Source organism: Crinia signifera, chromosome 19 (assembly GCF_055691185.1).
Source record: "Crinia signifera chromosome 19, ASM5569118v1, whole genome shotgun sequence".
NCBI classification, from domain to species: Eukaryota; Metazoa; Chordata; class Amphibia; order Anura; family Myobatrachidae; genus Crinia; species Crinia signifera.
The window spans coordinates 85,484,715-85,773,072 of record NC_139226.1 but is presented as its reverse complement, the minus strand read 5'-3'; the positions used below and the strand labels follow the sequence as shown (position 1 = coordinate 85,773,072).

The window sequence follows — 288,358 nt, the reverse complement described above, 5'->3', positions numbered from 1 at the left end:
TGTAGGCCACTGTGGGGCAGTGCTGTGAAGAGATACCACAATGTCTCTCCCAGTCCTTGAAGACACTGCAGGAGATGGGGGAGGGGGTGGAGGACACCTGGCAGGCAACTTCAGCACTGCCTGCTGTAATGTATATTAGTAGCAGTGAGCCTGGCAGCAGGCAGTAGACAGCTAGTGGTGCTAGTGTGTACAGATGATTGACGATCACAGGTAAGGTGGCAGAGGCAAATTTATGGGTCAAGCTGCCACTAGGCAAAATACTATTGGACACCTCTCTTTACCCTCAGCAGTCACAACTGTTAAGCATAACAGCAGATTCGGCTCTTCTTGAGAAAGTTAGATGTGCACCCAAATCTACCCCACCAATGCTCAGGGTGATTGGTATATTTCATTGGATATCAGTGGGTGTTCCTGGGAGATAGCAGATGAAGGCTAAGTAGACGCGGACTATCCCTGTATGCGGCTGCTTCCACACGATTACCACTGATCACATTGGAGCCCAAACACAGGCAGAAACTCCACTTGCCAAAGAGCTGGTACAGGTTTCGATGGTGTAAGTAAGAATATCATTATCACATATTACTAATTGATGGTTAGTGGTCTACACATGTATAGAACAGGACTTGTGATGTCACAGGGCCAATAAATCCCAACTGGCCCATTTTGGGGCCATCAGTGTCTAGTGGTGGGGAGGCAGCTGGTAAACAGCTCAAGGTCAGCACTGTGTGAGCTGGTGATCAGCTGACATAGCGCTGGCCTTGCCCCCGCAGCATCAAAATGGGGTGTTGCCTCATGGGAGTCCATCGGGCATAGACCACGCCCCTTGTCACAAGACCACACAATCCAAATTTTGTGCTCACGCCTCCGGCACGCACCAATGTTGGGAGGTATGGGCCACTCCCTCTCACCCGTGGTGTGGAATGGGGCATTGTGGAATTTCTTCCCTACAGCTGTGCAGTTCCACAGAAATCGGAATCAGGCATTCCATTTTTACACTACGATTAATGCCCAGAATGCTATGTACATGATCGTAACATAGGAAAATAATAATAAGAAAAATATATACATTCCAAAGTAAATAGACTGCAGGCTTGTGTATCAGTTCCCGTGGCAACACTTCCAAAACACTTCAGTCACACAGAGAGTCTGTTTCTCAGCATCAAAATACTTCCAGCGCCAGCGGCAGGTCACAGTGTAATGCTCTGGAACGCAACCTGTGTATTGTATAGCCAGTGAACTGCAGCCCTGATGTACCACGAACAGGTAATGTTTTCAGGATTTCAGTTCAGAAACATTGCCTAATTCTTATATAGAGCAATACTTTCAGCGCCAGCGGCAGGTCACAGTGTAACTCTCTGGAACACACCCTGTGTATTGTATAGTCAGTGCACCGCAGCCCTGATGTACCCCAAACAGGTCATGTTTTCAGGATTTAAGTTCAGAAACATTGCCTAGTTCTTAAGGTGCCCATACATGTTACAATTATTGTATACAATATTGTATACAATATAGCATCTCATCGTATCTCGGTTTTGTGATGAGATCTAGTACAAAAAGTATGTGCAGCATACTTTTTGTACTAGATCTCATCACATCGCAAAACCAAGATGCAATGAGATATTGTATACAATAATTGTGACGTGTATGGGCACCTTAATATAGAGCAATACGACCAGTGGGCAATGGGCTGCAGCACAGACCACATACTGCATGGGAGGTTGGGGTAACACATATAGGCATAAATGTAATGTATTAGCCACGGGGCGGTCAGCCCAGGGGGCCCTACATCTGGAGCACCCACACCTGCCACTCCACTGCTGTGGCAGTGGTGGGTGGCAGGCAGCAGGGTCGGGCAGCACGGGGTGGGCAGGGGGTCCCTGCAGCAGATGTAAAGTCAGCGGTGGGATCCCTGCGGCAGATGGGAACTAGCTCCCATCCGCCGCAGGGACCCCACCGCTAACTTCCCATTCGCCGCAGGGACCCCACCGCTGACTTCACATCCGCCGCAGGGACCCTGCTGGCCTGGTTCCGGGGGGGTGCAGGGACCTGCCTCTGTCCGGGGGGGTTGTGCACCTTTTGTTGTCCTGGGCCCCCACAGACCTTAATCTGGCCCTGGTATGTAGTATGCAGTACAAGTGTGCTGGGTTCCTTACCACTGTGTTTCACTGACCTGCCATAGCATGAGGCACAGAACTCCTGTCCCAAGACTCCTGTGAAACTAGCCAAAGGGAGTCGGGGGACGGGCTTGTAGAGGAAGGAGAAGAGAAGCCAGATGCTGGGTCCTGGGTGCTGCAGCTGGAGTAAGGCGGTAAGCACATATACCAGGCATGTCCAAAGTCAGGCCCGGGGGCCAATTGCGGCCCGTGCTGTCATTTCAAGCGGCCCGCAGCCTCAGATGTGGGAAGCACAGCACAGGACATTAAAGGTGGGGCCCCGGCGAGCATGCCTTTACCTTGCTGTCTACTACAGTGAGGAGGTGCCGGCCGCCACAGTCTGATGTGTTTGGCATCCTACCCCTGCTGCTGCTACCCTACTCCACAATAACAATGACAGCAGTGTTTGGGGAGGGGGTGCAGCGAAGGGGAAGCTTGCTCCCATAACATGCAGAGCGAAGGAGGGCAGCAGCAGGAGCCCAAGCATCTCCTGTCCTTGAAGTGCCTGCTTTGCCTCTCCTTCCTCTGGCTCACACAAGGGGCTGGGAAACATACAGAGAAGGGAGGGCGCAGAGTGGGGGACATACAGTGAAGGAGGGTCAGGCTGGGGGACATACAGTGAATGCAGGCAGTGATGGCCATTCAGAGAAGGGGGAGCATGGGCAGAGTGGAGTACATAGTAAATGGGGGTCATACAGTGAATGGGAGTCAGGCTTGGGGACATACAATGAATGGAGGCACTGATGGACATTAAGAGAAGGGGTGCAGAGTGGGGAACATACAGTGAATGGGGGGACATACAGTGAAGGAGGGGCAGGCTGGGGGAAATACAGTGAAGGGGCAGGCTGGGGGACAAGAGTGAATGGGGGTTGAGTGGGGGACCATTCTGATGTGATTAATGATTCAAAGAATGTCAGGCTGAATGGTCGGCCCCCACACATTTACACTTCACCAAACTGGCCCTCGTCGCAAAAAGTTTGGACACCCCTGACATATACTAAATACAATGGGGCAGTTGTATTAAGCCTGGTGAAGGAATAAAGTGAAACGTGATAATGCAGCAGCCAATCAGCTCATTTTTCAAACCCAGCCTGTAACTTCACTGTTGGGAGCTGATTGGCTGCTGCGTTATCATCTTCCATTTATCAATTCACCATATTTAATACATTTGCCCCAACATGACATGCTTGTATATGTTACATTATGTATATATATAGTTTTGGTGGGGTGGTGCTGACCTGTTCGCTAGGTGGCAAGTATATGTAGTGTAATACTTTGACCCCTGCAAGCCTATTGCCCAGGCACTAACTGCCATTGGGAACCATGTCCATCTGCCCTGAACACACATATAACAGGAAGCAACAGGTGCTGCTAATCAGCCAGTGATTCACAATATATCCTAGGAAAACCCAGACTAGATCTCCCTAGCCCTGCTGCTGCTGCTGCTGTTCTAAATCCTGGACTGGATCTTCCACATTACCATATGTCAGTGATGGGGAACCTTTGGCCCTCCAGCTGTTGTTGAACTACACATCCCATCATGCTCTGCTACAGTTTTGCTATTTGGCCATTCTAAAACTGTTGCAGGGCATGCTGGGATGTGTAGTTCAACAACAGCTGGAAAGGTCGAAGGTTCCCCATCCCCTATGTGGTGGAATGCTGTCGCTGCCACAATACATTCAGGGGATACATAGTATTTGCAAATCTGATAAATAGGTCACTAAGAATCTTTGTATTATGAATATGGTGAACATTTCCTCTACCTCACTTAGCTGCAACGCGTTTCACAAACTCAGCAGGTTTCCCCTGCAAAATAGACTGGATCTATGATGCTTGTACATTGATAATAGGTTAGGATCACTTAAAGCAACATTGTAAGGTTACATTTGTGAATTTATTACTTTACATATCTTACAGATTTGTTTGATAAGTGCATGCTAGGCTGAATTATATGTGGTTTAGAATAAAGATTTTTTATTGACTTAAACGCAACTCATATCACAATAGTGGGTTATCATACGTAACCCAGCTCATATACAATAATGGGTAATCAGATATAAACTAAGTCATACACAGTAGCAAATAGTCAGAATAAACCTGCATAGTGTGTCTTGTGTTGCAGTAAAACAGCGCCACCACAGGTTCAGGCATGAGACAGAACTGCAGGCTTTAAAAATGCCTCATACTGTAACTTATTCAGATCTAATCGCAGTACAAATTTGTTCTCAAAATGGGCAAAACCATGTGCAATGGAGGTGGGGCAGATGTAACATGTGCAGAGAGAGTTATATTTGTGTGAGTTATTTTGTTTCTGTGCAGGGTAAATACTGGCTGCATTATTTTGACACTGCAATTTAGATTTCAGTTTCAACACACCCCACCCACATCTAACTCTCTCTGCACGTGGAAAACAGTCGACGTGAGGTATTTTTTGTGCGTCTATGTTGACATGGACACCGTATAAGTGTAACGCGTCCCCTCACATGGCTCGCTGCACTTGCCATGCTTAGGGCACAGTGCCTCACTGCGCTTGGCACACTATTATATTCTCCCTCTATGTCCACCGGGATGGTAAAGTATGAATACAAATTATTATTATTATTATTATTATTATTATTATTATTATTATTATTATATGTGCAGAAATTATTATTGTCTACCTTGGAACCCCAATATCAGAATTTACAGAACACTAAGCAGACTTGGAGAACTTCCATACTCATGTACAGGACCGGTGCAGGCCGCCAGAGCGCCCCCGGGGGGGGGGGTGCTGGGAGTTGCAGCGCGGCTGGGGGGGGGGAACCAGGCGATGCGGCATGAGGGGGGGATGTGCCAGGAGTTGCGGCACGGCTGGGGGGGAGTCAGGAGTAGAGAGTTAGCACTCACCCCCTCCATACCATCCAGGACACGGCAGGAGTCAGGACGCAGGGGTGTGTGCGTGCACTACAGGAGACAGTGCACACAGTGATTGATGAGACACTCCACCGGGGGTGGGCAATGCGGCGGCCGCAAAGTTGCTCTACGGGGGGAGACAGTTACCTTAATTACCTTACCGCTCACCCGGCTCCATATCATCAAGGGGGGGGACACCTTCTCCATCTTCCGTCCTCCGGTGCCTAAAGCTGCCTAGTGGTGGCGCCGGCCCTGCTCATGTATATGGCTTCAGAGCATCTGATGCGTTATGCCTAGTATAGAGTTGTTCACCTAAATGTGTTCCTCACCTCCATCTGTGCACCACAGGCTGAAGCTTGTCCATCCTGTCCCTCAGAGTGACCGACTGTAGGACTCCCTTCCAATTGGGCCACTTTCCATGAAGTCATTTCACTCTGGTTCTCAGTGGAGAGATTACAGAGGGGTCTGTGTTGCTGCCTTAGGGGCGTATTTATCAAGATCGCATTTTACAATGCGATCTGGGCGGAATATTACCACCCAGGATCGCATTGTAAAATGCGATCATATCGGGGCAATGTATCATTTTTAAGGGCGCAGGGACAGGGGCCCGTCCCTGCGAAGCCCCAACCCGGAAGCCGGGAGGTCAGCGCATGCGCGGTTATGCGCTGACCCCCGCCGACCCCTCTTACCGCACTGCCCTGCTCGGGCAGTGAGAAGTGTAGCCATAGGCTACAATGGTCTATCGCCATATTAGAATGGTGATAGCCCATGGCTGCGATGCCGAGAAGCCCGATGTTGATACATCGGGCAGCTTCGCATCCCCCATAGAAACCTATGGGGGATGCGGCCGGCTGCGCTGCAGGGAGGATCGCTGCTACGGTCCCCCTTTGATACATTTAGGAGATAGTTAATATTTGCGGCTAAACGTTTTCGGGGATTTAGCCGCAAATATAGTTTGATAAATGGGCCCCTTAGACAGATGAACTGTCATATGCTGAGCAAGTTATGACGCACAGGTAGCCATATTGTGGCAGTATTACAAGATATCACTTTTGCGGGTGCCGGGCGGGGTCCCAACAGTTGGGATCCCGACAGACATTCACCCAACTTTGGGATCCCGCCTGTCAAAACACAGACAGCCGGGTTCCCGATGGCCGTCGGCTATTTTCCCTCCACGACCCCCATAGAGGGAGAATAGAATAGGTGGTTTGCGTAGCGTAGCGAGCCACCGTGCCTGCAGCGTGGCGAGCACAGCGTGGAGAGCGCAGCGTGGAGAGTGCAGCGTGGAGAGCGCAGCGTGGAGAGTGCAGCGTGGAGAGCGCAGCGTGGAGAGCGCAGTGAACTTGCAAGGGGCTTAGGTCCAGACAGTCGGGATCCCGACATTGGGATAATGACTGTCAGGATCTCGACTGTCGGACCCCTATACCACACCCCACTTTTGCACACATATGTAACACTAAATAAACATCAATACAAAGAGACAATAATACCTCTGTTCATCAGTGAGCATTCTAGACATTTATTCCCACCATAGGGGTTTTCTTATGCGTGCATTGGTAAACCTTCACTCTCGGGCTGATTCTTCTAGCACAGCCACATGTGTGTCTTTTTGCTAATACAGCTACATAGCCATTACCTGGTGTACATTTATGGTACAAGTGTACAAGGACTGATACGCTCACAGTCATCGTCCGTAGATGCTGAAATACTGCTGGTTGTGTCTTAAACGTATCAGAAGTCGCAACATGGAGACATGCATCTTTATGGCAAGCGTAGTTTCTCTGGGTTAGTGCACGTCTGGGCCAGGAACTGCTTTTAGTAAAACACACCCACAGCGCCCCTCGGACGCTCCCATAAGATCTCTGTGCATCTCTTTAGCCACCTCCCCCTGTTACCGCACAATCAGTGGTCCATTAGCATATGGGAACGCACAGCGTTTCATGGGCGTTCCCATGAGAACGCTGGGGGTTCTTATGCTAATTGCTGATGACACGGGTAAAGAGGCGGGGGTGGGCAGCTGACATCAGAGTCAATAATCGCTGCTCGCCGACCATCGAATGATGGGGCGGATGCCACAAGGATATGAATGGATGTTACTGTGTAACATCCATTGGCAAGCCCTGCGTGTGAATGCACCTTGCGAATGGGTGGTGGACAGCCACCGTTCGCAAGGTGGGGTTTGGGTGACTCACAAGGGTGCGAACTCGCATCCGAATGAGTCAACCAGAATAACCCCTATTGAGCGAACACAATAAGCGATATTACAATCAATATCGCTCAGAAGAGCCACAATGAGCAGTGTTATTTGTAATGTTGCTTAGTGTGTACGGGGCTTAAGTGCTGAATACATTTTAATAAGTAAATAATCTGCGCCTGACGCCTTCTGTGTTTTAAACATTTTCCTGTACAAACACTATTATAATACAGAAAGCCACATTGTGCATTTAGCAGAACAACAGAAAAGCCACAAGTGACAACGTGACAATACAGGAGGAAGGCACCAGCATTGCTCAGTGGTTTGCTAATAGTTTTTAGTCAAACAGGTTGGGCCACATATCTCAGGTACACTAGAAGATTGGTTAATGCTATTTGTATGCAGGGGAGGGCGGCATAATTGGGTGTTATGTAGCATTCAAGGTCATGAACTTTCTGCATGAAAGAGATTAAATAGTCATTATTCACAGTGATTGCTATTGTAGTGCAAATAGAGAGTACTGTAAATGCCTCTTACATGCTCTCTTACCACAAAATCATACAGAAATAAATATATATATACATATATATACTATCAGCAGGGCAGGTGCAAGGCACCGGAGCACCCCAGGCGAGTCGGGGTGGGGGCGCCCCGGTGCCGGGGTGGGGGCAGGGGGGTACCTGTTGCGCCGTCTGGAGAGCGGGCAGGGGGGTCCATGCTGGCGTCTGACAGGAGCCTGCAGTGGGTACCTGTGGCGCTGTGTATAAAGCTGGCGGTGGCGGGTGGTCCCTGCAGTGAATAAGAAATAACTAGCGCTATCCGCCGGGCTATGCGACGCAGTGGGAAGCGCATCTGTTTTGAAAACACTGGCAGCACGCTGATTGGCTGAATCTCAGCCAATCAGCATGCGGTCAGTGTTTTCAAACCCGGCAGCGCTTCCCGCACCGCCGCATAGCCCTGCGGATAGCGCTAGTTATTTCTTATTCACTGCAAGGACCCCCCCCACCGCAGCCAGCTTTATACACAGTGCCACAGTTACCCGCGCGGCAAGGACACCACTGCAGGCTCCTGTCAGAAGCCAGCATGGACCCCCCTGCCCGCTCCCCAGACGGCGCAGCAGGTACCCCCTTTGCACAGGGGGCGAGGGACGAACTGCCGCCCTCCAGTGGCCTAGACCTGCCTAGTGGTGGCGCCGGCCCCGGGACGTACCACTATGCTCAAGGCGGGATCTAGGTCACTCGCAAGGATGTGAATTTGCATCTGAGCAAATGAACCAGAATACCCCCCCTTAGAGCCTGATTCAGACTTGATAGTTGCAGATGACTGAGTAGATTGCGCTGATGTCGCACACCCTCCCTTAAAATGTATGGGGACACATGAGTTCTTTCTGACACTCACAGAAAACGCCCAGTTCCCACTTCCAAACGCCGACTTCCTGTCAGTTCAGTTGAGGGGGGAATTGCGATGAGATATTTTCTGCTGTTTTTGTTGCTATTTCGGCTTGCACATGCACACTACCATCCATACACATGTGCAGTCATTGAACGGATTGCGAATTTGCACAATAGCCTTCAGTTCTGAATCAGGCCCTTATATCCAGCTTTGCTAAATAAGAAGTCGGTATTGTTTATTTCCACCCTCTTATTTCCTTACACCCTGACAATTACTAACAACTATTATAGGAGACACCAGGAGGCCGCTTTCTTCTTCTTTATCCTATAAGCGACTGTTTCCGTCCGAAAGAATGGAAAAGCAAAATGTGACTTAATGCCTCTGTAACTACAAATAACACCGGCTTTGTGCAGTGCGACCTCTCTCACCGGATAACGCTCCCTTTATAGGAGTATATAAATCCCATAACTGGAGATGAACGTACCTCGGAGGAAGCACCCTCATCGCCTTATTACCACCTGTTTCTAATGTTAAACAACTATATGACCGCTTCCAAGAAGTGGTTTAGTGCATATCACAAAGTAGTTAATTGTTAGAGCAGAGAAAGAACCTTCACTACTGTCAGATGAATCACCTTTTGTTCCCAGCTAAAATAATCTGATGTCATCAAGGTGCAACCTGCCTACAGTATAGCCCTTAAGACCAGTGTGTCAGCAGAAGAATAATCATTTCTTAACAGATGTCATGTCTTTTTCTTTCAGGTATTCATAGTAGGTAAATACAGGCTTCATTATATACACTGGCATAGCTGAACCCTGAGCTGATCTTTCAGCGAGCCTTAGCCCTAGTGTTGGGAGAGGAGGTGAAATAATTGGCAGCAGGTAGATTCCGGATGTTATGTGAGAAGTGAGCCACAGGTGCATGCACAGTTCACACATTATCCGCAAATCACTTCACTTCACAGAACAAAACGCGGTTATGGGTCCTGCATGGTAAGCACAGCCGCTTGTCAGTCAATTCATTTTACTGCACTCATGACCTCAAAAGTCAACAGTGGTAGAACTTTACATGGTCCACCTAGCAGAACCATCTGATGCTAAATAACCAAGCTTTATGGGGACTGTTGATACAGATGGCAGGTGTTCTGGGGACTGTTGGCGTGGATGTCAGCTGTTCGGACACATAGGGTCACATGGGAGCTTTTGTTGTGGATGGCAGATGTTTGGACACATGGGGTCACATGGCAGCTGTTGTTGTGGATGGCAGATGTTCAAACACTAAGGGTCACATGGCAGCTGTTGTTGTGGATGGCAGATGTTCGGACACAAAGGGTCACATGGCAGCTGTTGTTGTGAATGGCAGATGTTCGGACACATGGGATCACATGGGTGCTGTTGGTGTGGATGGCAGATGTTCGGACATATAGGGTCACATATGGTGTGGATGGCAGATGTTCGGACACATAGGGTCACATGGCAGCTGTTCGTGTGGATGGCAGATGTTTGGACACATGGGGTCACATGGGAGCTGGTGGTGTGGATGGCAGATGATTGGACACATGGGGTCACATGGGAGCTGGTGGTGTGGATGGCAGATGTTCGGACCTATAGGGTCACATGGGAGCTGGTGGTGTGGATGGCAGATGTTCGGACCTATAGGGTCACATGGGAGCTGTTGGTGTAGATGGCAGATGTTCGGACATATAGGGTCAAATGTGTGTGGTTGGTGTGGATGGCAGATGTTCAGACACATGGGGTCACATGGGAGCTGTTGGTGTGGATGGTAGATGTTTGGACACATGGGGTCACATGGGAGTTGTTGATGTGGATGGCAGATGTTCAGACACATAGGGTTACATAGGAGCTGTTGATGTGGATGGAAGATGTTCGGACAAATAGGGTCACATGGGAGCTGTTGGTGTTTATGGCAGAAGTTCGGACACATACAGGGGCGGATCCAGGATAAAATGACAGGGGGGGCACCATGATAAAAGAGGGTTTAGGTGGGGGAGGGCCAGTGTTAGTGGTGCCAGTGTATATGCTAAGAGAGCGGCAGAGAGAGGGTGGCAGTGGGATTAAAAATAGGCCCACCATGGCAACAAAAGTGAAGGATGTAGTTGTGCACTCGCGCCGAAGGTGCGCTCTGGAAAAGGGGGTATGGCCACTCAACAGGGGGCATGTCCTTGAGTGTAGTGTACAACACCATATACAACTTCTACACATTATGCTACAAAATACTAGACCCCATTATACTTGCCCCTTACACATGATGCCAAATGGAATGAGCCAAAATTCAAACAATGCCACATGGATTGTGTCAAAATTCACATAATGCCACACAGATTGAGCCAAAATTTACATAATAACACACGGATTGAGCCAAAATTCACAAAATGCCAAATGGATTGAGCCAAAATTCACATAATGCCAAATGGATTGAGCCAAAATTCACATAATGCCACATGGATTGGTTTCAAAATTCACATAATGCCACACGGATTGAGCCAAATTCATAACATGCCATATGGATTGAGCCAAAATTCACATAATGCCACATGGATTGAGCCAAAAGTCTCATAATGCCACACAGATTAAGACAAAATTCACAATACGCTTCATAAACAGGGACATTGTCCACCAAAGGCGCGCATTAAACATTTACACCATAATGTCCATTGCACGTTAAGTTACACGGCATGATGTCCATTATGTATTATGCCAAACACCATAATGCCTATTAAAAATTATGCTACATACAGTAAGTGCTGTTTATCTACATGCTCATTGCCAAGGGTTCCATGCTCATTGCCAGAGGTTCCATGCTCGTTGCCATGTGGGATACATGCTCATTGCCAATGGGGAATACATGCTCGTGGTAAATGGGGGACAGCCGCCGCCAGGCAGAAGTGATAGCCACTGACAGTGGCAGAATCTGGCTGTATTCCGAGCACTGCAGGTCCCAGCTATTTGAAATAATACCCCTTTCACACCAGAAAATGCATTCCCAGGTTGGCCCCTTTTACACCAGCCTAGTCCCTGCATTTTCTGGTGTGAGGGGAGAGAAAACCACCCCTCCCCCCCTTTAACCAGTTATCTCATTTAACCGGCTATATCTTCGGAACTAACTGACCCATTTACATGAGACAAGTATCATATTGAAGAACTTTTGAGTGGGCATTGAATGATTTTGGTCCAGTGAAACTGGAACGTTTGGTTCCAGAGTAATCTGCCCTCAAAGAACATGAACAGCCATGAAATTACATTTCAAAAATAAAAAAATCGATTTACACGCTATATCTCTGGAACCGTTTGACCGATATGGACCATCCTGGTATCATGTTGAAGGCCCAGCGATTTGGAATTGAATGACATCAACCACAAGCTCCTGTGATGCCAGGGGGGGAACTGGCAGCCGTCGGAACGGGGTGGGGGTCGGAATTGACGGGTCCCATATTATCCTATGGGGAAAAAATGTTACAGCTTTGCCAGGCGATATCTCCGGTTCCCGGGGGGCTAGAGACATGGGGCTGGGCTCGTTGGAAAGCTCTGGTCCTCATCTACAAAATGAATGAATGACAGGGGGCACGTGCCTGGGTGCCCCCCCCCTGAATCCGCCACTGGACACATAGCTTGCATGGGGCTGATGCGGAAGGCAGATGTTCAGACACATAGGGTCACATTGGAGCTGAAAGGGTGGATACGCTTGGCACACTAATTTTTTCTCCCTCGATGGGTGTCGTGGACACCCACAGAGGGAGAAAGTGTTGGGATTTTGGCGGTCGGGATTCCAGCGTCGGGATTTTGAACGTCGGGATTCCGACCGCCGGTAAACTGACCACATCCCATTCAAATGAATGTGTTGGCCCTGAATTCAGGATATTGAAGTGGTTGACAGATGGTGGTTCAAGCAGTTAACAGATATTTGGACAAACCTTGTCAAATGAGGCTTGTTGGAGTGGTTGGTACATAATCAGGCTTATTGTGGTTATCTTAAAACCTCATTGTATGGACATGCTTGAAAATAAAGGATGATCCTTTGGCCACCACGCTAGTTTTGGAATCCAAAATATGGCAATGACTTGGTTTTCTAGTTAGTATATAATGCATCATCTTCTTTACTTTATATGTGGCTTCTTTATTGTGGATTATTGTTTTTCATCATTCGCAAGAGGAAAGAGTTTTTTAGATTAGTAAAAATGAAATGAGGTAATGCTGCCCATAGCAACCAATCAGATGCGTATCATTGCTCTATAGCATCCTAGAAAATGAAAGATAGAATCTGATTGGTTTCTATGGGCATTTTAGGGCGAGAGCATCATGGAGAGAGAGGGACAGAGTCAGGGAAAGAGAGGGATGACATCAGGGAGAAAGAGTGTCAGGGAGAGAGAGTGACAGCATCAGGCATAGAGAGAGGGAGAAAAAGCATCAGGGAGAGAGAGAGAGTGTGTGCGTCAGGGAGAAAGGGACAGGAAACATCAGGAAGTGAAAGTGACAGCATCAGGGAGAGAGAGCATCAGAGTGATAGAGGGACAGCTTCAGGGAAAGAGAGCAACAACTTCATAGAAAGATAGCAGCAGGGAGAGATAGAGGGCATCAGGAAGAGATATTGAGAGTGTCAAGGAGAGAGAGAGGGAGAGAACGTGTCAGGAAGAGAGAGAAAGTGCCAGGGACAGAAAGGGCCAGGGACAGAAAGTGTGTCAGGATGAGAGTGAAAGGGAGTGTGTCAGGAAGAGTGAGGGAGATAAAGTATCCCAGGGAGAGAGATTCAGGTAGAAATAGTTAAAGTGTCAGGGAGAGAGAGAGAGGGGGAGAGAGTGACAGCACCAGGGAGAGAGAGGGAGAAACAGAGAGAGAGCATCAGGGAAAGAGAGCATCAGGGAGAGAGAGTGTATGGAAGAGATAGAGGGAGAGAAAGCATCAGGAAGAGAGAGTGACAACATCAGGGAGAGAAAGTGTTAGGAAGAGAGAGTGATAGCATCAGGGAGAGAGAGCTTCAGGAAGAGAGAGTTACAGTGTCAGGCAGAGAAAGCATTAGGGAGAGAGAGAAAGGGAGTGTGACAGGAAGAGTGAGGGAAAGAAAGGAGCCCAAGAGATGGAGTGTGAGGGGGGAGAAGTGTACCTGAGGTACATTGTGGAGGTGGTGTACTTCCTGGAATTAAGCTCCACCCCTTAATACCAGCGAATTGCGGAACTCCGAGCAGGATGGGTGCCACGTCCCCCCCTCTAGAACCCTCCCCATGCATCCTCTAACTGGCAGGCAGCGCCAGCATCTTCCTCCCTCTTGATCAGCAGCAGCTTCTGGGATTGTGGCACCGTAGACATAGCAGGCGCCTGGAGCCTGAGTTTCACCTGCTTTTCCCTTGCTATGCCCCTGGTCCCAGCCTGAACCTGGTAATGAGCAGGGCCAGTGACCCAGTACTTGGTTCCATGTTGTTTCCTTTCACACATGCAGAATTCCTCAGTTGATGAGCGTTCACATTCACAAAAATTTGTGCTAATGCAAAAGGACTGGATGGTAAAACCTATACATGTCTAATTGGTTACTGGCTAATTACCCCTGATTAATATAGATTGTTAGTAATAGGCTAGAGCAGATGTAACCATAAATACATTCATTATGCTTTAACTAAATGTGAAAACAACAAAAATGTCTATTAATTAACACGGTTACACATAAAATGGTGATGTAACCAGTCAAATACTAGTAGTTTAAAATGAAAGGTCCTCCTCATTCATTTAAAAACTTGTTGGGCTGCTTTTAGTTACAGTGGGATGTATTCAATGCCGCATGTCAAGCGACGGCAAGGGGGTTTGAAAGGCGAGGATGTCTTTTTTAGAGAGGAAAAGCAATCGTCGCCGTCCAGACTGCTTGCCGTATGCAATGTTCCGGAGAAATCCTCACCGTAAGGCCGGTTTCACACACTCCGGCTCCTGCCGGACGGTGAAATCCCGTACGGCCAGGGAGCCATGCCGCACACACTAGTTTATCATGGAAGGGATGGCCACAGCCCGGCAGCCGTCCCTTCCAGTGGTGGGATCCGGCTGCAGCCGTGCGGCCGGGCCGTGGCCGTCCTGTGTGAGTGGACACTATAGTGTCCATTCACAACTAATGTGTGCGGCACGGCTCCCTGGCCGTCTGGGATTTCACCGTCCTGCAGGAGCCGTAGTGTGTGAAACCGGCCTCAGAGGATGTCGAGGAATCACCGGAATAGCAAGGTTCGCTGCAAATGCAGTGAGCCCACTGCATATAGCGACAAACCTTGCCATTTTAAGGCTGGTTTCACACACTCCGGCTCCTGCCGGACGGTGAAATCCCGCACGGCCAGGGAGCCGTGCCGCACACATTAGTTGTGAATGGACACTATTGTGTCCATTCACACGGGACGGCCACGACCCGGCCGCACGGTTGCAGCCGGATCCCGCCACTGGAAGGGACGGCTGCCGGGCTGTGGCCATCCCTTCCATGATAAACTAGTGTGTGCGGCACGGCTCCCTGGCCGTACGGGATTTCACCGTCCGGCAGGAGCCGGAGTGTGTGAAACCAGCCTAAGGGTGAGTGATGGGGAGTCAGTTGAACACTGACCCGCGAGCTATGATGGAGACTATCTGCACCCCTCGATATCATAGCTCGCCATATAGCATTGAATATAAGTATATCGCCTATACCCTGTATCTTGTAACCAGCGTTCATAAGCGCCCTTACTGTTTTCAGACTAATTTATTATACTATCGTTTCCATTTTGTTGTTTTACATTTTTGGAGCCAGAGAGGTTTCTTCATCAGTGTAAGTGCATTTAGGGCATGTATTAGGCATCAGCCAGGCCCTCTCTTTAATTAGATTACGCTGCATATTTAATGGCACTTGTAAGATGATTATTGCCGCACATTCGTGTCAGAGATAGGAGCGTATCTACTGAGCACTTACTCTTATTGAGCTTGTGTTTCACTTTTTTTCTAAACATAGAACTTCTGAGATGTCGCTCTGCCCCTATATGGAAGTGTTAAGAAGAGGTTAATGGCGATGGATTAAGGCAGACGTTTGCTTCAGCTTGCTCACAAGTGTAATTAGCCTCTTTAATTAACTATTTCATTTGATTTTATCTCCAGGCTTCCAGAAATTGATGGACGCTTCTGCATAAATCAGCCTTTAATGTTTCTGTACTAGCTTTTCCAGGAGAACATGGCACTTTAAAGGTGTGTACCGGGAAATGGAAGAGTCAGGAGTTTGTGGATCCATTAATATTCATAATCCAACCAATAAATACTTAACATACAGTACACTGTCAGTATGTCAGGTAAGTGTTGAGATCATCCTGATTCGGGTGTGATTTAAGACCTTATTCAGGTCCGTTCGTAGCAGTGCTACATTCACACAGGGACTGATGTTGTCTTACTGCACATGTGCATCTGCTGTTTGCCGTGGGTGCACGCACCAAGGACAGCAGGCAGGGGGGGCGGAGATAGGGGCGGCGGGCAGCCCCATTAGCATATGGGAACACCCAGAATTTCATGGGCTTTCCCTTTAGAACACTGGGCGTTCTCATGCTTATGAGGCCGTGACGCGGGTGCGGGGGTTGGGTGGCTGACATCACCGGATGTCAGCTGTCCACCCATTTCCTTCCCAGCGTGCTTGAAAATATAAAGTATGTCAGAGCAACCTTACATATGATGAGTGCACCCTCTACATCTAACGATGGTCGGCGACCATCAAAAAGATGTGGGAGGTTCCCCCTGGCCTGCGAATGGCTGTTACTGTGTAACATCCATGCACATGCCCTGCATGCGAATCACGTTTGCGAATGGGTGGCGGCAGCCAACCATTCGCAAGGCAGGTTTTGGTTGATTTTCAAGGGTGCAAATTCACTTCTGAGCAAATCAACCAGAATAACCCTCTTAGTTTATTGGCATTTATTCTGCCACCATGGTCGTAATGTCGACATGCACCATTTCAACACACGGATGAAATGTCGAGATGAGTAGTATGTTGACAATATGCTGCTCATGGTCTAGTGGTGACTCCTTTGGGACAGCAGGTCCAGCGGTCTTCTGGGTCCAGCGCGGAGGCAGAACTACCAGTAGTGCAGCAGGTTCATTGCTCCGGGGACCCTGAGAACTAAGGGGCTTCTGCTGCCCCCCACCTTGGGCATACACTCACAAGTTCCGCCATTGGCCCAGTTAGGATGCCATCTGGCCTTCTTGCAAATTCTGCATCTCTACCACTGGGTAAGCTCTAAGCATTACCCTCCCCTTCGTGTCTACCAAGAGGCATCACTAGGGTTGGTGTCACCCGATGTAGTAACTCATGGGGCGAAATGTAATAGGGTGCGATTTTTTAGACTAAAAAAAAATCGCACCAAATCGCACCTTTAAAAATCGCATTTTTTGCCGCGAATTCGCATATGTAATGAGATGCGAATTAGCGGCAAAAAAATGCGATTTGCCGCGATTTGCCGCGATTTTTAGTCATGAAAATGTGCGCATTTTCAGTCATGAAAATGTGCGCATTTTTATAAATGCGCTTTTGTGCAAAAGAAAAAAAGTTAAAAAAAAAACGGCGTGGGGTCCCCCCTCCTAAGCATAACCAGCCCCGGGCTCATTGAGCCGGACCTGGTTCCAAAAATACGGGGGACAAAAAATCTGGGGGTCCCCCGTATTTTGAAACCAGCACCGGGCTCCAACAGCCCGCGGTGTCATGCCACAGCCGGGGGATACTTTTTATACAAGGTCCCCCGGCCAAAACATGAGCACCGTGGCTGGTCAGCCTTGGACGGGGTACCTGGAGGAGTGGGGACCCCCCCAATAAAGGGGTCCCCCCCCCCCCCCAGGCTTCACCCGTCCAGGGCTGAAGCCCGGGGCTGTCACCGGCGTCCGTGGCCAGTGGACGCCGGCCTGATAGGGTTAAATCCATCATACATATCATTACATTGCTTTTTACCGGCGAACTACAAGTGCCAGCAGACCTCCCCCGCATGCTGGGACTTGGAGAACCACAAGTCCCAGCATGCAGGGCATTAATGGGCCCGCTGGGACTTGTAGTCCACCTGTAAAAAGAATGTTTATAAAAAACACACACACAGAGAAGTACAAGTTTATTACACACACACACCTCAATTTTACACCAGCATACTTACCATTCCTGGATCCAGCGCTGGTCTGGCTGCTTTACAGCCGGCTCCCCCCGCACTGACAGGCAGCGGGGAGAACCGCTTTCTCCGTTGCCTGTCACCGGCTTTCTCCGTAGCTTCTGTAGCTCTGTCCCAGTGCTACAGAGGCTGAGAGCGTGATTGGCTGAGCTACAGTATGCGTCTCCATGGAGACGCATAGCTCAGCCAATCAGGACTTCCCCCGTATTTTTGGAACCAGGTCCGGCTCAATGAGTCCGGGGCTGGTTATGCTTAGGAGGGGGGACCCCACGCCGGTTTTTTTTTTATAAAAACACTTTTACACATTTTTATTAACAGAACCATGCACAGATCTCAATGATCTGTGCATGGTTCTGTCAAATTCGCCTGTCAGAACCTGGTCTATTTTTTTTGCGATTTTTGGTAACATTGACCAAAAATCGCACCCTATTACATTTGCGAGTTGTATACTTTATAATGGGAAAACATCTGGATGCGAATTGAAATGTGACTAAAAATCGCACTTCTAAAAGTGCGATTTCGCGGTAAAAAGTGCGATTTTTTACCGCGATTTTCAACCTATTAAATGTGCGATTTTCGGAAAATGTGCGATTTCGGCCGTTTTTGACCAAAAATCGCACATGTCTAAAAAATCGCACTCTATTACATTTCGCCCATGGTGTCACCTCACCCCCCTATGGACCTCCTCCCGTCAGGCACAGGAGAGCATTGCAGACGGCATCTTATAGGGATAGCTGCAATTTGCATTACTAATCGCATAAGTTATTACATAGAGTATACGATTAGTAATGACGCGAGGGGTGGCAGGTGTACATATATCATCTATATATATGTTTAGTGTCTGTGAGTCTCTGCAACACTGCCATCTGCTGGCAGAGAGTGAAACTACATCTCTTTCTCACACATGATCATATGTTGGCATGTAGTGCACTTAATGCATTTATAGCATCTATATGCATTTAATGCACTTAAGTGCATTAAGTGCACTACATGCCAACATATGATCACGGGCTCTACATTCCAACATCCAAGTACCAACATGAAATTCTCCATCAAGCATGTATTAACATGCACAGTCACACACGTGGTCTACGTGATACAGTGCCCGTGTAAGCTCTTATATGTTGGCAAAACCATCCGTACGCTAAGGGTCAGAATGGCCCTGCATAGATCTGCCATTTCCAAGGCCCTTCTCGGCAAGAACAAAGATAATGACCAACCAGTGGCCAGACACTTCGCAGAGAAAGGACATCCACTAGCAAGCATAAAACATATGATCTTGGACCATATACCCGAAAACTTGAGAGGAGGGGACAGAGACGGCACACTGCTGAAACGCGAAGTTTTATGGATCCATAGACTGAATTCCATGAGCCCACACGGACTCAATGAGAAACTTTCCTTGAACTTGTTCTTGTAGACGCCCCCATTTAGATTGGTGTAGGCACATTCCAGACTAGGAAGATTGATGTATATGCCCTGAGAAGGGACTTGACATCACACCGGTCTGGTAACGGCCCCATATTCCTTGAATCAGAGACACACTGGGCCTCCTTGATGTTGACACCCTTGCCATTCCTCCATTCCTTTATTGGAACTACGACTAGACCAGTTGATAAAATACGTGTGCTTTTTCTTCCTCTCCGCTTCATCTTTCTATCCCTGCTATTTACTTTCCAATGTACTTGTAAATGCCGTGCACGGTTCTTACCTCTCTGGTACAGGGTTCTGTTATCAGTTGAGTCACCGACTCATGGGACTATGGTCCCGATATGTGTGCTTGTTTTTCTCTCCGCTTAAATTCTCGCTATCCCTTTATATTTTCCTTGACATGTCACACCTGAATATGCGACTAGCTACCATGTTGTGTGCTTTTTCTTCCTCTCCGCTTCGTCTTTCTATCCCTTTTACATTTTTTCCTGTGTAAATAACGTGCAAAAACACTGTGGTTAATCACGGTGTATATTCCCTGGACACAGGGTTTTGACACCGCCATACCCAGTGATGTATGTGACAACATACCTACATGTGTGCTTTTTCTTCTCTCTGCTTGTACTCTTGCTATCCCTTTAAATTTTCTTACAATACAGGACACTGATTTGTATACGACACGCTATACCACGTTAATGTACCTACGTGGATACAACAGGTGGTCCGATCTGATCCCTAGCTACCCCTTAGTTGTGGTACCTGGGACCACATCCCCTCCCCCTCTGACATGTACCCTTCGCCTCCTTGTACGATTAACCTATGATGCCCACTATATAAACCTGAATCTGACTTAAGATTACCCCTAATACAGGGTGCACCTTATGCTGTACTTGGGTGCAGGCACGGCCAATTTTTAACTTCAATTTACTTCACACTAGAGACACGATCACATCCCCAGTAACCCACTTGCATCTATCTGACCAATCTGGTCCTTATGAGTTGTAATGCTTTCACCCCACATGTTTTTTCATTCATGTACGCATAAGTTGATATGTCTCCACTTTATTCTTGTATTTTCAGCAGCACGAGAGCGCCGCGTCTTCACAGCCGCTTGGTTACCATGACAGCCCCGGCATCTTGCGTTCCAAGCACTCCGGCTGTCAGCGGTCCACACACAGACTTCCGTCAATAGCACTTCCGGCTATGACCACTTCCGCTGGCGCTGGTCGCGGCGCCCCCGTGCAGCTGATCCTCGTGTGCCATTCACTTCACCTCCTATATAGGTAAGAGCTGTTTTATGCTTTACTGTTATCCACACCTTGACAAAGGGGTACTACGGTCCCTGAAACGTTGGTTATGTTCGTTTGAATACACTTTTGAAAAGTTCCTGAAGAGTGCCGCTGTTGTGAGTTATTTCTGACTATCTTCTGCGTCCGGAAGGCACCCAGGCAGTTGTACCCCGTTGGGTGAGTGCCAGGCCGCCAAACAAGTCTATATATATATATATATATATATATATATATACAATACATACCAGACGGAGTGTCTTCAGTCTTTGTTTGATTCTTTTACTGGCGGACCCGAGTGACACTCCTTCTGGTATTGTATTGTGTCCCTAAACCTGGCGGTGTGCGGACTTGTGGGCACCGGGGGCAAGCTTTCTATTTTTGAAATAGTGCCGGCTATATGCATTCTGTAATTATATATATATATATATATATATATATATATATATATATGCGAAGAAACAGAAGACAAGCGCACAATGAGCGGTAAAATTCAATTCACTTTTATAAAATATAGCAGCTGACGTACATGTAAGTTTAAAGATAACTATTGACGAAGTCCAATAAGCGACAAAACCGGTTGGGCGAGTTACTGCTGTGACGCATTGGTGGAGCTGGGAAATCTGACCGACGAGACGCTGGGAGCTCTGCGGCTACGGTGGTTTTATGTGAGATGACTGGCAAGCTGTTATCTTTAAACTTACGTGTACGTGAGCTGCTATATTTTATAAAAGTGAATTGAATTTTGAATATATATATATATATGTATCAGAAGACAATACCCAGCGCAAGGTCCTTATGTGTCTTTAAATATAAGCAAGGTGTGTGTGTGTGTGTGTGTGTGTGTGTGTGTGTGTGTCAAGCTAATCTTATTCTAAAGTGTTAGATAGATAGATAGATAGATAGATAGATAGATAGATAGATAGATAGATAGAACTCTGCATGAAATGCCAGACACCGTGTGCAAGGTGGTGCAGGGGGAGCAGCGTGGGAAAGTACACAGGGGAGTGTAGGATGGGAGAGCACACCCCTAGTGACGCCACTGTGTCTACTCTAAAGATGAAATCGCCAGGTGCGCGCTCCCGTTTTCAGCCCCGTTCTAATCGCTGGTCTCAGGAGCAAGCTCCTGCGACCAGCTGATTACCTCTACGGCACCGCCCGGCAGAGGTTCCTTTTCATCAGTGACCATCTCTGGTTGCTGATGAAAAGGAGACACTGAGCAATATATCTCCCCCGTGTGTACGCACCTTAACCACCCCTCTCATAGCTTAACCATAATGCTTCTCTGCCAGAAGCATTATGCAGACGTGTTCAATGTTGACATTTTAACAGCGTCTGCATTGTAACTGTCAACATTGTAGTGTTGACATTTAAATGTTGACATGACTACGTCTCTTTTATTTCATTAGAGATAGGAATTTGGTGCTGGCTAACAGGGCTGTTTGGCCATATTACATCATACTTGTCTACCTGACCCTCTCCTTCAGGGAGAAAATGCTCTGTTCCTGGACTTCTCTGGCAATATATGATTGCCATCACCTGTGGTGAAACACCTTTCTTATCAATTACCTAGCTCACCACAGGTGATGGCAATCATACATCACCAGGGAAGTCCAGGAGCAGAGCATGCTCTCCCTGAAGGAGAGGGTCAGGTAGGGGGTCAGGTAGGGGGATGCTGTCATTTGGTCTACAGCATGATGGTAGACAGTCATTAGGTTGACACCATTAGGTAGACATGGGTCTAGGTTGACATAGGAAAAGGTCAACATGGTTCTAGTTCAAAAAACCCATGTCGACCTTTTTACTGTCGACCTAGACATTGTCGAACTAATGACCTGTCGAACAAACATCCTGTTGAAAGAATGACCTTTTGACAAATGCCCATGTCGACCTTTTCCCATGTCGACCTAGACCCATGTCGACCTTTTGCCATGTCGACCTAATGACTGTCGACCATCATGCTGTAGACCAAATGATCCCAACCCCAGGTAGGCAACCATGATGAATATGCAATACGAGACTCGCTCTCTAGATCATTGTAATGAGAATTTCCTGTGTGTATCCAATGTGATTTATTATGATCCATAGAAACCGTTAGTCCATGGTATGCTGCTTGCTAAGGAAGCAACACTTTGCCCCCCATTAAGCCATGGCGCAGTGCACCCCCAGCCTCTGGCTTGTCAGTAATGCACTCTAAAGCTTGTCTCAGAGACCTGGCCTTATATGTCCATCAGCCACGCAGACACATTAACCCATTTAATCCCTGTTCCACAGCGAGTGAGACGCCATCTGGGATTAATTCATTATGCAGAGTTAGGATGCTGCCTCCTCAATTAAGTATTTCCATGTAATGTGTGCAGTTCAGATCTAGTCATTATGACAGATTTCCATGACCGCTCTGTCTGCCTCCTCTTCATGGTGAGAAGGAGTGGAAGGGGCAGGTGTCACTCATGATGACAATAACAGGCAAGGGGACACATGACATGAACAGGCTGACACAAGACATTAGACAAAGACAAAAACTCTATCTAATAAAAGTGATCTCTTCATCTGTCGAAAAAGTCTGATTGTATCAGCTACCTGTGGGTGGGGGGCACAGGCCGGCGGAGGTAACCCCTGTTTTGTGCGCTGAGAGTAGGGAACAATGAGCCAGTATCCTACCGGCCTGACATGCTGCAATACGAGATGACACTGGCTGCAGGGGATGTCACATCTCGCTGTCAGACACAGCTACATTTTTCCATGGCAGGAAAACAATTGAGAACAGGTAATACGCAAAACAATTTCCAACAGTAATGTGCAACAAGGCTTCTTTATGTGCAGCACAGAGACACCCAGCGAGGTGGTTCCATCACTCACTGCTAATCCCGAAGGCAACAACTTGACTGACTGTCAATTAGCGCCTCACAGGATTACACTGAAACAGACGGAAGCAATAGCAACATAGGCAAACAGACCTTTTCTTTCCTTAGCACTGAACCGCATACTGGTTCATGTCATCTCTGTGTCACAATGTGTACATTTTAGCTCAGGTCTTGCCAGTAATCATGTACGGTACTAAGCCTTGGAGAGTGATAGAGTAGAGAGAGAGATAAACTACCAACCAATCAGCTGCTAACTGACATTTTTCAAACACAGCCTGTAACACGGCAGATAGGAGCTGATTGGCTGCTACGGTACTTGTTTCCTAGCACGGCCACAACGATCATAATCGCGGTCATCGGGGGTAAAATCGGGGCCATCGCGGGCATCGCATGCGCAAAAAAATCGGGTGCGATGGGCCAGACGCGATGCCCGCGATTTCCCCATAGAGAACAATGTTAAATGCCTCAATTTACCCGCGATGACCACGATTTCCCATAGGAAACAATGTGAAATGGCTCAATTTACCCAAATTATCATAGGAACAATGGTAAATGGGCCAAAAACACCCCTGAACATTGAAATGTCCCCCCAAAAGTAGTTTACGCCACCACGTGATCAACGTGAACCCGAAGCGTGGCGAGCGCAGCGAGCCCGCGAGGGGCGGCAGTACGCGTCCTCCGACCTTTTCATACCCCTACTATCCACTAGGGCGTGGAGTGAGAATAGAATAGTGTGGCGAGCGCAGCGAGCCAGCGAGCCCGAAGCGTGGCGAGCGCAGCGCGCCCCGCGAGGGGACGCGGATACCCGTGAAGCCCGCGAAGGGACGCGTTTACCTGTGAAGGTATCCGCGTCCGCTCGCCACGCTTCGGGCTCGGTGGCTCGCTGCGCTCGCCACACTATTCTATTCTCACTCCACGCCCTAGTGGATAGTAGGGGTATGAAAAGGTCGGAGGACGCGTACCGCCGCCCCTCGCGGACTCGCTGCGCTCGCCACGCTTCGGGTTCACGTTCATCGCGGGGTGGCGTGAACTACTTTTGGGGGGACATTTCACTGGTCAGGGGTGTTTTTTGGGCTTTCTGGCCCATTTACCATGCTTCCCTATGATGATTTGGGTAAATTGACCCATTTAACATTGTTTCCTATGGGAAATCAGGGGCATCGCGGCTAAATTGAGGCATTTAACATTGTTCCCTATGGGGAAATCGCGGCCATCGCGGGTGGACCATTTAAGCATTTTTAGGCGCACACGACGCGACCGACCCGATTTTTCACTGTTTTCAATGCATTTCAATTGAAAAATCGGGGGCATCGCGTCGGTCGCGTCGCAGGCCACTAAAATTACCCCCGATGGCCAAGATTTGTGGCCGTGCTAGGAAACAAGTACCGCTGCTACTTTATCTGTGTCCACTTTATTACTCTCCAAGACTAAAGGTCCCCATACACTAGGGCGAGGTATCACATGCAATACCCCCAGGGTCGACTCTACCATTAAGCAGCTTTAGGCAGCTGCCTAGGGCACTGGGATCTGGGGGGGCGCCTACAAGTCTGCCTATCAAAAAATTAAGAATGTCTATGAGGATCATTGTTGTACTTAATGCAGGTGGCGGCTGTGGAACTTCTAAGACCTCACCCCCATACCTTCCCTCTAGGCATACTTTCCTACTTTGCTGCCACCTCCTTGTACTTTGTTGTGGGTGGCAAAAGGGGAGGGTGTAGAGGTCCTCCAGGGAAAGCAGTGGATTTGCCCACCTCCCCAGGGGGCTGGAAGGACCTCACAAATTTTTTGCCTTCCAGGTATGCCTTAAGGCAGGGGTGTCCAAACTTTTTGCGATGAGGGCCAGATTTGGTGAAGTGTAAATATGTGGGGGCCGACCATTCAGCTTGACCTTCTTTGAATCATTTATCAGAATGGTCCCCCACTCACTCTGTCCCCCAGCCTGCCCCTCCTTCACTATATGTCCCCCATTCACTGTATGTTCCCTATTCTGCACCCATTCACTCTGTCCCCCAGCCTGCCCCCTTCTCTTAATGTCCATCGGTGCCTCCATTCATTGTATATCCCCAAGCCTGACCCTCCTTCACTGTATGACTCCCATTCACTGTATGACCCTAATTCACTTTGTACCCCACTCTGCCCCCATTCACTGTATGTCCCCCAGCCTGCCCCTGCTCCCCATTCTCTGATTGGCCATCACTGCCTCCATTCACTGTATGTCCCCCAGCCTGACCCTCCTTCATTGTATGTCCCCCACTCTGCCCCCTCCCTTCTCTGTATGTTTCCCAGCCCCCTGTGTGAGCCACAGGGCCGCCAAGAGAAATCCTGGGCCCCGGTACAACAACTTCCTGGGGCCCCACGGACGAAACTCCCCGCGGACCCATTGTTACACCACTGCTTACAAGGTGGATACAGGGACAAAGCTTTACACCGTAATGCCTATTACACATATCACACAACCATTACATATTATACCACATGCCATAATGCTCATTACACGTTATGCCACACACCGTAGTGGGAAGTACACATTATGCCATACACCGTAATACCTATTACATATTTTACCACATGCTATTATACCCATTACATGTTATTCCACACACCGTAATGCTCCTTGCATATTAGGGGGTTAGCATTCTCGTTGCCATGGGATTAACCTGCTCTGCAAGGGGATCACATTCTCTGCCAGGGGTTAGCATGCTCTTTCGCATGGGATTAACCTGCTCTGCCATGGGCTACATGCTTTGCCAGGGGTTAACATGCTCGTTGTCATGGAGTTACAGTACATTCTCTGCCAGGGGTTACATGCTGACTTCCAGAGTTGGATCTCAGCCCCAGCAGCATGCAGGGAGGCAGCAGACACAGAGCAACCAGCTACCCACCTTCCATCTTGGAACACAGTGACCCGGACATCGGTGGCACCTGCTGCTGCTGGTGGCGGGTGGGATAGGAATGTGGGGAGTAGGGTGGGCTGCGATTCTGCGGAGTGGGTGGTACCACCATGGAAGGTGGCCTGTCTCTGACCCAGTTCCTCCCAGCACCCAGGGACTACCTACCCTAAGTATCCTCCTGTCGCGGAGCCACAGTAAACTCCTGTCACATGGCTGGCTCTCAGCAGGCCCTGGAGTGCCTCAAAAGGACCTCTGTGATGCTGCCCCCATGCAGGCCCACGTCTGCCCACATCCGCAATCCCAATGCCGCCGCTGAACAGCTGACTCCGGCACACTCAGACCCACCAAATAAAAAAAGAACTGTGTGTCCAAACCAGGGCCCCCCTGACAGGCCCGGGCCCGGGTAAAGTGTACCTGCTCCCACCCCCTCTCGGCACCCCTGGTGAGCCAGAGGAAGGAGAGGCAAAGCAGGCACTGCAAGGACAGGAGATGCTTGGGCTCCCGCTGCTGCCCTCCTCCGCTCTGCATGTTACAGGAGCAAGCTTCCCCCTTGCTGCCCCCCTCCCCACACACTGCTGTCACTGTGATTGTGGAGTAGGATGACATACGATTGCAGCAGCAGGGGTAGGACGCAAAACACATCTGACTGTGGCGGCCGGCACCTCCTCACTGCAGCATATAGCAAGGTAAAGGCGCGCTCGCCGGGGCCCCACCTTTAGTGTCCTGTGTTGTGCTTCCCACATCTGATGCTCTACCCGCTTCCAGCGGGAGGCTGCGGGCCACTTGAAATGACAGCATGGGCCGCAATTGGCCCCCGGGCCTGACTTTGGACATGCCTGCCTTAAGGGGTTGGAAAGTGGGTAATGGTGGTGGTGGGGGGGGGGCGGATGAGGTTTTGCCTAGGGTGCCGAGAGGCCTTACACCGGCCCTGAATATCCCGCAATCTCACCCAACAGCTGCCGGGAGGCAGGATTGCATAAGATACATTGTATCCTGGCAACAAATATTCATTGCAGCCCGTAGGAAGTTGCGACTGCAATGCGATGCACGTGGGAACGCGCCTCACATCGCAATCAAAGGTAAATAACAAGCGATGTGTCACTTTTTATGTGATCCATCGCAGCAATGTGTCTGAATAACATAAATAGTTGATATATTGCAATAATGCATGGGACCTTTAGTACATCCCCAGCTAAGATCGTTACAGCTTCTCCTCAATGCTTCAGGTCAGGGGTACTTAACATGCTGCCCAACAGCTGCTGTACAACTACATGTCCCAACATGTCCTGCCACAGTTTCAGCATGCCCTAATTCACAGGTTCTCAAACTCGGTCCTCAGGACCCCACACAGTGCATGTTTTCCAGGTCTCCTCACAGAATCACAAGTGAAATAATTAGCTCCACCTGTGGATCTTTTCACATAAGTGAATGGGTAATGGCAATGGAGTCATCTGCCGCCAGGCGCCAGCTTTAAAGGGGGCACTGGCTCCATTGCCCCCCATGTTCCGATCACTTTTAGAGGTGCTGTCCTTTTGTCTGCAGCTGGGTCTAGACCCCCACTCTCATTCCCTGCTCCTCCTCCCCCTACTCCTCCCCCTCCCTGCCACTTGATTGGCTGCTGCTGTACTCACTGAGTGACAGTGGCCTGAGCAAGTGGAGAGCCAGCCAACACAGTGACAATGAGCCAGGAGTCAGGCAAGGAGCCGGGAGTCGGGCAGGAGACTCAGCAACCAGTGCCAGTGCCACTCAGGGACAGCGGGGCAAAGAAATATAAATTCATCCCTGAAAGCAGCATACAAGCTTCCGGCAGCCCTGAGCGGACAGGTCCAGCAACCATGCGGGTGTCAACCCCACTTCTCGTCACCAGCAGCCATTGAGGGCCCCCGAGGAGAAGCATCCTCACCACGCCTTCACCCGACACTGGCATCCAAAGTGCACAAGCAGTGAGCAGAACTAGTTGAGGCCCTAGGGGCTGAACCCAGAAATATACACAGGAGAATCTCGGGGAACAGCAGCTCAGCAAGCCCGAGGACATGGAAGGTATCTTCACCTGACCCCCCTCTCTCTCTGCCTAACCTCCCTCCCACCCAATCCCTCTCTACCAGACCCAACTGTCACCCATCTCTCTTTGCCTGACCCCCTATCTCTCTGCCTGACCCCACTGTCACCCATCCCTCATGGTCTGACCCCCCCCCTCTCTCTCTCTGCCAAACCCCCCTCCCACCAAATCCCTCTCTGCCAGGCCCCACTGTCACCAATCTCTCTTTGCATGACCCCCCCCCCTCTCTCTGCCTGACCCCACTGTCACACCCATCACTCTTTGCCTGGTCCCCCCCCCCTCTCTCTCTGCCTGACCCTACTGTCACCTGTCTCTCTTTGCCTGACCCCCCTATCTCTCTGCCTGACCCCTCTGTCACCCATTTCTCATGGTCTAACCCCCCTCTCTTTCTCTGCCAAACCCCCCTCCCACCCAATCCCTCTCTGCCAGGCCCCACTGTCATCAATCTCTCTTTGCATGACCCCCCTCTCTCTGCCTGACCACACTGTCACCCATCTCCCTCTACCTGACCCCCCTTTTTCTCTGCCTTACCCCACTGTCACCCTGACACCCCCCCCCTCTCTCTCTCTCTGCCTAAACCCCCTCCCACCCAATCCCTCTCTGCCAGGCCCCACTGTCACTCATCTTTCTTTGCCTGACCCCACTCTCTCTCTCCCTAGCCCCACTGTCACCCATCTCTCTTTGCCTGACCCCTCTCTCTCTGCCTGTCCCCACTTTCACCCATCTCTCTTTGCCTGACCCCCCCCCCTCTCTCTGCCTAACCCCCCTCCCACCCAATCCCTCTCTGCCTGACCCCACTGTCACCTGTCTTTCTTTGCCTGACACCCCTTTCTCTCTGCCTGACCCCACTGTCACTCATCTCTCCTCTCTTTGCCTGATGCCCCTCTCTCTCTGCCTGACCCCACTGTCACTCATCTCTCTCTGCCTAACCCCCTCTCTCTCTCTCTCTCTCTCTCTCTCTCTCTCTGCCTAACCCCCCCTCTCTGCATGACCTCCCCTCTCTCTTTGTACCTAACCCTTCTCTCTCTTACAATTAAATCCTCTCACCCTTCTCCCTCTATCTATCTATCTATCTATCTATCGGGGCACCAACTTTTATCTTACCTAGGGGCGACATGGACAAACTTACGCCACTGGGTGGCTGTAAACTGGTGTGGGCTTCTCTAGCTCTGGTGGCACACTTGAGAATAACTAGTGTGCCACGGCTGAAAACCCCTGATATATTGTGACTTTATAGATAATATCACATCCCTGGTATACCATAATGTGGTTGTTATACACAATTCCAGATTCCAGGGCTGGCAACACATTAGAATAATGGAATTGTTTATTTAATCATAATTACAGGTGCCAACCTGTTCTTCTTAATGTCATTCCTGCGATTGATTGGAGGTGTCCTCTTACTGTCACACCCGTGGAGTGGCCAAAGCAGGGCATTTCTGTATCAGGGTCAGATTATTGTATTGTAGAAAAAGTGCTATAAATAATAATACACAACAATCACTGATCGCTGATCAAACTCCCATCTTACATGTACTGGGAATTAGGTGACGTGGAAAGCGGGTGTGGTTTTAATTGCGATTTGCTGATATTTAAATGACTGCCGTTATGACTCATTTCTCCAGGGACACAATGCGCTGCTGCCATTTTACCCATTAATTACCCAATTTAATTAAACCAGACTGAATTAAATAATCTGAAAGTCGCTTTACAACAGTAATTGCCTAATCTATCCCAAGTAATTGAACATAGAAATGTAAAAAAGAAGCACAGCAATATTCTTGTAATAATATAATGGCACTGGCTCCAGTACAGTCACAGACTGCTCGTGGCTCCAAGTTCAGTAAAGGTGCCCACACACTAGAGCGATTTTTTGTTTACCGATAATCGGTCGAAAATCGGCCGATTTTGGACAGATGCGCGCCCCTGTGGATCTTTTGCTAAATCTTCTGATCTTACGTGCTGCATGAAAGATCAGAAGATTTAACAAAAGATCCATAGGAACGCACACGGGATCTTAAGAAAAATCTTTGGTAAAGATCTGCGCTTGCCTGAAATCTTTTGTCCAGGACGGACAAAAGATTTCAAGGCTAATTTATGCGCACATCTTATGATCGCAGATCTTTCTAGTTTCCGTTACATCCTACTAGAAAGACTATCCTAATAGGAAGCACGGGTTCCATTCTGTGTGTTTGTGTATATATTTTGGGCAGGTGGTGGTACAGGAACCCTGTTGATTCCATTTGAATTATGATTATACCCATTGTTTTTTGGGACTTACACTTTTGTGCTTGCTGCATTTATAACTGTTTGCACGGGGAGCCATATTGTCCCAAAATGGTACTGAGTACACTACTTCCTCTTTATATTTAAATAAACTTAACTTTTCCTGATTCATGCCATTTGATTGCTCACTTGTTCATAGCTGAATTACTATAATTAGTAGTAGTAGTATTACACTTATATTATGTAGTGTGAGAACAAATATTTATAGAGCTTGTAATTATAAATAAATTGCTTTATTTGCTCTTAACTGCTAGATAGACACATCATGTACAGCTGGGATCTACTCAGGCACTTCAAAAACTACAGCAAAACACCACAGCTAAGCCCAGTCTAATGCAAACATCTTTGAATTCACTGGGGCTTTTCCCCTGTACCCCTGTGTGCTCATCCATCCCTGCTCCCAGATCTAAGGGACATATTCTGGTTCACTCTCAGAGGCAAATTCCTTCTCAAATGGACAAAACCATGTGCACTGCAGGTGGTGCAGATATAAAATGTGCGGATAGAATTAGATTTAGGTGGGTGTTTCTTCAAAGTGAGATCTATATTACAGTGTAGAAATAAAGCAGTCAGTATTTTCCATGCACAGAAAAAAAAATAACTCACCCAAATCTAATTCTCTCTGCACATGTTACATCTGCCACCCTGCAGTGCACATGGTTTTGTCCATTTGAGAAGGAATTTGCCTCTGAGAGTGAACCAGAATAAGGCCCTAAAAAATCTTTCTGCAGACTTTAACCTGCCCCACCAGCAACATTTGCCAAGGTGCTCACAGCAGTATTAGGGAAACCCCCACTGGACCCTGCTCCCCTTGAATTATACATTGTTTATAGGTTACATTGTACTGTACATGACTATAATGCAGCAGTCATTGCAGCCCTGACCATGGAGTGCAGGGGGATCGGTAAGACATACATGTTTGTCATATATGTGCTGGATCGATCCTCCGGGGATCGCCAGTGCTGAACGTTCCAATTGGCTAGATTCACAGAAGCCAAATGATGTAATTAAAGAGACTGGCATAACATCAATCCAGTGATTTCACAAGAAGACTTGCATATGTGATATTAAAAAGGAGACACATGGGAGACTGGTATAGCAACAGCCATGTAATGTCACAAATGAGACTGGCATAGAAGCAGACACGTTGCCACAAAGTAGACAGGCTTTACAGGAGCCTCATGAGTGGCATAGCAGCAGCCACGTGACCTCGCATAGGAGACTGGCATAGCAGCAGTAATGTGATGTCACATAGTAGACTGGCATAGCAGCAGTAATGTGATGTCACATAGGAGACTGGCATAGCAGTGGTAATGTGATGTCACATAGGAGACTGGCATAGCAGCTGTGTGATGTCACATAGGAGACTGGCATAGCAGCAGTAATGTGATGTCACATAGGAGACTGGCATAGCAGCAGTAATGTGATGTCACATAGGAGACTGGCATAGCGGCAGCTAAATAATAATACCAGTGGCAATGCAGCTGGCAGACACACACCCCACATAACATCTTTGTTCGCATAGTTGAGCATTTATTTGCAGCTGCCCATGACTGGGAGATGGCCTGGACCCCCAAAAAATGTCATTAGCATGTGATGCGAGTGTTCCGCATGTGTCAGGGAGAACTGCTGCCCCCCGAGACGCTGCCATGTAGTCATACTCGGAGAGTGACAATACAGCGGGGATACGGTCACCAGGTTGCCACCACAAAGGTTTAAAGAAATTGACCACTGAAGGTTGACAGGCCTTAGATCAACACAGACAAAAGATCGACAAGGTCCAGATCGACACATGCATTAGGTTGACATTAGGAAGGTTGACAGTCAAATGGTCGACATGGGTATTTCACTTTTTTTTTATCCGAAATGTGCGGTATTTCCTGCCCTACCATCCACTAGGGCATGGAGTGAGAAAAGAATAGTGGCATGGCGAGCACACGCGGTGCACCGATATGATGCCCATGTTAACTTTAGCGACAATCAGGACAAAAAAATGTGAAAACCCCACGTCGACCTTCCCAATGTCGACCTAATGAATGTGTCGATCTTATGACCCTGTTGACCTTAGGCATGTTGACCTATTATCTGAGTCAATCAATGGCCTGTCGACCTTCAGTGGTCTACCCAATGTATGTTGGCCTTCATTTGGTTGACCTATTGATCCATTCCCAATGCAGCGGTCATAGGACATATGCAATTATAGATGGGTGCCCCTGATTATTGTATAGGCAGCGGTACACCCTTGCACTGCATCTCTGTGTGTATGACCGCCATTGTTATTAAGTCTGCATTACACAGCCTGATGGTCCATTGTCGTTAGAATCCTGTCCCTGGATTGTAGCTAATAGCTAGGAATTCTTACAAGCCATCAGCCAGATGATGTTGCCCAACTGGAGAGACCAGGTGGAGCGAGTCCTCCAATTCCCGGCCTCAGGTAAGTTGGGTCTGGGATAGAACTGCCTATTTCCCTCCTTTCCCATTAGGTGCATGGGTGATAGATTATATTAAGGGGAGAGGACCCAGCTGTTAATTCTTATCTGCTATTCATTAAAATTCTTGGCATCACAGTTTAGTGAACCTGTCATTGTTAAGCTTCTGTAATCCAGGATATGTATCAGATCTTGAGGAAAATATATCCACGCCCTGCTGCAAGCCTGGCCCAGACCTCTGAAAATCCAGGGGCACAAGAGACACATATGCCAGGGCTTCAGCGATGACGTGCCATCATAGTTATCAGCAGTCATTATCTTCCAGCAAACATCCCAGGTTTTAGCGTTTGGTCCTTTGAAATGTTATCTTTCAGTAATGACCAACTGCTCAATACGATTCATCCTTTTGTACGTGCTGGACCCTTGGTACTAATATGCTCTGCCTTATAATCAAGACTCCGACAAATGTTTGTAGTGCTCAATGACAATGTGTAACATACTTAGGGAACGCTGACTCAGCAGCTTCAGAAATTATAGTTCTATGTTTACAGCCATCCATATAATAATAACAGAACTGATGCTGATCTTCTGCAACTAAAATAGGGGTCCTATCACAGGACAGCCCCTATAGTTGGCAGGATCTACTTTGCAGGCAGAGAGGAAGGTTGACACAGAAGTACAAGAGTACCAGTCACCTAAATAGCCTAGTGCCAGCTAATGCACTGGGAATCAGCATCTCGAAAATGTCCTTTACTGCTTCCATGATGTCATTGCTTCCGAGCCAAATAATTGATGGCTCAGCCGAAACGGTTCACTTTAGAGACCTTACACACTGATGTCTCTGAAACTCCAGTGACACAACGGAGGTAATTTACTAAGATGGGAGTTCTATTGGCCAATCAGATTATACTTCTTGTTTATTTAGCACCTTCTAGAAGATAACAGATAGTGGGGTAGATTTATTAATGCATGCAAATGGAAGTTTTACATAAACAACAATTCGCATGCCAGTGGGAACCTCCCCCATCTTTCGATGGTCACTAACCATTGAATCAGTGGTGTAACAATAGCACCGCAGCCCCCGCGGTCGTGGGTAGGCGCAGTGTAAGTGCGGGCGCTGGGGGGCTACGGTGCTATCTCTGAAACTGTCTGCTGTATGGGTGCGGACATTTTGTGATGGTCCGTTCTTCATATCAGAATGAAGCCAGGACGGGAGCCGGGACCACTGCAGCGCTGACAGACATCCCAGCTCCCACCCACACCGATGACAGCCGGACTCCCACCCGCATCGCTGACAGACGGACTCCTGAGTATGTAAGTATACATGTAGTATGTATGTATATGGGGCGGGGGGGGGGGGCGCACCAGAAACCTTTGGCGGGGGGGCGCAATTTACGCCACTGCATTGAATGATGGTGAAGGCACACTCATATGTAAGGGTGGTCCAGACCACTCGTACATATGCGTGTAGAATTCCAGGGAACTGGCCACTCGTACATATGCGTGTAGAATTCCAGGGAACTGGGCGGGCAGCGGACACCTGGTTATGTCAGCTGTCCGCCCCCCTCATGTGCGTCACAAACACATTACTATGTGTATGCTCAGCGTTTGCATGGGAATGCCCATTTAATGCTGGGCGTTCACATATGCTAATGAGCCTGCCCACCACCCCACACCTCTCTACACCCCACGCTCGAAAGGGGAAGAGTGTGCACCCAGGGAAGTGATTTTTGGTCAAGTTCACATGCACCCAGTGTATACACATGCGCAGAAATGCTGCTGCGCATGCACATACACAAAACATTGGTCCTTCGTGCAAATTTGCGCCTGAGCAAGTCAACCAGAATAAGGGCCTTAATCTGATTGGTTGCTATGGGCAACATCCCATCTTCAATAGAACTCCCATCTTAGTCAATTTCTCCAAACATGCCAAATGATATAGTTCCCAGTTCTACCTCTGTAGTCCATGGAGATGCAATAGAAATGTACCCCACATTCAATCTGTCTCAAAATCATGCCACATGCACCTAAAAATCATATTCAAAATTCTCCCTCACCTTACACAAGTCTGACTCTGGCCTCCATATACCAGTACGATATTTTTCATATGATTTCAAACCATAGGGCTGATTATTTGTGTGAAAAGTTCCATATTGTATGTGCCTTACCTCTGATTCCGATTTGATGTGCTGTCCCGTGCACTTCGTATTTAAAATGGAGATTGTCATGTCTACCACAAAGATTTGTCGTATCCCGCAGCTATGACTGGCCTCATTTGCAAAATGACCGCATACAATGTATTGTACGCGCTGTAGCCGCCGGGAGCTCTGGCATCTCCATGGACAGCAGATGCTGGAGGAATCATGGGCAAAGCTGCTTGCATTGCCTCATCCATAGTGTATGGGTGCCTCAAGGTAGCAAAAGACCGTTTAAGGCCTTTGTAACATCCCTACTTATGTCATTCAGAGAACTCCTGTGCCTAAATAAATTCCAAAAAGCTCCCAAACCTGTTATTTTAGAAAAATAATTCTTCTATATCTTTTTTTAATGAAGAAATTGTTCTGCTTTGTATTGTGAATGGTCAAATTCACAGCAAGTAAAACGTCTGACACTTTTCTGTTCTTCCTCCTCTTATTCAGCGGGATATTTACCTGAAATATTTTATGCTTAAATAACTCATATAACTCCCTGATATACATATGACAACAGTACATATCTTCTAGTTTTGGCATTACAGTTCATACACGTTGGGAAAGAGGGGGGGACTGGACTGCACACCATATTTTTAAACATAATGAGAGGTGCTACCAAGTTAAGGCTTCTAGTACCATACAGGAAAAAAGAACAATACTGATGCACACTCTAGGTGCTAAGAGCACTGATAGTAAAAATAATTTTGATGACTCTTACAATTAATATGGAGTATAATTGAAGTTCTTAGCACACATTTGCGCAAATATGTGGGCCCATCCACCGCGTCCAGGTGAACTTCATACACTTTACCAGAAGAGATGCTGTAACATCAGTCATTTTACTGATTTCCATTTTTTAGATATCAAATGTATTTTTTTTCTCACTAACACTCTCTTTAATTTCATTTTAATTACATTTCATGATTTTTTTTCTCTCTCTCACACTTTTTATATATAGCTTCAGCTTCCTATCACAGTATTTATTAACACAATATGGTATTTTCACTGGTGTGATGCTCTGGGCTTTCTGGCTTATGATTTTTTTTGGGGTGCCGCACCCTGCACCTAGATGCTAGGTGCTAGGGACCCCCAATGTACAGAGAAGCCTTGACGACAGCTTGGGGGCTTACACAAATATTGGTACTTGTGTATTATCTGGGCGCCCATCGCATCGCATACCACTAATTAAGGTATGCGATGGGACCTGATTTCCAAACGCACAGACCCGCACTGTGCGATAAAAAATTTAGCATCGCATGCCATTACAATGCGATGCAATATTAAATTGTACAGGCACCCTGATGGGTGATTACTATGTTAAATGCACCCCCATTGTTAACGCCACCCCCACTATCAACGCCCACCCGAAGCGTGGCGAGCGCAGCGAGCCCACGAGGGGCGGCGGTATGCGTCCTCCAACCCTTTCATACCCCCACTATCCATGTCGGCGCGGAGTTGATTTTAGATAGTGTGGCGAGCCCTGCGAACGGACGCGGATTACATGTGAAGTAATCCGCATCCCCTCGTGGGGCTCGCTGCGCTCACCACGCTTCGGGCTCGGTGGCTCGCTGCGCTCGCCACACTATCTAAAATCAACTCCACGCCGACGTGGATAGTGGGGGTACGAAAAGGTCGGAGGACGCATACCGCCGCCCCTCGCTGGCTCGCTGCGCTCGCCACGCTTCGGGTGGGCGTTGATAGTGGGGGTGCATTTAACATAGTAATCACCCATCAGGGTGCCTGTACAATTAGAAATCGGGTCCAATTTGGTCGCATCGCATGTGATCGGATCGCATGCAATGCAACCAAAACTATGTCGTACGATGGAAATTTTGGGCGCCCAGATAATGCACAAGTACCCAAATATTTGCGCAAATATATGTTACCAATATTTCTGAATTCTATTATCATGTAGTGTTATAGACTGGTTACTAATGCCATTCAGTGAGCTGGAGGGAAACAATGTATTTTTTACTTACCCAGTATTAACCATCCCTCTCATGCACCTGAGTGGTATTACTAAACTAATTGAGCATCTACCAATATATATATGTAACTCATATAACTCCCTGATATATATATCTGACAACAGTACATATCTTCTAGTTTTGGCATTAGAGTTCAAAAAGGTTCCCGGATGAGATGAAACGGCAGATGCTATAACATCAGTCATTTTACTGATTTACATTTTTAGATTTCAAATGTATTTTTGGGAGTGACCAAAGCATTAATATTTACTATGATTTTCCTCTGTGTGTACGTGCATGCCTGCATGTATGTTTCAAATATTGATCCTGTTTTCATTGGCTCAAGGACAGATGTGAGTAAGTACTGTTTGTTAATCTCTGCATCGTTGTACCTAAATACACAACACTAATAAATAAAATATGTAAACTGTATATTGGCAAAAGTTGGAATGTCTTAGTTGTATTCATCTTCGGTTCCTTTTACAGCACTGATCACTATTGGGGATGAGCAGATGATCTGCACCAGCTCTGTGTACTGTACGGGGTCTTACCACCAACTTCTGTCACGTTTAGTGATCACAATTTATGTCTATCATTGAGCACAGAGTGAATGTCAACTGGTAGCTCACCCTTCATTCACTTCAAAGAAATCTACTGGTATGTTACTTGTCAGGAGGCCAATCACGCCCTCGATGTGAAAGAGAACCCTATTGTTACTGATAAATAAGAATTCTATAGGTGTGTAGCTGACAGAAAGCTAAACCCTTGGCAGGTGAAATTTAGAGGAATGGGGCTATTTTTATATATGGTAAATGTTTATGTAAGTGTGCAGCTCCTGGACAGCGCTGACTGTGAAGGTGAATATACTGTAGAGCGGGATTAGCACAGAGATGTCTTTGTACTGCTCGCTGCATATGGGGCGGGTCAGAGATTAAAGTAACGCACTTGGCTAAATTCTCAATGACAATTGATGCTGAAGTGGAATCACTGACTGTACAGTGACTGTGTCAGCTTTCAATGTTTCCAGCTACTGTTTAATGAGCATTGCTAGAACATTGCTAGAACAATACTGTATAATCCTGGTATGATGCCAATCCCGGGGCATTTTTTCAATCCCGGGATCCGGAATGAAAAATGATCAATCCCGGGATTCCCGGAATCACTGGATTGGCATCCCTAGTTAGCAGTAGTGTCCATGTACCCACCCCCACCCCGCATATTTTATTACATTGGCGGGTAGCCGGGAGTGGAGGAAACATCCGTGGGTTTGGAGGTGCGCGGTGCCTCCGGGTACATGCGCCTCCTCCTCAACAGCAGAAGAGGTGGGCGGGTGTAGAAAGGGCGGGCAAAGGAGACCGGGCTGGCGGGGAAAGGAGATTGCGCGGGCGGGCGAACGGCCGAAGTGGAAGGGGCGGGCGGGCGGCCGAAGGAGAAGGGGCGAGCGAAAGAACAGGATGACAGCAGAGTGGGCGTTGTGGCCTGCGCAGCGTGACCTCCTACTGTCACGCTGCACAGGACGCACGCCGGGGTCGGGAACAGCCGGGCAGTGTCTGAGCGGTACTCAGAATTAGACTGGGCATGCACAGTCTAATCTCAAAATCCAATCCTGAGATTGAAATCCCAGACTTTTTGGGGCCAAATCCCGGGATCCCGCCGATCCCAGGATTATCAACCCTACTAGCAAGTGAGGAGATATGTACGCTTATACATCTCCTCTCAAGCGGCTACGAGGAGAAAACATTCGATGGTCAGTGATCGTTTTGCTGGGTGGCAGTCAGCACTTAGCTGTTCGCTAGGCTGCAAGGAGAAATGCGTAATATATATGCTTTATCCATGAAGCACAAGCTGATACAAGCAAGGGAACAGCGGATATAATAGCGTGTTCCAGACAATGGATAAACTCTCTAATTAGACAGCCAATAGGTCGGTACAGAATGGTCAACTAATAGTAGGTTGACATGTTAAAAAGGTCAACATGGTCAATAGTTTGATAAGTAAAAGGTTGACTGAATGATAGTAAGGTGCAAAAGGTCGACAGAGTCAAAGTGTCGACATGATAATGGCTGACACTATTTTTTTTTTTTCAACTTTTGCTTCATTTACCATTCCAGTGGGCTACAGTTGGGAATATTAGTCCGAGGCAAGTGCAGCAGTAGCCTAGTCATCTTGCCTGAAGCGTGGCAAACAAACGAACCCACAAAGGTCTACGTTCCCACTATTCATTGTTCCACACTGCTAAATGAACAGATGTTAGTAAAAAAGACAAAAATTGTGTCAACATATTACCCTTTTTTGCCGTTTGTACCTGTCACCTTAGGCACAGATGAGTTTTTGACTCTTCCCTGTATGGTCCGGGCATGTAGCAAAACCGGAACCGTCCGGACCACACGGGGAGGCTGTTATCTCCCCTACGCCATGTCCCTGGTGAAAGCTATCACAGGCATCCAGGGCCGGTGCAAGCCACTGGAGCGCCCCAGGCAACAGGGGGGGGCGGGGGGTCGTCGGCGCCCCAGTGCTTATCCGCTCCACCTGCGGGGGGGCTATCTCCCACACACTGTCAGCACCGACCCTGCCAGTGCCCAGCCACACACATTCCATGACAGCTATGTGCCCCCCCCGGGATTGTTAGGGTAACCGCACCTCGTGAGCGCCTTTTCCTCCCAGCTCAGATGTGTCAGCCGCTGTCGCTTCCTCGGGGGGGGGACATCACCGCTGTCAGACTCCGGGCTGCCGGGGGTGTGTATGGGCAGCAAGACGGACGCTAGGGGGCTGTAAACCCGATCTGGCACTCAACCGCTCATAGCAGCGTCCTATCTGTGTTGCTCCATGTGTGGGCAGGGCAGGCGACAGGGGGGGTCAAAGGGGACACTCGTACCGGGCCCTGACCAGTTGAGGAGCCCCAAGACTTTGAGGGACTTGGGGTCTGAAAGCATGGCTGCGTAATCACTTGTCTGGCTACCTGTACTAATGAGTTTAGTGACATCACACAACACACTAAACCACACAACGCACAATGCTGTGCCCTCCCAGATTATGTTGCATTGTAAATATTAATTATCTATTTACTTCTAATAAAATAAAATAAAAATACATTCAATATGCAATGTAATAAGAATCCACGTTCGGTGTTGGGGGGCCCCCCGAGATATCAGTGTTCCGGGCCCCAAGATTTCTGTTGCCAGCCCTGTGTGTGGGTGGGAAGTGCCCGGCATCGCTCCACCGGAGGGAAGGAGTGGCGAGTGATGCGACAAAGGCCGCCGAGTCACTCGGGGGGAGGGATGGTTTGAGAGTTGCAGCTTACCTCGGTCCAGGGGGTCATACCTGATCCTAACTTCCGCCCTCCAGGGACGGTGCCTAAACCTGCCTAGTGGTGGCGCCGGCCCTGCAGGCATCCCCCTGGACAAGACACCCCCCGGACAGGACACCCCCGGACACTAGAGCACGCAGGGGGGGTTTCTGAGTACCCAGAAACCCCTCAAGGAGTGTAAGGGCCCTAGGCTGAAAGCTGAGGGTCCCCTCTTTCCATGGGTACAAGAATTTTTAAAATCGGCCCTTGGGAACCGGAGATATCTGACTTCAAAGCAGTGGTCCCCATCCAAGCCTGTTAATTGCTCTTCCCAGTCAGATATTTCAGGTTCTGTCTGACTTAGAGTTTTTCTGAGGGTATATTCCAAAAGCTGGGACTCTTCCCCTTTGATGGACACTAGTAGCTTGTCTCTACTCAGAACCAGAAATATCAGCCTTCCAGCAGCTGGTTACTGCTCCAGCTCCACACAACTGGTATGTAGTTTTATATCCTCGTTGGCAGATTGCTCTGCCTCCTGAACTGTGATCCCCTAGTCCCCAATGCCATTTGGTAGGTGGGATCCTCTAGTGTTTAATTCCATTAAAATCTAAGAAATCTATTTCTGGGAACTGGAGATATCTGCAGTCAAGCAAGCTGTCCTCCCACCAGAAAATTATGAATAATAAGCCCACTCCACTATACACCCTTCCTCTGCATAGTAAACATCCTCTACCACCCTGGAAGTTATGTATCAGGGCCCCTTCATTCAGCCCAATGCCCCCTTCTCCCACCTCATCTCCCACCATCTGTGCAGTAAAGGGGTAATTAGTGGAAATTACTGATCCAGGCCCTACATGCTGAGCGGTTGATAGAATACCCCCTACCACCTGCGGGACATCAAAGATTCCCCCACCCCTACCGCTGAAGGATCGGTAGGTGCCCCAATACATTGCTATGCCCATTTGATCTATCTATAATACTACTTTAACTGACCTGGCATATACTGGGTCACCTAAGTGTCCATCTCCGTGCTTTGCTCCGCCCCTCTGGAAACCCCCTTCTGAAAATCCTGCGTTTGCCCCTGCCGGACCAGACACTACAAGCTTTGTAATGCAGCGTTTTCCCGGTTCTTGTCTGGTCCAGTTTTTACTTAGTACCGGTATTGTACCTGAGTGGTCTGAGGCACGAGGCAATGGAGGGAAAACAGTTAACTGGCAAAACACAATATTTGCACAGAGAACCTGATTAAGATCAGTAAGCAAAACAGTTTACATACAAATCTAGTGGTTTAGGGTCTTCATCTGTACAAGACTAATTCTGTGCATAAGATGTTGCTGCCAGTGCACTAACATTGGTGCAAATCATCCTGCAGGATTGCAGACACCGCCCAGTTCAGAGGTGGGTGTTGTTGAGGCTTCAAATGAAAGCCAACAATGTTTTGTTTTCCTTATGCGCATGTGTCTGTGCCACAATGGTTACATACACATCCATTTGCAGCATGCAGGGGAACAGCCACATCATTGGATGGTCAGCGACCATTGAATCATGTGGAACGTTCACGGATATGTAAGGGCGCTCTGAGGCTGGCACCCTTACATATGCGTGCACGTTCAGAAGGAAGTGGGTGGGCAGCTGACATCTGGTGATGTCAAAACTAAAAAAGACAGAAAGTTTTACCCCAGACCACTATATAGGCAACAACTTTCACCTCAGTGGCCATTTCATTGCAAGTGAAGGTCAACGCTGCCATCTTCTGAACAAATCAGTTACTGCATGCAAGATATGAGTGTCCATAAATCACTTGTTTCTCTGTCTGATATCTTAGGCCCCCATACACTATGCTATTTTGGGACGATTTCATCCGATTTCAGCACTGGTGAAATCAGCCCAAAATCGCAGGTGTGTGACATCTGATCCGATCCGATGCGCGCTCCTGTGCACATCGGACCGGATCAGGGAGGTCGGACGGGCAGCACATAAGATCACGTCCGACCTCCCTGTATGCATATGCCTGCCTGCCAGGCATATGCTTGCAGACTGACCGGAGGAGCATTGGGGCGGGCAGCGGGGCTCTGAGCACTTTCGCTAGTACTGACCTGGCCGGGCGGTGTGTGATCACAGATATCAGCCGCGGGACGGGCAGTGCAGTGGCGGGTATTATGCTGCCCATACATATGTGAGATATTGCATGCAATCATTCAATTTCGGCCACATCTGGCCACATGCATTTTTAAACTGACATTTGATGCCAAGCGCAGGCACGCCGTCGAATGTCGCATTAATAAATATTATGAGGTGCACATACTATTTATCGAATTGCATGAGCAATAACATGTGGTTTTTAACCACATGCAATTGTTTGAATGCAATCAGCGGCGGGTTCAGGGATCGGGGCCGGGATGGGGACCGGAGCTCTCACGGGGAGTACCTTAATGCTGGGGAGGCATGGCGGCTATGTAGCGGGGACAAGAGTGGTGGAGCTTTCAGGCGGTGGGACTCGGCAGCGGCAGCAGATGACTGAAACACTGGACAGCCCTGTGATTCTCTGAGGCCGCTGAGAGAGAGCTCTCTCAGCCAATCAGAGGGCCGTCCAGTGTTTCAAAGTCACTGCTGCTGCTGACAAGTCCCACCACCTGAAAGCTCCACCGCTATGGTCCCCATCTCCGGTCCCGCCTACACAGCCCCACACCACCCCTCTTCCAGCACCCGATGTCCATCACAGGATGGCATGCGACATCGGGTGCTGCACTGGGCACCACTTGATGCGATCAGATGCGATGGGACATCGCATTGCGATGTTGCATAGCATCTGATCGCATAAGTGTATGGGCAGCATAAGGTTTTTAAAATACCTGTGAAATGACTGGCCATTCTCTGATTGGTCTCTCAGCCAATTAGAGAACGTCCAGTCATTTGACAGGCAGTTTAAAAATCGAATACCCGCCACTCCGCTGCCTGTCCCCGCTGCTGATATCTGTGATCACACCGCCCGGCCAGGTCAGCACTCGCCGCCAGCTAGTTAAAGCGCTCAGGACCCACTGCCTGCTCCGGCGTCCCCCTGATGAGGATCACCGCCCGCCCCCTGCTCCTCACCGCCTGCTGCAGCTCTCCGTTACATGTAATAAATCACAAGCGATTTATCACTTATAAAAATTGGCTCATCAGTTGCCAAATTGTATGTGAGCCTCCCGGGGAGCTGCCGGGCGGCTCACAGGAGAATTGGGTCCGACTTGTCCTAAGGACAAGTCTGCATAATGTATGGGGGCCTTAACAATGTGACATTACTGTTAGTCTACTCCTGCGCACGTTATGGTATAAATAATAAACAATGTCTACAATCACTAGGTCGACCACTAATGGTCAACAGTGACTAGGTCGACACCTAAATGGTTGGCATACCTTAGGTTGTCATTGACAGGTCGAGACAAGCATTAGGTCAACATGGACATGGTCGATATGGATGAGGTCGACATGAATAGTAAATTATGAAAAACCACCTTTTTTCCCCCCAAAAAAGTAAAAAAAAACTCATGTAGACCTTATTCATGTCGACAATGCCCATGTCGACATTAAGCTTGTGTTGACGTTCTGTCACTGTCGACCATTAGTGCTCGACTTAGTGACTATCGACCTAGACATTGTCCAGCCAGGGACCATGATTCTGGATCAAGGCTTTTTGTCCCTTATTGTTGTTTATAGTAAAATAACATTATATTTACTTACTATTATATGTATGTATGTAAATATATTGCTTCAGTAATTGGTGGAAAGCCTAATGGGACTATTTATATTTATCAAAGGTCAGTTTTTGTCATCTATTTTGGGTTTCCAGGGCTAAGCATGCATTTACTATCATTTAAAAATGAATATTCAAAAATCAGCTGTTAGTACCTGTAGGCTCTCCACACTTCCAGTACATCACCTTCTCACTGCTCATTCTAGGCCACTCCAATCTCATTCTATATCACTACTCTGAACAACTTTACACAGAAATATGGCTCCTAGATCCAGTCCCATACCAGTCCTTGCTGCCAGGTCTCGCCCCCTCTCAACTTCCACACCTTTCACACGCACCCACAACCCACACAACCTAATTACTATCTCACCTGTCCCCTCCCTTCCTTTCTCCTGTGCTCTCTGGAATGCTAGATCAGTCTGCAACAAGCTCCCAACTATCCACGACCTCTTTATCTCCCACTTTTTGAACCTTCTTGCCATCACTGAAACCTGGCTGTCCGCATCTGACACTACCTCCCCTGCTGCCCTCTCTTATGGAGGCCTCTCCTTCACACACTCGATCAGACCGGATGGCCGCCAGGGTGGAGGAGTGGGCATCCTCCTCTCCCCCAACTGCACCTTCCGCGCCATCCCACCTGAGCCCTCCCTCACATTCTCCACCTTTGAGGTACACACTATCCGCCTCTTCTACCCCATTCACCTCCTTGTGGCTGTAATCTACCGCCCCCCTGGCCCCTGCTCCCCTTTCCTTGATAACTTTGCTGCGTGGCTTCCACACTTTCTTGCCTCTGACCTCCCCTCTATCATCCTCTGTGACTTTAACATTCCTATTGACATCAATAATGCTGCCTCCTCTAACCTTCTTGACCTTACCACCTCCTTTGGACTTTCTCAATGGACCTCCACCCCCACTCATAATCTCGGACACTCCCTTGACCTAGTCTTCACCCACCATTGTAATCTCTCTGATTTCTCTAATTCTTCCTTCCCACTCTCTGACCACAATCTGCTCTCTTTCACCCTATCATCCTCCCCTCTCCCCTCATTGCCCAGACCCACAGTCACCAGACGTAACCTCGGATCTCTTGACCCCACTGTCCTGTCTTCCCTGGAGACTTTCCTCTCTCCTCTCTCAACCATGACTTGCCCCAACCAGGCTGCCTCTTTCTATTACTCTTCTCTCACCTCTGCTCTCGACTCTGTAGCCCCCCTCCACACTGTTCCCCTTCGACGCTCTAAACCACAACCCTGGCACAACAAAATAACTAGATTCTTGCAAAAATGTGCACGCTCTGCTGAACGCCTCTGGAGGAAATCTCACTCTCTGGAAGACTTCCTCCATTTCAAGTTTATTCTCTCCTCCTACAGCGCTGCTCTCTCCTATACCAAACAATCTTTCTTCAAATCTCTCATCTCTTCCCATTCCTCCAATCCCCGACGTCTCTTTGATACTTTCAACACTCTACTTCGCCCTGCACCACCCCTCCTCCCTTCATCCCTCACTGCCACTGACTTTGCCTCCTTCTTCCTCTCTAAAATTGAGGTAATCCGACATGATATCTCCTTCCATACCCCCTCTGCTGCCCACCCACCCCAATCATCCTCCCCTACCAACTACCCCACTCTGTCATCCTTCTGCCCTACTACAGCTGAGGAAGTCCGCTCCCTCATCTCATCCTCTCCCCCCTCTACCTGTCCCTTGGACCCTCTCCCCTCCCGTCTCCTCAGTTCCCTCTCCCCCACTGGCTGCTCCCATCTTGCTCACCTCTTTAACCTATCTCTTTCTACTGGCATCTTTCCCTCACCCTTCAAACACGCTCTGGTCTCGCCTATTCTTAAAAAACCTAACCTGGACCCTTTATCTCCCACAAGCTACCGCCCTATCTCTCTTCTCCCATTTGCCTCTAAAATACTAGAACGGCTGGTTTACAGGCGTCTCACCAGCTACCTGTCTGACCACTCCATCCTAGATCCCCTTCAATCTGGCTTTCGCCCACTTCACTCCACTGAGACTGCCCTAGTGAAAGTCACCAATGACCTGCTGTCAGCCAAATCCAAGGGTCACTTCTCCCTGCTTATCCTTTTGGACCTATCTGCTGCCTTTGACACTGTGGATCACCCTCTCCTCCTCCACACACTCCAAAACATTGGCCTCTCTGGCACAGTCTTCAACTGGTTTTCCTCTTACCTCTTCAACCGTTCCTTCTCAGTCTCTGCCTCTGGCTCTACCTCACCACCTTCTATCCTTCCTGTCGGGGTCCCTCAGGGTTCCGTCCTTGGCCCCATTCTGTTCTCTCTGTACACCTCCTCTCTGGGTGCACTCATTAACTCCTTTGGCTTCCAATATCACCTCTATGCAGATGACACCCAAATCTACCTCTCCTCTCCTGATCTGTCCCCCACTGTTTTCTCTCAAGTTTCCAACTGCCTCGCTGCCATCTCTACCTGGATGTCTGAGCGATTTCTGAAGCTGAATATGGACAAAACCGAACTTATTATCTTTCCCCCACCCAGAGCTATGCCCCCTACTAATATCTCTATCACTGTTAACAACACCATCATCTCCCCTGTTCCCCAACTCAGCTGCCTGGGTGTCACTCTTGACTCCTCCCTCTCCTTTGCACCCCACATCCAAGCCCTGGCCCATTCTTGCCGGTTCCAGTTACGCAACATTGCTCGCATCAGGCCCTTTCTCTCACAGAGTGCAACTAAGCTGATCATCCACTCATTAGTCATCTCACGGCTTGACTACTGTAATGCTCTTCTCACCGGCCTCGCTCAATCCCAACTAGCTCCTCTCCAATCTGTCCTCAATGCTGCAGCCAGGCTTATCTTCCTCTCCCGCCGCTCTAACTCTGCTACTTCCCTTCAACAAAATCTGCACTGGCTTCCATTCCCCTACAGAATCGTCTTCAAACACCTCACACTCACATACAGGGCCATCTCTAATTCCATTGCTCCATATATCTCTAACCTCATCTCCATTCATACACCCTCCCGCCCTCTACGGTCAGCTGACGACTGTCGTCTCTCCTCCACCCTGATCACTGCTTCCCATGCTAGAGTACAGGACTTCGCCCGTGCTGCACCCCTTCAGTGGAACGCACTCCCTCGCTCCATTAGACTCTCCCCAACCTTGCAAAGCTTCAAACGGGCACTGAAAACTCACCTATTCATCAAAGCGTACCCTTCCACTGCATAAACCAGCTGGTTCTCCGACCCCTTGCCTGTTTACATCCTGCTATCTAACCACCACCCCCTCGCTTGCACCTCTTGTAATCTGTCTGTCTCCCCCTTCCTACTAGATTGTAAGCTCCTCCGAGTAGGGACCTCTTCCCTCCTGTTGTCAAAGCCCACTTCTCTTCACATTTCACTCACAGCTCTACTTTACTCCAACACTCAGTGACCATCTTCATACTCATCTCCATCATTGGCCTCAAGCCTCTAGTTGTATGTTGATTGGGTCCTCACTACTTACATTTAAGCTGTAATGTGTATTGAACTGTGGTGCTCTTTATTTGTACTGTATTTTTGTTATTTATTCAATGTTATGCCAAGTTTTGTCTCCCTGTATTGTTCTTTTGTACGGCGCTGCGAAACACTTGTGGCGCCTTATAAATAAAATAATAATAATAATAGTAATTGTGCGATTTATCCCCTGAAACCTGACATTGATTTGGAAAGTTTTGGCAACAATTCAAATCAATCTGTGTTAAACATTACCCTGATAATTTTGCAGCAGTGGCTGGAATCAGCATCTTCTTTATGGGAGCAGTGCTGTATATGGAAGTGGTGCTGTATATGGAAGCGGTGCTGTACATGGGAGCGGTGCTGTACATGAGAGCGGTGCTGTACATGAGAGCGGTGCTGTATATGGGAGCAGTGCTGTATATGGAAGTGGTGCTGTACATGGGAGCGGTGCTGTATATGTGAGCAGTGCTGTACATGGGAGTGTTGCTGTATATCAAAGTGCTGTTGTATATGGGAGCTGTGCTGTATATGGGAGCGGTGACGTATATGGAAGTGGTGCTGTATATGGAAGCGGTGCTGTACATGGGAGCAGTGCTGTACATGGAAGTGTTGCTGTACATAGGAGCGGTGCTGTATATGGGAGTGGTTCTGTACATGGGTGTGTTGCTGTATATCATGGGTCCTCAAACTGCGGCCCTCCAGATGTTGTGAAACTACAATTCCCAGCATGCCTTGCCACAGTTTGAACACTCCCTTATAGGAAAACTGTGGCAAGGCATGCTGGGATTTGTAATTTCACCACATCTGGAGGGCCGCAGTTTGAGGACCCATGCTGTATATCAAAGCGTTGTTGTATATGGGAGCTGTGCTGTATATGGGAGCGGTGCTGTATATGGAAGCGGTGATGTATATGGGAGCTGTGCTGTATATGGGAGTGGTGCTCTATATGGGAGCTGTGCTGTATATGGAGTCGGTGCTGTACATGGTAGCAGTGCTTTATATGGGAGCGGTGCTAAACATGTGAGTGTTGCTGTATATAAAAGTGGTGCTGTATATGGGAGCTGTGCTGTATATAGGCCCAGTAATGTATATGGGAGCAGTGCTGTATAAGGAAGCCGTGCTGTATATGGGAGCAGTGCTATATATGTGAGCGGTGCTGAATATGTTAGTGGTGCTGTATATGGGAGCTGTACTGTATATGGGAGTGGTGCTGTATATGGGGAGCTGTGCTGTATATGGGAGCTGTGGTGCTGTATATGGGAGCTGTGCTGTATATGGGAGCGGTGCTGTCTATGGGAGAGGTGCTCTATATGGGATCTGTGCTGTATATGGGATCGGTAATGTATATGGGAGATGTGCTGTATATGGGAGCTGTGCTGTATATGGGAGTTGTGCTGTATTTGGGAGCTGTGCTGTAAGCAGCATGTTGCAGGAGGTCCTCTTGCTGTCACCTTCTCTGCCTATTGTACTGAGCTCAGAGTTCATTTGCCTTTTGAAAAATTAATCATTTACTCTGCAATGTTACAGTATAAGGATTGTGTGAGTATTGTGTAGTAATCTCTGGTGCACTGGTATCCTGAAGCACTTCTTTATAACCAACATTTTCCAGTACCATGGTGTAGTAAGCAATCTTCACCATTAGGGAGCACACTCTTTCCATTAAATACTGAAACATGCCTTCAATAAATTCAGTGACCTGGAGATACTAACAGGAGGAGTGTATATAGTATGAATGACAAGTCTCCTCCCATACAGGCAGGTGTCCCATGCATGCAGGAACATATAGCTAATATAATAAATCAGTGACAATGGTATTTTTCATGTCTACATTAGCCATAAATGATCTCTGAAAATGTGTCGCTTGAGACAGAAACTGCTGTCGGATCATGGCTCAGTGGTGTATTTACCATTGCTGGCAACAGGGCCCTAAAAAATATTCTATCTTGTCCCCGCATTACTCAGCGACAACTATTATTTTTGTAGCTATCTTTAGAGGGCAAGCACCTGTTCCAGCGAAAAGTAGGCTGGTGATAGTGACTTTGACACTGTGTGCGACACATGCACAGATGCATTTCACGATAGAGGGAATGGGAATAGTCAGGGCCGGCGCCACCACTAGGCAGCTCTAGGCATTTGCCTAGGGCGCCGGCCACTGGAGGGCGGTACTAAGCTGCAGGAGGAGCAGCAGCAGGAAAGGTCCCGCCGGCGCCGAGGAGAGCAGGAGGTAGGAATCTGAACGCACCAGCCAACTTATTCAGGTGAGTGGACTCCCCCACCTCCACCCCCGGCTGGTCATCGGACATCCCCCCCGCAGCTGGTCATCGGACTCACCCCCCTCCATCCCCGGCTGGTCATCAGACTCCCTCGACCCCCCTGGCTGGTCATCGGATCCCCCCCGCTGGTCATCGCACTCCCCCCTCCCCCCTGCTGGTCATCAGACTCCCGCCACTAAACTTGGTGCACCCCCCACGCTGGTCAGCATTAGTCAGCACCCGGGCATTTCTCGTCAGCCCGGGCAATTCCAGTCAGCGCCCGGGCAATTCTCGGGCAGCTAAAAGTGGACGCAGCCTCCTCCCCCCATGAGTCTGAGTTAATCTTCAGTGGGCAGCCACAGCACAACCCCCCAGCTAGTCAGCGGCAGTGTATAGCGGATGGCGCCCCCCCGGAGCAGGTGAGCAGCGGGCGGGCGGCGGGGCACCCCCCCTGCCTGGGGCGCTGCTGTACCTGGCACCGGCCCTGGGAATAGTATCAAACCTGTTGGGGAGGGATCTGAGAGATTCCTCTCCAGTGATGCTGCCCCCATAGCATTGGAATAGTGATTGCCACCTGAAGGACTGTGGTCTGCAGCATGATTTTGCCTGTAAAAATTGGCTCATCAATTGCCAAATTGTATGTGAGCCTCCCGGGGAGCTGCCGGGCGGCTCACAGGAGAATTGGGTCCGACTTGTCCTAAGGACAAGTCTGCATAATGTATGGGGGCCTTAACAATGTGACATTACTGTTAGTCTACTCCTGCGCACGTTATGGTATAAATAATAAACAATGTCTACAATCACTAGGTCGACCACTAATGGTCAACAGTGACTAGGTCGACACCTAAATGGTTGGCATACCTTAGGTTGTCATTGACCGGTCGAGACAAGCATTAGGTCAACATGGACATGGTCGATATGGATGAGGTCGACATGAATTATGAAAAACCACCTTTTTTTCCCTAAAAAAAGTAAAAAAAAACTCATGTAGACCTTATTCATGTCGACAATGCCCATGTCGACATTAAGCTTGTGTTGACGTTCTGTCACTGTCAACCATTAGTGCTCGACTTAGTGACTATCGACCTAGACATTGTCCACCCAGGGACCATGATTCTGGATCAAGGCTTTTTGTCCCTTATTGTTGTTTATAGTAAAATAACATTATATTTACTTACTATTATATGTATGTATGTAAATATATTGCTTCAGTAATTGTTGGAAAGCCTATTTATATTTATCAAAGGTCAGTTTTTGTCATCTATTTTGGGTTTCCAGGGCTAAGCATGCATTTACTATCATTTAAAAATGAATATTCAAAAATCAGCTGTTAGTAATTGTGCGATTTATCCCCTGAAACCTGACATTGATTTGGAAAGTTTTGACAACAATTCAAATCAATCTGTGTTAAACATTACCCTGATAATTTTGTAGCAGTGGCTGGAATCAGCATCTTCTTTATGGGAGCAGTGCTGTATATGGGAGCTGTGCTGTATATGGAAGTGGTGCTGTATATGGAAGCGGTGCTGTACATGGGAGCGGCGCTATACATGGGAGCAGTGCTGTATATGGGAGCAGTGCTGTATATGGGAGCTGTGCTGTATATGGAAGTGGTGCTGTATATGGAAGCAGTGCTGTACATGGGAGCGGTGCTGTATATGGGAGCAGTGCTGTATATGGAAGCGGTGCTGTACATGGGAGCGGTGCTGTATATGTGAGCGGTGCTGTACATGGGAGTGTTTCTGTATATCAAAGTGCTGTTGTATATGGGAGCTGTGCTGTATATGGGAGCGGTGACGTATATGGAAGTGGTGCTGTCAGTGGCGGATTCAGGTGGGGGGCACCTGGGAACGTGCCCCCCTGTCATTTCAATCTGTATCTGAGGACCAGGGCTTTCCAACGAGCCCAGCCCCGTGTCTCTAGCCCCCCGGGGACCGGAGATATCGCCTGGCAAAGCTGTAACATTTTTTCCCCATAGGATAATATGGGACCCGTCAATTCCGACCCCCACCCGGTTCCGACGGGTGCTATTTCCCCTCCTGGCATCACAGAAGGTTGATCTCATTCAATTCCAAATAGCTGGGCCTTCAATATGATACCAGACTGGTCGTTATCGGTCAATCGGTTTCAGAGATATTGTGTGTAAACCGATTTTTTTTTTATTTATTTCATGGCTGTTCTTTGAGGGAAGAATACTCTGGAACCAAACGTTCCAGTTTCATTGGACCAAAATCATTCAAAGCCCACTCAAAAGTTCTTCAATATGATACTTGTCTCATGTAAATGGCTCAGTTGGTTCCAAAGATATAACCAGTTAAATTAGATAACTGGTTAAAGGGGGGGAGGGGTGGTTTTCTCTCCCCCTCACACCAGAAAATGCAGGGACTAGGCTGGTGTAAAAGGGGCCAACCTGGGAATGCATTTTCTGGTGTGAAAGGGGTATTATTTCAAATAGCCGCAACCTGCAGTGCTCTGAATACAGCCAGGCTCTGCCACTGTCAGTGGCTATCACTTCTGCCTGGCGGCGGCTGTCCCCCATTTACCACGAGCATGTATTCCCCCTTGGCAATGAGCGTGTAATCCCACATGGCAACGAGCATGGAACCTCTGGCAATGAGCATGGAACCCTTGGCAATGAGCATGTAGATAAGCAGCACTTATGTAGCATCATTTTTAATAGGCATTATGGTGTTTGGCATAATACATAATGGACATAATGGCGTGTAACTTAACGTTAACATTAATGTGCGCCTTTGGCGGACAATGTCCCTGTTTATGAAGAATATTGTGAATTTTGGCTTAATCTGTGTGGCATTATGATAATTCTGGCTCAATCCGTGTGGCATTATGTGAATTTTGGCTCAATCCATGTGGCATTATGTGTAAGGGGCAAGTATATGGGGGTCTAGTATTTTGTTGCATAATGTGTAGAAGTTGTATATGGTGTTGTACACTACACTCAAGGACACGCCCCCTGTTGAGTGGCCACACCCCCTTTTCCGGAGCGGGCCTTTGGCGCGCACACAACTACATCCTTCACTTTTGTCGCCATGGTGGGCCTGCATACTTTAAATGCCAGGGCCTATTTTTAATCCCATTCCCACCCTCTCTCTGCCGCTCTCTTAGCATGTACATTGGCACCACTAACACCGCCCCTCCCCCACCTAAACCCTCTTTTATCATGGTGCCCCCCCTGTCATTTTATCCTGGATCCGCCCCTGGGTGCTGTATATGGAAGCGGTGCTGTACATGGGAGCAATGCTGTACATGGAAGCGTTGCTGTACATGGGAGCGGTGCTGTATATGGGAGTGGTTCTGTACATGGGAGTGTTGCTGTATATCAAAGCGTTGTTGTATATGGGAGCTGTGCTGTATATGGGAGCGGTGCTGTATATGGAAGCGGTGATGTATATGGGAGCTGTGCTGTATATGGGAGTGGTGCTCTATATGGCAGCTGTGCTGTATATGGAATCGGTGCTGTACATGGTAGCGGTGCTGTGTATGGGAGCGGTGCTGTACATGTGAGTGTTGCTGTATATCAAAGTAGTGCTGTATATGGGAGCTGTGCTGTATATAGGCCCAGTAATGTATATGGGAGCAGTGCTGTATAAGGAAGTGGTGCTGTATATGGGAGCAGTGCTATATATGTGAGCGGTGCTGAATATGTTAGTGGTGCTGTATATGGTAGCTGTACTGTATATGGGAGTGGTGCTGTATATGGGGAGCTGTGCTGTATATGGGAGCTGTGGTTCTGTACATGGGAGCGGTGCTGTATATGGGAGAGGTGCTGTATATGGGAGCTGTGCTGTATATGCGATCGGTAATGTATATGGGAGATGTGCTGTATATGGGAGCTGTGCTGTATATGGGAGTTGTGCTGTATATGGGAGTTGTGCTGTATTTGGGAGCTGTGCTGTAAGCAGCACGTTGCAGGAGGTCCTCTTGCTGTCACCTTCTCTGCCTATTGTACTGAGCTCAGAGTTCATTTGCCTTTTGAAAAATTAATCGTTTACTCTGCGATGTTACAGTATAAGGATTGGGTGAGTATTGTGTAGTAATCTCTGGTGCACTGGTATCCTGAAGCACTTCTGTATAACCAACATTTTCCAGTACCATGGTGTAGTAAGCAATCTTCACCATTAGGGGGCACACTCTTTCCATTAAATACTGAAACATGCATTCAATAAATACAGTGACCTGGAGATACTAACAGGAGGAGTGTATATAGTATGAATGACAAGTCTCCTCCCATACAGGCAGGTGTCCCATGCATGCAGGAACATATAGCTAATATAATAAATCAGTGACAATGGTATTTTTCATGTCTACATTAGCCATAAATGATCTCTGAAAATGTGTCGCCTGAGACAGAAACTGCTGTCGGATCATGGCTCAGTGGTGTATTTACCATTGCTGGCAACAGGGCCCTGAAAAATATTCTATCTTGTCCCTGCATTACTCAGCGATAACTATTATTTTTGTAGCTGTCTATGAAGAAAACTTTAGAGGACTATCACCAGCGAAAAGTAGGCTGGTGAAAGTGACTTTGACACTGTGTGCGACACATGCACAGATGCATTTTACAATAGAGGGAATGGGAAGAGTATCAAACCTGTTGGGGAGGGATCTGAAAGATTCCTCTCCAGTGATGCTGCCCCCATGGCATTGGAATAGTGATTGCCACCTGAAGGACTGTGGTCTGCAGCATGATTTTGCCTAAGGCATCAAGATATCTTTGGAATCTGAGGCATTGGGCTCTTATAATAATAGCGCAACTTAACATTTGCTAAATTGCCATTGCCCTGCTCCTCGATATATGGCCTCAGCCATGCAGAAGCAGCCATTTCCACATGACTACAGACTTCGTAAATAGACTACTTAAGCTCAGTACGACCAGTTACAATAAATGCAAGTCCGGCTATAACCATTAGTTGGTTGTCAGATGCAGGTTCCTCTGCAGCCTACACAGGCCCCTGCAAATGAGCAATGGTCTCAGGAAATCCACATGTCACGTAGCAGGGGGCTGATTGTGGAATACGTGTGTCCTGGATTATGTTGTGACAAGGAGCACAGTTTGTACAATCCTTAAGAATCCAAGTTACAGAATGTTCTGAGATATTCCAGCCACCCGTTTTTGATTTATTTTTTGTTTGAACATCCTGCAATCCGGTGTGCTGGTGATGGCGTGGAAGGGTTAATACTCTGAGTGCTCTGGGCTGCCACAGTGCTGTAGTCAGCAGTTATATTTGCCTTTGAATTAGATATGTTTTGTGTGGTCTGGCTAGGCTACGCAGTTATTTGGAGAATGCATTGAATCCAATGCTAGAACACAATATCATCTTGATTAAATCTATCATGAACCTCGTAGAAAGCATGGCATTCTGCAATACTGCCGAGCACATCACTTTCTGCTCACCAGTTATGGGGCTTCTTCTACGTCCAGATGGCTCCAACAGTTTCCTTATCTTTTCTCTATTGGTCATTAAACACTTCCTGGAGGATAATTAACAGGCCAGGATTTACAGATATCAATCTAGGAACATATGCAAACACTTAACCAGCTTCCCAACCTTTTTTGTCTTTTTTACAAATGTCACTTTTTTTGGGGGGGGAGTCAAAAAAATGTCATGGGGCCCCAGCGGGCCCCCATCTGTCCCATTCTCTCTGGGGAACTCCTGTAGGGAAATGTGGAGGAATGATGATCCGCAGCAGCTGGGGGTGAAGGAACAATGCAGAAGAGGAATGATGGGTATGAAAGAAGAGGATTGATGACGAGGAATGAGGGGTTAGAATGATGATGAAGAGGAGGAATGGTGATGGCGCTGAGAGAAAAGGAGAAATGCAGAGGAGTAGGAATAAGGAGGACAAACTCTACTTTTACATAATATGTAAAAGCAGATCTATTGTGCGCTGTAACGTGTATAAGGGACACTTCTATGTGATGTAATGTGTATAAGGGGTACAACTCTACTGTCTAATGTGTATAAGGTGTGCTACTGTGTGGTGTAATATGAATAACGGACACTTCTGTGCAGTGTATTGTGTATAACGGACCCTATGGTCTGCATAATGTGTATATGTGGTATAATGTGAAAAATACTTGTGTGCTGTATAAAGTGTATGGGGTACTACTGTGCGGTGTAACATGTATAAGAGACAGCACTTTGTGATGTAATACGTATAAGCTGTGTGTTGTAACATGTAAAAGGGACACTTCTATGTGATTTAATGTGCATAAGGGGTACTACTGTATGGTGTAATGTGTGTAAGGGAGACTACTGTGTTGTATGTTGTATAATGCATTCCTCCCAACTTTCAGTGGTGGCTCAGCGGGATCTTTGTGTGGCCAAAATTTGGCGAGGAGCCGTGGCCTTCAAATCGCATCACTCGTGCTAGGCCATGCCTTCGTTTTGCTGCCGCTGCCCCTCTGCCTGTGGGGAATGGACGCAGTGCGCATGCATATCACAGATGCTGTGCGTATGCACATTACATACGCCCAAAGAAGAAACCACTGGGACAGGCTTTTCTGTTGGAATTACAGCGCAGTGTAATGAGGTGGTAGAGGTTCCCCCTCACTTTATCCCCTGATTCTGAGTAATCTGAGCATCCTGAGCGATCTAGCATCCAATTGCCACAGTTATTACCTTTGTCTGTAGTGTGAGAAGATTAAGTCTCCCATATCTGAAAAATCAGATTACCAAATCCCACCATTTTCTAAGCGTGACTGAGGCAGTGACAACTTTCTGAGGGTTCCCTGTACATAAACTCTTCATGCACAAAATGATATAAATTATTAAGCATACCTCCCAACTGCGCACAGCATCTATTCAGTATTGCAGAAGGGCTAAGGAGGGGGTATGGCCTGAGGACGGCTCATCCTGCAAGACCACACACCCTTTTCATAGACCACACCCCTTTTTAGGGCTGTGTCCCGTTTTTAAAATAATACAGGTTGAGTATCCCTTATCCAAAATGCTCGGGACCAGGAGAATTTTGGATAACGGATTATTCCGTATTTTGGAATATTTTAATATTTCAATGATGTTTTTTGAAGTATCTTGCATTTATGCTGTATAAACACATAAAATACACACATATATATTTTAATACCACATAAAATACACACAAATATATTTTATTTGTTCAAAAAACAAGGTTTCAAAACATGAAACAAAATGTGTGTACTATCTCAGATATTGAATTTGAATGCCAAGCAATAATTTTCTTGTACATATATATTGCCAGTTACATGTCATGTCCTCAGTAGTGCTGTTACAAATGTCCCCAGTGAGTTTTTATCAAAAAAAAAAAAAATCTTCACTTTCTGGAATGTATGGTTTTCGGAATAATTTGGATAACGGATATTCGGATACGGGATACTCGACCTGTATACTGTATTTTAGGAGGTATGTATAAAGTGACCTCCAAGCTATGTGTATAAGGTGTATATGAAACATAAATGCATGTTGTGTTGAGACACGGGGCGCACCCAAAAGATTAGCGTATCTATGCAAAATACACACAAATATAAAATATTAAATACTTTTGATCGCAAACATTCCAAATCTTGCACACGCAACCTGTATTTTTGAAAACAGCTCCAAATACACTGTAACAGAAAATATAGCCCCAAACTTAAGCAAGGCCGGCAACAGAAATCTTGAGGCCCAGCACAGATATCTCCAGGGCCCCACTTGAGCAGTGTAATTTGATTAGATTGCATATTGAATCTTTTTTTTTATTATTATTATTATTATTATTAGACACCAAAAAATTTGAAAACCCATGTCGACCTCATTCATGTTGACCATGTCCATGTCGGCCTAAAGCTTGTGACAACCTTCTGTCATTGTCGATCAATGTATGTCGACCATGAGTGATCGACCTAGTGACTGTCGACATAGACAATTGTCTACCATCTATACCTTAACCGTGCAAGATTTCCATAACCCCATAGATCAGACTTTAGTGTTGCACTGTGCACTGCGGCATACAGTGCGTAAGGTACCCTCACACATAACGCCCTAGTGCTACCCAGTTCTTGAGCATACAAGCCCTGGGAATAAAGGCACAGAGGGATGCTCATAGCCTTTCTAGGAACATCTGTTTACAATTCCCATAACCAATCACCGCAAAATTCAGCAGTTGCCATGGGAACTTGTTTCATTTAAGGGTTGCTGCGCTACTTCAGGCAGAGGACTGCCCAAATTTGCTCATACAGCATTAGCACCACTGTAGGCAAACCAAAACATTTCATCTCCTATAGGCACCTGTGAGGCCTGATTCAGAGATGTATCTCATCCTGAATGCATCTTTGTGTCTATAGGTATAGTCAGTGGTTAAGCAAGAATCTACTTATGTCGCCGATGGTCTGGGCACTGTGCATGTGCATGTTCTGTAATGCGCATGTGCAGGGACAGCAGGCTGCGTGCTCCTTCGACAATCTTCTGTGTTTGCAAGGTGCTCGCAGCCTGCACTGAGCAGCCCTCTGTCCGAGATAATAGATATAGGGCGGTATTCAATGAGCCTGATTCGCCATGTTTTTATGGCGAATTTGTGCTGTTTGGCGAATTTTTGACTAAAATGGTGAATCACCCTATTCAATGACCAGATGGCGAATACATTTGAAGGTTTTTTTCGCCATGATTCACCGAGTAGCAATCGCTATCTTTTTATGGTGAAGTGGAATGTGAACTTTTAAAATAAAGTGTTTTGTTTTTTACATTTGGTGTAAAAAAAATCAGGAATTTTATTCTGAGGAGGGGCATGCTATATATATATTTTTTTTACACAGCAGCCAGCAGGGGGCGCCGGAGCCGAGCCGCTCATTACATATTCATATATTCACTGCACCCGATCGTTACGATCGGTTGTAGTGAATATACGCGGTTCCCTGCTGGCACCCCGGGGGGGCAGCCTGTGCTGCCTGGCACCCGGGGAGCCCACCTCCCCCCCACAAACGTTCTGGGGCAGGCAGAGAGACTTCCATCTCTCTGCCTGCCACCGTCCTCAGGCTCCCTGCGGCGTTCCCCGCAGGAGCTCATATTCGCCGGTCAGGGGCAGCGAGCCCCTGACTCGTTGAATACCGGAGCCAGCGAGGCTCCGGAACGTGGCGAATGTGCAGCGAATCCTAAAAAGGATTCGCTGCACCTCGCAGGTATTCTCATTGAATACCGCCCATTGACTGTGCAGCACGGTCTAGTTTTTCTTTCAATTCCGAATCATGATCGAATCGGTCGTGGGCAAACACTGTGCGATTTGCATTAAATTACTCGATTTTGACAATAGGGAGCTGAGAAAGTCGGCTCCTGATTGGCCACTCGGCGGCCAATAGAATAACTGCACAGGGTCACCGGGGACAGCACCTGGTCAGGTAAGTCCTAGAGGGGGGGGGCTTTATTGGGGGGTCCCCACTCCCCCAGGGCCCCTGGCCAGGCTGACTGGTCAGTAGGGTTAATGTTTTGGTCGCGGGACCTTATATAATAAGTGTCCCCCGGCTATGACATTACCCTGCTGGCTGGTTTGGCCTGGGGCTGGTTCTTAAAATACGGGGGACCCCTAGTCATTTTGTCCCCCGAACTTTGGGAACCAGCCCCGGACCTGCAGCCTGGGGCTGGTTTTTAAAAAATCAGCAAATCCCCATTTGCCGGGTTCCCTGATTTTTTATTACCAGCCCCGGCTCTTTCAGCCTGGTGCTGGTTACGGCTGTGGGGGGGACCCCTGACCGGTTTTTATTTATTTATTTCTCTTTTTTTTTTTACACACTGCAGCCTGCACGGATCTGACTGATCCGCGCAGACTGCCTGTACGAATTCGTATTAGCGGCCGTATATATGGCCAGCTAATACGAATTAATACGACATCGGAGGGTTACAAAGCAGTCGTATTTGACTGCTTTGTAAATTCCCCTCCGGAACACGACTTTGCATACGGCTGAAACAGCCGTATGCAGTCGTATTCATTCGTATTAAGAATACAAATACGATTTTTTTTGTATTCGTATTCTTAGTAAATTTCCCCCAATATCTTTTGCCGCACACAACCTTCATAAAATTAGAGGTTTATTGTAATGCAGTGGTGACCATTGATGGGCAAAATCATCAATGGTTCCCTTGCACATAGTTTCACACTCCTGGGTGGCAACCATTGATGGGTAAGCCATCGATGACTACCCCTATATCCTCGTGATATGTGCAGGGCCGGCAACAGAAATCTTGGGGCCTGGTACAGTGATATCTCTGGCGGGCCCCCCTAACCCTGCCACCTGAGCAAAACATTTTTCGTATACTGCATATTCAATGTGTTTATTTTATTGTTACAAAAGAAAAATAATTAATATTCACTAATACCAGAGGAGGGTCCGAGTAAGTACCCTTACAGGAACCAGAGGGGTGCCTTTATGCCCTGAGCACCGCAGAACCTTGGGGCTCCTAACAAGCTTGAGGCCCAGTACAGGTTTCCCCTTTGACCCCCCTGTTGCCTGCCCTGGATATAGGTACAAAATGTAGTTGCAAAGGCATCACATTTATCATGTACTGTACATTGTGCTGAGTGAGAAGAAAGGAAGCATCACATTGAATAGTTGCAAACAAGAAACCCAGGATTCCAGGAAGCAATGTTAGTACCAATACCTGCAAATTGTTGCAAAATATGCTATTACTGATATTATATCTTGCAACAAGCACTTAAGTGTAGACACGCCCTTTGGGTAGAGCATGGAACACCAGCATTTTACTACCAACTATAATCTGCCTGAGGGATGCATTTAGCATCCTGGCAACTAGTGATGACCTTTTCATGTGTCAATGTTTTGCTCGTGTCAACCTTTTCTCAATGTCAATCTTGTGCATGTCAACTTTTTGCTGTCAACCTATTGACGGTCTATCTAGACCAGGCATGGCCAAACTGAATCTACACTTCCCAGCATGCCTTGCCATAGTATTAGCATTCCCTCATAGAAAAACTGTGGCAAGGCATGATGGGACTTGATTGGCCATGCCTGATCTATACAATGTCCACCTATCATCCTAATCCCAGTCAGCTCATTGACAATCTTTGCTGGTTGGTTGCTGTAGCCAATATCTTCCACTGTAGTAAATATACTCCTTAGCCTTCATTCATTCCTGCACACATAGCTCTTATATGTGGCTCAGCCATACTTACTCATGAGATAACTTATTCCTTGTGTTGCACACAGGCCACTGTACCGCCCATCTGGCACTACCGGCAAATGTCAGAATAAGTCCCATTACCTCTAGCAGCCTGCGCTTTAATATTATTCTGTGGAAAACAGCCTGATAAAGCATCTTTCCGTCCGCACACGTTTCCTGACAGTTATATTTTGCTGTGTCCGACAGGAAGGATATGCTTTTCATATTATTGTCAAGGTTATGATGCATCACATTCAACAAAACCAGTGGGTGTATTTGTACATTGTAAACACTAAGCAGAGCATTTTGGTTCAATGCTCCCCTTGTTATTGGTCTGGAAATCACATTAATGATACTTGACCCCAATTCATTGCCCAGGCAGATTGGGCAACGAGTCTGATAATTATTTTACTTGAAGTAATTGGTGAAAATTGACACTGTACAAATGGGATCGGCTGCGATCAGCCATTTTTATGTCTAGTGGCACTGACATTAAAGTCCATTAGTACTGCTGCATAAGTCCAGTAATACTGCCGTTAAAGTCCAGTGACACTGCTACATAAGTCCAGTGATAGTGCTGCATAATTGCAGTCCAGTGATACTACAGAAAGATAATAGAGAACCAATATTTGGAGTATAAAATAGTGAAAACACAAGAACCACATCCTAGTACTTCTGAAGCTGCTGCCACAATCATGACATACTGTAGAACATGAAATGCCAGCAATGTCATCTGCCAATGCCCAATGTCATCTTGAGGGTATGTAAAATCGAAAATGGCAAAGTTTAATAACTAAAACAAATAGATGTAAAGGTACTTGTGGAGTATCACGGCTCCCACGACCTTCATCGTATGCTGATCGTATGCAAAAAAATCGCATCGCATCGCATACGATCAAATCGCATGCGATGCGATCACACCCGATTTTGCAATGAAATGCATCAGAATGCATTGAAATGTGTATTAAACTTGTGAAATGCCCCCAAATGCCATTTTTCATAGTGCACCACCCCCACTATCAACGTCAATCCGAAGCGTGGCGAGCGGACGCGGATACCTTCACAGCTATACGCGTCCCCTCGCGGGCTTCACAGGTATCCGCGTCCCCTCGCGGGGCACGCTGCGCTCGCCACGCTTCGGGCTCGGTGGCTCGCTGCGCTCGCCACACTATTCTATTCTCAACTCCACGCCGACGTGGATAGTGGGGGTATGAAAAGGTCGTAGGACGCGTACCGCCGCCCCTCGCGGGCTCGCTGCGCTCGCCACGCTTCGGGTTGACGTTGATAGTGGGGGTGGTGCACTATGAAAAATGGCATTTGGGGGCATTTCACAAGTTTAATACACATTTCAATGCATTCTGATGCATTTCAGTGCAAAATCGGGTGCCATCGTATGCCATCGTATGGCATCCGATGTGATCGCATACGATTTTTGAGCAAAAATGCTCAAAAATCGGTAAAAATTGTATTGCATCGTATGCCATCGTATGCCATACGATGGGAGCCGTGATACTCCACAAGTACCGATGTAAATAGTTGGAGAAGAAACGTAAGCTTGCCAATATGCCATATACGACACGGAGTGGCAAGGACCGGCTGAGGCCCTGGCCTATGACTAGTGGTTCAACTTCACACAGCGATCTAAGCCCTCCTCCTTAGATCGCTGTGTGAAGTTGAACCACTTCTGTCATCAAAAACACAGCAAAACCTCTGCATCCCAAATACATGGTATCACAAATCCCCAAGGAAAGTCCAAGGGTGTTGGTGGCTCCTTCCACTATTAGCAGCACACCCTCTGCATATGCTGGAAGGATCACCCACAGTCCAGTTCCTGATTTTGAGATTAAAGGTGTCAATGTTGTACACCAGGAGGATATTGATGTTGAGGAAGTTGACGATGAGGGTGCCCCTGATGGTGATGTGGTTCACTTAAATGAGGCACCTGGCAAGACAGTTTGTCTGTGGGATGCAAAAGGCCATCGCCATGCCTGGGCAGAAGACTTAAAAATTCATCTCTTTGGTCTGGAATAATTTTTATTCAGATGCGGACAACAATTGTCTCACCGTATGTAGCTTACACAAAGCTGCAATAAGCAGGTGTAAGGCCATTAGCCACCTAGGGACATCCACCCTTATACGTAACCTGAAGTCCCTTCATAAATCACTGTTTAGTTCAGAAACTGTGGCAGTCAGAAACTGTAAGCAGTCCAGGGGCACCTAAATGCCTTGATCCTGTTGTATCCAAGTGCCTGATAACCACACCAGCAAGTCACTCCTCGTCGATTTCCTCCTTGACTCAGATCAGAGGTAGTCCTGCAGGCCATGTCACTGGCATACAGTAACTGACTCCTCTTCTATCTAGGATTCATCTGGAGGAACTCCACACTCTATATGCTGCATAGGATGGAGGAACAGCAAAAGGCCATTCAAGCCTACACAGCCACCTATGACATAGGCAAAAGAGGGGGGATTTACCTGACTCAAGTGCAGTGAAGGCTGATTTCTGTGTTGTGCAAGGATCTCCAGCCATTTGAACTTGCCACACCTGAAGTCTGTTCCAACACTGCAAGCTTGATCAGGCTGTTGCAGAAGCAGCTGGAGAAAGTGAAGGAGGAGCTAATGCGTTGCGATTCCGCAAAGCATTTAGCTCTTGTGGATTAAGCCCTTCATATGCTTTGCCAGGATACGAGGGTGGTCAGTCTATTAAAGTCAGAGGATTTCGTTCTGGCCACCTTGCTCGATCCTCAGATTAAAGCGTATGTTGTATCTCTATTTCCAGCGGACACAAGTCTACATCGGTGCAAAGAACGGCTGGTCGGGAGATTGTCATCTGAAGTGGACCGTGACGTGGCCACAGCTGCTCCTTCATTTTCTCCCACACCTGTGGCTGCAAGGAAACAGCTTAAGTTTCCTACCCGACCTGCGGGGATGCAGGGCAGGCAGGAGCGAGTTTGGACATCTGGTTCGGACTCAAGGACCTGCCAATGATTGCTGACATGTCTGCTGTCACTGCATTCGATGCTGTCACCATTGAACAAAAGATGGAGGATTACTTTGGTGACAGCATCCAAGTAGACATGTCAGACAGTCCTTACTTGTACTGGCAGGAAAAAGAGGCAGTTTCGAGGCCCCTGTACAAACTGTTTCTATTTTACCTGAGTTGTCCCCCCTTCAGTGTGTACTCCGAAAGAGCGGGGAACCTGTTCAGTGAGCGGAGTAGGAGATTGCTTCCGCAAAATGTGGACAAGATGATGTTCATCAAAATGAACACACTTAGACGTTGGACCGATAAACACAACACAGCGCACACACATAACACACCACTCACAGTACAACACACATCCACATTCACTGCAACACAACCCCAAAAACAGTACAATACACACAAACACACACACACACACACACACACACACACACACACACAGATCACACACACACTTAAACATTGCACAGATACACAAACACACACACTTAAACATTGCACAGATGCACACAGCCTACTACACACACACATATACGTAGCACACCTCACACACTTACACATTGGACAGATACATACAACACAACACATACATACATAACACACAACACACAGTACAACACACACCCACATACACTACAACACACAGAACACACAACAACAAAAAATGCATCATAAGTGCTAATTGTCAGGAATGGATGTGCATCAACACACAGAAGCTATCATGTCAGAAGCGGTGTGTTTCAAACAATAGCACACCTGATTTTATTGCTGTCATTGAGTTGCAAACACAATGCAAACACATTCTAACATTATCATACCTCCCAACTTCCGGGGGTGTGGCCTAATTTGGGGGTGTGGCCTATACTCGCGGCTCCCCGCGAGGCCACGCCCCCATTTTGCCGCCATGGGGGCATGACCCAGAGGCTCTGTGAGCCTCTAGCCATGCCCCCAGCCCCCTGGCTGCGGGAATAGACGCTGTGCGCATGCGCACAGCGTTTATTCCCCGCTGCTTAGCAGCTGACAGGGGGGGACTCCCAACAGCCCCCCCACACCGCGGGACACTGCCGCCCGCGGGTGGGACAGCGGGACAGGCCCTGACAATCGGGACTGTCCCGATTAAAATCGGGACTGTTGGGAGGTTTGCATTATGGTGGAGGTTTTAACAAATTACAATCTTGTGCCTTTGGCACAACATAAGATTACATTTTACAGCAATTTTGAAAGGTTTTCCCGGACAACCTCGGGCCGGTCAGCTAGTCATAAAATATGTGGACAAACATAAGCAACTCTTGTCCCTTGTTGCATCAATAATCCTATTGATAGCATATGAACACAATTTATTGATGTCATATTTTTTTCTTGATTCCCCAATAAGAATATTTTGGCCTATGGGCGGCATGGATAAAGGGCCTTATTTTGGTTTATTCATTCCGCTGCGTGTTCACGTAGGGCAGCGATGGTGAGCTGCTGCGGAATGCGCATAAATGGTTATGCACATGTGCAGCCGCTTGGTGCGAGCTGGTGTGGCGAACTGCTTGTTTGCTATCCTGTTCGCACCTAGCAGTGGGGGCATGGGGCGGCGGCGGCGGGAAATTCACAGCTTTGCGTGTCAAGCAGAATAAGGCTCAAAAATCTGATACTATAGGTCCCCCTCAATTCAAACATTTTGGAGAAAAACTGGTTTAATCTAAATTTTTTCAAGGCTCCTTGCTGTCCTATATAAAATCACAGAAACAGCATTAATGTACATAACATTTCAGCTTCATCTCCCCAGCTTGCTGCTTGCTTATCAAAAGTACTACATTCAATGGGATACATACAGAGGACAGGCGGGGCATCGAAAAGGAGGGAATCCCGACAGGGGTCAGGTAAGTAATCTTGACAACAAGTACTGTAGGTGCAACTATGCAGTTGATGAACCCTTTGGAGTCTACAGCTGATGCTGATTATATATTGCAAAAAGAGTAGAAAAGACGCACCAATGAGCACAAAGTATCAGAATCTTACTGATCAAATAAAGCTCACGTACACAGGGGTTAAAAGTATAATGCTTCCCAGCCAGATCATAACACCATCACAGCCCGGATACTCCTGTGGGGGATCACCGCTGCTCAGCTTCAGCCGCAGAGACCTCAGACCAAGACACCGCACCACTCAAAGGACCAGAGGGGAACGCCGACTGGAACACAGGTGGAAGAAGGACGTCTCCAACGTCGGACCATAGAAGCCACACCCAACCAGTTTTGTCACACAGAAGGACTTTGTCAGGGTCTATATATATATATATATATATATATATATATATATATATATATATATATATATATATATATATATATATGCGGAAAAGATAAAAAGAGAAACACACTCAATGAGCAAAATGTATAACAATGTTTACTAATCTCAATAAGCTCACATACATTGGAAAAAGATATAAGCTTGCCAACCACATGTACAACAGGATCCTAGCATGCACTTCTCACAGATGTTGAACGATAGCCCCGGATCAGCTGCACGATGCCGGTCAGAAAACTAAACGCCGGAGCCACACAGGAAAGTTGTACAGAGCGCCCGCTGGATCACCGGTGGATGGGGGACGTCACCACGTCAGACCATCAATAAGCCATGCCCAACGCGTTTTGTCACTGGAACGGACTTCATCAGGGGGTGTGGCGTAAGTATCTTCGCTGGGATTTTGGTACTATCCCTAAAGAGTGACTGCACACATTGTGGACTATTTATACACAATGACTTCCTTGCGCTGGGTATTTTGTTTTTCTTGAAATTATATATATATATATATATATATATATATATATATATATATATATATATAGTCCAGAGAGAGGCCGGCACTCAGGTCTTAGGGGTGGATGCCCAAAGGTACTTGCTCCGGTGCCTTCTTAGCCAGAGGAGAAGGCTCCTCAGGAAATATACAGAGTAAGAGAAATCAGCGGCACTCGGAGACTGGGAAATCAGGTGAAGAAATCTGGAATCTTTATTCCATGTGCAATAGAAAACGTTTCGGAGCTCGATGGCTCCGTCGTCAGTTCAAGGTAAGCACCTTGCTTACCTTGAACTGACGACGGAGCCATCGAGCTCCGAAACGTTTTCTATTGCACATGGAATAAAGATTCCAGATTTCTTCACCTGATTTCCCAGTCTCCGAGTGCCGCTGATTTCTCTTACTCTGTATATATATATATATATATATATATATATATAAATAAATGTCCTTCAGTGTGGACCACATTCTTTTTGTTTAGTGGAAAAATATCAGCAGGACTGAGGGAGAAAAGGTTGACGATGGCTGGGGGACAAGGGGTGCCTTCTAGAAGATTACTGTACTTATATTTCAGCTTGATTGCCCAGTTTCCTCACGCATAGGATTTACACCCAAATGTTATTAACATATTGTTTATTTTTTAAATACCCGAGTTATATAATGTCCTGTAAAACAATCTCTATCTTATCAAGAGGCTTATTTTTTTAAATATCAGGACAGACCAATATTTATATAGGTCTAACGGTAACAGGTGGGGTAATGTGGGGGTGACACTGGATATTAGGGTGTTTTTATTTCAATCCCGGGATTGGAGTTTCCAATCCCGGGATTAGACTGCGCATGGACAGTCTAATGCCTGGCAGCGTCTGAGCACCCGCTCAGATGCTGCGCGGCATCTCCTGTACCCAGCAGTGCAGCACTGCGAAGCGTGATGAGGTCAGAGGTCATGCTGCTCAGGCCACACAGCCCACCTGAGCCGTCGGCCCGCGCCGTTCTGGCAGCATCAGCCTGCTCTCCCGGCTCCCAGCAGTATGAGTCCCCCCGCCCACCCAGTAACCCGGCTTCCAGCCGTATAAGCCCGCACACCCACCCAGCAACCCGGCCACCCAGCAACCCGCCTCCCAGCCGTATCAGCCCACCCAGCAACCTGGCTCTCGGCTGCACCCACAAGTGTAAATAAATATGTGGGCGGCCGTGGTGTTTTTTTTTTTTTTTAATAAGGAAAGCAAATCCCAGGATCCCAGGAATCCCGGGATTGAGCATTTTTCAATCCTGAAGCCCGGGATTGAAAAAAAACCCCGGGATTGGCTTCCCTACTGGGTATGAGCGATGTGATGGGGGGAACAGGGTGGATAGTGGGGTGTAGCAGGGTAACAGGTTTGATGATAAGGGGGTGACACTTGGTATGAGTGATGTGATGGTGGGGGTAGCAGGGTGTATGGATGGGGTGTAGCAGGGTGTATAGATGGGGTGATGAGGGGGTGACACTGGGTATGAGTGATGTGACGGTGGGTCCCAATATTGAACCTTGTGGGACTCCACTTTGGACCTTAGCCCAGCTGGAATGTATGCCATATACCACCACTCTCTGTCCCCGATTGTGCAACCAGTTTTTAATCCAATTACAAATTTTATCTCATAACCGTAAATGACCTAGTATCATTAATAACCTTTTATGAGGCACCGTAACAAAAGCTTTAGCAAAATCAAGCAGTATTGTGATGGTGGGGTAGCAGGGTAACAGGTGTGATGATGAGGGGGTGACACTTGGTATGAGTGATGTGATGGTGGAGGGTGCAGGGTGTATAGATGGGGTGTAGCAGTATAACAAACAACATGCTTGGGATAGGCATATTGATATACTTACAAAAAAGTAAGGATCAAATATGATTTGAGGTAACATGTTTAAAATAGGGGCAGACTAGATGGACCAAGTGGTTTTTATTCTATGTTTCTATGTAACAGGTGGGGTTATGGAGGGGTGGCACTTGGTATGATTGATGTGATGGTAAGGGGAGCAGGGTGATATAGATGGGGTATAGCAGGGTAACAGGTGTGATGATGAGGGGTGGCACTTGGTATGAGTGATGTGATGGGCGGGGGGGGGGGGCAGGGTGTATAGATGTTGTGTAGCAGGGTAACAGGTGGGGTGACAAGGGGGTGGTGCTTGGTATGAGTGATGTGATGGTGTGGGGAGCAGGGTGTATAGATGGGGTGAAGTAGGGTAACAGGTGTGATGATGAGGGGGTGGAATTTGGTATGAGTGATGTGATGGTGTGGGTGTAGGGGGGAAGCAGCTCATCAGGGTGATCTAAGGGGATGCAGTGTGATGAGGGGGCGGGAGCAGGGTTAGGTCCGCAGCCGTTGCTAGGTAACCCCTCTCCCCTGTGACGCACTCCCCAGCTGCCGCCTGTGTGCAGCCCTGAGGCCGGGACCCCGAAGTAGACTCTCGCGCTCCCGCTGGTGCGGGTCAGAGCGGCTGTGAGGCCGGTACGGCGACCCGTGGGATCGGCACGGCGCGGCGGGAGCCTGTGTGGGAGTGTCCCGGGAGATGTGGCCGCGCCTAGGGGAAGGACCCGACGGTGAGTGAGCGTCCTCTGTGCGAGCTCCGGGTGCAGTGTGTAATGTATGAGGCGAGCGTGGAGGACGCGAGCATGAGGCGGTAACCGGAGACACAGCTGCGGAGAAGGGTCCTGCGAGAGTCCGGTCCTCTCCATCCAGCCACAGGTGACCGGCCGGGGCGTCCTGCAGCAGGTCAGTGCTGTATGGTACATATGGTGACCCATCTGCTGCAGCCATATATACCAGGTTCCCTGCCACCTGCCCCATATCCCCGGTTACTCTGCCTCATAGGCCTATTCCCTGCCCACACTGGCACCTAAATTGTGTGTGTGTGTGTGTGTGTGTGTGTGATATATATATATATATATATATTTTTATTGTACTCAAATCTCCTATATATATCTGTATCTCTTTATTGTATAAGATATATATTTCTTATACAGTAAAGAAGAACCATAATTTAAAACGTCACATTCAGCCATCCCAGGACAATACGTGGGAACATTGGTATTATATAGCCAGCAGCAGCGGGTGATATATAATATACGTACTGTACATTTATTGCTGTATTTGTAACACCCCCAACATGCGCTTGTTTCTTGTTCTATAGGGTGCGTTCTCCTATAAGCTGTGTCCAATTGAATCTGATTTTATATATTCTTGTTTATTAATGTGAAATAGGCCCAAAAGATCAGGTAGGTTGTGTAGAGCAGGCATTGTGTGACGTACTGCAGGGTGAGGGACACCATGGTGACTAGGTACGTATCCTCTATCTGCTCTCTGTGGCATTCCGGGTACACTGCCATAGGTGACCATTGTACCTCATAGTGGGGCAGATCTATTAAGCTCCGTGAAGTGATAAAGTTTCTGGTTTTTATTACCGGCCAATCGGCTCCTACCTGTAAGCTGATTGGCCGGTGTTAAAAACCAGACACTTTATCACTTCACCGAGCTTAATAAATCTACCCCAGTGTCACCTGCTGCCAGTGTTACCTTTATAAAAGATTAGATGACATAGTGCAGGTTGCGTTGTACTTGTGTGCTGCAGTGTCTGGCCTGGCAGGCTGGGTGCAATGCTCTGCATATGTAACAATGTGTCAGTAGCTTGTCACCAAGGGGAAAGTTGTCATTCATATGAACACTGCTATGTATTTCTACTTAACCTAAGTGAATTTCCTCCTTAAAATTGTCAGATTATTTGGTACCTATGTTAGTTGGGCACCCACTATAGTAACTAAGCTCATACCCCCACTATCCACTTTGGCATGGAGTTGATTTTATATAGTGTGGCGAGCCACCATGCCCGAAATGTGGCGAGCGGACACGGAGAACTAAGCAAGTAGCTTAGTGGGCGCCCAACTAACATATAAGTACCGATTATTGTTACGGGTGAGCTCTTACTATGGTGGGGATTTCATGTAACCCATCCTCTCCACTCCCCCTATGGCAGATAAGCCAAATTCCCCACACACTATATTTATGGTTGCGTACTCGCTGGTCTGTGGTATGTTATGACATGCTGAATGCTTCCTCCTCAGCAGTTGTTGCAGGGGTAGTCTTTGCTCACCTTGACTCATCTGACTGGTGGTGTGCGATTGTTCCCAGCCCCCTCCCTGGTGCTATGGATGAATTGATACCCTAATACGCCTTGGCATCCAGTTACGTTCTCCAACAGCACCACCGCCCTCCATATGCAAATATAAATGTAATCTGGTCACTTCGTAAGAAACACGGCGGCGATCTCTCCAGTGTGACTCATTAATTGTGCCGCGTCTTAGGTCCGTCCAATATTGAAGTCCGATGGGGCATGTTTTGTTGTACAATTTGGCAGGGGCAGTGTGGGTATAGCCGCATTGGGAGCTGCACATGTAGGAAGTATGAGAAGTAACCGTTTCCTTGTGAGCACAGTTGTCTGTGGGCTGAGAATAAAGAAAGGAGTGGAGCATTTACTTAGCACGGGCACAAAACCTTATTCCTAGAGGAATGTCATTCTGCAGAATCCACCCCTATGCAAATGACATGTCGTGTGTTGTGCTAACAGGTATTGTGTGTCCTTAATCTGCTGCTGAGTAGTGTCAGCAGAAGCTGAAGGCATTGAAATGTGACTGGAGAAGCCATCTGATTATGCTTGTGTTCTGCTGTAATAGAGGCGTGTAAAAAGCTCTGTGCGGCTTGTGAGACAGGACATTACACACAGCTGCTCTCCAGCCTCTTGTCTGCACTCTGAACATGGCTGGGCTGCTCCCACTGCCTCCAGGGTGGAATTTTTGGCAAAAGTGGGAGAACGGGTTACAAACACGCACACACGTACCTGTAGCAGCAACAATCCACATCACTGGAGCACACAATGTAGCAAAGGAAAATCAATTGCAATATATCATTGCGAGCCTGGGAAGGATACATGACCTTATATAAAGGTTCTTACCATTGCCACACTGATTTTTGGGTGCACTGTCACCTCTGTAGTAAGCTGTAAATATATAGTTGCAGCTTCCTAGCGTTTTGATTGGTGATTATGCCGTGACAGAAGGGGTTGTCAGTGATGGGTTATTGGTACTAGAGGTAGTGCAATTAATGTTTGTTTTCCATGGTTTAACCCCTTCCTGACAGAGCCAGTTTTTGCGTTCCTGACAGAGCCCTTTTTTTCAAATCTGACATGTATCACTTAAGTGGGGATAACTTTTTTTTGCTTTTACTTATCCCAGTGATTTTGAGATTGTTTTTTCGTGACACATTGTACTTCAAATTAGTGGTAAATTTGGGTCGATACAGTCTGTGTTTTTTTGTGAAAAATACCAAAATGTTGTGAAAAAATGGAAAATTTTGCAAAATGTTAAATTTTCTGCTTGTGAGACAAATAATCATACCACTCAAAATAGTTAATAACTAACATAGACCATATGTCTACTTTATGTTTCCATCATTATTTCAACTTCCTTTTAATTTTTTTGGACACTAGGAGGCTTACAATATGAATAGCAAATTCTCAAATTTTCAAGAAAATTTCAAACACTGATTTTTTTAGGGACCAGTTCAGTTCTGATGTGACTTTGAGGGACTTGTATGTGAGACACCCCCATAAATGATACCATTTCAAAAACTGCACCCCTCACAGTATTCAAAACAGCATTTTGGAAGTGTGTTAACCCTTTAGGTGTTTCACAGGAATTAAAACAAAGTGTAGGTGAAATTTCAAAATTTCATTTTTTTTGCAGATTTGCAATTTTAATACATTTTTCTAAGGAACACAGTACATTTTACTAGAGAAATGTGACTAAAAATTGATTCCCCCAATTCTTTTGTTTTCATAAATATCCTATATGTGGCCCTAGTGTGCACGTTGACCAAACCACAGGCTTCATAATAGAAGGAGCACCTACTTGATTTTGGAGCCTCCTTTTTATGAGATTATTTTTTAGGCACCATGTAGGTTTCTAGGCACCATAAGATGCTAAAATTTAGGAACCCCCCCACAAGTGACCCCATTTTGCAAACTACACCCCTCAGGGAATTCATCTAGGGGTATAGTGTACATTTCAAACCCCCAGGGGTTTTACCAATTGTGGTACAACTGGGCAGTGAAAATGAAAAATTACATTTTTTTACACAAAAATGTAGTTCTGGCTCAAAATTTTTCATTTTCAGAAGGTATGAAGGAGAAAAAGCACCCCAAAATCTGTGCCCCAATTTCTCCCGAGTACGGCAATGCCTCACATGTGACCAAAAAATACCATTTGGGTGCATGGCAGGACTCAGAAGGGAAGGAGTGATTTTTGGATTTTGCAGCTCAGATTCTGGTGGAATTTTGGTGGGTGCTATGTCGCATTAGCAAGACCCCCCAAGCACCAATACAGTGGAACCCCCCCACAAGTGACCCCATTTTGCAAACTACACCCCTCAGGGAATTCATCTAGGGGTATAGTGTACATTTCAAACCCCCAGGGGTTTCACCAATTTTGATACAACTGGGCTGTGCAAATGCAAAATTACATTTTTTACACAAAAATGCAGTTCTGGCTCAAAATTTTTCGTTTTCACAAGGAATGAAGGAGACAAAGCACCCCAAAATCTGTGCCCCAATTTCTCCCGAGTACGGCAATGCCTCACATGTGACCAAAAAATACCATTTGGGTGCATGGCAGGACTCAGAAAGGAAGGAGTGATTTTTGGATTTTGCAGCTCAGATTCTGGTGGAATGTTGGTGGGTGCTATGTTGCATTAGCAAGACCCCCCAAGCACCAATACAGTGGAACCCCCCCACAAGTGACCCCATTTTGCAAACTACACCCCTCAGGGAATTCCTCTAGGGGTATAGTGTACATTTCAAACCCCCAGGGGTTTCACCAATTTTGATACAACTGGGCAGTGAAAATGAAAAATTACATTTTTTTACACAAAAATGCAGTTCTGGCTCAAAATTTTTCATTTTCAGAAGGTATGAAGGAGAAAAAGCACCCCAAAATCTGTGCCCCAATTTCTCCCGAGTACGGCAATGCCTCACATGTGACCAAAAAATACCATTTGGGTGCATGGCAGGACTCAGAAGGGAAGGAGTGATTTTTGGATTTTGCAGTTCAGATTCTGGTGGAATTTTGGTGGGTGCTATGTCGCATTAGCAAGACCCCCCAAGCACCAATACAGTGGAACCCCCCCACAAGTGACCCCATTTTGCAAACTACACCCCTCAGGGAATTCATCTAGGGGTATAGTGTACATTTCAAACCCCCAGGGGTTTCACCAATTTTGATACAACTGGGCTGTGCAAATGCAAAATTACATTTTTTACACAAAAATGCAGTTCTGGCTCAAAATTTTTCATTTTCACAAGGAATGAAGGAGACAAAGCACCCCAAAATCTGTGCCCCAATTTCTCCCGAGTACGGCAATGCCTCACATGTGACCAAAAAATACCATTTGGGTGCATGGCAGGACTCAGAAAGGAAGGAGTGATTTTTGGATTTTGCAGCTCAGATTCTGGTGGAATGTTGGTGGGTGCTATGTTGCATTAGCAAGACCCCCCAAGCACCAATACAGTGGAACCCCCCCACAAGTGACCCCATTTTGCAAACTACACCCCTCAGGGAATTCATCTAGGGGTATAGTGTACATTTCAAACCCCCAGGGGTTTCACCAATTTTGATACAACTGGGCAGTGAAAATGAAAAATTACATTTTTTTACACAAAAATGCAGTTCTGGCTCAAAATTTTTCATTTTCATAAGGTATGAAGGAGAAAAAGCACCCCAAAATCTGTGCCCCAATTTCTCCCGAGTATGGCAATGCCTCATATGTGACCAAAAAATACCAGTTGGGTGCATGGCAGGACTCAGAAGGGAAGGAGTGATTTTTGGTGGTGGAATGTTGGTGGGTGCTATGTCGCATTAGCAAGACCCCCAAAGCACCAATACAGTGGAACCACCCCACAAGTGACCCCATTTTGCAAACTACACCCCTCAGGGAATTCATCTAGGGGTATAGTGTACATTTCAAACCCCCAGGGGTTTCACCAATTTTGATACAACTGGGCAGTGAAAATGAAAAATTACATTTTTTTACACAAAAATGCAGTTCTGGCTCAAAATTTTTCATTTTCATAAGGTATGAAGGAGAAAAAGCACCCCAAAATCTGTGCCCCAATTTCTCCCGAGTATGGCAATGCCTCATATGTGACCAAAAAATACCAGTTGGGTGCATGGCAGGACTCAGAAGGGAAGGAGTGATTTTTGGATTTTGCAGCTCAGATTCTGGTGGAATGTTGGTGGGTGCTATGTGGCATTAGCAAGACCCCCGAAGCACGGTGAAATGATGAACCTAATAATCCATAGATGTGTGGTATATTTTAAAACACTCCTTTATACATAGGCCGGGTTTGTCGGGGCAAGTTTCACAGTGGAAAATAGTTTCCTTTCTTATTCCCTTTTTATAGCAAACTTTGCACCTTTTTTGTGTCCTGCCCTTTCTTGCAGTGGAGGGGATTTCGTTCGGAAAATGCTGCCCTGGTACAATACGGGGGCCAGTACTAGAAGTACTGGGGCCCTCTGCCTGCTGGTTCCCAAATACTAGGCCCTTTATGACTTCCTCTTGAAAGTGCATAAATGTCCCCCTCTGGCCGGTAGAACGGAATAGCACGTAAGCGTTATACAGTGCCATCTGGATGATATACACGGCCAGCTTCTTGTACCAGATTTTTGTTTTCCGCAGGGCACTGTACGGCTTCAGTACCTGATCTGAAAGATCCACTCCGCACATGTACCTATTGTAATCCAGGATACAATTAGGTTTTGAGGTGTGGGTACTGGTACCTCGTACAGGGACGGAGGTGGTACTGTCTCCGTGAATTGTTGTCAGTATAAGGACATCCCTCTTGTCCTTATATTTGACCAACAACATATTTTCGGTGCATATTCCCCTGCTTTCACCCCTTCTCATTACTTGGGCAATGTGCGTTTTTGGGAGGCCTCTTTGGTTCTTGCGCACAGTACCGCAAGCTGCTGTACCTCTTGAACCAAGGGCCTTAAACAGGGGGATGCTAGTGTAAAAGTTATCCACATAGAGGTGATAACCTTTATCCAGGAAGGGGTGCACTAAATCCCAGACAATTTTTCCACTAACACCTACGAGGGAGGGGGGGCATTCTGGCGGTTCAATTCTTGAATCCTTCCCTTCATATACCCTAAACCTGTGAGTGTACCCTGAGGTGCTTTCACACAGCTTATACATTTTTATGCCATACCTTGCCCTCTTACTGGGAAGGTACTGGCGGAATTTAACCCTTCCTTTAAAATGTATAAGGGACTCGTCTATGCAAATGAATTTATCTGGGATGTACATCTCTTCAAATTTGGCACTGAAATGATCAATGACCGGCCTGACTTTGAATAGCCGGTCAAAGGTGGGATCATCTCTGGGTGGGCACTGTGCATTATCGTTGTAATTCAAAAATTTAAGGATCGTCTCAAATCGAGCCCGGGGCATGGCCATACGGTAAAATGGGGTGCTGTACAGAACATCTGTACTCCAATATTGCCTAATTTCTGGCTTTTTTACTATGCCCATATGAAACACCAGACCCCAAAACGTCATCATCTCTACTGCATCTACAGGGGTCCACCTAGCAAATGATGACGTGGGGTTTTGAGCAATAAACTGCTGGGCATATAAATTAGTTTGGTCCACCATTAAATTTATAAAATCATCAGAGAAAAATAATTTGAAAAAGTCAATTTCTCTGAGACCTGTGGAATCAAATTGGATTCCTGGGATGGCCAAAAACTCAGGAACCTGGGGCTCAAAATTGTCTGGTGGTGGGGTCCATACGAGATCAATTATTGGGGGGGGGGGGTCTCAGCTGCTCTACGGGGGCGTCTTTGAGGGGGTCCCTCATCACCAGAGGAGGAAGAGGAGCTTAAGACGAATCCTTCAAATTCCCCGCTTGCCTCACTGGCTGTGTCAGAGTCAGAGGCAAGCATGGCATATGCCTCCTCCGCTGAATACATTCTTCTGGATGACTGGGATGACATTTGGGATGACATTTGGGATGCCATTTTTATTTTTGTGTTACTGGTAGTGAAATGTTTCAACACGTGTATAGTGTAGGGGGGGGTACAAACTTTATTTCAACCCGGGGGGTATGTAGTGTGTAGTGTGTATGTAGTGCAGAAAAAAAAAATACTTTATACAAAAAAAAAAAATTGAAGGGGTTAAAAAAAAAAAAAATTGAAGGGGTTAAAAAAAAAAAATTGAAGGGGTTAAAAAAAAAAAAAAAAGGTCCTGCACCAAAAATTGAGCACAGATGTTGGTCAGTAACGTCCGTCACTGAACAGCGCTCAAAGGCAACAGGAATTTGATCAAAAAAAAAAAAAATAGATCAACCCTGTGCCGAAAAAGATGATCAGTGATGTACGTCACTGATCAGCGCACAGTGGCCACAGGACACCCACAAAATCACAGTGTGTGTAAAAAAAAAATTAAAAAAAGACCCCACAGCACCCACAAAAAAAAAAAAGGTGATCAGTGATGCGACACTGATTACCAGTGAGGGGCAGCAGGTGCACAACCTTTGGTGCAACTGACAGTGCAACTGGCAGGTATATATAAAAAAAACCTCTGCACCCCCAAAAAGTTGCTGATCACCTCAGATATAGTGATCAGCACAAAAGGCGGGGGCAGCAGACACAAAATTTAGCACTCTCTGTCACTATCTCTCTCTATCTCTCAATCTCTCACTATCTATCACTCTATGACACTGCAGCAGCAGCACTGACAGTTATATATATGAAAAATAACCCCTGCACCCCCAAAAAGTTGCTGGGGGTGCACAAAAGGGGGGCAGCAGACACAAAATATAGCAGTCTCTATCACTCTCTGTCACTATCTCTCTCTATCTCTCTATCTCTCACTATCTATCACTCTATGACACTGCAGCAGCAGCACTGACCGGTATATATATATATATATATAAAAAATACCCTGCGCCCCCAAAAAGTTGCTGATCAGTTAATTTATACTGATCAGCACAAAAGGGGGGGCAGCAGTCAGTTATATAAAAAATATATAGCACAATCTGTCACTATCTCTCTATCTCTCTCTCTCTATCTCTCTATCTCTCTCTATCTCTCTATCTATAACTCTATTACACTGCAGCAGCACAAAATATAGCACTCTCTGTCACTAGGCCTCTCTATCTCTCTCTATCTCTCTATCTAATAACTCGCAGCAGCACAACACAGCACAGGATGTCACAGGATGTCACAAGAATAAGCAAGATCCAGGCAGTGATCAGGTAAGTATTTAGAGGGGTTCTGGTCAGTATATCGCGGCAGCTGGGTACGGTGACCGCACTGCATGCAATTCCAGACCGGAATGGCGTCTGCAGTGCAGTCACCGTTAGTTTAAACCCCCCTCCATGGCTGTGATTGGTCCGTCGGTCCGACGGACCAATCACGGCCTTTGGGGGCGGGCGGGGTGAGGTGGGGTGACACCAGTGTCACCCTTACACCCCGCGGTGATTGGTGCTGTACTTTACAGCACCAATCACCTCCGATCCCGTGTCACCGGCGAACGTTATTCGCCGGTGACACAGAAAACGCTGTAATTGGCTGTTCACACTGAACAGCCAATCACAGCGATCGCCGACGGGGGGGCGGCATCGCAGCCCCCCCTGGGCATGCAGGGACATGTCTGCTGTCAGGGACAGCAGACATCGTCCCTCTGTCACTGCGTCTCTAGACGCAGTGACAGTTAGAAGTCATGACGTATATATACGTCATGTGTCGGGAAGTACTTCCCGGCCATGACGTATATATACGTCAAATGTCAGGAAGGGGTTAATGGGACTCGTTTAGTGATAAATCTGAACCTTCCAATCATTTCTGAGTCCTATGTTTTTTATTCAGGTAACAATGATATGGAAAGTAGTGTGTAGGTGATTTGGTCTTCTAGGTAACCCAAGCAAGCATTCCCCTTTTTGGATGGTGAGTTGACTTGCTTACGGCACTGGCTTCCTCCAGAAATAAGACTTTTGTGGTGTTTTTGCTCCAGTCACAGTAGACTTCAGAGTGTTGCGCATCCACTAGGGTCGTGTTCCAGATTCAGATCAGATTCTCTAATACCGCTTTCATATTACAAACCCGGGTCAGTCCTGGGTTTTTGAACTTGTGTCCGACCTGCGTCACACCTTTTTACACTGAACCGGGGTTGCCATTTTACACAGGGTGATCCAGGTTTTAACAATTATTTTAACCCGGGATTAATTGCCAGGGCGGTTAAGGCAACAACCTGGGGGTTGTAAGTGCATTGTGAAAGGGGTAATAGTTGTTTTCCCTGAGTATTCTGTATGCTGCAGAGAATGCATGTGTTGGGTAACCATTTAATATTTCATTGGCTCGTGCTTCATGGTGGGGGAATGGTACATATGGTCTCTGGCCTTGTTCCAGAATCGCACAAAATAATAATTTTGTTTAGATCTGTTCATTGAAATGACATATAGGTGACATCAGTAACATGGGTATTCCATCACTTGGCGACCACACATGCTCTGTGGATGTGGCAATATTATACTGCAGTGCAATGAGGGAGGAGGGGGGGGTCGGAATATTACCACGTAGAATGACTCATGCCTTTACTGCACTCGCATCTTCTCTCCAGGCATTGGGGTAATCACAGTGATTCTAGTAGTGATGACAGGGTGACCTATTAATAAGTACACTGAGTAATAAGTCAGGAATTCCCTTTTTTACCATTGTTTTCTCCAATTTTAACACCTATTTAAAAATTTCAGTACAAAGCAAGTCTTTTGCCGTGTGATGTTTTCCCCATGCATCCTAGTATTGGTAAAAACATCACTGTTATATTTCATGTGTTTCCATCCTGTTGTCTCTGGGCATATGACAGAGTTATATAGTTGAAGTGGCAGGTTCCCCCTGCAGCACACATGTAAGGACCCCATTACACCCACTGCATAATACAAACTTCTTACATAAACTCTGCTGCAAGCAAGTGGATCTGTGGATAGGGGTACAGCCAGGTGGTCTCAGTCACGTGGCAGAATCTGTGTAAGTTGGCCTTATACACATGTGTAGGGCAAGGCAGATGTACTGTGATGTTTGCCTGATATTACTGCTATTAAACAGAAGTATTAATCTCTTGGCATATTGACGATGACTGCCCATTCTTCGGCAGAGCCTTAACATTAATACTGCATATACACTAGTTCAGTCTGGAGAGCTTGGAAATGTTCTTTCAGAATACAAACAAATTTTTCTGTTGCCCACAACAACAGAATCCTTTAACTGTTTAGTTTGTTTCCTGCCACAAATGCCCTCCTCCTTATTTCATGGGATTCTAGTGCTGCATTCATGCTGCTGGGTGTGGGAACATGTCTCTGGCTGGATTATTTTCCCATCCCTTCCACACAGTGAATACAATTCTTGCAAATTGCAGCTAAATGCGACCTCTCTGCTCTTTATAGACCCATTGTAATGTCCTCCCCCTGCTGGGAGATCTGCTTTCTCTCCCAAAGCCTGTTCCTTTCTCAGTATGAAATACATGAAGAGACCCAATAGAAAGCCAGCCCTCCTCACAGCGGCTGAATGCAGCACTCTGGACAGAGACAGCAGAGGAAGATTGGCAGCTTCTATCGTTCTCCTCCTCATTACAGAAGAGATGTTTGCTCTTTACAACTGTAGCCGCAGTTTATCCGCATCCTGCAAGCCGGGTTGGAAGGCCTGTTGCAGGCTGGGTAGCAGGAAGGGTTTAGCGCAGCCACTCGGTTCAATTTTGAAAACCGGTGCATAGAGATAAAATCATTAGTTTCCGGACATCTGGAAAATGGGTTGGGTAATCCCTGCTATCTCCTACAGGAATTCTGCCTGTAATGAGCTCTCCTTGCATAGTGCATCTCTAGAACTGCGCTGGTTAGTTGCATCTATTGGGCTTCTCACGGTCTCCGAATGCTCCTGAGCAAAGGAATCTCATTGCGTAAAAGTGGATTGGAAATAGCTGTTTCTGCATAGATGGCAATCTGAAGTTATGCATCATGTGGCTGTTGTGCAGTGATGGCTGCAGGGTGCTTACCTAATGCACCATATTTGCATGAATCATAATGTGTAAATAATTATGCAATGAGCATGGAGATCACATGACAACATGGAAAGTCAGAGGCCTGAGGACACCCAGCACATGCCATTTATGGGGTAGAAATGATGGACGTTATCGTTTACTTTGTTGTATTCAGTTGTCCTGAAAGAAAGGGACTACAACTAATGTACCTCTTAATACAGTAATTTTTGGAATATTGAAAGACCTTTTGCGTTGATCTTCGCTTGTGGGATGTACGTGATAATATAGACGAATACAGATAATACAGGAAAGAGTATCACAATTTCCTTTTTCTTTCGTTTGTTTTACCCCCCAAAAAAGGAAAATACAATAGTGTAACACAATTTTGGATGGATTATGTCTGGCATTAGGTTTCTCTTTTACCTGGTATAAATACCGGATGTATGATGCTTCCTCCATATGCCTTGAAAAAGAAACAGTTTTGTTTTGAAACGCGTGATGGCTAAAGGACTGATTAAGGACTTGGTGTGACAGACTCCACAGAGTGACCAGGGACGACTGTGACCCTCTTATATAACAACTGCTCTTTTGCCGGCAAACCACTTGTAGACACTGGCGTTTGGTGAGAGTCCACCTTGTCATTTTTCATTGTAAATGTTATCTTTTTAATCATTAAAAAAACTGTATTGCACTATATCCAGATTTTGCTTCTATGGCACACTGTGAATTATCAAGTGGCTTATCTACACGGTGACGTTACCCGCTCCCTCAAAGATGCTCCATGGTCTACTTTAAGAGTAGACATATTAGAAGGGTACGAGTTCCACCATATATTATATGATAGAATCCATACAAAATTGTGTTACACTATTGTTTTTTCCTTTTTTGGGGGGGTAAAACAAACGAAAGGAAATTGTTGTCAGCGCTAAAGGGACATTGTGATAATCTTTCCTGAAGTAATGTACCTCGTACATTCCACTTTGATTTGGCCATTCAAAAATCTTTCTTCTTGTTCTTTGTAGATTTGTTGTCGTAACGAGAACCATTTTCTTGTTACATGATCCAAGTTCATCTGCGTTGTAATTGGCAGACATATAGCCTTGTGGTTTTCCCTAGATTATACTGGCACAAAGATGAATTCATGATTAACTTTATGCTTGTGCGAGAATTGGATCTAGTAGGTGAACACCAGTCCCCAGTCATCACCGGTATCATATTTTTCCGGTGATGTGTAAAGTGTGTTTTACGCCATTTTGCATTTCCCATGGTGATTGGTTTGTAGATTCTCGAACGCAGCGTTTGGGTCATTTGGGAATGATCAGATCATTGTACAGCCTGCTCTTTGGGTGTCCTTGGACACCACTGCTGGGGATGATAAAAATGGTCTTTAGTGTTCCTTATTAGTAAATTATACTTCTCATTCAAGGCTATGGATATCAGATTGTTGGAAATTACCACATAAGCCTTTCAAACTGAATGGGCAGCCACATATGTTACATTTTCCCTTTGTGTGGTGTACCAACACCAACATGCCGACTGCTACAGCTTGTCTCTTGTGTGGAAGTTCTGGTGACCAAATTATTCTGATTGGCAGCACCTGACTTTGATGACTTCCTTCACCGGTACTGTGGCAGTAACGGTGCTCTTCCTTTCTCCTACCATCCTTCTGTCTTTTTTTTTTTTAAATTTTTTATTGAATACATAATGTTAAATTTAAAATCTGGTATGGGTCATCTGTCACATGAGATGAGAGAGAGATATAGATATAGATATATATGTGTTTATATATATATATATGTGTTTATATATATATATATACCGTATTTATCGGCGTATAACACGCACAGGCGTATAACACACATCTTCATTTTAAGAGGGAAATTTCAGGAAAAAAATTTTAATTTCTAAATAAAAACTTTAATTTTATCTGTTAAATTGTTAGTTCGTTGTTGCGCCGTACACAAAACCCCACTTTACTTCACTACTTTACTTGTACCTGACGGGTACAAGTTCTCCTACCTCAGACAGCGAACTCTCGCAGTGCAGAGCGTTGCCGTGGTTACGCTCCGACGGCCGCGAGAATTAGACGTGAGGAAGGCGTGGCTTGCCGTTGCCTACTGATTGCCTCACACTCCACACGCTGCTACTGATCCACGCTGCTGTGCGGTATGTATGGAATATTACCGGTATATCGGCGGTGTATATGGTAAAAACATGGCTTCTTAACATTATATCGGCGTATAACACGCATACATCATTTGCCCCCTATTTTCAGGGGGAAAAAAGTGCGTGTTATACGCCGATAAATACGGTATGTATATATATATATATATATATATATATATATGGAATTTACATGTTTTTGGGTGAGTTGTTATGAAGGTGTCGCAAATACCCATTACTGATCTCGTCTTGTTGCCCCTGGGTGGACAATAGTGTAAGTTATTATGGATTTATTCACACAACCTCAGGAGTTTTCCAGTGGAAATAATGGGTGCCAACAGCACTTGCACCCAATGGAATTGCAGAGCTCCTGAGCTCCTGTTGGGTGCTCGTGACTTATAGGCACCCAGAAACAATTGCATTCCCCCCCCTAAAATGTTAGGATTTGGTGAAGAAGAGGTGATTCTTAATTATATCCTGACATGTTGGTTGGAAGGTGTCTCTTTCCCTCTGTGGAGTGGCCCTGAACGATCCACTATAGGCCTGTTATTATCGTCTAGCTTTCAGCGTCCCTTCTAAAGTTTGTATTTGTGGAAGAGTAGCCTCTGGACACATTTAGTCTCTGGATTGTTTGAAATCACAGAAAGATGAAGCTGCATTCTTGGTTATTTGATAGAATCTCGCAGACCTGTTTCCATCTAGCGGAACCGCAGGAAATGAACGTTGATTCCGGCTCCTCTGGAGTGTCACTGTTTCTGCAGCATCGCAACATTTGCTGAAATGTAGCTGAGCGGGAGGAATAGGAAACAGAGGAGCTCGGGAAGATCTTCTTTCCGCTTGCAGCTCACAGGATCCCACTAAATGGAAATGTTCAGAGTCACCGCTAGCATGGTTTTAAATCGATGTGTTTAGTAAAAGCCGCAGGAAGTCACGTACATTGCATTTAACTAAAGTCTTCTGATGGCGGAAAAACTCTTTAAATATCTTGTGAAATATCCTCCATAAGAGATATAGAAGATAGAAACCTAAGAGCGGCCGCCGGCTGGCATTCCGCTGTCCTATTTGTGTTCTGCTTTTTTTGTGTTGTTTTCCGAGCATCGTTTAGTGAGCATTTAATTGTTCCACCAGCCTCACTCTGCTGACCTCAGAAATGCATTTCGCTGAGCGCTGGTATAAAGACCTCTTTAAGGAAGCAATGCTTCATTTTCCTCCTTGTTGCTTAACCAATATCGATCACGCTCTTTGGTGAGATTGCCCCGGGCAGCCTCCTATATCTTGCCAGCAGAATGGCAGCTCTGTAAATTGCTTTGGATAACTGGACCCATATTCCACCCCCAGCTGTGGCCAATAATCTGGGGCACTTCAGTATTCTACAATTTCCACATTGGCCTAATTGTATAGTCGCACCTTATACTTTTTATATTTTGTTGCCTATTATAAAATAATTTAGCTGCAGCTTAACGCACTATTTGTCATCTGTATTATTAAACGTGTCTGAATTCAGAAGCTTATTCGAGGGGGAGGGGGTATAATGGTGTAAAAATCAGCGAATTGCTGCTATTACTATGTTTTATACCCCTTTCACACCAGAAATGCAGAGACAAACCCGGGAATTACATTCCCGGGACAAGCAGGGACATTCCCGGGTTGGGACCCATTCACACATGCTTTTGAAGCAGGGACAACCCGGGTCGGCACCTTTCACACAGAACCCAGGATGATCCTACGTTTCTATGAGAATAGCATTGAAAATGGCCTTTTTTAGGCTTACATTAGATAATTGATTATTAATAATTAAGACACAAAGCATTTGTAGTGTTTCAGCCTTTGTTTACTTGTATAAAACAAATTAAAAGGCATATGAAAGCATCTTCCCCTCTAACAATTAATAGCTCTCTCACCTCCTCATTTGTCCAAGACATGGCACACATTGCAGGCTTTCAGGGGTTAAAACACACTTCTGGGGTCTATGGTTCCACAGAACATGCACACTGTCTCCCTGCACGCTGTATGCTGCCTCTGGGCGTGTCTGTGAGTGTCTACCACAACAGGAAGTTGCCCTGCTAGCAAATCAGCACTAGCAGAGGCAACACGGGAAGCAGGGACATCTCCCTGCACCTTTTACACTAGCCAGTAACCCTGGAAGGACCCGGGAGCAACCCTGCTACACAGCAGGGTTGAATTGCCGGCAAATTAACCCAGGAATTTGTCCCTGGAACCTTTCACACTAGAGCTAGTCCCGAGTTGTTCCCGGACTCAACCTGGGAATTTAGGCTGGTGTGAAAGGGGTATTTGAGAAATATTGCAAAGGGCCAAATTCTCCCTTGTAAAGTGTTCTAGTGACTGCGGAATGGGATACAATAGAATTCATATAATCATACTTGTTTATAATAGAAAATAAAAATCTGTATCGAGAGAACTGGTAAAGCAGAGGAGGCCGTGCCATTGGCACTTCGTCATAATGACTTGTTTGGGACCAGGCTATAAAACAGTTGTGCAGCTTTCTGCTGCTAATTACTAGTTAAAGTAGATCAAATAGCAGCTGGTGGGGTCTCTACAATTCTGCAACAGCTATTGATGTCTGGATGTTCCTACCATACTTGTGGAAGCATCAGCTAATGATGTCTGGGCAGGATTGCCATTCTTGTAGTACAGCAGCAGCTAATGATGTCTGGGCAGATCTTGCCGTGCTTCTGTTCAGGCTAGTGATGTCTAGGCAAGGCAATCCATACTTTTGGTAGCATCAGCTAATGATGTCTGGCCAGGGCTCAGCATTCTTCTGGTAACAGTAGCTTATGATATTATTTATGGTACTCTTTACCTAGAAGGGCGCCCGTCGCGGGCATCGCGGGTACATTTATGTATGGCCGCGACGCGATGCCCGCGATTTCCCATTGAAACCAATGTTAAACATGGAAATCGTGTCGGTCGCGTCGCGGCCGGCCATAAATGTACCCGCGATGCCCGCGACGCGATGCTCACGATTTCCCATAGGAATCAATGTTAAAAGGCGCGATGGACCCGATTTTACTGTTAAATGGCTCAATCCACCCGATTTGGCCATAGGAATCAATGTTAAATGGGCCACAGAGCCCATTAACCCTTAAATGTCCCCCCAAATTTTTAACGCCACCCCACGATCCACGATCCACGAGCCCGCGAGGGGCGGCGGTACGCGTCCTCCGACCTTTTCATGCCCTACTATCCACTAGGGCGTGGTGTGAGAATATAATAGTGTGGCGAGCGCAGCGAGCCACCGAGCCCGAAGCGTGGCGAGCGCAGCGAGCCCCGCGAGGGGACGCGGATACCTTCACAGTTATGCGCGTCCCCTCGCGGGCTTCACAGGTGTCCGTGGCGAGGCGGACACCTGTGAAGCCCGCGAGGGGACGCGTCTACCTGTGAAGGTATCCGCGTCCCCTCGCGGGGCTCGCTGCGCTCGCCACGCTTCGGGCTCGGTGGCTCGCTGCGCTCGCCACACTATTATATTCTCACACCACGCCCTAGTGGATAGTAGGGCATGAAAAGGTCGGAGGACGCGTACCGCCGCCTCTCGCGGGCTCGCTGCGCTCGCCACGCTTCGGGTTGGCGTGGATCGTGGGGTGGCGTTAAAAATTTGGGGGGACATTTAAGGGTTAATTTGGCCTATTTGGCCCCAAATCGGGTCCATTGAGGCATTTAACAGTAAAATCGCGGTCAATCTGCCGTTTTAACATTGTTCCCTATGGGAAAATCGCGGTGATCGCGGGCATCGCGGCCATCCCGATTTACCCGCGATGACCGCGATTTTTACCCCCGACGACCGCGATTTCAATCGCTGGCGCCCTTCTAGGTAAAGAGTACCTTATTTATTAACAATTTCTTATATAGCGTAGCAATATCCAGTTAGAAGTAGTGATAAAACAAACTGGGTAGCTACATACACTGTAAGAAGGGCACTCCTGGCTGTACTTTTGGTAGCAGGGCAGGCATGTCTTGACTGATGGTGGCAGCTAGTGATGTCTGTGCAGGACTTTCATGGCTTCATTTAGCAACAGCTAGTGATGTCTGGGCAGGTACAGTATGCTTTGGTTTCAGCAGCTGGTGATGTCTGGCCATGGCTTGCCATGCTTCTTGTAGCAACAGCAAGTTTACCCTTGCCACCCCAGGCAAGCTGAAATGAGTCTGCTGGCATTAACAATTCAATATCGCCAGTGGGTGGGAAGCACATGGGTCAAAAAAATGAGTCTCCTGGGGCTTCTTATTGGGCACACACAAAAAAGAATCCCTGAGAACTGTCAGTTTATGGAGCTAATTTGGTAGCTGCGGGGGGCAGGGTTGGATATGTATCTAGTTCAAATATTATTGAAGAAAAAGTTATTTTTACCTACAGTTTTGCCATCTAAAATACACTGGATCCTATTTACATAAGAAGTCAGGGATACTACAAGTTATTGTACCCTACATCAGGTTGTTAGGGGTCCTCTGATTCTCATCCCCCATAGGAAGCCCTCCATAGGCTTACAATACACAGGGGCAGTGCAGGTATGTTTACTGCTACTAAATATGCCATAGTCTCGTCCAGTGTACATATTGGTGCATTCATCCTGTCCTCATGCCTGCAGCTTACTGATTACTGGGACAGAGCAAGGAGAAATTATGTACCTGGTGCTTCTCCAACACTGCTACTCTGACATCAGAGGCTGAAGAGTCAGCAAGCCTGCCCCTATCCTACCAGAACCATCAGGAGAGGTCTTTATAGAAGAGTTGCTGATTTTACAAGGCTGCGCCCGTAGGCTCCTGCCCTTACGTAAGATGCACCGTAGGCTTCTGCCGCTCTGTTAATGTTTGTGATCAATGCAGGTATCTGTCCCGGGGAAGTGTCCCTGTATACACAATGATCCCTGGTTCTCTACCTTCCCTAACAGCCCTCAGTACTCGCATACGGTGAGCTCCTTCATGCAGGAGACCCCCTGATAATGTGCCACAGTCTCTGCTGGCTGTGAGAACATTCACACTCCTAATAGTGATAATTGCTGCTCATTACAATCACAGACCCTTTACTTCCACACCACATTAGAGTGAAGTAAATTTTTTAGAGAGGAGATAAAGTGAAAGTCCTCTGTTGCTGACCAGCGATGTGTGTGCTGCACGTGCTCTGTCCAGTCCCGTATTGTAGGGTCACTATATGACCGTAACACCTAGTTGGCTATAACCAATATGACAGAGGTATGTGTGCGGGTGAAGTTAATGCTATATACATAGCTCTGCCATCTGCTACCTATGTCTAATAACCTGACATTATAAAAGGGCAGTGAATGGTGGACTGATTACACCTTGAGCGCTCGGATATCACTACTGTACAATTATAGTATTCATTCTAGCACCCGCTATCTTTGAAAACCCATGCAGTTCCTCTTCCCTGCCTGGGGTGTCGCTGTCTGCTGTGGTGTTTCTCGCACAGGTCTGGTTTGCATATCAGTGCTGATATACAGACTACACTGTGCTAAAAGCACCACAGCAGACAGCGACACCCCAGGCAGGGATGAGGAACTGCATGGGTTTTCAAAGATAGCGGGTGCTAGAATGAACACTAATATTTTCCAACCTATCTGATTAGATCTTATAGAAAAGACAGTTTTTGGCTACACAAGATGATAAGCGAAAATCACAGGTATGTGAAAATGTGCTAATGCCTCAGCCGCTGTTGTGTGTGTGTGTGTGTGTGTGTGTGTGTATGTATAGAGTTGCCCACTACCGCTTATGTCAGATCTGCCACTTGTGCACAAAAGTCACACCTTTAAGTTCTAAGCAACCATTTGGCGTCTCTGAATGTCCATCTCAACTAAGACGCCCGGGGAAAGTCCATCTGTGTACAAATACATAGTGGCAGACTAGGACACGCCCAGAAAACATTAGCAACATGCCAACCATTATCTCCCCCCAAATGGCCACTACTTGCCACCCACAAATACAAATAAATGCTCACCAAAAAACATATAAAACTATCTGCTTTTTCACGTGTGGACCTTTTTCCATTTTGACCTTTTGCCGACCTTGTGCATGTTGACCCAGACATTGGCTCAGAGCTATACCCATCCCACTCTTTTCCTGTAAAACTCCCTGTATGTTCTACGCAGGTGATTGTCAGTCTGACCACAGTAAATGGGTTCTCAGTCCCACAGCTGAAGTATAATGTTGGATATAAAAGGACCTCTTAATTCTGCTGTTCCCGTAGGAGGTTTTAGTGAATGCACCACTGACCCTGTACAGGGAATGAGTAAGGAATGTACATTATTAATGAGCCTATCGGATTACTTGTAAGTGGCAGCTGAATTGTTCGTGTTGTGGTTGCAGTCATTAGTATGACGTTTCACTTGCTTTCTCTTCATTACTTGAAGTAGAGCCCATTCCAGCTACAGAGCTCTGCTCTTACAGTAATTACTCTACATTCAGGTGCTGTATTATCACCTTAACATCAGATTAGCCTCTTCTGACTGCTCAGGGAACTCTGGGATTAAAGGCCCCCATACATTAGGCCGACTTGTCCTTAGGACAAGTCGGACCCAATTCTCCTGTGAGCTCCCCGGGAGGCTCACATACAATTTGGCACTTGATGAGCCAGTTTTTACATGTGATAAATCGCTTGCATACTTCTGCATCTTGCGGACGTAGAAGAGCGCCTGGCCGTTCTTCTGCATCTTGCTGACGTATAGAAGCGCGCCTGGACGTACTTCTGCAGCTTGCTGAGGTATAGAAGCGCGCCTGGCCGTACTTCTGCATCTTGCGGACGTAGAAGCGCGCCTGCCTGTACTTCTGCATCTTGCTGAGGAATAGAAGCGCGCCTGCCTGTACTTCTGCATCTTGCTGAGGAATAGAAGCGCGCCTGGATGTACTTCTGCATCTTGCTGAGGAATAGAAGCGCGCCTGGACGTACTTCTGCAGCTTGCTGAGGTATAGAAGCGCGCCTGGCCGTACTTCTGCATCTTGCTGACGTAGAAGCGCGCATGGCCATACTTCTGAAGGCTGTTATTACACCCGTGTGTTCCTCTCTTAAGGCATTACTTTGTCTTCATGTTCCTTCTTTGCAATATCTTGTCTAGCTTGTAATCTCCTGACAGATAAGTGGTCGGATAATATAAATCGCAGCGTGTTATTATCTCTACACAAACGGCCTTTACATGAAAGTTCGGTACTCTTTACCTAGAACGGCGCCCGCGATCAGAATCGCGGGCGTCGGGGGTAAAAAATCACGGTCATCGCGGGTAAATCGCGGGTACATCAAAAACGGGTACCCGCGATTACCGCGATTTTCCCATAGGGAACAATGTTAAAAAGCCTGATTGACCGCGATTTTACTGTAAAATGCCTCAATGCCCGCGATTTTCCCATAGGAATCAATGTTAAATGGGCTACAGAGCCCAAATAGCCCCAATTAACCCTTAAATGTCCCCCCAATTTTTGTACGCCACCCCACGATCCACGCCAACCCGAAGCGTGGCGAGCGCAGCGAGCCCGCGAGGGGCGGCGGTACGCGTCCTCCGACCTTTTCATGCCCTACTATCCACGTCGGCGTGGAGTTGAGAATAGAATAGTGTGGCGAGCGCAGCGAGCCACCGAGCCCGAAGCGTGGCGAGCGCAGCGAGCCCCGCGAGGGGACGCGGATACCTTCACAGGTAAACGCGTCCCTTCGCGGGCTTCACAGGTGTCCGCGTCGCCACGGACACCTGTGAAGTCCGCGAGGGGACGCGTATAACTGTGAAGGTATCCGCGTCCCCTCGCGGGGCTCGCTGCGCTCGCCACGCTTCGGGCTCGGTGGCTCGCTGCGCTCGCCACACTATTCTATTCTCCACTCCACGCCGACGTGGATAGTAGGGCATGAAAAGGTCGGAGGACGCGTACCGCCGCCCCTCGCGGGCTCGCTGCGCTCGCCACGCTTCGGGTTGGCGTGGATCGTGGGGTGGCGTACAAAAATTGGGGGGACATTTAAGGGTTAATTGGGGCTATTTGGGCTCTGTAGCCAATTTAACATTGATTCCTATGGGAAAATCGCGGGCATTGAGGCATTGAATGCAAAATCGCGGTCAATTAGGCTTTTTAACATTGTTCCCTATGGGAAAATCGCGGTGATCGCGGGCATCGCGTCGCGGCCGTTTATGTGCTGCCCGCAATGTCGCGATCACCGCGATGGGCGCCGTTCTAGGTAAAGAGTACCGAAAGTTCCAGCTGCAAGAAAATATATTGTATATCACTTAAATGACTAGACCTTAGGGTACATTAACCAAGTGTTTGCTGATCAACATACAGTATGCTTTCTGACCCTCCATCCGGTACCAGACACTCAGTGCATGTAGCTATTTATGGATGCTTACCCACTGTAAACCATGCTGCCATTGGGTTGATATTAAAACTTTCCACCGTCCATGTGCTTCCAGCTTACAGGCTTCTTAGTAAGGAGCACATACATATCAGGCTCTCCCTTCAACTATGGAGGGATCGGGGAAATGCCGCGTCACGACGGAGGTCGTGACGCGGCAACGCAGTGACGCGGCTGGTCCGGGATCCAGGCTGAGAGTGCAGCGCGAAATTGTTTGAGAGCTGTCTTGCGGTGATATACCTGTAATATGCGCTTATGTGTTATATATCTTATAACACCTGTACTTGTGTAAGTTTTTAATCGCTTCAGTAAAGTTTCTACTTTTAAACTTTAAATACTACACTATGGTGCGCCTCCTTTTTTCTTTCTCTCTATATATATATATATATATATATATATATATATATATATATATATATATATATATATATATATATATATATATATATATATAATTTTATTTTAAAGTACTGCTCATAAGTTTACATACCCTAGCAAAAATTTTGATTTTCTGCCCATTTCTCAGAGAATATGGGCAGGTTTTCAATGTGGCTCCAGAAGCAGCGAGATTCGCGGCTAAATACAGCGAGTTTTCTGCAGCGGGTCTCGCTGTTTTGGGGAATTTTCGCCGTCCTGTGACAGCGAGGATTTCCCCAGAACATTGAATAGAGCGAGCGGCCGGCGCGGGGGTTAAACAGCGAGGATCGCTGGTTTTCTGCCATCCTCGCTGTTTAACCCCCCCTCGCCGGCCGCATTGAATACCTGCCAAAGTTGGGTGAAGCCATTTATTGTCATACAACTGTGTTTACACATTTTAAATCATAATGACAACAGAAACTACCCAAATTACCCTGATCAAAAGTTTACATACCCTAGTTCTTAATACTGTGTATTGCTACCTTTAACATCAATGACAGCTTGAAGTATTTTGTGGTAGTTGTGGATGAGGCTCTTTATTTTCTCAGATGGTAAAGCTGCCCATTCTTCTTGGCGAAAAGCCTCCAGTTCCTGTAAATTCTTGGGCTGCCTTGCATGAACTGCACATTTGAGATCTCCCCAGAGTGGCTCAATGATATTGAGGTCAGGAGACTGAGACGGCCACTCCAGAACCTTAACTTTATTTTGCTGTAGCCAATGACAGGTCAACGTGGCCGTGTTTTGGATCATTGTCATGTTGGAACATTCAAGTATGTCCGATGCGCAGCTTCCTCCTGCTGTTTGGAGTATTGTTAGTGGGATGCTTCGAAAATGCAGCCCATTTTTGTGCATCTTGAAACAACCACACCACTTTTTATTTCATCTGAATTTATTTGTGGATTTTTCTTTGCATCCCGAACAATTTTCCTGGCACTTGTGGCTGAAATTTTTGTTGGTCTACCTCAGGAGTGGGGCCATTTGGAAAATTTGAAAACCCGTCGGGGGCCATATAAAAATTATCAACTTAAAAATACATGTGGCCATTATACACAGGGCAGCGGCATATACATGTGGGCATTATACACACGGGCAGCAGCATATACATGTGGGCATTATACACACGGGCAGCAGCATATACATGTGGGCATTATACACACGGGCAGCAGCATATACATGTGGGCATTATACACACGGGCAGCAGCATATACATGTGGGCATTATACACACGGGCAGCGACATATACATGTGGGCATTATACACACGGGCAGCAGCATATATATGTGGGCATTATACACACGGGCAAAAGCATATACATGTGGGCATTATACACACGGGCAGCAGCATATACATGTGGGCATTATACACACGGGCAGCAGTATATAAATGTGGGCATTATACACACGGGCAGCGACATATACATGTGGGCATTATACACACGGGCAGCGACATATACATGTGGGCATTATACACACGGGCAGAGGTATATACATGTGGGCATTATACACACGGGCAGAGGTATATAAATGTGGGCATTATACACACGGGCAGCGACATATAAATGTGGGCATTATACACACGGGCAGCGACATATACCTGTGGGCATTCTACACACGGGCAGCAGTATATAAATGTGGGCATTATACACACGGGCAGCGACATATACATGTGGGCAGAGACACCAGGGCTGGCTAATTAATGTCCAGCATTGTGAGGGTGAAATGGATGACTTACAGATCCAGGGGTTGTCATTTATTCATAAAGTGACAGTGTGGAGGAAGGGGGGGGTCACCCCCAAACAGGTTAATGTAATTATGTCTGATTATGATAATCAGACATAATCACATAAACCTGTTTGGGGGTGAATCCAGGGGTAAATGACAACCCCTGGATCTGTCAGTCACTGGGGAAGGGAGGGTGAGAGGAGCGGTATTTACCTTTTCAAGTTTATACTGATTTAGCTGTGGCAGCACAGCTTGATGGCTGCTGCTGCTGCGGCCGCTGTACAGTCTGACAGACTTTGAACTCTGATGCTCCCGCCCGCGAATCCCAAACCTCATGAGTCCCCCTCCCTACAGCCCGCATCACGCCCGCCAATCACTGCTGGCGCATCACTTCCACAGCCACTGTGATTGGCGGGCGCGTCCTCCTCACGTCTCCCCGGCGGGAGCAGCAGCAGCCGTCCAGATTATCCGTGCAGGCGGCTGGTATGTGATATAGGCGGGCGGCTGATAAATTAGTGCGGGTGGCTGTACTTTACAGTAATATAGACGGGCGGGCCGGACATACTGGATGCGGGGGCCGTATCTGGCCAGCGGGCCGGAGGTTCCCCACCCCTGGTCTACCTGAACGTGATTTGGTTTCCACAGAATCCCTCATTTTCCACTTCTTAATTAGAGTTTGAACACTGCTGATTGGCATTCTCAATTGCATGGATATCTTTTTATATCCCTTTCCTGTTTTATACAGTTTAATGACCTTTTCCGGCAGATCCTTTGACCATTCTTTTGCTTTCCCCATGACTCAGAATCAGACATGTCAGAGCAGCACTGGATGAAAGATGCAAGGGTCTTTTAGGAGACCAGAAACTCACTAACCTTTTATACACACACACTGATTACAAGCAAACAGATCACAGGGGAGGATTACCTTTAGCAGCCATTCAAACATGTTTGTGTCAACTTGTGTGCATGTTTTCATGCCAAAATCTCCAGGGTATGTTTACTAACCCTGAAACGTCGGAATATCTTGTACTTTGTCACTAAAGCTTATTCAAATGTTCATGGAGTGCCACTGTTTTTGTCCATATCGTACATCCATCCATCCATCCATCGATCCTGCAGGGGCAGCCTGGGACTACAATAAACATGACAAGGGTGCTCTGAATTGACCAGTCCATTATGCAGTTGACATCTGTTCTGGAAAAACAGGTCCTGGCTATCTGTATAACACCTCTGCTAGATATCTGCCCTATGCTCCTAGTGTATTTGTATATGGTTTTCAATTGTAAATAGCTGAAAAGTGCATTAACGTCCTTTTCAAATCTGTTCCAAGACTTGCACATGAAATAATTCACTACAACTGTGGATCTTTTAAATGGAGTAAAGAACACACCTGTGCACCTGCTGTGTGAGCTGGAAAACGTGATCTGTATGGGGTCCTGAGGACTGCATTTGAGAACCTATGAGATGGAGGTATTTCATTGTGAAGGGTTGGCTGCTCATCCTTTAGACGAGCCGCTGCTATTAGGATCCGAGTTTGCGTTTAAAAGAAAATAAGGTGAAAATAATTATTCCACTATTTTGTGAGGTCATCACCAGCCGCCTACAGAAGAATAACATCTTCCCAGTATTTATTCAGCGCTATGAAAGATTGGAGACCTTTGCATACACACATTACTTTCCATGCTGGAGTGAATGGTATTTACCCCCCCCCCCCCCCTTTTTTTAGATAGACTATGTGAGCAAGTGACATTGGTTTGCTTTCTTGTCCACAATGTCCCACTGTCTATTTCACAGGAACTCATGCTGCGCCTAAGAGCTGGTTTATTCAGGGCCCTATTCTCTCCCTGGAACCTCCCTTGACCCCAGCAATCCCAGCATTTAAGGCCTGGTGAAGGAATGGACTACAGCCCACAATGATAGTATTGATAATTAATTATGTTGCACAGCCAGACTTTGTGCAAGGTTGGATAATGGTCCATTGACAATCTTGTGCCTGCTTATACCAGCCTGGAAACACATTTGCATATTTAGACAATGGCCGGCGACCTAATTGGTTAAGCTTTTATTTTCCAAAGCGAGGAATCTCATGGAGCAGAGACCAGCACTAGCTCCCAACAAGCCAAACCTAAAATCACACCCATCTTTTCCGGCATCATAGCTGGTAAACGTGGAATCCTGGTGGAACGTCACAGGTGAGCATGCGTGAGTTTACCTGACATACCATGTTTAACAGTTGCGTTAATGGCTTTTCAAAATATGTTACAAGGTGGGGGTACCGTCTCCTCGTGCTCATGGAACTGTGCAGATGATCAGACATATTCGTAGCCATCACATGAAGACTGTAGGAAGTATCAGTGGGTGAAGCTACCACCTGTATGTCTGACAATATTTCTCTTAGCTGTTTTACTATAGATCTACTAGATTTACTATAGATTTACATTTATTTCTTGTCTATTCCAGAATACCATTGTCCAAGATACTGGCAATGCTGGTAAGACCAACTTACACAGGTGCTATAATATAAAAACTATTCCTTTTATGTGACAGAACATTACAACATTGATATTTACTATGTAGCTGAGTGCACAGTATATATGTGTTATCAGCTGGTGGTGATAAAAGGAGTGGCTCTGTACTTATGTATCAAAAGGTCTAAAGCAGGCATGTCCAAACTATGGCCCTCCAGCTGTTGTGATACTACATCATGCCTTACCACGGTTTTGCTATTAGGGAATGCTACAATGTTGGCAAGGCATGCTGGGATGTGTAGTTTTACAACAGTTGGAGGGCCACAGTTTGGACATTAAGAGCATGTGTACGGACAGTGTGTGGGAATATGTAGGTAATGCCAGGGGTTAAAGTGAGGGGTATGGGGTGGAACTGAGTTCCATCTCTTCCACACCCCTGAACAGTAATTCCAACAGAGAAGCCTGTCCCATCGGCTTCTTCTGGAACGGTGTATGTGATGTCATGCTATCATTGCCTGTGAGGTGAAGAAAAGCCACTAAGAGAAGCAAGCTCTGTGCTTGCTGAAGACATGGTGAGAGAGGGCTGGAGGGACTCAGAGTTGGGGAAGCTGCTGGAGGGACACAGGGCATGGAGCTACTGAGGGACATGGACAGTGAGCTTCTGGAGTGACAGAGATGGCACAATTGTGAACATTATGTGTATAAGGGGGCACTACTGTGTGATTTTAATATGAATTAAGGGCACTACATGCGGTATAATGTGTATATGATTGTGCTACTGTGGTGTCATTTTAATTGTGTGACCAGAACTCTTGTGGGACCGTTATGGGAGGTAGGGGACAAATTCCCTAATGAGGAGGGGGAGTCAGTGTTAGGGGTAAAGAGATCCACCACCTCTACAGGACCATCTAACCATTAATCTGACTTATCTGCTCTGATAAAGCTTTACATGATTTTAATAGTTTGGGGAAGCATTATGGCACAGTGGATAACATTACGTAATCGCTGCACTGGAGTGATGGGTTGACGCCACCCAGTTCCTATCTGTGTGGAGCTTGTATGTGTTGGCGGAAGATTCCTCCAGGAGCTCACTGGTTATATCGCATGATGACTAGTTATCGCAAAGATCAATTCTGCATTTTACTTTTTTTTTTTTTTTTTTTTTAGAAAAGATAGTGGGCTTCCTGAGATCTTTTAACATAGAATTTAATGGCACATGGCCTATCCAGTCTGCCCATGCACACGCTTGCGCACAGTAGGGTTTTAGTTTTTTTGGGAGCCAATTAACCTGGTTTTGGGATATAGGAGGAATCTGGAGTACCTGGAGCAAACCAACACAATGGGAGAATATACTAACTACACACAGTTATGGCCATGGTGGAAATCAAACCCATGACCTCAGTGCTGTCACGCAGTAATGCGAACTGTCCCTATTAATCTGACATCCAAATATATTTTCAAGTCGGTGTCAGGGTTTTAATTGTGACTGAAATTGCACATCATGCAAATTAGGTGGGTGGAGCATTTAATGATCCTGTCAACCAATCATACAACCTCTTTTATTGGACTTGTTTTTTGTTTTGTGGTCTTCAGATTATTGGCCTGCTAGATGTGGCCAGGAAGACACTGAATTTGTTTGGTCCACGAGTGCTGATAAGTAAGTGGTGGGCTGAATTTGGCCCCTCCCCCCGAGGTTTGCGGTTTGCTCATGTGTTTCTATGTGCATGTGCAAACCCCGGGAGCAATTGGCTTCGGAAAGTTTCACACTCTCGGGGCCGTTTGGTTCAGAGGGAGTGGGCGAGGGCAGACGGGGCTGGTGTAGGGGAATGCTTAGTGTTTTATGGGCATTTCCCTGGAAATGCAGGCGTGGCCTTGCCTGTTCAGCACGGGCGGATAGTCACATGACGTCAGCACCTGCCCCATATTCTGTTATCAGCGGCGGAACGAAGTTAGTTTAGACTGACATTTATTACCGAAGGAGAGGAAAAAATCATTCGATGGTCGGGGACCATCAAATTATTTCTCTCTCCTTCTGCTGCATGCAAGGGGGTGTATTCGAGTACACATCCCCCCTCATATGCTAGTGAGCTGATTCGGTGGAGGGCATTCGGTGGGGTGGCGCTTACCACCCCCAAATGCTTGCTTCCTCTCCATCAGCTTGCATAGGGCTAGTGGTAAAATTTATTTTGTCGCTGTTTAGCCTAGCGCATGGGCACTATGATCCGTACGCATGCCCAGTCGATCGATAATCGCCCGCAGTGTGAAGATTCTAAAATTCACATGGCTGAGTCCCCAGCCTGTGATGTCTGGCAGTATGGGGTGGCAATTAGTATAGGTCTGCTATTTGAATTGTGGTCTGTGCTGCGATGCCCCCTCTGCAACTGCCACTGACAGGGAAGTCCAGGAACAGAGCATTTTTGTCTGGGATGGGTCATGTTGGGAAGTAGGCATCAGGTGTTATTCGGCCAAACTCATAGCTGCACTTAATAAGTCTTGAATCACAATTTTTGTTTAAATTTCCTAGAAGGATATAATGTAGGAAGATTGCTCCTAATTATGGGCCTGACACCATACAGCAATACTGATATATACACCTGTATGAATTCATTAAATAAACAAGCTGAACCCTTCTCTAGGCTGGTGGTGATGTCACAGTCAGACAGTCCATTGTGACATACTGTAGAGGAGGAGATGGCCACGGATTTCTATTTACAAATGGTCACTTACCATTCTGTGACTTTTGACACCATGTTCACATCCCATATTGGTTAAGGATAGGTGGTATATTACACAAGGGGATGATGAAGAAGAGGAAGATGTCACATCAGCAGAGATGTCTCTAGGTGAGAAAGTTACTTACCATTCCAACATGACCTCAAGGGAATGTCAGTTTAATTTCTCTTATCCAAATATTTACATTTTTTGGATTTAATGGACTTTTTAAAAAATGTATTACTGGGCTTTATTACATAGTTGGGATGACTGATTTTTTTTTTTTTCTTTACTGGATAAAATTAGCAAAAGCATGATAGAGATTCTGTGCTTTGCACCAGTTTGGGGCACGTTCCAAGGATAGCTTGTGTGATTGGCTCCTAAGTAACAGACATGCTATACTCATTGATGGAAGACAAAACAGTGGATTAACTTTCATGCATCTGGTGTCCGGTGTTCCTATGCCGAGTGATGAGCTTAGCCATTTTGTAGGTTTTTTTTTTTAGTTTCTCCGGTGATTCTGTTTGTCATATGCTCTGGTACACTAATAAAGGCAGCGACTGGCAAGATGAACAAATTCTGTCTACCCGCACCTGCTGTCTGCTCCAGGGGGATACAAGGCAATACTGTATCCAGTGATTTTACAGAATAGTTAATCAATAGATAAAAGGTTTTGTCAGGGATAAAATTCACTGAAACCATATTAAAGAAAAGCAACCTCACTTTGTGTTCTTCTTCAAGCTTTCCCAGAAGACTGATCTTAATTAATTGGATATTTTTAACCATCCACAGACGAATGGCTTCTGATCATGGTCCGCCTGGTTAGGTTAGCAAGAGTTTCTAGGACAGAGCTCCTGGGAAACTTTGTCTTGCTCATATAAAAAGGACATTTATTGCCTTTTACAGAAGTTAAAATATTTCCACACAAGTGACAGGAAATATCCTAAATCTATTTCTAAATTCTATTTTCGAACATAGAAATCTATGATTATACAGCTTTGTGATTGAATGGGCTTCCTCTCCCGCTGGGTCACTATACCTTGGTTCTGGATGAGCTAACTTTGACACTCCATTCCTTTACCTTGTGGGCAGATGGCATTATTCCACCAACCGTGTCTTAATCCAGAGCTTGCAGATGCGCTTACACTGCAACCTGGATCACCTGCATGAAGGCTTCTTGCTTCATAACCGTTTACTCACGGTGACTTCCAGGTTCCTACACTGGCATCTGGAGCTGCTTACTTCTGGGTGTGTTGTTACGCAGCAGCATTGACTTGTGGATGACGTGGCCTCGTTCCCACTGAGGGCGTTATATGAATCTGTTCTTCTTTGATGGCTAGCAGAAGGTGAGATTGGATATACTGGTCTGACTCAGGACAGCCAAAAAACAGATCAGCATTGTCTAGTGGTCACCAGGAAACAGAGCAGGTGTCCTGTTGGTCCAAAAGTCCTGAAATGGACACTGGTTTCTGTTGCAGGTACACCTAGCAATACAAATGTCAGAAAATCTATACGTCAGGTTGGTCAAGATGACAAAGAAAACATTAAGTGCCTTTACGTATATTTAAATATGGTGGCAGTCCCTTGTCACTTTAGACCAATTAAGATTATCTTGCAAATCTTACATAGGAACCACTCTGGATAGTTTTATACATAATCACACACGTGATCTGGCAGCAGGAACCTTCCTTACAAAGTTGGATCTATACTCAACTGACAGCAGTCTGACAGTAGTGTACACAAAGCCCCCCCCACTGAATCAGTTGCCAGTGAAGGGGGAGAGCTGCTGAGGCATTTAAATGCTGACAACGGCAGCCCAACTTGCACCCTTTCATCGGGCTGATTCGCTCCCTTGTATTGCGGATATCGTGCATATTCTTCCGGTCGACTCTGTTCAGAAGCGGAATTCTCCTCTTTGGGTTAAATTTACTAAAGCGTCTAAAAATGAAGATATTTGTTGTTGCCCATAGCAACCAATCAGAAATATATAAATATATATATATATTCATTCCATTGGTTGCTATCGGCTCTTCTCATTTTAAAATCTTTCGGAAATGTACCCCTTAATGCAGTGGTAGCCAACCCTAGCCCTCGAGAGCTACCAACAGTTCACATTTTCCAGACAACCTCATTAATCACTGACACATTTTAAAAGATACACAGATGGAGCTAATTAGCTCACTTGTGATTCTGTGAGGAGACCTGCAAAACATGCACTGTTGGTAGCTCTCGAGGACTAGGGTTGGCTACCCCAGCCTTAATGTATCCCAATGATAAAAGTACCACAAATAGGGTCTGATTCCTCTCTGTACAGCCACAACAGCCTACAAGTATATGCCGGATATCCTTGTGTGGAAGTGCATCCTGCCAGCGGTTTCTTTGCAGCCACGGCTGTCATATCTATGCTGGAGTCTTCAGAAACAGGTGTCCCATCAGTCGTTTTGCACACTCAAGATATGCCCACAGGATTTGCCACTCCTGTGCATGTCACTGCCCACAAATGCCAGTCTCACTGGAAGCTTGCGCCATCAATGGAGAGAACAACGTGTGTGTATGTCTAGTCTGGCGCTGGAACAGTCAACAGATGTCTGCGAGAGCTGCCTTCATCCTGTGTCAAACTCAGACCATTAAGGGTTAGAAAATTAATGATTTGTCTGTATTTTAACAATATTATGATTTACAAAGCCTAAGTTTTTGCTATATTTTAGAATGTTGCATAAAACATACCACACTAATCCCTTATTTTATGGCAATATGTGTCTTTTCCTGATGATGATGATTATCCCATGTCACCAATTAGACAGGATAGAAGAGATGGTGACCCTTGCTGTGCTTTCATGCTATAAGCAGTAACCTTCCACCTTGCTTAGGTGAAATGCTTACTCGTCATTTCATCGTCTCGGAGAGTCCCAAAATAGCAACGTTCTATTTGTAATTTTGTGCAACTATTGCACAATACCAGAGCTGCAGCGCTGCACAGAATTCTGAGAAGACCGTGACACCCATTAAATCTATATTGTTAGAAGATGTACCGCGTACAGTCCACATAAGGTACTGTCCCATGTTGGCAGCGGCGCACTGGATGTTATAGCTTCTAGCGCGGCCTCTTGTCCCCAGACACAGGCACACAATGTTCTCTATCCAGCGCTCTAAATGTATTTATATTGTGCGCACATATTCCGCAATACTTTACAGTCCCTGCCCCAGTGGAGCTTACAATATATATTCCCTTTCACATGCACACAAACTACACTAAATTTTTACTAGGAGCCAACCAACCTACCAGTATATTATTGGAGTGTGGGAGGAAACCAGAGTACCCAGAGGACACCCACACAAGCGCGGGGAGAATATACATACTCTGCACATGGTCATTACACCATCCGTGCTGCCTATAAATTGGGCACAGACTCGGCTTGATGGACATGTATACCTAAATATCAGCTTCATGTAGGCAGCACTGTTCTATAGTATGATGTTTATCATTTCTCAATGAAGTACAGCTAACGTGGTACGTTCTGGAACTAGGGTATATAGTGTAAGCTCTATGATTTTTTTTTTTAGGGCATGGTGCTGACCACCAGGCAGGGCATTTTTTTCATGAGGGCACATTTTATATTCAAAATTTTACATTACAAACAAACAAAAAAAAATATATATGAAAAATTGCACACTGCACTAGGATGATACCCATTAAACATTGTCATATTCTGCTATACCCATTCCATATTCTGTCTTAATGACAATTACACATTCAGCAACACACTGTAATGCCTCTTACACATTATACCACACACCATAATGCCCATTACACATGATAGCAGATACCGAAAGTTGTCAGTGGCATGTCAGCTCGATGGGGGGCAGTGTTAGGGCACACTGTGCCACACACAAAAAGGGTAGGGTGCATTTTGAGGTTTTAAAAAATGGGCAGGGTGCTGCACCCTGCAAAAGAAGCTCAGAGAGACCACTAGTATAATAGGCTGATATTATAGATCCAGTGTATACTGGATAAAAATGAAGAATTGGCGTAAAAAAAGAGGACTCTTCCGTTTTGCTTTCTGCAATTTTGAATTCAAATATCTTTAATCGCTTATTTAACTTAGTTAGACAATTATTTTCAAATATCTGTCTTCACTAGATTTTGGTTGTGAACGTGTTAATACCGGTGTATGCGTTGGAGAGCCATCCATCTGCCCGGAAATACTTGAAATGACTTTTTGAAAGCTTTGTTCTCTGACTATCTATGTTTAGCTCTGCTAAGGTCAGGGAGGCGCATGGGTAAAAATACTGTGTAACGGGAACGTTACACATTTCACCTGAGATTTTTCAACCTGCAATCCTATCAAGTGCAGCTATCTTCCAGTTCATCTCCTGGTGGTTTGTCTGGTGCCCTGGCCAGCTAGCGACGTGTGATAAATGGGGGGGCCAGGTTATTTAACGTTCCATTGTCACCCCATGAAAAATAGAATGTCCTTCCTGCTCTCCATTTCCAGGTGTCTGGTGTGGTAAATCACATGTATTTGTTTGTTTCATTAATGCTCTTATTTGTACTCTCTGGAATTTAATTCTATCCCCTTTGTATGCACTAGTTAATATAAGGCTGCTATAAACTTGCAGATTTATGGCCTAATAACGGAGTAACACTAATTGGATTTGGCCTGAGGGCTACAATGCCGCGAGCCTCTCCGATAGTGGGGGGGGGGGGGGGGGGTGGTGTTTACAGCTCACCACTTGAGTCAGGGAAATGAAAACATGTTACAGATTTATTCATTAAAACACATGATGGTTTATCAATATTCAACCATTTAACTCCCCGGTTATATGTACAACCTCATATATACTTTCTTTTTTATGTTTCTATGTAGCGTTTTAAATATAATTTATGGTACTTGTTTCCTAGCACGGCCACAACGATCATGATCGGGGGTAAAATCGGGGCCATCGCGGGCATCGCATGCACTAAAAAATCGGGTGCGATGGGCCAGACGCGATGCCCGCGATTTCCCCATAGAGAACAATGTTAAATGCCTCAATTTACCCGCGATGACCACGATTTCCCATAGGAAACAATGTGAAATGGATCAATTTACCCAAATTATCATAGGGAACAATGGTAAATGTCCCAAACACCCCCCTGAACATTAAAATGTCCCCCCAAAAGTACTATACGCCACCCCGCGATCAACGTGAACCCGAAGCGTGGCGAGCGCAGCGAGCCGGCGAGGGGCGGCGGTACGCGTCCTCCGACCTTTTCATACCCCCACTATCCACGTCGGCGTGGAGTTGAGAATAGAATAGTGTGGCGAGCGCAGCGAGCCACCGAGCCCGAAGCGTGGCGAGCGGACGCGGATACCTTCACAGTTATACGCGTCCCCTCGCGGGCTTCCCAGGTGTCCATGGCGACGCGGACACCTGTGAAGCCCGCGAAGGGACGCGTTTACCTGTGAATCTATCCGCGTCCCCTCACGGGGCTCGCTGCGCTCGCCACGCTTCGGGCTCGGGGGTGTGTGTGTGTGTATATATGTATGTATGTATATATATATATGTGTGTGTGTATGTATATATAATGTGTATGTATATGTATGTGTGTGTGTATGTATATATAATGTATATGTGTGTGTGTGTGTGTGTGTATATATATATATATATATATATATATATATATATATATATATATATATGTACAATGGCGGCACTCAGACGGCTTGAAATAACTGGAGACCACACCGGTTCAAGATCTTTCAAGATTTAATCTCGTCATCAGGATGATTAAATCTCGAAAGATCTTGAACCTGTGTGGTCTCCAGTTATTTCAAGCCGTCTGAGTGCCGCCATTGTACCGATATATTTGCCAATCAGAGCTTGGGAAGGCACCGGGCGCATACTACGCACATGGATTAAATTTCCTCTTTGCTTCCCCATCTACCTCAGTCTCCGAGTGCCGCTTATTTATCCCTGTATATATATATATATATATATATATTTATATTCACCGCCGTGCAATTGCTGCATCTGATTGTGTATATTAAAGGGTAAAACATATATTCGTGTTTACAACACCCTGCACCTTTCAAACGAGTGCTGTTCCTCTTTCCTGCCTGGGGTGTCTTCCTCTGTTGTGATGCTTCTAGCACAGACTGCTCTGTATCTCAATGTTGAGATACAGACTAGAAGCACCAAAGCAGAGCGTGACACCCCAGGCAGGAAAGAGGAACTATGTATGTTACATTCATCTTGTCAACTCCAGTCCAACGATGATCCCAAATAGATGTTGAGCACTCTATTCCCTAAACTAAATTGGTGCTCCAAATTCTCTGCCACCCAGTGTACCTGGAGGCAGCATGAACCGGCATATGCACCAAATGTTCCCTGGTCACTGAGATCTTCACTGCGCAACTGTAGAGCACCCTGCAGTAGAACTAGCACGTCCCTCCGCTGACGCCCTTCTAATGTTGGCCCCATTGCTGTTCGCTTGACTTGCAGCAGTATAGCTCTATATCTCGGCTTTCGCTTCTGCTTGAAATATCTTCTCTGTTTTTATGAGTCATCCGTCTAGTGCTCTCCTCCCCTGCACCCCCCTCTGCTGCCTCCGTCTATAATTCAGTTCTGTTTCAGGCCATTAATTCATTTACATTAAATGCTCTTACTTTCACATTGCATTATCATTTCATACCATGTAATGCTGTACTCTACATGCATGACTAGTACTAGAAGTGTTCAATTATTTAATTGCTCGTTTTACTTGGCTTCATAGCAGGAGATAATATGGAGGATAAAGCGGTATACCTGAGTCCTACCTCCCTCTTGCATAATAGTCACATCGTTTAAGTAGGTCTTCGAGATGGTTTATCCTAGCTGCGGCTTGGCACCATATTGTCGGGACAACTGAAATTAGCGACTTTTCAGTCACAGGACTCAAGGTTTCATGACTTAATCCAGAACAGTATATTATGTTTCTATAAGCATTCGTGTGGAGGTTTAAGGGTCATTGGCAATATAAGGCAGCAGCGAAGAAGGTGGTATGTATTCAAAGATCTTTCCCTGTAGAAAATGTGTACACTATCAGGCAAATGGATTGGACAGCTGTGGTAAATGCAGAGACTCCTCTAAAGAAGAAATTACATCTGGGAAATTCTTATTAATGAAGCAAGTCTCTGCGCCAGCGCTTCTTCCCACTGGGTAGTCTAAGCATCGGATACCCAATGAGACCATTATCACCTGTTTTATTTGGGATCCTATATTTAGGAGGGTAGTGTCTTGAACCTATGTTGCTTCATATAGACATGTCTTTGGAAACCTAGCCAGGACTGTAATAGATCTGTGTTTTTACGGAAGCCATCTTTAATGTGTATTCAACGGTCACACAGTGTTAATTCTATGTCCAGAATATTAGAAGGTGCAGGTATGTTGTTTTTCATGTTATTAGTATTATTGCTTATTTATATTAGTGTTCACTGTAGCACCCGCCAACTTTGAAAACACATGCAGTTACTCTTCCCTGCCTGGGGTGTCGCTGTCTGCTGTGGTGCCGTTTGGATTTTGTTCAGAAAGGATACAACACCACAAAATGACAAGTTCATCAGACCATTACAGACAAGCATACATAGCTACATAATTCTAGTAGCATAATTACATGACACTACGTGAGAGGTCGCTGCTTACGAGAGAAGGGATTTTGCTGACCCATTAAGTGTAAGGTCAAAGCAGACAATCTACAGTTAGGGATGGTAGGCCTAAAGAAAGCCTGAAAGTGGGGATGGCAAGTGTTCACAGATGAGGTGAAGTTAACAGTTATTGTGCCAATTGCTGTCACATTCACAACTTCCATGAACACTTGCCATAGTGCGTGAAGGGAAATGAAGCTGGAAATGTTGGGAGGAGATGGGGGCTGAGGGATTTGTAGTTTTGCTTAGTTTGGACTTGATTCCGAGTAGAACATGGAGCCAGCCTATGGATGGACTGGCAGAGGTTGGCAGCACAGGTGAAAATTGAGCAGTGATGTGGGTGGACAGAACAGGTGGAGCCTTGAGATTGGAAGGAGTTTGAGGAGTAGGTTGCAGTAATCTAAGCAGGAAATGACATGGGTGTGGAGAAGCATCCATCGTAGTGACTTCTAGGGCGAGAGAGCCTAATCCTGGAAATGATACAGGGGAGGAAGAGGTGAAGGCTGCAAATGGACTCACGTAGGGTGTGAAAGAGGGCAGTGTCTTAATGACACCCGGGTAGTGGACTTGGGGGGGGGGGGGGTTTCCAATGTGGGTCAATGTAATCACCACAAACGTATATTTGTTCCATTATTTATGCCAGCGTTTATTTATCTATCCTGTAACTCTTCCATTAGTGGTAGCAGCGTTTCTGTCTGAATGCCGCATTTTCTATGGAGAGGGTACATATAGTTATGTAGCATTTAGCATCTACCTGCCAGTATACTCATTTGGCCCGTACCCGAGGCATCCGCAAAGCTGCCATTTCTTTCAGATCCAGTTACTTGGTGCATGAATTCAGATAACGCTTGTTACAATGTGAGGTATCTATGGATGGCCACGTTCTCTGCTCACCTGATAATTGTGTTCTTATTGGGATCGTCTCTAGAACAATACTTGGTAGTTGTAGATCACACCAGTACCAGAGCACATCTTGTGTAGTGACCTGTCTGAGAACGGAACTGCATTCGGGATGTACACACATGATTTTGCCATTCCTAAGCCTAAAGCATGATCATCTCAGGGGCATGGACAGAGAGAGCGGCTTTCAAATGGAAGCTAACAAAGAACGTGCATTTTTATTTAGCTGTCTGTAGTACAAGGAGACTTTTACCTGCTTACACTTAGCAGGCATGCTGCATCTTCTTGATGTATGGGGAATAGGATGCTCAGACATTTGCTGGTGCAGAGATCTATTATACGGGTTCTGCCACATATTCATTCTATAAAAGCTGTTTGCTGTATATTTACACGAGTAAACGGAATACTTTGAAATAAGTCATCAGTGGTGCTGTATGTAGACAATCCTTCAGTGTTTTCCCTTTGGAAAGGATGTTCTGTAAGTTTAGCAGATATGTCGGTACATCTGGCCAAACAACCCATTAAGTGGCTGCAGGAACAGCTGAAAATGACCTCACAGCTAGGCGCAAATTTAAATAGCTGCTTTAAGCCCCTTAGTAAATTACAGAACATCTGTATCCTTCTATTTGCCAGAGAAACACACTTTCAAAATAGGTTTCCACTAGACCCCAAAGGCTGGGGGGAGTCCATTTGTTTTTGGGTGTGAGTAGGATTTGCCGCCTGACGGGAGATATTCAATTGCTCTGTGAGTGCTGATGATACTTATAGCATAGCAATTGTAGTAAATATTCAGTTGTTTTCCCTGCGGCAGCCACTAGATGATGCCTAAAGGAGCTATTCAGTTGTTGCTCTGTTCGGGCAGGAGTGCCAGGGGAGAACAGTTCTGTTTGCAGTCCCATTAGATGAGAAAACTCTGGTTTGAATGCTCTAGCCTAGAGTTTATACTGGTTAAGCTGTTCTACACTGCTAAACCAAGTGTAATTGTGCATTTGAGAGCCAGAAATAATTGAATTGCTCCTTCTGATGCCCATTAATTCGTGCCACCTATAAAACAATTTAAGTCTCCCAATAAATTAGCTAAACCCATGCAAAATATTGGGTGTGTTGGGCACCTGTGGCACTTGCACCCAATAGCAAAATAATTGAATAGCTTCCCGGACGGAAAGTCGCTATTACTTACAGGTGCTCAAACACAATGGAGTTCCACCGTAACTGCTAATAACTTTGAAGGTTTGTGTTTTTGTGAATTTTATTTTGTTTGCCTGTGTTTTGGTTATGCCCATAAAGCAGTAGTTCCCCCAACGCTGTCCTCAAGGCACCCCAACAGTCCAGGTGATGCTGAATTCCTCACTGCTCTGATCTCATTACACAGTGGGCCTTATTCTGGTTGGAGCGGCCAAACGTGCGTACGTTCGCTATTAACGTACGCTAGCCGCACGCGGCCGTTGGGGTTAAGTCCACCCACAACTCAGCCGCATACGTACGGCCAGAAACAACGTAGAAGGGGAGTGGTGTACAAATGAGCGTACGCCAACGTACACGGACGGGCCAGCCCTTACACTCCGACAACTGGCGTACAACTGAGCGTACGCCGCCGTTTACGGACGTCTCTCGTCCGTCTTCCCACCGCCTTCTTGCGGAGATCTGAGCGTACGCCAGCTTGCACGGACGGGTCCCTATTGTTTTCAATAGAAAAGTCAGCTTATGTCACCGCTCGTGAGAGTGAGCGTACGTCCGTGTACGCTGACATACCCTTCATATATATGGACCTGCAAATCTTGCCTTTCAACTAGAATTATGAAAATTAATTAATTGATTTAATTAATGTGCAAAATAGTGGTCATGGGCTTAAAACATTGCTGAAACATCCTTTGTAGGTGTTAGATGTGGTTTATGTTATTGTATCCTAAATACAAAACCTATGTTTGTATTAGAGTGAACACGTTGACACATGTCGACTTGTGTAGATTGAGTGTGCTACTGTGTAAAGTCTATGAAAGCACGTAGTGAATGTGTATAACTGTTTAGCAAATACCTACCTTAGCATATATAAGCAGGTCTTCAAAAGATTCTTACCTTAAATTAAACAAACCTTTAAATGTCGAGAAGTATAGAAAGATAAGCTTCCAATGTGTTTGAGTGCTGTGTGTGGCTTGCAGGTAGTGAAATCATGGTTTGGACTTAATAGACTGCAGCATTGGTTATTACATTCAGGTGTATGTGTTTGAGTAGGAATCAGCGTTAATTAGCAAACTCAGGCGCACGCTGGCATGCGGTATCTGTAGGGGTGGTTTGAGATGGCGGTTGGCAGCCGCCTGTTTTGTGTCCGAAATGAACGGTGCCTTAGGCGATCGTGCGGTAGTAGCACTGCTCATTTTTGGTGCACACCCCCGTGTACGCCCATATTTACGCCCATTTTCCCTCATTATTTCGGCCGCTCCCCTCATCACGCCCCAATGCCCGTACACTCGCGTACAGGTTTTTTCGCACGTAGAGACCCGTCCATAAGCGTTGTTGAGTGGTCGCGCCTGCGCATTAGCGAATTTACGCATGCGCAGATCATGAAAAACCCCGGGACGTACGCGTACGGCCCGGCCGCTCCAACCAGAATAAGGCCCAGTGACAGGCCGACTGTCTGTTGGATTTCATTCCCAACGTCTCCCTGCAATGCCTTACACCTCAGCCTTTCAGTCTCCATTTCTGTCTAAGGCAAAAGTCTTCTTAAATTTTGCCTGAAACAAAAAGCTGTTTTAGATTCCCACCGCTTTCCCCCGCATTCATCATTCGAACATCTCCACATTTTCCTGCCAAACTCAATGAGGATTCTCCTTGATCCAGTGCAAGTTCTGTGCTTTTTCTTCCAAGTGTAAGTGTAAGAGAGGAACGGGTCAGGATGCATTAATTCATGTGACGAGCCGCGCTCTTACAGGGGAAGATGCATCCTCCTGATGCCGTGTGTGTGATCTTTTCACGCTTTGTGTCTTGTCTGCAAACGTCTAAATCTTTTGTGTGATGCAGATTTTTCCTTTAAAGCCCCATACACATTAGGTTAGAAGGGCCCTATCATTTACTCTCTCATCTAGTGTGTACACTCAATATAGTTAACTATGCACGCTTCCTTGCATCGCTAATGTGCATAAACAGGCGAGGGAGGACCTCGCCCAATATCTGTGGCGGCAAGGATTTGTTTCACTTCAATTTGTGTACTGAGATTATGGTATATAGTAGTGCATGCTAAGGTTTTGTTGGGATATTGTATTGGAATGCATACAGTTGTCCGCTGGCATCTTCCTTTTTACTGCCTAATCCCAACCCTCCCTCACTGCAGCCTAGCCCTAACCCAACCCTTCCTACAACCTAGCCCTAACCCCCTCCCCCCCCCCATTCCAAGTGACTAACCCTCTATTCCTATGGCCTAACCCTAACCTCCCCCCACAGCCTAACCTAAATCCCTAGCTCCCGCCTAAATCTAACCCTCACTCCCGGCCTAACACTAAACCACCCACATACTTATGTTCGGGATGCTGGCAGTCAGGATTTTTGCATTGGCATCCTCATTTATTTTGGTGCTGGTCTTCTGGTTGTGAGTCTAGATGTCGGTGCCTGTATTCTGACAGCAGACCTCTTACCCACTGGTATTGTCACCGCATCCCATAGTTTTAGTTTACAGATATGTTGAGGCTCATTTATAAGTATGGTGCAGTTTATATGAGCAGGTTGGTACATGGAAGTTTTGGCAGGTGGTTGCTCCTGCATGAATAGGTGACTTTGGCATCTTCTGGAAGAAACAGTTAGAATAGTGGTTCCCTGACTGAATGCACACTTGTAACCTTATTGTGGGTCGCGCCTCTCTCCATGCATTTTTGGTAAGGATTTTACGTATAAGTTTACTTTACCCCCTGCATGACCCCAGGGCCTAATCCACCACAATGCCAATAGATCTCCTTTGTCCACCCTCCTTTGTGGTACTTACCTCTCTTCAGGTCCCCTGTCATTCCTCCCTTGCGGAGATCAGTATTAGTGAAGCCCCCCCCCCTTTGCACTTTTAGTAGAGGTACATATGCCACTCTCCCAACACATCTTTGTGCCCAAATTCGGCAGTGATGTGGACAGTCAGAGCTGTGTGGAGGTTGACGAATTCTCCTGCATGGGTGCATATCAGATTTTCTTGTAAAGCCTGAAGACAGGAGGGCAATGCATGGGATGTCCGTGAAAGTGCAGCTGGCTGTGGTTGCATCTAATGTAACCAAATCACAATGGGGGGAAATCCTGTTTCTACTAGCGTAGTATCTAACTTTTTGCAACAGTTGCAAGCATGATATAGTAATAATAATAATTGTATTTATATGGCGCTCTTTCCCCAATCGGACTCAAGGTGTTTAACAGACAGAATGAATGAATGTAATACAGTACAGTACAGTACAGTACAGGAACAATTCAGTACATAAAAGCTTTTCATAAACAATACTGTGCAGGGAAGTGAGTTCGATAGAGCCAGAGCCACATGACTAAATGCTCGACCCCCAGATGAATTATGGGAGGTAGGTACTGCTAAAGGTCCTTCATCTACAGATCGCAGTACTGATATGACCCTACTGGGAGAATGCGGCAATGCAAACAGATTCCATTCAGGGGCGTAAATAGATATTCGTAGGCCCCATAGCAAAAGTTTGTAAGGGCCCCCTATTTAGCAACTGATGGTAATAAAGGTATGTAACACATATTACTTAGACAGTAAAGATAGGCTCCCTTCAGCTCTAGGCCCCATAGCAGCTGCACCCCTTGCACCTATGGTAGTTCCGCCCTTGCTGTAACCCCCTGTTTAGTAAATCTCACCAAAGAACTCGCATTACTGCCATCTTTCAAGTTTTAATGCAGATGAGATGATTAGTCGTCCTCGTAAATCAGCTTAGGATTCTTGTATTGTATGAGTGTCTTAAGCTCCATACACCCCAGATGACTGGGGGCACAGTCGATGTAGTTCACTTTATCGGCAGTTCTGCTTGTCAAACGATATTGAGTGTACACGCTAAACGATATCCGTAACCTATTTATTTCAGTGATGTCCCCAGGACCCGCTGAGCTTAGCCAAAGTCTACGTGCATGGTCAATAGATGACGGGGAGGGGCGTGTGTGTAATGAATGAGACCGTGCATTATGAACTATGTTGAGTGTTCACATGAGACTTTTCTTTTATATAAAGTGATTGCTCAGGAAGGCCCTTCTTAGTGTTCTCATGTATGGGGCTTTACTTCTGTGATTGTCCATGGTGTGAAGAACATTGCACAGTGTTATACGGTGTACGTGACTACAGTAATATGGTCTGGAGTCGTGGCTGGTTTGTGAGAAGATTTCAGTGTTCTCACAAGTGTCCATTGGCTAGAGGCAGGAATGTAGGGGGGCGTGGAAGCTGGCACAGATAACATACAATAAGTTCTAGAGAATAGCAAATGTTGTTTATGCCAATAAGCCAAATTTCACGCATGCGAGATCTGGGGAGTTCTCATCTCATTGGCATGCTGCGGCTGGCAAGGGGCCTGCTTGTAATGGGATGGCCCTCCATATACATCATATACATCATGGTATACATTTTGTAGCTCTAGGAATATGTGGTGGTGGCAGAGGTGTTGGTGCTTGTACATAACTCTTTAAATTCCAGCGTTACAGGAGGTTGGGTTGGCATTCGGAAGCTGCTGAGCTGGAGCCGAAGCCAATCCAAATAAAAGCTGGGCCCGGTGTTTAAACTGTGCTTAGAAAAAGAACCACAAGAGCGTCCCGAAGAATTAAAGCCAAAAAATGTTTGGTATTTTATAGGTCATTTTTCCTTGGTTGTCAGAGAAAATCTGCTTCCTCACAAAATCTCACTGTCTGACAGGTCTCCCACTACTTCTGTGTCCGTCAGCAAGGTCATCCCAACCCAGAAAAGCATTCACGGGTATGGACTGATCTAGAACCCCCACATGTACGGGAGAATTCCAGCCAATTAACAGTCCCCTTTTTAAAGAAGAAAAAAAATCTGTGTCTGTTGCCATGGGAATAGCTTTACTTTCCGTGTACTGCACTGTGCTGCTGTCACATACTGTAGGGAGAAACAGCCCATCTTTACTATGCATACGTTTTATTTATGGTCTTACAGATCACAGATACAGGGTTGCAGCTTGATAACTGTATTTTCTTTCTCATACAGGGACCTTATCAATTGGGTGAAATGTCGTAGTGTAAAGGTCAATCTTTTGTTACATTCAGCATGTTGTGTATGCAACGACACTTCCGACCAGTTATAAAGTCCTGCCGAAAGTAGGTCATTCGTAGATACTGGTCTGAGGTAGTTAGGAGATGCAGATGTCCTCTCTGAGCAATGATTAGGCGATCAGACAGAAGGGTGTGTATAGACTGCCAGGGTGTACGCTGCTTCTGGGCGAGGAGGTGCATCATGCTTTTTTTTTTTGTCTGCGATTTATTGTGGACCATCACTCTGGGTGAGAGTCCTGTATTGCCTGATACCCCTGACATTTTTATTATTTTATTGTGTGAAATTTAATTGGTGCTACACCATGGTCTATCTCATCTGTTTCATATACTACGTGGAAGTAGTGGTCGTTTTATCTTGTGGTGACTGATGTGACCCTCCCTGTGCGATATCAGTCTACCTTAAACAGTAGGCTAATTTCGTGGGTACGAGTCCTAACACTTTAACATTTGACAATTTATTTTGTTAAATTGGATCTTAACAATATTTCACTATTCCACTGTATTTGTTTTCCTTTTTGGGTACCTTCTCAATGAGAGAAACCAGTCCACTCTAAATGTGATCAGCGCCCTGGAAGACACTGAATTCTTTTTCTCTGTGGTATTGTATGTGATGTATTGGTGATACATTTATTCAGAAATGCTCCTAGTAAAGGCAATAACATCTCACATGCTTGCATGGGGTTTGATCCAAAATCCCGGCGTCCAAAATCCCGACGCCGGATTCCCGACCGCCAAAATCACGATAGGGGGGGACGGGGGGGGGGACGGGGGGGAGGGGGGTTACGGGGACGGACGGACACATGAATCTCTCTGCACGCTGATTTATAAGTGGTCGGGATTTTGAACGCCGGGTCTCCGACCGCCGGGATTATAACTGCATCCCGCTTGCATGCTAATGGTGGACAGGATACGTCAGGATTCTGGAAGTCTGGACCAAACAGAATCCCAAGGTATCCTGATGGTAAGTGTGTGGTGGTATAGGGTTAGACACTAGGGATAGTTAGGGTTAGGATTTGGAGGCAGGAGAGGTTACTTCTAGGCTGCATGAGAGGACAGTTAGGATTAGGGTGTGGGTCAGAGGTAGGCTACCTCCCACTTCTGAAAACCCGCAGTTTGGTGAATGTACCTCCCTGTCGCCAGTGTTGGTGACATGCCAGCCTTCAGCGTTGGTGGTGTCTCGCTGCTGACCCTTGTACCTGGCTTTCATTGCTTATTACCTGTTGCGGCTCCGAGTCACCGTCACGCCATTTCGGCTACTTTCAGCAACGTTCAGTCATATAGAAAGCTCCATCACTGAGCGAATTAAATAAACTTGTAATTACAGTCATTGCTATAGCAGCAAGCCCATGCTAATATAATGTATTCTGCAATGTTATTGTGAGACATAAATGGATGCTTATAAATTTAGATCTGACTTTTTTATTCTTTATGTAGAAAAACATATCTTCGTTTTCTAGGTCCCATTTATTCATGAACACGTGTTCCAGATAGTCTCCTACTATGTATGATAGATAATATACGGTCGGATTGGTAGAAGCGGTTCCGCGGCCATACTTGGTAGGGTAACATTATATCACTGCTGTTATTATCTGTACCCCAGTAAACTATGCATTTATTTATAATGCAGCTTCGCTGAACCTCAGCAATTTTCTGGGTGCTGGGTTAGGCTATACGGCCATTAGGTCGACAGCACTGTCAACATGCATTGGGTCAACAACTGAAGGTCGACATGAGCCAAGGCAGACACCTCAAAAGGTCGACATCGTTTAGGTGGACAGGGTCATTAGGTCAATAACAAGCATTAGGTCAACATGGGGAAGTTCGACAGTCAAAGGTTGGCCGTTCAAAGGGTTTTTCACTTTATTTTTTTTTTGGAGCCGACGTGTGCATTTCATGCTCTACAATCCTCTAGGGCATGGGTCTTCAAACTGCGGCCCTCCAGATGTTGTAAAACTACAAATCCCAGCATGCCTTACCACAGTTTTGCTATAAGGGAGTGTTAAAACTGTGGCAAGGCATGCTGGGATTTGTAGTTTCACAACATCTGGAGGGCCACAGTTTGAAGACCCATGCTCTAGGGCAGGCATGTCCAACGTTGGCCCTCCAGATGTTGTGAAACTACACATCCCAGCATACTTTGCCACAGTTTTGCAATTAGAGAATGCTAAAACTATTGCAAAGCATGCTGGGATGTGTAGTTTCAAAACATCTGGAGGGCCAACGTTGGACATGCCTGCTCTAGGGCATGGAGAGATTAAAATAGTGTGCAGCACATATCGAGGCTCCGTGATGCGATGCACCTATACAGTGTCCATGTCGACTGGGTCGACATCCGGGACAAAAAAGTGAAATACACCATGTCGACCTAACACTTATGCCGACCTAATGACCCTGTCAACCTAAGCCATGTCAACTTTCTGAGGTGTGGATCTTTGACCATGTCGACCTTAGTGCTGTCAACTCTATAACCCATACTCCTGGGTGAGTTGGGCTTGTAATGTTGTAGATGCTGCGTCTCGGGAACTGATTGTTGTCTATTACAAGTTAAACATGGAACTTAAGTTGATAGAGATGGACAAGTGGGCAGAAGATTATTGTAAAAGAGTTGGTGTAAGATTTTGACAGGGTGCTTAATTCATCTCCGTTCCATGTGCACATGTGCTCTCCCTACATAACCTGGATAATTGCTCTCCCTGAAATCTGAAAATATTTTGGATAAGTTTGCTATGATTGGTACGCCATGCTAAATATTCTTCATCCTGTAGTAGATACCAGCGAATGCAACATTTTGCACAAGGTTAGGGCAGTAATCATTGTGGTATAGGATCTTTCTGGCACATCTAGCGGGAATGCCTTGGGGTACATCTGTTGTGGCCAACTGTGGTGGAGTGCACCTGCCAATCCGCTGTAGAGGCCCCTGTACTGTGGTTCTTCACCTGGCTTTGTGATAACAACCAGCATTGGTGAATGATGTGGTCATTCATGAGTAGGTCACTCACAAGATCATAAATCCTGTGACATATTATATAACCTTGTTCTGTTGGACAATCTCATGATTTGTACTCTCGTACTTGTCTGCGGTGGATCAGATCTCTATATAACGAATGCCTCTCTATGAAACTTATTCCCCGTACCCTTCTTACTACCAAAGTGTAGCATTGTGTTTTTTTTTTTTTTTAACCAATCTTTTAGTTGTGAAAATGTAAATTAATTAATTTTATTTTAAGTGTTTTTTTTTTTTGGTACAATATAATGCCCAGTGTTTAGACTACTCAAATAATAGACCAGCTTGTGTTGGTTTTGGGAAAGCTTAGGCATCTCCTCCTATAGCCCGGAGCACCTTTTCCATTCTGAACTAATCCCGGCTACGGAACACGAGGCCTCAGATCAATCTGGCAGCATCCTGTGGATACAAATGTTAGCATAGCCTGGGATAAAGGCTGTGGCAGGGACCCCACTCATCGCAGTTCTAGAACAGGCATCTACATCAAATCTTGTTTGATTTCCGAGTCCCATTGTGTTAGATAGAATAGGAGCCGCGTTTTTTGTCCTTTTCCATCCCAGAATATCCTATTTATTTCACATGGGCCTGCTATAAATGTCACTAAACAAAGAGAAGGGGGCAAAAAAAATCTTTAATATATGGCTTTTTTTATGTCAAAAAAATGTTCCTCCCTGAATTACAGCCCCCTCTTTTGTCTGCAGTGTGTATCACAGCTTGGTACAGTGCAGTATTGTCCACGGGTAACCCTCCTTTTCTAGGATATTTATTTTCTATAATATGCTATCATTTGTTATTTGATCTACATAGAGGGATATTCAATGCCCCTGACGGCGAGCAGTGCTGATAACTCGCCATCGGAGAACTCTACTCCCTTCCCTTCACTCGCTGTTTCCACCTCGCTGGTTTCATTCAGTGAGGTGGAAACGGTGAATGTGACCATAAAACTGCAGGGCTCCTCACACAATGCAGCGGACTTGCTGCATTTGTGCGAGGGGGTTGGGCCCTAATAGCACCCTAAATGTAGCTATTGTCTAGATTCCATTATAATTGACTATCAGAATCGTTTTACTTTTTCTTTGACGCAGAAATTTGGAAGTCATCTCAGATTTTGTGCGTTAATGTTTTATTACTTAACTGTTATTTACTAGTAAGCCTGCTCGAAGCAAATACTTTGTAAGCTAGTCTGTTACCTTGTGTTTGCCTCTGTGCATGTATGAGAGAGAAAGATGTAGTTTCACTCGCTGTGGCAGTGTTTCGGAGACACACTGACACTAGACACACACACACACACACACACACACACACACACACACACACACACACACACACACACATACATACATACATACATACATACATACATACATACATACATACATACATACATACATACATACATGATGCAGTCGGGATCCCGGTGTTCAGAATCCTGACCGCGGAAATCCCGACACTTTCTCCCTCCGTGGGTGTCCACGACACCCCTGGAGGGAGAATAAATTAGCGAGGCACCGGGCCCGCTGCGTGGCGAGCACAGCGAGCCCGCAAGGGGGGGCGATCCACGTCCCCCCTTGTCGGGATTCCGGGGTCGGGATTTTGAACGCCGGGATCCCGACCGCTGGGATTTCATACTACATACATACATGCATGCATGCACATATAAAATTAAAAAAAAAGATGAGGTCTGGGCTCCAACTCCGTTTGGCAGCAGCGGAACGGTACCCCCATTAAGGGACTTAAATTTCCTTTTCACTCTGTTCTTTTTATTTGTGGTGCCGAAGGGGACACCTCTCACACCACTTGTACTTGTATCTATTTTAAGGTGTGGGGACACCTTGAGAGAGACGTTGCTATTGTCAGCCTATATGTGCACAGGGAGGGACTTACACATTTCTTTTTACTTGTGTCAAACACATGCAATTTGGTCACTTTATGCCTGATTTCCCTCGGAATTGGGTAAAAAGTGGCCAAATTGCACTAGTCTATGGCCAGATTTAGGGTGCAGCAAACTGCTTCTAAAATAGAGGATGAGGAGATTACACAAGAGTCAGAAGCTGGAACTCTTGGTGATGATGAAGAGGGTCCTGGATATAGTTGGAAGGAAATGCAGAGATAATTAGACATGTCCTCTCTTGGTAGCATAAAATCAGATTTGTTAGAATGACCCCATCCTAATGTTTCTATGCTCCATCATCACTTTCATTACACGAGCCCTGACGTAAGTGGCCTGTAAGTAGCTTAGTCAGGGACCGTGGGGTTGGCTGCCCAGATCTGTTTATTTGTGGTTAATTTTGGGTTGTAACCTTTTCACATCTCACCATGCAAGGCCAGTCCACACCAGATGCTTCTGCTCAGGGTAGCTCGGAGCCTATTTCAAGGTAACATTGCACAGGGAGAACGTTGTAGAAAGAGAACTGATCAATTTCTCACCTTCACTCTGCGATTCCCAATAGATCAAGTGTTAGACAGAGCAAACTCTGATCTCTTTATAAAGAGGATACAGACCATGATCGCGAACTTGTGAGCCAGAACATGAATCCTTTTTATTCCTTTAAATATCAAAGTTGAATTACAAAGTGGTCCCACACGTAGCAGAATTTCCAATCATTATTGAACAGAAAGTTCAAATGATTTGTACGGATGTAAAATATTTACTGCAACATTAGAATATGCTGGTGGGAATATCTCTGTCCCTGCACTATGTTTGGGTGGGAAGCCTGCTGGTGTATGTAATGATCCTCTGAGGGCCGGAGGATCCCAAAGAATCCTGTCCAATGGTATTTGCCTACTAGTGTGTGCTTCAAAACAAAAGGAAATTGGGGGATAGGGGATGGGTTCTAGGGCACTGGGCAGTATGACCAAGGTGAGAAAAGGCTAACTCCAAACAACAAATTTATATATAATGTGGTTGAGGAGGTGCTCCCTGGGAGTAGGGTAAGTACATGGAAAGATATATCCAAGAGAGGATATATAGAAATCTCCCTAGGTGGGGGCACAAGCCTTTATGGTAATAAAAAAATTAACTTTTATTCGATTATGTATTAAAAAGTTCCTCAAATAAGTGAGAAATGTGATACAATCAACAAAGAACATGCAGATAGACAAACATGACTATAATAACAAAAATATTTGTACTTTTGAAGTAAAATTTACAAGATTTACAAGAAAGCAGTGACTTCTTGTAAATATTGTAAATTTGACTTTAAAGTACAAATATTTTTGTTATCGTCCTGTTTGTCTATCTGCATGTTCTTTGTTGATTGTATCACATTCCTCACTTATTTGAGGAACTTTTTAATACATATCTAATAAAAGTTAATTTTTTATTACCATAAAGGCTTGTGCCCCACCCAGGGAGACTTCTATATATCCTCTCTTGGATATATCTCTTTCAATGTACTAGTGTGTGCTTGTCAGTACGTTATAATAGTTGGTGAGTAGGCCTTGAGGTGCAGGTGCAGCAATGGGGTGTCAGGGTACCCACTGTGTGGCTTTGTAGTTTGGGTAGTGGTCCTAATAATCTCCAGGTATGCCTGCACTGGCATAATGTAGTGCTAAGCAAATAAGAGCATTTTTTTCCTGGTCACTGAGTGCAGAGCCCTGCTCAGTCCTATTGGTCTCTGTAGGCCGTCTCTAGAATAGAGGTATAAGGAGATTTTCATACTTAATGTAATGATTTTTGCTTTGCTAGGAACAACCGTAGCTCCCGTCTATATGAAATAGTCCACCACAAAGGAAATGGACTATCTTGGGCTTTCTGACAGACTTACAAAAGTCCAAGAAAATAGAAAACCACAGAAAAAGCAAACCTTTTACAACAGAACATTGGTTCACTATCGTTGTCTTTTAACATAGAAATGTCCTATTTGCTAAGTGTCGGCTTTAGAAAAAAACGGTCATCAAACCTGCCCACATAAATCAAAATGGTTCTGACAGGTGAAATGGCTTCAAAGGGTGCTGCTGTCCAATCAGAGAGAGAGCAATCACCATCCTGTAGAACAGGTATGGGGAACCTTTGGCACTCCAGCTGCTGTTTAACTACACATCCAAGCATGCCCTGCAACAGTTTTAGTATGACCAAATAGCAAAACTGTAGCAGGGCATGCTGGGATGGGCAATTCAACAACAGCTGGAGGGCCAAAGGTTCCCCATCTCCGCTGTAGAACAAGGCGAACACTGCTCCTCACCTCTGTGGGCGAATTCAAGTGTTGTGCGCGATGGCAGCCACTACGTGGCGCTTAATGGAGCAGTTGAAGTCTTGCTGCATTCGGGCACACACTGCTGACAAAATATCCAACACTTTGTCAGATCTCAGCGTAAAGGTTCTCTCTTTCTCATTTATTGAATTTAATTAATTTATGTTATCTGCCATAAGAAGAATTAATTAGCTGAGACTTCCGCCTCACTATAGAGAGTGGGTTCTCAGCAGTGGCGCATAGCGATTAATCTGCAGGAGAATGTAGCTGCGGTGTCACATGTTCATCCTGAGATCCTCCTGATTGTCAGTTCTCTATAGCGGTAACCTCGGCATACGCTGCTATTGGGCCACTGTGCCAGCAATGTTATTGGATGGTTCGTTAGAGTAACCTACTGTAGGAATGACTACTAGGATTCTATTAGTATTCTGGTCAGATGATTATAGCCGCAGCCACAATATACGGGTGTGGAACGTATTATCGACCACACTTAGGTCGACATGCTGGAAGGTCGACAGGGTTATAGGTTGATATGGGTTTTTTCACTGTTTCACCGAATATCGACACAGTTGATATGGATACTGTTTGAAGTCAACCGCAGCCCCTCGTATTGCTCGCTTCGCTCGCAATGCTTCGGGCGTCATGCCCCGCTGCGCTCGGCACACTATTTTATTCTCCCACCACTCCCTAGTGGATGGTAGGGCATGAAATACTGTCGGCACATGTCTGCTCAAAAAACAGTGAAACAACCTATGTCGACCTAACGCTATGTCAACCTAAAACCATGTCGACATAGAACCCTGTCGTCCTTCCAGCATGTCGACCCAACAGTGTTGACCTAATGACTGTCGACCTAAGTGTGGTCGATAATACGACTGTATCCCCAATATACGTAGTTAGTATATTAGTGTGGGGACGTTTCACAATTCAGCAGTTTACGTGTTGCAGAAAGAACTTTAATGATACAAAGCAATTGCGACTACAGCACCTTCTTTGCGTATAACTGATCAGCATAATGTCCTGTTTGTCAGTTGTGGGTTCTCAGGTCATGTGTATATACTAGAGGAAATGTGACTACAAAACTACTACTAGTAAGCCCGCTCGAAGCAAAAGTTTTGAAAGCTTTTCTGCTACCTTCTTTGTGCATATGTGAGAAAGAGATGTAGTTTCACTCTCTGCCAGCAGATAGCAGTGTTTCAGAGACTCACGGACACTAGATATATAAATGATGTGCTGCTGCCAGTACTGGGACAGGAATTGTGCGCACTCCGTATTCTGACCTCTTGTGTATGCTCCAGTAGGTGTGCATTTCTATCTATTAGTGCAGGGGTTCCCAAACTTTGTGAAATCATAGCACCCCAGAGTATCAGAAAGTTTTAATGGCACCCCATGACCAACAGTTTATCATTAAGAATGTCAGAAAAAAATATTAAGTTAATAAAATTGTGTTTATAGCTCAACCGTGAGCTGATTTTAGGCCGATTTCGGCTGATTGCGACCAATCAGGCCGTTAAATTGGACCAAATCGGCTGGCAATGACATGCCGTTGGTCCGATGTGCGGTCCTGTGCGCATTAGACCCGAGCAGGTGGTCGGACCTGCTGTCTGTCCGACCACCCATCCTGGTGGCGAGATATGCGGGAAGCAGGGACGCATGCGATCCATCACAACAAATTGTGATGAATCGCGTGCGTCCCTGCCGCCAGGAAGGTCCCAGGCGGCTCACAGTGTATTGGGTGGCTGTACACTGCTGCAAGACATCGCAGCAGTGTATGGGCCCATGTAGGGTCAGTTATGTGGTAATGGTCATGATTCACCTCTGTTTGTCCATAAACAACTTAAATTTGATCATGGACCACCAATCCAGGGCACCCCTGCAAGTCCTCCAAGGCACACTGTTTGGGAACCACTGCATTAGTGTACCCACTAGGTGCTATGTAAATAGCTGGTAGTGTGTGTGTGTATATGTATGTGTACTATTTATATAGCGCACACACACCTGTATGTATGTATGTATGTGTACTATTTATATAGCACACACACACCGCATCGCTTTACAGAGTATAGTTGAACACTCGCCTCAGTCCCTGCCCCAGTGGAGCTTACAATACATGTACAGTATACACACACACACACACACACACAGACATTCTAGGGTTCATTTTATGGGAGCCAATTAACCTATCAGCATTTTTTTGGAATGTGGGAGGAAACACACGCAAGTATGGGGAGAATATACAAACTCCACACAGTAAGGACCCCATGGTGGGAATAGAAGTGATGATCTCAGTGCTGTGAGGCAGTAATGCTGACCATTACACCTGTACTGCCCCATATTTTGCAGGAGACTAGTGGAACACCCCACTTTCCTGGTCAGTGGTAGAGAACAGAAAGCAGCATGAATTATTGACGTTGCTCTGCTACCTCTGCCTGATGCGTCAGTAGGGATAACTGATCTCTGCAGTTGCCCCTTGCCTCCTGTGTTGTAGGGATAACCAGTGCTTAAAGTGGTCCTGGTGAGGTGGTGGAACTCTCTTCCCCGCCATCTCCCCCCACCCCCATATGTCACAACCAGGGCGGGTGCTAGGGTATTCGGCGCCCCCCTGCGAGCTCAAAATGTATGACCTATCTCACATAGACATGGAAACAATAATGCGGGCCACATAACGCCACCCTTAATGCAAATTATGCCCCAAAGTGCAAAAGAATCTAACAGGCCAAACAATGTGAAAGTGCGCGCCACAAAATTTTAGGGCATGGCTTTGTGGGACAGGGGATTATGCACACCGTAATGCCCATTATACATTATGTCACACAACACATACCCATCCCCTAAATCACACCGCATAACCCCACATCACACTGCAAGGTTCCGTTCCCTACATTATGCCACAAGTTATGTACCCTACATCACACCCCAATATGACATAATTTGCAGAATGAGGACACAGTACACAACATTGGCACATGTGAAAAAGTGACACAATCATAAAACCAATAATATAATGGCTGGCACAGGGCCCCTCACCTTCATCCTCTTCAGGTAGGAGGTCTGCACATAGCTTGTTTCCCTGCTGCAGCTGCTGGACATCCACCAGTGCAGGTTACACTGCTCATGGTCATTCTAGAACAGATGCCGCTGCTTCCCTACCTCCCACAGAAGCTCCGCACTGCTCTCCGCTCAGCTGTTGGCAAGTAAGGATCTCAGCCCGGGCAGCTACTTCTGCAGTCCCAGAAAGTGCTCTTTCTCTGCTGATGTGGTCTGCAGTGACCGGACACTGGGAGTGGAGCTTTGAGCCGGCTGTGCATTACTAGGCGTCATGGTCCAGGTGACTGCTCTGCAGAAAGGTCAGCCCATGCATACCTGCCAATCCTCGACACCCCTGCCAGCAACACAAGGTAAACAAGACAGCCGGCAGGGGCTGGCTGGCAACTTTTAGCCTAGGGGGCAAGTTCAGAGCACTGGACCATAAGTAACAGCGCATCAGCGATTCCTGGATATCGAACCCCCGCCCCCGAAAAAATTAAATAATGCAGCAAATGGGTGGAGAATAATTCAGTAAGAGAGCGGAGCCGCGATTGCGACCCACATTCAGACGAATTTTGGGGGTATGAAGGCTGGGATAACCAGGACACCACAGGCTGCTCCCCCTGCATAACAACCAGGACACCACAGGCTGCTCCCCCTGCATAACAACCAGGACACCACAGGCTGCTCCCCCTGCATAACAACCAGGACACCACAGGCTGCTCCCCCTGCATAACAACCAGGACACCACAGGCTGCTCCCCCTGCATAACAACCAGGACATCACAGGCTGCTCCCCCTGCATATCAACCAGGCCACCACAGGCTGCTCCCCCTGCATAACAACCAGGCCACCACAGGCTGCTCCCCCTGCATAACAACCAGGCCACCACAGGCTGCTCCCCCTGCATAACAACCAGGACACCACAGGCTGCTCCCCCTGCATAACAACCAGGACACCACAGGCTGCTCCCCCTAAATAACCAGGACAAACAGGCTGAAAACAGTGCTTAAAGTGCCCGCTGCATTATATATATATATATATATATATATATATATATATATATATATATATATATATATATATATATATATATATATATATATATATATAATGAATAGGAGGTGGCGGCACTCAAATAAAGGCAATATAATGTATAAATAAGGTACATACCAGGTACCTGGGAGCCGGGCCTGGGACACTGCAGGGAGGGAGAGAGGCTACTGCTTACCGGATGGTGGGGGCCGGGGGTAGATAAAGAGCGCGGATTTCAACGGCCGCGTCGGAGAGAGGGAGCCGCTCTGCAAGCTGCCGCCTGCGCTGTCATACAATATGACAAGCGCGGCAGCAGCAGTTTAAGGAGCATAGCAGGGAGAGCGTCCTGGCCTCCTGAGCGGGTAGCGCCGGCGGCCATGTTCCTGTAGCCAGCCCGCCCCTGACAGCCGGGTAGAGTGCTGGAAAACCCGGCTGTCTCAGAGCACGTCGTCCATCCCTCCGTGTGCGTTGCAGCTATTTGAAATGACGCGCAGCCCGGCTGCCAATCAGGCAGTTGCAAGCTGGCACGTCATTTCAATTAGCCGCCCGCGGACGGATGGACGACGTGCTCTGAGACAGCCGGGTTTTCCAGCACTCTACCCGGCTGTCTTGTTTAGCAATGCAGGCAGGGAGAAGCAGAGGGGGCAAGGTGAGCGGATGGAGGCGGAACCGTTCCGCCTCCAAAATGGAACTGACGGAACGCAGTTCCGCCCCGTTCCGCCTCACTTTAACCCCTGGGGATAACCAATACCTGCTATCCCCCCCCCCCCCTTCCTGTTTGCTGATATGTCTCCCACAAGCTCTTTGCAATGGTGCATTATTGAGACTGCTAGGGAATCATTACAATTGCAGATGTCTCTTCTATTTGTTATGTCTTCACAAGTTTCTCCGGCTGTGTGGGAAGCGTATGTGAAGACAAGGAGGGAGATTCATCACTCCCAGGATAATTCTGTGGGGTTTTTGTAGGTAATCCAATAAAGAAAAACAATCCATTGTACCGCAAATTAATAAAGTAAACCCATTTTATGCAACATATTAAACTAAAAGCCCGCTCATAGGCCACAGAGCCCATGGGCCTTATTCTAGTTCACTCTTTCTGACAAAATCCTTCATAGATGGACAAAACCATGTGCACTGCAGGTGGGGCAGATGTAATTTGTGTAGAGAGAATTAGATTTGGGTGGGGTTTTACTTTAAAGTGAGATCTTTATTGCAGTGTAAAATTAAAGCAGTCAGTATTTTCCCTGCACAGAAACATAACCCCCCCCCCCAAATCTAACTCTCTCTGCACATGTTACATCTGCCCCCCTGCAGTGCACATGGTTTTGTCCATCTATGAAGGATTTTGTCAGAAAGAGTGAACTAGAATAAGGCCCCATGTCTTCCCCATTTGTTATATAGCACAGTGCAGCTATATTTACTATGGAGATTATAATCACATTGCGACATTTGTGTCAGTCTGTCTGATTCCTGTGTCCAAGGTCAGCAAGGGAGGAGGATGCAGCTGATATATATCAGGACGGCTGTCAGGGCAGTCAGGAGAAGCAAGGTGGAACCACTGGCTGTCTGTATCTGCTAATGCGTCATTCTAATGGATGTTACGGCAGCTCCTAAGGAGAAAAAACCCATCAGTGTCATGGAATGTGCGCTAGGAAGGGGCATCTGTGCATTTAGTTCCTGTTAGGGGCCAGCAATTCGCACTCGCAATGAAAGCTCTGCACCTTCCTCCAGGAAAGCCGGTGTACAGGGAATACGGCAGCGTTCTGTCTGCACTTTCTCATCCTTGTTTAACAATTTAAGATGCACATAAAAGCTTTTATTTCAGCTGTTGCCCAAAATGTGCATTTCCAGCTGTCAGCAGGCTTGTACAGAGCAGACCTTGTCACTAATTAATATAGTAATATTACAGCCTCTGGAAATTGTCATGACCATACAGGAGTAGAGGTGGTTATCCACAATCTCATTCTGCAGTTAGGTCCTGAAAACATATATCAATATTAATGCACATCAATAGACTTCTGCAACAAGCCCCTCCTACAGTCACTGTGAGGGACAGTGCTATAATGGGTAATACTAACACCTGATCACCTTCTGTCTCCGACAGTCACTGTGAGGAGCAGTACCATAAATGGTAATACTTACACCTGATTATCTAGTGTCTCCTCCTACAGTCACTGTGAGGAGCAGTGCCATAAAGGGTAATACTTACAACTGATCACCTAGTATCTCCTACAGTCACTGTGAGGAGCAGTACCATAAATGGTAATACTTACACCTGATACCCTAGTGTCTCCTCCTACAGTCACTGTGAGGAGCAGTGCCGGTACTCTTTACCTAGAACGGCGCCCGCGATTAGAATCGCGGGCGTCGGGGGTAAAAAATCGCGGTCATCGCGGGTAAATCGCGGGTACATAAAAATCGTGTACCCGCGATCACCGCGATTTTCCCATAGGGAACAATGTTAAAAAGCCTGATTGACCGCGATTTTACTTTAAAATGCCTCAATGCCCGCGATTTTCACATAGGAATCAATGTTAAATGGGCTACAGAGCCCAAATAGGCACAATTAACCCTTAAATGTCACCCCAATTTTTGTACGCCACCCCACGATCCACGCCAACCCGAAGCGTGGCGAGCGCAGCGGTACGCGTCCTCCGACCTTTTCATGCCCTACTATCCACGTCGGCGTGGAGTTGAGAATAGAATAGTGTGGCGAGCGCAGCGAGCCACCGAGCCCGAAGCGTGGCGAGCGGACGCGGATACCTTCACAGTTATACGCGTCCCCTCGCGGGCTTCACAGGTATCCGTGGCGAAAAGCGGACACCTGTGAAGCCCGCGAGGGGACGCGTTTACCTGTGAAGGTATCCGCGTCCCCTCGCGGGGCTCGCTGCGCTCGCCACGCTTCGGGCTCGGTGGCTCGCTACGCTCGCCACACTATTCTATTCTCAACTCCACGCCGACGTGGATAGTAGGGCATGAAAAGGTCGGAGGACGCGTACCGCGGCCCCTCGCGGGCTCGCTGCGCTCGCCACGCTTCGGGTTGGCGTGGATCGTGGGGTGGCGTACAAAAATTGGGGGGACATTTAAGGGTTAATTCTGCCTATTTGGGCTCTGTAGCCCATTTAACATTGATTCCTATGTGAAAATCGCGGGCATTGAGGCATTGAATGCAAAATCGCGATCAATCAGGCTTTTTAACATTGTTCCCTATGGGAAAATCGCGGGCATCGCGTCGCGGCCGTTTATGTACTGCCCGCGATGTCGCGATCACCGCGATGGGCGCCGTTCTAGGTAAAGAGTACCGCAGTGCCATAAAGTGCCACCTAGTGTTTTATTTTATCTGGGAAATCCTATTCCAAGTGTTGTAGATCAGCAGTTCTCAAACTGCGGGTCCTGACCCCAAAGTGGATCTTAACATTCTCAGCATGGGGTCGCGACTCCATGTTGCTGACTATCAGGCTAATGACTTTTCTAATCTGTCAGTGATTCAAGGAGTCTGAAAAATCTGTTGAATTGTCTGTTATGTTAAGGGCCCCATACATCAGCAATTAATTTTGATAATTTTCAGATATGGAGATGATTGCCACAATTAATTTTAGATGTGTGGGCTCCCCCTTTTGGGAATCCCAACCAAAATCGCCAATCGATTGCTTAATCAGGTTTTTAAACATGTTTAATAATCTGGTATTATCTGCAGATCTTTTTTATATGTGTGGGCATTCCCAATTCGTCTTCTTCATCTATTTACATTATGAACAGCAATCGATTGGGCAATTTCCAGATATGCAGATGCAATCTTTAGATGGAAAAATCTGCCGATCACTGAAATAAATCTGTAATGTGTGGGCAAAGTCAGATAGATTGTAAAATCCATTTATCTGGCCAAAAAATCCCTGTATCTGGAAATCCATAAATTGTGATTGCTGATGTATGGGGCCCATTAGACTCCTCCCATCATTTTGTGCCTCCACAATACTGCCATGTATGTGCTGTCTGCTGACTACACGTGATGTGATGACCTTCTGCAGTAACTTGCTGGGGTCCTGTAATTATGTTTATTGTCTGATGGGGTCCCAGAGCAAAATCGTTTGAGGAACCCTGTTCTAGACCATTATGGGACCTACACACGGGCCATTATTCAGACATTTTCTGAGCAATTTTACTAAATCACTTCGAAATGTCTGAAAAGGCATGTAGACCTCACAGCGATTTTAAATGTGCGGCCCCACCAGACTGAGGGGTAGATGTATGAAGCAGTGATAAGGGAGGAGAAGTGATAAAGTGCCTGATACTTTATCACTGGCCAATCAGCTCCTGACTGTTAAGTTACAGGCTGGGTTTAACCACTTCAGTAGTATGACTGAAAATGTTCCGGGCTCAGCTGCGCTGCCGCAGCATGCTGTCTTGGAAAATTTACGGGCATACCTCCATTATGAAGATGTACACCAGTGGTGCCTGCAGCTGTGCACCACTGGTGTATCACCTCTCCGGGCACCCCCCACAGTGGTAGCTCTCCGCTCCAGCGATCGTACGCCGGAGCTCCCCTGCCTCTGCCATACCTCCATTAGTTGCAGTGAGCAGGCGGCATGCTCGGGGATGTTTGGCGCAGTTTGGGGCGGACTTGGAAGTGCTCGGGAGTTCGGGTGCCCGAGTCCTCTCGAGCCACTCCGAGCCTGCCACCTGCTCATTGTACTGCTGTGAATGGCGGCTGGGGCAGCATACAATCGGCTGAGCGGAGATGACAGGAATGGGGGGTGTGGTCCTATGTTCTGTGGTGGGTTTTGCTGGGCCAGGCCAGACCTAGTAGGTTTGTCCTGCCCCAGCAAAACCCACTACTCAAGGGGTTTAAAAAAGACAGTTAGAAGATGATTGGCCAGTAATAAATTACCAGGCACTTAACCACTTCTCCTCCCTTATCACTGCTTCATACATCTACCCCTCAGTCCAGCGCTCTACAGCGCTATGTGCTGAGAGAGACAGAGCATTCTGATACACAGCGTCGGCCCGTGTGTGGAGCCCAATAGATCCCATATCTGTCCTCATATTTCATAGCAAAAATATATCACAAGTGACCAGATTCTCCATTGTGTGTCACCCCATGTAATCCCTTTATCTCCACTAAGAAGGCAGAATTCTGAAGGCTGAACACATGACCCATGAAGGAAGTCAGCTTGCTTTCAGCCTACCTAGTACTCTACATTCCGCTGTTCCAGGAACAAGGGTCGCCAGGGTGCCCCACATTCACATCACTGAGCGACCATAATCTACAGCTACATTTCATACAGAGGTGCCAAATTAGGCAGCAGGATTTATACAAGCATATGACAGCTAATCAGACTAATGACCTATATTAAGATGTAATTTACATGACCGCATTAGCATTCGCAGATGTGGTGATTTAGTGTTCGTGCTGCAGCAGAAGCAGAGGAAAGCGGTGTCCCCCCTTTCCATTCCTGATCCTCCAAACATCAGCCCCCCGAGCAGTAACCACATCCAAATATTAAATTACCCAGGGACAGGAGGGGAGGATACAGGATGGGAATTGTGGACTACAGGGCAGAGAAATCCTGGGAAAGTCTTGTGAGGACCCTGGGAACAATTCTGTCTAGTACATCATAGAGCAGTGATGTATATTTCTATACACACATATGAGAATGTAGGTATAGGCAGCTGTCACCCTCCTAGCAGTGTGTACCATGGTCAGGACATAACGGGAGCCTGATGTCTGTGATGTGTGGGTAATGAGAACGCTCTCCGTCCGCTCAGCCAGCCATGATTTGCCGCACACTGTGGTTGGCTGAGAATTAGCAGCCATAATATGCCTGAACACTTCTCCGGATATTAACCTCCCATGAGCCAGGTAACGCTTCCCTTCCCAATGAGGGCGCTGCAATCAGATGGCCTTCATAAAGGTGGGATATGCAGGAGGCCATTGGCAACAGTGTGTAATACATGCCAATATATAAGGGGGATTCGTCATAGGGTGTACAGGTAATAATAATAATCTGCAGTCAATAGGGTGAACATTATTGGTTGACATGTTAAAAATGTCGACACAAGCAATAGGTCGACATTAGTTTTTCCAGACTCTTTTATTTTGGTGTTTGTCGACATGCACACCATTTTAGTGTACCACGTCCCCTCACTTCACTCGCCGTGCTTCTAACTGTCTACTGGTATAATAAAGTATGAAAGCACACCGTTTTTAAACAAAAAAACATAAAAAAATTAAGTTGACCCTCTTCATCTGGCGACCTATTGACTGGCTATCTTAATTACTGGTGACCTGCCAACTGCATCCCTTTATATTAGAAGGCTAGTCACCAGTCCATCAAAATGATGGAACGACGTAGCAGTAGTGTCAGCACTGGGAGCTGTGTGCTCCCAAACAAAGCAACACTAGAATGGCTGGATCGTGCGCCCTCAATTGGCCACCAACAGGCAAAGCACTTGAATTCCCCTGCTAGAGGTATTGAGCAGTGTTAGTCTTTTATTATATAGGACACATGTCTGGGTGAGGTGGTCCCTAGTACATACCATAGCCTGGCGGAGCATGGTCGTAGCGTCATTGTGAATCCACCTGGATGTGTGACAAGGGACCAGTGTGTGTTCCCACACTGCTTATATCCCAGGCAGATGAGCGAGCTGCCAGACACTGTGTTCATTCTGTCTAATGTACTTTCCCTATATAATCTACAGATTTAGATTGTTTCCAGATTTGCACTTTTTTTTTCTTCTTTTTTTCTTTGATTTTGTTTTTGGTGTTTTTCAACAAACAGATGTGGTTCCATCCCCAGTGTTTGCTCAGATTGTCTCTTTGGGCTCTGGATTGGGAAGGTCACCCTTGAGCGTGAGAAAAGATGGGCCAAGAGAATGACAAAAGAGAAAAATCCCATCTGTACACAGGATGCTCAGTCCTAATAGGAGTTAGCCTCACATTAGTCCCCTGCATTACATCACAGCGAAGCCTTTGGCAGGCGCCGACACGGAGTGAATGGGAGGACGGTGAATGTACCGCAGTGGACTCACGCCAACAGGATTTGAACTGCTGCCATGAACAGCATCCATTTAATCTCCGCTCTACAGATGGATTCATCATTTTGATCCAAATTTTAATCGCTCAGAGATAACTCTATCTGAAGATGAGTTTATTGTTCGGCACAAGTGGTGCTTCTGAAACGGAATGAGAAAATGGTTCCTGACGTCCTACTTTCCTGCGAGTCTCTGTACCCTGTAATCCACATTACAGCACAATATAACCATTTCTGCTTTCATTTATTTCTAAATGACGCTGTAGTGTGCGGAAGAGAACCCTGGGAATAAATGGATAAGTGGCACGTTGGAGAGCTCTGTTATTTGACAGAATAAGGTTCTGATTTATGCTGCTGGCTGAGGGGCTCATTAGTGTGATAGATCTGCCTGATTACTCCTGAACTTGCATAGCGACATCTAGCACAGTAATCGGCAGCATGTGGGTGCGTCGTTCGCGCACACTGATGTACTGGTAGCGCCCGGATACATCTTCTCCCACTTACACCCGGACGTTCTGCCATTGTAATAGTCTCCCGCTTACACCCGGACGTTCTGCCATTGTTATAGTCTCCCGCTTACACCCGGACGTTCTGCCATTGTAATAGTCTCCCGCTTACACCCGGATGTTCTGCCATTGTAATAGTCTCCCGCTTACACCCGGACGTTCTGCCATTGTAATAGTCTCCCGCTTACACCCGGACGTTCTGCCATTGTAATAGTCTCCCGCTTACACCCGGACGTTCTGCCATTGTTATAGTCTCCCGCTTACACCCGGACGTTCTGCCATTGTAGTAGTCTCCCGCTTACACCCGGACGTTCTGCCATTGTAATAGTCTCCCGCTTACACCCGGACGTTCTGCCATTGTAATAGTCTCCCGCTTACACCCGGACGTTCTGTCATTGTAATAGTTTCTGCCATGATGTGACATGTTCTCTTAGCAGCAACTGCTCTTGACAGTAATATGACAAATATGTGCTGAAGTGACAAATGCATCTGCATTAATAGGCTGCATTCATGCAAACATAAATAAACGGTTATTTTTTAAAATCTCCTCTGGATGCAAAGGTTGCAGGCTATTTATAGCAGATCTGTGCGACAAAAGCTATTTGTTTAAAGATGTTAAGTGATGCTCGGAACCTGGCATTCTGTATAGATAATAGCCTGTGCTATATGTCTGTGTCAGGTAGACTGTAATAAACTCCATAGGGTTTGCTCTTTTGCTTTGCATTAGTTGATTATTTCCTTTCCTCTATGATTACATGTTGGGTCATAAATCCCACATTGTGTAATGGACAGTATCTGATTTGGCACGCCAGTGTTTTTACTGACACTCCTGGGAAACAGCCAATTACAACCCCTAAACACCGGCTTCATGCCAATCAACTTGCGTACAAACAGCGATTTAAAAACACAAAACAAAAAAAACAAAAAAAAAAAAAGCTTGATTTTATTGCAGGATGCCTCGAGCATGCGTACTATGGTGTGTTTGCTTGCGTAGTTTAGTTTATCCATAGTTGCCAGGCCTGCGAATTTGAAGCTGTTCGATAAGGTCTGAATAACCCCCATAGTATGTAGGGAAAGTGCAAGTTACTAGCATGTCCTGACTTCTCACCATTTTAGCCATTGTTTCAGGTGCAACCAAGTAATAATGGGGCTTTGGTATTGTATACTGGGTTTTTGGGCTTACTGTATCATATAATTAATATTTCAAGTTGTTACATTGGACGTTTGTAGCATCTACACTGGATGCTGGACATTAGTAACATCTACACTGTATGCTGGGCGTTTGTAGCATCTGCACTGGATGCTGGGCATTTGTAGCTTCCTCCACTGGATGCTGGGCATTTGTAGCTTCCTTCACTGGATGCTGGGCATTTGTAGCTTCCTTCACTAGATGATGGGCATTTGTAGCTTCCTCCACTGGATGCTGGCCGCTTGCAGCGTCCTCCACTGGATGCTGGCCGCTTGCAGCGTCCTCCACTGGATGCTGGCCGCTTGCAGCGTCCTCCACTGGATGCTGGCCGCTTGCAGCGTCCGCATTGCCTGCCGTGCTCTTGTGGTGCTGGATTGTGGGCTGCTTCTTCATTTTATAATCTATCTACCCCTTTCCTTGGAACCTGGATGAGTCTGACAAAGTGAGCAGTGACTGTAACAGCGTACTGCTCTAATATTTTCCATGCTGCAGATGAGATCTGAGCTGGGTTCTGCCTTTCTATAGCTTCAGCATCGGAATGATCATTTGTGCACTTTTTCCTGCAGGTGATGCTCTCTAGTACCCCTTTCACACCAGCCTGAATTCCCGGGTTGGGCCCGGGAACAACCCGGGACTAGCTCTGGTGTGAAAGGTTCCAGGGACAAATTCCCGGGTTAATTTGCCGGCAATTCAACTCTGCTAGGTAGCAGGGTTGCTCCCGGGTCCTTCCAGGGTTACTGGCTGGTGTGAAAGGTGCAGGGACATGTCCCTGCTTCCCGTGTTGCCTCTGCTAGTGCTGATTTGCTAGCAGGGCAACTTCCTGTTGTGGTGGACACTCACAGACACGCCCAGAGGCAGCATACAGCGTGCAGGGAGACACTGTGCATGTTCTGTGGCACCACAGACCCCAGAAGTACATTTTAACCCCTGAAAGCCTGCAATGTGTGCCATGTCTTGGACAAATGATGAGGTGGAAAAACAATTAATCATTAGAGGGGAAGATGCTTTCATATGCCTTTTTAATTTGTTTTTTTTTTTTACAAGTAAACAAAGGCTGAAACACTACAAATGTTGTGTCTTAATTATCAATACCGTAATCAATATTCTAATGTAAGCCTAAAAAAGGCCATTTTCAATGCAATTCTCATAGAAATGCAGGGTCATCCCGGGTTCAGTGTGAAAGGTGCCGACCTGGGTTGTCCCTGCTTCAAAATCATGTGTGAATGGGTTCCAACCCGGGAATGTCCCTGCTTGTCCCTGGAATTTAATTCCCGGTTTTGTCTCTGCATTTTTGGTGTGAAAGGGGTATAAGAGGTCTCCTTAGTGTTATGGAGAGAAGGCAGCTATTTATTTACAGTTTCTTATATAGCGCAGCAGATTCCGTTGCGCTTTCCAATAGTAAACCGTGATAAAACAAACTGGGTAATAACAGACAGACTTAGAGGTAGGAGGGCCCTGTTGCAAGCTTACAATCTATAGGGCTAATAATCAAACAATTATATATCTGACCAATTAATTATTAACTCCATTAATCACCCTAAACTGGCAGTGGGAAATGGTGCCAGATTGACACTGCTGGTAAGGTTTGCCACTGGGCCAGTGTTTTCCAGGTCTCTCTTCCTATGTTATCAATAGGTCAGGAGGAAACCCTGCTCGTCAGCAGAAAATCAATGACACAGTGGCAACCTTCACTGCTGCGCATAGAATGCGGGGGCACAGGAATTGTCCTATCTACTGTATTACCTTGTTTAATAAACAGGCAATATCTGTTATTTCTGCACAGAAACACAGTGAATTCTTTTCTAATTATAAGTTGTAAATTCACTAATGGTTTTATAAATGAAAAGGTGATGTTGCCTATAGCAACCAATCAGATTCTTTCTATTATTTTCTATTGAAATACATGTGCGGTCAGCAGAGTGTGACTAGGGAGAGGAACGGGTTGGCAAGGCAATAGCAGTGAGTCACAGGAGGTGTCATTGGCTACCATGGGGTGGGAGAGGCAGATCTGCCTGATGCCTCCTCAGATCTCTAAGCCAGGAGGAGTCTGTAATAACAGACCATTCAACTGATTTTTTAGACTCCCTGGATCACCGACTGAGAGATCACAGAAGTCTTCAGCCTCCATTCTGAGATGGTCGCAACACGCTTTGGGTCGGGACCCCCAGTTTGAGAGTAGCTACTCTATTGCATCCTAGATAATGATAAAAACAATTGCTACGGGCAACATCAGCTTTTTTCCAGTTTTTAAAAAACTTTAGAAGCTTCTGTAAATTCACCCCTACGGGTTCATCATTTGTATCAGCCTGAGGTCTCCTCTAGCTGCCCTTTTCTCCCAACTGAGCCTGGCGTCTGAGCCGTGGATTTACAGATATGCCTATTACACTCAATACAGAGCACCTCTACCATTTTCCACCGGGTAACTCCCAGAGATTGCAAACCCCTCCTGTAATTTTAGTGATACTGTGGACAATTGCGAACGCCATCGGACACTTGGGGTTGTGCGGACACAATAAGGTTTTCCAGGAGTTTTATTGCATTGGCATTAGCACTGTGCCAGTCTCTGAATCTTGCCCAGTGTCACCGAAATACAGATGTAGGTCCGTGTACAGAAGTTGATCAGAAGGTCATTGTTTGCACAGTATGATGCTGTATATAGCACAATGCTATTTCTCTCACTGACTAATGGAGTGTTCTCTGTTCTTATTTTCCAGAGGTCTGAGAGGAATAAATTATCTCCTGGTGAACCCCTTCGGCTGTGGTAAGTGCTGCAGTTGTCACCTTATAACTGATTGGTGTCACAGCTGAATGTTCTGCCCCTATACACTGATGTCACCTGGTGTAACTGTCAGATTTACTGCCCCTATGAACTGATGTCACTGCTGGATGTACTGCCCCTTTATACTGATGTCATCTGGTGTCACTGCCAGATATACTGTCCCTACATACTGATGTCACTGCCGGATGTACTGTCCCTACACACTGGTCTCTCTGCCGGATGTAGTGCCCCTTTATACTGATGTCAATTGGTGTCACTTCCGGATGTACTGCCCCTATGCGCTGATGTCACCTAGTGTCACTGCCGGATGTACTGTCCCTACACACTGTCACTGCCGGATGTACTATCCCTACACACTGATGTCACTGCCGGATGTACTGTCCCGCCACACTGATGTCACTGCCGTATGTACTGTCCCTTCACACTGATGCCACCTTGTGTCACTGCCGGATGTATGGTCTACATTTTTATATTCTGTTAATACTATTTATTAATTGGCTGTTATTTATGATTTCAACCTCTTCCTGGTCAGAAAGGTTCCCTGAAGTGCAGGGGAGACTTAGGCAAGATCTGTATCATAGTTACTGTGCGGATAATGTGTCTCATCCACACTTAGGAGTCGGCCGGCTGCATACAGGCCGATCTGCCACCGTGACATAGACATACTTGTCCAGGTTTCATCCATTGGTCAGTTAAGTAATCAGTAATCCAACCAGCATTATGGAGCAGACCTCTGGGGCTCATTCTGTGACTGATCTTCTACAAAGGCTTTGGGCATCTGGTATTATTGGGATTGCCCCTATGACAGTCAATAGCAGAATAAGCCTTGGCCTCACACATTACCAGCAGTGGATGTTATTTGTCCTGCAGAAATCAATATCTCAGTGCTGCTATTGCTGCTCACGTGCTGCTTTCCCTGTTGGGGATTTAAGCCATTGATTTCTGCTGCGTCTTTACCTCCCAGTCATCTGTGGGTTGCAAGACTCTGACTGACTTCATGGCTGAGCTAGAAGTGAGGATGTGATCGCGGTTCTCTGCTGGATGTTATCTGGCCGCGGTTATCAGCTGTTCATCCGGTGTAGTGACTGTCTCCCGATTTCAGTCATCACTAGGGAAGATATAGTCAGCTGCTGCTATGGCTTAATACTGGGTAAGTCATTCTGACAAACATAGTGCCATTCATTAAGTCGGCATTCAGAATCTCGACATGGTCTGACAGTTGTGAGACATAATGTTGACAGAAAGTTTTAGGGCTTGGGATAGGCTTTGGCTGCAGTTAGGGCATATATGCTAAAGATGTTATGTCAACATGCCGACACTTTGCATCACACTGGTGGGTTTCTGAACTTTTATATGTTCATGACCATTTAACCTGCAAAACAAAGATATGCGTCCGTGTTTCCCAGATTGTGTTTATAATGGCGTAAACAGACCCTCATTAAAGGCAATGGTGTCTGTAGTATGCAGACATGGTGCCCCCTCTACTCTTCACCCACAGAACCGGCACATAGGCTGAATCCTGGTCAACGTCAGGGCTCTGCTGCCTGGAGAACACTGCAAGCGGTGGTACCAAGGCCAGGATGGGTATACCTGGTATATAGCTGGATTTTCCTGTTGCAGGGATCCTGTAACCTTGGCTGCAATACCCAAGCAGTAGGGTGGAGTGAAAAAATTTAAATTGAGATATTCAAAATCGGTTAGTGTGAAAAAGTTGTGACTTGACCTAAATAGGAAATGTGCAAAAGCTTTTTGATCTGAGTCAACATCTTCTGTTCTAGCAAGAGACCTAAAGTTTCGCTTTTTAGGTGAAAATAAGGAAACCTATGAAGAAGCTCCGATCTAGTTAAATTTATGTCATGATGTCTTAGAGTGGTTCATTAATATACTTTAGCATAGTAAAAGAGAGTATGAGCTTGTCCTAGTACAAAGCAGGTGGGGCAGATGTAACATGTGCAGAGAGAGTTAGATTTGGGTGAGTTATTTTGTTTCTGTGCAGGGTAAATACTGGCTGCATTATTTTTACACCTCGATTTTAGATTTCAGTTTCAACACACCCCACCCAAATTGAACTCTCTCTGCACATGTTACGTCTGCCCCACCTGCAGTGCAGCATGGTTTTGTCTATTTTGAGAACAAATTTGTACTGCGATCAGGTCTGAATAAGGGTCAAAAGGCAGTTTTATATATCACACCGTGTCACTGAAATTTCATTTAGGGCATCTGTGCTTCTTTTATAATAAACACATTCAGAAGAAAACACACAATATTCACAATTGTGACCAAGAAAACAGCAGGTTTGAGCGGCTTTCAGCTCAAAGCCACCCAGTGTGTATGGCCCGCTGCTCCGCACTCCCGCAACATCGCTGGGAAAGCCGCTCATCTGCTGGATTTTCAGGACGGCTTTGCATAGCGCTCCGCTATGCAATGCCCCACCCCTCCTCCCTCTGTCTGCGCCGGGCAGGGGGAAAGCCGCTCAGTGTGTAAGCACTGAGCGGCTTTCTCCGCAGTGATTAACGCTGTCCATACACGCTGGGCATAGTCGTCCAGTGTGTATGGACCTTTAGAGTATTTGTGCTTCTTCTATTTTAAACACGTTCAGGAGAAAACACAATATTCACAATTGTGACCATGAAAATGGGTCAATTATCAGGGATTTTTTTCTCCCGCCGAAGTCAGTCACTTTGCACTAGGACAAGCTTGTATTCTCTTTTACTATGCTAAAGTATATTAATGAACCACTCTAAAACATCATTTTAACTAGATCGGAGCTTCTTCATAGGTTTCATTATTTTTACCTAAAAAGCGAAACTTTAGGTCTCTTGCCAGAACAGAAGATGTTTCTTATTCAGGTCAAGTCACAACTTTTCCACACTAGCTGATTTTGAATATATCAATTTAAATTGTTGGTACTTGTTTAGTTTCACAACGGCAGCGTCTCAGTTGCAGCAGCGTCTGTGTCCCCTTGCGGGGCTCGCTTCGCTTGCCCACGCTACGGGCTCGGTGGCTCACTACGCTCGCAACACTATCTACAATCAACTCCATGCCAACATGGATACGTTGGCATGGACTTTATTTTAGAAAGTTTGCAGAGCGCCGAACCCGGAAGTAGCGGGTGGCCATGCTGCCGCCGTGAAACTAAAGTACAACATTTTTTCACTTCGCCCTACCGAGCAGTTCTGTATATAATGCCGGAGCTTGGTCTCATAGACTGTAAATGTAAAAGCATTGTGCGGCTGAGACGGGTCATATTGGCTCATTTCTGGCAGTGTCTGGTCTAGATTATAGTACTTGTATGTAATAATAATGCAGTCCTTGACTAGTATTTCCCTGCGATACATAAGGAAACCTTTAATGTGACACTGCATTTACACAGGGAATACCCTTCCACTTGTAACCTCCTGGATCCTGGTAATTGCCCTGCCCAAGGGAGGATTAACTGACCCGGCATCTTGGCTCATTGTCTGCATCATATATATTCCTGCATGTGATGAGGACAAATTGTGACATGCCTTCTGTCCGCCCTTCTCCTTCCGTCAGGCTGTGTGTTCTGCTTTCAGATTCATATGTCTGCTGTGTGTAAATAGCCCAAGGTGCTCCGTGTGTTGTTGGGATTTGCAGGGGTAGAGATTTCCCACCGCACACTGTTATATGCAGCACCCCAGGATTTCATCTATCACAGTGACAGACCGTCACCTTTCCCACACAGATGACTAGGGGAGGAATAAGGAGGGGCAGTGACGAGGGGAGTCAGACGTTCGTCCATAGAGAAGATGTATGGGAACATGCTAGGAGTCCTCCAAAACATATGGGTGAACTGGAATTAATTATGTCGGATGAGACTAAATATGGCTTTGTGGGGGTCATGGCAATGAAATTGGATGTAGCATGATTGTCTGTATGTAGATTTATGTTGGGGTATGTATCATTTCCCCGCTGTGTAGTGTACTAAGCGCTGGAGTGCTGGACAAATCCATAACCAAAATTCTATATATATAAGAATTGGTAAATTTCAGCACTCCACTGGACCATATGTAGCGTCCCGAGTGCATTCCCGCTTGTGCAGAAATGTAGTTATCGGGGTATGGGCGGCACTCATGACATAGAAGAAAGACTCCGAGGCTTTAGGTGCTTAACGTTTCAATTCGAATTAAGAATTTTTCTGACGAAAATTCTTAATTTAAATTGAAACGTTAAGCACCTAACGCCTTGGAGTGTTATATTAAAGGGCTCCCCCTTCAGGATGACCGAGCTCTCTGAAACAGTCCAGGGTTACAGGAAGGGGAGTCGGAACCATGGTTGGACCGGTCCATAGGTGCAGAGTGGAAAGCCTAGACAAGCCCCACTGCTGAAGGACCCCATATCCGGGGGTCAGTTTCCAGACTAAGCACTTAAATCACACATGGTTAAGTAGCCAGTAGCATGGATGAACTTAGGTGCCAGATTAATTTCTATGGGACCTCCACTACTGTGAGGTTTAACATGCATACCTCGTATGCGATACTCCACCAACTACCCGCTGGAAACCTGCCAGGTGGCAGGATCGTATACGATCCACTTGCTGTCCTTTTAGCGTACAGTGTATTGCATGCAATGCCATTGGCTGCCACAAGATACAACAAATCCTTACCACGTATTGGAATCGGAGGTAAAACGCAACCGTAATTTATTGGCCTGATGGGTTGAAATTGTGTGAAAAAAGGGCCATATACGTGTATGAGCATCATTAGTCTTCTTGCCAATCACAGCGTACAGCACCCAGGTCCCTTCATAAAAAATGGATCCTGTACTGTGCAGGTTATGTGCTCTCTAATGGGTAATCCTTCTGCTGAGACTGGCCACACCCCTAAAGCAAGGGCCCCTCCCACTTTACTCAAAGGCCCTTCATGTAAAAGAAGAGGTGCAGGGGCATAGAGGGGACACCCCACCTTGGTACTGGATGACAGATGCATTTTGGGAGTTATAGGAAGTGTTTTTTTTTTTTTTAAATGAATAAATATTGTAGGTAAAGTGAGAAAAATAAAATAAAAATGAAATATAAAAATATTGCATCACTAAATAAAACAGAAGGAAAATAACTGTAGAAGACAAATTGAGAGCAGATCGAACAATTATAGTACAACTGCGCATGCGTACCATAAGCATCGTGCATGTGTGAGCGGAATTGGCAAAATAAAATGCGTATGGATTGTAAACGCAATGCTTTCGCAGTTTGACTGACTCGGGAATTGCGCCTTGATTTGTGAGTGGATGTGATTATCGACACATTCAAAATTTAGCAAGGGGCATCTTCTCTTTCTGTCTGGGCAGCGGCTTACTCCTCGCAGTCCACTTTGGATTCTCACATTATAGGTGAAGTCTGACTCAGGCCGAAGTTCTGTAAAGGCAGGGCCCTCCTCCCTCTTGATCTTCACTACTACCCTCCTTGTCACCAGTGATCTGCTCCATTGTTTCCTTCTCCCCCTCTCTGGTTGTCACTGTGAACTAAACTTATTCCCAAGGCATTTCTAGTCCAGGGTGTGATATTATTGTTTGGTACGTAAGTTATTAACTTATGTTTATATAACAGATAGCCGTGTCTCTGTGCCAGTTGTTTTCTACACAGTTTGCACACTGACCTGTATATAACAGAATAGTATCTCGTTGCCAGTTGTTCCTGTGCACCATCTGTATATGACAGATAGTAATGTCTCTGTGCCAGTTGTTTTAATGCCCAACCTGCATATTGTGACCGGTATGTAACAAATAATAGTAGATTTGTGTTTTTTTGTTTCTGGCCTGCACATTGTGACCTTTTGACAGATAAAAATGCCTTGGTGCCTGCATACTGTGACCTGCATATAACAGATAGAAGTGTATTGGTGCCTGCATACTGTGACCTGCATATAACAGATGGTAGTGTCTTGGTACCTGTGCACTGTGACCTGCATATAATAGATAGTAATTTATTGATGCCTGTGCAGATATTGGTGCCTGTGCACTGTGACCTGCATATAACAGATAGTAGTTTCTTGGTGCCTGTGGACTGCAACCGGCATCTAACAGTGTATTGGTGTCTGTGCACAGTGACCTGCATATAACAGTTTCTTGGTGTCTTTGCACAGTGACCTGCATATAACTGGCAATAGCACACACTGACCAGCATATGACAGATAGTAGTGTATTGGAGCCTGTGCACAGTGACCAGCATATGACAGTAGTATGTTGGTGCGTGTGCACGGTGACCAGCATATAACAGATAGTAGTGTCTTGCTGACAGTTGTTTTCTGTGCCCGGTCTGCGAATGCCGATGGTGTTAGTAGAGGAGGGGTGCTGTGCATTGCTGGTAGGATGCTATGGCAACAGATGAGATCTAGCATGACACATGCATACTAAAGCACTGGCCCAGTGATGCTGCCTCTATGCTAACTGTGGGAGGAATTGGAGTCACGCATGGAATTAGGAATAAATAGAATTAGTTGTGGGTGGAGTCTCCCATATAGGAGGCAGTGGAATGTCTAACCATGGAGCCAAAGTATTATACCCCCTATAATCACATGTTGTGCTGAAGTATGACATCACAGCGTCTGTAACAGAAATATTATACCCCCATAATCACAAGTTGTGCTGAAGTATGAGATCACAGGGTCTGTAACAGAAATATTATACTCCCCATAATCACAAATTGTGCTGAAGTATGACATCACAGGGTCTGTAACAGAAATATTATACCCCCATAATCACAAGTTGTGCTGAAGTATGACATCACAGGGTCTGTAACATAACTATTATACCCCCCATAATCACATGTTGTGCTGAAGTATGACATCACAGGGCCTATAATAAGCATATCTGCGCTGCATCCTCCCTCTTAGCTGCAGCCATGTTTCCAGTATAGCACTGTGTGTGACTCCTGCATCTTACCAATGTACGCCATCCTTGGGAACACTGTTGTCCGCTCTATAGGAGATATCCAGCCCTGATGCTTTGTGCACAGAGTTTGGCCTTTGTGAATAGCATTGCATTGTGGCATGTAATTCTCTTGTTTGCACCCGATGACCTGGAAAATCGCCATTGTTAGACTCTATTAACAGAGGTGAATTGAGGCCATTGCAAACTAGGAATATGTATATTTGTTACTACTAGACCTGTTCATCCAGAGTTCAGATATATGAAATGATTGGTACAAGCTGAAGCTCTGGGCCGTATTCTAGTTCACTCTTAGAGGCAAATTCCTTCTTAGCTGGACAAAACCATGTACACAGATGTAACGTGCAGAGAGAGTTAGATTTGGGTGGGGTTTTTCTTCAAAGTGAGATCTATATTGCAGTGTAAAAATAAAGCAGTCAGTATTTACCCTGCACAGAAACAAAACAACTCACCCAAAGCTAAATCTCTCTGCGCATGTTACATCTGCCCCACCTGCAGTGCACATGGTTTTGTCCAGCTAAGAAGGAATTTGCCTCTAAGAGTGAACTAGAATAAGGCCCTCTGTGCGGTAGCCATCGGTAATAAGCCACTTGCTGATGACGGACACTTTTGCTCTTGCTATGTGGTTTTGGGCTGACATTCTAAGAAACCTGGTGCTAATTGGATCTCTACTGCTGGCATTCCTTATTCCGACAAATACCTGCCAGGCATTCTGGTTTTAGAAATGGTTCCTCACTAGAACGTTAACCATCAGGGACGCTTCTTCCAGGGGGACGTGCTTGTCACCAGCAGGACAACGTGACGGATACCACAGAGAGGAGGCCGGAAAGGTGGATTCCTGATCCCACAGGGCAGGAGTCAGGACACTCTACTCTAGGTTATAGAATTTTATTACATTGCACTAATCAATCACACAAATAAGGAATGTACACGCTATATATATACTTTTCCTCTTTTCCGGTCCTCTATGCCAAAGGATGATTCTTTTCTGTTTTACTTCAAGGACCTTCCTTATCTGGCTGCAATAAAGGACTATTTCAGGACGAAGGACTTGTAGTCATTGGCTAAATTCGAGGGGTGCTAATGGCGCTAGTTACCACATATTATTTCCCATGTTATACTATTCAGATTGTGGGACACACCTTTTACTTAAACAGTGTTGAAAATCATTGTCAATGGTCTCATTTTATTTGTTCAATATATTTGTCTTTTACTAATGCCATATATACAAGTCGATCCAAGATGAATGAATAGCAGGTTGACTTAAACATTGTATAGGTGCCCACACACTAGAAAGATCTGCGATCATAAGATGTGCGCATAAATTAGCCTTGAAATCTTTTTTCCGTCCTGGACCAAAGATTTCAGGCAAGCGCACATCTTTACCAAAGATTTTTCTTAAGATCTCCTGTGCGTTCCTATGGATCTTTTGTTAAATCTTCTGATCTTTCGTGCAGCACGTAAGATCAGAAGATTCAGCTAAAGATCCACGGGAGCGCGCATCGGACCGATATCGGCCGATTTCCGACCGATGATCGGTAAACATCGGATGATAAATCGACCTATTTATCGGAAATCGGCCAATCGGCCCAAAAATCGTTCTAGTGTGTGGGCACCTTATAAGATAAAGCTTCTATACCTTGACATATGGGAAGATGGCATATGTAGTCTCATCTGCTGCTGCGTAAGCTTGTGTTCTCTGTTATCAGTTACTGTGTATGGGCACATAACAGATAACCTTAATGTATGTGTTAAGGTGCCCACACACTAGAAAGATCTGCGATCATAAGATCCGATCCCGATCCGATGCCCAGCCCCACGGGTCGGTCGGTCATTATTCAGATCCTACCTGCAGCAGGTAGGATCTGAAAATGACCATACACCCAGGTGCTGGTCGCTGGTGTGTACGGGCATAAGATCAGAAGATTTTGCAAAAGATCCACGGGAGCCCGCATCGGACCGAAATTGGGCGATTTTCTACCGATTATCGGTAAACATCAGACAATATATTATATTTATCTGACATCGGCCAATTGGCAAAATCCTTCTAGTGTGTGGGCACCATTAGTCTTGGGCTTGGAGACCCTGCACTGGTTTCCGACTTGTGCCAGGCATTCCTGTAACTTTTGATGGATTTTGAGTCATGGCTATGCCCCCCTCCCCCTTTTGTCATTGTAATGATGTGTAATAGCAGAGAAACTAGTTTACAATTGATGTGGGTGTGATACTGCCCTGGGGATTGCACAATCCTCAATATATTTACTGTCAACTTCCAGCTGGATGAAGGATTTTTGTGGTTTATGTTCCACGTCCTTGTGAGTAATTGGTTTTCTTCTCTCTGCGATGGAGATTGGACACTTGGACCTATCACATGCCCAGTAATAGCAAGCAGCGACCAATCGGATCATTGCCAGATGTACTGGACAATATAGCCCTGTATATGTGCTCCTCTCCATACCATGTTTTCCAGCCCTCAGTGATCTCGGATTTGGCAGATTTTGTTTTCCAGATTAGACATTGCTACTCTCACTTGTGCAGTATTTAAGGGTAGGTCTGTGTGCAGCCAGGCCCAGTTACCACCAGGATTAATATCACTAAGTGAGGCTTTACAAATGGAGGAGGAGATAGGACTTGAATTTCATAGACATTGTTCGTTTTGGAGTATAATTATCTAGCAGGTTTGTTAAGTAAACAAAAGTTTCCTCAAATGAGCAAAACCATGTGCACTGCAGGTGGGGCAGATGTAACGTGTGCAGAGAGGGTTAGATTTGGGTGGGGTGTGTTAAAACTGAAAGTGTAAAAATAAAGCAGCCAGTATTTAGCCTGCACAGAAACAAAATAACTAGACTAAATCTAAAGCCCTGTACACATGAATCGATTTTTCCCGATTTTCGATTCGATTTTGCTTCTATAAGCAAAATAGGTACGAATATTAAACGAAATTGAATGGTTTTTGTGTCACTTTCGATCTACATTCGATTCGATGCGCGCTCCCGTTTTCACAAAATCGAACAGAAAAATCTACTGTGCAGCCAAGGAAATATCGAATTCGATCTAGTAAATCGAATGTGTACAATGTACTATGAATGTATATCGAATTCGATATCTAATGCAAAAGTACAGATCTAATGCCAAATTGAATGGAAAGATCTAATGCCAGATCTAATAGAAAATCAAATCTAACATTGAATCAAAAGCAAATTGATGTGTGTGTACAGGGCTTAACACTCTCTCTGCACATGTTACATCTGCCCCACCTGCAGTGCACATGGTTTTGCCCGTTTGAGAAAGATTTTGCATTTGTGATCAACTCTGAATCAGGCCCTGTGGCTGTTCTTCCCATATAAAATGATATGGATGGACAATTTGTTTTAGGGTAGTGATGCACAGAAGGTAGTTGCATACCTCCCAACTGTCACGATTACAGCGGGACAGTCCCGATTTTCTGGTCCTGTCCCGCTGTCCCACCCGCGGCAGGCATTGTCCCGCTGCGGGGGGTGGCAGTTGGGAGACCCCCCAATCTAATAGAATAGACGCTGTGCGCATGCGCACAGCGTATATTCTCGTATGAAAATGAGGTTGCGGCTAATTAGCATAAGCCGCACCCTCATTTGCATACGCCCCACCCCCTTTTCGGACGCTGCGCGAGTGTCCCTATTTCTTCAGCACGAAAGTTGGGAGGTATATAGTTGCTTATTCAGCTTATTGCTCCATTACGGTCCTTGATTTGACCAACTACCATTCTGTTTGTCACTGTCCTGTAAGGCATATGGCATCAATAGCTGGAGGTTATGCTGCTCCTTGTAGTGCCATATTAAGATTAAGTTCCTCCAGATGGCCTAGCTCCCTGTTTAGAAATATATAGACATATAGCCCAAAATAGTGCTAATATCAAAACTGTATATGTTTCTATTATGATGTCGGGTACTGTATACGTTTCTTTTATGATGTCGGCTGTATGTTTTTGTTATGTTGGCTGTATGTTTCTGTTATGATGTCGGCTGTATGTTTCTGTTATGATGTCGGCTATATGTTTCTGTTATGATGTCGGCTATAGGTTTCTATTATGATGTAGGGTATATGTTTCTGTTATGATGTCGGCTATAGGTTTCTATTATGATGTAGGGTATATGTTTCTGTTATGATGTAGGGTATATGTTTCTGTTATGATGTCGGCTATATGTTTCTATTATGATGTCGGGTGTATGTTTATGATGTCGGGTACTGTATATGTTTCTATTATGATGTCGGCTACTGTATATGTTTCTATTATGATGTCTGTATGTTTCTGTTATGTCGGGTGTACGTTTCTGTTATTATGTAGGGTATGCATATTTATTGTGATGTAGGATATATTTTTACACACTTCTATTATTATAAAGGGTATACATTTCCGCAATCCTAGTATTATATAGAGTATATGTTTCCGTTATTTGGGACAGTGGATCTCAAAAATCGGTCCTCATGACCCCACACGGTTCACGTTTTCCAGGTTACCCGGAATGTGCACAGGGGCATTCATTACTCACTGACACATTTGAAAAGATCCACAGGTGGAGCTAATTATTTCACTGGATTCTGTGAGGAGACCTCGAATATATATTTTTGAGCTTGTTTTTGGACCTGTTGTCTCCAAACCGTTGTATCATGAATATTAATCATCCTAGTCCCATAGATAATGCACCTTTTTTATTTGTGTAATGTGCCCCTTCTTCCCAGGAAGAGCCTCAGAATCGTACACCCCAGGGGATGAGGCTTGGCCTCAATTAAACAATTTGGCGTGTAACCATGCAGACATACTCTCCATTGACTCATCGCTGTATGACAGATGCTAATAGCGATGCATGATTGATGAAGTGTGCATTGGTTTCTGGACAGTCGGCAGCTACTTATCCTGGACACACAAGTGTAAATACAGAAGCACTTTTCTTCCTACTTATCTCTCTTGTTCTCCTGCAGAGTGATAGAAGTTCTCAGGTGTTAATATGAATGGGTTGCCACCATCACCTGCACTTACCTGTCATTCACTCACCTGTCATTCACTCGCTCTTTCTTCAGTGCTCATTAAAACTGGTGACACGGGTTTCAATCCAGTATCCTTTTATCCTGGTAAAGTATTGACGTCTTTGCAGGTGACAACAGATTCAATTTAAATAACTGTAGATGAGCAAATTAATTCTGGAATATTTGTACATTTTTAAACTTAAAGGAGCAAATTAAAGCTGATTTAAGAGTGTGTTTTATTCCACAATTATAATACAGTCTAATGATCCTAAAACCACCCTACTTGGCATATGAATGGCAAAACAATCTGGAATCTATTACAGTAGTAAGCAAATACTGGGATGCTCTATTTAAATCATATTTATTAACATTTAGAGTTGAACTAATGCAATTTGCAGCTTTTGAGCGGACCACCCATTTACGCTGCGGCCGAGGAACAGTGAAGGAAAAACCAGTATAGGAGCAGATCAGAAAGGGTCTACACCAGGGGTTCCCAAACTTCTTGGAATCAAGGCACCATGGTGTATCAGAATTTTTTTCGTGGCACCCCAGGGCCAAAAGTTTCTTATTGAGTACAATATATATTAAATGAAATAGTGTTTATATGTGATCCATAGGTCCAGTTATGTTGTGAGGGACAGTATTCACATCGGTTTGTTCACATATTGTATGATTGGACGCAACAAGCACTGATTTTTCCCTATTACATTGACCATAAATAAAATGAATTGGTTCTGGACCACAATTCCAGGGCACCCCTGCAAGTGCTCTGAGGCACCCCAGGGTGCCACGGCACACAGTTTGGGAACCACTGGTCTACACACAAAACCATCTCTTCTTTTAGACTGAGGGATCTTATCAGAATATTTTTGTGAGTTGTATTATTACTCTATCTATAACGTATTATGCTTTCCTCTACGTGATTTATAATGACCTTTAAATGCTATTTTATACAGTTATTATGCAATTGGTTCTTTTATGCACATTGCAGTGTGTAAGTGCCTGATATTCTTATCTTGTTACTTTGAGGTGTTGTGTTCTATGTTTCTATGACTTAAATACTTCCATTTTGGATTTTTGGTGTACCCTATTCATTGTAATATTAGGTTAGAGCAGTACACGCACAGCATATTATGTTGGTGAAGATGAAATGAGCTATACATTGTGTCATAGTGTTCCTCCAATAGGTGAAGATAAAGTGCGCTAATCATGCTCAATGTACTTTGTTAGTTCTAGAGGTGAAGAACTGATAACCGTACATGCAATGTTTATAATGTTAGTTCTAGAAATGAAGATGTAGTGAGCTGTACATGTAGTTATGCTAGTCCAATGGGTAAAGATGAAATGTGCCGTACTTGTGGAGTGTATTATGTTAGTCCAATAGGTAAGAATGAAATGAGCCGTACTTGTGCAGTGTAATATTAGTCCAAGAGGTAAAGATGAAATAAGCCATGCATGTGGAGTGTATTATGTTAGTCCAAGAGGTAAAGATGAAATGAGCCATGCATGTGTAGTGTATTATATTAGTCCAAGAGGAGAACATGAAATGAGACGTACATGTGTAGAGGTCTTGTGTTAAGGGCTATGCACACTTGCCAATATCGGCGGGTGATTGAGGGGGGTGGGAGGATGGAGTAGTAGTAGATCTGATATTGCCTAGTGTGTACAGGGCGGGTGCCAGATGGGGTCCAGACAGTTGGGATCCTGACAGTCATTTACTCGACGCAGGGATCCCGACAGCCAAAACCCTGACACACAGGGGCCCGACAGCCACCGGCTATTCTCCCTCGTGGGGGTTCGACCTCCAAAGAGGGAGAATAGAATATGTGGCGAGCGAGCCACCATGCCCGCAGCATGGCGAGCCCGCAAGGGGCTTTGTTGCGCTCACCATGCTGTCTGTGTCCGGCCAGTCGGGATCCCAACTGTCGGAACCCTATACCACACCCATACAGGGCGTAGGTCCTAGAGAGGAAGATGAAATGAGCTGTACGTATGAAATGTATTATGTTACTCCAGAGGAAGATGAAATGAGCTGTAGATATGAGATGTATTATGTTAGTCCTAGAGAGGTGAAGATAAAATGAGTTGTATGTTCGGAGTGTATTATGCTTATGAGCACCTTAGCAGTGTACTATCATGGTCCCTGTAAGTAGGACTTGGGGATTATAATGTCATAAGTAGAGATGAGCGGTTCGGATTCCATGGAACCACTCTGAACATACACCACAAGTTGCGTGTGTGATTCTGTTTCTGCCTCCACGGTCCATGCAGTGTTATCCAAGGGCCGTACATAAAAAAGAAATACAATATAAAAAAAAAAAAATTGCTGTTCTTTTTTGCTGTATACTGCACCCCAATAGTATATACCACAAGTTGCGTGTGTGATTGTTCTGCATCCAAGCAGCATTATACAAGCTGCGCATTAAAAACAAATTAAAAAAAATCCTAATAAATTTTTCTAGTCTTTAATTATTCATTCTTGGTGTGTAGTGCACCCATAGTATAAATACTGTCGGAAGGTGGGTGTGTGATTGTTCGGCCCTCACGCAGCAGTATACAAGCTCTATCCTCAAAAACAAGAAAATATATATTTTGCTCTTATTTAAATTTAATTTAAAAATGGAGAACAACAAACATATTAGACCTAATACTCCCGCACCAGCTGCTGCCTTTATTCATGGTGACGAATATAGTACTACTAATACTAACACCGTCACTGATGCTCATCCTCAAACCGGGCAAGGGGAGTTACCCCAAAAAGTTTCTAAACCAAAAACAGTTAAACTTCCAACAGGAATAAAAAGAAAAAAAGTCTGTTCCTCCTGTAGCTGAAAGAATGAAAATTGCCAGATGCCATTCACATCACACAGTGGCAAGGAAAGACTCTGGGCTTGCCCTCTATTTCTGAGTCAGACTTGGGAATCTGCAGCTGCCAGTGAGACATCTCATGCATCTGACAACGAAAGTTTTAGGATCCCGGGAGTATCCCTGAACCAACACCCTAACTCCGTTGCCTCTAGCTGCAGTTAGCGGACGCGTACAGTGCTAGGCTTCACCTATAATAGCCGTGTTCGAAGGAGCTGGTTACGCCTGCTCCAACCCTGATGCCACCAGGTGCTATGGGAGACCACGCGTCCGCCAAGGCAGAGGGACGGCAAAGGGAAAGCTACCTAACCCCACACGTGGGACGGGGAACCCTAAGAAGCCCCAGGGGAGCAACAATGCTCAAAATATGACACACAAAGAATAAACAAAATACACTGGTAAATATGGTGGGCGCAACAATGCACAGGGGTAGAATATAAGAATAACCATATAGCTAGGTACAAGGGTAACCTTGCAGGGAGAACCCCTGACTTATCTGTGACGCTGGAGAACTCAAACAGCAGGAACCGACAGGCAAGAGATCAAGGGAACCAGGAACACTACCAAGGCTGGCAGGCAGGACAAGGAGCTATAACCGTCATCTGTTTCCAGCAGACGCCGGCTATTTATAAAAAAAACTCGCGCCCCGCTGGCTGGTGAGGTCAGCCGCAATGCGATGGGTGGAAGTTCGGCCTGTTTCTAAGCAATGCCCGACGCTTCCGCCCTGATGTCTGGCCAAAGCCAGGAGAACATGGCACTGCCCGCTGCGTCCAGCATCACCGGCGCTGTCCTGTGACAGTGGCGCCCCCGGGGTCCGCTGAGACCCTTGGCGGTGCCTAACAGAAAGACCTTGTCATTCCGCTTTCCTAAGTGAGAAACCCACTAAGTCATCAAAAGAAACTGTGCTTCTAGGAACAGAAATGTCACAAACCACTGAGGGGAGTCCAAGTGTGTCCTTGAGTGCTACGTGTGAGCCTATTCTCAGAGATGTCGCCTTCCACTCCCGTCGAGTTACAGCAAGAGGATGAGGGGTTTACTTGTGTAGCAGACAATGTCACTATCGAGGATGAGGATGTTGTGTGTGTAACTGAGGCACAAGTGGAACCATCTGTTGGGCATGATAAGACTGCCATTGTCATGCCTGGTCATAGGACCAACAAATGCACATGTGTGGAATTATTTTCACACCAATTCAGAAAACATTTGCCAAGCCTTCTGTAGCTTTTGTGGAAACAAAATAAGTAGAGGTAAGGACAATAAGCATCTCGGAACATTTCCCTATTACGTCATCTGCAGCGAGCTCATGGGAAGTATAGGATTGTTTCCAAAATTGGTGCTGAAAAATTAACATCAACAAGAAGTCCAGCATCTAATGTGTCCCTTCTTTCTCTTTAGTGGACCCCACCACTTGCGATCTCTGCTACCCTCACCCTCAACTTCAGTATCCTCAGTTATGACTAGGGATGCTTCTTCTGATACTACTGTTGTGCTAGAAGAATCCTCCCCTTTCCATGATTCTGCAGAAGAATCATTGATCGAAAGGCCTTCTGTTGCTGCTGCTGGGGGTAGTTCTTCAACCCAGAAGTGTCCCATTCTACTACTTTCAAAAAACAACTGATTGTTCAGCAGTGCTTGACTGGGAGAAACAAGTATGTCAGTTCTCACCCAGTGGCACAGTGGATCACAGAAGCCATGACTGCCATGATAGTATTGGATGTGAGTCCAATATCTGCCATTAATTGTGTGGGTTTCACACAATGGAAGCTGCGTGTCCCCAGTACCAGATTCCATCTCTCCCATTTCATCCGAAAACCCATTCCTGAGCTGTACCAGGACATCAAGTCTAAAGTAATCCTTGGCCTGAAAAGTTGGATTAGAGACAGGGTCCACTTAACCACGGATATGTGGACAGACCAAGGATTACATGACTCTGACAGTCCACTGGGTGGTTGAATCCCCTCCAGCAGCAGCAGTAGGATCTAGTAAGCATCAGCAGCTCATTCATACTAGGCAGGCTATGTATCACCGGCTTTACTAAGAAGCATACTGCTGAGAACCTCTTGGAAAAACTGAGAGATGTCATAGCAACATGGCTTACCCCACTTGGACTCTCCTCAGGATTTATCATTTCAGATAACACCAGTAATATCATGAAAGCATTAAAGCTGGGTGAATTTTAAGACAACCACTAAGTTGAAACAGGGGGTTTTGCTCACACAATCAACTTAGTGGTTCAGGCATTTTTAAGGAACGACAAGGGCATGCAGGAGATGCTGTGGGTTACACGAAAACAGCATGCAGGAGGTATCAGCAGCTAAAAGAGGAATTTAGTCTGCCCTTCCATCAGCTGAAGCAGGCGGTGCCGACAAGGTGGAACTCCACCGTGTATATGCTTCATTTGATGGAAGAACAGCAGAAAGCCATTCACCGCTATAAAACAAGCCATTACTTTGGGAGAGGAGGGGGGATGTACCTTAGCCCAGCACATTGATAACTCATATCTGTGCTGGGCAAGGTGCTGAAGCCCTTTGAAGTAGTCACCTGTGAAGTGAGTGCCGAGACTGCTAGTTTGAGCCAGGTGGTTCCCTTAATTAGGCTTTTGGAGAATCAACTTGCGAAATTGAAGGAGGAGATCAAGTCCCATGCGCAAAATATGCTGGACTTGTAGATCAACTCCTTTTTTGTCTTCAACAGGATACACGGGTTGCCAATATGTTGAGAGTGGAACACTACATTTTGGCAACCGTGCTTGATCTGAGGTTCAAGTCCTATGCTGTGTCTTTTTTTCCTATTGACACAGATCTTACGACAAGCAAAGAGCTCCTGGTGAGCAAGTTGGCAGCTGAAGTGACGTCTCCTCCTTCAATTTCGCACGAATCTGCCCGTAAAAAACAGAATTTTCCAAAAACATCTAGTGGGGGTGAAAAGTCCACAAAAACAACTTTTTGGGTCATCTGGTTGGGTGATTTGAGCAGTATCAATGACACCTCTAGCGTGAGTACTGCATCAGATATGGTCACCATGCAGAGGTTAGTGGAGGACTATTTTCAGGACAGCGTCATTGTAAGCATGTCAGACAGTCCTTTCACATACTGGAAAGAAAAAAAGGCAATATGGAGGCCCTTGTGTGGCTTAGCATAGTTATCCAGCTACCTCGGTGCAACCTTTTGCCCGAAAAACAATATTGTGAGGTGTAAAGTGGTCAAAATTGTCTGGAAAGGGCTGGAAATGAATGTTATTGAGGTTAATATTACTCTCGGGACAAAAAACGCAAAAATTACGTGATTTAGGCATTTATTTTACCATTTTTCAAAATAATCCAAAGCTTTTCACCGCCGTGCGTCGATTTGCCCTGGTGCTCATCCCTAGTCATAAGTAGTATTCATTTCTATGTATTCGAGCACTGGGTATTAGTGGGTGCTGTGTGGACGCTGACCTGTCATTGGCGCACTATATTCGCCTTCCCACACACCTGCCTCTGTACTTTACTGGTAATTTAACCGGGACTATGTAAAAACCGGACCCGGACTAGACCCCGGAACGGACATCAAAATCTGCAGTCCGTAGATTGTAGTGTCCGGTCCGGGTGGGTCCTTGTTGATAGCTTTAATTAGGGACATGGGGAAGGGGAGATTACAGCCTCCCTGTGTGGTCTGGACTGTCCGGTGTTTGCTGCATGCCCGGACCATACAGGGAGCCTTTATTCTCCTCCACCTCCTCTTCCTGGTGGCAGGTGTCACAGGCAGCCCCCCGGACAGGACACCCCACGAACCGGACGCTACAAGCTCCAAAATGCAGAGTTTGATGTCTGGTCCGGGGTCTTGTCCTGGTACGGTTTTTACCCATACCCACTGTAACCTGGTTAGCCCTCATCATAAAGTCACAGACAATATCACTATAGTCCTCCTTTGTATAAGCACATGCTGCCTGTGTAGCTCCATTAGAAGCAAGGGGTGACTATCGGGGTCTTGGGTTTTCATTTGAGACTTTCCTTTGCTGCCATTTGGCTTTCGTCATATTGCTGCCTTGTTGGGGATAACGGGAGCCTACACAGATATTGACATTGCCATGGTAACCGGCCCGGACGTGGGTGTCTTCTGCAGTATGATGGATTCACGGATGAATCAGCAGCCTCGTATTTTAGGGATAATTTGTGCAGCTGCCTTCGTTCTGCTAAATCTCTCATCGCATTGTCTCTCTTCTTACTCATTAGCACAGCACTGGGTGTACAGGATCTGAGACATGTGTATTTCCAGTTACTACAGTATATAGATTGCTGCAAATTGCCATCATCGGTAATCGCATAACTATACAGTGCAACCTGCGCACACACTGACCGGTCTGGGATCACTTCACATTGATCTTACGAGTAACAGGTGCCTGAGTCCTGCCCCTTTATTGCAGGTGATTGTACTACACAGCATAATGGGGTCACTGTAATGGCTCAGCGGGGTGCCTGATAATTGGAAGGAGGGACGTGGGGGCGTACTGTATAAAGAATGCTAGAGACAGTCGGCTATAATATGCTCCACCACAAACACAGAGGCCATATGTGTCAGACTGCAGAGTTCTTTGCTAACTGACCACCCCTCACTGTGTACCTGCACCCATCTGTAGTTCTGCGCAGGTTCGGCTACATATCCTCAGTGACCTTTGCTTAAATGAGTGACCTGTCACAGCCCAGTTATGCTTCTTCTGTCATAAGTGGAGATGCGACTGAACAGTGTGTAAGATATATATATATATATATATTTGTACGTTCCAGTGCTTGCACAGTTTAAAAGGCTGCAGGTAACAATCAGCAGCAGGTGTGTATCAGGCCCTGATGTCTACTGGAGCCTTACTGATGCCAGTTGCCTCACATGCTGATGCCAATGGTCTTGCGTTCTCCGCAGTCTAGCAGAGGTTCCAGAGATAGAGTGCTGGAATGTGAATGAGGACTCGGCTGAGGTCAGGCGGCCTGGGACAAATCTCCGGGTGATTACTGTGTTACTGCCGGGACAGAGGTGCAGCGGTAGATCCCAGTTCACATCCAGGCATACAGTGATTATTCATCTTTCATTCATTCCATTTATCCCCAGCCCATCTGCTGTGTGATTCATTTATACGTATGAGCTGTTCCAGCTCCCCCTCCCCCAGTATAATAACCACATACAGATTACACAGACAGCGCTGCTGCTGTGTGTACAGCTATGAGCCCATAGAGGCAGCTGGGACATGGGAGAAGCCCATTCCCAACGTCTGTCCTATGTGTGAGATAGACCTATGCCTTATCCAGGCATTGTGTTCTAATGTTCCTGACTATATTTTACAGATGAGACCAAAACACACTGCACAGAGTAGTGCTGCATGGAGCTTATATCACAGTGTATGGGGATGTATATGGGTCTACCTACTCCAGACAGGGATTCCATGTGCATGGATTGTAAGCTCTTCAGCACAGATGATGGCTTCCTTCTGCCCTGCGATGTGGTCGGCTGTGTGTATTAGTAATGCCTTCTGTTCCATACATATGAGCCAGGAGACCGGCATACAGATCTATTTACACCTGTGTCAGGAGCACTTGCATATTGTCTATTTGGGATGCGGTCATTTGGTCTACAGCATGATGGTGGACAGTCATTCGGTCGACATGGGAAAAGTTCAACATGAGTCATGGTTGACATGGGAAAAGGTTGTTAGTTCGACAGTGTCTAGGTCGACAGTCAAAAGGTCGACATGGGTTTTTTCACAGTTTTTTGAGCGTAGATGTGCCGACAGGCCGTTTTTTTATGCCCTACCATACACTAGGGCATGGTGGGAGAATAAAATAGTGTGCCCGACTCATTGCGAGCGCAGTGAGTGCAATTTAAACTGTGCCCATGTTGACTGTGTTGACATTCAGGTGAAAAAAACCCATGTCGACCTTTTGACTGTCGACCTAGACATTGTCAAACTAATGACCCATTGAATGGTGATGCAGTTACAATCCCGGCGGTCGGGATCCCGGCATTCAGAATCCCGACGCCGGAATCCCGACCGCCAAAATGCAGACACATTCTCCCTCCGTGGGTGTCCACGGCACCCCTGGAGGGAGAATAAATTAGTGTGCCGAGCGTAGCGAGGCACCGGGCCCGCTGCGTGGCGAGCGCAGCGAGCCCGCAAGGGGGGGCGATCCACGTCCCCCCTTGTCGGCATTTCGGCTGTCGGGATTCTCAACGCCGGGAGCCTGACCGCCGGGATTCAATACTGAATCCATTGAATGAACGACCTGTCAAACTAATGACCTTTTGACCTTTTCCCATGTCAACCTACACCCATGTGGACATTTTCCCATGTCGACCTAATGATCCCAACCTGTCTATTTCATAAAGTGCTGTAAGATCAGCTCTCACACATGGTAATCAATCTCCTATACTACAGTAATACGCAGACAGTGTCTCATCGTCACTTGGGGAGTGTGTGTCTCATCTGATCAGCTGATTCCCAGTTATATTTGCACTAACATTGCAGCTGCTTTTAGGTGGAAATATAACACATTAAGACATTTGTTTCTAACCTATGTACTTGTGGACTGGCGAGGCCATTTGTTAAAACTGTAATAGTAAAAGTGAAGAGGCGGTCACATATCCTGCTGCTCACAATTCACCCTCGGTGCTGCAGTGAGCACTATGGAGCTGACCGTGTTCGATACATGACCCAAAGGGAATGGGAAGTGGTGTAATTTGCAGGGTTTGCGCTGCGGTATTCCGCATACACCCCTGATCTTGCCATCAGTGTGTACTCACAGCTGTTGGTGTGCATGTGTGGCTTTCACCCCTGTCATGCCTGCTTGTGCAAAGCTAAAACACACTTGTGAGGTGCAAGTACAGATGTGTCCACATACATCTATCCTTCATGCCATACAAGTCACATTATGCATAACACCCAAGCTCCATGGGACTCTGTAGTGCTGGGCATCTTTTTTGTGACCTTTTCCATTAAATAGCGTCCTATTTGCAAAATGTTGTGAATAAGATGCACAAGCAGCTTCTGCTGATGAAAATATATGGCATTTCAGTATTCAGAGTGCGACTGCCACTATATAACAAATAGAGCACACGGCTTGGAGGCAGTTGAGTCTCTTTGATGTGATAATTGGAGAATATAACTTCCACTTATATGTGTCTTGCAAGTAGCTGCAGATACACTTTAGGGGGCTGATTCAGAACGGCTCATTTTTGGCGAATTTGGCCCCTTCCCTTGAGGTTTAGGGTTTGCGCATGTGCGTTTATGTTCAAGTACACATCCTCAGCCATGCTAGAGAGGGTATTCTGTGGCGATGGGGGGCAAGGCAGGCGAACAGCTCTAAACTGCGACTATACGCAGGCCCTTAGTTACATATTCCAAGGTTTCCACATATGTAATTAAATCTAGGTGTCATTGCTGATCCTTTCCACAGGCAGACTGGACATTGCGTCAGAGGGGAGAGCCGACCAAAGTTTTTGTAAGACATGAGTCCAGGTGTCATCAACTTTTGTGTACTGAACGCTGTTGTTCACTGGAAGTCTGCCCAGCATCAGTCTTCATAGACTATTAATGCCTGCACTTATATGTAACACTCCCATACAGGAGAGTATCACTGTCACATTCGGTAATACACTGTAGGGTGCTGACATGCATGCTGAATACTGCTCAGGATTGCTCACAGCTGGTGATGATGGACAGCTTTCATATGCATGGCAACTACAGTTTAATGTAAAAAAAAATGCAAAATCATGCACTTGGGTCTCAGAAATCTAAAGACCACATATAGTATAAACTAGGTGATTCATCGCGCCCTACGGGCGCTCTTCACACCGTCATAAGGGGCTACGCCCCTTAATTTGTGAACATTTGTATTGTGAGAAATATGGTTAGAATTGTATGAAAGATGCCCTGTATTGCAGCTTCTGGCAGTGGGTGAGGGTCCAGCGTGGCAGCACAGGAGTACCGGACGGTGGCCCTGAGTCAGTGTCTCCTCCTACTGGGTGGGAGTTAGGGTGCATGAGAGCAGGAGGCTGGGATATGAGGCATAATAGGGGTATGTGGGCAACACAGCGTCAGCGATTACCCAGTGGTGTAAGTTACGGTTCAGGAGAGCAGGAAGCTGGGTAGTGATAGGGGTGTGTGGGCATACGGGGGACAAAAGAGGGTGGTGGACACTGTGCAGCTTCTGCCAGTGGGTGAGGGTCCAGCGTGGCAGCACAAAAGTACAGGAGTCAGTGTCTCCTCCAACTGGGTGGGAGTTAGGGTGCATGAGAGTAGGAGGCTGGGCGGTAAAGCATGATAGGGGAATGTGGGCAACACAGGGTGAGCGGGTCTCCACTGGCGGAAGTTACGGGGCAGGAGAACAGGAGGCAGGGCAGTGATAGAGGTGTGTGGGGATGAGGGGTAATAAAGGTTTTTGGCTGTTGCGGAGTAGGGATAGGCATTGGTGCAGACACCATCGATGGCTGGCATTGATGGCGATTTTGCACCCTGCCATCGATAGTAGTAACATATTACTTGGATAACCATCGATTGTTGTAGCTATCGATGGTCATCCATTATATCTGACTGAATAGGCCGTGGGTCAATTAGAACTTGGTGGGCTAAAAAAAATTTGAAACTTGATCGGTTCTCCTTTGCCATCGTTGTAGGGAAACCATCTTGTCCTCCCACATTGATGGCAAAAGTATTCAACATCGGCCATAAACCATCGATTATTTGAAATCATTGATGGTCGATGGGCATCCCTAGAACTGGAGGAGGGTGGTGGACAGTATGCAGCTCCCGGCAGTGGGTGAGCGTCTCCTCCCACTGGGAGGGAGTGAGTGTGCATGAGAGCAGGAGGCTGTATAATAGTGGTATGTGGGCAAGACATTGATAAAAGTTGTGGCGCTGGGGCAAAGGGCAGTGGGGAAACCTGCAGTGCGGCAACCAGGGCCGGATTTCCCACCTAGGGGTGGTGCCTGCTTGTGGTGGTACAGGATCCCCCATTGTCACGGAGGGTACGTGAAATGCGGGAGCGGGGTCGCGGTGGTCCGCTGGGGGGTGGAATTGCTGGAAGGGGGGTGGTGTGCGGGGATCCGCGGTTAGCGGGAGGGGGCCCGCAAATCGTGGGCGGGGGCGCTTGAATCGTGGGAAGGGGGGTCCGCAGATTGCGGGATGGGGGTTGTCGGGGTTAGTGAATTGCGGGAGGGGGGGTTGCGGCGGTCCGTGAATTGCGGGAGGGGCGCGTGGGGTGCCGTGAGTCAAGGGGGGGTGGTGCGGGGGTCCGTGAACCACGGGAGGGGTCATGAATCGCAGGAGAGGGGGTGTGGGGGGTTGCCGTGAATTGCATGAGGGGGGTGTGAATCAAGGGAGGGTGGGCGCAGGGGGGTGGTGCAGGGGCCCGCAAATCGCGGGAGGGGGGCGCTACGGGGGGTGCCGTGAATCGCGGGAGGGGGGGTCGCGGGGGTCCCGCGAATCGCGGGAGGGGGGGGTCGCGGGGGTCCCGCGAATCGCGGGGGGGGGGGTCGCGGGGGTCCCGCGAATCGCGGGAGGGGGGGTCGCGGGGGTCCCGTGACTCGCGGGAGGGGGGGTCGCGGGGTCCCGCGAATTGCGGGAGGGGGGGGTCGCGGGGGTCCCGCGATTCGCGGGGGTCCCGCGATTCGCGGGAGTGGGGGTCGCGGGGGTCCCGCGATTCGCGGGAGGGGGGGTAGCGGGGGTCCTGCGATTCGCGGGAGGGGGGGGCCTGCGATTCGCGGGAGGGGAGTTCGCGGGGGTCCCGCGATTTGCAGGAGGGGGGGTCGCGGGGGTCCTGGCAGAGGGTAGGGATGTGCAGGAGTAATGGTGGATGGTGGCTGTGGAGTAATGGTGGATGGTGGGCGTGTACTGTAGCCCTGGCTGGGCGGGGGGGAGGTGATGTCAAGGGGGTGGAAGGTTATACACATGAAACTGTTCTACACAGGAACGTTCTACACAGGGGTTGAGTGACAGATCTGGCTAAATATATGAGATGGCACTATAATGGAAACTACTGAGAAAGAGAGGGATCTAGGTGTCACTATTTCAGGGGACTTAAAGGCAGGTAGGCAATGTAACAAAGCAATGAAGAAGGCAAGTCAGATGCTTGGTTGCATAGGGAGAGGTATCAGCAGTAGAAAGAAAGAAGTAATAATGCCACTGTATAGGTCATTGGTACGACCTCATCTAGAGTACTGTGTTCAGTTCTGGAGGCCATATCTCCAGAAGGATATAAATACATTATAGACTGTACAAAGAAGAGCAACTAAAATGGTGCATGGCCTACATCACAAAACGTACCATGAAAAAGACTAAAAGATCTTAATATGTATACTTTAGAGCAGAGATGGGAAAGGGGGGACATGATAGAAACTTTCAAATATATCAAGGGCTTTAACAAGGTACAGGTGGGAGACATTCTTCACAGGAAGAGGAGCAACAGAACACGAGGACATGCACTGAAACTAGAGGGAGGAAGATTCAGGGGAAATGTGAGGATGAATTACTTCACAGAAAGAGTAGTAGATAAGTGGAATAGCCTACCATCAGAGGTGGTAGACGCAAATACAGTGGTACAATTTAAACATGTTTGGGATGGGCATATTGATATCCTTCCAAAAATAAGGATCAAATATGGTTTGAGGTAACATGTTTAAAAAAGGGGCAGACTAGATGGGCCAAGTGGTTCTTATCTGCCATCAAATTCTATGTTTCTATGCAGGGAAACAGATGCAGTGGACTATAGGAGCCCTATTTCTTGCCATAAGTGTCACTTATAAAATGATGACTTTTCACCACTATGTACAGCTATCCTCTCAGTGATGGCCCTTTGTCACAATGGCTACACGGTATGTGTCCATGTAGAACCCGATGACATCTCGCTGAGAGAAGCTTCCATGTGTCACCAGTAATTGGGATTCTTTCTTTTTCATATTTTTATTTTATTGTATTTATTTGCTCTTATTGTACTTCTATGAGACACACGTAGTTTATGTTGGCATGAATCCCTAATTGGCTACACAAGAAACAATCCCAAATGTTTGCGTTGGTGGATATAGAGTGTAAGCTCCTCTGGTTAGGGATTGATGTGGATGATGCTTGATAGTTAGGCACAATGTAAGGTTAGTTTTATTTGTTCCTCAATTAGCTGAGCAGCCTGATAACTGGATATCTTACACCCTCTCTTACATTATTGGGGTGAGCATAGGGCTCATTGGACACATCATTTTGTGCTCTGACATCTTAGCACAAACGTGTGTATGTTATGTCATACGTAACTCCTACATAGTAGTATTTCAGCATTAGGCATAGATGTATGTGCTTACGTTCACTATAGCCATCAGGCATAGATGTATGTGCTTACGTTCACTATAGCCTAGGGCCACAGCGCAATGCCAGAAATAACGGCATAAATAGATTCCAGCATCTGCTGTTTACTATATAATGTGACGGGGTCTTCTTTCTGCAGTAGTGCCAGTGGAAATGAAGAGACAAGTATCTGGGCATACACTGACTTCAGCTAGAGCCCGCAGCAGCCAATCAGAAAAGGCTGCCACACTGAACTGCTATCATTGTAGTCGTCTTCCTCTTCTAGGCAGGGCTGGATTAAGGTTATCTGCCCAGTACTCACTCCATAAACTTATGACAGGGCTTCAACTGCAGGACTACCACCTCCTTTTACTTCTGCAGGGGGCGTGTGGCGCTGCTGGGTCTGGGCAGGGGGCGTGTGGCGCTGCTGGGTCTGGGCAGGGGGCTTGTGGCGCTGCTGGGTCTGGGCAGGGGGCGTGTGGCGCTGCTGGGTCTGGGCAGAGGGCATGTGGCGCTGCTGGGTCTGGGCAGGGGGCGTGTGGCGTTTATCCCGCCACTGCTCTACCTTCCATACTTTCTCAGACATTGGCTGCAGTGATCTTTTGTCTTGGTAAAATATGAGAAATAACTTTATTTAAATGATTAACACATTGCTAAGCATTACTTTATCATATGATTAATGGGAATACAAGTGTATAATGCAGCAAAGGCCATTTAATGGCTCCACCTCTGGTGTAATACTGTGCTAGTCGGCCTGCTACACCCTGTTGTGCACAGAATAATTGCTGCTCTCACTTAATAGAGGTAAATTGGACTGAAAATTAGTATGTGGAGGTGTAATTTGTACAATAGCAAATGATGCTGTCTCCCCGGGATTCTCCCAGTCTGAGGAAAGCGAATGAGTCACTGGAGCTGAGCTGTCTTCTGTATACAAACAGGGATCAGTAATGTGGGCACCTGGGCTGGAACCACCTGTGTGCTTCATTAGGTCAACACGCATAAGTAAAATGTTGACTAGGAAACTGTCAACACATGACAAGGTTGATATGAATTATTTAAAAACATCGGAGTATGTGGATCACCAGTGAATGTACTGCATCCATAGACATGACTCTGGCTAGGTGTCTCACCCCACTGTGCTCAGCACACTTCACTATTCACAGTAAAAGTCATAGTCTGGGTTTGATACAAAATCCCGGCGTTCAAAATCCCTATGCCGGAATCCCGACAAGGGAGGGACGTGGATCGCCTCCCTTGCGGGCTCGCCACGCAGCGGGCCCGGTGCCACTAATTAATTCTTCCTCTATGGGTGTCGTGGACACCCATAGAGGGAGAAAGTGTCTGGATTTTGAATGCCGGGATTATGTCTGCATCCACATAGTCCACGTGGGTGGTACAGTATTAAAAAGATTTTTAAAAATAATAATAAAAAAACCTCATCCTGACTTTGTGTTGGCATTTTACCCATGCCAGTCTTTTTGCCTGTCGACCCAAAGAAATGGATTGCAAATGCAGAGAGCACTGATGGTTACTCCCTACTCCCTTCCAGTTGTATCCTGATATCCCACACACAGCTACTTAGACACCTGGCTAATATTTGCTGTTTCTGCATTTCACTGCCCAGCCATTGTCATTCCTCTACAGAGCAGTAAGCGGGTGCAATGTGAGTAAGCGTTCCCTCAGTACACATACTAACTAAATAGAGACTTCCGTTAACCTTCGTGACGACACGATGAGCTGTCGGCAAATATACGCTGGTGGTCTTTCGGTGTATTACCTATTCCTGGCGGTCACATGGGGATCATTTATTTATTTACAGTTTCTTATATAGCGCAGCAGATTATGTTGCGCTTTACAATGTATCATTTCCAGCATAGCACTCTAAGGAGCGATGTTCCAGTTAGTAGTTCTCCCCTACTTCTGCTAACCTGCCCTGGCGGCACCACACATCATCATCTCAGGTGTCTACATTGTGAACGTGTTGACAGTGTGAGGTTGGTGTCTGTTGACAATTTGAACCATGCTCATGTCAACATTATATATTCATGGTCACTGTCACCTCACAGTGGGGAGGAGATAATACAGATGGTATATGTGAGAGAAGAGAACCCTGCTCAGTGGTGTAAGTTCTTTCCAGTTGCCCAGAGGCAAGAAAAATATTGGTGCCCCCCAATAGCTCAATCAGTAAGGTGTCTGTCTCCAGTAAGACATGCAATGGGTTCTAATACAGGGTGACACTTGCAATAATTATGTTAGGAGCGGAAGTCAGCCACAGAAGTGAGATTGATGGCTTTTAATTAACTGATTCAAACTCGCAGGGGAGTAGAGGTGCCCCCTTGGTAGTAGAAACCCAGCAGCAGATGACTCCATTGCCTCCCAGAGTTACGCCTCTGACCCTGCTTATTAGAGATTACAGTCCAGCAGGGTGACATGAAATAAAGGCTCCTGGTAGTAGCTGCATTCAATACTGCTTTCACATCGCTAAGCTGGGATCAAAATCCCCGGACCGACCCTTTCACACTTAACCCGGGTAATTTATTATACATAGGGCAACTTGGGTTTAACTTTTCTTATAACCCTTGTTGAATTGCTGGGTTGGTTGATATGGGTTATTCATTTTGGTGCCTTTAGACTTCACGTAGACCCAGGTTATTGGTGCAGTCTGAGTGTAATCTGCAGGCTCTGGTGTGAGCAACACCTGAGGCTAGTGTCCTCTGTTCCTGCACCCGGATCTGGCTGTTCATCCTGCTCACTCAGCTTCCCACTACACACAACCTTTGAAGCTCTACAAAACGTCCGTATGCTTGGCAGCGATGTGGTTAAATAAGCAGGAACATAGAATATGCAAATGTGGTTATACTGTGTCACCAGTGCCGGGACTATTGTGACAGGATGCTGATGATGTTTTTACTCGCCCACAATCCCTCATGACTCCATGTGTATGTCTTATGGTGATTCTATTTCTATAGCAGTTGTGCTGTCATTTCAGCAATTCAGCACAAGTTTTATTGTCCTTATTTATATAACGAGGTGTGGCTATCAAATAACGAGACTGTACTGCAGGAGATAAAATGCAGTGGGGGGGAGAACCATGTGTTAACTTATTGTTAAAGTGGACAAAACACCCAACAAATCTTTCTGTATGCTTACCAAGACTTACAGGACGGGTTGTATGTCACGTGCGTGTTTGAGTGGCATACGTGATTTAAGTGATGTCGTGATGATGTCGGAAAGGGTGAACATCTCTGATGCCCCAGCCCACACAGCTCTCTCTGTGATGCAGTTTTTGTCTGAGAAACCGATTGCAGTGCTAGAAGACTCTCCATAATAGTCAGAGCTAGAACTGTGTCACTTCTTTCTTTTCCCTAACATCAAATCTGTGCTCAAGAAAACCTGTTTTACATAATTTACTGAGGTAAAGAAGGAAATGATGAAGCTGTTCAGATAATTGATAGATAATGAGAATATATATATATATATCACAGCTGTGATATATATTTCTCATATTTTGGGCTCTATACACTTTCACAATGGGTTTGAAATGAAACAAACAATATGTGCTTTAACCGCAGACTTTCTACTTTAACTTGAGGGTATTTAGTCAATTACAGCCTATATATATTGTGTGTGTGTGTGTGTGTGTGTGTGTGTGCCCGCAATAAATGCATAGTGTCACTTCTCTCGATCTGCTTGCCAGAATTCCCTTGATGCACCGTATTACTTTCTATAGATCCCATGACCCGTGTACTGTACAGTTGGACACATTTTACTTCAAAGCCTCCGGTGTAAGATGTGGGCAAGAAAGGACGGATTCAATCCAGTGTGTGGGAGTCAGATGCATCACAAGGTCCAGCTCAGATGCTTGTGGTTGCTAGAGGTAACAGAGGTATAGAGATCACACAGTCACATCACCCTGTTTGTAGTCACTATAATACTGTACTGAATATATACAGAGCAGCAACATCGTGTTAATGGAAATATCCATGTTTGTTTCCTTTTAAAAATCAAATGTGAATGTTTTTCCTGCCACAGACCACTTGCAATGATCATCTAAGCAATGCAAGTAGATGGCTGCGCCTTTATTTAACAGCTTCCACAGTAACGACTTGCTGTCAGTGGGAGGATCACTATTCCATCAGCCAATCAGAAGAGGCTGTTAATTGTTCTTGCACCCACAAGAGAAAAGTGTCTGTCTCCCGGTCTGATTCTGTCGCAATAACAGGCATGCTCCATTCTAAAAAGTTATTATGTGCAGGTGCGTAGTATAGATATGTATTATGTGATTTCCCCCCCCCCCCCCCCCCCCCCATACATACATCTGATGTTCTATAAGCCCTCAATCCCAAAGGGGTAATCATTATATGTCTTTGATGCTCGTCATCTTTCTCTTACTGCTCTTACCTGACTGACATATGTCACCTAGAACAACATAAATTTTACATATTCTAAATACAGTATTCACCTTCCATTGTAGAAACTCTTCCTATTAGTCTCCTACATTCCATAGCGTATCGGTACAATATTTGCATATAATATACTTCCTAGAGTAAATGGAAAATCCACCTAGATCATCCTGTTATGGTTTTAATTATTGTACATTATTTGCATAAAATGTGCAGGAACATACATAGAGTGGCTGATTCAGGGAGTATAAGCGCTTACCGATCATCCCAGTGATGTGTTGGTCAGGACACCCAGCTAGGTGCACAAGCTGTGACATCAGCCTCTGCAGCCAGTGTATGGGGGATCCAAACCTCGCACACATTCAGATGCCACGATAGCTCTCAATGGGATGCACATAAATGGTATACCTACACACACACACATAGCCAGAACATGGATATGTAACCTAGTAACCAGCTCATACCTAATGCCTTATAATGAGCCTTTCTATCTCCCACCTAAGCCTCAGTTACTGTAGACGTGTATTATCTATGTGTTCAGATTACCTAACTTAATCCCTTTACACACACACACATCGATTTGCTTTTGATTCAATGTTAGATCCGATTTTCTATTTGATCTTTCCATTAGATCTTTCCATTCGATTTGGCATTAGTTCTGTACTTTTGCATTAGATATCGAATTTGATACACATTCAGGGTACATTGTACACATTCGATTTACTAGATCGAATTCAATATTTCCTTTGCTGCACAGTAGATTTTTCTGTTCAATTTTGTGAAAACGGGAGTGCGCATCGAATTGAATGTAGATCAAAAGTGACATAAAACCATTCGTTTTCATTTAGGATTCGATTTGATTTTGCTTCTATAAGCAAAATAGAATCGAAAATCTGGAAAAATCGATACATGTGTACAGGGCTTTAGGACTTACCTGTCACCCTGGCCTGTAATGGCCATTTGTGACATCACTGTGCACCTGGCTCACTGCCGCATCATCAAAGTATCGGCAATGAATCTTTGCGTGTAATCTATGGATTATTCTCTTATCTGCATTCATTTACAATGCCGGGTGCATTCATTTACAATACTCCATAAACAAACTACATATGGAGCATAAACATTAAATGATGTTTTATATGTGATTTTAAACTACATCTACACAATTCGAAATGTGTACAAATGCGATACTGGCCACCGCGCACAAGACTGGCCGCTTCTTAGTCCTTGTGAGCAGGAAAAGTGACACGCAGTTATGTCACCGTGCTAAGCGTGGTCCTAATATCCGGCATTTGCCCTCACACATAGCGTAGCATCTGCCAAATCTTTGATATTATGCTACAGTATAGAAATGTACTTATCTGGGAAACGTTACTTCATAAAAGATTTAATTCCAGACTTTATAGGTCTAGCCGGAGAGCTCGTTAGAGATTTATGTCGTTTTGGAAGATGAGAAATTTTCAAATAAAATATTAATTTCCTTCTTTGTAAGCAATCCTTCTTCTTGTCGACATAGCGCTGTAACACTATAAAAACACTAACTGCAGCCTGACCCTATACCTGTACTGTTTACATAATGATGATGCCGACATACTAAATGTGGTCATGGTGACCACAATTATGGGGGGGGGGGGGGGGGGGGTGTGAGAGACTTGAGCAAAAATGAGGGTGAAAGAGGAAATAGAAAGAGAGAGAGGGGAAGCATGGAGAAAGAAGAGCTAGAGAAACTAGGAAGGAAGAGAGCATGGTAGAGCGAAGGATAGGAGAGGGGAAAAGGAAAGAGGAGGAACAGCAGGAGAGAAAAGGGTGACAGGGAAGGGGATAACTAAAAGGGGACTGGGAAAGAGTTAAAAAAAGAATGATATGGAGTGGGGGGGGGGGTGACGATGGAGTGACGTGGTGTGGTGAGATGACTGTGGTGTGGTGACGGGTGCAAGTTGGAGGTGAGTGAGAGGTGGTGCAGCACAAGATGGTGAGCAAATGGGCTCCAAGAGGTGTAAAAGGGAGGAGAGGAGGTCTCCATTTACCAGCACCACTGTTCCTCCTTTCCCCGGCAGGGCGCTGCTGCTCCCCCTCTATTTATTAACAGGTTCTTATATAGCGCAGCATATTCCATTGCGCTTGACAATAGGAGACAGTGATACAACAAACTGGGTATTTACAGACAGTCACAGTTATGAGGGTCCTGCTTACAATCTATAGAGAAATAGGCATTAATTCCACCAGAATGCAAAGTTTCCTGGTGTGCTTTATGATACGGTAACCCAGCAGTTTAGCCATGGGTCAGGAGGATGGAAAAAGAAAGAGAGTGGATATGTGTGGAATGTATAGTGGGGGTGCCGCTGCTCCTCAAATTCCCAGCCGGGCGCCGCTGTTCCTCTACACTGCCAGGTGATGCTGCTCCTCCCCCTCTACACGGCCAGGCGCCACTGCTGCTCTCCCTCTACAAGGCTAGGTGCCACTGCTGCTCCCCCTCTACGTGGCTAGGTGCTGCTCCTCCATATCCCTTCCCAGCCCCACTGCTGCTCCTCCTTTGTCTTGCCGGGTGCTACCGCTCCTCCAGTTCCTGGCCTGGCGCCACTGCTGCATGGTTACTGCTGCTCTACGCGGCCGTGCACCACATCCTCCTCGTCCCTACTCTCCTTTTTAAGATGCCTGATGGCAGATAAGAAGGCGAAAGCACTGCCGGCCGTCTCCAGATATCACAGGATTGCTACAACCTTGAGGACCCCCTCAGTTTTTAAAACTGAATCCTGGGCTGCCATTTGGAGTAAAATGTGTGCTACAGCGCATATTTGCGAACCCTGCATATTCTTACTTAAATATCATTTTATATGCTAATTACAAGCCCGTCAACATGGTAGAACAATGTAACCGTAATATCGGCATCAGTGGCTGTGCGTGGCCGAACTGAGCAACACTCTAATTGCTATCTAGCGGCTGCTGGCGTGGAACACTTGGATTCCTACATAAAGGTGAGGAGCAGTATTCACCTATTACATAGGAGGATATGTAGGTATATATTGGTACTGTGCAAAAGTTTTAGGCAGTTGTGGAAAACATGCTGAAAAGTAAGAATGCTTTCAAAAATAGAAGTGTTAATAATCTAAAAATGTTAAAGCAGACTGGGGTTTCATTCTGCTGCACCAGTGACAGCCTATACATTCAGGTGCATTCCCAAGAGCTGTTTTTTGCATTTGAGATGCTCTACTAAATAATCTTCCCTTCATTGTGCATGTTATTTGTATTGTGCTGAATTTTGTCATACCATTATGGTCTAAACACCCGACTGTTCCTGTGACCCTTGGCCCTACTGGAATAAAGGAGAACGCAAACACAGGTCAGCGGGGGTTACAGTCCATGATGCTTTTGCATTCAGTGCATATATATTTAAGAGCATCAGAGTAGAATGCTGCAGCTGAGAAATGCCTCCATTCTGGGGCCTTTCTGGCTTCCATACAAGATAGATGCTGAGAGGGTCCCCTGGTGCTTCTAAATGTCCCCGTAACAGAGCTGCTGTCCTGAAGGGATTGTGTTAATCACAGCGAAGGTGACTCTGAGCCGATTATCTGAAGAAGTTAGAGAGGAGGGAGGGTATACAGTATATTTTACTGTACTAACGCTCATAACTGCTGTAGAGAAAAGGAGTGTGTGTGTGTGCGCGCACAGTTGTGTGTCTGTCAGTGTGTGTGTGCGCGCACAGTTGTGTGTCTGTCAGTGTGTGTGTGCGTGCACAGTTGTGTGTCTGTCAGTGTGTGCTTATGTTGTGCTACATGCTTTTAGAGAGTTGTGATGTGAATCGGGCCGGCGGCCATCACTGCTTAGCATCTAAACTGGGTTAATTAGCATGCTAAGGCTCTCCTGGGCGAAGGCAAAGCCTGCACTTATCAGATACTACTCTGCTTATTTATCTAAATGTAGCCTTCAACTGCAAGAGTATAATGAGCCAAGGCTTTGTCCCATACTGAGGGGTATACAAGGGGCTGAACACAATACCTCTTGCACATCGCCAATGTTGGGTTACATCTGGGATTTGCACACGGGGTCTGTCCAGGGAGCGACCTGGCATTTGCCATGTTTATCCCCCACAGCGACCCGGGCAAGCGGAATGGTGGTGCATCATCTGGGGAGAAGGCAGTGCTTGACGCGGTCTCCTCCCTATAGTGTGAACAGGACCTGGGTTGCTCAACCCGGGTTACTCTTTCACACTGCACAGCAACCCAGGTCCGACCCGGGATTACCATTCTTTTAACCCAGGCTGGAATACTGCGTTACTAGACCCGGGTAATTTCAAAAGGCCCTTTCCCTCTGCACACCAACCCGGCAACAACCCAGGTCGGACCTGGGTTATTTGTGCGATGTGAAAGGGGTACAAGTCAGCTGGATTTGTTTCCTCACTGCATGCACAGAACAGTATATTGCACTGTACGCAGAGTTGGGTGCAGGTTTGCCCTGTTTGAATGCATGAATTGTCCTCACCAGCCCTGAGTATGTTGCAACAGACATGTCTGACTACAGATGCTATGACCTCTGCCTTGTGTAACACATACTTGCCTACTACATCACTGAACAGGATCTGCTGCAGGGGGGGTGGGTAAGTACCAGTGGTATAGCAGAGGTTGGGTAAGTACCAGCGCATAGCCGGGGTGGGGGGCCAGTGTACAGCAGTGGGTGGGTAAGTGCTAAGCTATAGCGGGGGGGGGGGGGGGGGATATTGGTAAATGCTGGTGTACAAAGGAGGGTAGGGGGCTGGTTTATAGCAGGGGTGGGTAAGTGCTGGTGTAGGGATGGCCATAGTTGCCATTGCCATCGATGATTGCCATTGATGGCAATTCTGCAGCTGGCCATCGATAGTGCTAAACTATGCAATGGATGGATGACCATCGATATTTTTACATATCGATGGTCATCCATTGTGTTTGATTGGCCTGTGGGGCCACTCAAAACACGGGGGGGGGGGGTCTTTGCTGTTCCATCGATGGGGGGAAACAATCTGTTTTTTCCCCATCGATGGCAAAAGGATTCAACATCGGCCATGAACCATTGATGGTCGATGGCCATCCCTATGCTAGTGAATAGGGGGGCCGGTTTCAGCAGGGGGTGGGTAAGGGCCGGTGCAAGGCACCTCAGCGCCCCAGCAGGGGTTCGGTAAGTGCCGGTGTACAGCAGGGTATCGGAAACGGAGTGTTGCTCCTGTGCATTGCAGCCAGCAGCAGGTAGAGCAGGCGACTAGTGCAGAAAGGACCTGGCATCCAGGTTACAGCTGGGAAGAGCTGATCCCTGTGCGGGCGCAGGACAGCAGTATACCGTGGCTGATAGCCGGGGTGAGCACTAGGGGGATCCTCTGATGCTACAGAAGGTGACATAGGAGAAGGATGTGCCGGAGCGGCCTCCCTCTCCTCCTTCCCCTCCTCCCCCCTCTGACACTGGCTCTCCTCCTCCCTCTGCCGCCTGCACAGGAGCAGCAGTACAGGGACCTCACACACCGTGACCGAACGCCGCAGCCTGCACACCTTCTACCGGCCACGCAATGAGGAGGACCGGGGCCCGCTAGCCGCATGGAGGGGGGGATGGACACCTATCCCGGCTTTGCGGGCAGGATGGCATCAGGAGGCAGCAGCAGCAATGTGGAGAGGTCAGTGTATGCGGCATGGTCATTGTGCTGCTGTGTGTGGGGGCAGGTAGCTGCTGGGGCACGTAGCCTGGGCTGTAATAACCCAGGTGCCCTCCCCCCAGTTGGGTCTGTGCTCTGCAGCACATCTGCCAGCCTCATGCCCCCTGTCAGAGTGCTATCGCTGTGCCCATTGCACCACGATGGCACCAATAAGATGGGACGTACAGGGACTGGCATAGTGATGCTGGAAGGTGTATCATTGTCAGGGCACAAGCGTACATGTATGAGACTGGATATGGCAGGAATGGGCATGAGACTGATTGTGCCAAGGCTGCTAGACCTGGGCATTTGAAAGTATAAAATGGAATGCATGTTTGCCAGATGTTAGTGCAGCATATATTAGAAGGTCCCTACTACACTATGTGCACCCTGTATTGGTACTAGATGTTACAGACATGGGCATTGCAGCAATATGCTTTGTCAAGATTGAATTTCTAAAATGTAGCACACAGGTGTACAACAGTGTAATGATATTGATTGTACAGGAGTGTAATGTGGGCATATTGGTATTATAGAGGGTATAACGGAAAGGTAAGGTGTGTCACGTGGGTTTTAGATGGGTATGACACATGGGTATTAGTTGAGTAGAACACTGCAGGTACCGGAGTGTCACGTGGCCATTGTAGGGGTTTGATGCTGCAGGTAAGTGGGTGTGACATGGACAGTATAGGTGTAATAATGCACGTAATGGGGTGTGACATGGACAGTACAGGGGTAGAACACTGCAGGTACTAAGGAGTTGCATGGACAGTATAGGTGTAATAATACTGCAGGTGCTGGGGTGTGACATGGACAGTACAGGGGTAGAACATTGCAGGTACTGGGGTGTGACATAGACCGTACAGGGGTAGAACATTGCAGGTAATGGGTTTTGACATTGACAGTAGAGGGGTAGAACACTGAAGGTACTGGGGTGTGACATGGACAGTACAGGGGTAGAACACTGCAGGAAATGGGGTATGACATGGACAATATACGGATAGAACACTGCAGGCACTGGGGTGTCACATGGGGTATAACACTGCAGGTAATTTGTGTGTAACATGGACAGTGCAAGAGTATAACCATGCAGGTAATGGGGGTGTAACATGGACAGTACTGGGGTATAACACTGCAGATAATTGGGTGTGACATGGACAGTACTGGGGTATAACACTGCAGGTAATGGGGTGTGACATGGACTGTACAAGGGTATAACACTGCAGGTAATGGGGTGTAACATGGACAGTACAAGGGTAAAACACTGTAGGTACTGGGGTGTGACATGGACAGTACAGGGGTATATAATACTGCAGATAATGGGTGTGACATGGACAGTACAGGGGTATAACACTGAATGTATGCCTATACTGCAGCTTTAACACCTTATACATGAGGTCCCTGGGTCACTAGAGGACGCCAACCATTCTATCTACCTCTGTTCAGACTTTGTCGGTGAAGAGCTATTGGTCACCTCGTCTTAAAGCTGCAGTCCCCCTGTGTCTTTCAGACCTGGTGCTGACCCTGAAACAAACTGTGCTTTGCAGAGTCCTTTTATCCCCTCAGCCCTTCATTACCTTCTGTGGCTGAGCAGATGTTCACCATGGACTTGTCACTATTACACTATTATACAGTACTAACCACATGCACAGGACCGTCCATTTTACTCTGTGTGTGCTGTATCTGTCTGGCTCAGGTCACTGCTTTGTGGCCTGGTCCGGGAGATCCTTCACGCACAGCATGGTATAGAAACATTCCACCTCCAGTTTCCATAAGTTTGGGTGGTGGTTTTTGGATGGGTCTAAGCCAGCACTTCTTATCTTGCTGCTCCCAAAGCTCCAGTACCAACAGCAATGAACCACCAATGTTGACTTGTGGGATAATAACACCTTCTCTCCAGCATGCATTGTTGTTCCATCCAATGTGAGCAGGAACCTTTTTACATAACCAGTATAATATGTTCTTGCTCAGAGTTCATTATGACAATGATGTTGTTGATTGCTGACACCCCCCCCCCCTCCCCCACAGAACAAGACCTTATTGCGAGTTGCACACTTATGTTTGGGGAAATGCAGAAAGTGTCCACACCTACTAGCCGCAGAGATTAGGGCTGTAGGGAGAACACATGGTGTAAGGAGCATACGGTATTGCTCAGCTGCTGTGATATGACAGGACTGAACGTGCCTAGAAATGTGCCTGGCTCAGATTCCATCCTGTTGTCCACGATTGGCCCTTGTAATAGTGGTCTGAGGACATTTCTGGTGATTGGACTGTAAAGGGTCCCATACACTACAAGGACATGTCTGACGCTGAAGTCAGATGTGATTTCCATTGAACTCCCCCTGGACCTTCCCGGGAGTGGTTCCATCCGATTTTGTACTTTGGTGTTATTTTTGCATAAGATTGATCAATCCAAGATAAGTTGCATGAGATAGATCTTATACCATACAATTGTACCATGAACTATATCTGATGGGCTGGATTAGGGGGCTAGGGGGACTGGAAATGCCAGCCAAACGTCCTGCGATATATCGCATGGGAAAAAAGCTCTCCTTTCTCCGTCTGATTCCATGCAATTCCGTTAAATCAATAGTGCAGTACGAGCGATCTAGGGGCTCCTATCTGACACTCACGGGAACCACGCATCGGATTACATGGAAAACACAAATGATTTCACACTTTACAAATGATATATCGGCCCAAAAGGTCTGAATCTCCTGAAATCGTGCAAAATCGTTGTAGCCATTAATGTTCAGTCATAGGCTGACTTTGCGGAGCTCAGAACCACGCAACTTCATCTGCCACATGGACATAAAGGACGTCAGCCTGGGATGGTTTATCCAGTTTACTCCTTTTCATCCGTTAATCTGGAGCTGCATATTTTGTCAATTTGGTTGTTTTTGGCTGGTTGTGGACCTATTGTACTCTGTCATATTTTGTATTCACCCGCTGTAACCATGGTAATGTGCCCAAGATGGCTGCCTCTTTTGTAGTATGGTTTAATACTAATATAAAGTGCTCAGGGGGAAGGTACCTGGACAAATAGCGCCTAACCCCTTTTTAAAGTACCGGTTACGGTGCCAAAACCACCAACTTTACGCATATATCTTCTCGCCACCCCAGGAGGCTGAAATAAGAAATGTGGCCCGCTGCGGCACCGGTGGCTGAACAGAGCAACTATTCAATTGCTCGATCAGGCGCTATCTAATGACAGCCGTGTGGAATAACAAAGTCCTATTGGAGATTGATATTATGATTAGCAGCTCCCATGTTGGGGCCTTGTTGTACCAATACTTACATGGCAGCCTGCAGCTATCAATAATAGATCTGCTGAGTAATATGTAATACTATCGCATACCTGCCTCAGTGTTTGTATACGTGTGTATTCAGGATGTAGATATACCAGCGCCCAGGAGTTGTTGTGCCTGTGGACAGCCGCCTGCTGTGTTATGATACGTAGGGGTAGATGTATGAAGCAGTGATGCGGGAGGAGAAGTGATAAAGTGTCTGGTACTTTATCACCGGCCAATCAGCTCCTGACTGTTAATTTACAGGCTGGGTTTAAAAAGGGACAGTTAGGTGCTGATTGGCCAGTGATAAAGTACCAGGCACTTTATCACATCTCCTTCCTTATCACCGCTTTATACATCTACCACCCTCATAGTGGTGTGCACCATGCGCTTTGTGGCATGTGTGACACTGGTCTGTTATAACTAATACAGGTGATCAACAACCTTATTTCCTGTGAGGTTTTCCAGCAGCTTCTGTTCTGCTCTTTATTCTGCACAGATCAGTGATTGGTGTCCTGCTTTGTACAGATGAGAAGTTGTGGAATAAGCCCCCTGACACCTGGCTTGTATCGCCGTTTCTGTGCAGCGCAGGAATTGTGAGGACACCTATAGCTGTATAGGGATCTATAGTTTGGCTTTGTTAGAAATCTTGCAACCCCTGTTAATAATACCTGTGTGAGTTGTGTTGCAAGAAATGTAAATCTCATTAATTATAAACTCGTTAATGGTAAGTCTGTACAGTAAACGAGTCCTGTGTTGTAAGTGACCCAGAGGGAACATGGCTTGCTTGCTTATCTTAGGCATGTAGCCTTTCACCCATTCTCCTTTCCACATTAATTTCAATGGAGCTTAACAATAGCAGATTCGTATTCATTTAATTATGTACTGCTGCTATTCTACATAAACCTCATTGCAAATTATTATCCTTGTTGCTTGCATCTAGCATTATGAATGTATCTAGTGATAGACTCTTTGGACTCTAGCTGTTGTTAAACTACACATCCCAGCATGCCCTGCATCAGTTTTAGAATAGCAAAACTGTTGCAGAGCATGCTGGGATGTGTGGTTCAACAACAGCTGCAGTGACCGGGTTCCCCATCACTGCTCTAGAGGAGCCTGTGTGCGGTTTCCTACCTGTGCTGAGATGGCTCCAGAGAGTACAGATTTCCGAAGGCAGAACAACCAGTCCTGTGGGAGTACATGTTCTATGTGGCTGTGGGTCTGAGCATTCATTTCATGCATGTCTGCCTTCTCGGAAGTCTGCCCCTGTGCTCTCTTGCCCTCCACCATGCGCTCTCTTGCACATGGACGCTCGCCACAGACAAACTGGTCAGAGGTTCTGCAAATGAATCTCCCTATTTACCTAGAACTGGTGCAATGCTCACGGAGCCTGGCCGCATTCACATACTGTACCTTGGGCTGAGTCACTGACGTAGAGCCCTGTCTGTAAATGGCTATTTGTCCAAGCAGCACTGCGGGATACATAACGCATCGCTCCATGTGATGGGGTAGAAAGGCAGACAAGGGGTTTAAAGGGGCTCCTGACTAAGGCTGTGTTGCGTTGTATCCCATGATTTCCATGGAGGCAGTCATTCCGTATAAACTGATATAGAATGAAGACCCCAGTCTCCAGACGCTGCTGGTCCCCAGCATGAATTACAGCCTCTGCATCACTGCAAGCTCCAACAATGCGGCCTTGTTCAGACCATACAGAAAGAATTTGAGGAGGAGATTGTGGAATCTGCGCCTCTCATGTACAATGCAGCAGAACAAAGGCAGCTGAAAGCTTCATGCTTATTACTTAATGCTGTAAAACTGCTGTCATGAAGGAGAACTTTCCCCTGATGTTTGTTGGCGCTGTGTGTAATGTATATACTGTTCTTCTCTACACAAGGGATTGCTGTAATGTTCCCTATAGAGACGCCCTACTCCAGCAGGAGTAGGTACATACGTATAGTGTCACCAGCGACTCATGCAGGTCCTGTTTTGTATAGTGCTTACTGCCCCCTCAAGTCTCAATGTCTACAATATCACAAAACACCTACTGCTCTCCATAGCTCACGCTGCTCTCCTCAGCTCATGCTGCTCTCCTCATAATGCGCTGCTCTCCACATAATGCGCTGCTCTCCACATAATGCGCTGCTCTCCTCCTCATGCGCTGCTCTCCTCCTCATGCGCTGCTCTCCTCCTCATGCGCTGCTCTCCTCCTCATGCGCTGCTCTCCATAGCTCACACTGCTCTCCTCATCCTGCGCTGATCTCCATAGCTCACACTGCTCTCCTCATACTGCGCTGCTCTCCATAGCTCACACTGCTCTCCTCATACTGCGCTGCTCTCCATAGCTCACACTGCTCTCCTCATACTGCGCTGTTCTCCATAGCTCACACTGCTCTCCTCATACTGCGCTGCTCTCCATAGCTCACACTGCTCTCCTCATAATGCGCTGCTCTCCATAGCTCACACTGCTCTCCTCATAATGCGCTGCTCTCCATAGCTCACACTGCTCTTCTCATACTGCGCTGCTCTCCATAGCTCACACTGCTCTCCTCAGCTCACACTGCTCTCCTCATAATGCGCTGCTCTCCATAGCTCACACTGCTCTTCTCATACTGCGCTGCACTCCATAGCTCACACTGCTCTCCTCAGCTCACACTGCTCTCCTCATACTGCGCTGCTCTCCATAGCTCACACTTTCCCCCTCACATCTAATTGGCTATTACAGCTCACTGCCCCATCACAACTCACTGCCCACATTACTCCTCCCTACACCTCACTGTTCCCACAGCTCACACCTTACAGGTACTGCCACTCATCTCTACCCCATCACACCCCACTGCCCAGATTACTCCTCCTTACCCCTCAGTGCCCCCCTCTCACATTGCTCCTATCACCAGATATCACCAATGATGCTTCCTGACTCTGGTGTAACCAGTGGTGTGTGTGGGTTATTTAGTGTTAGAGTACTGTATAGTAAGCACAAAGGGTCCTACTAAATCCTTATGCAGACATTAGGTTTATCTACTATCCTGAAAGGGTAATCAAGGCACGGCATGGGCCTTAAACACAGCTAGCACACGGGTCTGTGCATTGTGACGGGGATACAGAGTAACATGTTGGATATAACAAACTGCAGTTGTATGAATAGTAAATGACTGCGGCCCAGCTCCTGACCTGAACAATGCATTGCTACGTACAGATTTCCTAGGCAAGGCAGGTGATTACATCTCACATGAAACACCTCAGAGGTTGCGGCATCATGTAGCATACCTGTTGGGTCTTGTTTTATTTGTCACTAACAGGTAAATGAAGGTGGATATTAGTGAGACTGTATGAATGAAGGGGTTTGCAGTATGTAAGAGGCTGGGTCGGGCTTATTATTCGGAGCATTATTGGTGGGATAGGATTAATGCTCTCCCATTTGAGGGCATGTATGATGCTAATCCAGGGTGCCAAGGTGAAAGGCTGCCAGCTTCTCTATTTCTTGTGCCTCCTTGGGGTATAACTGATATCCCGGCAGTGTAACTACAGACCCTTGCACCCCGATACGGAGAATCCCAACCGAGTGACCTTAGCCTTTCCTCCTACCCCCCACTAACCCTCCCTGAACCCCCCTGCCCTAAACCACCCCCTGCTCTGCAGCCTAACACTGCAGATCCTGTTCCTGTCGTCTGAGCATCTCACTTCTACATCAGGAATTTGCTGAGCGGCGCGTTTCCCTCGCACCGCTCCCTTCTCTCCTCTCTGGTCTATTTACCAGTCAGAGGTGGGATCGCAATGCATGTACACACCTGCTTGAAAGCACCGGCCAAGTAGCTGCTGTCAGGCCAGTGGAGTGACATCTAATCTGCATCCCAGGAGATGCTGCTCTTCTATGCAACTACCTGACCCTGATGTAACGAGCAGCTGTCTGAGGAGCAACTAAACCAGGCATGGTGCAGTGATGCACATCGCTCAGACGCCCATTATACATACCGCATGGTAATACAGGAACCTCTTCTCACTGACAAGCATCATACAGGGCACATATAACCTTCACAACTAGATGCATATGTATAGTGTTCAATCAGATTCTAACCAGTGTACCCACAATCCTTTGCAGCCTTCATCTACCTACAATATCTGGGTTCTGCACGCCGCATAAAAGCTGTCAGTAACGCACATTTCTTATGTCCTTATTAAAGTGGTTGGAGAGTTTACACCATTTGTGACACACATTATAATAATGGCATATCCATTGTGATATTTCCCTGATCATTACCATAGAGCAGCGGTATCCAGTCCAACCTGTGCTTCTGCTGTGCAGCTATGGGTGGAGGGCAGGAAGTGTATTGGAATGACTGTGAAGCTATTGATAACCTGTGCAGAAAAAAAACGACCCAATTCTAATCTGTCATCCTTCTCTCCTGCAGAATAATGAAGTCGTCGCTGCATTTAGAGGAAGATGACTTTGTTCCAGAGCTGCCACGGAGTATCCACCCCAGGGAGAGGCCGGACTGGGAGGAGACGATCAGTGCTATGGTAAGTTCTGTCCTTGGAGTGAACAATATACTGGATACAGACTGTGGATGTAGACGTGTGAGGCTATGTGCACTAAATTTCGATCATATGTCATTTGGATGGAGGAGGTCTATACATCAAGGACTATATAGGTGATTGGAAGGTGTACACAGCACCATCGTCTCCTAGCTGTATAGTGATGCTCTGTGTGGTCACCCCTCTCCTAGTATGCAGTGGCTAGTACCTACCTAGTGCACTCCAATGAAGAATGAGCAGTAAACTGGCAATAGGGTCATGGTGCTCGCCGTGGATCAAGGAGGCCTGGTCTGATGGATCTGGATTTCTTTTACATCGTGTGGGAAGGTGTATATTTGCCATGTTCCAAGCAACTTTCTGCTGTAAAACCCTGTATTCTGGCATTTTTGTGGATGTTACTTTGACACGTTCCGCCTACCTACACATTGCTGCAGACCAAGTAGACCCCCTTCATGGCTATGGTTATCTCTGATGTCAGCGGTCTCTCCGCAGGATAATGCAATCTACCACACTGCATAATCATTGTACAGGACTGCTCTGAGGAACATGACCGAGGTGAAGATTTGGATTCCAGATTCCCCAGATCTCGTTCTAATCGAGCTTCTGCGGGAAGTGCTGGTAATCACACGCACCTCACAACTTGCAGGACTTCCCAAATCTGTGCCAGATGCCATGGAACACCTCCAGAGGTTTTGCTGAGCCCATGCCTCGCCAGTTCGGCACTGCTTTGGTGGCACAATGGGACCTATAGGCACGTAGCTCAATGTCATAGCAGATATGTCAAATTCTCTGTACATTTAATTGTGTATGTCTGATCTAGTAAAGCAGCAATGGACCCTTCTTAAAATGGGGTATAATCTAAAAACACTAGATTCCACAATTCTAGTTCCCCATTTCCACTGGACTAAAGGGCAGGGTTGTCTTGCAGGTGTACAAACCATTGTTACAGCACAGCGGTGATATGGAGGCTGTGATCTGGTATCCTGCAGAGAATCTGGCCTGGATATAGCAGGACAGTGCCAGGGCTTAGATGGCTGTAGGGAAATAGTTTAGATGACTTGTACAACAAGGAAATTAAATATTTTCCTGTGCAGGCAAGAGGCTGATCCAGCGATTTCTCATGTTCCTCACCTCCGGGTCTCATACATTACACCTAGGCTAGCTGGCATTCACGGCTGGAACATGTCTGCCTACTAAGGGCTTCCCTGCTAGTGGCAGGCCCTGCAGATTGGCATCGGTTATAGGGTTACTAATAGATTTGCTTTACATTGGTATTTGCTAGGAGCTACGGAGACCTCTGGTGAAATCATTTATTTACCAGTCTGATGAAATGCTAGTACAATGTTATTTAAGTGATCACACCCTAATGTTACCTGTAATAGCAGGGATCAGTTATAGAGAAGTGCAAATGATTTCTCAGCCTTAAGAGTAGCAGCTAGTAACAATTTCTATACTTTGTTTCAGAAATCATTCACTAACATTTCCCATGTAACAGGTTCGGCATCTCCACTAACTTTAAAGAATCTTTTTGTCCCACTAACTGTCACTGACCACATACAGCACTGTTATGTATTAATAACAAGACACCGCAGTGGCTTATGATAATATGTGTGAAGTTTCCAGATGGCCAATCTTGTCCTCCAATACTGATTCACTATCACAGCCTATGATGTTACCTTGTGACCATTACATCATGATACATGTGCACAGTTTCTGGCCAAACACATAATACACTATGTCCATCATGTTCGTATTACAAATAACAGTATACATATATATTACTTTTAGGATGTAAGTTCTCATGAGCAAGGCCCTCCTCCCCCATGCGCTCTAACTCCCTTACTTAAACCATCTTTTATGGCACCACATCCTGCGGTTCTCTGCCCCCTGATACTTATGTCAGTTCGTCTGCTCATGCAGCTTATGGTTATGTCTCCTGTATGTGTCCTCTATTTTATTCACCTGGACAATAATGTATATTTTTATTATATTGAATAACACATTTTTTGAGGTGAGTACAGCCTTTGTTTTTCCTCATCCACACTATGCCCGGTACACACCAGGATGATGGTGCTCGTGAGTGGGTCGTCACAGGAACGTACGACCCGCTGATGGCGCCGCCGACCTGCCACGAAAATGCCCCTAATGTGATCGCGAACGGATCGTGACCCCCACCTACTACAATGGTCATTTCTGAGATCCTACCTGCAGCAGGTAGGATCTCAGAAAGGACCGACCGGCAGGGCCGTGCATCGGACCGGGATCGCATCAAAAGGGCAGCGAAATGGCCTAAAACACGGCCGATTTACATACAATCGGTTGAGATTGTATGTAAATTGGCTCGTTTTGGGACATATCGTCCTGGTGTGTACCCCCACATAACTGTTTTAGTATTGTGTTTTTGCTTATTAGGACTGTTAAGACTACCCTTATCCCCGCATCCATGTTATAGAAGGGTCATGTGTGTAAATATGGAGGATGGCGGTCTGCCCTCACATGGCAGTGACCGAGTGTGAGATTGCATTGTGTTGGTGCGCTGTGTATATATTGTAGTAACACAGATGGAAGCCTGCTCTGTGTGATCCCGCTGCTGAATATTCCTGATTCGGTCTCTGTGTAAATAGGTTAGCAGTGCCTGAGGTGCCGGCTATCTGCGTTCTGGGACAGCCGCTGTTGTCATATTCCTGATGCAGATGTCTTATGTTCTTGTGTCTTCTGCTATTTGCTTTGTTTCCACCTCACTGCTCTAATAATACTGAGCAGCTGTGTATAGTCAGCAGAGACGAGCTCGTACATTACAGGCCCATCCAGGCAGCGTGTATTAGTCGGTCAGTCACCTGGACGTTAGAATAGGGTGTTTCCATGTAACAGCATAGTAATCACAGGGTCCTGCATGTGTGATCCCTGCTCGCCTATGGCCTGAAGCCTCCCCAGCCTGTCAGCAATGTACCACATCCATATGTTATACAGGCTAACTGCAGTTACGCTCAGCACCTATAGTGACATACTTGGGGCAAACACTTCTGAATTTCATACTAAAGAACATTAGGGATAACTGGGTTTATGTGGCACATTTATGTTCCGTGAGAGGGTAATGGATGCTAGTCTACTGCGGTTCCACTCTATGCCCAACAAATGACATTACATACATGAGATTACGGAGGCACCTTGTTATGTGTGTGGCAATACTAGTGCGGTTATTACCACCTCACTTGTATTCATCCACCTGTTGTGTCTTTTTTTTTGTGTATCAGCAAGAGGTTCTAGCCAGCAGTCACGTCATGTTGGGGTGTAGTGTCCTATGTCTGTATAAGGTGTAATAGATGTATTATGTCCAGTGGTCAGTGCATGTTTGGGTGTAGTGTCCTACTGTATGTCCGTGTAGGGTGTAATAGATGTATTCTGGCCAGTGGTCAGTGCATGTTTGGGTGTAGTGTCCTACTGTATGTCCGTGTAGGGTGTAATAGATGTATTATGTCCAGTGGTCAGTGCATGTTTGGGTGTAGTGTCCTACTGTATGTCCGTGTAGGGTGTAATAGATGTATTATGTCCAGTGGTCAGTACATGTTTGGGTGTAGTGTCCTACTGTATGTCCGTGTAGGGTGTAATAGATGTATTATGGACAGTGGTCAGGACATGTTGGGGGTGTAGTGTCCTATGTCTGTATAGGGTGTAATAGATGTATTATGGCCAGCGGTCAGGACATGTTGGGGGTGCAGTGTCCTATGTCTGTATAGGGTGTAATAGATATATTATGGCCAGCGGTCAGGACATGTTGGGATGTAGTGTCCTATGTCTGTATAAGGTGTAATAGATATATTATGGCCAGTGGTCAGGACATGTTGGGGTGTAGTGTCCTATGTCTGTATAGGGTGTAATAGAGTGATGAGATCCGGTCAGAGAGGAATGGGTGAGATCTTTGTAATACCCCTTTCACATTGCAACTAATTACCGGTACAAGCCAATTGCTTGCAGGTTCAACCTGTTAATAAGTGCGACGTGAAAGGGGTCGCCGGGTCCCGCAAACAGGTAGCAACACGGCAATAAGAACCTGTAAAAAAGAAGGGTTCTTACCGGTTCATTGCTGTGCATTGTGATCGGGTTGAGCGACCCATTTCCCGTTCAGACTATTGAGGAGGCAGCACTCGGAGCAGCGCTAGCTCTAAGCACTGCCTCCTAACCCGCTCCCAAAGACGCACCGACTCCCGCCCCCCCCCCCCCCCCCCTCCCGTATGATGTCAACGAAACCAGCAAGAATGCCAGTTTGCTGAGGAGATGTGAACATCCCAAAATGCAGGGTAGCGCTGGGCCTGAACAGTTTCAAAGTCCTGGTGCGACCCTGCATTTTGTCATGTGAAAGCAGTATGAGTATGAGTGTGTGTGTGAGAAGTTGGACTTGTATTCTCATATTGTGATTTATTGATTGAGAACCCTCAAAGTTCCCTTTTACTGAGATACACTTAACAATAATGGTGTGTACACACGTAAGATATGGCTTCCGATGTTGCCAATATAGTGAACATCGGAAGCCATATCGCATGCTGATCGCATGCTTTTTTTAGGGCTTGCGAGCGCGATGCGCTGCCGATGCACGCTCCCGTGTGAGCGCAAATCGGCAGTGAAATAGAGAGGGCAGGCAACACTATATAGTGCAGATCTGCACTATATAGTCTAAATTGTGCCACTCTAGCATGCCGTGCGATGCGAGTCCTGATGCGTTCTGATCGCATCGGGACTCGCATAGCATGGCATATATCCCCCGTGTGTACACACCATAAGAGTGCTTAGATAACTTTCAGTTTATGTAACTGTCTATTTATTATTATTATTATTACTGCTACTACTACTACTGCTACTACTACTACTGCTACTACTACTGCTACTACTACTGGTTGAGTATCCCTAAAATGTTTGGGACCACTTTGGATAACTGATCATTCTGTATTTATGAATATTTTAATATTTCAATGATGTATCTTGCATTTATGTTGTAAAGCATAAAACACATGAAATACACAGAAATATATTTTATTTGTGTATGAAACAAGGTTTCAAAACAAACAAAGGCACTGAATTTGAATGCCAAGCAATCATTTTCTTGCACATTGTTATGCTGTTTACACACGGTGCAATATGATTGCTAGCGATATATTGCTAGCAATATATTGCCAGCAATCATATTGCTCAGTGTCTCCTTTTCATCAGCGATGAAAAGGAGACACTGCTACGGGGCGAAGGGGGAGTGCAGCAGCAGCAGACGCTGCTGCTGTCACTTTGAAGGGAGGAGGGAGGGAGCAGCGGCACGGGGCTGGGGAGATCAATGCTGATCTCCCCGGCGCTGACCTCCGTGAAGGGAGGAGGGAGGGAGCAGCGGCACTGGGCTGCGGAGATCAATGCTGATTTCCCCGGCACTGACCTCCCGGCACAGCGATCGCCGGGGAAAGCCGCTGGTCGCAGGAGCATGCTCCAGCGACCAGCAGGGAGTGCACACGGGAGCGCGCAGCGATTTTACCTAATATTGCTCCCGTGTGTACACACCATTAGTGCCAGTTACATATCATGTCCCCACTAGTGCCAGTTACATATAACCTTCCTAATAGTGCCAGTTAAATATCGTGTCCCCAGTAGTGCCAGTTACATATCGTGTCCCCAGTAGTGCCAGTTACATATCGTGTCCCCATTAGTGCCAGTTACATATCGTGTCCCCATTAGTGCCAGTTACATATAACCTTCCTAATAGTGCCAGTGTCCCCGGTAGTGCCAGTCGCATATGGTGTCCCCGGTAGTGCCAGTCGCATATGGTGTCCCCGGTAGTGCCAGTCGCATATGGTGTCCCCGGTAGTGCCAGTCGCATATGGTGTCCCCGGTAGTGCCAGTCGCATATGGTGTCCCCGGTAGTGCCAGTCGCATATGGTGTCCCCGGTAGTGCCAGTCGCATATGGTGTCCCCAGTAGTGCCAGTCACATATGGTGTCCCCACTAGTGCTTTTAGAAAATAAAAAAATTAAATTCCAGATACTATGGTTTCAAAATAATTTGGATAACTGATATTTGCATAAAGGATAACTCAAACTGTACTACTATTCTGATTTATTGCTCAGTAAGCTCTTATACATAATGGTTAATAATGGAAATAAATAAAACATTCCTAGAAAATGGGATAGGCAGTTGCATCAACATTGTTTCAACTTGAGTCCTACAATAATCTAGATACAAAACAAATGGTGGAAACATTTTCAACATCAACTGAGCTCAAAGGATCTTCTGCTACAGACAGTTGGACCTCTGAAAAGAAGAATTACAGTATCAAATGTTAATCTCAACTTTAAATGAATCTAGAGCAGTGTTTCCCAAACTGGGGTACTAGTACCCCTGGGGGTACTCTGCAGACCAGTTGGGGGTACTTGAAAATAATATTGGTAATGGCGGATGATGAAAAGGTCTTTTTATGGCTGAAGAAGAGCCATTGCCATGGAGACAAACCATGTTGTGTCATATGCCTGACCAGCAATCCACTGGGAGCTTCCCATGCTGCCCTCAGACCAGTGCCGGTGCAAGGCGCTCACCCGCTCTACGGGTGGGGAGGAATACAGCCACCGTGCTGCTCCTGGGGGGGTGATGCGTGATGCCCGCGGCGGTGCGCTGCTCTGAGGGGGGGGGGAGAGGGATACGGCCGCCGTGCTACTCACCCTTCAGGAAGAGCTCGGGTGACGGTCTAGCTCAGCGGGCGGGAGGGAGAGCTGGAGGTCTAGCTTAGCGGGCAGGAGGGAGGGCTCGCTGCACTGTGTGCAGTTCAGTCCCGGTGCATGTTAACTGACATTTTCCTCCACCCGCACCGTGTACAGCCGCTCAGCCGGGCAGCGTCTGAGCACTTGGCTCACCTTCTGACGCTGAGCGGCTGTACATGGTGCGGGTGGAGGAAAATGTCAGTTAACATGCTTTGGGACTGAACTGCACACAGTGCAGCGAGCCCTCCCTCCTGCCCGCTAATCCAGACCTCCAGCTCTCCCTCCTGCCCTGCTCCCAACTACTGCCCCCCAGTGGCCAGCGCCCTAGGCAAATGCCTAACACTGCCTAGTGGTGGCGCCGGCCCTGCCTCAGACATCAGCAGTCATCTGCCCAGCACTGACAAAGGTGGAGGAAGCAGCAGCATTAATCCTACTGGTGTTGGTGGGAATCCTGGAGATGATACACAACCAGTGTCTAGACACAGAAGGGCATGATTCCTTGCTGTATACTACTCCTCCGCTCCTTCTTAATATAAGGACATGCATAAGGATCCGCATACCGCTAAGTACTGTCCATATGTCAAAATGAGAGGAGGGGGGTACTTATCAATGAAAAGTCTAATCAAGGGGTACGGGAGAGAAAAAAGGTTGGGAACCACTGATCTAGAGTATTGTCAGAATTTGAACATTCTATTATTGCGATGGCCCTACCTCTGATGCCTCGGAATCGGTACATCTGTCAGAATGAACTTAGGTCTACAGTCATTAGGTTGACCCCACTAGGTCGACTGGCAGGAAGGTCGACCTGACTTAAGGTCGACATGGGCCAAGGTCGACATGACTTAAGGTCGAATTTGCATAAAGGTCGACATGAGGAATGTTGACTGGTCATAAGGTCAACATGGGTTTTTCACTGTTTTTTTATCCGAATGTCGACACAGTCGACATGGACACAGTTGGCAATGAGAATCGGACCCTCGCTTCGCTCGCTTCGCTCGCCATGCTTTTATGCAAATTCGACCTTAAGTCATGTCAACCTTGGCCCATGTCGACCTTAAGTCAGGTCGACCTTCCTGCCAGTCGACCTAGTGGGGTCGACCTAATGACTGTAGACCTAAGTTCATTCTAATAGATGACCGCTTCCCGATGCCTCATGGCTGACAGGTTTCCTGGGGAGAACACAGAAGTTATTTAATGCTGGGTGTTCTACTTATTTGATGCAAGTATTGCTTTTAGCAGCTAATGGAAGCATTCGGTTGACTTTGTAGTTGCAGAACGTATGATGTGTGAGCTGGATGGGACACCTAACACCCTCAGATATAATCTTTATATGTTTTGATGCTGTCATGTACATCATGCCTAATTGGTAGGTGGCCTTTAGTGGGTCATAAAATAATGTGTTAGACAAATCCACTTTGTATCCTTATCTGGTTTTATTGCCATCCTGAAGTGATTACGGAGATGAGAAGGGAACAGGAAACATTGTTTTAGTTACAAAACTTTTCATATATTGGACAGATGAGTACAACTCATAGTGCTGTAGTATTAAGCTGCTGCCTTTATTGGCTTATGTTCTATAATATCTCCTGTGTCTGAGCTGTGACCCTACTAATGTGCAGCACTGTCACATGCAGGGATATGGTCCCAGGTACATGGCCATTGGTGGATTCAGTTCAGATGGGCCAGGTGCAGGTATAGTTATGGTTATTTATTTGTGCAAATCAAATTTAAGATGTCATTTTGGCTATCTTGCATCACTGTTGCGGAGCGTGCGTGTGGGTAAGTATGTATGATGGAAAGGGGTCATAGTGTCCACAGGTAAAATCAGCAGCTAGTGTAGAAGAGAGCTATTAATATCACTAATAAAATATATGCATAATTAAAATAGTTAAAAAGTGAATAATGTATTTAAAACAGAGTGAAAAAATATAATATTATAGTACATTAAAATGAATTAAAGGTGTGTCTTCTCTTTGTGAGAGGTCGAGAGGAAGGCGTTTCATCTGTCAAACTGCGTCAGTGTTGAGATGTTGGTATGCTGACCTATCGTGTTTTATTCCAACCATTTTAGAGCCCTAACTGCAGCCTAACCCTAAACTAACATAGTAACTAAGGCTGAAAATACGTTCGTCCATAGAGTTCAACCTATCTAAAGCTGGGTACACATCTATACACAGGGCCAGCGCCACCACTAGGCAGGACTAGGCATTTGCCTAGGGGCCGGCCACTGGAGGGCGGTAATGAGCCGCCGAGGAGACGTACCATAGAAAGCTGGGAGCGGGGAGCAGGTAAGACAGAGGGCTTCCCTCTTCCCCCACCCCCGAACCCGCCTGTGAATCAACGCTGCAGCAGTATTGCCCGCACCTCCCCCCCCCCCCCCCACAGTGCGCGTGCCCGCTGTAGTATCGCCCGCAACCCCTCTCCCCCGGAGCGCGAGTGCCCGCCGCAGTATTGCCCGCCCCCCCCCCCCGAAGCACGTGGGGGGGGGGTGCATCGGGCGGCTCGTGGAGGATTTGCCTGGGGCGGGGGGGAGGCTTGCACCGGCCCTGTCTATACAATCCCTGTTTTCTTGCGACCGTTCGACCGACCGTAGAGGCATTGGACAGTCCACAAACAACAGCCGATACGCGCGTACACACCTGTACAATTTTACTTGCGACGTCCGATGTACTCCCATCCAAACAGTCACAAGAAAAAGATTGTACCACTGTACACACTCTCTCGATTGTCATTGCATGATGGTGCACCCCTGTTGCATAGGTACTTGTAGTGCCACGTAAAAAGATGTAGTCAGCCGGCAGGGTGACTAGACACAGACATATGGCAAATAGCTGGGGTGTGCGTCTAGATGTAGTCAGCCGGCAGGGTGACTACAGACAGACATACGGCCAATAGCCGGGGTGTGCGTCTAGATGTAGTCAGCCAGCTGACTACATCTAGACGCGCACCCTGGCTATTGGCCATATGTCTGTCTCTAGTCACCCTGCCAAGTTATTGCCCATGTTTGCTGGTCTGTTATCTCCGGATGTTCCTATTCTTCTGGCAGCATCTTGCATTGCTGTGAATCGCTGTGTGTACCGCAGTGTTGGGCTACAATGTAAATCCTGCTGTGTCCAGTAGTGATGTCAGCTGTACACTCAGACTACTTTACATATGTATTATAGTTGTCCTATCTCTCAGAAAATCAGCATGAGGACATATTTGTAGACACAGGATATTTGTATTTTCCTGTATCTGGCTGTACAATATCTAGTATAAGGAAAGATTACCACTCTGTGTTTTCTGGATAACTGGTGAGGGGGGACGGCTGCTGTCTGGCTGGCCGGCCATATTGCTGCCCTTTGTGAGCTTCACATGTGGTTTGTGGTATTCGGAAGTTGGCTGCTCTGTGACTTTGTGCACAAAACTTCTAAAGGCCTAATCTACATCAAAGCCTGCAGAATAATGCGTTTTTTATTAAGATTTCTATGGCAGCAGTCCAACACAGCCTTACACCAGAGCCATGCTGAGTATTGGGAATGATACCTATCTACAGGTCCATCTGTTAGTGCGAGCTTAAAGTCACTGTACCTCTGTCTCTACCAGCTGTGAACACGGTGCTGTCTGTACAGGAAGGTGCGTCGGCATTGTGGGTTGCTGTACGGTCTGATGGCTGCCCATGAGATTTGTGTAGTCAGGACAACACTGTTCCTGGTTTCTAGCAATGTGTCGCTGTGTACTTCTTGTCTCATAGGTAGTTTACATATTAAATAGCACATAAGATGCAACCTCCCAATCCGACAGTTGCAGGAACATTATAAGCCGTTCATTGGCCAATCTGCCAACATCACGTGGATGACTGTACCCAGCATACCCATGCAGTACAGCAGTACCTTGCTTCCATGGGTGAGTTACAGAACTGCCCATACTGAGCTTTTCTATAATGACACAGAAGAGACTGCTGCCTCGCACCACAGTACTAGATACAGTGGTGGTTATGTTTCAGGCTGTATGTGACGTGTTGGGGCTCTAAAAACATGCCTGTTCCTCTATATGCAATATGCATCACAATATCACTCTTAGTGGTGTCCAAATCTTTGTGTAAAAGCATATGTTGGTGATACAGTAGCATAGATCATGAATTACAAACACTGTGGCCTATACAGAAGACACATACTGCACATTGGGGGTTTCTCATACCTGATTGCCAGGCTGCTAATTTGCAGAACCCTGCGATCAGGTATACGCTGCCCAGCCAGAGTGAAATCCCGTCCCATGCAGGCCTACGAATGGTTTAGCATGGCTAGAACTCTTCCTGACTGTTGTGCTAGGACTCTTCCTGACTGTTGTATTAGGACTCTTCCTGACTGTTGTGCTAGGACTCTTCCTGACTGTTGTGCTAGGACTCTTCCTGACTGTTGTGCTAGGACTCTTCCTGACTGTTGTGCTAGGACTCTTCCTGACTGTTGTGCTAGGACTCTTCCTGACTGTTGTGCTAGGACTCTTCCTGACTGTTGTGCTAGGACTCTTCCTGACTGTTGTATTAGGACTCTTCCTGACTGATGTGCTAGGACTCTTCCTGACTGTTGTGCTAGGACTCTTCCTGACTGTTGTGCTAGGACTCTTTCTGACTGTTGTGCTAGGACTCTTCCTGACTGTTGTGCTTGGACTCTTCCTGACTGTTGTGCTAGGACTCTTCCTGACTGTTGTGCTAGAACTCTCCTGATCACTACTTTGTTGTTTTTGTTACTGGGAGAAAAAAAATTGATATTTAAAATGATGCATTCAAAAATATTTTATGTAGATTGGGGACATATTAATTATAGAATCATTGGTTTTCCAACTACCAGCATGGGTGTTAATGCTACAGAGTTGCACCTGGCATGGCGCTACTAGAAGGTCGGCGTAACGTGGAAGGAAGCTAGATGTATGTGGACAGAAACAGAAGCCTTCCAAATCAGAGGCCCCCTGTGTACGTTGTTACCCAATAATTTGTATGAGCTCTGATTAAGTACTTTTTTTTTATTTTTTTATTGTCTGTGGCACAGCTTAGTGCATTTAAAAATGTGTACATTCGTGAACTATGCCATAAGGAGAGGCCATATGATGTATTATAACCATGGATTGTAAGCCTTTGTGGTGCTGGAAGATGGTGGTTTATCACATTTTTTCATGTCCCTGGCCACATGGGAATACTGTCCGCTTGCCACGGCAGATAGCTCATTTCACTACAAACACGTGGGCAGCAGAAGTGGAATCAGTGCAGTCAGAACTGTAATTGGCAGGATCCAGGTTCTGTTTATTCTTTGTGTGTCTGACTGTGATTTGCCCAGGGGTGAGAGAGCCACCTTAATTCTCTGTGGATTGTTATACAGATACTTCCATTATTGTTACCCAGCTCATGATATTACTGCTCTAGGTAGGGTACAGTAAAAGGAACTATAGAGCGCTCATCAAGTGTATTTGTGTGTGTGTGTGTGTGTGTGTGTGTCTATATATTATTACACCTGCTGAATTTGCCATAGAGGAAGATTGGTGTAAACAACAGTTATGAGATGTTCCGGCATGTATTCTGCCAGCAGGAAGGACTTCTTATTAAATCATACAGCCAAAAAACTCAGCAAACTGGTGCAATAGATTTTTCTGGTTTGCTGCGTTTCAATCCAATTAGTGTCGACAGTGGGGTGCTCCACTTAAAGTATCACATACATGCCCTTATTCCGTTCATTAGCAGATGCAAATTCCTTCTCAAATGGAGAAAACCCTGTGCATTGCAGGTGGGGCAGGTGTAATGTGCATAGAGATTCGATTTGGGTGAGGTATTTTGTTTCTGTGCAGGGAAAATACTGGCTACTTTATTTTTACACTGCAATATAGATATCAGTTTGATGTAAAACCCCACCCAAATCTAACTCTCTCTGCACGTGTTACATCAGCCAAGCCTGCAGTGCACATGGTGTTGTCCATATGAGAAAGAATTTGCCTTTGCGAGTGAACCAGAATAAGGGCCACAGTGTACCATACATAAGAGTCCAGGTACAGACCAAATTGGATCTACATAGAGCGCACTCTCCAAACTTAAAAAAATAGCCAAAAGTAGTTTGAAAGTCATAAAGACGCATTCTCCTTTATACTGTGAGTGCCTCCGGCCTTGTCTTATGTATCCATTATCTGTGGAGGGTCTGTCACTAGAATGTGATATTGCTCAGTGATAGCTTTTACTATCACGTGTAGTGTGTGCACGCAGCATCGCTAATGATACACGCTCCTGTGCAATGTTAATGACCCCCTACCTCATCCTGCAAGGTAGGGGGTCATAACGACGGGCATGCTGCAGCGTGTCCCCTTCCTTCCGTCTCTCCCTTCCCTGCCGGCATCGGCAAGTTTGTATGCACTTGCCAATGCCAGGTCCCCACTGCCAACAATATTGGTATGTTTATTGGGCTTAATTCTGTCCAATCAGTGATATCTTGCACTCCGAGAGGAGGAACATTCTGTATAGGGGAAGTGTAGCCCACAGTGTGTTACAGGCCGGCTTAGACGCAGGCTCTGGGGATGCCATAAGGTTTATCATTGTTGTGTAATGTAAGCACTCACCTTACTGTCTGATAATGGTTTGCGGGTTATCTACAGTACATTCTGTAGCATTGCTGACACCTGGTGGTGGGTTCATAACATGAACAGCGTGGTTCTGCTGTGGGTTATATTAGACTTTTAAATTCCAGATTATTTCTACATAAAACACCAGATAATATTAAAAAAAAAAAAACTTTGTCCTTATGATTTAAATATGGCCTATGGTGTTATGTACAAGCTAGAAAATTAAATCTTTCTATACATTGTTACAGTACTTCACTTATTTTGTCTATGTATTGTGTTCGGTTTGTTGTTTATTTTGCAATCTCTTTGTCTGAGAGAACTGTAAGACATTAGGGCCATGCTGGCATTTATACTGCTGCTGTTAGGGCCAAATGTATCAAGCTTCAAAATGATAAAACAGAGAGTGATAAACAACTGCCTGGGCTTGATAAATGACAGATAGGAGCTGATTGGCTGGCTGTTAATCACTCTCCACTTTATCACTTTTTGAAGCTTGGTACATCTGGCCCATAGTATTATAAGATGACGTGGATCTGATGTAACGTCAACGGTGTGCACAGTTCTGATCTCGCTCTGTTGTCAGTGTTAGGAGATGGCGATATTCAGTTTTCTTTTTTCTCTATATATCCGGTAGGTTTTTGAAGTTAGAAGCTGATTGGTTTGTGCATTGGGGTTTTTTTTCTCCAGTTTATCTCTCTCCAAACTTTGGTAAATAACTCCCACAATCTGGTAATGGACCCAATAATGAGGCATCCTCCTTTTGCAGGCATTATCCGCAAAACCACTAAGTGGATATCTCGCTAATTGTTGGAAATGAAATGGTTTCTGTGGCATGTGTTTCTAATGGAACTGTTTATTTGTTTCCCTGTTGGCAGGCGCGGGGAGCAGATATTCCCGTTCCTGGAGAGTTCCCCATTGCCGCAGAGCTCCCAGCTCGCTCCAGTGGCAACACTGCCAGCATGAAAGTCAAGAACGTCAAGAAGTGAGTTGTTTTTTACATCCTTCCCACTGTCCCAGGAGACAGGCCAGGGTGACATAATGCTTCTTGCTGTTATTGTGACCTGTTATGTATATAATGTGTGTGGTAACAGATTGTAACCTTGTGTGGGGGTGTCCAATCCAGTCCTCAAGATCTACCAGCAGGTCACATTTCCCAGAACATCTAGCTGGTGTACAGGTGCTGTCTTTACTAATACCCCTTTCACACCAGCCTACATTCCTGGGAAATTTTGCTGGGATTTCAAATTTGCTAGCTAGCAGAGTTGTTCCCGGGTTCAATCCAGGGTCCTGGCTGGTGTGAAAGGGTACTTACCCAGGTTGCTGGTCCACGGTGCTGGTGGTCAGGCCAGGGATCCACACAGGCGGCGGGCTCAAATGACAGGACAGGCGGCAGATGAAGATGACGCAGCTCTCGGACGCCCTCACTGCAGCCGGAGAGCTGCGTAATCTGCACCCGCCATCTGTGTAGATCCCCAACCTACGTCAAGGACCGGCAACCCGGGGTGAGTACTGTCCACTGCCATCCCACCTCCTACTCAACTCCTGAGTCCTGCCCGCCTCCTTCCCACACCAGAAAATGCAGGGACTTTCCTGGTGTGAAAGGGGCCAACCCGGTAATGCCCCGACATGTTCTCTGGGCCATATTACCGAGTGGTTCCCTGCATTTTCTGGTAAGAAAGGGGTATAACGACCATCAAAGGGGAATAACGGTTTCACAGACCACTTTGCTGGTGCACAGATGATCACTACTGTATTAGTTATTTATTATTTCTTATAGCACAGCATATTCTGTTGCACTTTGCACATTCAGTACTACCTCACTTTTCCCAGACCGCTCAGCTGGTGCACAGGTGCAGTCATTACAAACTGTCACATTTCTCAAACAACCTAGCTGGTGCACAGGTGCAGTCATTACAAAGTCACATTTCCCAGCCCACCTAGCTGGTACACAGTTGCAGTCATTACAAACTGTCACATTTCCCAGCCCACCTAGCTGGTACACAGTTGCAGTCATTACAAACTGTCACATTTCCCAGACCACCTAGCTGGTACACAGGTGCAGTCATTACTTACTATCACATTTCCCAGCCCACCTAGCTGGGAAATTACAGTCAATGCAGTCATTACTAACGCAAATGTTCAAACCTGCGGCAATCATTCCTAACCGACACATTCTATAGATCCACAGGTGGCCAGGGAAATATGAGCTGTTGGTGGCTTTCTAGGACATTCCGGGGAACCCAACCTCTTTCTTTCTACAACCCAAAAACCGAACTATAATTGTTACATATAGCGCTGTCAGAAGTTGATAACGCCTGTGATCTTATCGAATTATGTTCGCCCTTCTGTGTGGTATCCAGAATTCTCATAAAAGCAAATGTTCGATGTTCCTTGTTATCTTCTGAGACCGCACTATATGGACCACTCATTGTTTTGGGATTCTGAGACCTACAGATGCCCCCCCCCCCCCTCCACAATCATGCCTCTGTTCTCTCCAAATGAGCATTTTATTTGCATAAATGAACCAAGTGGTAGTGACACAACTGCACAGCTATCGGACACGACCAGTGCACAACATCTATGTGTGCAATGGAATCTGTAAGAAGCACTCTGATGTGTGCACCTTACGCCAAGTACTGCTGCGCGGCATCAGCGACTTGTTACACCGCTTCCTGTGAGCATAAAGTTGCAGCCCGGCTGTACCTACAGTACTACCCACAGAGTGTTCGAGTCACCATATATGGCGAGGGCATATGTATGTAATGTAATACTTCAGATGCTGTGGAGGACCCGCATTCACTACCACTCTTCTTTTATTTATCAGAATATCCTTCAGCAAAGGTCACTTCCCAAAGCTGGCGGAGTGCGCCCACTTCCACTATGAGAACGTGGACTTCGGCAGCGTGCAGGTAGGACTTCCCAGGGGATTACTGTGTATCTCTTCATTTGCATTTTTTATGACATGTAATGATGTGTAAGTTCATAGCAGGGAAAAAGATGGGTCGAGAAATATTTGGTTGCACAGGAATTCACCCCCCTCCCAAATTAATACTTTTCTTTTTCTTTCTAAGTCCCTGTTTACATCACAGCCCATGACTTTTCAGTTCTATCCCACTATACTGGGGGGGGGGAATACCAGGTCCAACAAACTGTGAGGGGGATCTCCTGTGCCGGGTCAGAGGTCTGGGCTCTGATTGGGCCATCCCGAGACCTCGGATCTTCCTTACCTGAAGCTGCTCCTTTGCTGGCTTGGACATGAATACTCACTCCAGAATATTTAGTTGCTAGTTAAGTGTTAATAAAGAATTGGTGCTTTTGCGCTAGTTTGGCAAACTATGTAATTGAGTTGCATATATAAAATTTACCTGTGGAGGCATACAAGATCTTCACATAAATTGAAACAAGATACAATATCTGCGCTAATATATAATGTAGACTAATCTTGACATGGATGAATCAAATTCAGATTGTACTAGTGTTCACGCTAGGCTGTTTTAGCGGGGTGCCGCGCACTGCCCGATTTTTATGCTAAAAGAACCTAGCCAGTCGGTCCTTGCTGTTGGCTTCTGCACACCATGCAAGACTGGGTGTGCCTGCCCACATTCGTGATGTTGGCGGGTGGGCCCGCTCAGGACATTCGGCTGTCACGGTCACATTGGTGATGTTGGTGGGCAGGTTCGCTCACATTCGTGACATCAGCAGCCCGCCCCGCTGTGTTCAAAGTGCCCGTTTTCCTCCAGCACCCTGCCCTCCCAGGATGCTGGAGGGAACACTATTGTACTATAAAGTCTCTGTAATAAAGCTTTGTGTGGGAGCGAAACCGGTTATATTGCATTGAACCCTGTTACTGGACTCGCCCCTTGGACACCTATTCAGTATTTGCTATCCATACGGCTTAAGGGAGACAAGGATACTCTTAGCCACCGCTTCAATACCGTTTTCCACTTACGGACCACCCCTGTTGTGCCACTTTTCCTCCTATTTAGCTGGGCACAAACTTTACTGTTAGATAATCTGCCGGTTCTAGCTGGTTGGAATGAGAATCTGATAATAGATGAGAGCAAATCACAATATACTAATTTGTATGAATGACCGCTCTTGTTAAATGTACCCATTAGACTCGCTTTGGCAGCAACTAGCAACATATACATGTAGAGACGTAGGGCTGCTAATGGTCCCTGTGGGCCTGTGTACACCATAAAGGGTGTTTTTAAGCACCCTAATGGGTGCTTACAATGTGAAATGCACTCCCACGCCACCCCCCCCCCCCCCCCACTATAAACGTGAACCCGAAGCGTGGCAAGCGCAGCGGTACGCGTCCTCCGACCTTTTCATACCCCCACTATCCACGACGGCGTGGAGTTGAGAATAGAAAGTGTGGCGAGCCACCGAGCCCGAAGCGTGGTGAGCGCAGCAAGCCCCGCGAGGGGACGCGGATACCTGTGAAGCCCGCGAGGGGACGGCGATACCTGTGAAGGTATCCGCGTCCCCTCGCAGGGTTCGCCACGCTTCGGGCTCGCTGCGCTCGCCACACTTTCTGTTCACAACTCCACGCCGACGTGGATAGTGGGGGTATAAAAAGGTCGGAGGACGCGTACCGCCGCCCCTCGCGGGCTCGCTGTGCTCGCCACGCTTCGGGTTCACGTTTATAGTGGGGGGGTGGGGGTGCATTTCACATTGTAAGCACCCATTAGGGTGCTTATACAATGTTTAATCGCATCGCATTGTATGGCATTGTATGCCATGTACAATGTCATACAATTTTAAAATTGTATGACATTGTACAGTATGGCGCGATATCGCGTCGCATCGCATACCATCGCATGCCTTATGGTATGCGATGGGCGCCGCCAAAATACACAAGTACCAAGGGTATGAACACTTATGCAACAAGGGCTTTGTAGGTTTTGTATTTCCAAAAGTTTTTCTCAAAATTGTCCATTTTGATTGTGCTTGTGTTTTGTGTCACTGGGTTATATTACAGGAGGGAAAGTGGTCACCAATGCGTGCATAGTTCTAGAATGACTTTTTGTGTCTTATTTATACAGAGATAAGTGTCATATGTCCTCTCCCTCCGCCTGTTACACATTATGCATGTTGTGCTGTGAGCAATGCGGGGATCCTCTCTGATGCGTCACTTCAGTCGCCTTTCATAAGGTCACCTAACTGCCGGCTTATTGTAAAACCCCCGGCTTCACTTAGCGTGGTAGGAGATTTATCTGTTCCATAAGCTTCTCTCTCCATATGGAGTTCACAAATCAAAGCAGCAGAAGTGTAAGCAGTACACATGGCCGCTGTACTTCTCTCAGCCTTCTGCTCCCTGCCACTAGGGGGCATTTGTCTGTATGTGGGGAATATGAGCTGATCTGGGGACACGGCTAGGTTATGATGTCCTGTTAGATTAACTTGATTATTATTACCTCCACATCCCCCTGACCCCTCAACTCTGTACACATTGTCCCCACATTCCCCTGACCCCTCAGCTCTCTACACATTGTCCCCACATTCCCCTGACCCCTCATCTCTCTACACATTGTCCCCACATTCCCCTGACCCCTCATCTCTCTACACATTGTCCCCACATTCCCCTGACCCCTCATCTCTCTACACATTGTTCCCACATTCCCCTGACCCCTCAGCTCTCTACACATTTATCCCCACATTCCCCTGACCACCACATCTCCCTACACACATTTATCCCCACATTCTCCTGAACCTCATATCTCCCTACATACATTATACCACATTCACCTGACCCCCGCATCTCTCTACACCTTTATCCCTACGTTCCACTGAACCCCCCCATCTCCCTGCACACATTTATCCCCACACTGACCCCTGCATCTCCCTACATACATTTATACCCACATTCCCCTGGACCTCAAATCTCCCTACACACATTATCTCACATTCACCTGACCCCCTCATCTCTCTACACATTTATCCCCACATTCCACTGAACCCCGCATCTCCCTGCACACATTTATCCCCACATTCCCCTGGACCTCATATCTCCCTACACACATTTATCCCTACATTCCCCTGACACCCCCTCCCCTACATCTCCCTACACATATTTATCCCCACATTCCCCTGAACCTCATATCTCCCTACCCACATTATCCCACATTCACCTGACCCCCGCATCCCTCTTCACATTTATCCCCACGTTCCACTGATCCCCGCATCTCCCTACCCACATTATCCCACATTCACCTGACCCCTGCCTTATCCCTACATTCCCCTGACATCTCCCCACACACATTATCCCCACATTCACCTGACCCCCGCATCTCTCTGCATTTATCCCCACATTCCACTGACCATTGCATCTCCCTACACACATTCCCCTGACCCCCGCATTCACTTGACCCCTGCCTTATCCCTACATTCCACTGACCCCCGCGTCTCCCTACCCACATTATCCCACATTTATCTGACCCCCGCATCTCTCTGCACATTTATCCCCACATTCCGTGACCCCTGCATCTCCCTACACACATTATTCCCACATTCCCCTGACCCCCTCATCTCTCTACACATTATCCCCTAATTCCCTCATCTCCTATTCCCACATTCTCCTGACCCCTTCATCTCTCTACACATTATCCCCACATTCTCCTGACTCCCTCATCTCCCTACACGCATTATTCCCACATTCCCCTGACTCCTTTATCTCCCTACAAACGTTTATCCCCACATTCCCCTGACCCCGCCTCTCCCTACACAAATTATTCCCCTGCATGATATTGTTTTATGACATTTATATTGGGACAAAGTCACTTCATATATATATTTTTTCCTAGTATTCCTAAGAGGCCACACATCCTCTTTTTAAAAGCGACAGCAGTCTCGCCTGTTATTATAATAATTTCAATTGTGATCCAAATCACCAGGTAGAATACATCCAGCGCTCTTAGGTGTCCCTAGGGACACTCCACCCCTCCTTTTTTCCATTTATGAGATTTACATGGTAATTTTGCTGTTTACTAAATGCAGTGAATTATAAATAGCCATGTACACATATAATTCACAAATTTTTTGGGGGTTAAAACAGACCTTGATAACTTTGCTATTGTGCCGAGACTGTAGATTCATAGGTATGGTGTCACATTCCTGGCTGTAATGCTAATACCCACCAGATGGCGCCATACACTTTCTATGGTCTCAGAGTTGGTCACTTAAAAATGTGTCAATTAATTATATTCCAAGGACTACAGTAACAATTTTCTCCCCCCACAGTTATGGCCTGAATATCACCATAGTAACGCTATTCATGGCTAACCTGTATATTGTTGTTTGGTGAACATAACGATGAAGCTCACCCCAGCTGTAATAAGAAACCAACAGATCGGCCTGTACTCTGTCTGAATAAGAATTGTATTTGCTCAGCAGCGCCATGCTCATTTGTATTCCCAGCTGGAGCACAGTGTTTGCCAATTTGCGGATGTAATTAAGTTTACAGAAATATTGATCTAAGTGCAGACTGAGGTTTTCATTTCGGTTCTATCCCAGACCCGCTGGTAGGTGGCTCTAGTAATAGGCTGCACAGCTGCTTAGCAGCGGGGCCAATATACCTTGTATCCGAGTTCAGGATGTAACCACTAGAGATCTGTACCTGGAATTGGAAATGACCCAAAGGGAGAATGAGTGCAGTGTGGGGAGGGATTGCTGTACGCACACGCTATGTGCAGTCCATACGTCATCCATCTATTGCCCTGACTCTGGGCATAATTCAGGAAACACATGGAGATGTGCTGGGAATTCATCAGGAGAGAGAAATATCTGTATTCCTACTACCTAACCTGCTCTATACGGTCTCACAGTATTTGGACACTGGTCTATACTGGCATTAATATGAATGAGTAGAGCAGTTCTCCGACCAAATGTATCCCTCAGGGTAGATGCATGGGGCTTGGCAGATATAAGAGGGGTGAGGGGCTGATCTGAGGGTGTGTACTGGTGGGGCGAATACCACCATAATATCTGCTTTATATAGCTAACAAGGGATTTTGTACGTATAGAACCTTTTAGACTTCATCATATTACATTTGGGGAATACACCTGCGCTGTCAATAAGGAGAGTGATTGAATGTATAGGAAGTGGTTAAATCACGCTATGCGCAATGATGGAGGACACGCTGTATTGAGGTTAAAAAGTTTTATATGGACACAAATAATATAATAAAGGTAAAGGTGGGTAAAAAACAGAAATTGGAATATGATTAACACACAAACATATAGTATATAATGCACTTATATGAGACAGTAAAAAACGTTATATGTTTAAAAGCAGACTTGGCACGATTCCTGTCAAAATGTCTGCTGGCGTCCCAGCAGAAAACATAAAAATATTGATCTATATCAATAATCCACTCAAAGATAGCCGCTGGATGGAACAAACCGTTAATAGCCTTGGGCAGCAGATTGGTTAGTAAGCCAAGAGACCTGGGTTAGCAAGTAGGCTGACAAGCAATGTGTTCATGCAGGTATTGGCAAATATGTATTGAACTGCTGATGCCTGCGTGTTAGTATAAGCAGGAGAGGCAAAGTTAGTAGTGAGCCCACAATGCAGGAGTCCCGATAAGCCACTCGTGGATGCGAGTATTGGTAACACTCACTGACTTGAAGGATTGAGGCGGCACCTCAGCGGGCTGTTGGAGATCCGTGTACCAGGATGTTCCACGCTGCAAGCAACTTCACATGTAGTTGCAGACGCCAAGATACACGGCAGCGGTGGAGGTGAGGCGGAAGTACGGCCGGATGTGGATGCGGCAAGGTCTCTGAGTGTAAGGGCAGAAGTCTGAGCCAAGTCTGCCGTTAGCACTGGCGGAAGTGGGGAGATCCGTGTACCGGGATGTTCCACGCTGCAAGCAGCTTCACGTTTAGTTGCAGGTGCCCAGATACACGGCAGCGGTGGAGGCGGAAGTACGGCCGGATGTGGATGCGGCAAGGTCTCTGAGTGTAAGGGCAGAAGTCTGAGCCAAGTCTGCCGTTAGCACTGGCGGAAGTGGGGAGATCGGTGTACCGGGATGTTCCACGCTGCAAGCGGCTTCACGTGTAGTTGCAGGTGCCCAGATACACGGCAGCGGTGGAGGCGGATGTACGGCCAGATGTGGATGCGGCAAGGTCTCTGAGTGTAAGGGCAGAAGTCTGAGCCAAGTCTGCCGTTAGCACTGGCGGATGTGGGGCAACGCGTTTCGTCTCCCAAACGACAGACTTTTTCAAGCTGTAATGAGCCATTGCTAGGGCTTCATATTTATAAGCCATAGTCCATTGAATAATTGGTCAATTAACAACACTATTTAGTAATCAGGTATTCTGAATGTTTAAGCTGATTCAATACATTTAAATTACAGCGTGTCCTCTAATATCACAGATACATGATGAAGACTTATTAAATACATACATTATAGTCAAAATCCATCATATCAAACTAGTTCATTGATTCTGATTAGTAAGAAATTGATGAATAAATAAGCAATCAATAGGTATACATACGACAAAATGAGAGCAGAAGTTGAAAACGGGGACAATATTCATAAATAAAGTAGATAGTATATGATATAGTAAAAACAAATAAACATTTCTATAAAAAAACATATTAAACACAATATGACCAGACTTTTCTATATGTACAGAACCTAAAGCTTTTTACCATATAATGTGATTAGTGTCCATCGTACATGTCCCGAGCCTATGACGAGGCTTCATCATATATCTGTAATATATCGCCAATATTGATGAAGCTTGGAGATGAGGCAGGGCTGGCAGTGATCTCTGTATCTCGGAGTTCTCAGACAGCCTCGAAGCGGGAATTGCCGCAGCTGCGTGCGCTCGGCTATGGTGTTTAAGCAGGGTGAATCCTACTTTGTCATCAGTTCAGACTGCTGGTGATGTCATCATGTAGTTAATGTTCTCTTCTCACAGCTTAATCCCTTTAATACCATATGAGCGGCGTTAGAATGTCACAGCCTAACCTGAGTATTGTGGCTTACTATGTACATCCCTTTATGACCACAGTCTACCCATTGTGTAATACTTCCAGCTGTATACCGCACCATGCCCCAAAGCATACATCACCTCCCCAGAACGCAGAGACATCGCTGCCCACTATTGGGTTGGAACTTGTACGGCACAGAACATCTGACATTGGTTCCCACCGTGCCGGAGGCTTCGCTAAGTCCTAGGCAGAGCAAGTGCGATTTACTGCTCACTGCACCTGACTACCATGTTCTACAAGAGGGATAGAACCAATATATAGCAAATGAAGCAAAAATGGATGATGATTATTATTTATTATAGACAAACAGCCATGATACAAATATTTTATGCCTGTATCAAACGATAACTAGAAAATGGTATTTTTTTCTGTCCTGTCCTCATCTGAAAAAATTAATTACAGAATTGATATGTACCCGTATTTTCCGGCGTATAAGACGACTGGGCGTATAAGACGACCCCCTAACATTTCCACTCAAAATATAGTTTGTTATATAAGTGCACCCGGTGTATAAGACGACCCTCCCACTTGGAGGCATGTTTTTCAGGGGTAAAAAAGTAGTCTTATACGCCAGCAAATACAGTACTTTACCTTTTAAACAAGACTTAAACAAGTCTGGTTGTTGTTACAGAAGCCATTCACTTCATTGTGGTTTGAGTCATGACTAATTACTGTTAATTAGAGTAATAATTAAAAGGCATTGCTACATTTTTTGAGTGTTGTGGTTTGTAGGGGGATGGTGGTTCTCTAGAAGGCAGCTGTATTGACTTTATATTATATTTATTTTATTCATCTTAAAAAAATGCATTGGCACTTGGTTACCTATAGATCTGCAGAGCCCACCCATATCTCAGTGACATCGCCCAGTTACGCAAACTATTAGGAGTGTGCATAGATAAATGGCCACTTTGTTCTCAGGTAACAGGAGAGTCAATAATTAAATTCCAGACCAAAAGACATAATTTAGGGGTATAGTCAATGTGAGGGGGGCGTGAGCAGGTGACAGCGAGCTATATGGCAAGCAGCGCCAATAGCTTGCCGTCTGTATTCACCCCCTGCACTTGTCATTTCCACCTTGCCTGTTCCCTGAGGCGAGGTGGAAACAGCGAGTGTCGCTGTCAAAACAGTGCGGTTCGCCTCAAAATGCAGCAGGCCTACTGCATTTGCGGCAAATCTTGCCGTTTAGGGGAAGTCGAGAATTTCTCCGGAATGTAGAATATGGCAAGCGGCCGGTGAGGGGGCTGGATGGCGAGGATGGCTTTTCCCCACTAAAAAAAGCCATCATTGCCATACAAAACCTGTCACTGCCACTTGCCGAGCGGCATTGAATATACCTGTTAGTGTAAGGCTTACGTAGCACTTGTCATGCCACGTGGCCACATAGCACCTGCCACCTCGTATGGCCACGTAGTACTGATCACCTGACATATAGCACTGATCACCTCACACAGAGTTCCGCCTAATACTATAGTGGAGTAACTTATAAAGTGAAGTGGCTGCTGAAGGGATCGTGGAAAGGCCCAAGGCGATCTCTGGTGTTTTCCTGTACTCGATGCATGTTTTATATGTACAGCTAGCGATGGCTGTATGCTCTGCTGGACACTGATTTCCAGAATCACTCTCTATTGATTAGACTGTATTATATAGGTATTGGCCACATACAGAACCCATATATTTGTCTCCAATTGTAAAGCGCAATGGAATATGCTGCGCTATATAAGAAACTGTGAATAAAGAAATATATACTGTGGCTTGGGCTCCGTCTCCTGGTCTGTTGTTGAGACTCCTCATGGACAGTGTACAATAAGAAAATGTATTCCCCGAATGAATGGAAGATGTGCAGGAGATTGTTACCCTATTGCTCCTCTGTAGCCAGGAAAGGGAAGTACTTCACTGAGAAAAGGTTTCCGAGCTCTCTGCCAGGGAATTCCTGCTTCCTACTCCAACATCGGCACCGTGTCAGACTGACTAACTGTGGCTGCTTCCATTAACTCTTCCAGGGAACCTCGGCCCTCACTCTTCATGCCTCCTCTTGTCTTTCTAGAGTGCGAGTTATATAGAAGCTCTGTCCTGGCACACCAGGTACATCCCATTTCCTTGTTAATGGTGACATTTGCATGCCTATAGCTAGACTCCCCTATAAGCTCATTAACTGGGGAGGTTATTAATACACTGGAAGACCTCTCTTGTACGTATGGATGTACCGGCCCATTCCACAGACTTGTGGCCCATAATTGGGTTGTGCAGGCACCTTAATTGATTACAAGTTTTACCTTGAGGGGACAAGAATATCCGGTCTTTAGTTGATGTGTATTAGTGATTTTATTGCACTTTACTGAATGTCCCTGGTTGGTACAAAATGCCCCCATTCAACGTTCTAGCCTCCACCCGCTCAGTGCCACCTCAGAGCCTGCAGTAGTGTATTGTGTGGTAAGAAGTCTCTGCGGGCCCTCCCTAATTGTGCTGGCTCCTTCAGGCCGATTAGGTTTTCTGTTGTGATGGATGATGTTTGGGTGCAGAAATAGACGCTGGATTCTGACCACCTGCAGCAATTGGTGCATACCTCACATAGGAGGCGTTGTGTGTTCTCTGGGCCTTGGCGTGTTATTAGCGTGCTGTTATATTGGTTTCAGTTGTGTGTTATGATAAATCGGTACTTATGTTAGTTGGGTGCCCACTAAGCTATTTGCTTAGTACTCCGTGTCCCCTCGCGGGGCTCGCCACACTTCGGGCTCGGTGGCTCGCTGCGCTCGCCACACTATATAAAGTCAACTCCATGTCAACATGGGGAGTGGGGGTATGAGCGTACTAACTATAGTGGGTGCCCAACTAACATAGTACCGATAAATCCTATACCGTCCTCTGGTTAGGTGAACATGTAGCATTGGACTTGGGTGTCTTTATCTAGTATGAGGGAGACACACAGGACCAGTAACCTGGCTCTGCTTCATCATATCCATCTCCTTTATGGGTCCTGTCAGCAGCTGCCTGCCCCCTCTGTGTGTGCAGGGGACGCATCACTGCACTTACTGTCTGATTGCAGTGTTACCATGTCTACAGGAAGGCTGAACACTGGGGTAACATAACCCTGGGGGCACAGCATTACACTATGGAGTCCATGTATCTGTATCCTTTATACACAGCTGTATAAGGGGATGTGGTCTGTGTCTCCTCTGGTCCATCATTTTGCTTTGTTGCCAATCAGTAAATAATGGGACCTCCGGTACTTTCTATAATACAATATGTATGTGACCTAGTAGCACCCCATCCTGACTGTATGCCAATGTGTGTGCAGTAAGGGAGAGGAAGGGTCACCATGCAGCTGTCTGCGGCTCACAGTAACAGTATATGGGGGTCCAGAACACGCTGCACACTGGGCTTTGTGCCTGCCCGGCTCTGGTTACATACCCAATGAGGGGGGTAGTGGGGGGAGACACTGAAGAGAGTCCCGTGATCTCAGGGTTTTGCTGCAGAAACAGTTTATGGGGGTCCGGAACACGCTGCACACTGGGCTTTATGCCTGCCTGGCTTTGGTTACATCCCTGATGGGGGTGGAGGAGGAGGAGAGACTAAGGAGAAGCCTTGATGTCAGGGTAATGCTGCAGTAACAATCAGAGATGATTCTGTCTGTATATATTATTTTATTATTTATTAAGTTTCTTATATAGCGCAGCTTATTCCATTGCGCTTTGCAAAGGAGACAGTGATACAACAAACTGGGTATTTACAGACAGTCACAGGTATGAGGGCCCTGTTCGCAAGCTTACAATCTATATGATCATGTTCATATCTCTATTCCTCGGAGAGCGGATCAGCGCTCATTAGTTCTACAGTGTTTCGGTCGACATAAGATTTTCATGATTTTTTCGTCTAACAATTTTTTCATATTTTTACCATCCGTGTGGGCATAGAGTTAGATTATATTAGTGTGCCAAACAGCGAGGCTCCATGCCCAAGGCATAGCGAGCGCAGCGGTATACTAATATGGTGTCTATGTCGACATAGACACTGAAAACCCATGTTGACCTTTGACCATGTTGATCTTTTCACGGTCAACCTTTTTGACTGTAAATCTAAACACTAGATTTAATATGCCATAACCAGCGTGTGTAGGTAGGACCATGGCTTGAGTGTAAGATTTGTTCGACTTTTCAGATTCAGGTGTTTGTAAATTATTACACTCCAGAACTGATAGGATGTTCTGACCTTCACATACAGTAGCATAGGAGACACTGGCCTCCACACTGCTGCTAATTGTAGGGATGTACAGTATATTCCAACCCCTGACGTCCCAGTAGGAGACACTGACCTCCACACTGCTGCTAATTGTAGGGATGTACAGTATATTCCAACCCCTGACATCCCAGTAGGAGACACTGACCTCCACACTGCTGCTAATTGTAGGGATGTACAGTATATTCCAACCCCTGACGTCCCAGTAGGAGACACTGGCCTCCACACTGCTGCTAATTGTAGGGATGTACAGTATATTCCAACCCCTGACGTCCCAGTAGGAGACACTGGCCTCCACACTGCTGCTAATTGTAGGGATGTACAGTATATTCCAACCCCTGACGTCCCAGTAGGAGACACTGGCCTCCACACTGCTGCTAATTGTAGGGATGTACAGTATATTCCAACCCCTGACGTCCCAGTAGGAGACACTGGCCTCCACACTGCTGCTAATTGTAGGGATGTACAGTATATTCCAACCCCTGACGTCCCAGTAGGAGACACTGGCCTCCACACTGCTGCTAATTGTAGGGATGTACAGTATATTCCAACCCCTGACGTCCCAGTAGGAGACACTGGCCTCCACACTGCTGCTAATTGTAGCGATGTACAGTTTATTCCAACCCCTGACATCCCAGTAGGAGACACTGGCCTCCACACTGCTGCTAATTGTAGGGATGTACAGTATATTCCAACCCCTGACATCCCAGTAGTAGACACTGGCCTCCACACTGCTGCTAATTGTAGGGATGTACAGTATATTCCAACCCCTGACGTCCCAGTAGGAGACACTGGCCTCCACACTGCTGTACACACCGCTTTTCCAACAAGCACAGCCTGATTTAAATCCAGAGGCTGCGAAAGTCTCGGAAGAAGCAATTCCTGCCTGCACATGTGCTGCACTGCGCATATGCTCCTATTACACGGAGGATTCTAGAGCAGTTTGCTCCATACTTGGCCAGATCACTCTGTTCCAGGGCTGCAACTGGCCAGTTCTCATACAGGCATATGGAAAAGCTTGTTCTCATGGGAGTGTAGCCAGTCTGATGCGCTCACTTGATTAGTGCATATGGCGATGGGATGTTTCTATGGTGATCTTTTCCACCCAGTAAGTGCTTATAGTAATACTCGCTGGAGTGATGCACACGGACATAATCTGACATGCCTGCAGAGATGGGCGAATACACCCATTAGTATAAGGCAGTAATATCTGGCAGCGACGTAGGCTAGCAATGAATCAGGCCTCAGTGCACAGATCTCAGGTGGAAGAGTCCAAAGCTTCATATTGGGGGAAGGATGTACCAACCACTGACGGCGCATCCCCACACCCATTACATGTGGTGAGCAGCTCTCCCGACAAGAGCTGCCCTTTTAGATCCATGCTGGTGTCTGACTGGGATCCCCTTGTGGCATGCTGACAGCGCTACAGAAAGAAGCCCATAAGCCCTATAGGATAGCGCCCGCTGTAGCTGGTAATACGCTCCATGTCGGAGCCCCACCAGGGGGGCTTTAGTTCATTTGGAAATGCTATAAAAAAAAGCGAAACTGTATTTCTCTTACATTCTTATGGGATACAGGGAAGTCGTTCATAACGATGGGGAAAAGAGGATATCCGAAGGAGGCAGGCACATATAAAACTTTATACTGGGTGTACTGGCTCCTCCCCTCTGCTCCCCTCCCTCTAGTCAGTTTTAGAAATGTGCCTCAGGAGAAGCACACATCAGGAAGAGCTCCAGAGAGTTTTGTCTTCTGTTTAATTTCTTTATTATTTTGGGGCTGCTGTTTGGACTTCCCATATGGTCTAGCGGTTAGGATTCCTGGTTTTCACCCAGGCGGCCTGGGTTCGACTCCCGGTATGGGAACCAGGGACCCCACTAGTAGACTTGATGGCATCAAGACACAATTGGAAAGTATCCAGATACTTCTCCAGGGCGAGAGACCCTCAGGCAGAAGGAGTGGACGCCCTCTCCATACAGTGGACGTTCAACAGCCTGATTTATGTCTTCCCACCGATTCCCCTAGTGGCTCAGGTGTTAAGGAAGATAAGAAGAGACGGAGCCAAGGTGATTCTTGTGGCTCCGGACTGGCCACGAAGAGCGTGTTACCCAGATCTACTAAGTCTTCAAAGGGACTCGTGGCGCCTACCTCTGCAAAGAGACCTGCTCATGCAAGGTCCGTGCGTCTTCCAGGCCTTGGAACAGCTGCGTTTGACGTCCTGGAAGTTGAGCGGCAGATCCTGACACAAAAGGGATTTCACACATCAGTCATCAAAACTATGACAAGTGCAAGGAAACCAGTAACGGCTGCACATTACCACCATATCTGAAAGAGATATGTGGGTTGGTGTGAACAGGAAAAGTTTACTCCATCAGAGTTTAAACTTGAAAGATTTCTCAGATTTCTTCAATCTGGTTTGGATCTGGGCCTACGTTTAGGCTCCTTGAAAGTGCAGGTACCTGCATTATCTGTCTTTTTCCAAAAGAAGCTGGCTAATATACCTGAAGTGCAGACATTTCTGCAAGGAGTATTGCATATACAGCCTCCTTTTGTGGCCCCTACTCCACCATGGGACTTGGATGTCGTTCTGACGTTCCTAAAATCCTCCTGGTTTGAGCCATTGGAGGAAATTGAGTTGAAATATCTGACATGGAAGACGGTGGTCTTACTAGCCCTAGCTTCGGCTAGGCGGGTCTCTGAGCTAGGGGAATTAACATGCAAGAGTCCATATTTGATCTTCTATGAAGACAGGGCAGAATTACGCACAAACCCGCGTTTTCTTCCCAAAGTAGTGTCTGCGTTCCATGTGAACCAGCCAATTGTGGTTCCTGCTAGTGGGCCTCATTCTGAGGTGCCAACATCTTTGGATGTGGTAAGGATTCTCCGTGTCTACATCAGGAGAACAGCGAGAATTCGCAAGACTAATGGACTGTTTGTCCTTTATGATGCCCAAAAGATCGGGCGTCCTGCTTCTAAGCAGTCTATTGCACGCTGGATCTGTGCAACCATTAAACAGGCTTATGTGGTAGCGAAGCTTCCTATGCCTGCTGGGGTGAAAGCCCCCTCAACTCGTTCAGTGGGGACTTCCTGGGCGGCTGCCCGAGGAGTGTCGGCCTTACAATTGTGTAGGGCAGCTACATGGTCAGGCCAACACACTTTTGTCAAGTTTTACAAATTTGATGCTTTGGCCACTGAAGATACTCAGTTTGGGCAAGCGGTGCTGCGGCAATCTCTGCACAATCCCGCCCGTTCTGATGTCTTTGGTATATCCCCATCGTTATGAACGACTTCCCTGTATCCCATAAGAATGTAAGAGAAAATAGGATTTTAATACCTACCGGTAAATCCTTTTCTCGGAGTTCTTATGGGATACAGGGCGCCCGCCTCTGTGCGGAGTTCTGCCTTACTCACTATGGTGAGATGTGGACCAATACTGTGTCCTCCTGCTACCCTTTGTTCCTTGCGGGCATAAGGGTGTAGGTTACCAAGGTAACCTTACTGTTTACATCGTGTACCTCAGCTGTTCACGAGTGTATTTTATCACTTAGGTGATATTTCTTTTTAAGTTGTTCCAGTTGGAACACAGTTACAAAAGATGTCATGGTTGACATGTTCTAAGGCCCTGAGACTTCCCATGTTCTGTGGTCGCTACAGTGGTCTATGTATGTTGAATGTATGTTGGGTGTGCTGGATGAATCTCACCACGTTAAATATTACACATATTCCTCTCATATTGTTCTTCTCCTTCGGCACAGTTTCTATTAACTGACTAGAGGGAGGGGAGCAGAGGGGAGGAGCCAGTACACCCAGTATAAAGTTTTATATGTGCCTGTCTCCTTCGGATATCCTCTTTTCCCCATCGTTATGAACGACTTCCCTGTATCCCATAAGAACTCAGAGAAAAGGATTTACCGGTAGGTATTAAAATCCTATTTTTTACCACATTTCTCCATCTGTACATCCCGCCCTGGAAATGAATGGCATTTCTATATTAATAGCAGAAGGGTGACTTGTATGAGTGACAGATTTCTATGATCATATACCAAATAAAAGCTCTTGGTCTGTGGATTAGCAGACAAAGGTGTAAATTTACTAAAGCTAAAGTCTTAAAATGAAAAGAGGTGATGTTGCCGATAGCAACCAACCACATTCAATAGAGAAATGATAGAATCTGATTGGTTGCTATGGGCAACAGCACCTCTTTTTCATTTTCAGAAGCTTTAGTACATTTACCACTATGTGTCTCAGAATTGTATATGGGACATATGCTGTATAAATAACATAAGTACTGTGGCACCTTTCCTCATAAGGCTGGCTCAGTAACGATGTTCGGTACCTTGCATTTTGGGATTTTGAGAAGCTATAATAATTTTAGCCCAAGTATTGGTGTTATTATCGGTGATTTGTTTCATAGTTATGTAGCAAAACATCTGCCTGCCACTTACATGTTCCAGGTCACCCAGCAGGTGCACAAGGACACTGCACCAACTGTTACATTTTCCAGAGCACAATGGTGATGCATTGTAACAGTTGGTGCAGTGTCCTTGTGCACCTGCTGGGTGACCTGGAACATGTTATCTGCTGGATGATTTGGAAACTGTGACAGTTATTTGCAGCCACTGACTAAGTAGGGATTTTTCCCCAAAAAAGGGGGTAAAAAGGCATGTATGTTCCACCAGGCCCATTGGTCCACTCCCATCAAACAGCACTTAGCACCCCAGTTCCCTAGGTTGGAGTACGCTTGACGAGGACTGTTCTGCGTTATGCTGCTGCACATTGTCCCTCCCTCCCATAATGCTGGTTACAGAAACAACCTGCCCTGCAGTTATATTGCAGCTAAATGTTACACAGGCTGCAGCTTTACTCGAAAACAGCATTTTGCGTTTATCCAGTATGACTGACTGACTGTACGTGCACAAACTGCATGTGCCACACCATTGCCCACCGTCAGTACAGTGTGGTCTGTAGTCTCATTCGGAGAACCTAATTTATTATTATTTATTTATATACAGTTTCTTATATAGCGTGGCAGATTCCGTTGCACTTTACAACAGTAGACAGTGATAAAACAAACTGGGTAACGACAGACAGACTTGGAGGTTAGAGGGCTCTGCTGCAAGCTTACAATCTATAGGGATAGAAGACTATCCTGTCTTCTGTAGTCCTCTTCCCATCTTCTCACCTGTTATGTTTATATTCCCCACCACTCACTGATACCCCTTTCATACCAGCCAAAATTCCCAGGTTAGCCACGGGAACAACCTGTGACTAGCGCTGGTGTGCAAGGTTCCCAAGCCAAATTCCCTGGAAAATTTGCAGGGATTTCAACTCTGCTAGCTAACAGGGTTGCGCCCGCTGGTGTGAAAGGTACTTACCCTGGTCCGGGCAGCGGGTGGTGGGGTCCAATCAGCGGGGCGGGAAGCGCTGGATTTGAAAACATGTTGAAAAGACTGTCCAGACGCTCTCAGCCAATCAGCGCCCGGCCAGTCTTTTAAAAATTATTTCAAATTCAGCGGCGCTGCACATCCCGCTGCCAGGCAAATAGCGCTACAAGCACCTAGCTGTCGATGCCCGGAGACCGTGTACAGTTCCTGTATGAAATCAGATGCTCTTACTTGGATTCAGGGTTCACAATGCAGCTGGCCAAGATCTACTATAGATCTAATGCTTTTGTAATTCCTGTATCTTCCCAGCCTTGTTTGTCAGACATTCTGTGGATCAGCATAGGTGGACCGTGATGTAGACAGGCCTGGAACCGATGTGGATCACAGCGCAGAATTAAACCTATCTCATATTAATCTGTGTGCACACAAATATGCCAAGTCTTTACTCAAATCCTGCAATTATAGGGACCGTATTTATGTCTTAGATTGGTAAATGACAGACCGCATTGAAATGTATCCATTTTAAATAGACCACTGCAATGAGAATACCTGTTACATGTTACTCCCTCAATCCTTTGTGTTTGAGCATCACAGTCTTCATCAGCTGGTTGGATATTTACTGTGTTTGTGGTCTGGTATTCTCCATCCTATCCTGATGAAGTGGAGGAGAGAGGCTCGGCATCCCTATTATCTCCTCCCATCCCCCCCCCCCCTCCTCCTCCTCCTCCTCCTCCTCCTCCTCCTTAGCTCCTGAGCGTGTCCTCTGGGACCCCTGCAGTCAGATAGAGAGTGAGCGAGAAGAGGAGAGATCACTGCTGATTTTCTGTAGTACAAATTGAGCATGAAATTGCCAGTGTGCAAGCAGCAGACAGGACACAGGAGAAATAGAGTTACAAGCTGTCGTCCATTCGTATCAAAGGGCTAACGGAACCGAAGATACCAATCAGTGATTTGTATGAGCTTGCTGCTTCCTCCAATGTCTCCTGCAGCCAGGAGCGGAGACCTGGGGGCCTGTACAAGGAACCCCCCTCTTCATGCAGAGAATAGCGCTTCTTGGTGGAGGTAGGTGACAATACCGCTCAGCCTTTGTCCTGTTCTTCATCAGAAATAAACACCTCCTTCCAGGCAGGATCCATCTGAGCAGAAACAAAGGATCCATGCACAAGATGCCCTCGGTGTCCTATCTGTGTGGTAGGGGAGGTTATCCTGGGAGATTGGACAGATTCCCATCTCTTTGTATAACCCATTATTCCTGGGACTTTAGAGTGAATCGTAATGCAGATGTGTGAGAACTGTACGTAATGGCAGAGAATGTGCTCGCTCAGCGCTGTGTAACCTCACAAGGGTTAATGCAATTTAGTCATCATTTCCTGTGCTGCAGACTGAAACTTTCAGGCAGTACTGGCTTATGGGTCTTGGGATGCAATGGTGCCTCAATGTGATGTTTCTGCAGACTGCATCGTGCTGCTTGTGCAGGCCCCGGTTCCCATGGTTGTACTGTAGGTCAGTGTGTACGTCTCAGTAATGCATGGATCTCTCCCTGCTAATGTCCATTGCATTCTTCCGTCCAGTTCTACAATAAACGGTGGGGAAGCAGGTTCGGATGAGGACCACAGCCTCTATTAATAACCCTATAGTTTATGTAACCCCTACATATTATATGCACTGCTGTACAGAGTGTTTTAATCATATACCCCAGGTCACTTACATATAACGTTAAGTAACCACACAATGATTTGCTTGCAGACCCAAGCTTCTATTGTGTATGTCTGATTGTAAAAATCAACCTTTTCTGTAAATTATTAGAGGATCCCAGTCTCTATTGCGTATGTCTGGCCCTTGGATCCCAGCCACTATTGCGTATGTCTGGCCCTTGGATCCCAGCCACTATTGCGTATGTCTGGCCCGTAGATCCCAGTCTCTATCGCATATGTCTGGCCCTTAGATCCCAGCCTCTATCGCGTATGTCTTGCCCTTGGATCCCAACCCCTATTGCGTATGTCTGGCCCATGGATCCCAGCCCCTATTGCGTATGTCTGGCCCTTGGATCCCAGCCCCTATTGCGTATGTCTGGCCCTTGGATCCCAGCCCCTATTGCGTATGTCTGGCCCTTGGATCCCAGCATCTATCACGTATGTCTGGCCCTTAGATCCCAGCCTCTTATTGCGTATGTCTGGCCCATAGATCCCAGCCCCTATTGCGTATGTCTTGCCCTTAGATCCCAGCCTCTATTGCGTATATGTCTTGCCCTTAGATACCAGCCCCTATCGCGTATGTCTGGCCCTTAGATCCCAGCATCTATCGCGTATGTCTGGCCCTTAGATCCCAGCCTCTTATCGCGTGTGTCTGGCACATAGATCCCAGCCACTGTTGCATATGTCTGGCATTTAGATCCCAGCCACTATTGCGTATGTCTGGCCCTTGGATCCCAGCCCCTACTGCGTATGTTTGGCCCATGGATCCCAGCCCCTATTGCGTATGTCTGGCCCTTGGATCCCAGCCCCTATTACGTATGTCTGGCCCTTGGATCCCAGCCCCTATTGCGTATGTCTGGCCCTTGGATCCCAGCCCCTATTGCGTATGTCTGGCCCTTGGATCCCAGCCCCTATTGCGTATGTCTGGCCCATGGATCCCAGCCCCTATTGCGTATGTCTGGCCCATGGATCCCAGCCCCTATTGCGTATGTCTGGCCCTTGGATCCCAGCTCCTACTGCGTATGTCTGGCCCTTGGATCCCAGCCCCTATTGCGTATGTCTGGCCCTTGGATCCCAGCCCCTATTGCGTATGTCTGGCCCTTGGATCCCAGCCCCTACTGCGTATGTCTGGCCCTTGGATCCCAGCCCCTATTGCGTATGTCTGGCCCTTGAATCCCAGCCCCTATTGCGTATGTCTGGCCCTTGGATCCCAGCCCCTATTGCGTATGTCTGGCCCTTGGATCCCAGCCCCTATTGCGTATGTCTCGCCCTTGGATCCCAGCCCCCGTGACTGATGCCTGCCCTGTCGATCCCAGCCTCTAAAGTAGTTTTGTGGCATGTTAACCATCAGAGGTAATTATAAATTGGAATCGGTACATCTGTCAGAATGAACTTAGGTCTACAGTCACTAGGTCGACTGGCAGGAAGGTCGACATGGGCCAAGGTCGACATGGCTTAAGGTCGAATTTGCATAAAGGTCGACATGTGTTTTTCACTGTTTTTCGATCCGAATGTCGACACAGTTGACATTGACACAGTTGGCAACGAGAATCGGACCCTCGCAATGCTCGCTTCGCTCGCGATGCTTCGGGCACGGTGGCTCGCTTCGCTCGCCACAACTTTAATAACCTCCTCCACGCCCTAGTGGATGGTAGGGCGTGAAATACCGCCTGTCGGCACATGTCGGCTCAAAAAACAGTGAAAACCCCATGTCGACCTTATGACCAGTCGACCTTCCTCATGTCGACATTTATGCAAATTCGACCTTAAGTCATGTCGACCTTGGCCCATGTCGACCTTAAGTCAGGTCAACCTTCCTGCCAGTCGACCTAGTGGGGTCGACCCAATGACTGTAGACCTAAGTTCATTCTAATAGATGACCGCTTCCCTTATAAATTATGGTGTTAGACAATTACAGTGAATTGAGAATAAGCGTTAGTATTATTAAATATTGTTGTATTATCAAATAGTCTAATATCCTATATCACTTCTGTGGTGGTGCTGCCGGCCACTGGAGGGCGTCCATACTAGCCTCACCCTATATCAGTGGTTCCCAAACTTTTTTGAATCATGGCACCCTAGAGCACCAAAATATTTTCAAGGCACCCCTAGGCCAAATGCTTCTTATTGAGAAATTCTGAAAAAAATATTAAATTAAGTACATTGTGTTTATATGTCACAGTTATCTGGTGAGGGACAGGGTTTGCTTCTGTTTGCCCACATATATTATGATTGGCAGCCACAAGCACTGATTTTGCCTGTTACATTGACTATAAATAATATGAATTAAACCTGGTCCACCAACCCAAGGCCCCCCTGCAAGTGTCCTGAGGCACCCCAGGGTGCCTAGGCACACAGTTTGGGAACCACTGCCCTATATGATGCTGTATGTTCCGGCCTCCTCTCACCCTCGTCTCTCAGTACAGGTGAGCACTTACATTCTGATCCCTGTGGGTGGTTCACTTTTCCAAGCAGTTTGCTGACACAGGGCGTTGTCCCATCTTCTGTCCTAGCCGCCTCTGTCTCTCTTCACTGATGCATTAGTGAGAGGAGGTGTGGCCATGCTGAGCCTGCTGGGACATCCATAAAACCATTTACATGGGCTTTTAACTGGTAATTGAAAAAGATGGGGAGGTTATTATACCTTAATAATTTGTGGGCTATTGGTGTACTGACTCGGGAAATAAGAAACATTACAGGGTACAAAGTAAATCTTTACTGATGGAACTTGGGTATATGAGAATATTTTGTAATGTACATGTATGGTGAAGTATGTTTGCATGTTCATCCCATGGGGTATGGGCCAGTCGGTTTAATTAGTTACCCACAAGAGTACCTGCTTACAAGGCTACAGCAGGGGAAGCTGTTATTGGTTTAAAGCTCTGATCTAATCAGCTTTACTGGAGATAAAAGAAGTAGTTGTGTGTTGCGCAATCAATTAGCTGCTGGCACAGGGCTTGTCAGGCCCCAATTGATAAACAAGAAAAAAGAAATATTTGTGTGCCAGCGCTTGCTGTTTCAATAATTACACGGTTCTCATAAAAATATATTTAATTAACGTATAAAATACATACATACATACATTTAATATGGAAATAAAAATAAATATGAAAATAAAATAGAATGCTGGTGAATCATTTATCGCTTGAGGTTATTCATATATGATATAGTCCCGTAATAGGGGGGATTTATAAGCTGACTTATATTACCATCAATCCGTCTGGTATGGTTTTGAGTCCAGAATCTGTGACAACGGTGGTTGAGCTGTATATTGCCTGCTGACTCCATCCTAAAGTGACCTGGTTCAACACCCTTCAGACACCCCTTTGTCATACTGGATGAAAAATCGTTTGGGTTTGCATTATCCCTAAAGATCCACACAGAGGAGGAGAAGTCAACACAAAAAGGGAACCGTGAGCCTTTGAAAACATAAGGCATTTCAGAACCACCGTTGTCACAGATTCTGGACTCAAAACCATACCAGACGGATTGATGGTAATATAAGTCAGCTTATAAATCCCCCCTATTACGGGACTATATCATATATGAATAACCTCAAGCGATAAATGATTCACCAGCATTCTATTTTATTTTCATATTTATTTTTATTTCCATATTAAATGTATGTATGTATGTATTTTATACGTTAATTAAATATATTTTTATGAGAACCGTGTAATTATTGAAACAGCAAGCGCTGGCACACAAATATTTCTAATCAGCTTTACTCCTGCTAATACTACAGAGAAGAAACAAATCAATAGAAGGAACTGTGAGCAATGCAACACTATCAGGGGATTGTTGTGATGCCTTTATATAGGAACATTCCAAAGCATATGATGAGAGCAGGTCCTTAAAGATCAGTTACTCCCCATCATCTGGAGAGAGCAGGTCAGTAGTGAGTAGTAATTCCCCATCATATGGAGAGAGCAGGTCAGTAGGAAGTAGTGATTCCCCATCATATAGAGAGAGCAGGTCAGTAAGGGTCAGTTACTCCCCATCATATGGAGAGAACAGGTATTGTCTGATTCTCCATCATATGGAGAGAGAGAGAGCAGATCAGTAGGGAGTAGGGATTCCCGATCATATGGAGAGAGCAGGTCAGTAGGGAGTAGTGATTCTCCATCATATGGAGAGAGCAGGTCAGTAGGGAGTAGTGATTCCTCATCATATGAAGATAGCCTGTCAGTAGTGATTCCCCATCATATGGAGAGAGCAGGTCTGTAGTGACTGCAGTAGGGAGGCCTTATTCTGTTGTACAGCGACAATGACTGCACCCAATGGTGTATAGCAGTCAGTGGCTCCTGTAAGCAACTTTGCACACAATGACTAATTTTTAATCCACTATTTTTACCCATTTTTCATTTTTACACTTTTTTTTAGAGAATTCTCTAAATTGTATGTACTGTATTGCTTTGAATGCAATAAATGTTTTTATATAGCCTATTGTAGGTAATTATTTTTCAGGACAGACCCAAGCGCTGTATTCCTCTGTTTTTTCTTGGCTCCTGTAAGGGTGAACCTGAAATAGAACAATGATCTTTAGCTTACATTCATACGTATACATTTATGTGAGAATCAGAAAAGTGAGACCTGTCTGTAGAGATTGCTATGGCAACTTGTAGTTGCAGGCAGAGATGCTGTAACTCTTAGTAACTGACTTTAATTAGTATTTCTCTTGTGAAACATTCCTCTGCTGTTATTTTGGGTTAATGCAGGTGAAACCAGAACTCTTTGGACATCTCAGCTCTGTAGTCTTAAGGACAACCTTGATCCTGTTGTAATCCATGTGCTGTGTTTATTCGCCTTTCCCTGGGACACACCATCATGTGCTGTGATGCTGGGTGCCTTGTATGGCCACCAACCCCAGCGTTTCCTACCTGCACCATAGTGGGAATCAAACCCATGACCTCAGTGCTGTGAGGCAGTTATACCAACCATTACACCGTCCACGCTGAAGAGCTACTATAGCACAAATCACTGATCTGGTTAATGCTGGCTATGATAGACAGGTGTCAGCACACAGTCCGGTCAAAGGGCCCATGATGACTCCTGTCCACCACTGACCGTGTCTACAATGTGCACGATAATGTCAGAACTGGACCATGGAGCAGCGGAAGAAGCTGGCCATGCCTCTGATGGTCATGTTCATCAGTGGTTCTCAACCGCGGTCCTAAAGTACACCCAACAGTGCATGTTTTCCAGGTCTCCACACAGAATCACAAGTGGATCTTTTAAAATGTCAGTGAGTAACACGTGCACCTGCTGGGTGACCTGGAAAATGTGCACTGTTGGGGCTACTTGAGGACCGAGGTTGAGAACCACTGATGGTCTGGTTGCGTGGGTTTACCTTGGGTAGATATAATACCAGGGTGCACTATTGAGGCACTGCAATGCTCTGGGTAAGGTCCTGCCATACATGTGGGTGTTACTTTGATACATACCGCTGAAATAAACATTGCAGCAACAGTGCTAAAAATCCTTCACTGCGCCTTATTGTGTCCAACCATGGGTGGTCATCCCAGTGCTTATACAGTAATAGTTCATTAAGGACCTGATACAGGGATGCACTGAATTGGACAGCCACAGGCTCGCAGCTCTGCTATACCATACAACTGACATGCTAATGCTGCAGGAGGGTCTCTTTAGGTAGAAGATGCTTCCTGTGGAGATGCAGCCTCAGATCCCCATCGCGACTATCAACCCAGTTTTGGAGAAGTCCTCATTCTTTCTATAATTAGCCCTGCTAATTGCTGACACTTCCTAAGATTAATTGAAAGCACAGCTTGTTATCCGGGTTGACGTTGGCAAGATGAGGATTCCTGCAACAGAGATTAATTATAAAAGGTGTAAATCTATTATGAGTAGAGGTGATGAGAACGGGTCTGTGATCATGTGTCAGACTCTGCTCTGCTGTTTTCTCTCCCGTACCCTGAGATTAAGCTTTTCATTTATGAGTACCCCTCCTCTCAATTTGAAATATCCACAGTACTTATGATAGGAGTGGTAATGAGCGGTATGTGGGTCCTTATATTAAGAAGTAGCGGAGGTGTCTGTGTATGGTCTCCGGGGTTCCCACTAATGCCTGTAGGATTAATGCCGCTTCTTCCTCCACCCGTGTCAGAGTGATACAGGTGTCTGAGGGCAGCGCGGGTAGATCCCAGTGGATTGCAGGCTGAGCAAAAGCATGAGGAGACACCGATGACGCTGCAGATGGAACTGGAAGTGACGCAACGTGGTTCTTCTGCCACCATTACCAGTATTCTTTTCAAGTACCACCAACTAGTCTGCAGCGTACCCCAGGGGTACAAATACCCCAGGTTGGGAACCACTGGTCTACAGTAATGTTGTATACAGTATTTCCGATTATTGGCTATTGTAGTACACGCTAGCGGTGGGCTCATGGTCATTTATCGCCTTCATTGGCCCCCATCTTCGGTGCAGTGTCTCCTTCATCGGCCTCTGTGTTGAGAGCTGAATAGCACTTCACTCTCTTTGAAGAGCAGCCAAGGCAGCCATGTTGTGGTGGGCGCTCGGAGCTCATCAGAGCTTCTGGTCATTCCCAGTCTGTAATCAGACTGCTGTAGGTTGGTGACCGTAGGGCCGGTAACCTGATGACTTTCTAATAAGGTTTTATGAGCGGGCAGGACCATCATCGGCTCTTGTTTTTACAACACAAATCTGTTGGCGTGTTTGCATTTTTCGGGTCCCTAAGGAGGCGTTTGTGTCCGTTGTATTATTTGTATGTAAAATCGCTTTCAGCACAATCACTTCTTTTTTCCAGTGTTACATAACTGGAGCGTTGTGTATTGCAGCGATTATACATATACCTAGCACCAGTACGCTATGCAGCGTTAGTCACTAGGTCTCTTGCCTGAATTTGCATCGTAGTCGCATAGAAATGTGTCACTTCACGAGAAGGCACTTATTAATTAGTTATGTGACACTTGTATATATGAGGCACTTTGTAGCTGTACAATGCTGAATATCTAATTAATCAGTACAAGGAGCTTGGTCACAGTGCAACTAAGACACTAAATCAAGCAAATATGAAGCTTTTGGCACAAGCAGAGTCTGGCACGACTGCGACAAATGTTTGTGAAGACACATCTGTATGCATGCAATCGCTGGGGTATTAATATTTAGTTAAATCAATCCATCATTCTGCTCGGCAGTAGGCTGACTGGTCAGGGCAATGAGTGATTGTCAGCTGGGCACACTTGCACTTTGCCGATTGGATACAGCCGACAGCTCATCTATTGTAAACTGTATCAGATCCTATCCGGACATGGGGGAGGGGCACAACACTTTATTTTTTTATCATTAGGCATTTCATAATAACTGGGGGGGGGGGGGGGGGGATCAGAATGGTTAGTGCTGCATTATACACTTTGGCCAAGGAAAATTGTTAATAAAATACAGAATGTAGTGAAATTAGGAAAATCTGTATTTAGAATAATGTTACACATGATATTGCAGCTAAAAAATATCAAAATTATTTTGTATTAATAGTAAAACATAGATTTTAGATTAAATTTGGCTTTCCCCATGTGTAATTTCTTCTAAATTTGGTAAGCGCTCTCTCGCTCTGCCTCCTGCTCTCATTCTCCCTCCCTCTCTCCCTCCTTCAGACATTCACATTCGTTTTTAGTAATTGTTGGAGCCATTACATGAACCTTTCTGACTAATTCACACCAGAGTTTCTCAATGGGTGCTGACAAATGTGATCATATGTAGAACTTTATCCTTTACTTTTTTAAATAATTGATATACAGGTTAGATGTGCACTCAGGGTCACTGCCTCGTTGCATGATAAATCCATTTTTCCAATATTTCAAGTTCCACTTGGTACAGTATCATGTACTCAAATACTGTGGTATTGATTCTTATCCATAGTGGATGTTATTTAAACTACAGTACCGTATATACTCGAGTATAAGTCGACCCGAATATAAGACGAGGCACCTAATTTTACAACAAAAAACTGGGAAAACTTATCGACTCAAGTGGGACCCCCACTCGAGTATAAGCCGAGGGGGTCTTTTTCAGCATAAAATTTTTTCTGAAAAAGTAGGCTTATACTCGAGTATATATGGTATGTCTTCAACCCCTCCTTCACCAAATCATAACATGACCGTCACCATGGTTAACTGTACGGCTTATACGGTTCTATAACACATGTTCTCCGACCACACTTTAAACACACTGATGTCTTATGTTTCTTAGTGTACTAATTTTTTGGCGCTCTTTGATTGCAGTTTCTGTGAGTCTTTGGTTTTGCTTAATCATTACGATAATGTATTTATCTTCCCATTTATGAAGTATATCTAGGGCAGCCAGAAAGTTTTTCAGTCACATTTGTACCTGTTTCTTTGTATAGAGCTAATGTATATGTTGTCCTGGACTATGGAATGGTTTTAAATCCATTTATCAATAAGGGTATCATAATGATGTTAGGGTGCAATTACATTTGCTATTTACTTAGAGCAATATTAGAAAACACGGCTAAAGACGTTTACACTCTAGTGTGTGTGTAGTAGTAGTAGTACGTTTATTTATAAGGCGCCGCAAAGTGTCCGCAGCGCCGTACATAGCAAACAAAAAAAATTACGAGGTGACGTACAGGGTGTGTTGAAAAATACAGTATAAATAGGGGTATAGCTGGTAGAACTAAAATCAGCATCAGTTCAGAAGTAGGTGTCAAAATTGTCGAGGAGACTGAAGATGAAGTAGAGGAAGGGAAGAACAGGACGGGAGCACAGGTGAGGTAAAGAGGTAGGGTGAGTACGTGAGGAAGGAGGGCCCTACTCATAAGAGTTAACATACTAAAAATAGGTGGGTGGACGAACGAAAAACAACAGGATAAGTAGGAACGGAGGGGAATGGAGGCAGGATAGGAGGATCAAAAGAGGTTAGGAGGAGGGATAGGCTAGTCGAAAAAAGTGGGTTTTAAGGGAGCGCTTGAAGGAGGTAAGGGAATCAGAAATCCTGATGGGTGGCGGGAGGTTGTTCCAGTGCAGGGGGGCAGCGCGAGAGAAGTCTTGGACACGGGAGTGGGAGGAGGTGATTAGGTGAGAGGTCAGTCGGCGGTCAGTGATGGAGCGAAGAGGACGGGAGGGAGTGTGGATAGAGATCAGTGAAGAGAGGTAAGGAGCGGTGGAGGAGGAGAGAGCCTTGTAGGTGGTGGTGAGGAGTTTAAAGAGAACTCGGAAAGGAATGGGGAGCCAGTGAAGAGATAGACAGAGGGGGGAGGCGGAGGTAGAGCGGCGGGAGAGGAAGATGAGCCTAGCAGCAGCGTTAAGAATGGATTGGAGAGGTGCGAGGCGGGTGAGAGGTAGCCCAGAGAGAAGGATGTTGCAGTAGTCAAGGCGGGAGATGACAAGAGAGTGAATGAGAATTTTGGTCGCGTCAGTGGAGAGGAATGGTCTGATGCGTGAGATGTTGCGTAGGTGAAAGCGGCAAGACTGTGAGAGAGCACGAATGTGGGGGGTGAAAGAGAGGGAGGAGTCAATGATAACACAGAGGCAGCGTGTTTGGTCGGTGGAGGTGATCTCGGTTTCACCAATACTGATGGAGATAGTGGGAGAAGATGGGATGTTCGGGGGATGGAAGATTAGAAGTTCAGTTTTAGCCATGTTTAGCTTCAGGAAGCGTTGGGTCATCCAGGCTGAGATGGCCGTGAGGCATTCGGAGACCTTGGACAGGAGTGATGGGGATAGGTTGGGGGAAGAGAGATAGATTAGGGTATCATCAGCATAAAGGTGGTAATGAAAACCATAGGAGCTGATGAGGGTGCCCAGAGAGGTGGTGTAGAGAGAGAAGAGGAGAGGGCCAAGGACAGACCCTTGGGGAACACCGACTGGCTGCGGGGTAGTAGGAGAGGAGGAGCTCGGAGTGGAGACGGAGAAGGAGCGATCGGAGAGGTATGAGGTGAACCAGGAGAATACCGTGCCAGTGATGCCAAAGGAGCGGAGGGTGTTGAGCAGGAGAGGGTGGTCAACAGTGTCAAAGGCAGCCGACAGATCAAGCTGGATGAGGATAGAGAAGAGGCCTTTGGATTTAGCCGATATTAGATCGTTAGTGACTTTGGTCAGGGCAGTTTCAGTGGAATGTAAAGGGCGGAACCCGGATTGGAGGGGGTCGAGAATGGAGTTAGCAGTAAGGTGGCTTAGGAGACGATTATAGGTCAGACGTTCTAGGAGCTTGGAGGCAAAAGGGAGGAGGGAGATGGGCCTGTAGTTGGATGGAGAGTTGGGGTCCAGATTTGTTTTTTTGAGAATTGGGGAGACAAGAGCGTGTTTGAAGGAGGAAGGGAAGATCCCAGAGGATAGGGAAAGATTAAAGAGGTAAGCCAGGTGAGAGCAGACTGACGGACTGAGACGACGGATAATATTGGAGGGGATAGGATCGAGCGGGCAGGTGGAGGGAGAAGCGGATTGAAGGATAGAGTGGACTTCAGCAGCAGTGGTGGGGTAAAATGAGGACAGGGATTGGAAGGAGGGGAGTGGGGATGTAGGAGGGGAGGAGGGAGAGGGTGAGGTCATGGCAGCAGTGATGGCAGTCCTGAGAGAGGATATTTTGGTTAAAAAGTAGGTAGCAAAATCAGCGGCTACGATGGAGGACGGAAGAGCTGGAGGAGGGGGGAGAGCAAGGAGTTGAAGGTGGCGAAGAGCCTGCGGGGATTGGATGATTGGGAAAGGATGAGGGACTTAAAGTAGGATTCCTTGGCCAGAGCAAGGGCAGAGCTGAAGGAGGAAAGAATGAATTTGAAATGGAGATAATCCGCGAGGGAGCGTGATTTCTTCCAGAAGCGCTCAGCAGTGCGAGAGCACTTTTTAAGGAATCTGGTGATAGGCGAGTGCCACGGTTGGGGGTTGGAGCATCGAAGGGGGATAGAGGATGGAGGGCAGGCAGAGTCCAATGCCGAAGATAGGGTGTCATTATAGAGGGAGGCGGCGAGGTTCGGGCAGGACATGGCGGTGATTGGAGCGAGAAGAGGACACAGCGTGTTTGAGAAGGCAGCAAGATCAAGTGTGTTGATGTTATGCCGTGAGACAATGCGCTTGGGAGGGGGAGTGGGAGAGGGGGAAGCAGTGAGGGAGAAGGAGATGAGGTGATGGTCAGAAAGAGGAAAAGCCGAGATAGTGTAGTCAGTAAGGGAACAAGAGCGAGAGAAGACGAGATCGAGGGAGTGTCCTTGGATGTGGGTGTAAGAGGTAGTCCACTGAGATAGGCCAAGAGAGGAGCAGAGAGAGAGGAGTTTGGAGGTGCCAGGATCAGCGGGGTTATCCAAGGGGATGTTAAAGTCACCAAGAATGACAGATGGCAGGTCAGAGGAGAGGAAGTGTGGGAGCCAGGCGGCGAAGTTGTCAAGAAATTGGGAGATAGGGCCAGGGGGGCGGTAGATTGCAGCAACACGGAGGTGGTAGGGGTAGTATAGACGGATAGAGTGAGACTCAAAGGAGGAGAAAAGAAGAGAGGGTTCAGGGTGAATGACACTGTGGGTGCATGAGGCTGAGAGGAGAAAACCCACGCCGCCACCTTGGCGACCGTCCGGCCTGGGAGTGTGAGAGAAAGAGAAGCCACCGTGGGAGAGAGCAGCCAGAGAGACAGAATCAGAGGTGGAGAGCCAGGTCTCGGTGATAGCAAGGAGGTGGAATGCTCTAGAGATGAATAGGTCATGGATGGCAGGGAGTTTGTTGCAGATGGATCTGGCGTTCCATAGTGCACAGGAAAGAGGGGGGGTGGGTTGTGTATTTATGTGGATAAGGTTTTTGGGATTGCGGAAGCGAGGGGGGGTCGTTGGGAGGGTGGGGGTGCGGGGGCGAGTGGTCAGGATAGGTATGGGATGGGAGGGGGGAGGAGCAGTTGGAGAAAGTGAAGTTGAGAGATTAACAGCCATGAGGAAACGAAGGTGAGAGGGTAGGTTAGTGAAAGCAGACAGAGGGATTTGGGAGGACAGACAGCGTCTGTAGTAGATTTGCGAGGATGTGGTAGTAAACAGAGTGAGAGAGAAGGTAACAGGCAAGGAACTACTGTCAGAGAGGAGACAAGTGGGTAAAATCAGGTTGATTGAGTAATCCAATTAAGTATGAAACAGCAACAAGTGAGAGGATGAAGGGAACAGAGAAGGTCAGAAGTGAGGCAAATGTGAGCAGGCGTGAAGAGGGAAACAGAGTGCAATAAATGTGTGGCAAAGATAAGAGAAGATAATAGTGAATGAGTAAAGTGAAATACAATGTTGGAAAAAAAATATAGATAAAAAGAATTAAATGTTAAAATTGAGCAACAGGTTACAATAGGATAGAAAGAAGATGAATCTATTACAATAAAACAGAATATGAAAATTTAGACTGTGTTCAAACTCACCTTTTTCAGTATTCTAACTCACCTGCTTCAGTTTCCAACTCACTTAAGTAATCAAGCTTCACTTTAGTAAGCAAGCTTCCCTCTCAATGATGCGATCAACGCGATTTTTGGGGTCTCGATGGATAAAATTTTTATCACTGGCGCCGTGCTAGGAAACAAGTACCCTGCATTATATATGCCGACATTCCTATAACTCCGCCCCTGATAGTGACCCCTGGACACACCGCTGGCATCACACCTGACAGGTAGCATCACACAGCCGTGTTCCCCAAAGGCAGTGTAGGGGAAGTTTTTCTTGGCCACAGAGCTCCTCATCCTCCCAGCACAGGACTTGTCCTACTTGGCCCGGTCAGCTCTTAGTTCTAGCAGCAGCTGTGGGAACACATTTGTGTTGGAGATTTGGCCAGTTCCCATAAACCATTCACTGACTGTCTCCGTGTGAGGCCTCCCAGTGACACAGAGGGAGAATCGGAGTAACCGTCACATCTGCCATAGCTCTCATGCTCCGCTCATTCCAGTCGCTGAGCAATTGTCAGTGGACACAGGAGAGAAATCCATTCCAGTCCTGCTCCAGTATCTGCTTATACAGGATAGTCTTTGTTTCAGTGTACAAGCCTCACACAGTGACGGCCACATTCTCTCTCTTCCCTGTAGATTGAGAACACAGCGAATTTGCAAAGCATTATTATATATTTGCTGATCACTTGCAGGCCGCGGGATTCTCTAGAGAGCTGACATGTTGTTCATTAGAATATGAAATCAGCCGGAAACATAGCGGAACACAGGCTCTCGGCCTTAAAGAGCCATCGGCATCAAGTTATTATGTAGGTCAGTGGTAGTGGCATGAAGTAACTGTACAAGGGTGGTACTCCCCTACTGCGGAGGCAGCTCGCTCCCTGTACTACACAAGGTGTGGACAGGCAGGCCTATGGATATATGTTATTATACAGGAATATCACGTTTATTGCTGCCACAGGACTCTGCCATGCTGTTGGACTCTGTGGCTTAGTATTGAGCAATGTTTTCCATCATTATGAGAGCCCAGGTTCTGAGACTTTCCAGCCTAGTCAGAGGAGCCATAATATAAGTTGTGGATTCCTCCTTACGATCAGGACTGCCTCTAGTAATGGTCTGTCAGAGGCATGTCCTTGCTCCTGCATTAATGTGTATCATCGTCCCTGTAGCTTTCCCGCAGCCTGTGAGCCTATATAATTATTCCCCTAATAGGTGCAGGCTGCTGTATGGCTTATTGCTTCGTACGTGCTGACAATGTATCACTAATTGCATATATGGTACACTGACTGGTCATCAGCATCCCCCTATCCCGGTATATCATTTCATATTGAGCAGGGTGGTGTAATCTGTGTATACACGGTTACCAGGTTGTCTGTATAAAGCAGTTTCTTTATAGAACCATAGGGGAAAAAATATTTTCTGTAAGATACAACATCTGCAATTGCAACATGTTTGCATATAAGCCAAAAGCTGACAGGAAGCCAGGGGACGTGGCATAAGCAATTGTCTGCCATTGATCATATGACGGGACTGACTCCATGCCCACAGTTGCTGACGAGGCGCACAAGTGATTGGCAGATGATGCACAGTATTAATTTACTGCATTATACTCTTCTTTAATAGAGCGGGTCGGCAACTTGGCCTTCGAGGGGTTCTAACATGATTCTACAAATATGATGTGCCCTTAGATACAGGTAGATATGCATGTCATGTTATGTGTGTAGTTTGGGACAGGTTATACAGAATATCATCACTGGCCCTATATCTCCCATTGTAGAATTTCCAAAACTCCACATTGTCACCAGCGGGACGCACCAACCACTGGCGTCTATCCAGTGTTCACAGCCAATGGGAGGCTGTGACTAGCGTACGTATCAGACCTGTTGCCAATCCTATTCTGGAGACTGGTGAATGAGGCAGAACAGGGTGTGGCTACTGGCTAGTAAGACATAAGGAATGCTGACATGGTTATTGTCCGCTTGATATATTGAACCGCGATGCCACATTGCAGTAGCCAGTTTGTGTACTAGGGCTGTGTTTGCATATAAAAAGCAGGTGAATCTATTGGCATATTGACTTCTATACATTCAAATGGCTAATAAACCATAAGCACCATGTTATATTATGGAGCAGAATACGTTGTACATAGTCGCTGGTGGGTCAGACCTCCACTCGGGTGGTCTGCAGGCTATGGGGAATGGTTGTTATAAATTGCCCTAACATCAGGGAGATTATAAGACTGTGTCGGGCATTCATGCTGTCCTATAGGAAATCTTTGTACATACTGCGGATTGCTTGGCTCTTCCTCGGCTGGGGGGGCGCTGAGCACTGCTACCTGTTGTTTGACCTATTTCATGTGCAGAACAGAAATGCAGGGAAAGGGATTAATGGAGCGCACAGAATGTGATGAGACCATCCATGCTTCTAACTGGCATTTTATTCAAGAGCCACAGAGATGTCAAATCTATTTGTGTGATGGCTCTATGTAGGACGTAACATTGAATAAACAATTTATAACGCATGAAATACAATGCAGCGATTACTCCCGTGTGATTACTGATTGCCTTCCTTCATGCTGGCGTGTCAGTAGCGTAGATCCAAATATAGCAATGAATGGAAGCAGGAATTATATAGAATACATGTGATTCAACGTAAACCAGTAACATTTACAAGGCCAATTGTCTTATCCACTAATCCTGTGAGCTGACACTCTTCTGCATTTCTCTTCAGAACTGGATTTTGTTTTATGTAATAAGAATCTGATAGAGATATCTCTCTCTCTCTCTCTCTCTCTCTCTCTCTATATCTATCTATATATATCTATATGTACACTTTGTTCAGAGAGCACTCACCAGTCTTCAAGATTTTTGATGCAAATAAATATTTTTTAATACATCACCAAAGTCTACATATATACAGTATATACATTGCTGTTCAGCAGTAATCAGGGCTGGAGTGATATCTTTAGGCTCTTGACCAGAGAAGCTTGTTAATAGACTAGTGATCAGGGTCCGACAAAGTGATGTGATATTGATATTACTATTGGAAGTATATGTTTTAGGCAGTAGAGTAAACATCAACAGAATGCAATGCTGCCTTTATACATATTCCAGAACGTTCAGGGTAATAAGGATGCGGATATTAGTATTGGTCCATAACCACACGGAGCATTGGTATCTATAGTCCTGTCTCACATATATGATTATAAGGTGTGTATATTAAGTGTGTGGGGGTGGGGGGGGCATGGGTTCTCTGTGCACTGTTGTAGTGTCATTCCGGCATCGCTACTGTACTGACGCTGACTCTCTCTCCGCAGCTTACACTGACTGAGGAGCAGAATGAAGTGAGCAGGAACGGCTGTGAGTCTAAGGAGCTGGTCTTCCTGGTGCAAGTCGCGTGTCAGGTGAGTCTACCTCTGTTCTGCCTTCTTCTGGGTTTAGTCTGTGTCCTCTCACCTCTCCCCCCCCCCCCCCCCCCCCCCCCCCTCCATTTTCTGAGCTCTTCCTTATGTCACAACTCTGTCACCAACCCCCCTATGTCCACAGTGTGTCTGTTTGTTAAAGCAATCCTCCTATATACACACTGAGCTGTTATCTCCTCTCCCTACTCTGAGCTGTTCCTGGCTGAGGGCACCACATCAGTCTCCCTGCTGTAGTCCCTCGCATGCTAATTCCTCTTACTATGTCCAGTACCTGAAAGTGGTATACATATGGGGGGTTATTCTGATTCACTCAGACACAATCACTCTCTAATGGACAAAACCATGTGCACTGCAGGTGGGGCTGATGTAACATGTGCAGAGAGAGTTAGATTTGGGTTGGGGTGTACTTCAAACTGATATCTATATTGCAGTGTAAAAATAAAGCAGGCAGTATTTACCCTGCACAGAAACAATCAAAACACCCAAGTCTTACTCTCTCTGCACATGTTACATCAGCCCCACCTGCAGTGCATATGGGTTTGTCCATTAGAGAGTGATTGTGCCTTTCCGAGTGAATCAGAATAACCCCCATAGAGTAGGGTAGTGTATGTGTGACCAGTATAAGACATCTTATGGACCATGCTAATTCCTCTGTAAGCACTGCAAAAATAGACCAATCAGCCAATTTCGGTTCCTTGCTCTGATAATCTCATAGGTCCTGGGTCAGACGCTGCCGTGTCTGTTACAAGATGCGTCTTGTGCTGTTCCGGATAGTTTTCTACAAACCGAAATGCCCCTTTCAGCGTCTTTACATGCCACCATCAGTGCCCGGGTGGCAGGTGCAGTTTCCGAGGGTGGTCTTCTATGTGTGAGTGGCTGTGCATCATTAGACACAACCACTTACCGTGTTGGCTTCGCCGTCCCTGTGTTACTTTCCAGATATACCCACTAAGTTCTGCGGACGATGTCTGATTCTGTACTGTGTCTCTGGGTAGTGACAATTGGGACACATGCACACACAAGATCTACGACCACTTGCGTGCAGCATTGACACTGCGTCAAGCGCTGAATCAGTAACTGTAGCAAACCTTACAGAGCGGTAAAGTACAAACTCCTCATTCTCAGGTATTTTACAAGCAGTGTATGAAAAATTACAGGAGCTGACTACTGGGTACTTTACCTCTTTCCATCTTAAATACATTTCCCCCAGAATGTGTTAAAAGCAGCTAGTGCTGGCCATTCTCCCAAAGGCTGTCCCATCTTTATCCAATCAGCCTGCATGTTTGGTAGTGTCGATGTTGTCAGACCTTCTGCCTGACATTGCTGGTGATTGATCATTCAGAAAAAGATTTTAGCACAGATAATTGTTTGGATTGAAATCGTAAATCACTTGTTGGAGCACTAGAATTGGAAGTTGTCAAGATTGTGTAATGTGAAGTTTTGTGGGAGTGTGTGTGAAATTGTTCAGGCTGTACCTCAGAGGCGGACTTTCCTAGACACATGAGTGGGGCCCAGCAGGTCCCAAGGGGCCACACAAAGATATCCTGGCCGACCACAATGTTCCCAGAGGAGCATTGCGCAGCTACCACGTGACTTTATGACATCACATGTACCCGCCCGAACTCCTAAAGTCCCTGTGATGTTCTTTGATGGGATAAAAAATATTTGGACGCACAGAATGGTCTCATCCCCTGTATGTGGGCTGTCAGGTTACTGTACATGTGACTCAGGTAATAAGCTACTTCCAAAATACCTAGAGCCTGATTCAGATTTGTATGCAATGCCGATAGTCACGCAGCTGAGCATTCATCGGTAGACTGTGCGCGTGCTCAGGTTCTCTATCCATGCCGGCTGCAATCAGCACAAACAATATAGTGCTTGTTGTAGGGAGAAGCGTCTGTCTATGTTGGCATGTAAAGAGGGGCTCATGTGGAGTAGAATTAAATGCACCCTTGGAAATGGCAAATGTTTCTTCGCTTGCGGAGCTGGTCGTGTACACAGGTGGTGTGCAGTAGGGCAAGGATAGTGTATGCAGTGCTTTATATGTGCCTGGTTTACACCTGCGCATGTGTGATAGTAGTAAGATTGCGATATGTCATTTATATACAGTATCATGTTATTATTGACGGATAAAATACAGGTAATTCATACAAGACGTAAATACAGAATTCAGGTATAAAAGGCCTAATTCCAGTGTAGTCCCTGTCCGCATCGCAGCTGCGTCCTTGCACCCACCAGCAAAGCTACGGTAACCCAGGCTATTGCAGAGGAGGCATCTTGGTAACAGAGGAATGGCCCTGCTGTGTCTGAGTTCGCACACCTCAATGTTACTGATGAAATGCATGCTACCCACAGAGAGCGCTATCTACTGGGGAATTCCTTGCTCAGTCCCATGTTATGTGGTGTATTAGAGGCAGCAGGCTCTGGAATCAGCACTAAGCCTGACTGCCCGGGACGACCTCAGTATCTGGCTAAGGGAGTCTCCTAGTTTTGTTCATTGTAAGTAAGGTCAATCACAGAGTCTTAAAAAGCATGAGTGCATCACATGGCCCCAGCTGGGAATGTTACAGACACATCCTGACCTGGGCGCAGTGTGTATAACATGACTTCCAGCAAATGTCTGTGTTCATACAGACTACTCATTAATGCCCCTCATGCCTGTTCTGGTGATCATTTTATCATTCTCCATTGTGACTCTAGCATCTTAATATTTCTATTATACTGTAGATATATACCATATAATATAATACAGTAAATGATGGTTCCCTGCTCTTAGCTAGGATACTAGTGTGCAGTGCAATCAGTTCTTTGGTGACCGATACCCATCTGATTCCTGTGATACTTGATGCTTATACAGGTTGAGTATCCCTTATCCGAAATGCTCGGGATCACAAGCATTCCAGATAAGGGATTTTTCCAGATTTTGTAATAATTTTTTTTTAAACATACTTACCTGTCCCCTGGTGGTGCCCCGGTGGTCCTCCGACGTCCATGGCAGGCCTTCAGCTTCATCTCTGGCGCCTCCAGTGGTCCCAGGAGTGCATTTCCAGGTGCGCCGGAGATGTCACCGGCGTGCGCACACACTCGCGCAATGCACTCCTGGGACCGCTGGAGACGACGGAGAGGATGCTGAAAACCTGCCGTGGATGCCGGGGAGTTAGTAAGTATAAAAAAGGGGTTAGAGGGGTAAAAAAAGGAAAATCTAATTATTCCAAAAAAACACGGTTTTTGGAATGATTCGGATACAGGATACTCAACCTGTATCTATAACAGGATGCACAAGCAACTTCTGCTGATTAAAACAGCTGTTTATTCCAGTGGTACACGTAGTACTCCATTTACAGATACAGCTGCAGTTACACACAATATAGGCTTGTGGGATATCAGCTGTAGCGGTTTGTGCGTCCTACTCACATTGCTTTGTGAATAAGTTGCATTTTAATGGAAAAAGCTGCACGCGAAGATGCCCGATGCTTCACATGTTGTGGAATGTCATGTAGGATAGATGTATGTGGGCACATCTGTACTTTAACACTTACTGCTAATAGTTGTAGCATTCCAAAAGTATGTATGGGTGTTCACGTTCCTTCCATCACTCAGCATTCTAGAATTAGTAATCACGCAGCAGCTGGTAAAGGGGTTGTCAGCCCTATAAACATCAAATCACAAGGAGTAGTGCAACCAGCGCTAGTATATACATCTCTCTGGCTATACCCCTTCCGGTAATTAATTGTACAGTATATTCTAGCGCTGGTAGGATTGTACAGATAAGCGGATGCGATCACATAGAATAGTCTGGAATGCAGTGTGTTAGACACTATCTTCCACACATCTCTCCTGATGCGTTTACGGAGCAGTTAGACCTGTTTACTTGCTCCCCCCTCCTCCCAGTTCCCTGGCTTCCAGCTGTCTCTGTGTGTGATGTCTTCTGTGGAATCTATCTAAGCCTGCTGATTCCTACACTGGCTGCCTGTCAGCTGTGGTGATTTCAGCAGGTCCATATCCTGCTCCAAGATCAGCTCTGTTGCAGACAATGCGAGTCGCTTGCTTATCCCGGCTGTAAACTAATGTCTCATCTGATAATAAAGCTGCGCCGTTAGGTGTGGTGCTTCAGAGCAGACAAAGCAATGTCACCTCGTATGTTTGCACATTGCATGCAGGTAGCGGGTCCAGATGAGAACGTGATTTATTTTGTTACAGCAGAGGATGATTTATACTCTGTCCTCCCTACAGGGCCGCAGCTGGATAGTTAAACGGAGTTATGAAGATTTCCGGGTGCTGGACAAACACCTCCATCTATGTATATATGACCGCCGCTTCTCTCAGCTCTCAGAGCTGCCCCGTTCCGACTCCGTGAAGGATAGTCCTGAGGTGAGGCCCATGGGAAATGCTCCACCTACTGTATAACTGTCTGTGTGATGTGTCTCTAGGATAAAGGAGAGAGCCCCAGGTACATTTCATGGGCAGCCGTGACTGGGACAGGTGTGCCGATGCATTCACTGCCATTGCCCCCTTACCTAATGTAAACCTGTACACCTCCCTCACCTGTCCGCAGGACTAGCGCTCATCACCAGGAAGCAGCTCTTCATTTGCACAGATGATATATTTAGCTGTATTTGACTATTCTCTGTAAAATGCCAGGAGGGTGTGGGCCTTTTGTTGCTATAGGAAGTCCGCATCTCGCACATCCAGTGCAGGTGCGCTTAGTAAACACAACACCGTCTAACACAACATGGCAGGTGCTAGTTACCCGCGATGTGAACGGAGCGGACATTCCGGTTACAGCCTCACATTTACATAAAGTACTGTGAGGGACACACACGGGCTATGGACAGGCAGCGCTAGTGGCACATTCCACACCAGCAGAACCCTTTTATCTGCGCATTGTACATGTTATGTGATCTCTCATTTGTTTTATCTCAGCTGGTCACACAGATGCTGATGGCTTACCTGTCACGCCTCTCAGCCATCGCTGGTAACAAGATCAACTGTGGACCAGCCCTGACGTGGATGGAGGTATGAGAATCCCAGACTAACCTGTGGAAATCATTTATGCAAAAGCAGATGATTTGTCTGTCTATGCGGCTGAAGGACAGTCAGGGGAGGTGGTGTCTGTCCGTGGTTCTGTTCCACATCAGACCGCCCTTGCGACACGTTAGTTACTGCAGGCAAAGTGCTTGCCATACCCAATAACTGCTGTCATTGTCTTTGCTAGATCGATAATAAAGGGAACCATTTGCTTGTGCACGAAGAATCGTCCATCAACGTTCCAGCCATCGCTGCTGCTCATGTTATCAAACGCTACAATGCGCAGGCGCCTGATGAACTGTCCTTTGAGGTAAGATAACCACAGGTGGGGGTTGATGGGGACCAGATAGAATTTAATCAATGTCTGCTTTTTACCACTCACCGTCCACATGAGCCTGTCTGCTAATGGGCTGCTCTATTTTCTCTGTGTGTGGTTCTGGGATTACTGCAGCAGTGTCTGTTCTGCTACATATATTCCTGCTTAAATCCTGATCATTGTCTCATGATAAAGAATTCATATTCCATTGTCTGCAGGTGGGAGACATCGTTTCTGTTATAGACATGCCACCGAAAGAGCTGACCACGTGGTGGAGGGGAAAGCATGGATTCCAGGTGAGAACAATTCTAACCGTCCTCCTGACATTAGCCAAGCAGGGTGTACTTACTGCTGGATATACCACTGGCTATCTGATCGTAACGGGCCGACATGAGCCTGACGCTGCGGCAGATTTCCGCTAAGCCATTAGGTAATCCATAGCAATCCTGTACCTTTTACAGCTTGGTGAGGGTTATGGCTGTTTCTGGACAATAGTGAGACCATAACCACTACCAGCCTGGGGATGTAGGTGGTGTTTCTGTGGCACAGACACTTATGTTGCCAGGTCCCTGTACGCCAGGCATGTCCAATGTCAGGCCCGGGGGCCAATTGCGGCCCGTGCTGTCATTTCAAGCGTCCCGCAGCCTCCAGCTGGAAGCGGGCAGAGCATCAGATGTGGGAAGCACAGCACAGGACAATAAAGGTGGGGCCCTGGCGAGCGCGCCTTTACCTTGCAGTCTGCTACAGTGAGGAGGTGCCTGCCGCCACAGTCAGATGTGATAGGCGTCCTACCCCTGCTGCTGCAATCATATATTACCCTACTCCACAATCCCAGTGACAGCAGTGTGTGGGGAGGGGGTGCAGCAAGGGGGAAGCTTGCTCACATAACATGCAGACTGGAGGAGGGCGGCAGCGGGAGCCCAAGCATCTCCTGTCCTTGCAGTGCCTGCTTTGCCTCTCTACCTCTGGCTCACACAAGGGGCTGGGAAACATACAGAGAAGGGAGGGGGCAGAATAGGGGACATACAGTTAAGGAGGGTCAGGCTGGGGGACATACAGTGAATGGAGGCAGTGATGGCCAATCAGAGAAGGGGAAGCAGGGGCAGGCTGGGGGACATAGTGAATGAGGGTCATACAGTGAATGGGAGTCATACAGTGAAGGAGGGTCAGGCTTGGGGACATACAATAAATGGAGGCAGTGATGGACATTAACAGAACCCCCTTCTCTCAGGCTGAGGGACAGAGTGAATGGGTGCAGAGTGGGGAACATACAGTGAATGGGGGAAATACAGTGAAGGGGCAGGCTGGGGGACATACAGTGAATGGGGGAAGAGTGGGGGACCATTCTGATGTGATTAATGATTCAAAGAATGTCAGGCTGAATGGTCGGCCCCCACACATTTACACTTCACCAAATCTGGCCCTCGTCGCAAAAAGTTTAGACACCCCTGCACTACGCCATGTAAACAGCACCCACATTATGAAAGCGAGAACTGGAATGGGTTGGGTACAAAATCCGGGCAGTCTGGATTGCTATGGCCAGAGTCTGGAGGGCTTCCATGTAAATATTTCACCCACGTCCTATCCCTAACCCTCCCCTAGTGCCTAACACTAACCCCCAACGCCTGTACTGACCTCCGGAATCATTGTGGTGGTCTGAGACTGTCTGGTCGCGACAACAATGCATGCTCATCACAATGCAGGCATTCAGGATCACAGCACATAGAACACAGAGAAGGTGATATTAATCTACTCCTTAGCATGTGCAGTGGGACAGATACCTGCTAGCATGGAGCACGAGGTGTTAGTAGCCTGACATGTTCTTTCTCCCCCAGGTCGGCTTCTTTCCCAGTGAATGTGTCGAATTAATCAACGATAAAGTTCCCCAATCCATGTCCAACTCCGTGCCCAAACCAGGTGAGTGATGGGTGCATACGGCATATGTCTCCGATGACATGCATGTCCTTGTCGTGTAACATAAGATGTCCATCACTGTCCTGTCTTCAGTCAGTCTAACACAACCAGTAAGGTGCACGGTGTGTATGTGTGTGATGTGCTCTAGTGTTGTACTGGTGTATATTACTCAGGATTCCAGCCACAAATCTGTCACCCTGTATTCTGGTCCCAGGTTAGAGTAGAACTTATTTTGTGTGCGGGTGTCAGAGAGGAACACAGGGAGCCCCGTCACCCGTGTGATGATCTCTGAAGCCTATATGAACATATACAGAACCTAAAATGTGAAAATCTGCCGCCTTGCCTGATGTTATACTGCAGCCTCCGATGTTGGGGACTTGGAGAGGTACATGGTATGTGCACCTCCACAGACAGCATGTACCCCCCTTTATGACCCCACTTACCTATACCAGGAACGGAAACCGTTCTATGTTCTGCAAAAGTCCAAAACTCCCATCCTCATCTCCTTATTGGCAACACGGATGACTAAAACCAGACCTTACCGTCTTACCCACACATACATAGCGACAGCTCAATACAGAAACCGGCTAAGAACCCCAAGTATAAGGGAGTAGGGATGAGAAGAACAGCAGTTGTCACAAAGTACATTGGGGGAATTTAGGAAAACATTGACTACTATAGAATCCAGACCTAAATTGGTGTATGGGGAATCTGGTTAATCTGTGCTCACTTGGATACAGATCAATTAGTAGATTGGTTTCAGCTTTACCAAGAAATTGTCATTGGACCCTTGACACGTCGGAATTTATTTGTTCTACCCTACAGCTTCTAAGCCTTATTGTGTTGTCTTTGTGTGGTGTGTACTCATCTTGTGTATTTTCATTGTACTAACAAAGCAGCGATGGAGCAGATTGTGTTACGGTCACTGTTTTGCTGGGATTTTCGTTGTCTCTGAGCTGAGCGAGTGTCCGGACTATTAGTGTAACCTTTATTTCTTGGGGTAATTTCTGTTATCGCTCGTGGCGTTTGCAGTGCTGTATAACCTAGGTGTTGGGCTCCGAGGGCAGCTACAATAGGAGAGGGTAAAGGTCTGCTTTGCTTGTTTGCTTTTTAATCCTTTGTTGTGATCTGTTCCCTCCAGTCTCCCCTGCACACGGAATGAGGCCAGCGTCCTGGAGCTACTTTCCTCCCTGTACGGTTCCATGACTCCTATCTCTCTTCCTCTTTCTCTCTCTCTCTCTCTCTTGCCTGTGCAGCACACTCAGGGTAAGGTCTCACAGGGGTAACCCCGTATGAAAGGGAACATTTAGCAGTTAATAAAGAATTGTGATGTTAATACTGATTCCCCTGTGTCAGAGGAGCATCAGGAACACTATGACCCCAATTAATGCCTGCTCTAGGAAAGTAACAGGCAGTAATGTATCTTTGGGGCTTTTTAACCATCAGATTATTTTTCCCCAGAAATTATACATAATTACTTAGATGCAATAGTTGCACAAGGACAGCTACTCCTGGTGGTAGTGTGTGCAGACCTGCAGACACAGGTACAACCATACAACCTTGTGGTGAAAGATAACTGCAGCCCTTTAACTGTTATGTGCAGTTGCCTCTAGAAACGTTTCAGGAGCACAAATCCATTTTGGGCAATTAGTAAGTTGTTTGTGCACTACAGTTATTAATATTCACATGTACGAGACCGCTGGCCACTACACCTTGGCCATGTCCTCATAGGGGTATAGACAGCATTGCAGTAAGAGTGCAGGTTGTCTCGTCACTTTCATGCCCTTTTCTCTCTCTCTCTCTCCTTGCCATTGTCCTTCATATTGTTATTTGTCTTCCCCAAATAACCACAGATTTGGAGATGGATAGTGTAAGGCCGGGGCCAGCGTGCCTTTCTGAGGTACCGAGTCCCTACAAGCTGAGTTCAGGTATCTCTTCCATGTGCGTTCTTGTATGTACCAGCAGTTGCTGCCTCTGAGTCCTGGGGGAATACCGCCCACCTTACATGGCCAGTCCCTGACGGCTCGCCAGTTTTACCATTTATTGTCACCCCACCTTTTATGACCACAAAATATTGTAGCGGAATATATTTGATGCGTTTGATCCGATCTGGTCCCAACTCCAGAAAATTGATCCATTTCCCCACAGGACTCGGGCCAGGGTCTGCAGCCCTAACATTGAATCTAGTCTAGACGTAGACCTTTCTACTAACACATTCTCTAGAGACACATTGTGGGGCTTTCCCTCCGTCCCAGTCAGGTGTCTCTCTGTGTAGTATATACCTAGACCTTCCTTCCCTACAGTACAGCCACAGAAGAGGAGCAGGTGTTTCTAGACATAATGACTGTTCGGGTTGATCAGTCCTGCAGCACCATTTCACCGTCCAGTGGCGTCACTGTAAAGATGAGATGTATAAAGACGTAGCAAAATATAATTTACCACTGCTAATAGTTGCCAGCATGCTGACCTCTTAATGTCCGCATTCATTGGTAATTACGCATAGTCCACGATAAGCAGCCCTTGGGTCCAAGAACTTATCCCAGAACGCACAAAAACAGGTTCTATTTCATCCGGAAAAAAACAGGCAGTAATTTGATAGGCCGATAATGACCACTGGTCGTATATTCATATGTTGCACTAATAACTTGCTATTTAGGTTAAAAAACAAATCACTTCCCCCATAGAGGGAAGTAGAAGAGAAGTTGCCCAAAGCGACCAATACACTTCTTGCTGCCATTTCCAAGATTCCACTACATAAATGAGTTGGAAGCTGATTGGTTTTCTCCAAGGCTTGGTTCATCTCCCTTTGTGCCCCAGTTACATGCTGTGGGCGTATAGACAGCAGGAATGTGCCAGTGCTCTTACTAATTACTATCTGGGGTAGATAAACCAGGTTGTATTCTCAGTCACAGTCTGTAATACGCGTGCAGCCTCCTTATTGTATATTCCCCAGTCACATGTATCGGATACACAGGATTCCTTACCTTCCGGTACTTCATGCTGCTTAATGCTTTTATTATTATTAGTGGGCACCTGTTTGGGCAATTAGGGTGTCTGGACCATTTGTACACATGCTCACATTGGGGCTGATGCACCCTAACCACCGCCATTGCATCTGTGTCAGTTTTCTCAGTTCGGGACCAGGTTGCGCACACACCTGTACACAATTTCTAACCATTTCTTTTGCCTGCAAAATACACATTTACTATTGGGCTTTGAGGAAACCATTGTAATATATCATGTACAACTCGTGAGCAAAGGCACACAAACTATAGTGTAGGAAAGAACTTGCCTACAATCGGCCAATTCCAAGAGGTTTGGTAGAGCCGTTGATGGCTCTTACCACCGGTGTCTGCACCTGGCCTCACTGTGGAAATATTTTCAGTTCCAAAATTTACGAAAAAGTGACAAGCATTAAAAGAATAGCAAATAAGTAGCACAATGCAACGAACAATGTTGCTCCTCCGCAGCAGTGTCAACATGCACGAAAGAGAAAACAATGGTGCAATATAGTGTCATACCATTTTAATAAATGACAAATATACAAACATGATGTATTAAAATGAGGGGGAATCCATATAGTCTGTCTCCCAAGTAAGGGCGCATTCTCTATTCTGCCCATAACAAAGATGGCACCCAGAGAATCGCGGCTATAACCTAGCAAACCCGCTCAGGGACACTCTGGGAGCAGAGCGACAAATCCCGCGAGACAGGAGGACCAGGAGGAAGCCCTCCTGCACCTATTATAAGTGACGGAGTTTGCAGCTGGCAACGGCGCAGTGATGTGGACGTGTGGATTTCCCCATCATGTGACTGCTAGAATCACCATTGATTGGTTGAGAAGGACTGCAGCAGATAGAGCTGTAAGATGTTTCCTATAATGCACGGGATATTTAAGGACAGCCTTATGGGGGACTTTATTCACCGCCTTGACAAAGACCACAGCAACTGGTGGAAACGCGCGTTAGCTTTTCTTTCCCCTATTTGGACACTGTTTTCTACACCCTGATCTGGACTTTTTGGGGCAAGGATTACTGACCCCCAGATCCTGGCTTACACTGCTTAGGAGATAAGGAGGTGTCTAAAAACACCCAGACTGCCTTGTTTGAGGACTAGTGGTGTCCTGGTTCTCCACCTCAGCCAGTAATTTGCCTCTTCTCTTGTTTACATAGGGATTCATGTGGAATTCATTTTAATACATCATGTTTGTATATTTGTCATTTAATAAAATGGTATGACACTATATTGCACCATTTTTTTCTCTTTCATGCATGTTAACACTGCGGAGGAGGAGCAACATTGTTCATCGCTTTGGAATTAACACTTTTCAGAACGTGGTTTCTGGCAAACAGTGACGTATACTGTGTTCTACTGTATTATTTGATTTATTTGTTGGAGGCGCCACGTCACAGTGTTATAATAAGTCATATTCTTTATGATCACACAATGAAGATGTAGAGAATTACCTAATTTCTTGACACGCCACTGTGAAACGGCAGCCACCATTGGTGCCTACCTAGTGAATTCCAAACATTTATTTTTTATATATATATATAAAATATATATATATATATGTTGGCTGACCTGTTACTGTAATATCGGATGGTCACAATAAAAGAACACACATTTGGTATATATACAATGGTTCTGTAACAGGTTCTATCCCAGCTAATATAAGAAGAAATACAGCAGGTACAGCTGCACACTGCCAATCATTTTACACAGCGCTGTGCAAAGTACACCGGCATTATACACTATTACAGGCAACCTTCTGTCATCTCGGTCATATAACCAGTGTTTTATTATTGAACGTATAAAGTTTATTCTGCTCAACACTGATCCATAATAAGACAAAAATACCTAATTGGTTCTGTATGCCCTTAGCTTAAATGTAATATCCCATCCAATCACTACTGCACAGTACACTGCGTTTATCCAGTATGTGAGGCCTGTGCTGCGTTACATTGTATTTTGTGTCTGTAATACACAGCCCCTGTGTCCTCTGTGTTACCACCCAGTGCAGAGGGGGTGGGGTGGCTCCAGACACTACACCTGGTAAACCAGACAGTACAGAGAGGCAGGAGCCTGAAATGGAGGTGTGACTGGGCTAGATGAGGAGGAGCGATTACCTGTCTGAGGAAGCAGAGTGCAAGCTGGGAGGGAGTTTTACCTGGGACAGGAGTGCGAGAGATGTCAGAGCTCGTGGAGAGTTAGGACGGTTGGGTGAGTCAGTCAGTAAGGATTTAGGTGTTAATGAGTGAGAGGTGGATTAGGGACAGCAACTTTGTGGTATGTGACACAGAGGGACAGGTAGAGACCGCAGTGCAGCTGGGAAGTGACGGATGCTTGGCAGCGAGAGACGAACCTAATGATTTATTCTTGTGCTGATTTACCTGAGGGACTGAGCTCACATTGGACCAGGTAAGATTTGCAGCTTGCACAGGTGTGCTGGGATAGAGTAAAACATCTCCAGATTGTTACTGCATCTATTGGCTTCTTGTATACAATAAGTTATGGAGGTGGGTTCTAGCCCATTCTGCCACGTTCCTCTGTGTCTTCTAAAGCAGACTATGTATGTATGGGATTGTGTGACTTCTCTGAGTAACATGTATACCGGTGGTAGCTATGTGCCCCTTACTGGTGTGGTCACTGAGAAGCCCCTACCCGAACTGTTCCTCCTTTTAGAAATAGCACTGTAAGACAAATGAGGATAGAAAGGTACATTTCCAGTTATAATATGCTGCATGCTGTGCCACTGGCATGTATTGGGGGTAATCCTGCTGGGATGTTCCGTTTCTTTCCCCTTTGTTGCACCAGTGTTCCAGCGAATCACACAGCTGATACTTATCGTCTATAGTTTTTTTATGAGAATAATTACTTACAGAACACTTACTTTATGCTATTATGTCCCATTAATAACTTGCTTTATATCTCAGACGAATCCCATTAAAGAGGTCACAGTAGCTTTTCCTGCCTTGAGTCACCTAAAAAACATAATAAATTGCGTGAACCAGCAATTATCCTTACCAATTATAATGAAGGGATGAGATTAAATTAGCCTGAAGTGCACACGACTTGTTTAAACTGCAGCGTCACTTGGCCAGTCTCGGAGTTTGTGCCCAAGCACAGCGGAATGGAAAATTTGGATTGGGCGTCGGTACCAAACATCTGCAAAAATAGATTAAATTCATTTAAATAAGTTTTTTTTTCTTTTTGGTAATACGTATTTAATTTCCAGTAAGAACTTGTGAGGATGTGATTGAGATGATGTCACATAGTCTGCAGAAGACATGCAGTGCCCTGACCATAATCCTTATCCGGCTGTGCTGTTATTAGTAGTCCCGGTTTAGCTGTACAGAATGGCAGCTCATTTAGGGCCTTATTCTATTTCATTCTTTCTGACAAAATCCTTCCTAGCTGGACAAAACCATGTGCACTGCAGGGGTGCAGATGTAAAATGTGCAGAGAGAGTTAGATTTGGGTGTTCTATTGTTTCTGTGCAGGGTAAATACTGGCTGCTTTATTTTTACACTGCAATATAGATCTCACTTTGAAGTAAAACCCCACCAAAATCTAATTCTCTCTGCACAAGTAACATCTGCCCCACCTGCAGTGCACATGGTTTTGTCCATCTAAGAAGGATTTTGTCAGAAAGAGTGAACTAGAATAAGGCCCATAGTAACAGTGACTGCCATTAATGGCGCTTGGCTTACCTTCACTCCACTCTCATTGTAGAAGCCAAGACTTATTTACTAAAGGATTGCTTTTTATTTAGTAACATTTATAAATTAATGTATAAAAAAATTGTCGTAAATGTGTCCCAGTCCTTGAAACACAACATCAATTTAGAGAGATCCAATTGGTCGTTAATGGAGGACAGCACGCCTGCTGGTTGGTGGGTTTTTCTGCCGATGTCCACGGTGTAACCAGCCACTACTCGCCACAAATATTATTTGGTCACTTTCATTAATGTCTTTAAGGAGTTCTGAGCTTGCTGCGTCCATCCCTCTTGTTTTGTTAAACTATGTGAGGTGCTCCTAGAGGTGCGCTAATGTCACGTCAGTATAGGGACAAGAGCTGGTTGTCAGCAGTATATATGGGCAAGTGAAGTGAAGGCCTTTATTCTGTTAAATAATCCCATCTCCTTCATGAAATCTTGTTTCTGCATGTGGCTTGAAAGTAGGTGGTCTGCTTCGGACAAGGAATGTGCTGATTGGCTGCTGCAGGCTCCCTTACCCCCACAATGCAGCCACGTGCCCTCCAGTATGGACAGGTGGCGTCACAAAGGAACAATTTGGCATTTGCAGTTGGTAAATGCCCGTTTTTGTATGTGTGTGGAATACATAGTGCCGGTACTTAGCGAGAATATACTGCTGTGCTTCTATTTCACACCTGGTCTCAGTATAGTCCTGTATTCAGTCTGTGTCTCCAGACACTGGGCAGTGTTCCAGGAGCAAAGTGGAGTGAGTCGCAGAGATACAGGAGATCTAAGAATGGAGCCGTTCATTGTTCAGTGTATTGGCAGAAAAAATGCTCCTTTTGAATAGAGGTTTTTTTTTTTCTTCAGCTGCTCGATCTGGTCATAACTTCGGGATATGCCGCAGTGTATCTCAGGGATCTCCAAGTTGGAAACATCTGTTCTCTGCCCCCTAAATATATGCGGTTCTATTTATATATGCAGTTCTATTTATATATGCAGTTCTATTTTATAGCGCATACATATTCCGCAGCGCTTTACAGAGAGAATATATGAACATTCACATCAGTCCCTGCCCCAGTGGAGCTTACAATCTATATTCCCTACCACATGTACACACACACAGACATTCTAGGGTTAATTTTGTTGGGAGCCAATTAGCCTACCAGTATATTTTTGGATTGTGGGAGGAAACCGGAGTACCCGGAGGAAACCGATGCAAGTACGGGGAGAATATACAAACTTCGCACAGTTAGGGCCATGGTGAGAATAGAACCCATGACCTCAGCGCTGAGAGGCCGTAATGCTAACCACTACACCATCCGTACTGCCCCCATTAGAATTTATTTGTAAGTACTGTAGCACAATATTCCATGGTCAGTGGGAAATCAGAGGCTACTTACAGACAGGTTCACATACAATAGACCCAAGAAGCCAGAGCTGTACCTAATCAATCCTAATTCCGAGAGCTACCTGTACTACAATGACAGGTACTATACCACTAGGTGGTTGGCTGTGCAGTCGCCCGTCTTGTCCCTAATATTATATAGTCATTAGTCGGATTTGTGGTGCTCTGGGCATGGAAGGGAGAATGTATGGGGGAATGGCCTGCCTTCTGTCTGGTCACTCCCTGACCCCTCCTCATCTCCCACACAATGACTGAGAACAGTTCTGTACTATTTGTGTCTGCTAGTGATATCCCTGATTCATCCTCCAGCCATATATAGCAGCCCAGCAATCGCATTCATTTTCTGTTGGTTCGTCAGTTGTGGAATCATTGGCTCTTGGTGTAACTCATGCACAATGGGGGCATTTCCCCTGCACAACGTCTGCCAGTGTCTGTAACAACCCGAGATGATATTTTGGGGTAACGTTGGTATCCTGCTCTCTGTGCAGTGTCCCGGAAACACGGCAAACTCATCACATTCCTGAGGACCTTCATGAAGTCCAGACCCAGCAAGCAGAAGCTGAAGCAGCGAGGGATCCTGAGGGAACGTGTGTTTGGCTGCGACCTCGGCGAACATCTTCTCAACTCTGGCCAGGATGGTAAGGAGACCACAAGCCTTGAAGCGAGCACAATCAGTGATGCAGATGGGTATAGAGATGTCATGTAGAACAGGTTGGGCTGGAATGTTGTGCACATAGTGATCTCCAGCCCTCAGATAAGTGCAGGCTCAGATAACCACAAAAACAACACTCTGGAAGTTTCTGCCATCACTGAGCATTTCTTACACACAGCTGGGTCTGTGCAGGGGTGTATAATAAAGTGTGGGGGATTTACTGTAGCATTGTCCGGGGGGGAGGGGGGGTGGGGGGGTTCGTTTACAGACCTCAACCATTGTATTGTTACTACAGTATCTGTCTTATTTCCTCATTTCTGACCACATGTATTTGGGCAGTGGTTAGTAGGGATGCTTCAATATAATGCCACTGGGAATGTGCCCGGCTGTATCTATTCTGGTCGGGATGGCTGGCTGTTGGTGCACCTTAGATGCTGGGATGGTAGGACAACATTAGCTGGGTCTACAGTCAAAAGGTCGACATGGGTGTTTTCACCTTTTTTTCTTCAGCCGACAGGCGGTATTTCATGCCCTACCATCCATTAGGGTGTGGTGGGAGAATACAATAGCAGTGTTCGCGAAAACCACCCAAAAAAGTGGGTCCCGGGGACCCTTCACTTCTAAAAATTGGGGTCCTACCTGACCTTTTCTGGGTCCCAACGGAATAAAGCCTCCTCTCGCCTTCTCCCCAGCATGGCACATGTGGGTCGGGGGGGGGGGGGGGGGAGTATGAATTGGCCGACTCGCATAAAGATACATACAGTATACACTAGAAACTATATAAACCCGAAAAAAGTGACAGTGCGCGCCGAAGGCGCGCACTAAAAATTTAGGGCATGTTTTTTTACATGCACACACCGTTATGCCCAGTACACATTACAGCACACACCGTTATGCCCAGTACACATTACAGCACACACCGTTATGCCCAGTACACATTACAGCACACACCGTTATGCCCAGCACACGCCGTTATGCCCAGTACACATTACAGCACACGCCGTTATGCCCAGTACACATTACAGCACACGCCGTTATGCCCAGTACACATTACAGCACTACTGACCCCTCTATAGCCACCGCTACACTATGGATCCCTCTATACCCACCTCTACACTACTGACCCTACTATACCCACCGCTACACTATTGACCCTACTATACCCACTACTCCACTACGGACCCCTCTATACCCGCCGCTACACTATGGATCCCTCTATACCCACCTCTACACTACTGACCCTATTATACCCACCACTACACTACGGATCCCTCTATACCCACCAATACACTACGGATCCCTCTATACCCACCACTACACTACTGACCCCCTCTAATAAATCTCCCTATATATAATTTTCACTATCCTCCCAGTTCCCTACAGACAATCCCCTCCCCCTCTTCACCATTTCTGTATGAGACACCTGCAGGCCAGTAACTCACCATAAGCAGCTGTGCCCTCGTCGGCTCCTCAGTATTCTGGTCTTCTCTGCTCCCTGCATGTCCTCCCAGTGTCCTAATTCTGTTATCCGGACAGCGCTGCAGCATCGCCGACATTTAGAGGTGCGGGATGCCAGGCAGCAACTGCAGGGCTCACCCAGGGGATCACTAAGAACCTTATGGTTCTGATGAAACAAAGTGCTGACATTACTGACCCCTGAAATAGCAGCGGGGGGGGGGGGGGGGGGGGGGGGGTGTGATGGAGTAGAAAATCAGCGGCTGCACAGTTGTATAGACGGGGGGGTGGGGTGGGGGGGTGCGGGGGGGGTGCGCTAGGGTGCCAGGATGAAGAACCAGGGGCTGCCACTGCTAGAGTCAGACGGAGCAGCGCAGAGGCAGCTGTTGAATGAAAAAGTTAAGAAGGGAAGGTGGAGCTGGGACAGACCTGTGGGAGATTAGGAGAGCGGAATAGTGTATGGCCCCTTGCTGCACCCGCTCTAGTGCCAGCTCCTGCTGCGGGCCAAGGCCAGCTTCGTAAGCGCCTGTCAGCTATTCCAGAGGGCATCCCTCCTCCCCCCTGCGGCGCTGACACGCCGTTCATTTCAAGGAGGTGAGCGGCATGTCAGCGCTGCAGGGGGGAGGAGGGATCTCACCTGGAATAGCTGACAGCCGCTCACATACAAGGAGGTGAGCGGCATGTCAGCGCTGCAGGGCAGAGGAGGGTTCTCATCTGTAATAGCTGACAGCCGCTCACATACAAGGAGGTGAGCGGCATGTCAGCGCTGCAGGGGGGAGGAGGGATCTCACCTGGAATAGCTGACAGCCGCTCACATACAAGGAGGTGAGCTGCATGTCAGCGCTGCAGGGGGGAGGAGGGATCTCACCTGGAATAGCTGACAGCCGCTCACATACAAGGAGGTGAGCGGCATGTCAGCGCTGCAGGGGGGAGGAGGGATCTCACCTGGAATAGCTGACAGCCGCTCACATACAAGGAGGTGAGCGGCATGTCAGCGCTGCAGGGGGGAGGAGGGATCTCACCTGGAATAGCTGACAGCCGCTCACATACAAGGAGGTGAGCGGCATGTCAGCGCTGCAGGGCGGAGGAGGGTTCTCATCTGTAATAGCTGACAGCCGCTCACATACAAGGAGGTGAGCGGCATGTCAGCGCTGCAGGGGGGAGGAGGGATCTCACCTGGAATAGCTGACAGCCGCTCACATACAAGGAGGTGAGCGGCATGTCAGCGCTGCAGGGCGGAGGAGGGTTCTCATCTGTAATAGCTGACAGCCGCTCACATACAAGGAGGTGAGCGGCATGTCAGCGCTGCAGGGGGGAGGAGGGATCTCACCTGGAATAGCTGACAGCCGCTCACATACAAGGAGGTGAGCTGCATGTCAGCGCTGCAGGGCGGAGGAGGGTTCTCATCTGTAATAGCTGACAGCCGCTCACATACAAGGAGGTGAGCGGCATGTCAGCGCTGCAGGGGGGAGGAGGGATCTCACCTGGAATAGCTGACAGCCGCTCACATACAAGGAGGTGAGCGGCATGTCAGCGCTGCAGGGGGGAGGAGGGATCTCACCTGGAATAGCTGACAGCCGCTCACATACAAGGAGGTGAGCGGCATGTCAGCGCTGCAGGGGGGAGGAGGGATCTCACCTGGAATAGCTGACAGCCGCTCACATACAAGGAGGTGAGCGGCATGTCAGCGCTGCAGGGGGGAGGAGGGATCTCACCTGGAATAGCTGACAGCCGCTCACATACAAGGAGGTGAGCGGCATGTCAGCGCTGCAGGGCGGAGGAGGGTTCTCATCTGTAATAGCTGACAGCCGCTCACATACAAGGAGGTGAGCGGCATGTCAGCGCTGCAGGGGGGAGGAGGGATCTCACCTGGAATAGCTGACAGCCGCTCACATACAAGGAGGTGAGCGGCATGTCAGCGCTGCAGGGGGGAGGAGGGATCTCACCTGGAATAGCTGACAGCCGCTCACATACGAGGAGGTGAGCGGCATGTCAGCGTGGCGTGGCAGGGGACGGACGGACTTGCTTTGTGGAATAGCTGACAGCCGCTCAAACCATAGGAGGTGAGCGGCATGTCAGCAGGGGGGGGGGGGGAGATTTGCTCTGTGGAATAGCTGACAGCCGCTCAAACTCATAGGAGGTGAGCGGCATGTCAGACTTAAGGGGCGGGTGAGGGGGGAGTGACTGTCCACACGCTGCCGCGCTAGCAGTTTATACTGTCAGCAGGAGGAGACTTCTAGCGCGGCAGTGGCTAATAACTATGCAGGGCGGGCAGAAACGGGCAGGGCGGGAATCGGCAGCTATGAAAGGGGCAGGGCGCAGCGCCCTGTGAAAAAAGCCTAGCGTGAACACTAAGAATCTGAATCTGCACAGCGCGTCCTCGGGGACCCCTTTAGTTTTGACAGCTGAGTCCCCGGGGACTGTTTTGGGGTAAAATACGCGCCATAACGCGTTTTTGCGAACCCTGCAATAGTGTGGCGAGCCATTCAAGGGGACGCGGTGTTACGTTTCAGTGTCCATGTCGACTGTGACGAAACTCGGGGGGGGGGACTGAAACAAACATATGTTGACCAAAAATTTGACTGTCGACATTCCCCATGTTGATGAAATGCTTGTGTCGACCATCACTCATGTCGACCTAATGCTTATTGACCAACTTGCTGTCTACCCAATGATCCCAACCCGATTAACCTTTATACCACCATAAAGGAGGGTAGAGCCAGCTGCTTTCCTGCCAGGGAACATTGCAGGTGGTCTCGTGTCTGACGTTATCTTCACAATGTCTATTTGTGTGTCCCATTGTCTGCATCTGAGTTACACCCTCACTGTATGCTGAGGAACCTAATTTGCAGTCAATAGATAAGCCATCCTTGGTCACTGTGGAGGATGTATGTGCATAGTACAGCACACCTGTATGTAGCCGTGAGAACGGTAATGAAGACCCTAGCATGTGTAGTATGTTGTGTGCTGTTGATATGACGTTTGGTGGAAGTGCTGTAATAAGTACAGAACCTATAGACGGGACTTTCTACCCACACACTGCTGCTGTAATTACAGGGCAGAGCTCGCAAGCACTGGGGTGTGACCCCTGGGAATCACTGGGACATGCCAAACACCTGAAACCAGGTGTGAGCGTTACACCTGGAAAGAACACTCTCCTCACCTGTCACTCAAAGCTTATTAACCCCCTTCTTCCCACGGTACCAGTCCCGGTCCATCGTGTCCTTTCTTCACATGGCTGAGCGATGTCTTGTAGTGTAATTGTCAGGTGTTTCGTAGCCATTTAAAGTATTTTGTAAGATTTGATTGCACTATTTTTATGTCTGTGTGTCCCCAGTGCATTCCCTATATATGTCTCTGTGTGTATATATATATATATATATATATATATATAAATATAAATATGCAGGCACCTCACACATCATTTCCTTCATAGTAATAAAGGATCAGGCCTTTGTTTATGTGTAGTAATGAACTGACCCAGTGCCCTCACGTTAGTCACAGGGTGCGGCGTGTGTTCTGTTTATTTGTCCTGGGGGGTAACTGGGAGGCCAGTGTGTACCCAACAGTGTAATTATAGAGTGCTGTGCTCCTGCTGTATCATATATACCGATACATTGGATACTGTACTGTTATATTCTCTATGCAATCATCACCAATGTAGGTATATCAGCAGAGATTGTCCACATGCTGCCTCACAGGTATTTGTATGCTGGGTAATTATTAGTCACACACATAAGGGACCACCTGTGTGTGCCATGAGAAACAGGACAGGGCATCTGGTAGTGGCTATATGACGTGTTAAATGAGCTACAAATGATTGTTCTAAAGTCTTGTTTGGGATCTAACCTCTGCCCCTACTTCTTCCTTGGGAAGTCCCCCAGGTCCTCCGGAGCTGCACGGAATTCATAGAGAAACATGGTATTGTGGACGGGATCTACCGGCTCTCCGGCATCGCTTCCAATATTCAGAAGTTACGGTGAGATATTCAATCACTCCACAACCCCACTGCACCTGATACACTACACTCCATTACTACATGTAATGGGCATAGTATACATAGTATCCAGCTCGAATTGGGACCAATTGGAAGGACAGTGCAGGTTCAATACAACCATCTTTGGCCTTGGGACTGCCTATAATATGTGAGATCTGGCTACCATTTGTTTTTAAATCTACATTTTTTATACATATTTTTTGTCTATTTTTATAATGTGTTCAAAATGCCTCACTTTAATTGGTATTAATAAATAAGTGTATTATACCCTTTAATTTTGATTCACTCAGTTAAATTTGAGCGCTGCTATTTCTTTGTTTTTTCTTGCCTTTCCTACTGTGGGGACTGACCCTCCCCCAAATATAGCAGCAGCTAATATTGATTAACAGTTCATAAAACTAGCGCTCCCAGAGACAACACTTAGTGTTGACCCCTCTTTTTCTATACTGCAGTATATAACTGGACAGAATACACTGCATTGTAACCTGATAGTGGGCACCTGATAGACTGCACTCCACTACTACATGTAATGGGCATAGTATACTGCAATCTATAACTGGACAGAATACACTGCATTGTAACCTGATAGTGGGCACCTGATACACTGCACTCCATTACTACATGTAATGGGCATAGTATACTGCAGTCTATAACTGGACAGAATACACTGCATTGTAACCTGATAGTGGGCACCAGATACACTGCACTCCATTACTACATGTAATGGGCATAGTATACTGCAGTCTATAACTGGACAGAATACACTGCATTGTAACCTGATAGTGGGCATCAGATACACTGCACTCCACTACTACATGTAATGGGCATAGTATACTGCAATCTATAACTGGACAGAATACACTGCATTGTAACCTGATACACTGCACTCCATTACTACATGTAATGGGCATAGTATACTGCAATCTATAACTGGACACAATACACTGCATTGTAACCTGATAGTGGGCACCAGATACACTGCACTCCACTACTACATGTAATGGGCATAGTATACTGCAATCTATAACTGGACAGAATACACTGCAATGTAACTTGATAGTGGGCACCTGATACACTGCACTCCATTACTACATGTAATGGGCATAGTATACTGCAGTCTATAACTGGACAGAATACACTGCATTGTAACCTGATAGTGGGCACCAGATACACTGCACTCCACTACTACATGTAATGGGCATAGTATACTGCAGTCTATAACTGGACAGAATACACTGCATTGTAACCTGATAGTGGGCACCAGATACACTGCACTCCACTACTACATGTAATGGGCATAGTATACTGCAATCTATAACTGGACAGAATACACTGCAATGTAACTTGATAGTGGGCACCTGATACACTGCACTCCACTACTAGATGTAATGGGCATAGTATACTGCAATCTATAACTGGACAGAATACACTGCATTGTAACCTGATAGTGGGCACCTGATACACTGCACTCCATTACTACATGTAATGGGCATAGTATACTGCAATCTATAACTGGACACAATACACTGCAATGTAACTTGATAGTGGGCATCAGATACACTGCACTCCACTACTAGATGCAATGGGCATAGTATACTGCAATCTATAACTGGACAGAATACACTGCATTGTAACCTGATAGTGGGCACCTGATACACTGCACTCCACTACTAGATGTAATGGGCATAGTATACTGCAATCTATAACTGGACCGAATACACTGCATTGTAACCTGATAGTGGACATAAAGCACTGCGCACTATATTACTACCGGTTAAATCACATTGCATTAGCACAGTACACTGCGATTCATCACATTGGGTTAATGCAAAGTACTATGTATTACTACCTAGTGCATCACAATGCAGGAGTACTGGGCATTGTACACTGCATACACACACACACACACAACACTGTTATTATTAGGCAATGTATACTACACACTACATTACTATCACAAACTGGTGTATTTCCTAAATCATTCCAATGAGTTATAGCTGTACACACCAAACTGAATTGTTACATGTATTACCCTACATTGTGCCTCGCTTACAAATGTCAGTGCATTAATTACATGGCCTCCTGCTTGTCTGTCTTCCACCTTAGGCATGAGTTTGACTCTGAGCAGATACCAGACCTGACTAAGGATGTCTATATTCAGGATATTCACTGTGTTGGCTCGCTCTGCAAACTCTACTTCCGAGAGCTTCCGAACCCTCTCCTGACTTACCAGCTGTACGAGAAATTCTCTGTGAGTGCCTCCCCTTATCCCTGTACTGAGTACAACAGATCAGGGCATAGTCTGTTACCATGGGGTTGCCACCCTGCCCAGAGTCAGGACGAGACATCCATCACCCTACCAGTCCCCTCTGTGCTAGCTAGCTGCAGACACTTACAGTAACAGTACAGCTGGACAGTACATGTAGGTGTTCCCAAACATTATAGGGCAGATATACTAAGCTCAGTGAAGTGATAAAGTGGCTGGTAGTTTGAGCTCCTACCTGTCAAATTACAGGCTGGGTTTGAAATATGACAGATAGGAGCTGATTGGCCAGTGATAATATACCAGTCACATTATTACTGCCCCTATGTGTAGAGACTCTTATTGCATACTGGAATATTGTGTGGTCTGGCATGGCATAGGCTTCTCTGTAGCCTGACATTCACTGCACTGTGGTGCCTGTGAATCTGCTGTAAGGGGCACATTTCACACAGGGAATGATGTGTGTGTGTGTGTGTTTAGAGCTAGAGCTAGAGAGAAACATTTGTTTACTAGGTACTTGTGTATTATTAGGGCGCCCATTACGTAGTTTCTGTAGTGGTGTTTTCAGAATACCAATAAAGCACTATGCTGGCTACGTAATTTACGTATGTGGTTCTGGAGCCCTAAAAATACACAATGCTTAATATCCCTACTATCCACGTCATACCCCCTGTATCCCCACTATCCATGTCATACCCCCAGTATCCACGTCATACCCCCAGTATCCCCACTATCCACATCATACCCCCAGTATCCACGTCATACCCCCAGTATCCACGTCTGCATGAAGTTGATTTTATAAAGTGTGGCGAGCGGACGCAGATACGCGTTCGCTCGCTGCGCTCGCCACACTTTATAGAATCAACTCCACGGATAGTGGGGGTAAAATGGCTGGTCTATACTTACCCTCCTCCGGCCTGGGCACCGCGTCGATCCCCGCTGACTCACGCTGGGATCCACGGTGACTCCCTGGCATTCAGTCCCCTTGCTCCGGCACTTGCCACAGATGCTGTACGCAATTAGCGTAGTGCCGCTGGGGGAGCAGGGCAACCATGTGATGCGCTGCAAGCGACACTACGCTGAATTATGTACAGCGTCCGCTGCGAGTGCCGGAGGAGGGGGACTGAACGCTGCCGCCGTGAAGTGACCGACGCTGTCACGGGGGAGTCATTAGTGATCGCCGCACGGAGGAGGGTAAGTATAAACCACACCACCCTGCTCCACGTGCTGCCTCCTGTATTATCACGGCGCAGGATACGCTGACAACATAGCTTAGCCTACGTTGAAAACATGAGTAGCCGGGCGCCCTGATAATACACAAGTACCGTTTATTATTGCAGTAATTAGACCATGCCCACTGCGTGAGAATGAAGGGAGGAATGATGCCTGTAACCGCTGCAAGTCATAGCATGTCATATATGTTTTATGTCACATGGCAGGATGCGGTCTCCGCTGCGACAGATGAAGAGCGACTGGTGAAAATCCACGATGTCATTCAGCAGCTTCCGCCACCACATTACCGGTCAGTGAGACTATCATACCACCTTATAACAGTACCCGGAGTATGGTGATCTTTATACATGGGGTGCTCTGAATGATGAGCATTCTTTACCGTTAGTGTGAGATGTGCAATACACTACATCATTACCTATAGCCCCTCAGCAGGGCGGAATGTGTAGGAGGGGGGCAGTCATGATAAAACATGTCCAACAATTCTCAATGTCTAGGACAGAGGATGTTGTGACTACAGAGTGTGACAGAAATGGCAGCAAATCATACCCGGTATGTCTCAGAGAGTGTACGCCCCTGACATCGTTGACCAGGCCATGTGCTGTGTAACGTGTGTGTAGGATACAGCATTTCGGGCCAGGGATAGCCAGTCCTCCTGATATACCTGTGATGTGATGGGGACCGCTTGCGCAGTAACCCCATAAGCTGGTATCTGATTACCAGGCTAATAACCATCGTATCATGGGTTGCGTGCGCAGTGCATCGTTCTAGGCTGTATAATTATCTCCGATTAGTCAGACATAATTATACATTGACAACGTTCTCTCATCAGTCAGATACATACTTGCAGACGTTGGGTTCTGTATTTATGTAATTTGGACACCGTGTTGACATAGTTTATTTATTGGATCATGTACAAATTATAAGGCTATTTAAACTTAAATGTACTACGGCATGACCTCACAAAGTCTAATAATCTACAATCAAGAGCATGTTATTTCTTCATTTATACTAATGGAGGGTGTCACGGAGCAGCTATAAATGATGAGGTGCTTTGTACAGCTATATTAGTATCACTGCTGTATTATTATATATGATAATGACGTTACTTCTCTCCATGCAGGACACTGGAGTTCCTTATGCGGCATCTGTCCCGACTGGCAACCTACTGCTCCATCACCAACATGCACACCAAGAATCTGGCTATTGTCTGGGCCCCCAACCTGCTCCGGTATGGGACCATTGCTTCCCGGTATGGTACATGGCAGGATGCCTTAGGATTCTCCACCACTCTGAACTAAGATTTTCCATTTTCCGTTTCTCTAACACCTCATATAAACAAATCTGAAAAGTCCTGATTCAGTAAAATGTTAAAAGGGTTTAAAGAGCCCATGTCCAACAATAACAGCGGCATTTCCGCGCTGCGTCCGCCATCATTGCACCAGTTAAACTGGGCGGTTTTTGCTCCTGGTAGTGATTAGCAGTTTGGCGCAAAGCGAGGATTCACAATAATAAACATCTGTTATATTCAGCTGAGTTTTTTTAAATGTGGTTATCAGAAGGAATGAATGTAATTACTGCCGGAAAGTAGCCCCGAAGCGGATTTCCTCCCAGCCAAACTATAAATGTTCGTTCCGATGATGCTATTTTTTTCCCTCGCTTTTTTTTTTTTTTTTTAAGTGTGACTAGATTGCAGAAATCCACAGGACCTGCAGACGCTGCACTGCAAATACAGACACTAAGTATACGATATGTTCCATTAGTGGCTGCAGATTAATTCTTATGTTCTCAAACTGTCAGCCTTTTCCTTATCTAAGCCATACGGGGGCTATTCTCTGCAAATGGTGGCAAATTTTTTGCCACCACTATTAGAGAATACCCTCAAGGTGTCTGGAATTTCTTCATAACGCTTTTTAAATCTTTATCCCTTTTTAGATCCAAGCAGATTGAGTCGGCGTGTTTTAGCGGCACGGCGGCCTTCATGGAGGTGCGCATCCAGTCTGTAGTGGTGGAGTTTATCCTGAACCACGTGGAGGTGCTGTTCAGCCCCAAGCTGAGCGCTGTGATACGTGAAGGTGCAGGTACGATGTGTAACCGATGACTGATCAGGAAGCAGGGGAACCAGTTTTCAAACTGAAGGTGGTGTAAACCTAGGACTAAGGGCCATATTTATCAAGGGGTTTAAAAAAAAACAGTACATATGTGTTTAGCTACGGCTTTGCGGAGCATAGCAGCTTACCTTATCGGGATGCCTTAAGACTAGCTGAGTTTGGCAATTCTATACATTGTCTCCTCTTCCATCTGCTAATCCCAACATGGGAATTGTGACGACATTAGCCACAGAACTTCTGTTTCTCTGACGAATTCTTCTGTCCTTAGGCCATGCCTCTTTGTCACGGCCCAAGTCTCTTCTGGTGTCCTCACCTTCCACAAAGCTTCTCAGCCTTGAGGAGGCCCAAGCAAGGACACAGGCACAAATAAATTCCCCGGTGGTGGCAGACAGCAAATACATAGAGGTGGGAGAAGGACCAGCTGCCCTCCAGGGCAAGTTTCACACAGTCATTGACTTTCCATCCGAGAGGTAAGGATACAATAACACAATGGAACAGTTTACCCACACATGTGACATTGTGCGCCATCTGGTGGTGGAAGGAAAAAATCATGTAAAATTCTCTGAATTTCTCGGTTTCGGATACAGCTATAATTGTTTTTGCATTGTTAATAGTTTATATGGTGTGGGCGCCATGCATTCCTGACCCTGACTTTATTCTGTTAGGAAAAGGCCACCCCCCAAAATGAAGAAGTCTCCAGTTGGAAGCTGGCGCTCCTTCTTTAACCTGGGAAAGTCATCCTCCTCTGCCTCAATCTCCAAGAGGAAGCTTACACGGAATCCAAGTGAGCCATCCGAGATGAAGGCCATGGCCTTAGCAGGTGAGGGCTGACCATTGGGTCAGGGGGGTATTATACAGGCATTGGGATTGTCTGTCACTATGGATTGGTGATGCAGTGTCAGAATAACAGGTGGGGCTTTGTCTTGTTTGCAGGAGGAAGGGGAGATACTGGAACCATGCGCTCAGCTAAAAGTGAGGAGTCGCTGAGCTCTCTGCATGCAGCGGACGGTATGTGTGATTATAGCATCAGGGGATGACGCATTTTATAATAAATACACAATAGTGCAACATACTCACGTAACGCCTTAAAGATGAATACTATGGACACTGAGGATCTAAGTCGGAGCAAACCGGCCTTAGTATTCTTCTAATGCTGGTGGGGGTGTCTGCTGTAATCCATGCACCAGCTGCTTAATGAGAACACACACGTACACAGTGATGAGGCCTTTGCTGAATTGCTCTCTTGAAAACTAATCTTTACCCTGTAACAACTGAACTGACAAATCCAAGTGCCCATGTAGCAATGATTGCATACTGTATGGAGTGCGATCTGGGCATATTAGCACTCAGGACTGTGTTGCAATATTTAATCCGATCATCTGAATGTATCAATGAGCCATGCATGACCCCCACTTCCAGGGAGGGTTCAGGGGGAACCCTATGTCCAGCCAGCTACATAATGTGAGTGGGCTATGGCGTTAACTGGGGACCCAATATCTGCAAAGCTTCACATCCTGGATATTGGCAAATCGGGCAGCATTTTAATCCCTATAGAAAGCTATTAGAGATACCCGCTGCCATCCCTCCTTGATGCACGCATTCAAGGGATACTTAATATTTGACAGTAACCCCCAAAAACGAGGTTTCTCAGGGAAATAGCCATATACAACTAGTGAGCCTGCTCGAAGCAAAAGGTTAGAACGCTAGTCTGCTACCGTCTGTGTTTGTGCATGTGTGAAAAAGAGGTGAAGTTTCACTCTCTGCCAGCGGGTGGCAGTGTTTTGGAGACTCACCAATACTAGACATATATAGATGATGATCAATAGGAACCACTATTTTGGGGACAGAGCTACGTTTTTGGAGTAAATATTTCCTTTGTTTACACTTCTAGATTAAGCAATATTATTCCTCCATAATGCTACATCTTGTAGTCTCACATATATACAGGAAGCAAGTGGCAGGACAAGCCTAGTAGCAGCCTGTGAGTAGCCTGGGGCTGCAGTACAGTAATAGGACTGTATTCTTGCCCACTCCTTACCACATTGCTCTAGGTCATTGATATGATGCACGACTCCAGCTGTACAGTTGCTTGCATAGCCCAGTGCCGGACATTCTCCAGTTGTCAGGTGGCCCCATATATCACTCTGGTATAGATAAAAGTTTATGTTGAATGCAATGATTGCCTGGCTTCCACGTTCTCCCAACCTAATGCAGCCACCACCACGTGTGATGGTTGGTATAAGGTACTAGGGATATGCTGTGTGTGTGAGGGCAAACCCTCTCTTTTTTGATGATGTCACTTGGGCTGTCTTACATAAAGGATACCTTTTTCCTTCCAGGGGAGTCCAAGCTTTTTCGTCCACGGCGCCCACGCTCTAGCAGTGATGCACTTTCTGCTTCTTACAATGGGGACTTACTGGAAGGATGCAACCGCTGCAACTCATATGATAATCTACCCCATGACCAAGACAGCGATGGGGATGAAGGATTGATCCATGTGCCCGCTATGCTGGTTGGTCGATGTCATGAGGAGGAGGATCTGAGTCCACCAGATATTGGCGTGGCCAGTCTAGATTTTGACCCAATGTCGTTTCAGTGCAGTCCTCTCAAGCCTGAGAGTGAAGTGCTGAATAATAACCATATGTTCCATATTGATACTACTCTGAGTAATGAGAGGATGCATATTGGACCTCAAACCCCCATCAGCGGCAACAGCTCAGAGCCCATGTCTCCTTTCCAAGAGCGGCTTACCAGTCCATTCCTAACCCCCAACCGTAGCCCTAGCGGAGAGAAGATTCCGAAGGCTCCATCCTTTGCTGAAAAAGTCGTGCAAGCATTCTCTCCAAAAGTAGGCCGCAAAGCAGTCCGATCACCACCGTTATCCATTTCTGATCCAGTCACCATCTCCTTACCGAGCCGGGTATCAGAAATGATCGGAAGTATGCAAGGGACCAATGGGAGCAATCAGTCTCTCGTGTGGTTTAAGGACAATGGTTCTAGAGAACTAGGGACTGTTCAGGCTGCTCCATGCAAATCTGAAGACGCAAGCCCTTTCCAGCTGCCTGCATCCACACTGGTAGAACCACTAGTGATTACAGACACTTTCCTAACTTCTCAGTGGGCCTGCTCTGGGTATGAGATGGAAGACACGCTAGGAAAGGTTTCTCCAGGAACATCCCATGTTCTATGTAACACTGAGCCGACTTTCACAGACAGCTGCAACCAGGAACTGACAACCAGTAATGAAGTTGTATCATCTCAAAGGGAAGACGCGGACTTGTCAGGATTTGAGACATCCATCCACACCCTGCCTCCCCCTCCAGGTACGTAGTAATCCGCAGAGCAGACCTGCTTATCCACTTTGTGCATTATTATATAAGGAGCCCCTCATATACACTTAATATATAGCTCGTTAGCAGAGAACAGGTCTGCCACTACATGGAACAATCTACAACGTAATGTCTCACACACGCATAATATACAAAAGTGTTCCACATGATAAAGAATACAGCAATAGCTGAACATAGAAGTGTCACAATGAAGCTTGCAGGCACATATCAGATAATGGGGCAGATGTATTAAGCCTGGAAAAGTGATAAAGTACCAGCCGGTCAGCCCCTAACTATCAAGTTGCAGACTGGGTTTAGCAATGGCAGTTAGGGACAGATTGGCTGCTGCGTTTTAACCTTGCACTTCCTAGCTTCACCAGGCTTAATAACTCTGCCCCTTCGTTCAGTAATCCTTTTGCTGGAGCCATGAGTTGTACTCAGCACGTGTGGCAGACAGGTTACATGCACAGCGAGCTGAGCCAGTCCCTCCCCTTAGTAGGAAAGCTGTCACAGGCAGGGTTGTCTTGTTCCTTAGCACTATCCATGCTATCTATGCTCCTTGTCTCCTAGTCCCAATCAGCGACTCTGATACTGTACGCTCGTCCTTACCTTGTGTACAGACTCACCGAGTGCCGAACTGCCACCCCTCCCTGTGATTTACCTCTGCTGGCCCTAGAAGACAGTGAGTTGCCCTACCCTTGCCCCCCGTGTCCTCGTCATATCGAGTCTGTTATTTTATTTCTGTATGTTGGTCATAGTTATGTCAAGTTCCACTTATGTAATGCATCTAGGATTATAAATATACAACAGTGTCGTCATGTTTATTCTTAAATGTTTAAGGTAAAACAAAACATACTCATTTATTTGCAAACATTAGATGACTGACAACCATTTATATTATGACATGTGTTGTCGTACTAATTGATTTGCTACAACTGTGCAAATACCCTACAGGTTATGTCTTTGAAGCAGTGCGAAAACAAGTGACCCAACACAAAAAAATGTAATTAAGTCTGTGCATGATTAAGGAAATCCAGAAAACATGACCTTTTTGGAGTAATGTGAGGACTGGAGTGGAATACCACTGCTCTACAATAGAGTAGTTTGTATTACAAGAGTGCCAAAGACAGATCTAGTAGTAATGCCTTGTATGGGAAGTCAGAGCCCCCTGCGCCAGCCAGTGCCCCAAGCCTGGTATCACTTAGTAATATCACTGGCATTTCCTCTTACACTGCAGATAACTGTGCCCATACACATGCCATTCCATTTTGAAGGCTGTTTGTACATAAGGAGATACTGACCTGAGACCACCCCATTGCAGAACTACACGGTCGTGTCCAGATGTCTGAAACCGCAGTCTCCACCATAGCAATGGCAGATGTGAGTTTTGTAGCTAGAACCGTAGGTGACTAGTTTGTGCTTGCAGACCGCTCTATGGCGCAGTGTTGGGGAAATGGTGGATGTCCCAGGACACCTGTGTTATAATCTGTGAACAGATCTGATTGTTATGCAGAACCAAGCAAAGACATAAACTGTTGTGTGCTAGTAGAATGTATACTTTTATACCAGTCAGAATAGAAACCTTTTATACCAGTCTGCATGGAAGTGTTTGATTTAGAGAGAAAATATTATAAAAGATCTACAATTAATTTTTATCTATTGAACAGAAGCATCTGTTGTGGAACCTCCGATGGATCCTGTTCCCGTTACCAGCGTTTCCTTTATTCCTCCTCCACCTCCTCCCAAAAACGCAGCCCGTATGCTGGCATTGGCATTAGCCGAATCTGCACAGCAAGCCTCCACACAAAGGAGACCGTCCTACTTCCAGTTCATGGAGTTACCACTGCCTCCGCCACCTGAGGAAGAGCCACCTGAGGAGCTGCCATCCCAACATGTATCTCCTGTACAGACACCAGCACCAGCCAGCACCCCGGAGCCCAGCCTTGTCCTCACCCCAACTACTGTGCCCAGCGCATCATCATCCTCCTCGTTCTCCGTAACCACTATCCATTACAGCCCTGTGAGGAGTCATAACTCTCAACCAGGACAAAGCCCTTCAGACATCACTCCAGGACTGAGCCCTTCAACCCAGGTACTGTGTAATCACCATTTCAATCATGTGCATGTTGTCTTTCACAAAGGTCACAATGCTCGCAGAACATCTTCTATCTATTATTAAATACTCTGGTGCTTAAGATGGTGAAAGTGAAGGCAGCATATATAACTGGAAAGTGTCACCATCTTGGGGAGGGTGTATGCAACTGTGCATATTGCTGACTAGTTTTATATGTTTAGAAAATCAGTGCGGATAATTTGCATATAGTCAAGATATTGGCTACATTATAATCTGCTAATTCTATTGGTTGCTATCCGCCTGTGTGTACAGACATCTATGGTGGTCTTTGAGGAGGAGGTGGTGGTCATCTGAGAATGAATCTGCCAGACTGTCTCCTGCATCCAGATCTCTTTGTAGAAGCTTTCTAAATCAATTCAGTCTTTTTTATTGTATTATCATAATAGCTGTGAAAAAAAGGTTTTGTTTTTTTCATTGTCAGTTTAAAAAAAAATATATATATATTTTTTTCTATACGAAAAGGTTTAACTTTTCTCTAAAATAACAGGATTCGTAAATAAGTCATGGACCTTTGTATTGCATATTTAATAGGGGGGGGTTCTCGTCATGGACTTTTACTTGGATTGCCTGAGGCAGGTGAAACAAAAAACCTGATAAGTTCCAGCATCTGGGCTAATTGGTGTGGCTGGGTGAGGTATTAAGCAATGGTTATTTACCGCCTCTAATATGATATAGTCCTAATTTCTGGTCTGCTCTCATTCATATTAGTGGGATTAGCCCTCTGCATGCTTCTGGATACTGGTCAAATGTACGATACATGTGTCTAATGTAGTGTTTTTGTCTCTTAGGTCCCAGAGTCTTTTTCCCCTGAGGAAATGCAGCCACTGGGGCCCAGTGACATGGGTTCCAGCTTTCCTAAGGAATCTTTTGTGCCAACATCCTCCTCGGACAAGCCTAGTCCAAGGCCACACTTTCACCAGAGGTCGGAGTCTTTTCCTTCACATCCTACACAGACCACCGGTCCACCAGCCCCACCAATCAGAACTATGGAGAGCCGATTAGCCACTGCCTTGCACTCCACATACAATGATGCAATCACAGCCAGCAATTACCACTCCTTCCTAAGTACAATGATGCTGCCATCATCCCTGGAGGACGCACTGCCAAGACACAACTATTCCGCTCATAGTAAGTCTGAGAATATGATGGAACAAGGTGCTAACTACAGACATCCTTATCCACCCCAGGCTAAGGTCGAAGAGACACCTGAGATGGGAGATGTATACAGACACCCATACCCATCCACCGGTAAGCTGGAGAGCACAGAGCTTGCTTACCGACACCCATATCCTGCCCAGGTGGAACCAGAGAATATGAATGACACATTTCTACATCATAAACCGTCTGTAGTTCCCAAGTCGTACAGAGCTGACAGTGCACCACTACAAATGGTTACCCAACCATATGCGTCCCGCTGTGAAACACCCTCATCAAACTCTACGCTTTATAGCACCTATATAAACCAGGCCAAACACTGTGCAATGCAGCACTCTAGGGCAAGGAATCGTCCCGAATATATGGCATCTGTGAGTCCAGGTATACGGGGTTACTCAGAGGAAGCACCACCATATCCAACCATAAGACGGGTTCAGTCCCTGCATGTGCCTATGCAACCTCAAGTACGCGCAGTCCCTATTTCCAGGACAGAGGTGCCTCCAGATGATGAGCCGGCTTACTGCCCGCGGCCTGTGTACCAGTACAAAGCATGTCCAACCTTCAGTTCTTCATCAGACTACCATGTCACTCAGCTACAGCCTTACTTTGAGAATGGGAGGGTACATTATCGGTACAGTCCCTACACAGGTAGCACTACATACTATTCTTCAGACGGCACCTTCTATGATATGGATCCGTACAGCACCTTGCGTTTGCGTCAGTTCCACCTGTACCCAAGCCGTGATTTTGCTTCTTATACCACCAGACTACAGCCCAAGTCCACATATCGATCTCAAGGACTGGCTTCATGTTCCAGAGGTAATTTACGTGAACACAATTTCATTAGTCGAGATGTCCCTCCTGCATTACCACCTGAACATTCTCGGCCCCTTCACATCTCCTGGGATATGGAGGACATGGACCGTTACAGACTGCAGTCTCTAAGACGTGAGACCAAACCGCGGCAAAGAGCCAAAGGATCGGTGATGTCTCAGTATGATAATGTCACACCATCGCTGGTGGAGGATATAGCAGGGCTGGATGTGATTCATCTAAGAAGTCGGTCAGACCCTGGGAAGGCTCCTGGTCTTCTAAGCGTTGCTGAAAGTAAAGATATAAGATATCCGGGAAGAACAGAGGGCGATGAGCGCCTAGCACACCCTCCTCCAGTATACGGAAATGGGCATCCGGATAAGCCATCTCTACCACAGAAGCAGACTGGAGTGAGTAGGAATCGGATACAGCATGACTTAACTTCTGAGCACCGGACTCAACCTCCGCAGGAGACAGGCCACAGACAGCTTGATGGAAGGAATGGTCCGCCATTTTCATCTGTAGAATACAGCACTAAGTCCATGCCACTGCCTACCGATCCCATCACCAGTAAATACAATGTGAATCTACAGGAACCCATAAGGCTCAATCACAAGGAAATGCGACTGTCTGAGGAGAAAGAGCGATCACTTTCCAGGCCGCCTGACGGCTCACATCGAGACTGTTACAGAGAGGACTCCGCTCAGTTTGTGTCTGCTACAGCTCCGCCTAAGCCAGAGAGGAGCCATAGCCTGAGGGGCCATAACCCAGATGTTTTGGAAAGAGACCCTGCAATTTTCTATCCTTATCAAACACTCCATGGAAAGCTGCACAGCTCCATAGCTGCACTGTCCCAATATGATAACGTGGGAGATTACCATTCCATACCCCATCATCGGTCAACAAGCCAATCTACCCCAAATGCCTTCCCCATTCCACATGGACGGACCTATGCTACTGCACTGGGCCAGGGCGCCTTCCTAGCTGCAGAGTTGTCCCTGCAAAGGCAAGAGGCAAAGGTCCATGCAGAGTAGGTTGCTGCCAGGGGTGAAAGGGAGGGTTCTAGGTGGACTCGTTCTTATTAGGCAGACCCCTGCTGGACAGCGGACTGTTTTATTTTTTCAAAAGATGAAAAGACAAAAAAAAAAAAGAAAACCAAATCTTAGGTGCGCCACAATAACGTCAGTACACAAATACACAACTAGCAATATACACGGACACTGATACACTTGCACTTCATTTCATTGTTAGATAACTTTTATGTTGTAAACAGTGATGACCTAATCCTGTACTGTTTGTCCCCCTTGGTCTCCTTCCTAAATGTGAGGAGGAACACAGAGAGGAATAAAGAACTATTTAATCCATATTGGGTTTGTTGTGTATATAATACTGGACATTTATGATGTTCTGTCAATCTGTATTCCAAGATGTGCTTCTGTATAAAGGGTCAGTTATGGCATATGAATGAAATAGTTCTTGGATTTGATGCATGTGCATGGTAGATTCACATTCCTAGTACTATGGTCTGTAACCACTATACCAACAATTCAGCCTCTAAAACTCCGTAGCAGAACTGTGACTTTTACTATATAAAAGGTTTATAATATCTGTCCTCATATGAAATCGGCTAATACAAATAAAAGACCAGGATCACTTATACCCACAGTCCGTTCCTTACATGTTTTTTTTTCTTTCCCTTAAAGAAACTATAGCCATATTCAGTGTCTTATATCAGATTCTGTGTACTAGTTACTGTGTGTAACCACCATTTAATTAGTGAACGTTTGTTTTCTAGACAGAGTTGCAGAAAGTCTATATTTTTGACTGTTGTATTCTTGGAATAAAAGTTCTCCTCATTGCAGAGTTTTGCAGTTCTTACATCCAGAGTTCCCTTAATAGTGTGTAAGTGGCATTACCCCTCTGTGACGCTCCTGGCAGCCTAGAATAGCGCCCATTCTATGTTATGGAAGGAAGGAGAGCGTTATTAGGTGAGCGCACAGTGATTTTGTTTCTCCATTTCTTGTGTTGGACCAGTGATTAGAGGGGATTTACGCCAGCAGTATCTGTACTGTTATACACACACACACACGTGTTTGGCACTTTGGGGGTGATTCAGGCTGGCTCTCAAAGCACATTCGGTTTGCTAATGGACAAAACCATGTGCACTGCAGAGGTAACATAGATTTGGGTGGGGTTTGTACTTCAAACTGCAGTGTAAAAATAAAGCAGCCAGTATGTACCCTGCACAGAAACAAAATGGTTCACACAATTCTTACTCTGCACGCACTGTGTATTAGGACGGTATCAGACAATATGCAGTATTCAATGAGGCTGATTCGCCATGTTTTATGGCGATTTTGTGCTTTTTTCGTGCTGTACGGCGATTTATTGACTAAAATGGTGAATCACCCTATTCAATGACCAGATGGCGAATACATTTCAAGGTTTTTATCGCCATGATTCACCGAGTAGCAATCGCTATCTTTTTATGGTGAAGTGGAATGTGAACTTTTAAAATAAAGTGTTTTTGTTTTTTACATTTGGTGTCAAAAAATCAGGAATTTTATTCTGAGGTGGGGCATGCTATTTTTATTCATGTGCTGTAAGCACATGAATATATATTAAATTTTTAAAAAAATATTTATTTTTTACACAGAGCAGCCAGCAGGGGGCCGGGAGCCGAGCCGCTCATTAGATATTCATATATTCACTGTACCCGATCATTACATATGCACGATCGGGTGTAGTGAATACCCGGTCCCCTGTTGGCTATCCCGGGGGGTTGCCTGGCTCCCAGGGAGCCCACCTCCCCCCCACAAACGTTCTGGGGTAGGCAGGGAGACTTCCATCTCCCTGCCTGCCGCCGTCCTCAGGCTCCCTGCGGCATCGCCGCAGGAGTTTAAATTCGCCGGTCAGGGGCAGTGAGCCCCTGACTCGTTGAATACTGGAGCCGGCGAGGCTCCGGAACGCGTCGGGCAGTGGCGAATGTGCAGCGAATCCTAAACAGGATTCGCTGCACATCGTCAAAATTCTCATTGAATACTGCCCAATGTCTAGGTCTGGGGTAGCCAACCCTAGCCCTCGAGAGCTACCAACAGTTCACATTTTCCAGACAACCTAGCTGCTGCACAGCTGCACTCATTAATCACTGACACATTTTAAAAGATACACAGATGGAGCTAATTAGCTCACTTGTGATTCTGTGAGGAGACCTGCAAAACATGCACTGTTGGTAGCTCACGAGGACTAGGGTTGGCTACCCCAGGTCTAGGTAGACCGTTAATAGGTCGACACAAACGGTTGACATGGCTTTGGTCGACACAAAAAGTACAACATTACTTTTTTTCACATTTTCTTTTTTTGACTTTTCATGGTTTACCATCCAGGTAGGCTCCTATTGGGAGTGGATTGACAATTTTGTGTTGACCTATTGGAGGTCTACTTAGACATGGTCCGTGAACTACCCTAGATTAGAACAGCAGCTAGTTAGTTTGTACCACCGTATGTGTAACTGGCCATGGATATTACAGAATACAGCAGCCAGTGTGGTGGTGTGCCCTCTGCTCAGGTGTGTGTGTTTATAGATAATCACAGGTATGAGCACTGCAAGTGACATGAGAATGCATTTATGTTGTGTGACGTGTAGAAGGATTAGAGTGCAGGACAGGAGATGTAAACGCAAAGATCAAACTATAAAATGAAGTCAAAAGAAGAAAATTAAACTAGTTTTGAATTCGGTATGCATTTTGCTGCTGGTTTATGTATTTTCTAGTGGTTTCATTCTTTGCCACAGCTGTGACCAGGTAAGTGTAACTATAAGTTTTAGTTGCTGGATAATTACTGTACAGCATTTTTGTATCACACACATACTGTATACACTGAGCTCACTCTGGAGGTGGCCAGTCTCTCCAAGATCACACTGTACTGTACCCCAGGAAGTGGCCAATCTCTCACCTCAGTCTGTACTGTACACCAGGAGATAGCCAGTCTCTCCAAGATCACACTGTACTGTACCCCAGGAAGTGGCCAATCTCTCAGCTCAGTCTGTACTGTACACCAGGAGATAGCCAGTCTCTCCAAGATCACACTGTACTGTACCCCAGGAAGTGGCCAATCTCTCAGCTCAGTCTGTACTGTACACCAGGAGATAGCCAGTCTCTCCAAGATCACACTGTACTGTGACCCCAGGAAGTGGCCAATCTCTCAGCTCAGTCTGTACTGTACACCAGGAGATAGCCAGTCTCTCCAAGATCACACTGTACTGTGACCCCAGGAAGTGGCCAATCTCTCAGCTCAGTCTGTACTGTACACCAGGAGATAGCCAGTCTCTCCAAGATCACACTGTACTGTGACCCCAGGAAGTGGCCAATCTCTCAGCTCAGTCTGTACTGTACACCAGGAGATAGCCAGTCTCGCTGAGGTCACTTATTGGCTGTCTCTGGGGGTACAGTACTGCTCTGTGTAGCGGGTGCCATAACTGTGATTACATATAAAAAGGGGATTGCTAACAGTGGATGAAGTAAAAGCCGCTTCTTACTATAACTTCAGGCCCATGCTCCTAATTTATCCTGTAACTGACTTAGACCATTGGGAGGTGATAACTGAATTCTCTCAGTGATTTTCAACCTTTTTACCTTGCGGCACACTAAATATCATTTTAAAATTGCCAAGGCACACCATGAGATCCCCACAGGGCAAAACACATTGGCCCCCATAGGAAAAAAACAAACCTATTGGCCCCCATATAAAAAACAAACACACTGGTAACAAAATAAAATACATTGGCCCTTTACATGAAAAGTAGAGACCAGTAAATAACAGTTGAACTGGTGATTGCTGTAAACTGGGTTGGGCATCTCGAAATCTGGGGGCACACTTCAGAACAGCTCAAGGCACACTAGTGTGCCACGGCACAGTGGTTGAAAAACACTGGTCTAAGTGATGGGAGATTGCAGGGGCAATATTGAATTGATGTTGATCATGCTCATTATGGTCGGGTTTAATCGTGAATCCGCCAAACCCGACCAAACTAATGGACTTGAGACAAAGTCAGGTGAGTGCGGGTAACCTTTTGCACATTTTCAGCTCGCCATCCCAGGGGTGTTAGCCAATTGCTGGTGCCAGCAGCTGGTCCTGCCCAACAGGAGCAATGATTGAATAGCTCAATCGAGAACACAGGAGAGACAACTGCTGGTACCAACAATTGTATTCCCCAAAGGGGCTAAATGCAACAACCTATGAAGTTGCGGCATTCCATGTGCGTGTGACCGGATCTTACCACGTAACAGACTCGGACACTATCCTGCACTTCTCGCAGGTGTTATTCTTACCCCAAATCTTGTTTATTGCCTGTGGGTTTAATACAGGATATTGGGTTGTGCTCATACTTACTCAGCAATGTTTTCACTATTTTCCTATTAATGAAGAATTTAATTACATTTACAGGAATGTCATTGAAAAAAGTATCTTGAAAGTAGATGCATCATCCAGTATATTATATGGCAATAGACCCATGGAAATAGGACAAAGTGCCCTAATGCTGCCCTGTATACATATAATCCTGATATGACTGCAATGCCAGAAAATAAGCCCCCAGCTAGATTACCATTTGTGGGCACAGCCACAAACAATCTCACTACCACCGTATTAGGGGCTGCATTTGCTGAGCAGGATGAGACTACAACTACAGAGGCGTGCTATAAAGGCTATGTATCCAGAAACCAATGACAACATCCCTTCCCACACAACACACAGGGATGGGAGGAAAAGGCTCTGTTCCATCTGGATATGGTCACTAGGTCGACACCACTAGGTCAACATGCATGAATGTCGACTTGGGGAATATTGGTAACCAAAAGGTCAACGTGGGGTTTTTCACCTTTTGTTGAGCCGACAGGTGGTGTTTCATGCCCTACCATCCACTAGGGAGTGGTGGGAGAATAGAAAGTGTGCCGAGCACAGCAAGGCACCGTGCCCGATCATGGCGAGCACAGCAAGCTATGTAAGGTACATTTTAGTGTCCTGTGTCGACATTCGGGGGAAAAAAAACCCATGTTGACCTTTTGACTGTCTACCTTCCCCACGTCGACCTAAAGACCCAGTCAACCTAACCCATGCCGACCTAATGCTTGTTGACCTAGTTGCTGTCTACCCAATGATCCATGATGCATTTATTAAGAACACAATTTATTTAGCTCATAGCAATTAAAATAACATTTTGTGTCAGTAATCAGACTGATGATGATGTTTGAAGCTGATAAAATACACAACACATACTAATGGGAAGAAATTCCACTCATGATAGAAAATGCAATCGTTCATTAGTAACCATTAGACATGTACAGGGGTGTATACTGGGTGCGATTTCGCTTGTGATTCCACTGGGATTGAATCAAACAGCAGCAAAATGCATCCGACTTGTACACCCCTTTACACTGATGCCCCTTTCAGACCGCACTTAAAAAACGGTATTTTGCCGATCTTTAACCGTAATCTGTGCGGTCTGAAAGGTGCAGGACCACTTAACCATTTTACAAAAGCTGGTTTTGTAAAACGGTTAAAATGGAGGGTCCTACCCGTTTCAGACCCGGTATTTTGGCATCAAAATCGCGTCTGAAACGGTATTTAGGACCCAGCCAATAAGCTGGGTCCTAAATTCAGCGCAGTAAATATTTAATGAGCTCATTAAATATTCATTGCACTGGAGCCCATCAGATTTTGCTTTATATAAGCAACATCGAATAGAAAAATAGACCAAATTGAACAGTGTGTACGGGGCATTAGTGTAAGCAGCAGAGGTGGGGGGTAGTACCTGTATGGATGGGAATAGGAATAAAAGTAGGTCAGAGAGAGTCTAAAGCTGGCTAGACATCAGAACAACCAGCATCCGATCCTGATACTTTTTTTTCTCCCTGTACTGTTCCTTTGTACGGCGCTGCAAAACACTTGTGGCGCCTTATAAATACAATTATAATAATAACTACCGTAGGTGATTCATCGCGCTCTTCACACCGTCATAAGGGGCTGTGCCCCCTTAATTTGTGTGCGTTTGTATTGTGAGAAATATGGTTAGAATTGTATGAAAGATGCCCTGTATTGCAACTTAACTTATATGTGAAATGTGTTAAATAGAGAGCATATGATTTGGAAGGGGGTGTGTATTGTTTTGTTTAATTTAAAAGCTGCTGTTTAGGTGTGTGTGTGCAATAGTATAGTAGGGTGTTTTTGGGTCAGCGGCTCCCAACTGGCGGAGGTCATGACACAGGAAAACAGGAGGCTGGGTAGTGATAGGGGTGTGTGGGCATAAGGGGGACTAAAGAGGGTGGGGGACACTGTGCAGGTTCTGCCAGTGGGTGAGGGTCCAGCGTGGCAGCACAGGAGTCAGTGTCTCTTCCTACTGGGTGGGAGTTAGGGTGCATGAGAGCAAGAGGCTGGGATTCCTGGGTGTGGGGGGGCGGAGCTATGCTCCGTGTCCTGGCACCTTAAAATTTTTTGAAACTTGATTGGTTCTCCTTTCCCATTGATGTAGGGAAACCGTCTTGTCCTCCCACATCAATGGCAAAAGTTGTGGGGGTCAGTGAATTGTGGGAGGGGGGGTTGTGGGGGTCCGTGAATCGCAGGAGGGGGGGTGCCGTGAATCAAGGGAGGGGGATGCGGGGGGTCATGAATCACGGGAGGGGGGGGCGTGAATCGTGGGGGGAGTGTGAATCGCGGGAGGAGGCTGGGGTTCGCAAACCACGGGAGGGGGGCGCGGTGAATCGTGAGAGGGGGCGCGGCGAATTGCGGGAGGGGGGTGCGGGGGTGCCGTGAATTGCAGGAGGAGGCTGGGGGGCGCTGTGAATCGTGGGAGGAGGCGCGCGGGGTGCCGCAAATCGCAGGAGGGGGTACAGTGAATCGGGGGTGCCGTGAATCCCAGGAGCAGGGGGTGCTGCGAATCGTGGGAGGGAGGGGGGGGGAGGAGTTGCGGGTGGGGGGGGGTGTGGGTTTAATGGTGGATGGTGGATGGTGGCTGTGGAGAAATGGTGGATGGTGGGCGTGTACTGTAGTCCTGGCTGGGCGGGGGGAGGTGATGTCAAGGGGGAGGGGTGAGTAGAACACTGGTCTTTTCCTTAGGGGGGGTGGGTTTGTGTAAAACGCTGGGCGGGAACGTTATATGCACAGGGGATGAGTGACAGATCTGGCTATATATATATATATATATATATATATATATATATATATATATATATATATATATATATATATATATATATATATATATATATGAGATAATCGTGTCACGGTTTACCTGGGGGGGGGTTCATTTAATGAACATTATAGATTCCTAAATGCCTCCTTTTAATAGGAAGTAATTCCTCCATCTTTTTACTATAATGGGCTGTCTTAGAGGTGTTCAACATCTTTATGCTGATGATGTACAGATGTGGCCAGTTCTAATGTAAAACTTATCAACTAGTTAAACATTAAGTTCCAGCCTATGTGGACCCCTTCTAGTGTTCATTCTAGCACCCGCTATCTTTGAAAACCCAAGCAGTTCCTCTGTCTGCTGTAGTGCTTCTAGCACAGTGTGATCTGTATATCAGCACTGATATGCAAACCAGGCCTGTGCTAGAAACACCACAGAAGGCAGCGACACCCCAGACAGCGGTAGAATGGCAGTGCTAGTATGAACACTACCTTCCCATTGCAATCAATGCTTCTATGAGCAATGGAACAATCAGGGCCACCCAGAGGCCAGTCCTGTTCTAACTAGAAATGTGCACCGGCCACTTTTCGGGTTTTGGGTTCTAATGGGTTTTGCCAAAACACCTCCTAAGTGTTTTGTGTTTGGATTTCTTGGGTTTTGGGTTCTGATTTTTTTTTGTTAAAAAAAGCATAAAAACTGCTAAAATTGCAGAATTTTTTTGCTCCTACGCTATATTAACCTCAATAACATTCATTTCCACTCATTTACAGTCTATTCTGAACAGCTCACACCTTACAATATTGTTTTTAGGGCAAAAGGTTGCACCGAGGTAGCTGGATAACTATGATAAGCCACACAAGTGTGCGGCACAAACACTAGACTGATATGGCACACTTAGCATCCCCTCTAGGCTGATACTGCACACCTAGAATTACCCCTGGACTGATATGGCACATTTAGCATCACCCCTGGACTGATATGGCACGCTTAGCATCACCCCTGGACTAATACAGCACACTTGGCAGCACCCCATGAATTATACGGCAGACTTGGCTTACCCCAGGAATTATACGGCACAGATGGTGGCACCCCTGACCTGATACAGCACACATGGAATTATACGGCACAGATGGTGGCACCCCTGGACTGTTACGGCACACATGGCGGCAGGCATGGAATTATACAGCAGACAAATTCCTGCAGTAAAAATAAAAATGTGTATTCTTTTAATTATAAAAAAAGAGCAGCACACCTTACTTAGCAACACCCCATGAATTATACAGCACTCTTGGCTCACCCCTGGACTACAGCCCTTGCAGTAAAAAAAAAAAAAAAAAACTTTTTTATTTTCATTAAAAAAAAGGGCAGCTCCCCTGGTCTGATATGGGACACATGGGGCACCCCTGGAATTATACGGCACACATGCGGGCACCCCAGGACTGATACAGGACACATGGGGGCACCCCTGGACAAATACAGCACACATGTGGGCACCCCTGGACTGATAGTACTGGTAGCCAGTGAAAACAGCAGATTGGAATTATATACTGCAATAAATACTGGTAGCCAGTGGCAACAGACTGGAATTATATACTGCGATAAATACTGGTAGCCAGTGGAAACAGCAGACTGGATTTTTATATACTGTGATAAATAATACTGGTAGCCAGCGGCAACAGCAGACTGGAATTATATACTGCGATAAATACTGGTAGCCAGTGGAAACAGCAGACTAGAATTATATACTGCAATAAATAAAATACTGGTAGCCACTGCCAGTGGCAACAGCAAACTGGAATTATACACTGTGATAAGTACTGATAGCCAGGGGCAACAGCACACTGGAATTATATACTGCAATAGGTACTGGTAGGCACTAGCCAGTGGCAACAGCAGAGAGCAGACTGCAGCAGACACTAGGCAGGGCAGGCAGTGGCACTAGCAGCACCAGTGGACTATCACACTGTGACTGACTATACAGGAGCAGACTCAGCAGAGGCAGGCCCCAGCACAGAGGAGAGACAGAACACAGCACCAGTCATCCTTGCAATGGTGATGTCTTGATCACTGAGCAGAGACACAGTACACAGCAGCACGGGCCCCAGCAGAGACCCACACACAGCAGCAGCACACCCTTCCCTACCCTTCTCCGAGATTGGAGTGAAGATGGCGGCGCGAGGTTGCGGAATTTAAGGGTTCCGTGATCTCGCGAGAATCCGACGCCGGGCGATGACGTTTTGCCCGTGCGCCCGGATTCTAGTAAGGCGGGAAGCGCCGAGCGCTGCTCGTATCCGGGCCCGGATTGATGACGTCCGAGCCCGCACATCTCTAGTTCTAACACCATTGCCTGTTATGTGTTTCAGAGAACAAGGTGATATCCAAAAGCCCTAATACAAGGCAGTAGCTCAATGGAAAATAACCTTACATTCTGCATATATTGAGTTAATGAAAAGCTGTAGTGCCATCTGCTGGCCATTATGAAGTGGTGCACATACATTTTCTTACGTACAGAGGGCCAGATGTATCAAGCTTCAAAAAGTGATAGACTGGAGAGTGATAAATAACCAGCTCCTACCTGCCATTTTTCAAACCCAGCCTGTGATATTGGAGTTGGGAGCTGGTTGTTTATCACTCTGCATTTTATCACTTTTTGAAGCTTGATACATCTGGCCCATAAAGAGAAAAGCCATATTCACAGAGTAGCCAACAAAGCAAAATGATAAAACAGCCATCCATCTTTTCATGGAGACTTGCACAGACTTTTGATCTAAATAATTATACATATATGGAACCAACATACAGACTGATTGGTATACTTAAATGTCCTCACTAATTACTTTGCTGGTGGTGTTCCCTAGAGTCATAAATGAGGGCATCAGGAAATGTGAAGAAGAAAGATGACTCCTTTGGCTGAGGCACTGCTTATTCTATAAACTGTATGATTCTTTATCGATAGGCATTAAAATAAGACTCACTAATAATTGGCACATAATACATATACTAATGTGCGGCTACCAAACGAGAACAAGAATAATAATAATAGACACGTGATTGTTCACTTGTGATCTTTAAATAAAGGGTACTTGGCAGTGATCGCGAAAACCTAAAAAAAATGCGGGCCCTGGGACTCCTCACTTACAAAAATCGGGGTCCTACCTGACCTTTTCTGGGTCCCAACAGAATAAAGCCTCCTCTCTTGCCCTCCCTCCCCCCCCCCCCCCCATTATGCCACAAAGTTATACCCATGCCACACACTATAATGCCCAGTACATATTGTGCCGCACACCATAATGCCCCAGTACTCTTATACATTCTGTAATATATATTGCACCATCTCTGAAATGGGGCACCCAGCCTTCCCCTGGGACCCTTAGTGCTGCATATACTAAAGCAGACAGGTGTGCAGACTCACTTATCCAGTCTGGTCAGCAGGTTCTCCTCTGTGCCATTACTCCAGGCTCTTCTTCACTCACTTGGAGGCAGTGGTGCAAGTAGAAAAAAAGGCTCAGTGGTACTGTGCTGCGAAAAATGGGAGTGGTCATATGACAAGGGGGAGTGGCTACGTGACAAAACTTTATGCCCCCACAATGCCACACATATGCCCCCCACAGTGCTAGTTATGCCCCCAGTGCCAGATATACCCCCCACAGTGCTAGTTATGCCCCCCCACAGTGCTAGTTAAGCCCCCAGTGCCAGATATGCCCCATATATGCCCACCCAGTGCCAGATATGCCCCATATATGCCCCCACAGTGCTAGTTATGCCCCCAGTGCCAGATATGCCCCCACAGTGCTAGAAGCCAGCAGCACAAGTAACTCACCCTTCTTGTGTCTGGGTCTCCTCTCTTCTCCTGTGGAGAGGGGATCATGAGGGCACCGGCGGAGAGGTGCTCCATCTTAGTGTTACGTAGGAGCGTCTCAGACGCTACAGTAGCAATGCAATCATATGCTCCATGTGTGTGATAGGTTTGAGCGACTCAGACGCTCAAGCAGCAATGCAATGATACCCGCCTGCCTCTGACCTCTGAGTAGCTATTGCTCAGATGTATGATATGGCAGTTTTGAATGTGTTCCTGAAACACCCCCACCATCCACAAGCGTGGCGAGCAGCGGCGGTACGCGTCCTACCAACCTTTTCATACCCCCACCAGCCACGTCGGCGTAGAGTTGATTTTATATAGTGTGGCGAGCCTCGCGAGGGGACGTGGATAACTTGTATTCCGCGTCCGCCCACCACGCTTCGGGCTTGGTGGCTCGCTGCGCTCGCCACACTATATAAAATCAACTCCATGCCGATGTGGATGGTGGGGGTATGTATAAAAAGGGTCGGTAGGACGCATACAGCTGCGCTCGCCACGCTTCAGGATGGCGGGGGTATGAAATGGAGGCATTTGCCAGTATGTAACATGGAGCACTGGCAAATGCCTCCGTCATTGTGCATCAGACGCAGGAGAGTCTCATTGCTTGAGCGTCTGAGGTGCTCCTATGTATCACACACATGGAGCTGCTGCTGCTGGAGCATCTGAGACTCTCCTACGTAACACAAAGATGGAGCGCCTCTCCGCCTGTGCTCTCATGATCCCCTTATCCACAGGAGAGCGGATATCATGCGGGCACAAGCGCTGTGTGAGAGAAGGCTCACTTGACAGGAGGTTAGGGGTAGCAGTGCTGGCCTGCGACGGAGAAGTCAGCGTAAGGGGGCACGCGATGCCGCCCTGAAACTAGCCTTATACTGTAAAGGCCCCCATACACTATGCGATTTTGGGACGATTTCATCCGATTTCGGCGCTTTGTGCCGATAATCGGGTGAAATTGGCCCAAAATCGTAGGTGTGTGATATCTGATCCGATCCGATGCGCGGTCCCGTGCGCATCGGACCGGATCAGGGAGGTCGGACGGTCAGTACATACGATCACGTCCGACCTCCCTGTATGCATATGCCTGCCACCTGACAGGCATATGCATGCAGACACCGGGGGAGCAGTGGGGCGGGCAGCGGGTCCCTGAGCGCCGGCGCAGATGCTGCTGACTGACCTGGCCAGGCAGTGTACTTACTACTTACACATAGCAGCAGCGGGGACGGGCAGCGCAGTGGCGGCTATTATATTTTTAAAATACTTGTCAAATGACCGGCCGCTCTCTGATTGGCTGAGAGCTCTCCGGCCAATCAGAGAGCGGCCGGTCATTTGACAAGTATTTTAAAAATCTAATAGCCGCCACTACGCGTCCCGTCCCCGCTGCTGCTATGTGTAAGTACACTGCCAGGTCAGCAGCGCTCACCGCACCAGCCGCCCGCCCCCACCACCGCCGCTGCCCGCCCCCACCACCGCTGCCCGCCCCCACTACTGCCGCTGCCCGCCCCCACTACTCCTCACCGCCCTGCAGCTCCCCAGGGTTTTTTTTCCATGGGATAAATCGCATGCAAAAAATGGCACATCAAGTGCCAAATTGTATGTGAGCCTCCCGGGGCGCTGCCGGGTGGCTCGCAGGTAAATTGGGTCCGACTTGTCCCTAGGACAAGTCGGCCTAATGTATGGGGGCCTTTAGGCGGCTGGCAAGCTGCCAGAATTCAAACAGTTGTTAAACTACAAGCGTAGTTTAAGGCAGTCTGGCAAGCTGCCAATATTCAAGCTAGAGCGTCTCGCTCTGCCGCCGTGAAACTAAACAATTACCAAATAAAGTTACCTTAACCAGTGTATCAGCCTCAGTAATCAATGGTCCTAATTAAGGATTTTGTTTGATCCTATGCCAGGCTGAAGTTTATTGTGTGAGTAACACATACATAGACTATGTAACTATCTAACTTTATTTAAAGATCACAAGTGAACAATCACATGCCATTATTATTTCTTGTTCTCTTTTGGTAGCAGCATATTAGTATATGTATTGTGTGATAATTATGAGAGTAATTTGAATGCATATCAATAAAGAATCATACATTTTATAGAATAAGCAGTGCCCCAGCCAAGAATCATCTCTCTTCTTCACATTTCCAAGTACCTCTACAATGTCCAATCCCTCATCCCCCCATCAGAGTGACCAGGCAACATTCTCCTTCTGCTTTCCAGCCTGCAGCTAGACCGCTAATGGCTGTCAGCATGCTGATTGGTGGATGGATGGGCCGATCTACCAATAAGTATGCTGACAGCCAATCATAGTAGGTAAGCAAGTGAAGAGGTGGTGCAGGACTGCAGGAGGGGCGTGTTATGATTTCGTACTAAAATAATTCATGTTAATGGGTGGGTAGGGGCCCAGTGCAAACGCTTTCCCTAGGGCCTGCAATACTGTTAAATACAGACTTATTTCTTGCCAGGAAGCAGCCAGGATGCTTTCAGAGATCACAGCTTGTGTAGAACATCAGGGGCGAAATGTAATAGGGTGCGATTTTTAGACTAAAAAAAAATCGCACCAAATCGCACCTTTAAAAATCGCGTTTTTTGCCGCGAATTCGCATATGTAATGAGATGCGAATTAGCGGCAAAAAATGCGATTTGCCGCGATTTTTAGTCATGAAAATGTGCGCATTTTCAGTCATGAAAATGTGCGCATTTTCATAAATGCGATTTTGTTCCAAAAAAAAAAAGTTAAAAAAAAAACGGCGTGGGGTCCCCCCTCCTAAGCATAACCAGCCCCGGGCTCATTGAGCCGGACCTGGTTCCAAAAATACGGGGGGACAAAAAGCATAGGGGTCCCCCGTATTTCTGAAACCAGCCCCGGACTCTTGGACCGGTCCTGGTTCCAAAAATACGGGGGACAAAAAATCTGGGGGTCCCCCGTATTTTGAAACCAGCACCGGGCTCCAACAGCCCGCGGTGTCATGCCACAGCCGGGGGACACTTTTTATACAAGGTCCCCCGGCCAAAACATGAGCACCGTGGCTGGTCAGCCTTGGACGGGGTACCTGGAGGAGTGGGGACCCCCCCAATAAAGGGGTCCCCCCCCCCCAGGCTTCACCCGTCCAGGGCTGAAGCCCGGGGCTGTCACCGGCGTCCGTGGCCAGTGGACGCCGGCCTGATAGGGTTAAATTCATCATACATATCATTACATTGCTTTTTACCGGCGAACTACAAGTGCCAGCAGACCTCCCCCGCATGCTGGGACTTGGAGAACCACAAGTCCCAGCATGCGGGGCATTAATGGGCCCGCTGGGACTTGTAGTCCACCTGTAAAAAGAATGTTTATAAAAAACACACACACAGAGAAGTACAAGTTTATTACACACACACACCTCAATTTTACACCAGCGTTACTTACCATTCCTGGATCCAGCGCTGGTCTGGCTGCTTTACAGCCGGCTCCCCCCGAACTGACAGGCAGCGGGGAGAAGCGGCTGTCTCCGTCGCTTCTAACAGCCTCTGTAGCGCTGTCCGAGTGCTACAGAGGCTGAGAGCGTGATTGGCTGAGCTACAGTATGCGTCTCCATGGAGACGCATAGCTCAGTCCTGATTGGCTGAGCTATGCGTCTCCATGGAGAACATCAGGGGCGAAATGTAATAGGGTATAGCTGACCAGCCACGGTGCTCATGTTTTGGCCGGGGGACCTTGTATAAAAAATGTCCCCCGGCTGTGGCATGACACCGCGGGCTGTTGGAGCCCGGTGCTGGTTTCAAAATACGGGGGACCCCCAGATTTTTTGTCCCCCGTATTTTTGGAACCAGGACCGGTCCAAGAGTCCGGGGCTGGTTTCAGAAATACGGGGGACCCCTATGCTTTTTGTCCCCCCGTATTTTTGGAACCAGGTCCGGCTCAATGAGCCCGGGGCTGGTTATGCTTAGGAGGGGGGACCCCACGCCGTTTTTTTTTTATAAAAACACTTTTACACATTTTTATTAACAGAACCATGCACAGATCTCAATGATCTGTGCATGGTTCTGTCAAAATCGCCTGTCAGAACCTGGTCTATTTTTTTTGCGATTTTTGGTAACATTGACCAAAAATCGCACCCTATTACATTTGCGAGTTGTATACTTTATAATGGGAAAACATCTGGATGCGAATTGAAATGTGACTAAAAATCGCACTTAGAAAAGTGCGATTTCGCGGTAAAAAGTGCGATTTTTTACCACGATTTTCAACCTATTAAATGTGCGATTTTCGGAAAATGTGCGATTTCGGTCGTTTTTGACCAAAAATCGCACATGTCTAAAAAATCACACCCTATTACATTTCGCCCCCAGTCTGTGCTGATATAGAAACTCCAGCACGCAATAGGTCCGTTTAGTGAATAAAAGAGACTGGTAGAAACTATGAAGATTCCACTAGTGAAGGATCTTTAAGTTATGGAAAACAAATATAAATGTGCAGTAACTGCAGTAGGGACAGACAGAGCACTAGAAATTCATGTGAGGATTCCAATCCTTGCACCAATGTGGAAGCTATAATTATATTCTAATAAAGACCGTATTTGTCATGAACAATACAAAAGTCCCATTTTTTTTGGCGCATTACCTGGGAACCTTTACTAAAGGGTATAGCAGAAGATTACAGGTGCACCGCAGTACTGGGATACAGACATTAGGTCAACATGCATGAATGTCAACATGACGGAAGGTCGACATGGGGTTTTTCATATTTTTTGGGGGGGGGGGGCAACATGTACCAGACAGGCGGTATTTCATGCCCTACCATCCACTAGGGCGTGGTTAGAGAATAAAATAGTGTGCCTGAAGCATGCCAAGCACAGCGAGACATGCAAGGGGACATGGTGCTTCGTTTGTCGACTGTCCACATTCGGGACAAAAAAAAAAAAGTGAAAAACCCCATGTGTACCTTTTGACTGTCAACCTTCCCCTTGTCGACCTAACCTATGTCAACCTTCCTACATGTCGACCTAGTTGCTATCTATCCAATGATCCATACCTGCTGTGCTGGAGCATCACACAAGCGTCACTCGCTGTTACAATGCACATTCACCGCCCCCTGCTGGACAATGTTGGAGATGCACATAATAATTCGTACATTAAGGGGTACAATATATTCCCCATAAAGCAGCTAGAGCAAGTCTGCTGTTGCTTACGTTTATCCATAATAATGTGCAGAGACTGGTTAAGCTTTCAATAGTACTTGAAATATACAGTATGCTGGCTGCTGCCCGTGGGCTGCAGTGCAGACCACACATTGCATAGGAGGGAAGCATGGCGATTACCACATATATTACATGAATGTTTATATATGCTGGTTACATGTACACGCTAGACGCTTGTGTTGTTCCAATTGATCTCACAACAATATATGGCAAGAACTCCGCATCAGCCCTAATCTATCTGTCACTGGGATGCGGTCATTCGTCAGACTGCATTTAGGTCTACAGTCATTAGGTCGACCCCACTAGGTCGACTGGCAGGAAGGTCGACCTGACTTAAGGTCGACATGGGCCAAGGTCGACATGACTTAAGGTCGAATTTGCATAAAGGTCGACATGAGGAAGGTCGACTGGTCATAAGGTCGACATGGGTTTTTCACTGTTTTTTTAGCCGACATGTGCCGACAGCCGGTATTTCATGCCCTACCATCCACTAGGGCGTGGTGGGAGAATAAAATAGTGTGCCGAGCGCAGCGAGGCACCGTGCCCAAAGCATCGCGAGCGAAGCAAGCGATGCGAGGGTCCGATTCTCATTGCCAACTGTGTCAATGTCGACTGTGTCGACATTCGGATAAAAAAACAGTGAAAAACCCATGTCGACCTTATGACCAGTCGACCTTCCTCATGTCGACCTTTATGCAAATTCGACCTTAAGTCATGTCGACCTTGGCCCATGTCGACCTTAAGTCAGGTCGACCTTCCTGCCAGTCGACCTAGTGGGGTCGACCTAATGACTGTAGACCTAAATGCAGTCTGACGAATGATCCCATTCCCTGTCACTGGGGGTGAGGGATCCAGGGCTGGACTGGGCTGAACAGAGTGCGATATTAGCCCCGTGTCTCCCAGCTCGCCCTCCCAGTATGCAGGGTATGTTGAGAGGTCAGTCTCCTCTGGTTGCATGCCCTCATGAGCTGTAGTTATACCCCCTGGTCATATGCAATCATAACAATACAAACTTCTTCTAGTAAGTAACCCATAATAAATTAGAATGCCAATAGGTTATGTAATGGGCCCCATACATCAGCCATCACAATTTATGGATTTTCAGATACAGGGATTTTTTGGCCAGATAAATGGATTTTACAATCTATCTGACTTTGCCCACACATTACAGATTTATTTCAGTGATCGGCAGATTTTTCCATCTAAAGATTGCATCTTCATATCTGGAAATTGCCCAATCGATTGCTGTTCATAATGTAAATAAATGAAGAAGACGAATTGGGAATGCCCACACATATAAAAAAGATCTGCAGATAATACCAGATTGCTTAATCAGGTTTTTAAACATGTTTAATAATCGATTGGCGATTTTGATTGGGATTGCCAAAAGGGGGAGCCCACACATCTAAAATTAATTGTGGCAACCATCTCCATATCTGAAAATTGTCACAATTAATATCTGATGTATGGGGCCCTTAACCATCCCACACACACACACACACACACACGTGAGGAATCCAGGCTTTTTGCACATTACGTCACTGTATGTCCATACAAACTTACACAGATGCTTTCATGGAATAGGACTAGAAAGAAGGTCAGTGTATTGCAAATAGATAATTGCAGTGAGTGCTACACCTCAAACTCATCGAAATATGTATACATTTTACAATACTATATAAATGCTTCAGTCCCATCTAAATTTTGTCACAAAGTTTTTTTAATTACAAGATTGAGGTGCGGTATCAGAATTGTAAGAATATTAGAAAACAAAGCTGTCAGGAGCAGGGCCCTCCGTCCCATGTGCTTTTCCTTATCTTACTTTGTGGTTCTCAAAGTCGGTCCTCAGCACACACCACAGTTCACATTTTCAAGGTCACCCGACAGGTGCACTCATTACTGACTGACACATTTTAAAAGATTCACTTGATTCTGTGAGGAGACCTGCATTGTGTGGGGTTCTGAGGACCGAGTTGAAAACCTGTGACTTAAACCATCTTCAATGGCACCAAATCCCCCATTTTTTTTGTTTATGTACCCTGAACTTGTCCTATATTTTATTCGAATGGGCTACAGTATAAATGGTTGACAAAGTCTACCACTAAGGGTCAACAGTCGACCTAAACATTGTCTACCCATTGACCGCGTACCATTCAAATGTAAATCACTGTTTCGCTTATGTATGTAATTGGGCGCTGCTGATCCCTCGTGGGGCCACATAATAAGCAAAGGGTGTAAATCTGCAATTATTCTCTTCTCACATATCTCAGCACTATATGCCTAGTTTACCTCCAAGCCCCACTGTGTAAAATGTTATCCTTTACATACGCTGTGCACAATTGTCTTCCCCCATGTGGCACAGTGCCCAGGGTATGGCAGGGACCACTGCATTCCCCTTGGTGGGCCCATCATGCCCCAGTCTGACACGGTTGTAGATTGATGAAGGATAGAGGTGCTCTGCCCTAAGCAGCAGATATTACATGTGACTACTGTACATTATGGTTCTAGAACAAGAATGCATGCCAGACACACACAGGTCCTAAGTCACTATTGCAGATAACTGGGAGTGGTTAGCCACCACCCAGATAGAAAGAAAACCTGCCCTGCGCAAATCTGCAAGTGAGGTAAGGACATTCCGCAAACCGCTATCCACTTGCAATACGCAATTCACAAACCAACCGTCTGTGCAAATGTGAGCAACTCTGACCCTACCACAACTCTGTGGCAGGAACAAGCTAAGTGAGGCCGGCGCTAGCGTCACAGACCCTTCCCTCAAACACTCCCTAAAAATCTCCGGTTACTACCCCCAAATGGCGACTTCCTGTCAGTCACATTGTGTGATTAGATATTTATTATTTCTGACGCTATTTTGGCTCACGCATGCATGCTACAAGCCGTACATATGTGCAGTCATCCGGCAATTGAACACATTGCAAATCTGCGATCAGGTGGGAATAACCCCCATATTGCAGTATATGAAGTAACTTTGTATCACACAGGCTTTCCTGCATTGCCTGCATATAGTTCCTGCGAATGAAGATGGTGGTTGATAAGCTGCAGCCTGGTACAGTATGTGCAATGTTTACCATGCTGGGCTCTGACAGTGTCACATTCCAGGGACAAGTGTCCCTGTGTTTATCAGCGCTGAGAGGTACTGAACACAGAGCTATCTACAAACACTCACTATCTTCCCTGGTATGACACCTCATCTTCACGCCTTACATAAAGCATCTGCTCCAAATGTTAGCTCTAGAACAGTCCTCATCCCACAAACATCACAGAGGTTTACCAACTCTGCCTATCATCTGCTTGCTGTGACTACTCCCATCATCTCCCAGTATTTGAACTTTCATATAGAGAGACAGTCACTCAGAATGTGACAGAAATTAGAATGGGGGGGGGGGGGGGGGGTGGTCACTGACCACTTAAATGGTGCAGACTCTCTCTGCCACATGTGCATCCCATGTGACCATGTCATCCACACCCCACTGCCACACTGATTACAGCCAACAATAATGCCAAATTTGTACCCCAAAAGTATGAGGAAGGGAACCTCCCTTATATCCTCTCCCCATCCGGACACCCACTGAACAATGTGTGCACCTGGCAATCCCATTAGCGACCACCACAAGAGGTCTGTGCGTGAGTACCATATAGGATGACACAGGCTCTAGGTAAGTGCAGCATAGGGAAGAGAATGGCAGGTGGCTATTGTCTGGGCGTCACCTGTGATATGTTTGCATGGAAACATGTCAATCCTAAAGTCAGACGTGTTCTCTCACAGTCAAGGACAACCTGCCATAGAGCATTCAGATGCCATGCACTGAGGAGGAAATGCTTACCTAGAAGTGCAGCCAGAAAGCTCCAGGAGCAGGATAAATGGTTCCAGGCAAGCAAGCAGTAAAGAGCAGCGGCTTGGAAAGACAGGCCAAGCGTAACACTAACCAGTATGCAGTCATACAGAAAGGGAAAGCAGCAATAATACAGTAAGGTGGCCTAAGCCCAGCTCCCAGGGCCACACAGAGGGGCATCACTAATGCTGACAGATGGAAGCTTAGGATGGTGACAAATGGCTAGCAGTCAGGTGTCACAAAGAACAATTAAATTCAGAGTAAAGCTCTCAGAGGTTTTACCAGGGATTCTCATACGCTTCAGGGGCCCACAATTCCTCTGCAGGGCCCATATTATATGGTGTCTCAGTAACAAGCTAAAACAATATATTTAGTCAAATAAACAGAGACTCTGGCCTTCAAGACTTCCTAAAGCTAGAACAAGTACATGTAACAATGTATGAAATGGCAGCCGCAGGTTTATTACTGCCTACATTAGATCTATACAAAGACCCAATTGCTCAACAACCGGAGAGGTCCAAATTGAAATCTGATCCTGGTTCGCTTGCTTGGTGCCAACCATGTGGACAACTGAAATGAATTGATAAACATACTCATTGTAGGGGATGCAGTTATAATCCCAACACCAGAATCCCAACTGCAGCCAGAGTACCGGTGCTGGAACTTTATAATGGACCAATATACCAACAACAGAATCCCAACTGCAGCCAGAGTACTGGTGTTGGAACTTCATAATGGACCAATATACCAACACCAGAATCCCAACTGCAGCCAGAGTACCGGTGCTGGAACTTCATAATGGACCAATATACCGACACCAGAATCCCAACTGCGGCCAGAGTATCGGTGTTGGAACTTTATAATGGACCAATATACCAACAACAGAATCCCAACTGCAGCCAGAGTACTGGTGTTGGAACTTCATAATGGACCAATATACCAACACCAGAATCCCAACTGCAGCCAAAATACCGGTGCTGGAACTTCATAATGGACCAATATACCGACACCAGAATCACGACTGCAGCCAGAGCTGGAACTTCATAATGGACCAATATACTGACACTAGAATCCCGACTGCAGCCAGAGTACCGGTGCTGGAACTTCATAATGGACCAATATACCCACACCAGAAATCCCGGACCCATCCTCCCTGATGTTGCTTTGCGTTTGTGGAACCACTGTTGTATTAATGAGCCATATATAATAATTTATAAAAACGTCAGAGGATGGACAAATCCATTATAAATGAGTTATTCCCACAAGAGTTTAGAATTAGGGTTATAATAGCCCACGTGCCTGGTTTCAAATTGGGAAAAGTTTTGCCGGGTGGAACATTTGACTCTTTCCCCCCCTCACCAGTCAGAAAACCCCCTGCTTAGTGGGTGGCTGTAAATAACTTTGACAGTTTCCAGATCATCCAATGGGTCACATGATCCAGATGACCCAGCAGGTATACAGGGCCAGTGTACCAACGGTCACATTTTCCAGAGCACAATGGTGATGCCCTGTATATAATAGGTGGGGGACGATGATGCATTTTGCCACATAACTTTGAAACAAAGCAACCAATTAAAACTCTAATATTATTGTTATTATTCCATCGAATAATATGCACCCTGCTCAGACAATGGCATCATAGAAGTACAGTAAGTCACTATAAGTCGTCCTCCTGCTATTAAAATACAGATATATACCATACTAATCACATTTTAATTAATAGCCTTTATTTATGTAGTACTGGCTTAATACACAGCACATACACAGTGGCATATATTCAATGCCGTGGGCGAGCGGTGACTGCGAGCAGGACTTTTTGCTCGCAGTCACTGCTCACCCTGTCAGTATTCAACTGACCCCCCTCATACGCAAATTTGCGAATGTGCCTCCAAAAACTGCGAGAATCGAGGCTAATTACAGCGAGTTTGCTGCACTAGCCTCGGCTCTCGCAGTTTAGGGGAATCCTCGCCGTTCTGTGACTGCGAGGATTCCCCCGGAACGTTGCATAGTGCGAGCGGCCGGCGCGGGGGTTAAACTGCGAG

At 46.4% G+C, this 288,358-nt stretch overlaps 1 protein-coding gene and 1 non-coding gene across 11 annotated transcripts; both read left to right on the top strand.

Annotated features, from left to right (window-relative positions):
• Positions 1-69,221: 69,221 nt before the first annotated feature.
• ARHGAP32 (Rho GTPase activating protein 32) lies at positions 69,222-267,117 on the top strand. Of its 10 annotated transcripts, none has more exons than XM_083162856.1 (25): positions 69,222-69,428; positions 136,319-136,365; positions 180,209-180,317; positions 194,514-194,620; positions 196,463-196,547; positions 230,650-230,736; positions 234,988-235,125; positions 235,678-235,770; positions 235,970-236,092; positions 236,317-236,394; positions 237,934-238,015; positions 239,154-239,204; positions 239,866-239,940; positions 246,606-246,755; positions 252,101-252,203; positions 254,328-254,472; positions 255,924-256,006; positions 256,838-256,945; positions 257,650-257,795; positions 258,094-258,295; positions 258,491-258,645; positions 258,759-258,833; positions 260,165-261,148; positions 262,822-263,246; positions 264,077-267,117. In XM_083162856.1, the coding sequence occupies exons 3-25, from the start codon at positions 180,213-180,215 to the stop codon at positions 266,288-266,290; spliced, it is 5,814 nt and encodes a 1,937-aa protein (XP_083018982.1). In that variant the 5' UTR covers positions 69,222-69,428; positions 136,319-136,365; positions 180,209-180,212; the 3' UTR covers positions 266,291-267,117. The 10 variants fall into 10 exon arrangements, with proteins under 10 accessions (XP_083018982.1, XP_083018981.1, XP_083018980.1 ...); XM_083162855.1 differs by having other exon boundaries at positions 69,222-69,573; XM_083162854.1 differs by having other exon boundaries at positions 69,222-69,600.
• Positions 209,665-209,736, top strand: TRNAE-UUC (transfer RNA glutamic acid (anticodon UUC)). The gene has a single exon. It is a non-coding gene; the product is annotated as a tRNA-Glu (tRNA).
• Positions 267,118-288,358: the final 21,241 nt, after the last annotated feature.

Excerpts from the sequence above, each read along its gene's own strand:
- ARHGAP32 (XM_083162851.1), top strand. The coding sequence starts at position 172,415 with ATGGAGGGGGGGATGGACACCTATCCCGGCTTTGCGGGCAGGATGGCA. Across the intron at positions 239,205-239,865 it reads CTGGAGCTACTTTCCTCCCT|ATTTGGAGATGGATAGTGTA; the intron begins GTACGGTTCCAT and ends AAATAACCACAG. Across the intron at positions 258,834-260,164 it reads CTCTCTGCATGCAGCGGACG|GGGAGTCCAAGCTTTTTCGT; the intron begins GTATGTGTGATT and ends TTTTCCTTCCAG.